Here is a 265000-nt window from a genome sequence, read left to right as displayed (position 1 = left end):
GAAAGTTGAACCAGACTCAGTTCCAGGAAGGGAAACTCTCAGGACCTCCTCTCCCTTCAGATCTAATTGGGATTAAGAAAGAAGAAAAGTGGAATGTAAATAAGGATTCTCCTGTACTGTGTTTCAAGATGAAAGAAGGGATGTATGATATTGTCAACCCTTCAAGTCTGACCTAAAAATACTTTTATCTTGAGACTAGCTGATAACCTGGTGATTTCCCAGGTATTTATTTATCCTAATCCATACATTTGTTCTCAAAAATAATCCCGGACCAAAGGTAATTTCTAATGTTTGATTTTCCCCCTTACCAGAGGGAGCGCCCTTGTGGAGTACTGTGAAGCCATTACTATGGCAACTCCACTATGCTGTACAGTAGAAGCCATTTTACAGCAGTACGGTAGGAACCTTTTTAAGTCACAACAGGCTGTATCTTAACAGAACACACATACCAAGGGGTATTAGGGTTGTCTTATACCCACGGTATTTGTTTTCAGAGGGTAAGTAATCTGTGTACCACATTTGGTTGAAATTGCTCAAGGCGTTCCAGAGTTATGCTGGAACACATACACACACACACACACACACACACACACACACACTGCCATTTATATATAGAGAGAGATTACAGAATCTTGTAACAGAATCTTGCATGTCTGAATATGTTCCCTCATCTCTTTAGCTTCATGAAAATTAGGGAATGTCTGAGACATTTTCTTAAATTACATTTCCACATGGGACTCAGATTTCTTTTATCCAACAATTGAATTGGTGGAGCTCTTCTTTTTGTTTTTCAAAATTATTTTTTCTTGCCATTACAGATTATCAATGGAAATTGCAATATCTAGTTATACCATTTCTATCTAACTCTGCTTCGTACAACATGCGGTTGTTTACAAAACACACAAAATAAAATTACAAATGAAAGCTCAATCTACTTTCTTCCTGAAGTCCCGCTGAACAAGAGAGTTTTCACTGCTTTGCAAGAAGTGGGAGGTTTTCCTTACCTCAAGGAGAAAAGGTGATTTTCCAAAAGGCAACTGGACTTTCTTGGTTTTTTTTTCCTTGAAAACATTTAACTTTTCATCCAATTAAGAAGCTTCTTGGATGAGAAGTGAAACATTTTCAAAGGAAAAGAAGAAGAAAGTACTCCACTTCTCTGCTCACAATAGAACCCCTTATGTCAAATTTTGGGCTTGGACAACCTGGAACTATTCCACCTACAGTCTGACCTAAGCATAGTACACAAAATTGCCTGCTACAATGTTCTACCTGTCAGCTTCAACTACAATAATACACGGGTAAACAATAGCTACAAACTCAAGGTAAAGCGCTCCAATCTTGATTGCAGAAAATACGACTTCAGCAACAGAATGGTCAACACCTGGAATGCTCTACAGACTCCATTGCTACATCCTCAAACCCTCACAGCTTCAGCCTCAAACTTGGACCTCACCCCATTCCTAAGAGGTCCTTAAAGGTGGCATGTATAAGTGTGCCAGTGTGCCATCTATTTGTATTCATTTCTTTCATTTATATCCAGGTTTATACTTATACATGTTATCTTGTACATATTTGACAAACCAAATAAACATACATACATACATACATACATACATACATACATACATACATACATACATAAAGTCCAGTTGCCTTTTGGAAAAAGACCTTTGGGATTTGGGGAACAAAATATCCCATAATATTTGGGCTGCCAGTGAGAAAGCTTCTTTTAAGTCCCACTTTGCCAATCTCATTTGAGGTGAGAACACAGATTGGGAGAGGAACTATTATGCAAATATGGGAACATATTTTCTTTTTTTTTAAATGATTGTTAGAGGAGACAGCATGTAAATAAACATAAATAAATGAATAAAGCTAAAATTAAAAACATGAATGATGTAATGGGCTGTAGGAACAACTTTGGAAAACAGGAGGAAGAGCTTCAATCTAGAAAGGTAAAGCTTCCTCTCACATATGCGTGCTAGTCGTTCCTGACTCTAGGGGGTGGTGCTCATCGCTGTTTCAAAGCCGAAGAGCCAGCGCTGTCCGAAGATGTCTCTCTGTGCTCATGTGGCTGGCATGATAAAACACCAAAGGTGCACAGAACACTGTTACCTCCCCACCAAAGGTGGTTCCTATTTTTCCACTTGCATTTTTACATGCTTTCAAACTGCTAGGTTGGCAGAAGCTGGGACAAGTAACGGGAGCTCACTCCATTACGCGGCACTAGGGATTCGAATCACTGAACTGATTGACAAGCTCAGCCACTGAGCCACCAGGTCACGTTCAGTCTTGAAAACCAAAAAGTATTTCAGACTACAGAAGCAGAAGAGGGTGTAGGAAGCATTTCAGAAGGGACCCATGCTACTTTTTGGAAAAGTAAAAATAAAGGAGGAGGAAATGCTTTCAGACTTGCAAGATTCTGTTACTGTAATCTTACAATAAAGATAGAATCAGATCACGTGAAGTGTTAATACCGCTTTATAAGACCTTGGTAAGACCACACTTGGAATACTGCATCCAGAATTGGTCACCACAATATAAAAAAGATGTTGAGATTCTGGAAAGATTCTGGAAAGAGTGCAGAGAAGAGCAACAAAGAGGATTAGGGGACTGGAGGCTAAAACATATGAAGAACAGTTGCAGGAACTGGGTATGTTTACCCAATGAAAAGAAGAACTAGGGGTGACATGATAGCAGTGTTCCAACATCTCAAGGGCTGCCACAAAGAAGAGAGGGTCATCTTATTTTCCAAAGCACCTGAGGGCAGGACAAGAAGCAATGGGTGGAAACTAATCAAGGAGAGAAGCAACTTAGAACTAAGGAGAAATTTACTGACAATGAGAACAATTGATCAGTGGGACAACTTGCCTCCAGAAGTTGTAAGTGCTCCAACACTGGAGGGGTTTAAGAAGAGTTTGGACAACCATTTGTCTGAAATGGTACAGGGCTGGAGTAGGGGATTGGACTAGAAGACCTCCAAGGTCCCTTCCAACTCTGTTATTCTGTTATAGTGTTAGTATTCATGCTTTGTGCTTCTGGCCTTGACTACCTTGAAAGGCTGGCATTTCAGACAAGAAGCTTATGTAGCGATTTCAAAAATGAGTTTTCAACTCAGGGTTTCCTTGTTTGTTCTTCAGCCTCTTTGGCAGGTTTAACCGACTTGCTTTTAACTTGGAAAGAGAGAAGCAAGCTGCAACATGAAACTGTTTCCCATCCAAACCAAAGGACCCATCCACAGGTTCCACTTCTGCCAGCTCCTTGTTCCCATGCAACCCCATTTTATTCAGGTCTAAATTCTAATGGTCATATGAACTCTAAAATCCTTAGAGCTGAATTCATCCAACACGTCACCTTCACCTTTGACATCTCGAGGAATCCGGATACCTGTTTTTTGTTCCTGAATGTCCAACTGCCCAAGATCAGTGAGTAAACCCATATCTGCATTCTGATTTCCACCTTCCCAAAGCCTGCACGGGTCACCTTTTAATGCAGGCTTTGTTTGAGACCTGTTCTTTGCTGTTAAAAGTCCTGAAGTTTTAATTGGTTTGACCAGAGGGCCCGAGGAAACTCTCTCTGGTTTCAGCTTTGCAGAAGATGTCAGAATTATTAAAGGAGACACTCTTGACCTCCGTGGAAAAACCTCTTCTTAATTTTCATCTTTATTGCTAGTCAGAAAGATATATATTCTCCCAATAATAGTCATTTCCTTATGGTGGAGTTATAGTGGCTTTGTGATACAATAAACAGCACCCTGTCATAAGTCTTGTGTAAAAAATGGCCTGACATTTCTTTAAAAGTAAAGAGTAACATGATTACGGAGATGACCTCTGCGAAAGGTCACAGATGTTTCGTATGGCCCAGAGAATGTCAGTTATATATTCCTGAGCTGCAATATATGATTTGCTTTTTTTATTTTTTTGCAGAATGTTTGCCTGAGAAACTGCAGTATATATGGGTGGCTGGTTGATCTCCATTCAATCCTGTTAGTTTTTTCAGTGATATAAACCAGGGGAAAAAGTTGTTGCAAGGGAAAGAAGAATAACATAGCGTAGGAGTTTCCAAGACTTTTGGTTGTCTTTTTCCAAACTTATCTCCAAGTTCTCTTAAAGATATCAGCCCAAATCTAGACAGGGATTAAGAAATGGGAAGCTACTTCTGGGTGTTCTAAACAATTTCTTTAAAAGAAAAAGCCACATGGGGATTGTGGGAGAAACCAAGTTATAATCAGGGCCAAACAATGCAATTATATATACTGTACATTTGAAGAGTGACATTTCCTGGGATCATCGAGATGGGGAGGAAAATTATCTGTTGTACTTTCTTTCAGCTAACTGCTGATCTACTCACAATTGCTCCCTCCTACCAGTAGTGTGATGAACGATTGGAGAAGACATTGTACCAAAACAAATCCAGAAGGATTGATATTTACATGAAGATTGCATAGGATAATGTAGGGATGCTCAGTTTGAAATGCAAGATGTGGAGAAGATTGCAAGCAGATGACCTCTATGGTTGCTGTTTCTAACAGTTGTCCAAGTCTAAGATAATGATATGATTTCTGCTATTGAAATTGGATTTGGAAAAGGTAGTCCTTCAAACAGAAGTAGAGATTGGTCTCTTAAAGTCAGTTAAATGGGGACTCACTTTTATCTCACCATGGAAGCTATTATTTTCTTTAGAAGGAAATAGAGATCTCCATCTGTCCTTCCACCCTTAGGACATCAGAAACCAAGAAAAAGAGTCAAGGAGTTCCTTCATCTCTCTTAGAAGAGCCGAGGTGGTGCAGTGGTTAGAGTGCAGTATGCAGGCCACTTCAGCTGACTGCTATCTGCAGTTCGGCGGTTCAAATCTCACCGACTCAAGGTTAACTTAGCCTTCCATCCTTCCAAGGTGGGTGAAATGAGGACCCAGACTGTGGAGGCAATATGCTGACTCTGTAAACTGCTTAGAGAGGGCTGAAAGCCCTATGAAGTGGTATATAAATCTAACTGCTATTGCTAACTGCTATTGCTATTAGTCCTCTGATTTCAGCCTCCTGAACTGCATTCCTAAATGGTAGGGATACACCTGATGGGGAAAATAGCATGTGAGCAACTTAACCAAACACCCAAGGTTTGGGTGGGGGGTAATTAAAAAGTGATCTATGAATCTTCTCATTGGAGGTAGAGGGAATAAAATATTAGATACAGGTGAATTCAAGTGTATTACCTGATAGATGTTTAAATATACACGTGTTATTTTTGCTACTATTTCATAGCTCTGATTTCTACAATAAGGTTCTTAGGGAACTATGTTACCCATGAGTAATACTTTGTGGGTAATTCCTGCAAAACTCTGGTGGTGAGGATCAATTTTAAAGACTTGAGAGGGGAAAAGACAAATTCATGGAATGCAGGAGGAGCAAAATTCTGCTGAACCAGATTAAAAGCCAACAACTACAGATTTCTGCCCTCCTGGTGGCTAATTCCAAGCCCAGTCTAGCTGCAAAGAGCAATCCCACCTTCCATTTCCCATGGATATAATCTTTGGCCACCATAGTCTCAACCTTCACAAAATTATATACCCCTCTTTTAAAGCTCTCGTGTTGATGAAAACTATTGCATCAGCTGGCAGTGACTTGTTTTTGAATTATGCACTTTCTTAAGTGACTTCAAATGTTCATATTATGAGCTACTTTCCCCATGTTAACCCCCCCTCTAATACCTTTTTGCTTATGTCAGGGCAGAGGTGGGTTCCTACCGGTTTGGACCGGTTCGGCCAAGTAAGTAGTAACTCGGCCTGCCACGCCCCTGAACTGGTTCTATCATCGTCAGTGCCATCTTGATTTTCAGTTCTGTGCATGCGCATAACAATCTTCATTGCAAAAATGTAGCACATGTTTGGCTTGCATGCGAGTAAAGCATGCCAAAGCGGCAGTAATGCTGGCAACCCTCCCCTGGGTCAGCACCGGTCCCTGGCATGCCAGAAACTGGGCTGCATAAACCAATGAAGCCCCATCCATGGGATGCAGGCAGCATGTGAAACCACGGATGGATGAATTTTGGACTTGGCTTATTATAGCCAAAAGTTTTCTATTTCTTTGACCATTAAATTATATTTATAATTCTATTTTTCCCTTGACAGCTATTTATTTATCCACACACAAAATGCAAACATTTAGTTTGCTTGGGTTTTAAGGAGTCATTTTATTCACTGCACGAGAAGCCACCAGAGCAGTGTTTCTCAACGTTGGCAACTTGAAGATGTCCGGACTTCAACTCCCAGAATTCCCCAGCCAGCAAATGCTAGCTGGGGAATTCTGGGAGTTGAAGTCCGGACATCTTCAAGTTGCCAACGTTGAGAAACACTGCACCAAAGGAAGATAATTGAAGGCACTGCACAATGAGGGAGCGGAGAAGAAAGGCAGAAACTAGAAGAAGAAAAAATAGGCGTGAGAGGAAACCGGGGAAAGATGGGGAGGGGGGGTGATCTTCATCCAATTTTCCATTTCAAATTAAAGCAAGAACTTTCATAATTAGCTTTTACTCCTGAGAACCCTAGCAAGAAATTGACAAAGTGAAAGAACCATAAAGTAAAATGCACCCCCCCCTTGTACATTAATATTTGCTCCCAAACAGCAGCAAAATAAATCTATCACAAGGAATGCACAGCTTTAAAAATGGACCAATTGGGTATTTCAACTCCTGTCTGACCATTGGGATTCCTTAGCTCTTTGGTCTTTTTTTCATCCTTTAGTATTTGCATAGTGGTTGGGGAAACAGAATGCCCAACGCTTGCAACAATCCCCAACTTGTCTCCATGTTTCCATATGAATCCACTCCTGAATCAGTCTAGGACAGCTGCCTGTAGGAAGGTTTGCCATGGCCAACTTGCCACAGGAAAATTCACCATGGCCAACTCTCCATGGGACAAAAGTTACATTAATATGGAAGAAATGGGGGAGTAGAATCATTAAAGAAAGGATGCAAAAGGAGGAACAAAGTGAAGTGTGACTGACAAATAAATAATTTAATTAATTTAAATTGAATTGTTAGAATGTCCCGTGGCACAACAAAAACCGCGCTCATCAAAATAGCAGTGATAAAACCGCGTCGCTAAAGCCGCAACGTCATCACCGCCGCGACAATAGCGCGGCGACAGAAGGGCGCTTTAAAACAGCGCGGCGGCAGAAAGCTGATTTAAATTACGGTAAGGGTTAGGATTAGGTTTAGGGGTTTGCTTTAGGGTTAGGTTTAGGGTTAGGGTTAGGGTTAGGGTTAGGTTTAGGGTGCTGAGTGCTTCGGAAGGCACGGATTTGCCCTCCGCCCTTATGTCAGCGCGGTAAGGTCGCATTTGCTTTAGCAATTCGGACGGCGCGGATTAGCACTCGCGCTTATGTCTCCGCGGATAAGGGCTTCGCGGTATTGTGGTGGAACCAGAATGTCCTGCAGTGAGTTGGCCTGTGGCTAGGTGGATGTGGCAAGTTGGCTACAGTGAGCTCGCTGTGGTGATTTGGCCACAGTGAGCTGGCCTTGGCAAGTTGTCCCATTCCATTCCTGAACATGCTTTTTAAAACCCTCCTACAGGTAGTCCTCAACATACGACCACAGTTGGAAACTGATTTCCAGTCATAGGTCATTATGGTCATAAGGTGAGCTAACCACACGACTGGACCTGAATCTGCTGGAACAGATTAAAGGTCAACAGCCAAAGGGATTTATTTATTTAAGTTATGACATAGAGCACATGGGTAACAGTAGTAAAAATATATGTAAAGGGAGCAAATACAACAGTGGTGCACAATCGATGGAAATACATAGTCAGTTTTGTAAGGTATGAGGTTATAGATAAGTTAGAGGCAGGGCCGGATTTTCCTATAGGCTAACTAGGCTTCAGCCTAGGGCCTCAAGATCAAGAGGGGCCTACATTCAAATTGTTAGCAAAATTAAAATTACACTATTCTAAAAACAGTGAACACTAAAACACTGAACCGAAAATAAGGAGAAATTCTACGCATATGACTAATAAACAAACATAAAAATGTATTGGTTAAGATCGTTCCAGCGCTGCGGCATGTTCCCGGCACCGGCGGTCGGGCGAGAGGCACGGCCGCTCCTGTCGACGCAGAGCCCACCAGCGGCCAGGCAGGTGAGGGCGAGGGGGGCGAGCCGGGCAGCTGAGCGCAGCAGGGGAGGCGGCTGGCCTCGCTGCCTTTGTCGCAGAGCAGAGCCGCCCTCTGTCGGGAGGCCAGCTATATATATTGATATATATCACAGTAATGATGTATTTTATTGTCTCTCATGTAATTTACAAACTTAAAAATGGGAGGTGAAAGGGCCTCATAAGTGGAATAGCCTAGGGCCTCTTTTCATCTAAATCCGGCCATGGTTAGAGGTTACATTTTGAAATACATTGGTTCATGAGAATGGAATAAGTGTATTAATAGGGCCACTTCAGTGGTGGGTTTCAATTTATTTTGACTACCGGTTCGCTTGTGCACCCATGCTTGTGCGATGCTTCTGCCTATGTACAGAAGTGCCTGGGCAGGTGGGCAGAGTCTCCTGTCGCTGCCACTACCAGTTTGCTCAATCCAGGGTGAACTGGTAGAAACCCACCTCTGGGCCATTTATCCAATTAAGCTCAGGATTTGATAGTTGGAAAAAGTCTGCTTTCCCTCCGGTATAAGCTCTCAAATGCCAGCTACTCATTATGTGATCAAATGTTTGAGGATAATATCTCTGGAGATTCTCAATCATTCTTGGGCATCAAACTGGCAGCCTGTGGGCTGGATCTGTCACGCACAGGCCACGCCCACTCCAGCTCCACAAATGTCCTGCAGTGAAATGTCATGTGATGGCAATGTGACGCCATGAGTTTGACAGACATCATCTAGGTTGTGGTGGTCCCAAAGATTGCTTTTTTTTCCAAAGGCAACTGGACTTCCTTGTTTTCTCTTTTAAATGTTTTGCTTCCCATCCAAGAAATTTCTTCAGAACGGAGGATGAGATGGGATGTTGGAATGTTTGACAAGGAGCATCACAGTCACACTCAGGGGAGAATACCCTGCCCAATTTAACAGAGAGTCTCCACAGATGCCATACAAGGTGCATATCCTATTCAGTGTTTTCCATCACTAGTAGGTAGATTGAAACCTTCCAATTTTTATGTCAGGTCAGATATAGTTGGTAAAGGGAGAACGTAAATTAGATCCTTATTAAAAAGGCAGAGGAAGTCGCATTTCCTTGGTCTGTTGTAGAGTAGTTGATCCAACTTAATCCCCTCCCTCTTGGCCTTAGCAACTGCTCAGACGATTTATAAACAATATGGAAAAAAGACAGAAGAGAAAATTCAAGGAAATGTTATAATTCTACTAAAGTGTAGACAGACTAATAGATGGAGACAGGTTGTGAAACTGCATAGATACTGCATTCAAGTCTTCTTTGTAAAACAGTTGTTGGAATGATTGTTAAGTCCTGCCTTAGCCATGAAACCTAACGGGGTAACCTTGCACCAATCTCTCTCTCTCTCTCTCTCTCTCTCTCTTCCTATTTCTATCCCTCTCTTTCTCCCTACAACTCCTCTCTCTCTCTCTCTCCCTCTCTTTCTTCCTACAACTCCTTCTCTCTCTCTCTCTCTGTCTTTTTTATTTCTATCCCTCTCTTTCTCCCTACAACTCCTCTCTCTCTCCCTCTCTTTCTCCCTACAACTACTCTCTCTCTCTCTCCCTCCCTCCCTCCCTCCCACCCACCCACCCACCCTCCCTTTCATTTACTCTGGTTTCTCTTCAGATTGTATAAATCTTTCACCTTTTCTTCATTTCCTCTCTCCCTGCCACTCCATCTCTCTCCTCCCCTCTTCCTCCCCCTCCCCCGCAAACCAAATTCACCTCAGAGGGTTATTGTCATGGGGAAAATAGAAAGAGGAAGGAATATTAGGTATATTTGTTCCTTTGAGTTATTTGTAAAAAAATAATAAAGACAGGAAATAAACAAACAAACAAATTTGAAGAAGCACAGTGAGGAATGAAGTGCAATCTATGATAGATGTTTGCAAAAGGAATAAAGAGGTGTGTTCCACTTACATTTAAATGCCCTTTCTTGTAAGAAACAGTGCATTAAGAATCAGCTAACATCCAGCAAGGGTGCTTAAGTCTGAAATCTTATCTTAATTTCCTATCTACGATAATTAGAATGTGCATGAGAAATCGTTTTCATGCCTCTCCTTATCTTATGTGAAATGACTTACATGTTAATAATTTAATTGCATAACAAGATGCGAACACTGTATATAGATTTGTTTTGGCTTGTATAGGAAAGATACCATTGTATGTGCCTCTGTGCATCTTTGTGGATTTTCCTTAATTTCCTTATATAGTTACAAGCGGAGGTGGATTGCTCCCGGTTCGGCCCAGATCGGGTGAACCAGTAGTGATGGCAGCAGAAGGCTCCGCCCACCTGCCCGGACAGTTCTGCACATGCGCAAAAGCATCGCATGCACACATGAACGAACCGGTAATAAAAGAAATGGAAAACCACCACTGGTTACAAGATACATCAGAATGGCAGGAGGTTGGAAACCCTTGCAAAATACAAAAAGTAAAGTGTGTAGCTGTTACCTTGTCCTACTTCCCACTCCAAAAAAATAACCCTGAACATCTATCCATGAACATTGTAGAAAGGAATTTGCATACTCTACATACTACTCAAGAGAGACAATCAAAAAGCCAAAAAGGAAACCAATAGACCCAAACAGACTCTTCACCAGCAATCAGCACGCAGGTGAGAAGAGCCTAACACCAAAATCAACACTAGACTGACAGTCAAGAAGTTAACCACATTCCTATCAATATCAATTATTATTCAACTATATCTGTTACAAGAAAAAGCAATTAGATTTAACTAGTTTTCAATTGTGTTCTTCAATCTATCAGCCAGTTCCAAATTATATATATTACTATCCATATCAGTCATTATTCAGCTATATCTATTACACATTAAGGTGATCAGATTTAGCTAGATTTTAAATTACGTTCTTCCATCTATCAGCCAGTGTCTCTCCAATAGCAAGATCTTCTCCAGCCAATTGCCACGCGTTGGATAAATTTACCAAATGTTTTCATAATCAAATCCAGACAAAGATATTTTGGCACCTTTGGACTCTGAATGCCATTGATGAAATAATAATGTTGTCCTGGGCTTGTAAAATTTTCCAAATTAACTTTAATTCTCAAGGGTGGATTTTCCATTCCTTCTGCACTCTGTCTCTTTAAATGAGTCTTCTTTATAGCTTCCCCCCTCCTTTCTTCCTCTGAGATAGACCAGACACCATTTCTCACATTTTCCGTTTGTATTTCAGGAGCATTTAAACATTCAACGATCTCAGTTTTTACTTCATATTTTAAAATCAGATGATCCAGTTTTCTTTTGAGCCTTTGATAAGAGTCAAATAGTCCTCTGCATGCAGAAAAAAGAATCTGAAATGAAATCTTAGAGGTATTTTGGGACGCCATGATGTGTCGTATTTAAAAAATGCAAGCTCTTTTTTTTTTTTTCCCACGGACTTCTTGGTCTCTTACAGGCTTTGCAATCTTATCTAATCGTAAACAAAGTCAAGTAGTAAAGTAATAAAAGTGTCAAATCGTGACGGGCTAATTAGTAGCAAATAAATTTTACGATCCACTTAGGGAGATTCAGAGGGGGGAGGGTGTCGAGGAGTTTCTTGAAGCATTTAAGAAGTAAAGTAACCACCAGCCATAAATCCATTTTAAAAAGCCAATTCGCCGCTAAATTTCCCTGTTCTTTGGTTTCAACGCGAACAGTCTCTCTTGGATAATAAAATCAGCTTACCAGATGACATCACTTCTACCATTCTTAGGGGCAACCTGCAGTTTCAGTTAGCACGCAGCTAATCCAGAAAGGAATTGGCACGAGGAGTTAATACCCCCCCCCCAGAGATTTGCAGGTATCTCTGAGGTCCTGGGTCTCTCCTCACCTTCACTGTTGTCTCCGGGACAGCTAGAGTTCAAAGAACCCGTCCAAAAATCCTTCGGTATAGAGGAATTTCAGGAGTAGCCTGAAACTCCATCTTCTCACTGCTAAGCCCCGCCTTCTTCATATAATTGATATTGATAGTAATGTATATAATGTGGAGTTGATATGATAACTAACAATTGGAAGATTATACATAAAGAGTATTAACTACAATAATTATCACTATTAAAAAACTAAATAAAATACATACAATCAAATGTTAATCAATACTGGGAAAATGTTATGATATATGATATAATTAAATATTATGGATGTCCAGCTAAAATAGGATATGAGGATTTGATGATAATAGAGGATTTTACAAATAAGTAAATGAAATGTCAGCATGTGTTATGGATTAATTATGTAATGCATAGCTAAGGATGAGGGATGTTTAAATAACCATAGGTAATTAAAACTGGAGGTATAATGATGTTGATATGGTAAATATTCGAGTTGAGATATTTGAATTAATATGAGTTAATGGAAGAGAAGCACCAAAGCATGTTGTAACCAGTTGATATACTTCTCTTTTTTTTCTTATGATAGACACCTGTGTTCTGTTTTGTTTTCCTGCCTTGTCTCTTGTTGTTTTTGTCTTTTTTTGTATTATTTTTATTTTTTATTTTAATTTTTATTTTTTATCTGTCATTTTTCTTTTTCTTTTTTTTTTTATTCTTTCCTCTCCCACTGGTGTGGGCAGGGATTGTTCAAGATTATTACTTTCATCAATATTCCTAAATAATAATTACAGTTAAATGAAAATGGATATATAATAATGCTTTAGTTAATATGAGTTATGTTGATTGACTGTGGAGGAGATGTACCAAAACTTATCTGTAATTGATTGATACATTTTCTACAGATGTAAAGAAAGATGTGTACCTGTTTTAAACTAAAATTAAAAAACATTTATTAAAAAAAAAAAAGAAGTTAACCACATTCCAATCAAGGAACCTGGGAGTCGAATCATGGTTACTGGACTTCATGTTATTTCGAAGCCTTTCATTGTTTATCCGAGTAGCTTCTCTTCATGCTTACTCACTCTTGGGAAAAAGAAATCAGAAAATAAGCTAAGGTTTATTTTGTGTCCAAGATCAATGCAGCGTTAAGCATTCGCCAAATTCCTATGATAAGAGCTGATGCAGTTCAACAAATCACTGCATTAGATGTCAGGGGTTGGGTATAGATTTCATACTAATGAGAGCTATTTAGAGATGTTTGCTTGCTTGCATTTGCTGGAACATTAGAGATGCATCAAAAGCAGAACCAGAAGTGAAAGACATAGCATGTTCAAAAGAGTCCTTTGAGTATTCAGGTATAAGACCCTTTTTAATGAGCTTAGAAGTTGTTTTAAGAAGCAGAACTACATGAAATTTGTTCTCTGTATATGAATACATTCCGTACTTTCTATCAGAAGTTTAACTTAAAGGAGAAATAAATCCATTGCTTAAAATTACTGGTTCACAACAAACAAGCTACAGATTGAAAGAACTTCAAGAAAATCTTAACAGTATATTACTTCTATTTTGCTGATGCCTATTGAGGGAATGGCCGCTAAAGGTTATGTTATATCAACTATCTGAAAAAATACGATAGCGAGAAGCTGCTGGAGGAGTTAAATCCAGAAACAGGAAAACTTTCTCTTTTTAATCAATCTTTCTGTTCCTTACACCTTACTGAATGGTCTATTTCAGGAGCTTCAGTTAATGGTCTACAGAGAGTTTAAATTTAGGAAGAAATGCATACTTGCTATTCCCAAATTGGTGTTATCTCTAAATCTTTTGGGACTGCAAAAGATCAAACTTTTTGTAGTGCTGATGTTAGATGTGTTATATTCTAAAAGAAATGCATCCACTTGCAGAAAAAAAATTCCCCTCATCTGCATATTGTACTGTACTAGCTACATACACTTAATTTACGTAATTGTATAGTGCATCTCTTGTTCGTCCTTTCTTTTCTCCCTTTTTCTCTCTTTGTTACATCCCCAATTCTTAGACTTTATTTTTAGATTATAAAGTACAAAGGGACCTAACGAGAAAATAGTGCAATTATTTAGGGCTACCATATCAGGACTGCAAAAAATCAATAGATGGTAATAAATTACCAAACAGTTCGGCTCTTTGCTTCCATCTAGTGGCCATCTATATATTTGCAGCTCAGATCTCAAAACCTTCCATCCTTCTATTTCAGGGGTGTGAAGCTCCATTTCATTGAGGGCTGCATCAGGGTTGTGTTTGACCTTGGGGGGAGGGAGGCATGGCCAGGGTGGGTGTGGTCAGCTCAACATCACTCATGTCGGCACTTCTGGTGGCCTGAGCACTCTGCCAGCGAAAACGGGCTCCTGAGCTCTGTTTTCGGCTGTGACAGCTTCCTGCAACCCTCTGCCAGCAAAATCGGATGTTGGGAGAGCCACACGCCGCCCTCCCGAGCTCCATTTTCAGCCGCGATGGCCTCCTACAACCCTATGCCAGTGAAAATGGAGCTTGGGAGGGCTGCACGCTCCATTTTCTCTGGCCGAGGCAACTTTGCTGTTTCCAGATCAGCCCTGCGGACTGATCTAAGCACCCTGCAGGCCAGATCGGTCCACAGGCCTTGAGTTTGACACCCCTGTTCTATTTCATATTACATGCAGTAAGCCTATGACCATTTCAAAAGTGGATCATCTTTGCATAAGAAAACAAACCAGCCAGTGGTGGGTTCTGGATCCTGTGTCTTAGCCCGTGTCTTTGAATGTGTCTTAGCGCCTCCGCGAGCATCCGCGACGCTCCAGCTGCTCGGCGGAGCATTGTACAGGTGTTATATGCGCCGTGCGCAGAAGCGCAGAAGACTCAAAAGACCGGTAAGGAGCTCGGGAGGGCCGGTGGGCCATCCGGAGCATTGTACCGAAATGGTATCCAGCGCCCGTACCAGGGCGTACCACCTGCAACCCATCACTGAAGCCAGCCCTTCGCAAAAATGCATGAAAGATTAAGGAGAAAAGAATTTCAGACAAGGCGAGCGAACCTAGAACAGCAAAAAAAAAAAGAGTGAATAATTTCACTGGACTACAGGTGGTCCTAGACTTACAACAATTCATTTAGTGACCGCTTGAAGTTACAACATCACTGAAAATAGTTACTTAGGACTGTTTTTCACACTTATGACCATTGCAGCATCCTCATGGTCATGTGATTCACTTTCAGATGCTTGACAACTGGTTCATATTTATGACGGTTGCAGCGTCCCGGGGTTCTGTGATCACCATTTGCAATCCCAAGCAAAGTCAATGGGGAAGCCAGATTCACTCAACAACATGTTGTTAATTTAACAACTGCAGTGATTCACTTAACAACTGGGGCAAGAATGATCATAAAATGGGGGGAAACTCACTTAACAAATTTCTTACATAGCAACATAATTTGTGGGCTCAACTGTGGTTGTAAGTCAAGGACTGCCTGTACATAATGCTTGAGTAAGGGCTAGAGTAAAGTGGGAAAAACATTGGAGCAAGAAATTCAATGGGATCCCCTAGAAATGGGCTTTAAATAGAAATTTTACACCCAGTAGCACCACTAACAATATTGTTAACATGACTAGCACACAAAAGAAATAAGAAAACTTTGGAATATACCATATTTTTCGTACTATAAGATCCACCAGAGTATAAGACCCAGATTTTGAAGAGGTAAATTAAAAAAAAAAGTTTTTGCACTCTGCAGACCTCCCAAACCGTCCGCACACCTCGGTTTTTTTGTGAAAAACGGGGCGTGCAGAGAGTTTGAGATGCCTGCAAAGTGCTCCTGGGGGGTGGGTGGGCATAAATGAGCAAAAAAACCAGCTCATTTTCCCCTGGTTTTTGCCCTCCCCAGCCCCCCAGGAACACTTTGCAGGCCTCCCAAACCCTCTCCATGTCCATTTTTGTGAGAAATGGGATGCAAGGGGTGGGGTTTCGGTAGGCTAAAAATGCTGTATTCAGTGTATAAGACGCACCCAGGTTTCCTCTTTTTTGGGGGGGGGGGAAGGTGCATCTTATACTCCGAAAAATACGTTAAGTAGTTTATGACTTACAACCGTTCATGTAGGGACCAATCAAAGTTACAAAAAAGTGACGACTGTTTTTCACACTTATGACCCTTGCAGCATCTCTGTGGCCATGTGAAGAAAATTCAGACACTTGGCCACTGACTCATATTTATGACCGTTGCAATGTCCCAGGGTCATGCGATCCCTTTTTGCAAACTTCTGACCAGCAAAGTCAAAGGGGAAGCTGGATTCACTGAACAACGCTGCTACCAACTTAACAACAGCAGTGATTAACAAGTGTGGCCAAAAAGGTCGTAAAATGGGGCAACGCTCATTTAACAAATGCTTCACTTAGCAATAAAGTGTTGGACTCAATCGTGGTTGTAAGTTGAGAACGGTATTTGAGTACGGTATTTTTTCCACCAAAGACTAGTGTTGTGTTGTGCTGAGGTGGGGTGGGGGAGGAGCATCTACCCATTCCCCCCCACCCAGTTTAATGAAAGAAAAATTGCAAAAAAAAAAAATTATATTGTTGATGTTGCTGTGGTTTTACAGAGGTTTAGCTAGTTAGGACCACTTCCTCTCTGCAGGGGTCTTCAACTTTCCTGGCTTCACACATTCCCATTCAATCCCCAGAGGAAACCTCTTTAAAAATGTCTCCTCTGGGCAGGTTGAGAAATGTAAGCATCCAGGGAGCGTCCGAAGCAAGGAAAAATAACGGGAAATGAAAAACGTTCCTGACAAATAAAACCAGCTCGACAGCAACCCCCAAGAACTTCCAAAGACCTTCCCAAGCAGCCTGAGAAGACAATAGACATTGTCCCCCCCCCCCCACCTCCCTCTGCAACACTGTGCAAATGAGCAAAGCACGACAACGTGAAGGGTCAGAAAATATTTTCCCAGGATGACTTCCAATTTGTTTGGGCTGCTCACAACCCTAAGAAAAACGGATTGCTTCTCCCTATTGCCCGAGCCGTTCTTTCTTAACAATCTTCCTCGCCCCTCACCCCCCCACACACACCCTTTGCCCCTCGGTCCGCATTACATTTCAGACTCTGTGTTTTCAGGGATCTACGGGCTATTTCCAAACCCAGTCATTACCAGGGCACGCGGTGACATTAATATGAGTGAATGCAGGAAAGAGGATGAAATAAAACATATCCTATTGAAGGAAATGAGAGCTCCTTAAGAAAGGCAAACACACAGGGGCTTGGGCAACCCGGAATACAAATGAGGCCACGGGGAGCTCTGAATTCCACAAGCATGATGTTACTGAAATGTTTTGATACCAGAATAAGCACCTGCAGATATGAATTACATCCTTGTTCAGACCATGAACGCTGGAGTTCTGACATCTCAGGAAGTGCTTATGTTATATTTCAGGCCCTGCTGCCAACTGCGCCATGATCAAATAAATCAATCAGAGCTACAAGAGGCTCTTTTTTTGGGGGGGGGAGGCTTGTTCCTCAAAAGCACCACCTGCGTCTTAAATGTCAAGGGGAAAGGCTTTTTTTTTCTGGGAGGGCCATGCAGAAATATCCTGATGCCAGCTCTCCAACAATGACCCATCACCCATACCACGTAGATGCTTCCTGCAGTGGCAAGAGATTTCTTCCCCTACCTTATCCTGTTAAAACTCAGTGAGTTGGAGAAGATGATACAACAACACATTGATTTGAAACCCAAATATTTTTGTTGGGGATTTTACCAGAAACTTGAATAGAATAGAATAGAATGGAATGGAATGGAATGGAATGGAATGGCCAAGTGTGATTGGCCACACAAGGAATTAGTCTTTGGTGCAGATGCTCTCAATGTACATAAAAGAAAAGATACATTCGTCAAGAATCAAAAAGTACAGCATTTAATGATAGTCATAAAGTACAAATAAGCAATCAAATCCTACTAGGTAACAATCAATATAAATCATAAGGATACAGGCAACAAAGTTACGGTCATACAGTCATAAGTGGGAGGAGATGGGTGATAGGAACAATGAGAAGATTAATAATACTGCAGACTTAGTAAATAGTTTGACAGTGTTGAGGGAATTATTTGTTTAGCAGAGGAATGGCGTTCAAGGAAAAAACCTGTTCTTGTGTCTAGTTGTTCTGGTGTGCAGTGCCCTATTAGTATTGTTTTGAGGGTAGTAGTTGAAACAGTTTATGTCCAGGATGTGAGGGGTCTGTAGATATTTTCACAGCCATCTTTTTCACTCGTGCAGTATACAGGTCCTCAATGGAAGACCGGTTGGTCGAAATTGTTTTTTCTGCAGTTCTGTAGTAAAGAAAATGTATATTTGATTATCCATGTAATAACACCAGCCAGGACTGTATTTGCAGAACACTGGAAAAGTGAAGAGATTCCTACAGATGAGAATGTGATTAGGAAAATCTTAGAATGTGCAAAAATGAATAGGTTGACACTTGCAATTAAAGAGAAGGAGCAAACTGAATATTATAGCATAGGGGAACTATTCTACCGATGGTTAGAGAACAAATATGAAAGTTAGAAATGGAAGTAGATTAGTGAAATATAGAAAATGTATTAATAGAATTAAATAATTTAAGAAGAGGATTTGTTATAGTATCAGATATGTTATGTATCTCAGTATTAAGTCATGAGCACATAAATAATGAACGAGTATGGTTGTAAATTCTAATTGTTATTGCACAAGATATTTGTACCCAGATGACACACTGTTTAATGGGAGATGGATTGTTTGTATTAAAATAAAATAAAATTATTTTTTTAAAAAAAAAAACGTCAGTGAGGATGGAGCTGCTCATCATCTCAGGTAGAAAGGAATTCTTGAAACCATTGAAGGACGTGCATTGCAGGCAAAGCATCTCTCCATAAAGTAAAATTCATGAGCAGAACCGGCAGAATATCATCTCTGACAGGTAGCTGAGCCCTTCAGATATTTTATCATCTTTCGAAAAGCAAAACCCAAGTTTTATATTGGCTCCGGTAATACAGCAAAACACAATAGGTGCATGAGGCTTTGTCTATAAACATTCATTTGGTACTTCTGGTGTTCCTCAGAAAGAGCAGGCAAAAAAGGGAAAAGAAAATCAAGGAGAAGTTTTTCGATCAATCTTTCAAATCTTGTACTATCAAGAAAAGTCTCCATTTTCCCATCCAACTGAGCAACTTCTATTTATCTATCATCTATTAATAATCATTTCAGCATCTTTATCTGCTGAACATGATGGCTCAGTGATTAAAAATGCTGAGCTTGCCAGCTGGGTTCGAGACCCCAGGACCACGTGATGAGGTGAACGCCTGTTATTTGTGCAACTCCAGCTCACCTAGCAGTTGGAAAGCATGCAAATGTGAGTAGATAAATAGATACCACTTCAGTGGGAAGCTGTGCATCTTTGGCCTATATAGCCATGTTGGCCACATGACCATGGAAGTGTCTTCGGGCAACACTGGTTCCCACAGCCAAGAAACAAAGAAGAGGACCATGCCCTTACATTACTAAACAACAATAAAAACCCTGATGTTTTATTCTCTTACTTATTCTCTTCCTTTTTTTCATTATTTCTCCATCCTTCTCCGTTTATATGCAAAAAAATCCTATTCTTAATCAATTGGTCTAACGTGTTATATGACGTTCAATTCTAAATTAAATAAATCAAATTTTCCCTTAGTCAACTCCCTCCTGAAGAGTTGGGACCATAATGCCTAGAGTTCCCCACCAAATGGGATTTCTGGAAACTATAGTTTCAAAAAAATTTAAGGAGTTTAGTTGGGAAAAAAACAGTTCTTTCCAAAAACTGACTATTACTTCATGAGGTCCATGAATACATATTCCCAGTTGTGATATTAGAAAAGGAATGGGCTCTACGATTATTTTACAAACCAGACTTAGCATATTGTGCAAACCCATCTAATTATGGTTTATTTAACAGAGCCTTCTTAAGCAAACTCAAGCTTATCACAATCTGTTGAATCAAATCTGTATCTGATCAAGAAATCCAATGAATTAATAGAAAGAGAATGAAAGAGAAGTCCTTCGTTATTATTGAAACCAGCTCCCTGTTGACAGGGAGATCATTATTTAGCAGAAAAGTTGAGTTAGCATCTCCAATTAGATTATGGATGGCAACTCACTGATGGGGAAAATATAGGGATTGCCATGGAATGTGACTCATAGATCCATCCATTTGAAAAGGTGACTCATCTACCCCAATCCCAGCTAAAAAGGGAAGCTGATCTAAGATTAAATATTACAAAACATGCCACTAGTCTCGAGAGAGCTCTCCATCGAAAGGAAGCCAAGTTTTGTTAGTATTGCCTCTGGAATTTTGCAGTGCTTAGAGAAGCAAGGAGCAAGTCACTCTAAGGTTTTTTTTTAAGCCAGTAATTCTTGCAAACTATTCATTGATTGGGTTAGTCTTCACTACATCACTACATCATGTTCCCAGTTGGAAGTTTTCATGTTAAAATACGATTTCACCTGAGTAAGATATACAGTGCAATTTCTCAAATTAATGAGATGGGGGGGAAAAACCCGATCTGTTTCCTATGGAAGGGGATGGCGTAAGCAAGTTTCACTTTGTTTTTATATATTGGCTGTTCCATAAATCCTCTTCAATCCATCGCTCTTCTGCTGCTCTAAGCCCACCCCTCTCCCCCACCTCAGGCAGAATGATTGGGAAAGAACACACACAACTCAGGCAGTCCCCTATTCCCAAGGAATGACCGTTTTGTAATTGTAATTTCATTAACAATCAGCCCCATCCAACAGAACCCATCTAACGATGTCGCTCTTAAGATTCTAGTTTCGTTTCAGCTTAACTGTCAATATGTGAAAAGGAGGAATGAGAACAGCAAAGGACAGCAAAGAGTTTGAGTTTCTTTTGGAAAAGGAGAAGGGGGAAAAATTGCATCTTCAGGTGCAGTAATGTGAAAGGCTAAATGTGGGTGGAATAGTAATATGTAAGCAGTTTCTAAAGTTTTCTGATGGGAATATTTAACGGCAGAAGTATGCTTCCCCAGGAGATCTCCTCCACCATTTGGTCCAATTTCTTACTCTGAGAACTGAACCAGTTCGTGATGTAATGCTCAGGGGAAGGCGTTCCTCTGAAAAGTGTGCCTTTCTAGGGAGAAGACTGGAGAAAACATCTTAATATTGCTTATATCAGTCTGGGTGTTTGCTAGCTGGTGTCTTTGAATTGAGAAAACCTGAAAAAACTGAAAAGGAGCTCCTGAATGTTCAGGACAAGCATGTTGCACAATCTAAGACTTATAGATTATTTGTGGAACCCAAGAACCTAAGGCAGTGTTGGTGAACCTTTTCTGCACCAAGTGCCAAAACAGGAGTCTCTATGTGTGTGTTTGTGTGTGTGTGTGTGTGTGTTTGTGTGTGTGTGTGTGCCAGAAACCAGAAGATCAGCTGCCCGGTGTGAATACTCTTGATCTTCTGGTTTCCAGCATGCGCAAGCACACCGCTGGACAGCTGGACTTCACGCACGCATGCGTTCCAGAAACCAGGCAGCTGCTCTTCCAGATTCTGGTGTGTGCATGCACACAGACATTGGAAGAGCAGTTGCGCATGCACGCACACCAGTCGGCTGCTCTTCCAGTTTTTGGTGCTCCCACGTGCGTGAAGACTAGCTGGCCGGCACGCCAGCACCCAGAAGAGCAAAGGGCAACAACTCACGTGCCTGGAGAGATGGCTCTGCGTGCCACTTCCGGCACGCATGCCATAGGTTCACTGTCATGGACCTAAGGTATGGCCCCCTGCAATCTTTCAAAATGATGTCATTAAAAGTGTAATTTTCAGTCCGATGCAACAGAATGGGAATTATTGAATCCTAACAAAGATGTCTTCAAATATTTTAAAATGGAAATGAATGAAGTCAAATTTGTTTCTGTCGTGGTCAAACCTATTTTTTGGGATCATGCTCTTTGACTCACTGCTCTTAGATCAATAGGAATCTTCACCCGGGAAGAGGGGGAGGGAGGGAGGGAGGATTAAAATTAATCTGCACTCCTTTTCACTTTGAAGATGAAGGTGCAAGACTAGGCAGATTAATCCTGATTAAATGTATTCAAAAGCCATTCTGAGTAATATCCCTCTAATCTATACATCAGAACTAGTCTCAACCAACCTCATCACCAAACTTTGTGTGTGTGTATTTAAATCAATCTTGACTCTTGTTGACTTACAAGTCCATGTAGTTTCTGGGGCAACATTTTCAGAAGTGGCTAGTTTGCCCTTACCTTCTTCCTAGGGATGAGAAAGAGGGACTGGCCAAATGTCACCTGTCTTCACATCTAAAGCAGGATTAGAACTCACAGTTTCCAACTTCTAGCCCAGGGGTGGGCAACTATTGCAAATTTATGACTTGTAGCGTTCAATTTCCAGAATTCCTGAACCAGCTGACTCAGGAGCTCTGGGAATTGAAGTCTGCAAGTCATAAAGTTGTCATAGTTGCCCACCCCTGTTCTAGTCCAATAATGACTATACCACATTGGCTTTCTCCAGTCTCCTTATCCCTGCTCAATCCTCCTGAAGTCTGTCTTTGATTAAGGTAAGACCTTAGAGAACTTCTACAAAGATTACAAAAACAGGTTCTTCATTTTGTATGGGACATCCAAAGTACCTTGTAACCTGTTTTTTAAGGCTCCATCTTTTTAAGGCTCCACACTTCATTTACTTTTTCAGGCTCAAAGACTATTATTATGCTGTTGAAACCTATCCATTTTTTAAAAAAATTGCTCTTCAGATGCAGTTTCTTTCTTAGCTCCCAATCCAGTCTCCCATCCCACTCTCTCCACAGCCTCTCCCTTTTATTAATTTCTTATGTGCAGGAGTGGGCTTCAAAAATTTCAGCAATGGGTCCTCTGCCCAGTTGCTGGGTGGGCGTGGCCATGGTGGGCATGGCCTAGTTGGCCACCTGCACCATGGCTGGCTGGGGGGACATTTTCATCTTCCCCAGGCTCCAGAGGCTTTCCTTGAGCCTCTGAGATAGCAAAAACTGCTTCTTCCAGGCTTCAGAGGCCCTCCGGAGGCCAGCCTTCCAGAACTTCCAGGAGGCCCATTTTCCCCCTCCCCAAGCATCCATACGGGCCCTGCACTTATTTCGCATCCAAAACGGGCCTGGGAGGGGAGGGGCAGGGTGGGCAGGGCCAGGCAGGCATGGGATTTATAGCATTGGTGGGTTGCAGACGGTACGCCCTGGTATGGGCATACCAGAGCCTGCCTGGAGCACCAAATACCATTCCGGTACGGTGCTCCGGAGGGCCCATCCGCCCGCCCAAGCTCCTTACCTCTCTTTTAAGGCTTCCATGCTTCCGTGCATGCTCATGGCACATACAGCGCCTGTGTGACGCTCAACGGAGCGGCCAGAGCATTGTGGAGGTTTGCGGAGGTGCTAAGAGGCATGCCGGTTAGAACGATTGGAACAGTATCCGGAACCCACCACTGATTTGTAGGTTTTCCGAACCAGCCATAACATTACCTACATGTTTTCCCGAACCCAGGCGAACCTGTAGCAGCCTGCTTCTGTGACTGAACAACTTGTCCAGCATAAATGATTTTTTTTTAGTGGAGAAGGGTGGAAAAGTGCTGGTTTTGTGAAATTGTCTGTGTTTTGCCCTTCAGCTAAAACCTGATTGAATCGCATATGAAGAGGTTAAAAACTATTATTCAATGCCCCACTGTAGTGGAAGGACACTCGCTATTTATAGTGATTTAATATGGTTTAATAATAACATTGAGTCATTTTTAACAATACTGTAGAAGCTAATGAAGAATGAAGTTCTTTTAATCTGTATTATGATAGCTGTTAATTTTATTTGCATATATATTATTATATATGATACATAATTAAGTACACTGGCCTAGTTAACTTTTGGCTTATGAAACCTGACTAATTGCAGTTTTGTGGTGAGGAATAATTTGGTTTTAATTGTGTATTGTATTTAGCTTTATGACATATTGTACTCTGCATTTTATATTTTGGTTAACTAGTAGAGTTGCCACTGCTCTGTTGTGAAAACATATTTACCTTTGTTGGCTGTATCAATTATATTGTGTATCACAGACCATAAACCTATTTAAAATCTTATTCTTGGCTTTTCTTAGGTAATTGAAAATTTTAAACAATGTTTTTGGAATCTCAGCTGCCTTTTTTTATTACCAGTTGCCAGCTGGGGCGATATGAGAAAAATAATAAAGATTTGCAAGGGGTGGGGAGAACTAACATAAGAACAATTTATTTGCCAATTAAAAACCTGTTTGTAAAATGTGTGCGTGGAGAAGCAATACAGAAGAATATGTCAGAAGTGCATGAGGCAGTGCATTTGAATGTTTGTTGTTTATTATTATGTGGTTAATTTTTGGTGAGATTCACAGCCTTTGGGGCTGGTTGGTAGCTCATCAGCTCGAGTCCTAACCAAGGCCCTAGGAACTGTTAAGGTAACGTCGGAGGATATAAGCTGTTTCAAGTAGGGTGGTTTTTTGTAGAATCAGAATGTTCAAGTCTGATAAATGTAAAATTTCCAAATAGGGAGGTAGCTCTTTAGGTATTTCTGTAAGGGCTCCGATTACAATCGGGGCAACAGACGATTTCTTTTTCCACAGTCGCTCAACTTCAATTTGCAACTCCCGGTATTTTGTGATTTTTTTCTTGCTGTTAATCTTCAATTCGTGCATCTCCAGGTATTGCAATGTCAATGAACCATACATCATCATCATCATCATCATCATCATCATCATCATCATCATCATTATGGCTGGTTGCAGAGTCAGACAAATGTTTAGAATAGATTTGGCATTTGTATCCACCTATTGAGTCCTTCCCAAGGATCAGGCAGATGTTATTTGATGGTGATAAATAATAAGCTATCCCAAGTAAAGCTGCCTTTTGCAATTGACTGATTTTGTCAATGCCAATGCTGTTCAAGTGATGCTCTAGTTGTTTTAGGATGTCATCCAAGGCACCTATTACTATTACAATTGGTACTATCTTTGCTTTTTTTTTTTTTTTTGCTATAGTCATTCTACTTCTATTTGCAGGTCTTTATATTTCATTATCTTCTCCAATTCTTTATTTTCTTCTCTGTGGTCTCCAGCAGTGGTGGGTTGCAAGTGGTTATGCCCCAGTATGGGCATACCGAAGCCAGCCTGGAGCACCGAATACCACTGGACTCCAGGTACAGCTACATCCACTTTTTGTCTTTTATATCAACGATTGTTAAGTCTTGGGTGTTAAGTGGCAGATGCTTGTCTGCCTGTTTGAATTCTCAAACCCTCTGGTACTTTAGCTTCTTTATTTTCTATTATTTTGCCTATTTGTGGTCCCACCAGTCCTGGTCTTGCTTGCAGGCAAATCGTATTTCTTGCAGATCTTCTAACACACCATTGTTGCTACTTTATCATGCCATTGTTTGTAATCAGTCAGTGTGATCTTCTTGCAGCAGTTAAGTAGGTAGTCCATTGTTTCTTCAACTTATTGTTAATATTATTATCATTACAAAATAATTTTTTGTAATTTTATGGAAAAAAACAGATGTGCTTATGAAAAAGATCTTTGATTCTGACAATCTAATCTCTGCACTCTAAAGCAGGAGTGAAATTCAGCAGGTTCAGACAGGTTCTGGAGAACCGGTAGTGGAAATTTTGAATAGTTTGGAAAACCGACAAATACCACCTCTGGCTGGCTCCAGAGTGGGGTGGGAATGGAGATTTTGCAATATCCTTTCCCCAGGAGTGGAGAGGGAATGGAGATTTGCGGTATCCTTCCCCTGCCACACCCACCAAGCCAAGCCCACAGAACCAGTAGTAAAAAAATTTAAATTTCACCACTGATCTAAAGGTGATAGGAACATGAGTAAGAAAAAGAACGCTTAGCCTATGTGTGTGCGTGTGTATGTGCATGTGTGTGATTGCACAAATATACAACTGTTTATACACTTAAGATGTAGCCTAAGCCAAGAATTACAATGACTACTAGCTATTCAGTTTCTGATTTATTAAACAAATGGTTGTACTGCTAACAATCTTGTGATATAAAATAATAACAACAACTTAGCAGAAGCGAAACTCTTGGTCATGAATGATGTTTCTAAGAGCCCCTTACCTTCCAGTTAACCAAGGTATGTGTGCACTTCTCTGACCACCAACAGAATTTGAGCAGCATCTGCTAACAGAGCACCAACATTATGATATTAGTAAAAGGGGAATATTAGTAAAAGGGGAAAAGGGGAGGGGGGAGAGAGAGAAAATGAACGAGAACACTTTCTGGGAGTCTGCAAGATGTCCAGACATATCCAGCAGAGATACAAATTTTGAAGTGACTAGTTGAATGAAGGCATTGTTTCTGTTTAAGGCAGTGTACCAAACTGATCTGTTTTTCTTACTCATTCACTAGAGGCTATAGACTTTCTCCCCGCCCCCCCCCCCAATGGTGTTGTTCTGTCTGACTTGTTGTGTGGCCAAAAAAAGTGTTGTCCAATTGCCCATCATTGTAGCACACAACAGCTTCCTTGGGTTCTTAAATTTTTTTATTCTATGGTGGGGAAGATGAGAAGATTGGAAAGAGTTAGGATGGAAACTAGGAGGAGGGCAAATGGATTTCCTTCCAATTCTTCCACTGAAACTTTGAGAGATTGGGGGTGGGTGGGTTGCACACCAGAGAGAAGATTGAGAGATTCTTGGTGCTCTCTGAGCTTGCTTGTTTTCTTGCAGATGTTTCATTACTCAAACTAGGTAACATCATTGATGATGATGTTACTTACTTTCGGTAATGAAATGTCTGCAACAAAGCAAGCAAACTCAAGAGCACCAAGGACCCCTCATTTCAACCATGAGCTATAAATATTCTCCGTTATTGAGAGAGAAGATTAAACATTGAATAACCGGATATTTGGCCCTCGTGTCCTTCCATGTTTGTGATGAAATAAGCAAAAAAATACAACATGCCAACTATGAAAATGTCACTGCAAATCTTTTCTTTTGTGGGGTGGCGTTAAGGCACTTTCTTTCCCATCAAAATGTGTGAGAATATCAAAGGAAGCACAAATGAAAATGAAAAGCAGGGTTGTTTTGACGCTTCTTATCATGAAGAACAGTGAGTATAACTAACTCCTACTAAATAAACAAAATTATATTCTGTGACCTAAACTCAACCAATGTTCTTGATACTGTAGTAATTGTTAATAGCAATCAAGAATCTTGGTAAGATTTTAGTAGCAGAATATAATTTTGCAGATAATTGTTTGGGCAAGTTATCTACAAGCAATTATACAAAACCAGAGGAACCCCTCTGTAGTGAGAGAATTTGTAATGACGTGTACATGCTCTTACAGGTAGTCCATGTTTAATGACCACAGTTGGGGACTAACAATTTGGTCATTAAGCAAAATAGCTGTTACGTGAAATCATGACTGTGTCTTGCTTTAGCTTTCCTTAGTTTTACACACCTGTCAAGGTCATAAATGCAAGAACTGATCTCAGAGTTACTTTTCCATCTCCATTCTACCTGAAAATGGTTGCTAAAGGCAGTTGCTAAACCAAGATTGGACATGCTTGCATAAGCTCCCCATATGTCCATGTGTTTGTTTCTATACATAGATTGAATTTGTCTACTTATAAATATAGGTACCTGTTCTGACCCCCTCCTCCGTCCAGTAACAAATGCCGAGACAAGCTTAACTGGAATTTCACAGCACTTTAATTAACAGGAAACATAAACTTTGGTGGCTGAAAGCCCAAGCATAAACAAACAGATAAGAACCTTGGCAGCAGCTCAGACTTCGACATAGACAGATAATAGCTTCTCCAGCGTTATGAATGAAGTTGAATCCTGCAAATCAGACTCCTCCCCGAGTCCCTCCTTAAATACAATCTTGAGAGGAGCATAATTACAACCAGCTGAGTCCAATTATTTTTTGTAACTGCGTAGCTATTTTCTCCGTTGATCTGTCCAGCGTTGCCTGGCATCCAGGACCACCTCCCTTGTCTCCTCGTCACTACTCCAAGGCCTGACGTCATGAGCAAATTCCCTTCGGCTCTCACTGCTGCTCCATGCCTCAGGCACCTCCTGGTGGCCAACCAGCCTCTCTGCTCCCTGCTTGGAGTCGAAACCCTGTCCAGGGTACTCCACCTCTTCCAGAGCCGACTCATAAGGCCCCTCACTGTCGGAGTCTGTTTGCAGTTCCACGGCTCCTGCTGGGCCACAACAGGTACCCATGAGCATTTAGAGAAATACGCTATTATTATCTTGCAATAATGGTGCCTCCTTTTCAAATTGGCCATGGAAATTAAACTTACCCAGACTTGAAGGGGAATTCCCAAACATTCCGAACAGGCTAGATTCTGAACATATGCTAATACTTGCTGGTACTGCTTGTCAAGCACCAGGGAAATCAGGAGGTCCAGGCACTTCAAATGAGTATAAAGATTTATCGCAAGCTTAAACTCTCTACAAGAATCTGAACTACTAACGGTCAAGGGAAATTAGGAGTTAAGAATAGAAAGTAATTCAAGGTGGTCTGAACTTGGATCTCTTATGGGTGCGAAGAACTCATAATTGATGACACATTTGACCCCTCCCTCAGGTCAGTCTGATCATCTTCATTACCTTCCGTGACACAGTTGAACAAAGTCAACAAATCTGTAGATTAAATTAAGTGAAATTAAGATGTTTTTTCTTGGTTAGTACTGTTTAGATTGCTTCATTTTTTTATTTGCCCAAGGAGATTTTATTGAGAAGGTGAGCTATTAGTCTTAGAAACACCACATTTACCTAAAACGTGGAGTTTTCGGCTCACCTCTTTTTTATAGTGCCTAAATGCCCTTGTAGGCTTCCTGCCAAAAAGTTACAAGTTTTTATTAATAAATACAGTTGTTATGCCATAAAACCCGATGTTGCATTGCGCGATACCTTTTTATGATTATTGAACCATAGACGTTCTTCACCAAAGTGATTGATGCTGGCAGAAAGAGCCTTAACGACTATTCACAAGGAGGGCATTTTAAAACCAAGCAGAACTTGGAAACTAGTCCAGAGAAAGCATCTATCAGGGGATTTGATTGCCGTCAGAGTGTTTAACTGTAAAAATCTGCCCAACTTAAATGTTTATGGGAATTTGGGCTGCATAAGCACTCCCTACAATTTAAAACTTTTGATTCTCTGCTTGGCTTTATCGCCCATCAAGGAGCGACGTTCAAAACTGTGTTTTAGGAAAGAATCACCTTCTGAGTTTGGTTCGTTTCAGTAAACCCTACAAATTGAAAGTATTCCAAAAAGCACTTTATGAGTCCTGATCTTATCTGAGTTTCACCTGCAGAGGATAAATATAATCTCTCCCCCCTGCCCTATATTTTCTTTGGCTTTAATGTACGGGGCTGAAAATGTCCAACACCAAATCTATTCTGAGTGTAGAACTGTAACTCCTGCCAGTTTGAGTGAAGGACACATCGAGGGTTGGGGGAACACAGTTTTGTTTGTTTTGGCAGCCTCATAGGGTAGAAACGGTTTCCATTCCATCCGAAAGCAGTCAAACGCTATTGAAATATTGCACAATAAAAGTCATTCATTATAACTGTCTTCTTGGCTTTCTGAAAAAAGAAAACAAAACAGAAAAAAGGCTGACCAGTTTCAAATCCGTGCAGGGGGCAGGAAGTGAGGAGGCAAGAGGTCATTGAAAATAGACCAACACTGAGAATTTTTTTCCCCTCTTCTGGGTCTCGGTTAGGGAATATGTTTCATATTTTTATTTCCATCACATACTAGATTTCCCCCGAGTTCTCCAAAGACTAGCTCAAGTAGTTAATTGCTCTGTTATGCACAATTTACAAGGTTTAATTACAAAACTAATACATTAACCTTCTGGTCTAAGTGTCAAAAGCAAAGTTATGCCTTCCCCTAAGCCCTGTGGGGCAGTTATAGCAGTCTTCAGACATCAGCGTGAGTGCGAATTCTGACATTGGAAAAGACAGAGGTCTGTACAGAACGTGGAGGGAGAGAAAGAACGTTGGAATTATTTAATCATTATGACATTTCTTTCCTTCATTCGCTTGGGGGTATCAAGTAGATACACAAAGGTTTCCAACTTATTTTAGAACCAAGAGTCCTGTTGGGTAGATTGGCTTGAGAGAAAGGGACGGAACTAAAGTCACATGTGTTTAGGAGTTGAGTGGAGGTTGGTCTTTGGTCTCCCTTTTGCTGACCTGTTTAACAACTACAGGTATAAATTAAGAGACTTGAAGTAGCAAATCCCCAAAAGTTGGGATCTGGTTATGCCAAATTGGCTTGCTAAATAACAACATATACAGAGAATGTGTATGTTGAAAACCTGCTAGCTTTTTCCACTTCATCAGTCGTTTTTTTTGCATAGACTTTGAACTACACTGTGTTTCCTCGGAAATAAGATCAGGTCCTATATTAATTTTTGCTCCAAAAGATGCATTAGGGCTTACGTTAGGTCTTATTTTCAGGGAAATACAGTACTAAATGCAAACGTCTGACTGACCTAGGGCTTATATTACGAGCATCTTGAAAACTCATCCTAGGGCTTTTTTTCTAGTTGGGTCTTCTTTTTGGGGGGAGAGTAGTAGTTGGTTTAAATGGGTGTATCTCAGAATTACAAAAGCAACGATTCTTCTTTTGAAATCACCTTCTTGGTATTTGTCTTGGGAGCCCCTCAGCCCACTAATCAGAATGACAACTAGTTCCAAGCTGATAAAAACAAACTGGTGGATTCATTAAAGGTTATATTGTCATTATATCATTAAAAGTCCATACAATGAAATTTTCTACACATTTTAATAAAAAATTAAACTGAACACATTTAGAATTATTTAGACAAATAAAGTCTAGCTAATATAATTTGTAAGAGCACCTGGGTTGGCTGGCTATGGATTTCATACTAAATCCAACATATAAATATAATATTCTGTTCAATTCACTGATTGGAGTTACCAAGCTGTCCTATTTAGTCACACATACTTACACAAGCACAGAGTTCAAGTGTTCATATGAGAGAGAGAATCTTAAGGGAGCAGTTTCATAATGAAATGTTTCATTTATCAAAGTCTCAGGTTCAACTGCTAGCATCTGAAAGGATAAGAGAAAAGGCAAAAAACAGAACAGAAGAGAAAATTCTATCTTAATGCTCTAAAGAATTATTTCCAATCCAAATATTCCATAGTAGATAGTCTCATCTCTATCTTTAATTGAAGATGCTAATAATAAAACCAGAGACTTTCTGTACATTCCAGAAAAAACGATCAACTGTAAGGAAGAAAGCTTGTATATACAGATAGTCCTCAACTTACAACCACAATTGGAATCAGAATTTCCTGTTGCTGAGCAAGGGAGTTAAATGAGTCAAGTCAAATTTAATTTTTTTGTGATGGCCACTAAGCAAATCACTACACTTGTTAAATGAAATATGCGGTCGTTAAGCGAATGCAGCTTCTTCCATTGACTTTGCTTGTCAAAAGCCAGCTAGGAAAGTCGCAAAGGGCAATCACACATCTTTATATAGCTGAGCATCAGAAAGAACACAAGATACTTCTGGCACCATAGATTTTTCTAGAAATGCAAACTGTAATCAGGTTATCACTGTTTTGAGAAGTACTGCAGGTCTGTGCACAGGAGACAATTGAAGTTAGGAAAAAAAATAGCCCTCAGCCCATCTCTATTTATTAAAAAAAAGAGGTCTTTTGAATAAAGGAAGGATGTCTAACCACAAATGAATAATTGCTCTCCCCAAGATCACAGCACTGATTAAAAATAGGATTTAAAAAACTTTACTAGTAAAACCACCGATAGGCTAAACTCTTCCGTGTAATATTAGACTAACATGAGGGCTGGAGAATTCAGTTTGATGTGGAAACAAAGCTATTTGGTATACTGCGCTTTGGCTTCATGCAGCCAATATATAGTTTGCCTGTCAACATGTTATATGAATATTTCAATTGTGCATTGTTAGCTGAATTTAGCCTTTGTGACCCTGCGGCTAGCGACTTTTGCTAAGTAGTACAATGCAAATTTCCCTGCGTTTCAATCTCTCTCCCAGTAGACAGAAAACGAAACTGCGCTTGAAAGAGTTAATATTCAAAATTCATGTTGGCCTTCTGGCATTCATCCAGGTTTTCCAAATGGGAGGCAGATGTGTTTGACTCCAAACCCACAACAGGGAGCTGAAAGCCTCCAGAAGCTGTAAAGCAGAGTTTCTCAACCTTGGCAACTTTAAGACAGGTAGACTTCAGCTCCTAGAATTCCCCAGCCAGCATGCCAGCTGGGGAATTCTGGGAGTTGAAGTCCACCCGTCTTAAAGTTGCCAAGGTTGAGAAACACTGCTCTAAAATATGCTAGTCTTCGTTCCTCAAAGATGCAGAGGCTTAGTCACTGGTTGAAGTGTTTTCCTTACATAGTTCAGAAGTGAAGAACCTCTTGCCAATTTTCAAATCAAAGGGTCCCAAATATGTAGGGAGCAAGTTGCTAAAGTGTTTCACTGAGATTTACTTTACTCTTTAACTTATGCTTCAAGCCCCGATTTTGCTCAGGTTACAATGCCTAGCTTTCAATTATTAGTTGGACTGAAAGGCTAAACAATAGCTGTTAACAACCTCCGAGACATCTTGGGTTCATTGCTTTATTTACACTCAACCTTTCTTGATATATTAGCAAACTGTCTTTTGATGCCAAAGGTAAGTGTACCGTAGAAGCAAACTAAGAGTGATAGATGGATCCCAATCTATCATTCAATCATGTATACACAATGTGAACTTCTCCCTTCCCCACCCACGTTTTACCTACTGCTCCTCAGTCAAGAGCATTTCACAGCATCAATAAAATTGAAGCGCAAAAGGTGAAATGATTTAAGGTAATGCGCATTTCAGACCATCCGAACACCATGTTTTGAAATGCAATGTTATTTATTCTCTGTCTTTTGGTAGCAATAAAAGGTTCTGGGGTCATTGACTGCTTAACCTATGAAACTAAAATATGCAGAAACTTTTTTTTTTTTACAAAGACAAATATCCTTCCCAAGTCTTCTGTAGTGGAAACGTCAAAACTAGATCCCCCACAAAACGAGAAATTACAAATCAGAGCTATGTTTTACTGTTCTAAAGGCAGCTCCAATCCAAGCACTATCCAACTTCCTGGACTGGTAAATAAAAACAGTAGCCCACTCAGCTGCGTGTACAATTGCAGTGAATCAGGGTGGCGATGAGGTGGTAACAGATGAAGAACTTTGCTCATAAGTGCTACAAGAATGGCCTCATATCACCTCTAGAGGAGCAAGAAGAGAAGACATACTCTATACAGGCAATTGTGGAGTCATATCTTTGTTAACATTATATACAAAGTAACATGTCCAATAGTGTAATTTGCAGATATTTCCAGCAATTGTTAGGTGGGTATGCTATTTAAGGGTTATGGGAAACATAATCAAAAGCAGTATTTTTCAACTTTAGTGACTTTAAGATGTGTGGACTCCCAGAGTTCTCCAGCCAGCTGGGAACTGAAGTCTACACATCTTAAAATGGCTAAGGTTGAGAAGCATTGATCCAAAGCCTCGGGTGGTTATAAGTTGTCTGCTCCCCTGTTATACTGCAGCCATATGCAGTGACATTATGAATATAAACATTCTGTGTATACGGCATAGCCTTTTAACGTACTTTGCATATATATATATATATATATGTATGTATGTATGTATGTATGTGTGTGTTTTTATTTGTGCTGATAAATAAAGGGAGACTAGTATAGATCTATTTCAAGCTATTTAGCTCTCATCAGCTAGCCATACCCTTACTGGGATTCGAACCTGTGACGAGCCGATTGACAGATGATGGAAGCAGTTAGCTTCCTCCCATAATTGGGGCTTACCAGGGGTTGTAAAAATCATATATATATATATATATATGTACACACATACATACATACATACATACATATATATACTTAAAGTCACAACCCCTAGTATGCCCAAGTATGGGAGGAAGGTCACACTTCCACTCTCTGTCATTAGGCTCATCACAAGAGACCATCCAGACAGAAACCCAATATTTTTTACTGTTGCCTTTTTTGTTACATTTGTTATATTTATGCTGATTTATATTTATCAGCATAAATATAACATTATATATATATATATATATATATATATATATATATATATATATATATATATATATATATATATATATATATATATATATATATATATACACACACACACACACACACACACACACATACATATACCTCTCACCCTGGCTGGCTGATAAGGAGTCGAGCTCTGTAGCTCAATGGTTAACACATCTGCCTAAGAGGCAATAGAGCACAGGTTCGATTCCCAACAAGGGTGTGGCTAGCTGATGAGAGCTAAATAGCTTGAAATAGATCTATACTAGTCTCCCTTTATTTATCAGCATAAATATAACAAATATATATATATATATATATATATATATATATATATATATATATATATATATATATATGGTCTTCTAAATAGCTTGAAATAGATCTATACTAGTCTCCCTTTATTTATCAGCACAAACATATATATATATATATACACACACACACACACACACACATATATACATACATACACACGCACACGCACACACAGTTCCAAAAAATATCCTTAGAAATTCCAGCCGAAATTTCTTCTTGCCACTGCCCCCCCCCCCCAAAGAAATAAGGATTATGTGGATTTTATTTTTATTTCTTCATATTCAACGTTAGGTGTCAAAAGAGAAAATCTCATTGATACAGCAAGTTAGGCAAAAAGAAACCAGGATCTAGTAAAGATTGCTTGTTACTTTTTAAACCCATAGAGAGCTGCCTGCAGATCTTGCTGAATTGAGGCCCAATGCCAACCTGCCCCCTGCTATTTTATTTCTCAATGCATTTCATGTCTGTATAATCAAAATTCTCCATCTAGAAATAGCCTTGAGGTTTCTATGTGATGAAAAAAAAAGGAAACAAGGATACACCAGAATAGTGGGGGGAAATGGGCCAAGCATAGCTAAACTCATTTATAACCAATGATAAGCTGAGAAAGAATAAGTTGATTTCTCTTCTAAGCACACCCCTGCTGCTTTTCATTCTATTTTAGCAGAAAATACTTCATTATACTTTAGCTTGTTACTGTACATCAGTCTGGTTGCAGTTCAACCCAATTGAGGTCTTTCTTCTTAGATTTTTACTAAGTCAATAGTAGCATTAAACAGGGAGTAATCTGTAATTGATGCTAAAGACAATTAGAACAATCACCACCTTGAGCGCCACAGACTTGCCCTGCTTGGAAAAGGATTAAAATACATCTGTATTCACCTGGATTTTGTCATATTATGTATTTTTTAAAAGCAGAAAAAAAACTCCCAGCATGGTGATACAGTGCCTTTCACAAAATTAAAGGTGCAATCACTTTTTAAAAAGTGTTTAGAAACACCCCCGTCACTACAGATGCATAAAACTCATGCACAGCTATACATCTTGAAAAAGGAGGAAGACGGAACACTTGGGGCTTTCCTGCCACCCAAGAGTTGTGGCACCCAAGGTGCTCTGCTTTTAGTACTTTAATGATGTCCACTTCAAAATGTTTAGAGACCTGTTTCCAGTGATATGTGCTTGGTTTTAACATTTATCCACATTTCTGATGGAACTGCATTCAACAGTCGGTAATGAGAACCACATTTCCTACAACGTATGAGTTTTGACAGCTAGGTGCAGTCTTAAATTTCCATTTACTTCTGAGTAGAACCTATTGGATTGCTATCCCTTTCTCCATTTCTGTTTTTAGTTCCTTCAGTTTTTCTCTTTACTTCTTTTTGGGAAAAGCAATGGAAGGGGAAGAAGTCAAAGGTCTATGCAGTCTTAAAAAATATGAAGACATGTAAAAGCTCTGCCTAACTTGAATGGCTGAAGCAAAATATTTCACACAGTCCCCTTTTGGACAGCATCAATCTTAATTTAATGAGTAGGTTGATTCTTCAAGAATGTATTCATTTCAAATGTTTTTCGATAGCAGCAGTCACTTTTGTAACCCAGACTGGCTCTTCTATTCCTTGGAACGTTAAAGGGAATACCTTGATCTTTTTCAGCTTTCAATGCGCAGAAGCTTCTTCTTCTTCTTGGTCCATTGAGGCTACTCATGGCAGGCTTTGATTCTTGAAGACCAGCCAATGACAGCCTTTTCAGGGCTTTGCAAGGGATCTCAACCCAGGCAAGGCCCTCACTTTCTGCATCTTTCTGACCCCTCATGCTGCGTCTTACTTTTTTTGTTACATTCCTATTTTCCTCAAAATGGTTTAAAAGTGCAATGTCATCGGCTGTCCAAGAACAAGGTGGCAACTCGCCCAGGTTTCCTCCAGGAATACCAGTGCTGTTTCCAGGACTTTTTGACTCAGTGCCCTCGGTGCTCAGAAGGTGTTCCGTCAATCTTCTGCTTTTTCTTGGGTTCCTTTTAAAGTTCACCCCGTTGCTTTCACTCATTACCTCCGTTGCAAAATCTACGGTGAAAAATGAATTTTCTTTAGCCTTGATATTTTTACTAGGTCCACAGATGTTCAGCAACTCCACCAGCTGCATTTCTGTCCTACTTGACAGACAGTCCCTTCCGGCCACCTGTTCATTTCCATTTAAAGAAATCTTCAGTTTTTCAGGAGAGATTTTTTCGGGCACGTAGCCAGGAAGACATTGTTTTCTATTGTTTAGAGCAAGTTCTTGAAGCTGCACGAATGAACTAGCTGAGCCATCTTCTTCCCGAGGGCTAGAATGTTGATCGTGGCTGTCCACTCCTACAGCACAAGGTAGACTCTTTTTGTCTTCAGCTGTTTCATCGATAAACGTAGCATGCAGGACACTTAAAGAATCGTCTAAAACAAAGTTTGAAATGAACAAGTCAGAATATGATTTCATCTAGTTGTGCTAATCTGGATTTGGTACAAGGGACTCAATCCCATTGTTTAAAGGCATTTTGTCTTATAATATCCTCCTTCTAGCTATTTTCACCACTATTGTCTTGCTTCTAAGAAATTGCAGGAGTTTAACATGCTATATAGTCTTGTTCTTTTACCAAAATCAGTTCATTGCAATCGGTCCCTTGCAATAGCTTCCTGACTTATGTCTTCCTTGTTTACTTTGCCTCTTTTTGAAATATTTTATTATCCTAGGCAAGCAGTCCTCGGTCATTCAGTACTTTACATTCATTTACTACTGAATGTAAAGTACATAGAGGGCGTCCTTGACTTATAACCATATATTTAGCGACCATTGAAAGATACTTACACCCAGTTCTCACACTTATGACTGTGTCCTTACAGTCATGTGATTGGGACTCTTAGCCTGTATTTATGATAATTGCAGGGGGGGGGAGGTTTCCACAATCACCATTTGCAACTTTCCCAGACCGGAATGGGACAATTGTCACAGCCAACACGCCATGGGCCGGTTCGCTGTGGGACAATTTAACAATTCTATTTATTTATTTTTTAAATTTTTTTATTTTATTTTTGCCATTCACATTTCATTCTGTCCCACCTTTTGCATCCTTTCTTTCATGATTCTATTCCACCCTTTCTTTGATATTAGCGTAACTCCTGTCCCGCAGCGAGTTGGCCGTAGCAAATTGTCATAGACCTTTCCCACACAGCTTCCAACAAGTAATGTCAACAGAGGAAGCCAGATCTGCTTAACAACCACATCAAAAAAGAGCAGTAAAATCAGGCTTGGCCACATGAGAACTCTTTTACAACTGCATCACTTAAGGATACAGAAGTTCTACTTCTAACTGTGGTCAAGGTCTACCTATAATGCATATGGCTACGCTATTTTTAAATAGACTGGCCAACACGTCCTAAGATTTTGTTGGTGGAAACAAATTTGCTTATATTATGAAATCTCCATTACTTATGCATATAATTCATGTTTGTTTGTTTTCCTTTTCATTGCTAAATGAAATAAATCCATGTTGCTTAAAAGAAAGAAGATGCATTTTGAAAAATACTCTGCTCCAAAGTAAAGATAGACACCAACCACATAGACATTACTATTTATTGTATATCTAAACTGTCGTCAGTCATAGTTTCTATTGCAATTGCAATGAATTATAAAGTCCACCCAGATTGGACAGAATTCTAGTTCTTGCTTCTGACATGTCATTATTTTAACTTTGTCTGTGATCTATTCTAACATAGCAAGGGAAGGAGCCTTGTTAATCTACCAGTTAAAGAAAAGATGAAGAAAGGCAGCTTGTAATTTTACATACCTGAAGTGGAAACGTTTAATGTTGGTGTATTTGGGTAAGAGGAACAAAAGGAGGTATTTTCTGTTATTTCTGGGATCGGACTTAGAAAAGGTTTCTTCGATACCCTCTCGCGAGGCCCATAAAATACTTTCTGCTCCTGTTTCTTCTTCTTCCTCCCCCTTCTTTTTCCTGCCACTTTGGGTCGGACAGCCTAAAAATAAATGGGAAGGCACCCCATTAACCCAGTGCTAAAGATTGCTAATATTTCTAGGCACTGAACAAGCAACAAATTTACATATGAAATAATGCCATGAAGTGGTTTAGTTTTTTATCTTGCTTTTTTCTTAACATTATCACACTAAAGATCAATATAACATACAGTCCTTTTGATTTGAATTGTAGCAAAGGATATACAGTAGATAATAACAGAAGATAATAAATATACATAGATAATACAGGTAGTTCTCCACTTACAATTATAATTGAGCCTGGCAATTATTATGACCTTTTTTTAAAATGGTGGTTGTTAAATGAATGTGGCAGTCATAAAATGAACCCCTTATTCGCTATGCTAAATCGGAAGTAGCTGGTGGTTTTTGACAAAAACATCATAAATTGCGGTTATGTGATTGCAGGGCACTACAAACGGCCATAAACATGGGCCAGTTACAAGATGTCCAAAATGCGGTGGTGGTGGTGTCCATTGTGACTTTAAACCAGCGGTGTCCAAACTTGGGAACTTTAAGACTTTTGGACTTCAACCATGCTGGCTGGGGACTTCTGGGAGTTGAAGTCCACAAGTCTTAAAGTTCCTAAGTTTGGACACCGTTGCTTTAAACGGTTGCTAAGTGGCCAGGTGTATAGATAGAATGATATTTTTCAGAGCCAGCTTGGTCTAGTGGTTAAGGCTAGAAACTAGGGGACTGAGAGTTCTAGCTCTATCTTAGCCATGAAAGCTGGTTGAGTGACCCTCAGCCCAATTCACCTCACAAGTTTGTTGCTGAGGAGAAAACAGGAAGAGGAAGGAGCGTGAGGTATGTTTGCTGCCTTGAGTTACTTATGAAAATGATAAAGGTGGGATGTGAAGAAATCAATAATCAACAAAGTGTTTAACAAATGTATTTTTTTTAAAAAAAATCTGACCTAAGACAATGTGTGAAGCCAACCACCATAAATACCACTATGAGATTTGTCTTGAGGTAAGAGGAACAGTAACTAAGTCAAACAAACAAACAAATGACTATAAACTACATGCATCTATAACGTAAGTTACTTACTGGGGTTTTTTTTAATTTGGTTGAAGTTTTGGCTTTCTGCAATTGGTTGAGCTGATTCTGGACTTCAATTTTGACTGCAAGACGTTTTTCTTCTGCTTCCACTACGCACTAGACATTGGGAAATATCTGTATTAAAATACGGGACCGTACGGAAACTATATCTTACATACAGAATTATAAAAACAGGAAAGTACAAAGAAATAGTAACATGCAACTTGGAATTTTCAAAACAAAAGAGATATGCAATAGATTTCATAATATCATCTATTAAGCATTTGCCAAATAGTGAAAAATAATGATTTCAAAAACAGGTATCTGTAAAGTGAATGGAAACTTCCAGCAAAGCTATTCATTTATGCCTGTTAATCAACTTATGAAATATTCCTTTTTATTTATACCTTCCTTTTAGCAGAGTTACGAGTGGGTCTAATCAAAGGAGCCTGATGGTCAGGAGAATTATTTTTTCTTTCTAAAGATGAACAAAAGTTAAGTTAGGCACAAATCTTTGGCTGATATTTCAGGAACATGTATGATTGGCTTTATCAGAAGCATGTAGTATATTAAAAAACCAAGCGGTTTGAAATAAAATATATTTTAAATAAGGAAATAAGAGAATGCAAAAATTACAAAGCGATAATGGCTAGGAAAGAACAGCATAAGAAGATAAGATTTAAGAGATGCCTAAGGCATACACGAGGGGCAGTATGGGTTAATGGTTAAAGCACCAGGCTAGAAATCAGAAATTGTGAGTTCTATTTCCACTTTAGGCGTGCAGCCATTTGGGTGACGGTGGACCAATCACTCTTTCTGAGCTCTAGGAAAATGGCAATGGCAAACCACTTCTGAAATCTTGCTAAGAAAACTACAGAATTTTGTCAGATGGTCTCCCGAGTCAAAAGTGACTTGTAGATGCACACAAACCCACACGGCACATACTGTATGCACATGGTACAGCACAACACAAAGGAAAGGCTATTCTGTGAGACAAGTATCGCTGCTAAACTATTTCTACATCGACACCAAAAAGCAGTTTCAAAGTTATTGTGCAGAGGGCAGGCTCCCTGGTAGGCTGATAGAGTTATCTATTTAATCAACCAATTAGCCATTTCAATTGCAAAGGAATTCAAGGGAGTGTGCAATAATAAAAAAATAAAATAAAAACACTCTGAGGGAACCTGACCCTATGCTGTTTAGGGATTTATATAGTAACACTAATATTTAGAGTCTGGTTCTTTAGCAGACCAATACTAAAATACAAATTGTAAAAAAATATAGGAGCACATCTTCACCTTCGGGGTCAAAAGATCCAGTACATATCGGCGTGGCCATTTCCTCTGATGATCCTTGAAGATCCTTTCACAAGAAAGCAACATTTCAAGCATTAAGTTCTTGAAAGACCTGAAGAAACTTCTTTAATTGAATTCAAGGTATTTGTTGAAGATTTGCAAGAGAAAATAAATGTATAGTTCAGGGGTCAGCAACCTTAAACGCTCCAAGTGCCACAAAGGTCCTAAACGGAAGCCCCCCCCCGTTCAATTCTGGAGCTGACCAGAAGTCAGTTTTCCCCACCATAGAGACTCCTTCTAGCGCAGCATCCTTTTTCCTCTACCTGTCCTAACCGAAAGCCCTATCAGTTGTGGAGCTGACTGGAAAACCCTCCCCTTGCTATAGAGCCATGAGGGTGAACCTATGGCACACGGAGCCATGTCACCCGGCACACGCGGCCTTGCCTGTTTGACTTCCGGGTTTCTGGCACGCATGTGCGTGTGACGATCAGCTGTCCTTCGCGCACATGGCAGTGCTAAAAACCAGTGCGTGCATATGCACCGGCCAGCTTCGTGTGTGCGGCAGTACCGAAAACCACCCTGCACATGCACGCCGGCTAGCTGGTCGTCAGGTGCGCATGCACACTAAACCCCGAAAATTCATCTTTTCCGGAGCGCGGCCCCGACGAGCATGACCGTACGATGTTTCTACATGTTTCACCATCACTGCTATAGCGTCTCCTCCTGGCACACCCTGTTCCCCCCCGACCAGAAGCTGCTCTCAATATTGTGGTGCCAACTGGCGACAGGGAGCCGCAGCAAAGGGATGAAAGAGCCACATGTGGTTCCAGAGCCGGGGCTTGCTGGCCCCTAGTATAGTTAGTATTTAAACACCAACCTTCAAGCCTTCGGATGCGATTTTGACTGGTGTTTTCTTCAGAACAGAACGAAGGGAATTGGGAAATGAATGGCCTTTCCCCACAGGCGTAATGGGTGGTTTGCTTTCATCAAAGATTTGCAAGCGCTGCTTTTCTGAAAACCGAACCTTCTTACTGCTGGGTTGAGACGTGTTGTTTCTGCTCAATTCTTTGTCTTCACCTCCACAGTACAACAAAAACCACATTGAAAGCAATTATGACAACACTTAATGATAAGCCACAAATAACTCCACATAACATGTGTCCATTGCCAAAATAAGGTCGGCCCTCTCTGCTACAATGTGCTTAAAAATTTGTGATCACCCTTCATGCTGCATTTAAATTAAATAATTGTGAACAACTTTTGAACTCAAGGTGACTAGAAGTTATTATGCAGCTTCCATCACTGCAGAGTAGTCCTTGACTTACAACCATCTGTTTTATGAATGCTTTGTTAACCCTGAAGTAAACCTGGCTGAGGCCATCTTGGAGGGTTCAGGGTTGCCACAAAATGGTGGAAAGAGGGAGCTACCGTATTTTTCAAAAAAGAGGCTGAAAATCTGGGTGCATCTTATACACTGAATACAGCATTTTTGGCCTCCCGAAACCCCATCCCTTCACCAAAATGGCCGTGCATAGCCTTTAGGAGGCTTCCAGAGTGCTCCTGGGGGCTGGGGAGGGCAGAAATGAGCGAAAAATGGACCATCTTTTGCTCAATTTTGCCCCCCCCTCCAACCCCCAGGAGCACTCTATAAGCCTCCTAAAGGCTATGCATGCCCTTTTTTTGACAAAAAACGGGCCATTTTTGGGAGGTCTGCAGAGTGCAAAACCCTTTTTTTTTATTTGCCCTCTTCAAAATCTTGGTGCATCTTATACTCTGGTGCGTCATACTCCGAAAAATATGGTAGTTAGATGAGGTTTTATAGGCAAAACCATAGTTTTCCTGTGGGAACCAAGGCCATTCGCACAGGTGGTTGGCCAGAGGAGGAGCAAGTAACTAAGCGACGAGTCAGCACTTGGATTGGACAGTGTGGCCAGTGACTTGGGGGAAACTTTTATTTTTAATCAGGTGAAAGCTGTGGGAAATTTTAGAGTCAGCTTTCACCAGTTGTGTCAATATGATGAATCAATACTGTTCTTTGAGGAACTTGCCTGTGTCGGGATTCTGTTTTCCATGAGTGCATTCCTTGGAACACTGACACTTTTGAAGTTATGACACTGGAAAAAGTGACTTATGACCAGCATCCCTATGGGATTAAAAATTCAGGCACTTGGCAACTGACTCATATTTATTATGGTTGTGGCATCCCAAGGTCATGTGATCCCTTTCTGCAACCTTCTGATAACCTAAGTTAATGGGGAAGCCGGATTCACTTAACAACCATGTTACTAACTTAACAACTGCAGGGATTCACTTAACAAACACAGCAAGAAAAGTCATAAAATGGGGGCAAAACTCACGTAACAAATGCCTCCCTTAGCTACATAAATTTTGGACTCGGTTATGTTGTAAATCGAAGATTACCTGTACACAAACATTTAACTTAACTCATTCATTGTTATTAAGCAGCCATTTCTAATCTGGCATCACTGAAGATACAGATAGGAACAACTGCAGATGTTGTTGAATATATTTAGAAAGTGGACTCTTTCTAAGAATCGGTGGAAAGCATTAACTTGCAAAGATAAGCCAGCATTCAAAACTATTTGTGTACCATTTTCATATTTGTGGCCAATATGACCAAAACACAATTAATGAGACGTGCTATAAAATCAATCATCATCAACCAGAAAGAAAACCTCCACACCTTTTTGTATTAAAATAAAGCCTTAACATGCAAATTCCTTCTTACCCCTTTCATTCTTTGATACGCCCGTACTTGGAGTAGCTACCAAAGATACACGTGTAGTTTCCACAGCATTCGCTGGAGAGACCTGAATGGCCTGGGAACACACAAGTCAAGTTTCTATTCTGACATCTTAATTTTAATAGATGATGAATGGCCATCTTTGGTGTTTGGGGATAAAGCCATTCAAAGTAATGCAGAAAAATTCTTGGGAGTGGGGAAATAGAAAGGCTGCTATGCTACCAATCCATCCGATTGTTGTTTGGCTTCTTAGATGAAGGCCAAAGGAAAATTTTAAAAAAGGAAATTAAAATCTGATTCATTTCCTACACTTCTCTTCCATGGAATAACTGAGACTATATCTTTAATAGGCTGAAAAGAAACAGTGTCAAAACAGGTGCTCTGCTCAACAGACGGCAAGAATGAGCAGGAATCAACCCCTATGAATGACCTTCACAAGGTGCATTGTATGAATTCAAAACCAAACAATTATATCAACTACTCTTTTATATATGAAGCTAAGAGTCTATACCCGGGATGGTGAACCTATGGCACGCGTGCCACAGGTGGCAGGAAGAGCCATTTGTCAGACCATGCAAGGCTTTGCCCTGTTAGCTGGCCAGCGCACATGTGCGCACTGACCAGCTGAGTTCAGCCTTTTTTAAAGCCATTTTTTGCCCTCCCCAGGCTCCAGAGGCTTTATAGGAGCCTGGGGAAGCCAAAAAGAGCCCCCCCCCCCTGGAGGCTTCAGGAGCTTCCCTGAAGCCCCCAGAGCACAAAAAACGGCCAGTTTTTCAGGAACAGTTTGCTCATAGGGCCGGTTTAAGCCCTCCGGAAGGTTCAGGGAAGCCTCCTGAAGGTCCCTGAAGCCTCCGGAGGGCCTCCCGGGGGGGAGGGGGGAGGCTGTTTTCGCCCTCCCCAGGCTCCTATAAAGCCTCTGAAGCCTGGGGAGGGCGAAAAAAGCATGCAAAAAATGGGGGGAGGGCCTCTCATGCACGCATGCGCACTGGGAGGGGTCGCAGGTTGCATTATGGGTGCGGCATACCTGCACACGACCCCCCTACGCTCCCTCCCCATGGCATGCGAGCCAAAAAAGGTTCGCCATCCTTGGCAACTTTAAGGCATGTGGACTTCAGTTCCCAGAATTCCCCAACAAACATAACTGGCTGGGGAATTCTGCGAGTTGAAGGCCCATTTTTTTTATTTTTAAACAAACAAGAACAAACAAAAACGTAAAACACATACATCCTTCTTCCATTTCATATAGCATGTCGTTTTGTTACAAGTTTTTGCACATCCTATCCACGGTCACCACTTGCAATTATATATCAAGTCACAAATTGTTCATTTGGTAAACATAGATACATTATTGTTATGTGTCAATTTTTTAACTATAATTCTTTTTCCTTAATTTTAAACAAGGTATTCTAAATATTGAATCCATACATACAAAGGCCACATATCTTAAAGTTCCCCAGGCTGAGAGACATTGGTCTATCTATACCACATTGTATAGGGCGCACAGTTGGCAAACTCATACAGCATTATCTAACTCTATACAGCTATCTATAATTCATACCTTAGGCATAACATTTGCGCCAGACAGAAGGGGCTTCTGTGGTGGAAATCTGGAACTGTGCATCTGGATATCTACTGATATACCATCTCTGTTCATAAATTTATTATTTAAGTTTTCTTCAAAAGCATTATTCGTATCCTCCGGGCACCATGTCTGGCTCAATGTTGATTGCTCAGGGAGTTTTGTGTTTGCTGCATTCAACACAGATATAAACATTACCAAATAATCCCCATTGTAAAGGACTAAGGTTTTTCAGCAATACAAGTTTCTACAATACAACTCATCATTCAGTTTCTCTCACTGCAATATCCTTCACCTCCAAAACAAAAATATCATAATTTAAGCCAGAAATATACATGTTTTGGTTAAAATATTCAGAAGTTAACAAATCTTCTTTGTTCAGTAATAAAATGCTTCTTATAACTGAGATTAGATGTGGGCTACTTACAAGTAGGAAGAATATGGACTGTCTTTTCTTCAGTTTCTTCGAGGGCTTTAAATGAAGATTGGAAGGCAGCTATTTTGTCTTTCAGCAACGTGTTCTGAAGATGACAAGGGCTGGACTGCTCAAAATATAAGGAAATATGCAAATAGTTTTTTTCCCCCTCTACTTATCCATGTCATGGCAAACTTGAGAAATCTCTAAACAAGTTTGTTTATGTTGAATCACATAAACCAGGGGTAGTCAACCTTTTTATACCTACCGCCCACTTTTATATCTCTGTTAGTAGTAAAAATTTCTAACGGCCCACCGGTTCCACAGTAATGGTGATTTATAAAGTAGGGAAGTAACTTTACTTTATAAAATTTATAAAGCAGAGTTATAGCAAACCCCTACCGCCCACCATGAAAGCAGGAACGCCCACTAGTGGGCGGTAAGGTTGACTACCACTGATATAGACAGTTTGCACTATACACAACTAATTCAAATATTTAAGTTTCATTTCAATATGTCACATTATTACTTACTCAAAGTCTACTTTATATACATATATGTGTGTGTCTATGTATGTATGTATGTACCTCCTTGCAGCAAACAGCCTGTTTCAGTTTTAGACTGATTAGAAAGAAAAAAAATCTGCCTCTGCCTCCCAGCAATTTGCCTCCTTGCAGCAAACAGCCTGTTTCACTTTCAATTTCAGTAGGGACCTCTGGATGATCAGCTGTTTCAGGCTGCAGAGATTGCCATAGCCGCCTCCGCAAACCCCATTTTCCCGTTTGCTGCAAGGAGGTAAATTGCTGGGAGACAGAAGCCAAAGGGTGGGGGCAGGTGGGTGGCTGGGGTTACATTTGGTGTATAAGACACATCCAAATTTTCACCCTCATTTTTTTGGGGGGGGGAGGGTGCATCTTATACTCCGAAAAATATGGTGTGTGTGTATATATATACACATACACACATACACAGTGTGTGTGTGTTTGTATACTGTATGTATGTATGAAAGTTGTAAAACAACTGTTGATTGAATAAGCCACATTTTGCTGGCTTCATCTACAACAGGGGTTCCCAGGTCCATGACCTAGTGTTGGGCCGCACTCATTCAGAACAGAGCTGCAGAAGTGGTGGGTGAGTGCACATGAGCATTTGTGATAGCGGTGTGCGCATGTGTGCAAAACCGTCCCCTATCCCCATCCTACCCCCGCTGGCCCTACAAGCAGGAAAGGCTGGAGACCTCTGATCTGCAACATTAAATTATATGTCATATAATGTACAGACCATTATATAGATGTGTGTGTGTGTCTGTGTATGTATGTATGTATGTATGTATGTATGTATGTATGTATGTATGTATGTATGTATTGGAGCTAGATTTTAAATAATGGTTGGTTTATAAGCTACATTTTGCTGGGTTCATCTACAACATTAAATGGTAAGCCGTTATATACGGATCTCTAGAATTAGATTCATATGCTATCCTAAAGGAAAATTGAACAAACCAAGTTATGGCTTAGTACAAAACCCAAATCCAGACAGTGAAGCATAAAATGCCGTTAGATACTCCAGGACTTCTGAAATGCCTTTCAGTTTCAGAGCAACAATGGATTAACTCCTGTCAGCACCTACTTGGAAAAGGGAATAGGGGGAAGACCTCCTGCATGGAAGCAAATACACCATCGCCACCCAGTGGCAAACTGACAGTTTAATAATTTACCAATATCTGAACTTGCCTCTTAATCAAAACCCCAAAATAGATTCCTGTTAAAGTCAGCAATTGAATCTTCAAAGCATGACTTTCTCAGCACAGGTCTAATGTTAGATTTCAGAAATTAATCAACACTTCTTTGAAAACACAGGCTTCCAAAACATTTTGTCAAAATAGTCAAACTATTTTTTTTTCCAACTTGATCCGATTCTATCATCCAATGTCCAACGTGGATGGAGTTACCTGACCTGGGCTATAAAAATCCATTTCCTTTTCCTTTCCTATCTAGCAATTAACTGGAGTTTTGCAGCCCAGATATTAATCTTTGCTCATTTGATCTAAGACAGTTTTGCATCCTGTTGGGTGTGGGGGGAGATTTAATGTTCCTACTCTGAGTTCCACCACACTTACTTGTGTCAAAGTTTCTTGCACCTTCATTCTCCTTTGTCGAGCAATATACTGGATGAGAGAATTATTTTCTGGAGAACCTCGTGCTCCAATTGTAGACCGCCGTCTTAATTTTTTCAATATATTGTTGAATTCCTCTAAAACAAAGGCAGGCTTTGTTGAAACACCCAATGAAGATAATATGGAAAAAGCAATTTGAAAACCAACAGCAGCACATTTTTACTAATTTTCTTACTTCAGTCAATCCTTATGCTGTTTGAATTTAGGTGTTTGTTTGCAGGCGTTTCAAAAGCTTATCCTGCCAGTGAGATTAGGATTAACTCTGGACAAACTCAGTCAGAATTTCAACTGGGCAACTATTAGCATCTTAGACCAAGCCCCATCTTAAATCAAGCCAAACTACTAGACAATTAGTGGAAGCTTACTGTAGACAGATCAAAATAGTAGACACATAGAGATACACCACGTTCACACATCATTCAAAAGGAAGTTAAAATACCTAGGAACGAAACAAAACAATTAGACAACATCCCCTCCAGAATCTGCTTAGGGATCTTCACCAGACAATCAAGCAGAAAACTATCCTCTACTCAAGGAAGAGTACGAAGAAAGAAAATGCACCCTCACTGGCAGGGAAAGCTGTTGAATATAAAAAAGCAGCAAACCCCACACTCGCTTGCACTGATATTTATCTAGTTGGGTAGTAAAGCGTCTGCAAGCAAGCAACCAAGCTCAGACAGCACGAAGGACCCCACAGTTCATCGCTTAACTAGATATTCTTTTCTATCTTGGAATTCTAATTCCGCTGCATGGCAGAGGTGTTATGAACATACTATTCTTCAGAATGCCAGCTGTTTGATGGCATTTTCCTAACCATCCCTGACGGTCATAATCCTTACCTTTATTCTGGCTTGTAAAAAACTCTGGCATAATCTTATAATCAACTGCCACACTGTCAGGAAAGCCTCTAGATGGTGTAACTTGGTTGTTTGCAATCTCAACGTTTGTATTCTCTTGTGATTTTCTCCTGGGAGTTGTTAAATCATCTGTATCATTCGTGAACATAGGGTGTTTGTTGATCAGGGTGCTTCCCAAATTCTCAGAGACGGCAGTGCTTGTACACAAATTTGCTGCTGGAGCATCTGCTGGACCACTTGTGAAGAGAGAGTCCATCTTCTCCATGCTATTGATTGGGTTTCCGCGCCCCAAATGCAAGTTGTGTTGTGTATTGCAACACTCGGAAAGTACTGTTTTAGTATTCTGATTCTCCATCGGAAATGCCTTTGCTGCTGTTAACTCATCAGTGATATTGTGGCTTTCTTGAGAAATAGTTTGGTCTTTAGAGTGGGACTTTTAAGCAATATTGGACTACAGAAGTCTGGATACCTTTGTTTTGAAAAAAGGGATAATATTAGAAAGGCAAATAACTAGTCCTTGGCCTGGTTACCTATATGACACATGATCTGCTCCATGATTAAGTCTTCAGGCTTAGGAAGTCAAAGTTCAACACGAAAATTTTGCATAGAACAAACACAATTTCCCTCCTTTCCTTTTACTCTCCAGAAAACTTCCCCAGGGAGGGTCAGTTTCCAATACCCACCTTCCTTCTATGGGCAAAAATCCCTTTTGCATGACAATTGCCTTGTCTGCAGCAATTCTTCCTGTCTCCCAAACCAGACTGGGACATTTTATGGTTCTGAAACCATATCCAGGCCTTTGGCTGTTCGTGTCTGGCCATTATGAAAGTATTTGGAAATGAGAAATCAACCGTAAATAAGTGCAACTATCATGCACTTATATACAGATGCATTGTTTATTTTGCAGGTTACTTTTTACAATTAATGTATGTGCATGCATGCCTACGCACCTTCACAGCCCTGTTGGATCGAGGCCCTCCACCACAGTCCCAGTTTCTCATGTTGGCCCCTGGGAAAATTAATTCCCCACCCTATCTCAGACGATTGCAACCCTGGACCAAGAGATTCCCTCTTGCACATAGAACAGAATAATAGAGTTGGAAAGGACCTTGGAGGTCTTCTAGTCCAACCTCCTGCTCAGGCAGGAAACCCTATGACATTTCAGACAAATGGTTGTCCAATCTCTTCTTAAAAACTTCCAGTGTTGGAGCATGCACAACCTCTGGAGGCAAGTTGTTCCATTGATTAATTGTTCTTTTTTTATTATTGAAAAGACAGTGCCATGTCAGGATAACAATTACAAATAAAGCAAAGCAAAAGAAAAATCAATAGTAAATCTTAACATACAAGCTAATAACTATAACAGTACTAAATTAACAGTAATACAACCGAAAGAAAAAGAACGCGAGCTTTAACTAAATTTCTACTTACATTAGCTTATTTACAATTTTTCCATATTATATCCACAATTTTATACATCTTTATTTTCCAAACTAATAATTATTGACATTTGTAAACTTCCCTCTCATTTCCACCCCTTGTCTCTGTCCATTCATAAAATTTATCCCATGTCCTATAAAATTTCCACAGTTCTTTATCTTTAATTTTTAAGATTAATCTATCCATTTCTGATTTATTGTTTTAACTGTGAGGAAATTTCTCCTTAAACTTCCCATCAATGGGAAACATGCATTCCCAAAGAATGGAAGGTGCTTTACTTTCTCCTCCTTAGGGATTGTCTGGCATATTGCAAGGATCTACTAGATTTATGCATGTCAAGCTTGGCCACTGTAAGAGGGATGGACTTCAACTCCCAGAATCCCCCAGCCAGCTTTGCTGGCTGGGGAATTCTGGGAGTTGAAGTCCATCCCTCTTACAGTGGCCAAACTTGAAAAAATACAAGTCCAGAGCTTCGCTACCATAAGTGTAACCCTTCGAAGCTTTCAGGGCTGCTGTTGGGCTTACCGTAAGCATGCAAAAGGATGCGCTAAAGCAACACGATACGACCGTTCCGACTTCGGCGCCGACGAACGGCCGCCGGCGGGCCTCCGCTCGCGCCCTTCGTTCAAATTTTTTTCTCTCACCACTTGCCAGAGCCGTGTATCCCTCCGCCGCAGGAGGCGGAGGCGGCTCCTTCTCTCCACTCAAACGGAGTCCGAGACGGCCAACCGGCTTCAGATACGAAACCCACTGGGGATGCTTGCCCTTTCCTCTGCTTGCTGGAGGAGGCAAATCAGTGAGGCCAGTGGAGGACTATTTCACCCCCCCCCGGAAGAAATCCCGGCCCAGCGGATGGATTGTTCGTTCAGAACGATCAAAGAACGGTTGGAGGAATCACGTGATACCAGCTTGGCCAATGAGGAGCGAGGCTCGCTTTTCGGAGAGGAGGAGTAAAAAGACGAGAGTCTGCCCCGCCCTTCTCCGTAAGCCCCGCCCTTTCTGCTTCTTGAAAAGCAAATCGCACGGACGGACGCCTTCCCAGCCTAGAAGTCCCGCCCACTTCGTTTCCTTCGAATCCGATTGGGCAGAGGAGAAAACGAGCCGGGGGCGGATTGGTGGGTGGGCCTGTTGGTTAAGGAAGCCACTCTTCCGGGTTTGTAGCCAGGCTGGTACAGCAACTCCAGAGGGAGGACATGAAGAGAGTCACCCTGTTTGTTAATGGCAGCCCCAGAAATGGGAAGGTAAGCCGGCCGATTCCTCTCGGTTGGGGCAGCGGGGGAAAAGAAGCCCCGGCGTGGCTTTTTACAACGGGAGTGACTGGCCCTCCCTCTTTGATCCTGGGTGCATCGGGGACACTACGAGATCTCTGCAGTCTCCAAGAGGGGAAACAGCCGAGCAGGGAAGCTGATGGAGCTGCAGATGGAAGTCTTGTTCTCTCCCCCCAGAGAATCCTGGGGTAGCTCCCATGGAAGCAATTCCCATTGGATTTGATGAGAAGTGCTTAGAGGGCAACTTGAAGACTTGTGGACTTCAATTCCCAGAATTCCCCAGCCAGCCATGGCTGGCTGGGGAATTCTGGGAGTTGAAGTCCACTAATCTTGAAGTTATGGGACTCATGACTAATGCATAAGCTTGTCATCAGAAAGGTTGGCAGTTCGAATCCCTAAGGCTGCGTAAAGGAGTGAGCTCCCTATTTGTCCCAGTTTCTGCCAATCTAGCAGTTCGAAAGCATGTAAAAATGCAAGTAGAAAAATAGGAACCACCTTTGGTGGGAAGGTAACAGCGTTCCGTGCGCCTATGGCATTGACTCATGCCAGCCATATGACCACGGAGACGTCTTCAGACAGCACTGGCTCTTTGGCTTTGAAACGGAGATGAGCACCGCCCCCTAGAGTGGGGAACGACTAACACATACGTGCAAGGGGAACCTTTACCCAATCTTAAAGTTGCCAAGGGTGTGGACACTCTTGGAATAGTCCTTTCCAGCATTCAAGCTGATATAAAAAGGATTGCAACCCACCAATGTCTACTTTTAGCTTTCTATGGAATTCTTCTCCCCCAGAATTTTTGAGCTACTTCCTCCAGGGTTGCCTGGAATTTCACCCCACCCTTCTCTGAGCTGGCCACCTTCCCAGAAAAGGGACGAGGAAGTCTCTCTTTGCAGAAGAGAAATCTACATAGGGTTTTTTTTTTGGGGGGGGGGGGTGGTGGAGGTGACTGCCTTTGTTTTTTAAACTTTTTGATCTTGGCTACATCCTTAGGATTTCCTTGTGGTCTCCTATTCCCCCCACCCCAAAAAGATTTTACCAGCTCTCATCCTGTTTGGAATTTGGGATTAATCAGCTAAGGGCAACCACCTAATTTGGCAGGACTTGGCACTCCCATTCCTGGTTTCACTCCTATGAAGAGTGATGAAATGTGTTGTTTGACAGATCTGGAGGATGTGAGAATGTGAAAATAGAGGCATTGGCTGTATATTGGCTAGCGTATCTGACCTGCAAAAATCTGAAAGCACACCAAAAGGAAAGAACAGCCACCTAATTCCTGTCCTCACCTTTTCAGATCAGCTATGTATAGTCTTCTTAGTAGGTTTCATTGCAATTTGATGTTTAGCCCACAATAAAGTAATGAGTACTTATCCTATTCCTTTTCTGGTGATTGCATTCCAGCGATGACCTTCAGATTAGAAATAAGTACTTAAAGCATTTTTGATGCAGAGTGCTGTAGAACATCATGTTACATGAAATCCACAAAATAAATGATAGCTTTGATAAAAATGCAAATCATCAGAACTGTGATGTACAATAGTGTCAACTTTTTGATTAAAACTTCTTTCTTCCCCCAAAGGTGCTGATTGTTAACAATTTAATTTAAATTTTGCCCTTCTACCTAGTGGGTACTCAGTAATTTAATACCAATTATTGAAAAAGGAATAAAGTTTGCATTCACACAACACTCTTAACCTGTCATTGATTTTTTTCTGCATTTTCACAATGCATAAATTAAATGGACTGGTGCATGCAAATCACAGAGCCACAGAAATCCTAGCTTAAGCGTAATGTATTGTGCAGATACAGCCACTACATTTTTTAGTTTTCCTAGTTAGGAATATTTTGTACCCTTAGCCAGAGTTGAGCCCTCATGCAGCTGGCTTTTCTTCCTTCCCTTGTTTGCCTACCCTCATTCCCTAAACGCTGCTGGATTAAATATACAGTACAGGGTTATAAAGACTGCATTGTATTATCATAGGTTTAATTAATACAGGGTCATGGTTTAGGAGAAGGGAGCAGGAGAAATTGCAGTAGGATGAGGGACAAATTGGTCTAAGGTTCATTTATTTAGGACAATTTCCTAACAGCAAATTCCAGATTAACCTATTATGTCTTAGAACTATGTGCGAAATTAGCCAGTGACTTGGCTGGTTGTGTGCCAGTAAAAAGTCCTTTTCACACTAATGAAAATGCAAGCTTTGCATCACTTTTTCCTGGACCAAGGAACAGGCATAAATTAATGAATGCCGTACACTTATAAATCTGTTTGGAGACATGCTGTTTTCTCAGGATTTAGTCTTTAAAAGGTCTGTGTCAGCACCCAGCTGTACAAATAACCTGTGTAGGTTTATTTTGATAAAATGGAGTTAGGCTTCCTCCCAAAATAGTTTTTCTTCTCCCGCACACTGTTTTTAAGGAGAAAAACGCAGTTCCATATTCAAACAATATTGTGATGCTTTGCCTCATCTTCCCAGTGCAGAAAAAAATTCCAAAAGTCTAGCATATATCAAGATAGATTTTTTTTTCTTTTTCCAAAATAGCTACATCATTTTGCAATAGTTGTATTCATTTACCAATGTATAGCTTGGGCATACATGGAATATGTTGTAGCATTATTCTATCAGCAAACTCTCTTACCAGATTCCTTGAGAGTATGGTTGGGTTCTCACATCACAGGATGTTGTGGTTAGATTTTGGCTTAGCAGGATGTGTGAACTGAGTTATGATCTTTAGTCATACTTGAATTAGTCTGGCAAACTTATTCAATCAACTGTTTGCTTGCCTGCAGTATCTTCCTTTTACAATTCTATGGTTGGTGTTATGTATTAATGCTGTGGCTGGTTCAGGATTTGTAGGATCTGATTTGAGTCGGTCACCGGGACCAGAGGTTTAGTCTTCTGAGCTTTCAATGCTAGAGCCCATCCTCAGGAAATTTCTCTCTAGCAAAGTGTGTGTTTTGGGCTATTCTTTGTGTGGTATTTATATAATGCCTGGTTGTGTGTGGGTTTTTTTAGTTGTTGGTTTTGCTGTTGTTTGTTGGCGATCTGGGTACTTGAGAGACCGCCTGCTGCCAATTACCTCCCACAGACCCATTAGATCTCACAGGGTTGGCCTCCTCCGGATGCCATCTACCAGCCAATGCCACCTGGCTATTACCCAGGGGAGGGCCTTCTCTGTGGCAGCTCCGGCCTTCTGGAATGAACTCCCCGCAGGGATTCGGACCCTCACCTCTCTCCAGGCCTTCCGAAAAGCCGTCAAAACTTGGCTTTGTCGGCAGGCCTGTGGGTGATGAGTTCCCTCCCCTCTCGACATGTATGGTTGTGCGACTGTTGCCCACTTTTATTATTTGTATTTTGTCTTTTATGTTCCCCCCTTTTTTCCCCCTTTGAATTGTTCGCCGCCCTGAGTCCTCCCGGAGAAGGGCGGCATACAAATAATAAAATACCAATACCAATACCAATTGTTTCCTTGTACACAAGGAAATAACAGCCACCAGTTTAAAAGTCAGCCATCAATACCCCATCATCAGCTAAAAAGCCACACAACCCCAGGCCAGGCACCATACAAATATCACACACAGAACATCACACACTCTGTTAGTGAGAAATTCCCTGAAGATGGGCTTCAGCAAGTCTGAAAGCTCAGAAAACTAAACCTCTGGTCTTGGTGACCAAACTAGATTGGATTCTGCAATATGAATCCTGGGACATACCCATTTGCCTTCAGTCCCAACAAATTGTTGTCATCTTAATCCCTAAGCTTTTCATTCTTACTGTGCCAAATAGTGGTATTCTTTGGGCTTCAGCTTATTGGGCAATACATGGTTGGATTTCCCCAAAATGCTAAATCATAACTCCCTGATTAACAAGTCATAATGATTGAGATAATATGCCAGTATGTAACCAAACAAACCCTATTACAGGTCAGTACAATATACAACAGGGGTCAGCAACCTTAAACACTCAAAGAGCCACAAAGGTCCTAACTGGAAGCCCCCTATTCAATTCTGCAGCCAACGGAAGTCCAGTTCCCCCACCATAGAGTTTCCTCCTAGCATGGCATCCTTTTTCCTCTACCTGTCCTAACCGAAAGCCCTATCAATTGTGGAGCCGACCAGCGACAGGGAGCCGCAGCAAAAGGAGGAAAGAGCCACATGCAGCTCCAGAGCCGCAGATTGTCGACTCCTGGTGTACAAGAATCTGTCCTAGGAACTCTTGAGTTGTTACTGGAGTATAAGTACCCCATAAGATTTACTTTTTTGCTGTCATAATCTAATAATAACTCAACCAGCAGGAATGAGAAAACCAATATTGTATGGAGGGTTAAGATCTAAACGCAAAACAGCATTTGTCTTTGTTATTTCCAATGCTTTGTTGTTACAGGATTCTTTCCCACACATTTTTTTTCTGATTTTGTGCATTAAGGACTAATTATTTGGAAACAGCTGTCCATTATCTAAATTTCATTCCCCCCATTCACTCTCTTATGATTCACAATGTAATAAATTAACAGATTAACAGAGTTGGAAAGGACCTTATACATAATTTAGTCCAAACCCCCCCCCCCCCGAAGCAGGAGATCCTACACCATTTCTGACAATTGGCAGTCCCATATCTTCTTGAAAGCCTCCAGTGATGAAGCTCCCACAACTTCTTATGGCAGCTTCTGTTCCATTGTTGATTGTTCTCACTGGCAGAAAATTCTCCTTATTTCTAGGTTGAATCTCTCCATTATCAGTTTCCATCCATTATTCAATGTCTGGCCTTTGGGTGCCTTGGAAAATAGCTTGACCCCCTCCTCTCTGTGTCAGCTCCTGGTCCTCCCCTGGTCCTTCTCTTCACTAGACTAGCCATGCCCAGTTCTTGCAACTGTTCTTCATATGTTTTAGTCTCCAGTCCCCTAATCATCTTGGTTGCTCTTCTCTGCACTTTTTATAGAGTCTCAACATCTTTTTTTATAGTGTGGTGACCAATCACATATTTAGTGTCTCATGTGAATTAGGTAGTTGTGTGAAAACATATTAAATTGTAATGTCTTAAAATACAAGACTTCCATCATTTTAAAAAAATAGCAGTAAGGTTCATTCCATAAAATATATATTTTTTAAAAAATAAGCTTTGGGAATGAGGGGGTTAGGTTATTTGTAGCTTTCCTCAAGAAATATTTCAATTCAGATATGCTTTACACCAGCTAAAGAGAAACAGCGTCCTGTTTGTCATTGAGATAATGCACAGCCTGAGCCCTGATCGATTTTTAGGACAGACAAGGAACTTCTGGAGAACTTTGCCACTTGAAATTTCCCAGATATTCTTCTTGGTTGACGTTTGCTCATTTTGATGGAGTGTGGACTCTGGAGGGCTGGCTAGGAAATGGTGGGATGACGTTTTGACCGATCAAAAGTTTTTCTTACTGCTGTTTCTGCTCACTCTAACAACAGGTGGCAGGGCTGTGATTGGGAACAGGTATGGAAACTCTGGATTATAAACAGCGGATGACTGGGGATATTATTATTATTTTTTTAAAAAAAATTCGTGCATCAGATCAGCCAGCACCTGTGGAACCCCGTTGCTCTGGGTTTATGAAGTGACTGGCGTTTTAAAATGATGGCCTTTGACATACGAATCTGTGCTTTACCTTGTTGGGAATGGAAAACAAATGACAAGCGCAGGATGTGGTTTCCCATCTGTGGTTGAGAGAGACACAAAATAAAACAGGAGCTCTCCTCCATCTGCCGCCGTAGACTTTGTTGCATTCCAGCAGACACTGAAGTTATAAACATAAATATTGAAAGACATAAACGTTTAAGAAAAAAAGAGGGAGAAAATTATCTCCAGTGAAAAAGCTGGATAATTCTACATGAGGTGATTAAATCTATCACCATCTAATATTGATGTGGCCTATTAACAGTTTTGAAATCATTTTACCTTCTGATTGCTTGGTTGACCCAGCTTCCTTCAATTAATAACGGGATTGTTCTGACATCAGTTGTAACTCAGACGAATGTTCCCAATTTGGAAATATTTCCACTGGTTACCTTTATCAGCTGCACAATGTATTTAAAATGTACAATAGTCTACTCAATATGTACAATCCAGAGATGGTATTCAGCAGGTTCTGACCAGTTCTGGAGAACCGGTAGCGGAAATTTTGAGTAGTTCAGAAAACCGGTAAATGCCACCTCTGGCTGGCCTCGCCCCCATCTATTCTCTGCCTCCTGAGTCCCAGCTGATCAGGTGGAAATGGGGATTTTGCAGTATCCTTCCCTTGCCACATCCACCAAGCCATGCCCAAAGAACCAGTAGTAAAATATTTTGAATCCTACCATTGCTACAATCATATGTATGTATGTACACACACACACACAGACACACACAGAGTTACATTTCCGCCGTTGCTGAGATTCTGTTTTTAAGGTATAGCTCTATGCACATTTACATAAAAAAGATAAATTACTCAGTTTGCAGCTGATGCTGTGTCAAAACCAAACAAACCACATTGAAATATAGGCAGTCCTTGTTTAGTGACTGCCTCATTTAGTGACTGCCCCATTTAGTGACCGTTTGGAGTTATATTAGTGATGAAAAAGTAACTTTATGAACAATCCTCGCATTTACCACCTGGGCAGATCTGGGAAAGCTGAAATAAGATCATAAGCAGAGTTGCATTTCACTTTGTTACTGCTTTGCCAACCAAGTTGCCAGTTCCAATTGTAGACACTAAACAAGGACTAAGATGGTTTACACAAAGCCAATCAATTGTGGCTTATTACTGAAAACTGAAATAAATAAACCACATTGTGGTGGCACAAACTCGGGCCCTTAATTCTGCAGGATAATGCCGTGACGCTGTTTGGATCCAATAGGAATCTAGAAATGGACTTCATTTAATGGAAAAGGAGTTGGTAGCATGACTGTTCTCTAAAATGCCTTAAACATAGCAGATCTCAAGTGTAGATGAAACTATTTCCTTGTTGCAATCGACATTGTGGAAACTGGGAATGAGAAAGAAGAACAGATTTTCTAAGGCTGATCTACTTCTTGGGGAGGGGGGGGGAGGTTGTGCAATTTATCTCCGGCTGACTCTGAAGGTGATCAAGAGCGCTGCACAGCGCATGGATTTGCATACTAGTATAAAATATAACTGGATGAAAAATCTGGAGTAGCTAACTGTGTGTCCTGAATTAAAAGACTTAACTTTCTCTCGTAGGTTGTGGCTGTTTATGGAACACTGTCTGATTTGCTTTCTGTCGCAAGTAATAAGCTTGGAATAAAAGCAACCAGTGTCTACAATGGAAGAGGTGGACTTATTGATGACATTGCCTTAATTAGGTAAGATTACCCTGTATTGGAAATGTGTTCATTAGAGCCCTTTTGAATAAGCCTAACAGGCACGAGAACTGCTTGGAAGATGGCATAAAAGCTAATTCAGGAATACCATACTTATTGTACTACAATAGAGTACAATGTATTGATAATGAAATGGCCAGGAACCTCTTTTCTACAAAGCCATCAACAGGGATTATTTTCTGGCCAGAGTGTTTACTGGCCAGATGCCCTTCCTGTTGCCAATGCGGAGTTATACTCAGCAGATATATTCTCATCGTGCCCAGAGAGAGAAATATCTGTCTCTACCTAGGATCGAACTCATAGCCTTCTGATTGTGAGGTGAGAGCTCCACCTCTAGGTGGAGATATGCCACACCACTCCTATCAACAGGGATTATTTTATAGAGAATATATTGTAGCTCCATCTTCTTCTGTAACAGATGGAAGACTATCAAAGGGGAGTTCCAACCTAGAACCAAGGATAAATTTCCTGGCAATCAGAATTAACCAATGGAACAACCTGCCTTCAGAAGTTGTGTATGTTACATAACTGGAGGTTCTGTATTCTTCCATTTCCACTCTTCCCCCCTATCCCTTCTTGCTTATGTGATATGGCTACTTTGCAGACCTCCATCTTGAAAAATGCTAAGTATTGCCTTTAGCAACCAAAATGTTGGCTACCCCAGTTTAAATAACAGTTTGTTGAGCACATCACGGTGTCCCATTTCACACAATATTCAGCAATATAATGCAGTTGTCCTGGCTTAATTGAATGCCATGCCCAAGGCCAAATCTAAATAATCCATAATGGTGGCTTAGTATAAAGCATGGGTCTATTCTGACATCTGAAAAGCCCACTCTTTAAACCATAATCCCAGCCCCATTCAAGCCATGATTTGATTCTGATTTGGAAATGACCCAAGATTAGTGTAATGGCTCCTCTCCTAACTTGAGAAAGTAAAGACTCTTGAAATGGATTATTTCAAAAGGAACTTTTAAATCAAGCAGGATGGAAACTATTAGAAGCAAAGCAGCATCTGAAAATCTTTAGGCCATGCAAATGGGATTAAGCTGATAATGACCCCTCCCCTTTGTCCGAATGCAGATTCTGACCAATACACAAGTGTGAAGATGCTTCCTTAACTCTTCTGCCCTGGGAGTCAATAAAGCACATGTTCCCATGGCTATCTCTAGTTAGACATCAAAGTCATATATCCCACATGGCTACCATAAACATCCCTCCAAAGATGTTGGGACCTTCAGTCTCCCGGTGACAGGAAACCAATTGTGAAGTTGTAAAACTCAGTTGTTTCAGATGTAGCTAATGATTTAACTCTGAGGCTCCCCCTCCTCCCAATTGAATGGCAATATCACTTTTAGGGATCTGACAATTAGCTAACAAGTCAGTGAAGAATTCAAAACTATTGTGAACTAAGTGTAGGCAACCTGATGTCTTCCAGATGTCCAGAATATAATTTTCATGCTGGTTGGACATGGTGAGAGCTGTAGTCCAAAGCATCTGGAGGGCATCAAGCATTTATCCTTGTTGCACACTCTGATTACAATAAATGAAAAAGCAGAGGAAGGAAAAGTCTGAGCTTCGGAGTCAAATTATATGATTTATATAGCTTCTCAACTGGGACAGGATTGCATGTGGATTCCATTGTGTAATGGTTACAAATAGGTTTGCATTCCATCTCTCTTGGCCAGAGAATTGCTATCCCATCCTATAGATTGTCTTTTAACAAATAATTTCTAGTAAAAGGGTTTATTTGTTCCATGAGTCCTATGCTTATTGAATTTGTTGGGAAGTACGCTGTAAACAAAGCCTCATTACCAGAGCATCTTTGCATAAATATTACTGTAACTCTCTAGCTTGACTCTTAACTCTCCCACTTTTCCAAACATGAATGTCATTGCACTTAAGGAATTTGGATCAAAACCATCTGCAAAAGCAATTGAATTTAGAGCATGGAGAGTTTGTTGATTTATCAATGCATTTTTATTTTCCTGACACTGAAGCAGTGGAATGTAGGAAAACAAAAATCAAACTCTGAAAAGGGATGGTTTTAGATATTGGTGCTCATTTCCTCTTTTGAAAAGGCGGGGGGAAAAAACAGTCTTGGTGATTTCACATTTTTTAAAACTTTTATTGCTTAAACGCTGCATTTCAGAGCAAGTCTGATATACTTATTCTTATTCTGAATCCCTGGTTTTCTTTCTCATTTCTTTCAATCTATAGAGATGATGACGTTCTTTTTGTATGTGAAGATGAACCCTTCATTGGTAAGTACACCAAGTTGTTTTCCTCCTGACGAATAGGAAGTCTAAAGTTGTTACTGTATATTGATATGCTTTCCATGTTCATAGATCCCCAGAATGACATCAACACTCTAGAAACATTAACAGGATCTCATTCAGACTGGATAACACTCAATGTAGGAGGACGGTACTTCACAACTACCCGGTATGAGTCTGTTTCCTTATTGGGAAGTTCATCATTGGAAAGATAATATTGCTAAGGGTTAAATGTTCGGTTGAGTTCGGCATTATGTGGGGTAAATTGTAGGGGTGATACCAAAATATAATTTTATCATCTTTTATTTATATATTAAATTATTGTATTTTATGCCAATTTCATTTTAGATTGTATTTTATCCAATTCCATTTTAAACTGTTTTTATCAGATTTTAGTAAAAATTTGTGTCTGGAACTCTGCACTTTGATATGGCCCAAGGGTTAATCAATAAACTAAGATAAGATAAAAGGGTTAAATGCATTGGCTATTAATAAAGCTGTTGACAACTTTTGGATTCAGTGGTTGGATTCAAGCTTCATGCTAAACTGTGAGGTTATATATGAAGGCAGTTGTTAGTTATTATTATTATATACAACCCAGACCAAATGATTTTTCAAACATCCATGATTTTAAATTGCTAGTTTAATCTGACATTGCCTTGGCTCTCTCTAAAGGCTCAACCAACATTTCTCAATCTGGTGTTGAACCACATTTCCCATTATTTAAGTCAATATTGGGACCTAACTTGCTGATAAAGATAAGATAATCTTTATTGTCACTTCTTTCTGTGGACATAAAAAGAAAATTAATAAACATAAAATAGAAATAAATAATAAATAAGCCAGATGTATATATTTTTTTAATCCCCATGCTACTCCAGATGCCAAGGTGGCCAATTGATTCATTAATTTCTCTACATTTCTTTCGTAGGAGCACTTTGGTTAGTAAAGAACCTGAGAGCATGCTGGCTCACATGTTTAAAGATAAAGGTTGGTATGACTTGAGATACATATTCGAAAGCTCTATCCAGTGCCCATTTTGCAAATCCATGTCATGTAAACACTTCTTTGTTGCAAAGTAAGGCTTGATGTAGATGATTCTGAGGAAACTACACAAACCCCAGTGGCACCCTTTAGATTTGTGTCTATAGACAAGGATGAGGGTTTGGGCTTACAACATTGTCTACCTAGCTCAGTGGTTGGCAACTTGCGGCTCTGGAGCCACATGTGGCTCTTTCATCCCTCTGCTACGGCACCCTGTCACTCAAAATATGCGTCACAGCTGCCAATGTGTGTTACCCACCCAGGTTTCCGACACATCTTTTTTTTTTTCGGAGTTCAAAATGTTTCTGTTGAATTCAGAAATAAAAATTTGTTCTCATTGATTTCATAAATAAATAAAGGCTTTTTTTATACATAGCATAAAAGTAAAAAAAATAACATATGCAGGGCTATCTTATTATAGATGTCAAAAGGGGTTTGTGGTTCCCGGTGTTTTCTTTTCTGTGGGAGACGGGTCGAAATGCCTCTTTGAGTGTTTAAGGTTGAAGACCCCTGAGCTGGTTCTTCTTGAGGAGATGTCCACAGGTGCACTTTGAACAAAGGAACAGTTTAGCAGTTCATTTACCATATTTCTCGGAGTATAAGACTCACCTTTTTTCCCTCAAAAAAGAGGCTGAAAATCTGGATGCGTCTTATACACTGAATACAGCATTTTTTGCCTCCTGAAACTCCACCCCCTTCACCCAAATGGCCATGCATAGCCTTATGGAGGCTTTCAGAGAGCTCCTGGGGGCTGGGGAGGGCAGAAATGAGTAAAAAACGGGGCGTTTTTTGCCCCTGCCCCCCCCCCCCCCCGCAGCACTCTATAAGCCTCCATAAAGCTATGCATGCAATTTTATTTGACGAAAAACGGACCCATTTTCTCGAAAAATGGGCTGGTTTTTTTTTTCCGTCTCCCCCCTCCCCGCGGGAGCACTGTGCAAGCCTCCCCCCCCCCCCCCAAGGCTATTCATGCCTTTTTTTGGGAGAAAAAAACGGGCCTGTTTTCTTGAAAAACGGGCCTTTTTTGGGAAGTTTGCAGAGTGCAAAAACTTTTTTTTTCCCTTTTGGAAAGCTCTTTAACTGATTGATGAGAATTACATTGATCAAGTGCTGTGCCAGCAGAAACACCTATCTATCTATTTCTCTATTTCTCTCTATCCCTCTACCTACCTACCTACACAGTCTCTCTCTCTTCCTACCTACCTACTGTATTTCTCTATTTCTCTCTCTATCCCTTTATCTACCTACCTAACTACTCTCTCTTCCTACTTACCTACTGTATTTCTCTATCTCTCCCTCCCTATCCCTCTATCTACCTACCTACTTTTTAAAAAATTTGCCTCTTCAAAACTTTGGTGTGTCTTATACTCCGGTGTGTCTTATACTCCCAAAAATACAGTAAGTCAGGAATGATTTTCAGGCTAGTTTGTTGGCCATGGGCTACAGAAGTGCCACAAAAGAAGAACATAGTTACTAATATCTTTACATACCACATGTAAACAGATTTGGTGCTCTTTCCTTCCTCATACAGTGAAATGTAATTCAAATGTAATGTAATTCAACTATATTTTAGATTTCCCAACATTTCTCTATCAGGTGGCCCTCCACATAAATGGGCTTCAGTTCCCTGAATTCTTAGCAATCTCCACGCTCAGTGGGGAATTCTAAAAATTGAAGTCCACCCATGTGGAGATACTTATAAAGCAGAAAAGATTCTAAATAGTGCCTTAGAACCCTTTCTGCAGCCTCCAGAGTACCTGTTGAGGCTGGGGCCAAAAATGTCCCCTTGCATGGAATTGGAGGAGTAAAAAGTTCACTTCTTAAAACCACGACTTATCATCTCATTATCCTGCTCCTGCCTGCTTTTAGAAGGTAAATATAGTAAAATCACCAGCAAGCCAACAGAACATGTATTTCCAGTTTAGAGGATGTCATTTCCTCCTTATTTACTATGTCCCCATTCTAAATTTGTGATGGCAACCAGTCTAAGTGTAATTTCTAAATGTGACTGCAGATCATCCATTTTAGTTGCTGGGGACAGATGGAGATGGGGAAGGTGAGAAGGAAGTGAGACGGGAAGGGTGAGGAGAAAGTCTTATCTCAGGACAGGTTAAGGAAAGCATTTTTTTAAAGAAATGTGTCCATCTGCAACAGATGCTTGGGGAAACAAGAGAGATCACAGCGGAGCTTTTCTGATTGACCGAAGTCCGGAGTACTTTGAACCGATCTTAAACTATTTGCGACATGGACAACTAATTGTGAACGATGGCATTAATTTGTTAGGTATGTACTAAGACGTATAAAACATTTTGTTGCCTTTGTTACAACCAAGTTTGTTCTCAAGACAGTACTAAAGCCAAGCTTCCTGAATAGAACCAAGGATGTGAAAAACTCACGCAAGCTTTTGGCGTTTTGGTACAATCTTGGGTTTCTTCAGTCCTAGCCCCATACCATAACCAGTACATATATACTACGCTTATTCATGTCACTGAATGATTTGGGCTGGTCATTCATTCTTTGCCCAAACTAATAGGGTTGCTCTTGTGGGGCAAAATTGGAGGAACAAGTATTAAGTAAACAGCCTCTTGAGCTCTTCGGAGGAAATGTAGAGTTAATCAATCAACACATGGGTAAACAGAGATTGTGGAGTTTTTAATCAAACAGATCTGGAAAAGGGATTTAAAATTAAGGTGACTAGCAGTCGTGGGATACGACCAATAAGTCCCAGTATGGACATTCCAATGCCTGCTGGGAGCACCAGGTACCGTTCTGGTACGGTGCTCCGAAGGGCCCGCCCGCCCTCCTTACCTGTATTTCAGCCAATCAGGACTTTTGCACATGTGCACGGAGCATACGGCGCCTGCGCCGTGCTCCGCCAAGCAGCTAGAGCATCACGGGTGGTAAGTATGCCGGGCCCCATGGCAGCATACCGGTTGCAACGGGATCCGGAACCCACCACTGGTGACTAGATAGCTTTGCTGATCTGGTTTGCAGTAAAACAGCATACTGCAGGAAGCTGAGGGAGTGGGGCGGTGACCTGGAGGAGGTGGAGGTTTCACTTCACAATCAGGAGGCTGTCAGTTCGATCCTAGGTAGAGACAGATATTTCTCTGGGCACACTGGGAATATATCTGCCAAAAAGAACTCGGTATTGGCAACAGGATGGGCATTCGGCCAATAAACACTATGCTCCATTCAATTGCCCAGACTCCACCCCTCAAGGGATTATGGCGTCGTTAAATGAGCGATGATGATGAATGCATTAAGCTGGGGAATTGTGACTTACAATTCATCTTCAAACCATTGTTTCCTCTTAAGTGCTAAATCATGGTTGATATCTAATATTAACTATGATTGAAACCAGTCCTGGCAAAGGGACCTTGGCCCAATGAAACTGTCTGATCCTGTGCATGGATCACTGTGCACCTCTAACCTGCATTAGAGAGCAGGAAGGTTGAGTGGTGAATCTTGTCATTATTCCTAACCATTGCTAGCTTGTATTGTATCGCTCCTCTTACGCTAGGTATCTTAGAGGAAGCGAGGTTCTTTGGAATTGACTCACTAATTGAACACCTTGAACTAGCAATTAAGGTAATGCTAATTTTTGTATCTCCTTCCTTTCTGATCATTTGCCTTTGTTTTGGTTTTTCTGTTACATTTTGGTTTTTATGTTAATATTGTGCCATGGAAATTTTTTCTATATCTTAAAAACAAAAATATTTTGAAGACATTTTTTCCCGAGAAAGAATATTTTTTGCACTTCAAATTTTTTTCTTTCTTTTTGATATCACATGGTATTATTTTTTTTAGCATTGTTCGACTAATTAAAAAAAAGTATGAAAAAGTGGACAAAAGCCAGTAACATTTAATTGACAACATTCTGAGTGGATTCCAAGCAAGTTAGTTATTTTCAAAGAGATGCACACAATGGTGGGATTCAGCCAGTTTGCACCACTTCGGGAGAACCAGTTGTTATCTTTCTGACCAGTTTGGTGAACTGACTGTTGGAAGAAATCATTAGGACAGAGAATCAGTTGTTAAATTAATTGAATCCCACCACTGGATACACACCTACTGTATATGGCTTAACTTAATTTCAACTTAATTTTCTTGTATGTCATAAAGAGCAGTTTCAAATTGCTGCACCACAGTAACTGGGCAAACCAACAGTGTATACAGCTTTGTTCTTCAGACATAGACATTAATGGGCTCAGCCATGCAGTATAGCCAGAAGATGAACATAAGCAAAACCCAATGATTTCTAGATGTGGTTTAGAGGAAAGAGGCAGCATTAGATGGAACAAGCCTACAATGTCAACATTCCCAATAGCTTTTCCATGGATAGTAAATATCATTACCTTCTTGAAAATGCCCCAAACGTCCCTTCACTGCTTGTATATCACCCAATATGTGCTATTCCATCTTGTATTGTTTGGGCTTAAGCCCTTCTCCCCTTCCTTGACAGAATTCCCAACCTGCAGAAGACCACTCCCCGATTTCCCGAAAGGAATTTGTCAGGTTCCTCCTTGCAACCTCAACCAAGTCTGAGCTACGCTGTCAGGTAATATGATTGCCACTGAAATTTAAAAACAAAACAAAACCCAAGGACATCTTTTTGGGAGCTGGCTGTTGTAGCCCACCAGAGCCCAGCGGAGCTGGCAGCAAATTCAGACAGTGGGGAGGTTGGGGAGGAACATGGGCCAGTCCTGGAGTCTGGGGAAGGCTCTGATGAGGGCTCTGTGGTGGAGGCAGAGAGGGGGACAGAGCTGTCTGACAGTTATCAGCTGCCTTCAGAGTCAGACATCGGTGAGCCAGATGAACAGTTGGAGCCTGTTCCCAGTGTGCACATGTGCAGAATTGCCAGATGAAGGGAGCAGCTAAAGAACGGGGGTTGACCATCGTCCACCTGTAAGGCCACAGATGGATGATGAATGGCTCCTCCCAGAGGAAATAAAAGAGGAGCGAAAGGGGAGTGGAGTTTGCAGGAGACTATTAGTTCGCTTAATTGGTTCGAGACTCTCCAAGACCCCTTGCCAGGTTTTGCAGATATCGACCTGGCATCTCTCCAAACCAGATAAAGTCTGTGACTGTAAATCCTTCTTGAAAGACTTTGCTGGATGTGAATGAGCAGAATTCACAGTCAATTAATAAAAGGGTTTTTTGTCGGGACCAGGAGTTTGCTTCATGCTCTTAGGAAGTTTCGGTCAGAGGACTGTTTTGCACAACTTGTAAAGAGAAAAGGTCCCTCTGATATGCAGCCCTGGATAGCTAGTAATGTGGTCCCACAAAATAATAAAAAAATATTAAAAATTAAGGATGTTTGCTTATATACATTAACTATGTTATATATTTTATATGCACCCCATTCCACTTCATTCAATGCAATCCAGGGGAAACAAAAGGTTGGACAAGCATCCTTTAGAGCAGGGGCCACCAAGTTTTTGGGGACCAGAGACCACTTCGTGGAGATAAGTTTTTCCGCAGACCGAAGGGAGGCATGATTTTGCATGCTGCCTGCATCCCATGGATGGGGCTTCATTTCTTTGCGCGGTCCGATTTCTGGCTTACCAAGGACTGGGGTGGTAGTCCATGGATCCCTGCTTTAGAGGAACCTAGATCACATGTTCTTGTGTATCTTGAATGGGATGTTTTAATGTTTTTATTGTTTTAAATTGTTTTTATAAGATGTTGAGACTCTAGAAAGAATGCAGAGAAGAGCAACCAAGAAGATAGGGGACTGGAGGCTAAAACATATGAAAAACAGTTGCAGAAACTGGGCATGGCTAGTCTAGTGAAAAGAAGGACCAGGGAAACATGATAGCAGTCTTCCAATGATTGAGGAGCTGCCACAGAGGGGAGGGGGTCAAGCTATTTTTCAAGACATCTGAACGCCAGACAAGGAACAATGGATGGAAACTGATCAAGGAGAGATTCAATCTAGAAATAAAGAGAAATTTTCTGACTGAAAGCAATCAACCCATTAAACAGAAGTTGCCTTCAGAAGTTGTGGCAGCTTCATCACTGGAAGCTTTCAAGAAGTGACTGGACTGCCATCTGTCAGAAATGGTGTAGAAATGGTCTCCTGCTTGGGTGGAGGGTTGGAGTAGATGATCTAGAAGGTCCCTTCCCACTCTGTTAATCTGTAATTGTATTTTTAATTGTGATATATGTTCCCAAGTGTAAGCCTCCCAGAGTCATTCTCTGAGATGGGTGGCACTGGGAATTGAACAAATAAATAAACGTTGAGTGCACTCCTCCTCTGGTTTAGGTTAGACACTTTGTCTTCAAACCAATTGAGTTTGGATTTCTGAGCTGGATTTTGCCATAGTGGTTGCAAAATGTAGATAACAAGAGTGACCCCATAGTTTCACTTTCAGAAGCATTGTTTTGAGCTTGCTCTAACCCATGGCAGAACTGAAACCGTCATTTTGAACTCAGATTCTTTGTGGACTAGGTAACCTGACCGCTGCTCTCTTCTCTATACAGGGGTTAAATTTTAGCGGAGCAGACCTCTCCCGTTTAGATCTCCGGTACATCAACTTCAAGATGGCCAACTTGAGCCGATGCAACCTGGCCCATGCGAACCTCTGCTGCGCAAATCTTGAGCGGGCTGATCTCTCCGGATCTGTTCTAGATGTGGGTGTTATTTGGATAAGGCCTAAGAATTAATCACACTTAACTTTAGGCAAAAATGGATTAACCTCTCCATCTGATGAGTGGTTAGCTTTGTCCCATAGTAGTGTGCGTAAAGTAGTTACCATATTTTTCGGAGTATAAAACGCACCGGAGTATAAGACACACCAAGATTTTGAAGAGGCAAAATATTTAAAAAATGTTTTTGCACTCTGCAGACTTCTCAAAAACGGCTCGTTTTTTCCCCCAAACAAAATGGCATGTATAGCCTTTAGGAGGCTCCTGGGGCGGGGGGGGGGGCAAATTGAGCAAAAAACAGCCCATTTTTCGATCATTTCTGCCCTTCCCAGCCCCCAAGAGCACTCTGAAAGCCTCCTAAAGGCTATGCACTGCCATTTTGCCTCCAGGTTTCTGAAGGCAAAAAAAAGAAGAAGCTATATTCAATGTATAAGACACGTCCAGATTTTCAGCCTCTTTTTTGAGGGGAAAAAGGTGCATCTTATACTCCGAAAAATACAGTTATAGCTGCCCTATGGAGCGTGCATGGCCTGAAATAAATCTTAAGATGTGACTAGGAATGACCCTTGTCAATCACTGCAAATGCCCTACCCATCAGTGTTAACAATGCTATATCTAGCATAACTAGAACAATGTCTTAGTTATCTATCTGGTGACAGCTTCTAGCTTTATAAATGTTCCATGTCTCTCTACTAATTTGGATTTATTTGCAAAGAGATACCAAGAAATAGAAGAGATGGAACATAATGTACTTCAGGGATTTCAAATTCAAAGCCCGCAGGCAAGATCCGGCCCACAGGGTACTTACATCTGACCTGTGGGGGTACCCTGAAAACAGTGAAGGACTGGCCCACAGTATCTCTGCCAACAAAAACGGAGCAGCATCCCCAGGCCCCGTTTTCAGCCACCCGGCCTCCTGCAGCCCTTTTCTGGTGAAAAAGGACCTTGGGGAAGCTGTGCTCTATTTTTCCTGGCAGAGGGCTACAGGAGACTGTCCCGGCTGAAAACAGGGCCAGGGGGGATGCTCCCTTTTCACTGGCAGCTGCAAGAGGCTGCAGAGGACTCCACCCTGACCATGTCCACCTGGCCCCCTGAGATCAAACACAATCCTGATGCAACCCTCAATGAAATCGAATTTGATGCCCCTGCTGTACTTGATCAGGATTTGGTATGATGGACTTGAAAAGATGAAAGAGATTATTACCCATGAAATGAATCAAGAGGCAAATTTTAAGGGTAGTTAAAAGTGAAGTCCTTTCTGTTTAGGTAAAGCCCTGTGATTTGACACCTGCAGATTCTGCTAACAAAGGCTATGGAATTTTCTTCCTAGTGTTTTAAGCAAATACGATCAGTCCAACATCTGTCAAATGTAGCCTGCAGATTTCTAGATGAGATGAAACGTGGCCTCTTTTTCATCTGAGATTTTTCTTTCCCTCTTTCTTTGGCAGTATGCCAACCTCCAAGGTGTAAAGATGTTGTGCTCAAATGCAGAGGGAGCATCCTTGAAAAGCTGCAATTTTGAAGACCCTTCTGGCCTTAAAGCTAATTTGGAAGGTAAACTCCATCCATCGAGCCTTTTTTTTCTATGTAATGCAGTCAGTATCATTCAGGAAATGACTGGATGTGTGTTTTTGACCATTAAAGGTTGGTCGTTAAAACTGAAAGGAAATATTAATCAGATCAACAGATAACGTGATGAAGAAAAGTTGCCTTCAGAGCAGAGGAGAAGTAACTCAGAGCATCTGCTATGTAGATAAAAGATCCAGTTTAAATGAACAGGAAGCAGAGAAGGAAAACAACGCTAGTTGAAATCCAACACAGCTTACACATATTTAACAGTTAAATGATGACTGAGCATGTTGCATGGTACATGGTTTGGCAATCACAACTTCTAGGTTTTTGCGGCTCTGTCCCACTTTTGACCCCCAAGGATAAGTAGATTTTAAGAAAAAAAAGAAATAAAGCCCAATTCACAAATATTGGTTAAACATACAGGCAGCATAACATGTACAGTTGCAATTCATAGCCTCTTCAACCATTTCTGAAGGGCTATGACATCCATTACTTATACACTTGCACTTCAATTAATAATAAGACAGGACCTGGAGACTGCAGAATAGAAGAGAAGGAACTGAAGCAGATAACAAAACATAAAGACATGCGAATAGAAATAGAACGACTGTGGCAAAAGAAAGTAAATATAGTACTAATTGTACTACAATCCAGAGGTGGGTTCCTACCAGTTCGGATCAGTTCGGCCAAGTAGGTAGTAACTCGGCCTGCCACACCCCTGAACCAGTTCTATCGGTGGTGCCGCCATCTTGATTTTCAGTTCTGCACATGCACAGAACAATGTTTATTGCAGAAATTTAATTTTCCTTTTCTAACATTGTGTGCATGTGCAGACTTTTTTAGGTGCAAATTTGCACACATGGAGCACGTGTGTGTGAGTGAAGCTTGCATGCATGCACAATTTTTTGTGTGCGCTGAACTGGCAGTAATGCCGGCAGCAACCCACCCCATGTACAATCCTAACCAACTGGAGTACAACCTAAACACCATCGGCATTGACAAATTCACTATCAGTCAATTGCAAAAGGCAGCTATACTCAAAACAGCTTACATCCTGCAATGATATCTGTAACACCATCGAACATCCACACAGGGCATCCCAGGTCTTTGGGAAGGATTTGATAGGCAGGCAAAAATGCTAAATCCAGTCCTAGCATCCATCTGACTGTGTAACGAACAATAATAATACTAACAATATCTGTCTATCCCAGCTGTTGGGAAGGACTTGATAGGTGAATAAAAATGTCAAATCCAATCCAAACATCAGGCTGACTGTCCGATCAACTATAATAATTGATTAAATTTCTATGTCATCTGGCTCTCAATGATTCTGGGTGACTCACAACATTAACTAAATAAATGACAATAAAATAAAACAAATATAAAATATGGCAACCTTTTATAGTTGGATGCCTTTGTTTTTTTGTTTTTGTTTTTCCCCTGGTTCAAAAGTTTTATTTCTTTTAAAACACAAATATTTCATCATTCCTCAATCAATAAAACATCGAAGTACAATTTTTTTTGTATGCCCCTCCCTCCCTCCACCCCCCCAAGTTGGATGCCTTTGTTAATGAATAATGATTGCCTAAGATTTTTATGATTGTTATTTACTGGAAAAGAAAGACGAACATGATAGAATTTAGTGCGTGTACAATATTTCAAATGGTTCAATCAACATATAACTCAGCATCTTTTGCTATGTCTTGTAATAAAGGGACCAGTGAGAGTGAAATGGAATTCTACCTCTTTTTTTAATGGGCTTGAACTTTGTGGCTACAGGTGCTAACTTGAAAGGGGTTGATATGGAAGGAAGTCAGATGACTGGCATCAATCTCCGAGTTGCAACTCTAAAGAACGCAAAGTTGAAAAACTGCAACTTGAGAGGAGCAACCTTGGCAGGAACTGATTTGGAGGTGAGATCTCCATCTTCTGATTTTTGATGGGCCCCACAGAGTTAAAACAAGGGGTTCATTGGGAGTTTTCCTTCCAACTTCAATAGCCATGCTGCTTGGTAGGCAAGTCATCCAATATCTAGATTTCTGCTAATAACTTCCTCTCTTGTTCCAGAACTGTGACCTGTCAGGCTGTGATCTACAAGAGGCCAACCTGAGAGGGTCAAATGTCAAAGGAGCCATCTTTGAAGAGATGCTGACACCATTGCACATGTCTCAGAGCGTCAGATAGGTTGCCTGCTGAAGACTCTTGGTGCTCAATTAGGGAATAACGTTCCTTCCACAGCATGCCTTTCTCAGGGGTATCCGAGAAGCTGCTGCTGGATGGAGAGAAGGACCTTCTCTTGTCTTAGGTATAGGAATAGCTATTGAATCCAGTTGGGACAAGAAGCTTGCTCATAACTCCCAAAGACATTGCTATCTTGGCCCTACTTTGCTTTAGAACGCTCCTCTAGAAAAAATATTTATGAAAGCACAATATATGCAATTTATATTTATTCAACTTCCAACGAGGGTTTTTAAAACATGATCGGTTCACACACAGTAGCAAACTCCCGGGCTTTCAGCCTGGATTGATGAACTTTTATTTAGAGTGGCTTATTAAATGTGGGAGTGGGAGGAATTGGAAGGTCGAAAGGTATCCAGATTTGGATCTTCTTGGCAAAACAGAAATAGCTGTATTTCTTAAAAAGAGTCATCATGTATACACTTGGGGTCTTCTTTTAAGCCTGCTATGCACTAATTTGAAATAGCTGGGCTGTGAATACAGTATGCTTGGGTTCTTTGACTTAGAACAGTGTCATGAATATTAATTGCAAAAGGGGAACACTCATTTTTAACATCTGCTCATGCTTAATAATCAGGAATTGAAGGTGCAAATGAAATACAGAGGCTCCTGTGAGCCCTGAATTCCTAAGTTGTACTTTTTTAAATTGTCACTGGACCTAGTCTTGTGGACTAGAGACATTAGAAGTGAGCCAATTGGTTTTATATCAGCATTGGGAAAGTACGTCCTGAACATTTTAATAGGCTGGTATTATTACAGGCTTCCATCATAGTGAATAATGACCCTGCCGTTGAATTATCTTGGTCAAAAGTTGAGTGATATACCCAGTGGTGGGTTTCAAATAATTTAACAACCGGTTCTCTGCCCTAATGACCAACTAGGTAGGCAGGACTTGGTGTTGATGTGACTGGGTAGGTGTGGCCAACTCAACATCACTCACGTCGATCGGCGCTTCATCTTAGCTATTACAATGTAATCAGGGTTAACCGGAGAGGCAGTTTCTGTAAACAGGGCAATAAAGATTAGGCTAGAAAGAATACCAGGATGCTTCCTTTCTGCCTTCCTTACAGGATTATCCCGGTAAAGTGGGAAAAAACCAAAAGGAGATTTTTTTTCCAACAACCGGTTCTCCAAACTGCTTAGAAAGTTAACCACCGGTTCTCCCGTATAGGTGTGAATTGGCTGAATCCCATCACTGGGTATATCCTGGGGATCCTGGATAAAGTAGGGAGCAATCATAAATAGTTTAGGTTACTTTGCATAATGATGTGAACTTAGTTTGGTAATGAAACATCCATGAGATTACAACCAAGCTCAGAGAAGACCAAGGACCCCACAGTTAGTATTCTCTTCTGTCAGTACTAGGAAATTAAGGGCTAAGAACATACACAGTCAAAAGATGCCTAGAAATTTTTTTGAAATGTTATTAAAAAAGGAAAGTCCCTATATTTCCCCCACTCTTGCAGGGTTTTTCTTTTCTTTTTTTTTTTTAAAAATGGAAAAATAATTCTACAAAGTCTCCAAAAACCGGGCAAAACATTCAGCTCCGGCATTCCAGTTATGCCAATACGAAACAAGAAACACCTCAGCAGCGCTCCATGCCAAGAAACAAAACAGGGTTACTTTAATTTAACCCAATCCAGATATCACAATGTTAAGATTTGATCCTAAAGGTCCTTCCCTACCTCACTCCCGATCCTTTTTATGTGCCTATGCAAATAAAAACATGAACCACCTTCATAGTTTTATAGGGGGGGATCAAGAAATAAAGCTTGTTTAAAATTGCAAATGGAACTGGTGTTACATGCTCGGGTTGCCGTTCTCATCATTCATTGTCATTAGCCAACTCACTGGGTCTGTTGGGAAAGGTAATTTAACACCACCTATATAAGTCTGGCCTTATAGATAAACAAGTTTCAGCTGCAACAGAAATAAGATTCCAGCTATATTTTTCCTGCTAGAATATAATTAGGGAATCTGATCTCTCTGGATACCCTGTAACTCTCATAAGCCCCACGGCAGCATGTGGCTGTATGCAAACCCTTAACCTGTGCACATTTCTAGCTGAGTTACAGAAACAGAAGTAGTGGATCCTCCTGTTAAAAGTAACCAGAGCGAACCTGATTTAAATGGGCTTAGAAAATGTGCTTGGGACCACAAATCATGCTAAGCTGTGGCCTTGCAATTCAGCCCAAATTGGAGAATTCGTATGACACACTCAAGTCATGCAAACCAGGTCATGGCTTACAAATTCCCTGTGATGTCAATACAGAACATTTCAATGCTCTCTGTGCCTGTGGGCCTATAGCCAGATTGTGCACACACAGATATAAATGAAACTGGGTGAGCGCTTACCTTAGATTCAGAGCTACAATCAACATCAAAATGTATAGAGATTGAAGGGAAATTCCAATGAATGAGGCAACAGCTCCAGAACTACATCCTAGAAAGGGACTAAAATCTATACTTCTCTGCTGCAGTTGCATTTGGAGGAATTGGTCTGTCAGCTCCTGGGTGGGTGGGTGAGGCTCATGGACACTAATCATCTGGTCTGGACATCAGTTGATACATGTCTGTGGGAAGAATCCATTGTACTTAACATAGTTTTTCATTCAGCTTCTGGATGGGGAAGGGAACCAGGCTGGGGAGCATGGGAGTACCCTAGCCAGACAGAATCAAGAGGTTGTAATAGACACAGAGTTTTCATTACATGATTACATGGGTGACTTATTTAGGCATGCATTAAAAACTATGGGAAAAGCTGTTCTCTGACAATGGGAGTGTGAATATACTCTCAGTCCTTTCTTTTTCATCCTAAGCCACAAATGGAAGCTGACTGGACAGTCCATGCTGAATGGTGCCTTATGTCCAACTCCCCTCCCCCAAAAGGGGGATGATTAAATTGGTAAGGCTTAGAGCAGGGGTGTGAAACTCGCATTGCCATGTCATGTGACATAGTGACTTCCCCCTTCGCTAAAATGGATAGGCGTGGCCAGTGTGTGATGCATTCAGCCCATGGACCACAAGTTTGACACCCCTGGCTTAGAGGAATTGTACTTTCGTGACCCTTGAATGAAAAGCTAATAGCAAAGGGTCTATTGTGAATTCTCAGTCTTCCATACAGTGGAAACTTTGCTTTAATCATTTTGAGTGGGGTTTTTTGAACTGGATTGGTCTGGCTACTTTAGGATATTATAACAACAACAACAACAAAAACACTGCTGCTTATAATTTCACCAAAGTTTTAAAAAAGGAGCATGGGGCGAGGAAGAATGACATTGTTTCAAGGATACCAAACTAATTTATGCAAGAATATATAATGAGGATTTTCAAGTTTGAAGAAATCAGATTTACAGTGACTGGATATTGATCAATGCTAAATTGATGAAGAAACCGATTTAGCTATATTTCTTCCCTCCCACCCACCGCTGCCTTTCTATTAAACACATATATCTCAGAAAGGAATTAGATCTTCTATTGCAGAATTCTATTTTCTTAATTCTGTGTGTATAAGTTATATCCGTTTTCTTGAAGCTTGTTTGTCTTAAATAATCACAATATGTTCACCTATGCATAGGAGACCTTCATGACTTCCTTGATCAAATCATGGAATACACTCAGTATAAATAAAGAACATCAGAAACTTGCAAGCGTTTGTCTATTAATTTGGAAAATAACACTATTAAAGCTGAGGTTGGGAAGCTTAATTAATTAGTCCTTGGATATAAAAATAATTTGATCTTTTGTAGTTAAGGGTGTTTGGAAGAAATGTCCATCTGGGTTCAGTTCCAAATGGGGGTAAAGACACTGGGAACATGGCTGGTTTAATTGTGATGTGGTGTGCTGCCAGCCTGTGAAACTGGCAACACAGTCAGACAGTGAGGAGGTTGGGGAGGAACATGGGCCAGTCCTGGAGTCTGGGGAAGACTCAGACGAGTGCTCTGTGTCAGAAGCAGAGAGGGAGCCAGGGTCATCTGGTAGTTATGTGCTGCCTCTGGAATCTGACATCAGTGAGGCAGAGGAAAAGTGGGAGCCTGTTCCCAGTGCGTGCATGCGCAGAGCTACCAGAAGGCAAGAACAATTAAGAAAAAAGAGGTGATGCGGGAGTAAGGTTTGGAGATTATTGGCCCCTCCCATAAGACATAAAAGAGGAGCAAATTGACATGAGCCTTTGCAGGAAGCAATTAGTTCATCTGGTTGGTTCAAACTCTGAGAAGTTCCGTTTGACTCTGCTAAGTTTGGCCTTGCAAAACTAATTGGCCTCTGGCAGCATTTCAAGGGAGAGAAAGGTGGGTGCTTATCAACATTACCCTGAAAGATAGTGGCAACTCGAGCAGATATCTGTCGGAATCTTCACAGACTGTTGGGAAAGCTGTGCGGGCTGTGAATGACCATAATTCACAGCTGTATAAATAAAAGAGGGGTTTGGGGACTAAGATTGTGATTTATGCTTTCTCAGGAAGCCTAGGTCAGAACAGGTGAAACAGAACCACGAAGAGAAGAGAAGAAGGAATGGAATGGAATGGAATGGAATAGAATAGAATTCTTTATTGGCCAAGTGTGATTGGACACACAAAAAATTGTCTTTCGTGCAAATACTCTCAGTGTATATAAAAAGACAAAATACATTCATCAAGAATCATAAGGTACAACACTTAATGATAGTCATAGGGTACAAATAAACAATAGGAAACAATATCAATATAAACCGTAAGGATACAAGCAATAAAATTACAGTCCTACAGTCATAAGTGGGAGGAGATGGGTGATAGGAACGATGAGAAGACTAATAGTAATGCAGACTTAGTGAATAGTTTGACAATGTTGAGGGAATTATTTGTTTAGCAGAGTGATGGCGTTTGGGGAAAAAACTCCTTGTGTCTAGTTACAGTTTGTTCTGCAGCATTTTGTAATGTAGAGGTTTGTTTTGTGTATTTTGTTATTTGATTTTAATTAGTTTGTCTTGTGAAGGCCGGCAATGAGTTTGGGTTTTAAAAATCTTTTTTAACAAATGTAATTCATCCTAGATGCTGGCTTCCTTGTAGTTTTAATCCTGTCTTGAATGCATTACCAAATCTGCAATTCTAAAAGTTGGCACCTTAGTTTCTACTTGGGGCAGAGAGCTGAGGCTCTGAGTTTCTGTCTTCAGAAACATTTTATCCTTTAGGGAAAATTATAATATTCTCCCTTTTGTAATATTTCCTAAAATATTTCATTCTTCTAAGAGGGGTAGGTGCTAACTTTCTGCAAGGGTGTTGAGGAAGGTTCCTGCAATGATAAAACTTGGCAACAATTTCCTGTGATTTGGCAAACATAGAAGTATTTTTAAAATATGTTATAAATATATATTATATTATATAAAAATATAAATATATTTTCCAATATAAAAATTCAAATTTTATTCTATTTACTCCAGTTTCTCAAGAAACATTTCCAGTATCTCTCTCAAATTTTAGTTATTTTGAACTTTTGTTCAAGTTTATCCAAGTGTGTTGGATGTGTTCTCTGCCTTGAGTTATTTCTAAAAATAATAATAAAAAATAATAATAAAGGCAGGATCTAAGCAAACAAGTTATAAATCTGTATGAAGGAGATGTCATCTCAAGGAACCCCTTCAGCAGTGGAATGGAGCTAGCAAATGTAGCCAGAGTTTCTGTATCATTGGAAAACTCACCTGGCCACCCAACCAATTCAGCCAAAATACACACAGAGCATTATGCAACAAATATCCGACTTGCTTACGACAGCCCGTTTGTCTTTTAATTGCAAATAAATGGCTTTCACAGCTTGAATTTTTGCTGCCCCTGTATGACGTCTACAGGAGCCCTTGCCAATGCAGTGAAATTGAAGGAAAAAAATACATTAACCTTTAACAAATCCTCATGAAATATTTTCTGCAAATTACCCTTATCCATTAACACCCCGAGGAAACAGGAGGGAAACGCTGAAGTAAATTGCAGTAAACCCTTATAAAATCTCAGAGGCGTGGAGTGTAATAGTCTTGTTCCCATCTAAGGCGCAGTTGACAATATTTTAGAAGCTAATTCTCTTGAACGCTCTATAGTAATTGATTATAGCTCCATTATTATTTTTCATTTATTTGTTAGTTCACAACTGGTGTGATGGCCCAAACACCCTCTGGAAAACTTAACTCTTTAGCTTCTTCTAGAGCAGTGATGGCGAACCTATGACACGCACAGGATTTCATGCGATTCATCCTCAGCTCCTGCACGGCCGCCGAGGATGAAAGAATCTGTGCTGGAGGAACGGGGGGGGGGGGGGGGGGGACGTGTGATCTCCCCCGCCCACACTCACTTACTGTATCGCCGCCGCCTCTTTCTGAGCGCAGGGGCTGCTGGTAAGGCGTGCGTGCCGTGCACACACACGTCATCAGCGCGGCAAGGGAGGACCCGCAGGAGAGGAGCGCAGGAACAGTGCGCACCTCTCTCCAGTCAGGCCGGCAGAGAGAGTCTACTCCTGTTCTTCGCCCTCGCGTCACTAGGAATATTCATAGCAGGGGCGGGCTGGAGCGGCATGTTGATGAGGACGTGGAGCTGGAAGCAGCCGACTCCACAGCCCTGGTTCACGGCACCCCAAACAAGTTCAATAATATCAAGGGCAACATACGAAATCGACTGATGAACAAAGAAGTTACTAAGCAGGTATGTTAAATAATTTGTTTTTGGTTTATTAAATACAATTATATATTGCAATTATACATTTTTGTAGTTTAAACTATAAATTGTGCAAAATTATGTTTTTGTCGAAGTGACACACAACGCAAGTTATGCTCAATTTTTTGCCGATTTTTGACACACCACGCCAAAAAGGTTGCCCATCACTGTTCTAGAGGGTGATGAGGGTGTAGGCTGTCCTGGCTTCAAGCAGTTTAACCTCAATATGGCACTTTGCTCTTTTGATGAGAGATGATCAGAGATGATAGATAAATTCAGTATAAATTCAATTCTATCACAGTGTTCTCACAGTAAGGTCTGGGGAAGTCATAAATAAAGGTTCCCCTGCAGGGGTGGGTTTCTCGCCCTGTTCCAACCGGTTCGGTTGGAACGGGGCCGGCGGCGTCCTCGTGCACGTGCACGGTGCACGCATGCGTACTAGCGTCTGCGTGACGCTCCAGCTGTTCCTGGACGATCGCGCAGGCGCTGTATGCGTCCTGCGCATGCGTGGAAGCGCAGAACTCGTCAAAACCGGGTAAGGACCGCGGGTGGGCGGGCGCGCCCTTCGCCGTTCCCGGAAGTTACTTACTTCCGGGTTCGGCGACCAACCGGTTCGCAGGGACCGCCGCGAACCGGTTGAAACCCACCCCTGTTCCCCTGGCACATATTTGCTAGTCATTTCCAGCTCTAGGGGGCAGTGCTCATCTCCGTTTCTAAGCCAAAGAGCCAGTGCTGTCCGAAGACGTCTCCGTGGTCATGTGGCTGCCATGATTCAACACCGAAGGCGCACGGAGCACTTTTACCTTCCCACCAAAGTTGGTTCCTATTTTTCTACTTGCATTTTTTATGTTCTTTTGAATTGCTAGGTTGGCAGAAGCTGGGACAAGTAATGGGAGCTCACCGCGTTACACAGCATTAGGGATTCAAACTGCTGAACTGCTAACCTTCTGATCAACAAGCTCAGCGTCTTAGCCACTGAGCCACCGTGTCCCCTTTTTCTAATACAGTACATATGAATAAATATAACCTACATAAACCAGAGCTCATTAGGGTCCTCAGTCATACTTGGGAATTCAGTCATATACCATGTGGGGTCCTTGGTGTTCTCTGAGCTTGGGTGTTTTCTTGCAGATGTTTCATTACCCAAACTAAGTAATATCATCAGTGCTAGAGTAAACCCCATTTTTTACTAGCACTGGTGATGTTACCTAGTTGAGTAATGAAACATCTGAGAAAAAAAGCACCAAGCTCATAGAGCACCAAGGATCCCATGCTACAAATACTCCCTTCTATTAGTCATCATTCAGTGAAGCATCCAATTTCATTGACCTCAGAAGGATGGAAGACTGAGTCAAACTTGAGCCAGTGAGATTCAAACTGCCAAATTGAAGGCAGTCAGCAATCAGTAGAATTAGCCTGCAGTACTGCACTCTGACCCCTGGGTCACTGTGGTTATACTCTCTTCTTGCATCTTGTTTCATTCTTTTATGAATTCGCTTCCTAAAAGTCTGTTTTATCCTTTCAATATTGGACTCTAATTCTTTCAGAAAGATGCTGACTGTCCCTAGCATACCTCTTGCATCCAGGGGTTCTTGTACTGCCTCCAATTGGTTCCTGTTTGGTATGTTGGTCCCCAACATACTATAATCAGTTTTTGCCATCTTTATGGCATTGTCATCATATTAAAATTGCCTTAAGTGTTTAGGTGGGACTGATGGTCCTCAAAGGTTCCTATTTATCTGTTTTTCCTAGCAGCTTATCTAGATGCACATCATCTAACATGGTGGAGTGGTTAAGATATTGGAGTAAGACTGAGAAGAGTCAGGTTCAGGTCCAATTTTGACCATGGGATATCAAGAGATGTCTTTCAGCCAATGGTGAAATTCAATTTTTTTTACTACTGGTTCTGTGAGCATGGCTTGGTAGGCGTAGCAGGGGAAGGATATTGCAAAATCTCCATTCCCACTTCACTCCTGGGGGAAGGATATTGCAAAATCTTCATTCCTACCCAACTCTGGGGCCAGCCGGAGGTGGTATTTACCAGTTCTCCGAACTACTCAAAATTTCCACTACTGGTTCTCCAGAACCTGCTGAATTTCATCCCTGCTTTCAGCCAGTTACACACTCCCATTGTGTTGCTAAATGTACCACACAGGGTTACCGCAGAGATACAAAAAGGAATGAGAAAAAATAGAGTATAACTCATGCAACAGATATAAAAATAGAACACATAAGATAGGAACAGAAGATGATGGTAGGATTTTTGAGAATGCTTCTGAGAAAGTTTTTCTCCTGGAACCCTGGATTCAAAGCAGAGGTGGCTTCCTACCAGTTCGCATCTATTCGGTAGAACCGGTTCATCAAATCTACCGAACCGGTTACAAGAGGTTCCACCAGTGGACCCAGAAAGCAGGCCACACCTACAGAAGATGTTCCAATTTTTTTTTGAAACCCACCACTGATTCAAAGGGTCTAATTTTGATACCCAAAATTATACCCAAAAGCACAACCGCAGCTATCATTCCTTCCCAATCTTCTGAACAGATAGAGGAGAAGACCAAGACTCTTGAAACCAACCAGTTGCTCATTAAAAGGCTTTCCCATTAAAATACTAAAATCGTCTGGATTTAGCACATCTCAGTTTGCATGCAATCCCTCAGGAAACCTAATCCATGAAGATTCTCAGTCCTCTAGATAGAGTTGTCTAGAAGTTCAACCAGTCTGAAGAAGTTATTTGGCTAAGCAGTGCAATGTTTCAAACCAAAAGAGAAAAGAAATCCAGTTGCCATGACTCATTTTCCAGACTCAAGAAAGGTTGCTCAGCTTTTAAAGAGAAAAGATCAACTTTGTTTACCAGCTAGCCAGGAAGGACATCCAAATCCTTTCTTCTCATTATGACTTAAACAAGGCCACAATTACAGTCAGTATGAGACAGTTATGAATGGGGCTGCCTGGGGCAAATGCGTCAAGGATGAAGAAGCGGTATATTTATAAGGCAAGGAAGCACCTTATCCCACACCTAAGAAGGTCTCAGAGGAACCATTTCCATCTTTGACCATCAATCAGGTAACACAGCTATAGGATATGCACAATGCATGTTGGCATCTTCAATAATAACTATTCAGAGAAACTTGTTAAGATTTTTCTTTATTTCATTTCTTCTGCATTAGTAGAGCTCCTCCTTGGTCTCCAGAATGCAGAAGATAAGCTTCTTCCTATTGCTCATCTCTTTATCAACCTGCTTTGCCCAGCATTGGTCATATGGCTTCCAACCTGGTGGGAAGAGAAATGTGGAAAATCTAAGGGACTCCTTCCAAGAGGTAAGTTAGCTTTTGGCAATTTCAATCACATTATGATGCAATGTTTTGCCATTTATGGTGGTCTTGTGACAAAGCAAATAAATATTGGAGTAGGACTCACATCTTAATACAGAAGATTCTTAAAGTGAATATAAAAATAGATCCAGAAACTTTTCTTTTAGGTTCAATGGATAAAGGACCTGGAAAAAAATATGGCACTGATGTTATATATGTGGATAGCAGCAAGAATACTTTTTGCACAGAAATGGAAGGATACTTTGATTCCCACAATGGATGAATGGCTGCAAAAGTTGATGGAGTTAGCAGAGATAGCTTAATTTGCTTGCTTTGATTAAATAAAAGAATGCAATTAATTTTGTTTCTAATTGGAAACCACTTTTGGACTTTGTGCTTGAGGTGGGAAAAAAACAAAACGTTGATTTTGGGTTTTGTGGATTAGACAGATTAGTTGTTATAGAAATGACTAGTATATATTATATAAAAGTTAAAATTCAAGATTGTATGTTATTTACCTTATTCTACTATGTCAAAAAGAGTCAGAAGCCAATGCTTTTTTTCTTTTCCCTTTTTCCTCTCCCCACCCCTATTTTTTATTTTGTTCATTTATTTTGTCAAACATGTACAAGATAACAGGTATAAGTATAAACATGGACATGAACAAGGGAAATGAGTACAATTAAATGGGGACAGTAGGACAGGGACAGTAGGCATGCTCGTGGGCTTTTTTATGACCCCTTTATGGATCTCTTAGGAATGGGTGAGGTCCACGGTAGACAATTTAAGGTTGAAGCTATGAGGGTTAGAGGATGTAACAGCAGAGTCAGGTAAAGCATTCCAGGTGTTGACCACCTGAAGTCTGAGGAACTCTGGGAGTTGAAATCCACAAGTCTTAAAGTTGCCACGGTTGGAGACCCCTGCACGAAACAATTCCACTGCACAGCCTCTGAAGTTTCCAACCCAAAACTGACTTTCCATATTTTCAGACCATCGCTTGACTCTTTTTTCCTCCAACGCAGATTGAAAATGAGATGGACAAAACTGGGGAACTGCAGCCTGTTGAATGCAGTGTGCCACGCCAGCGTTTCACACTCAGAGGACTGAAAGGTGTCCTTACAGGTGAGCTCTCTTTTAAACGTTATTTTCAACTTTTGCAGTATTTTCTGTTCCAGTGATTTAACAACAGGACAATGTAATTGTCAGCCCCGTCAGGTTGATAAGGCCAGGAAACCACCACCACAGGAAGACTAAAACTATTGTAGAAACCGAATCATGTTACATCCCCTCCCCTTCTTATATTCTTGTGAAGTAGTGGGATGCATGTCTGAATCCCTTCTGAATATTATCTATTTGTTGTGGACCTGGGAGGTTTTTCCCTTTTTTTTTTTTTTTTTTTTTTTTTGCTAATGGAGCTAGTCTCTCTCCACCAAGGTCATCTTCCTTACTCTGTATAGTAATCTGAAGCTGAACATATTGCTAAGGAGAATGCTAATTACATCTTTTTTAAGGTGAATGGGAGAACTAGAGGTTACCTTTTATTTTAAAAGGATGGATTGAAATATTTCAGCCTCAGGTGAGGGCTGGCTTCATAGGCCACTTTTCATAATGATTTTCCTCCAGCAGTTTGGTCCTTTCCGCCCTTCGGTAGCTACCGTATTTAATAGTTTTAATATCTGTCCTGAAAAACAAAATTTTCCAAGGTCCAGTCAGTTAATATGTCTGGATGCATATATCTCACTAAACAATAGCTAGTTTTATTGTTCAGTGAGATATATGTATCCAGCCATATATCTGAATGTAGTTCAAAAGGTAAATCAGTAGTCTGGATTTACACTTAACATTACATTTATTGTAAATGATTTTGAACAAGCTGGCATCTCCTCTTTGGAATCAGAGTAAACATATGAGATGCAAATATTGTAAGACTTGAATAAACCTAAACCAACTCCAGCGAATTCAACCTTTGTCTTTTGCTCTCAACTGCCATGCACAACAACATCATCTTCTCTTGGGGCCTTCATATAAATGAAGGCAACTTCGTTTATATCATTATCTAGCCCTTCAAACATCATCTGCTACTGTTTTTCTTGCAGTCCATCATCTTTTACTTTAAAAAGTTTTTTCTACCTATTCCAAATGTTTAGACTAAGATACTGGGCTAAATATCACACTGGGCATTATGTTGATCTCAAAATGCCAAGGTCTAATCTAGGCGTCCCCAACCTCCGGACTGTGGCCCACTACTGGGCCTGGGCCAGTTTGGAAGTGAGCTGTGGAAGTGGCGGGTCAGTATGTGTACACACAGCTTGACTTGTGCAAGTGGTGAGCTGGCATACATGTGCAGACATGCACCAGTCCCTGTTTGCATGGGCCAGTTCGCCTCCCCCCCCGGCTTTTAAACCATAATGGTTGGGGACCGCTGATCTAAACTATTCGCTAGTCTTGGAGAAGGAGAAACAAATAAAACTAAGTCTAAATTCTAAGTTATCTAAGTTAACTAAGACAAAGACTAAGTTGGGACGTGGTGGCCTAGCTCTTAAAATGCTGGGCTTGTCGATTAGAAGATCGGTAGTTCGAGACACAAGTACCACATGATGGGCTGAACTCCCATTCTTGCCTCAATTCCTGACAACCTACTAATTCATACACATGCAAATGCAAATAGAGAAATAGGTACCACCATGGAAGGTAATAGAATTCTGTGCATCTTTGGCATACAGCAGTGTTGGCAAACCTTTTCGGCACCAAGTGTTGAAATGGGAGTGCGATGGAAACCAGAAGTGCAGCCACCCTTACATATGAATGGAACGTTAAAAAATAAAAACTAGTTAAACTTAGTGAAATTTATTGACAATAGATATAGTTTAAATAAATAATTGATAATGTTACTAATGTATACAATGTGTAGTATTATGATGTGTATAATTGGATATGAATATTGAATGGTATCCATGTAAGGAAGATTAGAAATCCCTTTGGATTATATATAAAGGTTAATTAAAAAAAAGAACCAAGTTAGATACAGTTAAAGTTTTGATTATTAGGGGGGGGAATGTTATGATACAGGATATAGTTAAATAAAGGAGGGATAAGGATAACAACGTATATATATATATATATATATATATATATATATATATATATATATATATATATATATATATATATATATATATGGATAGATAGATAGATAGAGATATAGATAGATAGAGATAGAGATTAGATATAGATATAGATATAGATAGATAGATAGATAGATAGATAGATAGATAGATAGATGATAGATAGATATATAGATATATTTTATGATGAAGGACGTTTAAATAATTATAGTCAAATGAAAATGGAGATGATTATGGTAATATGTATGAATATTTGAGTTAAAATGCTTGAGTGAATATGAATTATGTTTGTTGACTGTGGAAGAGATGCACGAAAGTCCTTTTGTAACCAACTGATACACTTTCTACAGCATGTAAAGAAGGATTTTGTGTTTGTTTTAAATTTTAAAATTTTTTTTTTAAAAAAATGAGGTGGAACAGGTCTGTCCAATAGGCAAATTGACTCAGAAAATAATTCCAGGAGGCTACATGCACACGCTGGGCAGATGATCTTCTGGTTTCCGGTGCACCCATGTGCATTGGCCACCTGGTCTTGCTGTTTCTGGCATGCATGCATGCACCAAGACTACCTGGCTGGTGTGCATGTGCATGCTGGATACCAGAAGAGCAGCTGCCCAGTGCGCATACATGTGCTGGGAAGATGTTCTTCCAGTTTCTGGTATGCATACATGCACAAAGACCAGCTGGCTAGCGTGCCAGAACCTGGAAGAACAACAGGCGATGGCTCGCGTGCCCGGATAGGTGGTTCTGCATGCCACTTCTGGCACACATGCCAAAGGTCTGTCATCATGGGCATATAGTCATACCGGCCACATGACGACAGAAGCGTCTTCGGACAATGCTATCTTCCTTAGCTAGGAAAGAGAGATGAGCACCATGCCCTACAGTCGGACACAACTAGGCAGTGGAAACCTTTACCTTTTTTTTTTTTAAAGGTTTTTCAAAGTAACCACTGAGCATGATGGGACAACTACAGACTAATGTGAAAAATGGTAATTCTTTCAAAGCTCAGAATTTATTTCTTTTTACATTTCTTGATCCTGCCTCCTAAGGATTCTGATAAAAGACAGACCAATCTGGACATTATATCAGACAGGGAAAGAGATGCTATTGTCTGATTTACTTTTTATTTCCTTATTACTTTTTCTCCTTCCTTTTTGCATCTGTTTCTGTTCTGAACCTGTCAAGACCGAGTTGTAATAGCTTTACAATGCTGAGAAAACCATTGGTACTTCACTATAATATTACAAGTTCCAAACAATGTGCTTCAATTGAAATAATTTTGAAATGTTGAATAGTATTGAGAAAAAAGACTTTAAATGTTTAAACGATTTTAAAATGTATCTCTTTTAAATTATCATCGATGTGTATTTCAGGCAAGTCTAATTGAAGGAGAAAACGGGCAATAGAAGATCCAAAGCTACGCAAATCCAGATGAAAAATAAAGCAGAATGGAACCTTTGCAAATGAAACATTTAACTGCAACATCTGATTTAAGTATGCAGTAAACGAAACAAGAGGGGGGGGATCTAGTTTGCCATTGTGTTATTGAGCTTCAAATAAAATATCCTTAAGCTACTTGCCAACAGACTGCAATTTTCTCTTGGGAAATGTAAACACACCTCTGCTGATTTGGTGGAGTCAAACATGCTTATCATTGCTTGCAGATCACTTTGCTTATTTGATCTAGAAAAAGGGTCTGCAATTTCGTGAAGCTGACTGAGGAATTCTGGGTGTTGAAGTCCACAAGTCATAAAGTTGCCAAGGTTGCAGACCCCTGATGTAGAAGACAGGCTCAATATCCTAACAATGGGTGATTGTTCAAGAAAATTTGGGTTATTTACCTGTAGGCTGTTCTCTTGAAGTCTGGCAGACCAATGACATCACTGAATATGCCATGATTGGTCCTTCTCATCTCTGTTGATATACATCACACAACAAGAGAACATAGGTTTTACTTGGTTAACTCCTATTCTTTTTTCTACTACCAAGGAACCTTTATATTTGATAGAACATGGGAAAAATATGGATTTGGGCTGCTAGCTGCACAATCAAAATCTTTGGTCCACTGTCTTCTAACATTCAATCCCACTCGATAGCAGCCCATACCTGTTAATATTCACTTTCATTCCTTGCAGCCATTCTCTCTCAAGAACGCAATGGATATAGAAATGGCAGGTCAATTCAGCAACCATCCCCAACTCTTTTCTCACACTCTTAATTAATTAGTTGATAAAAAGTTTTCATAAATCAAAAAAGCTTATTAGGTTGTCTAATAAAAGGATGTTGCCTTTGTGGATTTTTTTTTCAGGATTAGCAATATCAACTTCACACATAGATTGTTCTCCCTTCAAGACCTCTTAATCTTATTCAATAGAATCCCATGCTTATTCAGGCCTTTAAGAATGACTGCTTAAACTCAAATTCTAGATTTTTTAAAAAATCACTTCCTTTAATACTGGGTTGTCTTGAAACGAAAGAATGGACAAATAATTTGATGGAAGCATACTATTTTAAAATTTTAACCTTCAGAATCAGAGAGTTTTGATTCATGCAACTATCATGCATAAGAGCCAAGGTGGCACAGTGACTACTTCTGCCAGCTGCCTGCAATTTGGCAGTTCAAATCTTACCAGCTCAAGGTTGACTCAGCTTTCCATCCTTCCGAGGTGGGTAAAACGAGGAACCAAATTGTTGGGGGCAATAGGCTGACTCTGTAAAGCTCTTAGAGAGAGCTGTAAAAGCACTATTAAGGGGTATAGAAGTCTGTGATATTGCTATTGCTATCGCATAATAGCTACATCATAACAGGAAGCAGTTTTTATTTTTATAAAAAAGGCCAAATTAGAACTTTTTTTTTTTTTAAAAAAAAGTCAAATCCAAAACTGATGGATACGTTACTTGGCATGAACTGCATGAAAAAAGATGTTCCACCTAAAACAGTTACTCTACTTTCATCAACTGCTGCTTCCTTATTAAAAGAAATACTGATGCATGCAATTCTGCAATAAATTCTTTGAATGGAGGTGTACTTCTACAAAGAGAGGCAAACAATCATAGAATTGTATTTCTTTAATATTTTCATTTACAATTATAAAAATAAATAAGGCAAGTCTGTTGCAATAAACCCTGTACTGAAAATAACATTTTAATGTAGTGGTCAGTCAATAGGCACAACAATGTTATGGTGCTATAAAACCAGCCAGATCTAAGATCTCATGCTTCAAACATTACCAAATCTTTGGATGTGCCCATTGGATCACAGAAAAAAACTTTTTCTCTAAGGAAGCTGATAGCTAACAGCCATTAACCTTCCACACTTACTCTTGTGTGTGGAATTATTGACTATGTTGCCAAATGTAGACCACAAATACAACAGTTCAGGAGGTAACATGCACCTATAGGGTGCCAGGTTTGAGAAAGGCTTTAGTAATGTTCTTGGACGTGGGATACAAAAGGAGTGTGGGCTTATACGTCATATACTGCAGAGGCCAGCTGCTTGCACAGTGACTATTTTCCCACATAGTTGTTAAAACTATCAACAGGAAAAAACTGAGGGCAGCTGGCATACAAAATTTTCAGCTATTCCTTGGAGAACTACATTTTAAAACTTCATTCATGTCTTCTTAGACCTCTAGAAAGCTCAGGCATGAGGTCCCAGGTGGTTATCTAACCAGATCATAATCTGCTTAAAACCTCAGCAAGTCTGGTTCATCATTGGCTTGAGACCTGCCAGATTTTGCTCATCCTTTTGGTTAGTTTAGTGCTGTGGTTCTCAATATTTTCTTCACTATGGAGCCCCTTTAAATACTTTTTGTGGCTATGGCCACGGATCCCCAAGACTTAATGCAAGATTTAAATCATAAATCATTTTTTCAAGCCTTTAAGGACCTTCTTTGATGACATCATAGCCCCCCACAGGTTTAACCACAGGTTGAGAACCACTGGTCCCTTATCATACAAAGGGAACATGGGTAAAAGAATTGGAAGTGGCAATGTCAACTTGTAAAAGCATTCATGCTCGAGGCTCATAAATTAATTAGGGTATCTTTCGGAAACCTGACAGGCATCTCTACACAGATTAGCCATTTTCTCCTGCCCATTTGGGGGATACTTGACATCACCCACAGAAATCCTAGAAGACAACCATCGAAAAACAGATGGTTTTAAGTCACAAAACATTCATCTCCAGGCAGAAGCAATCAGAAGCTGGTATCATCTTCCAAGAACCCTAAAAGGGAGGAGAATGAACGTTGTTCCAGGAGAGTTCCCATGTCTTCCTGGGATGGGCAGAGAGGAAAACCACAGCTTTTAAGACACTTGTATCTTCGCTGGTAACTAGCGCAGCTGGAAGTGGAAGCCTGAGTAAAGCTGAGATTTTTTTTCCACAGTGAGATTCAAATATTCCCACCCACCAACCCATCCAGCCTTCTCAGTGTATAGACAATCTGTTTTCCGAAGCCAATTGGCAACAAAAGACAGGCAGAATCTTTTCCAAATTCAGAGGAAAAAAACTGAAGAAAGGGACTGGAGAGAAGAGAGAAGAGAAGCTCAATCAGGAAGAAGATTCTGCAAAAAATACTGCCATCTTATGGCTTTGAATATATAAAAAATTTACAGAAAAAGGAGATGAACACTACATTTTGTAGCCAAAGGGAGAAATAATCTGCATATGGTTTTAGCACAACAAAAAAAGGAACAACCCATTGCTTGCTCCAAACATGAAAATGAATGCACTGCTGATTTAATATATAGGTAGTCCTTGACTTGCAACAGTACATTAAGTGACTGTAACAATGGCACTGAAAAGTGACTTATGACTGTTTCTCACACTTATGACTGTTGCAGCATCCCCATGGTGAACAAAATTCAGATGCTTGGCACCTGACTCATATTTAGGATGGCTAGTGTCCTGGGGTCATGTGATCACCTTTTGTGGTCTTTGAAAAGCAAAGTCCATGAGGAAGCCAGGTTCACTTAACAACCGAGTTATTAACTTAAGGAGTGCAGTGATTCACTGAACAACTAAGTTGTGGTACGAAAGGTCATAAAATGGGGCAAAATTCACTTAACAGCAAAAATTATGGGCTCAATTGTGGTTGTAAGTCAAGGACGACCTGTACACAGTGTGGTGTAATAGAAATAGTAGGAGTGTCAATTTCATAATTGGCTATGATATACAGACAACCCGGTTCAGCAAACTTGGATATCCGCAGGTTCTCTATCTTAGTTCTATAGTTGAACTGGATTGAATAACTGTACAACTATACAACAATATTCATAAATACACTTGCTCATTCATTATCAATGAAAAGACTTCAAACTCATGTCATCAGAAAGAAGTGACAAAATGCTCCATTCAATTGTCTTAAGATATAAATCAGCTCCAAATGGGAAATAGCCAAGTTGCTCAAATTTTTGTAACCTCAACTCTTTCATTTCAACAGACCTTCCTAAGATGACAGGATGATTAGGGAGTCTGGAGACTAAAACATATAAAGAACGGTTACAGGAACTGGATCATGGCTAGTGTAGTGAAGAGAAGGACCAGGGGAGACAGGGTAGCAGTCTTCCAATATTTGAGGGGCTGCCACAGAGAGGAAGGAGTCAAGCTATTTTCCAAAGCACCTGAAAACCAGACAAGGAATAATGGATGGAAACTGACCAAGGAAAGATTCAATCTAGAAATAAGGAGGGACTTTCTGAATAATCAACCAATGGAACAGAAGTTGCCTTCGGAAGTTGTGGGGGCTTCATCACTTGAGACTTTTGGACTGCCATTTGTCAGAAATGGTGTAGGGTCCCATGCTTGAGTGGGGTGGGGTTGGACTAGATGACCTATAAAGTCCCCTTCAACTCTATTAATCTGTTAATCTGACTGATTTGTGCCTGAGGAGAGGATTACTTATGGCCCAGGCAACATCCCAAATGTCTGAATCTAATTCCAGGACCTCAACAATTATTGCCCATTTAGAAATGGGAATTCTATCAGGACACAGAAATGTCAATAGAGATTCTCAGTCATCCAGGTCATGGTCGTCCCAAAGGTGTATTTTTCTAAAGGCAACTGAACTTTGTTCTTCCTTGAAGATGTTTCACTTCTCATCCAAGATGCTTCTTCAGTTCTGACTGAAATATCTTCAAGGAAAAACAAAGAAAACCCAGTTGTCTTTTGAAAAAGCACCTTTGGGACTTTTTCAACACAGAAAGGACACAGAATGTTGCTTCTCCATCTAGCCTACCATGGTCTACACTCTACAAGGCTTCAACTCTTGACCTCAAGCTACATCATCTGTCACTTGGTTCTTCAAAAGGGTGAGACCAGAAATTGAACTTGATAACTTGCAAATTTGCCACTAAAGCTTATGACTAGGTCCCTGGGAGTTGTGTTTCTCCACTACCTTGTCATGGCGATCAGTAATTCATTCAGAATTATGTCAGGACAATAATGTACTGGTAGATAAAAGCAAGAAATCAATGCCATGGATGTACTTTTAACGTCACATCTATAGTAACAGAATCTTGCAATGTATTTTCTCCTCTCTCACTTTGTCTGAACTAAGGCTCAAGCTCCTTATCTGACTATTGCCTTAGTAGGGCCCCTTCTTTCTGTCTTTTGGGGCATTCCCTATTCTTCTACAAAACACCGTGGACTGAATCTCTAACCATCTACAGGCAAAGTGTGCCTTTTATCTCTGAAGGACAGCTGCTTTGTGAACAAGCCAAACAAGCTTCTTAATTCTTTGGAATGCATCCCCCCCACAATTGGCCAATTAAGCAGTTTGGATACACAATAATGTTAATCTATTGGCATTCAGACTCAAACAGCAAACAAATTTCAACAGCTTTAATTCAATGACTTTGCCTTCCATGAGCTGTATTGTTGGGAGGAGGGAGACAGAGTCATCCCAGAACCTTGCTTATACTATAAATAGGATTTGAATCTTACTCTTGACAGTTGCCCGAATAAGGGATTTCTTAGTTCTTGCAATAAACATCCTCCCAAAGAATTGTATTCTTGAATCACTGCCTGTGGGGGTTCTAGTTGGAACATTGGCCAAGAGAGGCTTAATAACCTTTGAGTGTTGCTAGTCATAAAAATGAGGAAATATTTTAACTGCATACACTGGAGTCTTCGTCAACCTGGAATGCTAAGAAATAGTAAAAAATGATCAGAGACCAATGATGGTCAAAATAAAAGTAGAACTAATGAGACAGAGGGTTTTTAAAAGAAGAAAAGAACCATGTACAACATTAAAATGTGAACCTCAGTTTTCTGGCTAGACATTTTACCTAAGGCAAATTATACCTGAATTACTGAGATGCTGTTAAGATATATACAAAATGCTGGGTTCAGTAAACAAAGTTAGCTTTACCACTGCGTGCGTTAAATTTCTGCTGGTGGTTTCTTTGAACAGACAGTGCATACGTTTGCGGAATGACAAACAGAGCCATGCATTTCTCTATAAATGCATCTTTTCTCTTGTATATCAATTAAATACTTTGGATTCCACCTTATAATGTTAATCCATAGGCTAATCTCAACAGCTGTAGTCTGCTAATTCAAAGACTGTGCTCTCTGCTCTAACAGGGCCATGCCTCTCAGGGTTTCCCCCCCAATCTCAGATGTTATAAATTATTTTAAAAAGTCAGTGTATATAAACTTTCTACTTTGAAGGCATGATGCAACCTTAAAGGTTAATGTCAAAGAACATCTTCTCAAGCACTTGGAGAGGTGGCCATTCATCAATGACCAATACAAACAATTCATAATCTGTGGGCAAGGATGCCCAACTACCCACCATTAGAAAATGGTCTTGCGCAATGCATTTACTCTGGATTAAATATCTACCTTGTGGCTGGGTTCATGCACCATGCTAAGCCATAATACAGTGAGTTGGTATTTGGCTAAACCTCTTATGTGGTCAAACATAATGTTTTGGAAATAATTGTTAAAGCAAAGCATGGCATCATGTGATATGTGAACCTAGTCCATAACTTCAATCTCTAACTGAAGATGGACAGAGATAGCATAATCCAATTATGTGAACTATCTCCGAGATAAATTTGAGTCCCATGGGGGCTAAGCCCTGAGTTTCTGCTATAAACAACTAAACACAGAGGCAGCATTTAACAATAAAACATACAAAGGGAGATACAGTAAGAATCTAGAATTCAACGGGCAGCTGTACACCCACTTGCATTTTAGCAAAGAGTTCAATAAGACATTTAAGTTGCTGCCCAGTCCCGGTTTATCAGTTCTCGTTTGGAAGCACTTTCAATATGCAGTCCATTCTTCAAATTTCCAAGGATAATTACACCTTTATGTATTATCAACACATTATTGCGTAAAGAAAAATAATACATCCAGAATTCAGTTAAACAAGTCTCCACAGGTATAGTAGTATAGGCCACTCCGTTTGTATGCAAAACTTTGGAACAGCGGCAGCAACAGAAGGAATTAGTGGCGCATTTGATAGTGTTTGCACACACTTGAAAGAAGAGACCATAAGACTTTCAAGGGCACAGTTGGTCAACTATGGAAATAGGCAGATGCCAGTTTGCTTTTGTTTTTAATCCACCTTCATATTGTTGGAAAAATAATATCTCAACATTATGGACTCTAAGGGTCTGTCCAATGCTCTGGCTTGTCATATATAAATTCATATATTAGATTAGATTAGCTTTATTGATTAGCCTATCGGCCATATCAAAAAATCCATATATTCCAACAGAGGCCATGGGAATTAGGCTTTTGTTGCATGTTTGGAATAAATAGGCTAAGCAGGCCAAAGAATCCTTCCTCTTAGACCAGATTTATCCCATTCCAAGGTCTCTACTGCTGGCCAGAGAGACTGATGGAAACCATATCCTCATTGTCCAAGTGCAGCAAAGTGGGCTTGGATTTGTCACACATATCCACTCTAGCGGCAAGTGTGTGTTTTCACAATGTGGCACTTAGCTGTTTGAAGACCAAGGAAGATCTTAGAAAATTGATTCCCCTGAGAGAATTTCTGCAGTGCTGGTGTTTTATCCATGGTGGAACAAGGACTGATGGATGACAGAATGTGGTTTCTTTAGCCCTGCAGAAGCCCTGATACGCCATAGATGATCAGAAGATACGTCTTGGGATGTCAATAGAGAAATCAGAAGCCAGGAAACATCAGCTTTGCCAAAATTTCTAGCAGCTGATTTTTGTTCACATCCCCAAACTTTGTGCAGGAATGGAGGGGCGAAGCTGTTCAGCAGGAAGAAGCCAATGCTGAGACGTTCTGGAGAACTAGATACTGTACATCCACAAAGCACCAGATGTTCAGTTCCAGATGAAAAGAGACAAGATGATGCAGAGTCCTCATTGTAGATCTGGCTCTAAAGAAAGGACACCAGATTTCCTAGCTTTAGGAGGAGGAGGAGGAGGCTTGGGTTCTCGCCTGATAGGCAGAGGTGGAGCCACCTACAATAATGCAAACATAAAAAAGAGACAGTTAGACTCCTAAGTAAAATCCAACTCCAGATTTGATAGAGAGAATGGGAAATATAGGACCTACAATCATTTCTTTTAGAGCAGGACCAGTGATATCATTTGATAGAGTGCCAAGGCAACTGGCGGGTCCCAGGGATGTCACAAAGAGGCTTTTGTGTTGTGAACATCTGTGACGGACTTTGCATTGAGGAAGACCCCTGGGCAAAAGCTCCAGATTTAAAGAAACAAGACACACAACTAGATAAAATTCTTCTCTTTAACTAAAACACTCAGTCTGGCTTTTTTGCTCCAAACTTGGGGGTGGGGGTTGGAACTTTTGTTTTTAGGTTTGGATGATTGGAACGATTTTGTTATTATACAGCTGGCTTGAAAGGTTGCGAAATGTAAAAGCAAAAAGTGGAGGCTATATTATATAGTTGTATATTACTGCACTGAAAAATTCCAGAAGGCACCACTTCCCCCCCCCGCTCCTGCTCTTTTCTCTCTCTTTTTTTAGTTTCCTAACTTTTGTTTTTTCTGCATTTTTACCTTATAATAAAATGCAATAAAATTTATAAACCAACAAACAAAAGATTTAAAGAAACAAAAAGGAAAGAATCTTCCCAGCAAGAGCCAGGAAGTCGGCCCCAACAGTCACACAAGGAGCATTTTACATTACCTCTGCATTGTGTGCTCTCTCTCCCCCCCTCCGCTTTCATTTAGGGAGGGAGGGGGGAACATGGTTTTATTTCTGGCAGTTTCAGGGAGAACGCCATTCAACTAACCAAAGACTTTTAAAAACAACAACAATAAAACAACAACAACAAGGTACAACCCTGAAAATCCCCTGGGGATATTTGCAATGGCGCTCCTGTCTCGGGTAATAGCATCCAAACGTCATGTCGGTACCTCTGTGGAGTTTCTGGAGCCGTTACTCTCATAGGGCTTGCATTTGGGCGGCGGTGGGGGAGGAGAATTCTGCAAGTTAACGGTTGTTAATCCATCTGCTTGCAAGGAAGGGAAACCTGGAGTGGTAGAGACGAGAAGAAAGACAGATGGTAGCCATGGTTAGGAGTGGGGTGGGAACAATTTCTAACAGAAGCATACTTGCATCACCGCTACTTTGGGGGCATGCCTGTTTCTTTTAGCGGTTGATTGTGAACAGATGTGTCAATCTGGAATCCCACTTGTCGCTCCCCAGGCCCTGCTATCGCAGAAGCTTCGTCCACGCACAGCCCATGAACCTAAGCACATGTGAAAAACGCACGCCTGGGGACCAGGAAAAACAAAATCCAGAATGACACCCGATGGGCTCCCTGGGCTTTGCTTTCACATTGGACTTTATCCGTTGCAGTCTCCAGAACTCTCTTGCGAGAGGAGGAGGCAAGCCACCCAAACTTCTCATGAACTTGGAGGTGAACTGCCTTAGCATTAACAGGAAAATATAAACCAGACCTGTTTCAGTTTCCTTTTAGGATGAGTGTTTCTTTTTAAAATTACATTTGGAATATATCTGTCACTCAGTCTTCATGAAGGATCAGGCCAGACCCAGGGCTGGGGAATCCATGATCAACTTTCCTAATTTCCTGTTGTTGTTGAAGGGTGTAAAATTTGTTCTAAGATCAATTTCCATTTGAAAATGTGTGCGTATACATGTGTATGTGTGTTTCTCTCTACATGGGTGCCTACACACATATATGTCAAAACCCCTAGATATTTGAAAGAAACAATAGTCATACTTTAAATTTCAGCCAAAAATAAGCAAAGTAATCTTTTATAAAATCTCAATTAAAATTTCCTCTACCAGTTCAGGAGAACCGATATGAACCGGCTGAATACCACCTCTGACCAGCTGTCAGCCTTCATTTATAACAGGGGTGTCAACCTCAATTTCATTGAGGGCTGCATCAGGGTTGTATTTCACCTGGGGGGGGGCAGGGAGGTGTGGCCACGTTGAGCACTCCGCCAGTGAAAACGGCCTTCCACTGGGACAGCCTCCTGCAACCCTCTGCCAGTGAAAACGGAGCATGTGCCCCACCCGAGCTCTGTTTTTTTGGCAAAGGCATCGCATGCTGATTGTTCGCTATTTCCAGGGTGGACTCACAGGCCAGATCCCACGGGCTGGATCCAGCCCCTGGGGCCTTGAATTTGACACCCCATCACTGGAGGATTTTAAGAAGAGACTAGAAAGTCACTTGTCTGAAATGGTATAGGTTCTCCTGCTTAAGCAGGGGGCTAGACTAGAGGACTTCCAAGGTCCCTTCTAGCTCAATTCTATTCTAAATTCTAACCCCTGATTTATAACATATTCAGGAAACCATGTCTAGGTTTGAATTTGATCCAGATAAATCCTGATAGATTCTAAGAAGCATTGAGATACATACAAGACTTCCTACTTTGGATCTATTAAAATGTCCAATATCAATGTAATCTACTCACACAGGAGATGTTTACCCTGTCCAACTTGACCAAAACTGTTTTTACCAAATCCCCAGAACTGCCATGCTATGGATCACCACCAAGTTTGGTCAAATTATGTTGAATTTGGAGAAAGGTGGGATTTCAAAGAAAAATGTATTCTCAAATTCCAAGTTGGCAGGTATCCCCACCCATCTTGAGGATGGCAATTTGATGATGGTTAGACTAACCTTTTCTGTTAACACTTAAGCACAAATCTGGGCATTTTATGCCCACGGGACCATATCCAGCCCTTTGGCTGTCCCTGTCTGGCCCATGTGAGGTCAATCAGAAATTAGAAATCAAATGTAAATAAGTGTGCCACACGGAACAGAAGAAGAAGCTGAATTGTTTATGGAGATTCTAGGTCATCCAGATCATTCTTGTCCCAAAGTTGCTTTTTCAAGAGGCAAATGGGCTCTCTTGTTCTTCTTGGAAAACATTTAGCTTCTCTCATCCAAGAGACTCCACACCCATTTTCACTATTCAGGTGACCTTGAGGACACAGATAACGTTCCAAGTGGCCTCAACAACTCTCTAAAATGGATGCAAGTGACCAGCTGCAGGGATGATATTCACTTACTTTCCATACCAGCTTGCAAATGTGGAGGGCGCGCACTAGCTTCGCTCACACACGCCCTGTCCATGCATATTTCCTCGCCTTCTGCGCATGCGCTTTGATCACACACGCGGCTTGCATGCATTTGTACAGTTTGAAAACATGCCTAAACAGGACGGCATAGAGTCAGGGTGGGTGGGCTGGCCCACCCACAATTTCCACTACCGATTCGGGAGAACCGATCTGAACCTGCTGAATACCACCTTTGACCAGCTGTCTGCAAGCAATATAAATCCTTCCATTCCCCAGTCAGAGTTGGAGAAGTTTCTTGGATGAGAATCAAAACATCTTCAAAGAATAACAAGAAAGTCCAGTAGCCTCTTGAAAAAAGCACCTCTGGGACAAGAAGCTGAGTTGGGTCTGGCTCTGTGTGATTGTTGTGTGCTCCTTCAATCGACTGGTGGCTGCTGGTGGATGAGAAGGGGAAAACACTTTTCTGCAGCAGCACACAGTGCTCACCCACCTGGAGCAGCCTGAGGAATCGAGGTGGCATTTGGCCCTCCAGTTTCTCATAGGGCCCCTTGAGAAAATTAATTGCCCACCCTTGCTTTAAAAGAATAGGAAGAAGTAGAGGTTGCTCAACATACTTTGAGTTCTCGGTGTTTTGGGAGTGATTGGTGGTGGGCTGAGTGCTCCAGCTTGGTGAAGTGATGAGTTCTGATGCAGAGTCAGTTTGCTCTCTCCCAGTTGCAGGCTCTTTGGCCTCGGTGCTTTTCCTGCTGCGTTCTGTAGAGCAGAAAAGGAACAAACCTTTACTGAAGTGATTTGTGATGCCACCCTGGACATTACACTATAAATCAACTACTTTCCTGAAAATTTTAACTAAAGGACTTTCAGAAGCATTTTGTGTAGGGAAAAAAACCCCTCAAACAATGAAACAAAACAGGCCTTCAATGAAAGACATGGATATGAAGGAGTATTAAAACCCGTCTGATGGCCTCTAGTTGTGTTGATTATACTGTAAATCCCTCATATGTTACCGGAATTGATAATAGATACCATCCAACCCAAATGGAAGCCCAAGTCAAACTTTAAAACGTAAATGGGTTTAACAATACGATGATTAGTAGAGATTTAGAGAGACTTGGAACGTGGATTATGATTATAGTTGCAACTGAGAGTTTGGTGGAATTAACTAGAGGTCTACCTAGGCCAGAAGTCAGCAACCTATGGAGCTGCATTGTGGCTCTTTCATCCCTCTGCTGTGGCTCCCTGTCACCCAAAATATGTGTCACAACCGCCAATATGCAACAACCGCCAGCATGCTATTTATTGAGCTTTTCAACCCCCAGTAGGCCAACCATGGATAAATCCAAGAAAGGAAAAGTTTCAGAAGAAAACAGAACATTTAATTCAACTACATATGCTAGTTTTGTAGCCGCTCAGTAAATAGTCAGGCATGGGAAGGGTTTTGTGCAGTGGTGGGATTCAATTTTTTTTACTATCAGTTCTGTGGGCGTGGCAGAGAAAGGTTACTACAAAATCCCCATTTCCTCCTGGTCAGCTGGGATTCGGGAGGCAGAGAACAGATGGGGGCGGGGCCAGCCAGAAGTGATATTTACCGGTTCTCCGAACTACTCAAAATTTCTGCTACCGGTTCTCCAGAAGTGGTCAGAACCTGCTGAATACCACCTCTGGGTTCTGTGGCTCCCGGTGTTTTCTTTTCTGTGGGTGGCTCTCTGAGTGTTTAAGGTTGCCGACTCCTGACCTAGATTGATACAGATACCCCTTGAGGTGATGATAAAATGTTCTGCTAGCTGAATCCCTCCCAACCTCTCTTTTAACAATGATGCGAATAAGCTTACACAGCTAGGAGAAAAACAGCATAAGTTCCCAGGGGAAATTCATCACTCTGATGCATTTATTACCGTTTTGAAAGCCAACTCAGCTTCTGGCTCCTTCTCGGCAATAACCTGAGATTTACTGAGACTCCAGTCTTTCCGACGGAATTTATTAGCCCGGTTGTCTGCATCATCTTTGGCAGGCTGCTCTTCCATCCTAGAGGCTGCCGAACTTCTCCTTTCCACCAGTGGCTCAAGAATAGATCTGTAGCCCACACAGAAATACTGTCATAAAGAATTATACCCTGTCTCTTCTGGTCAGCCTGAAAAAAACAATATTTCTTGTTTTCCGGAGATGTGAAGTAATCTGACAAGAGATCATTTTCTCCGTGATTGCCTCCTATTATTTATTTGTTTTGTTGACTTTGTAGCAGTGGTGGGTTCCGGATCCTGTTGCAATTGGTACGGTGCAATGGGGCCCAGCGCCCACCACATGAAAGCGTGCAGCACCCACATACATCTTTACCTCATGCAATGCCTTCACGACGCTCCAGCTGCTCGGTGGAATGTCGCGCAGGCACTGTACTTTCCGTGCATGTGTGCAGAAGCGCCAAAGAGCTCAAATACAGGTAAGGATGGCGGGTGGGCTCTCTGGAGTACCGTACTGGAACGGTATCTGGTGCTCCCAGCAGACACCAGTACTCCCGTACCGTGGCGAATCGCCTGCAACCCACCATTACTTTGCAGGCAGTCCTTGTCTTACAACATTTGTTTAGTGACCATTCAAAGTTACAACAGCACTGAAAGAAGTGACTTATGGCAGTTTTTCATACTTACGATCATTGCAGCATTTCTTTGGTCATATGATCAAAATTGGCAATTGCTTCATATTTATGATGGTTGCAAGGGGTCCCGGGGTCATGTGACCCCCTTTTGAAACCTTCTAACAATCAAAGCCAAGGGGGATACCAGATCCACTTAACAACCGTGTTACTAATTTAACATGTGTGCAGTGATTCACTGCACAACTGTGGCAAGAAAGGGGGTAAAATGACGCAAAACTCACTTAACAACAGAAATTTAGAGATCAGTTATAGTCGGAGGTTGAGGACTATCTGTATTATCCACCCAACACTAACGTTGTTATTTAAAAAATCCTACAAAAACAGATGAACACATCAAATAGTTTAAGGTAATAGAAATTCTCCTGTTTGCATTTCTCTCACAGACTCCTTTCTATCAAAAATCCCTTTCAATCCTTCCCATCAACTTACCCATCAGATCCTGGTCTGGAGGAAACGCTGTCAGATGATGTAGATGAAGTTGATCCAACTGAAGAAGTGACAGAAGTAACTGACAGCCTTCTCAATGTGGAGGACATGATGTATGGCAAAACCACTGAACCGGACCTGCTCTGCTTTCTCTCCGTCAGTGAGGAAGGCTATTGTTAGAATACAAAGAAGGTTGTGAAAGAAATCCAAGGTATTTGCTCATCCGGAGAAGAACATCTACATCTTCTGAAACTTTAGAGGTTCTTCTCCCAAACCATTTTTGAAGAGGTGTTAAGTTCTGAAATTTCTTTTGAAGTCCCCACCCCCTGCTGGACATGTAGTTCTGGAAAAAGGAGCCTGATTGAAGCAACAGAGTCTGATCAGGTGACCTCTCCAGTTTCAGGAGGACCTTTGCTTGTTTACATTAAAGGTGGCCATTCCAGATTCAATATAAACCCTAGAAACAAATTATTTGGCAAATTGCTTTTTCCAGTATAGGCTCATGTGATAACTAAAATCACTGGAGAATATTTTGTGAGTTATCCCATCATTTGTACATTGTTATTTGGAATTCACTTGGATAAAGGAATGGTGACACCCAAGCTGTCCCCCTTTAAAATTTTAGTGAGTGGATTAAATATGGGTGCCACTGGTTGGGTTTTATTAACTCACTCCCTCCCTCCCTCCCTCCCTCCCTTCCTTCCTTCCTTCCTTCCTTTCCTTCCTTCCTTCCTCAACAATACAAAAGTTAAAATACATAGCAGCTGAGAAAATATCCTATCCCATAATCTTCTATACATATAAAAATGACTGTCTGTGTGTATGTTCCAGCATAACTCTAAAATGCCTTCAGCAATTTCAACCAAACTTGGTACACAGATGACTTACTCTCTGGAGACAAATACTGTGGGGGTAAGACACCCCCAAACCCCTCGGGGTATGTGTTCTGTTAAGATACAGCCTGTTGTGCTGTACTGCCGTACTGGCTTCTACTGTACAGTGCAATGGAGTTGCCATGATAACGGCTTCTCAGTACTCCACAAGGGGGCTCCCTCTGGTAAGGGGGAAAATCCAACATTAGAAATTACATTTGGTCCTGATATTTTTCCCCTATAAATAAATATCTCAGCAATGCTGGGTTATTGGCTAGTGACTAATAAAGCAAAAAAGAAAAGAAAAGGGGGGGGGGTCCCACCACACATGTGGGGATTTAGGTCTGGGCACAAAGCCAGACAAGTATGAACTTTTGCTTTACAATTTCTTCCTTGACTGGTGTTTTCATTTGTGGCTGTATACGCCTTCAAGATATTCTAGGATCAAGAAAATGCCAGTTCTAAGAACAACTGTTCCCCACCCTAGCTGATCACATCAGCACAGGATAAAAAATTGGCTGAATTTCTTCACCTAACTTAAAACAACCAACTATGTAGTTGGTTTGTCTTTGCCAACTCCCAATATTTAAAACAAAACATAATTCTCATTTGAAATTCCCAGTTCCTCAAAGTTTGCAATGCAGTTTGACAAAAAGAAATGTTTACTTTATTGCACACGTATGGAAAAGTCTCTAGTGTATTAGTATTATTATTTTTTTTAAAAAAAATTCAATTTGGATAGCTAGAACTTGGCATATTCACCCAAATGAGAAACTGGAAGAAATGAAAATCCACAGATTTGATTATCCCCTTGTCCTTGCTATAATGATCTCATTCCTAGGGACTTTTCATAAGCAAGACTCAGTGCATATATACCAGGGTGATCACACCGTAGAGCTTCTCCACTTTCTCTCTCAGTTCCTTGAAGCAAGAGGTTAGCCTGTCATGAAGAGGCTTCAATTGCTCGGTCAGTTTCTTCCCATGGATTCTAATCCCTTCAGCCAGCAAAGGCATCTGCAAGAGGCAAGCCAGATTAGAAGATTAAGAAAGCACAGAGGTAGACAGTTGTCACCATGGTACCTGGCTGCTTCTAAACTTGTCGAATTCAGTATTCAACTCATTTTGAAACAGAAATCTTGTCCCGGGATTCATCTTTCTCCCGATAATCAACACACAAGGAATAACTTGCTGACGTTGATTGCCTTGTGACTTGCTATTTCTTCTGGCCAAAATAACAGGTCATGTGGTAAATTATGTGGTTTTCCCACTACTTGTTGGTTTTAGTATTTGGCACTTCTTCTGGAACTAATTGCTGATGGGTGCTGAGGTACCACTGTAGTTTCAAATGAAATTTGGAAAATGAAAAGGCTCATATTTCTTGGCTTATCTTACCAATGAGATCAAGCCAGGCTTAGGCATATCTAGATTATAGGTAAAGGTAAAGGTTCCCCTGCACATGTGTGCTAGTTGTTCCTGACTCTAAGGGGCGGTGCTCATCTCCTTTCCAAAGCCGAAGAGCCAGCGCTGTCCGAAGATGTCTCCATGGCCATTGGCTGGCATGACTAAATGCCGAGGGCTCAAGGAACACTGTTACCTTCTCACCAAGGTGGTTCCTATTTATCTATTTGTATTTTTATATGCTTTCAAACTGCTAGGTTGGCAGAAGCTGGGACAAGTAACAGGAGCTCACTCTGTTACGCAGCGCTAAGGATTCGAATCGCTGAACTGCCGACCTTCTAATAAACAAGCTCAGCATCTTAGCCCCTGAGCCACTGCGCCCCTTACAGATTATACATCATGCTTATTTGAGTAAATTTAAATAATTTGGAGTCCTTGGTGCTCTCTGAGCTTGGTTGTTTTATTGCAGACATTTCATTACCCAACTAGGTAACCTCATCAATGCTGGGAGTGGGGTTTGTTTTCTGTTCACATACAAGTGGCTTGTCTTGTTAATGTTGATGGAAGTGTTTTTATATTTCACCTTTCCTCCAGTTCAATTGAATTTATCTAGCACTCTTCTTCCATGTTTTCTTCCACATTTCCATGGTTGAAGATGGGTTTGAATCCCAATGCCATTTCAACTCCTTTTTTTTGTCACAATCCCGATCTATTGTTTTAGTTATGTTTAACTGAGGGATTGTGTTTAACCATCAACAAGAAAAATGTGTTCTAAATAAACATCAGTGAAGCATAATTGGCTGAGTTCACCCAACATGAGAAGCTGTAGACTACGGCTTATGGCCAGTTTGCAAGTTACAAGTCAAACCCAAACAAACTTCATTGGGGCTTAATGTGATATGAATCAAATCTCTGATTTAGTCTGTTAGTCAGCAACTGACTGTGGCTGTCTTCATGTTTTTCCTAAGTGAAAAGGTTAGGCATTGTTGGACTTCACTAGCACTTTAACCACAAATCACCAAGACATATTAGACTGGGAATAAAAGAAAAATGCCAGAGAAAGCCAATGCTGAACCACTTTGTATCACTCTTTTAACATAGACATGCTTACATGGTCCCTATCAAGAATCAAACACCTTGAATGTCTACTTTTATCTTGCTGCCTAGATTTCTAAATTAATGCTGCTGGTTATTAGTATCGTGCAAAACTTTGGCTTTAAGGGCATAAGATGCTTCAAAGGTCTGTGAGGGTGTGAATACAGCAGGTTTCTGCAACTCCTTAAAACTTAGCTGGATTGCATAATTCTGAGGGGAAAAACATTTGGTTTATGAAGTTGCACGCAAGTGATATGTGCATGCCCCCATTTATTTCAAAGCACCTTTGGTCTATAAACTTGAAGCACTGTGTTGTTCTTTTAGTCAGAACTTAAATATTCTGCTTGCAGAGGTCATGCTTTTTCACTGAGTATTATTCCTGCCCCTTAATAAGATTATATTCAATGATTTCCGTAGCACTTTTGTGATTACTTCTAGCTTAACCAATACATTATGCCAAATAGGCCAAGAAATGATGCATTTCTATATCTTAAGTTGCATTGCTATGCTTAGTGGTTATACTTTGGGAAGCATTTTAGTGTTGTGCGCGTGTGTGTCTCCAAATCATTATTGGCTCTGTGACACCCTAGATTAGTCCCTGAAGTTCTCTTGGCAAGATTTTAGAAGAAGTTTGTCATTACTTCTTTCCTAGGCCTGAGAGAGAATAGCAATAGCAATAAGATTTATATACTGCTTTACAGTGCTTTTACAGCCCTCTCTAAGCTGTTTACAGGGTCAGCCTATTGCCCCCAACAATCTAGCTCCTCATTTTACCCACCTCAGAAGGATGGAAGGCTGAGTCAACCTTGAGCCTGGTGAGATTTGAACTGCCAAATTGCAGTCAGCAAACGTAGCCTGCAGTACTGCACTCTAACCACTGTGCCACCGCAAAATGACTGGTCTCAGGTAATCCAGCTGGTTTCTTGTCTACAATGGGACTAGAACTCACAGTCTCCTAGTTTCTAGCGTGATGCCTTAACAATTGCACCCAACTACTACTTTTTTTATGAGCAGTGCAAGTTGTCTGTCATACAGTAACAGCAGGTAGAATCCTGGTCAGATGATATCCCAACATCTGCAAGATGCTACTTCAGGAAAAGTTACACCGCAATGACAATATTACTTCTGCAAAATAGCCTACGGACATCTTTCCACATATCTGCATTCCTGCAGGTACCTGTAGGGCAATTAGTTGCTTGAGTAATTCAATCTTTTCTTGATCTTCAGAGTGTTCCTGAACATATTTCTCAGTGAAAAAGGCCTGCAGAGATGAAATGAAAAAAGAAGACAGGATAAGTGTTTGATCCTATAATGAAAAGAATCAAATTAAGCTATATGGACAGCAAGAGAAAACATCTTGAAGGTTGTTTTTATATATGACAACTTCAGCAAGATAAATCAATGCTCAAAAGTGAAATGGTTTAACATATCCTCAACAAGGAATGATTGGTGAAGATGATGAGACTTCAGAGATGGCTAAATTGACTTTCTTGATTAGGGAAAATATGATAAATTATGGCTGATTGGAAGACACACAGCCTTTCTCCTTTTTTCATGAGCTAGAACAAAATGCAGTTAACATTTGGGGTGAAAAATAGGTAATTCAAAGAGTGAGAATTGTTTTTGTAACCATAGTGTAAGAGATAACTTTGTAATATAGTAGTATTTGCTGGATGCTTCTTTCTAATTCTTTTTATCGTTTTTCTGCACTTTTTCTTTTCTACTTTCGTTTTCTGCCTTTGTTTTCTTTATTCAGCATCAGTGTCTGTTAGTTTTATCTTCTTTTTAAAACTTTTAATGGGGGAGACAGAGAGAGGGGGGAGGACACACACACACACACACACAGACAGACAGACAGACAGACAGAGAGAGACAGATACAGAGAGAAAGAGAAAGTCTCTGTCTATGAAGATTTAAAGTTCTCAATTTCTGGAAGCTTTTAAGAAGCAGCTGGACAGTTGTCTTTCAAGGTTAATTTATCTGGTTTTCCAGCAGTACATTGGATTAGATTATTCCTGTTGTCCTCTCCAACTTCATAATGATTCTACAAAAACTTCCTACTATGAATAAACCAGTTTTTTTTTTAAAAAAACAAGAAAGCTAAAGGCACAAGATAGAATCTTATGTACTTTTATTTTAATGCTATGCAAAACCTCACTGCATTCTTTCAACTCTGATTTCTGAGGATAAGCAGGAGAGGATAGCTAGCTTCCTAAGGAATGAGTGAGTAATGGTTCTTAGGCCTTGAAAAGCTTCAATCCTTGTATTTAAACATCACAGTAACATTTTTTAAATTGCCTTATACTTGGTCCCCTAAGTTCTTTCAGGAAATACAGGATAATATACTACTATTTGCGAGTTCTGACATTACTAATCCATACCCCAATAATCTGCACTCAACCGTTCTCTCCTGAAACAAGAGGAGTAAGGTTAAGGAGTACTAGTTGCAGCCTGCCTGACTTCCTTGTAGAAGGATGAGTTTTAAACGGAAACAAAGAGTCAGCCACAGCATAATATAGCTGAAAAAAAATCAAAGAAAATATTATGTGCAAACATCCCACCCTTTCCATGGAAACAACACATTTCTTATTTTTGTATTCAGGATGCTTACTTACTATTTTCCTTCATTGCATACATTTCTGTTTCTGGAATTTTTGAACACCATCATAATAAATGTCATGTTATCTTTAAAACAACAAGAACAACAACCTGCTCCTTGGAAATACTGTAGATCCAGGCTGGAATCATACAGCAACTATTCATAGTCCTCCAGATTCATCTCTACTGAAAAGAAGCACGGTGGCTTGAGGAGTGGAATGCTGGGCAGGTGGGTTAGAGAGGCCATGTTTGAGACCCGCAAGCTGTGTGGGCTGGGGATAAGCGCTCATCCTTCAATCCAGCTCCTGAAGGGAACATGAAAGGAGCTCCCAAAAGGAGTCCCAAACTGGGCTTCAGTCAGTGGTGGGATTCTAAATCTTTTCCTACCGGTTCTATGAGAGCGCATTTCATGCACGCACTTCACATGCTTTGCGTGTCAAAGCACACAAAGATCATCCTTGGAGTCAGCGCTGGTCAGCTGAACTGTTTTTTAGCTCAGCTGAGGTATAGCAATCCACTCTGCCTTGTGAATCAGCTGAGCTAAAAAACAAGGGAATATAGGATAGGGCACAACTGGAGTGGGAGGGTGGGGCCAACTAGAGGCAGTACTTGCTGGTTCTCCGAACTACTCAAAATTTCCACTACTAGTTCATCTGAACTGGTCCGAACCGGCTGAATAGCACCTCTGGCCTCAGTGCTTGTGATTTGAGTTTAGCATCTCAACTGAAATCTGCAAGGAATTGTGCAGAATTTGACACGATTGAAGGAAAGAAAAGAAATAAAGAAAGAAAGAAAGAAAGAAAGAAAGAAAGAAAGAAAGGCAGCACAGTATCCTTTGACTAAGACGAATCAGGTTGAGTCACACAATTCAGCTTGGAAGTTGCCTTCCTAATCTAACTTACGATCACAGAGAGGCTGAGAAAAGGAGCAGGGTGAATGGATGTGAGAAAAACACAAAGTTGGCAAATAAATAACAATTAATAGTGTCCTTGGTCAGATCTAACATGGCAGAAACCCCTTTTTATATCAACTTATGAGTAGCCAAAACAACTACTAGGCTCACCAAAGCCAATTTCCATAATGTTATTAAAGAAAAAAATAATACTTGAGCTAGAGTGGCAAAAATAGGAGCAGAACTGATTCTCAGAGGCAAGGATGGGGAATGTGCAGCTTTACAAATGTTGCAGAATTATGATACTAACTTTCCTAGAATCTTATAATTGTAGGAGATGACCAGGCTGAGCCCAAGGGAAGGGTTAAACACGTTATCAGTCAAGAGTCCCTGAGTGTTCACAAGAGATCTAAGTCCAGCCCACTTTGAATTCCTTTCTTAACTCCTGCTAATTTCCCTTGACCATTAGTAGTTCAGATTCTTATAGAGTTTAAGCTTGCAATACATTTGCACTCATCTGAACTGCTTGACTCTCCTGATTTCGCCGATGCTTGACATTAATCCTAGAAATTCAAGCAGGGTTTCTAGCTTGAGCAGGGGGTTGGACTAGAACACCTCCAAGGTCCCTTCCAACTCTGTTATTCTTTCCCCATCAATGGGCATACTGGGGATAATTTAAGAACATCTTTCTCCAGTCCTACTCAGAAGTATACAACAGTATGGGATAATATATAAACAAGTTTTAACTCCTTTTGGAGCAGAAAACTAAACCGTGAAGCCATTTTCTTCTTTAAAAATAAATAAGTAAAACCCTGACTAGCAGGGGAGAAGGTATTGTGGCAACAGGATAAAACCCACAAAATTCCATCAGCTGGAATCCGAAGTGCTGAGCCTTGTCAGAAAACCACAAAGCCAAATGATTTGTGCAGGACATTGATTTCTGGTTTTTAATGTGAAAGAAAGATTTAGATTATTATTATTAAGTGCCCACAAAAGCCCAACTCCCTACCCAGCTGAGTCAGGGAGAGGAAAAAGTGAGCAAAAATAAAAATAAAAATAAAAGGCTGATAGCTTTCAGATGTGGTAACCCCATTTGGAAGAAGCCTTGACAGCATTTCCATTTTTGCAGAATCTAACTTTAGCACCGAAACTAGAGAAGCGGGAGCTCAAAATATTTCCTTGGCATAAAATTGGATCCTTTGTCCATGCCACAATTGCAGCATTTGCTGGCTGCCTGTATCACAAAGCTTTACACACTAAAGGTACCCACTGTGCATCAGTGATTTTAATACGTCCTAGCTAGAAGTAAGCTTTGCTCACTTGAGTGGTAGTAGAGAGACACAAGATGTTAAGATGTCCCACCCATCCTAATTTCCAGATATGCACAGGGGTTTGCAATGATCTTTATGCCGCTAACCCAAAAATCAATTAAAAATTCTGTTTTCTGGAAGCACATTTGGCATTGCCATACTATCCATAACTGAAATCCTAAGGAGGAAAAAGACTTTGATCCTGGATAGCAACGGAGAGTTTCCTCCTTTAAATTCCCAGGAGTCTATCTCAGCGAAGATCTCACCTGGAAAATCAACATGACCCAGGTGGCCAGAGAGGCCCCAACAGAGACTCCAAGGGTCTTGTGAAAAACTAAATTGGAACAACAACTGATGACCTTTTACTGGTCCACAATAGAAAGCGTCCTCACTCATTGCATTACGGGGTGGTATGCTGGCTTGACAGCCATGGATAGAAAAACACTACAGAAGGTGGTGAGCACAGCACAAAACACTGTGGGCTGTCCCTTGATACCACTAGATGACATTGCTAGGGCTCACTGCCTTAGGAGAGTGAGGAAAATCCTCAGGGACGACTCACACCCTGGTCAGCCCTTCTTTATTCTCTTACCATCTGGAAGGAAATATAGAAGCACAGGCAGCCGCACAAACAGGCTGAAGAACAGTTTTTATCCCTAGGTTGTGAGACTCATGAATGAAAAATAACCTTACAACAACATAGTACGATTGACTTGTGGGGCCGGCACAACATGCAATAAGTTAACATAATGCAATAGGACTGGGTGTTTGTTAGTAGGATTCACTGGGCTAGGGATTTTTTGTGTTGTATTGTGTGTGGGGGGAGTGCACAAAGGGAGACTCAGCCAATCTGATCGTTCACACGTACTCTTGATAATAAAGGTTTGAATTGAATTGAAGTTTGAATTGGATTGGATAGGATGGTGATATAAAACATATGTACAGATAGTCATCCTACAATCACAGTTGGCCTCAGAATTCCCATTGCTAAACAATGGAACAATGGCAGTTGTTAAATGAATTGTGTCTGATTGTATGATCTGTGCTATCATGCTTGTTAAATCATGTGGTTTTTTTAATCACTGCAGTTATTAAGGGCATCACGTAGTCATTAAGAAAAATCTGGCTTCCAACTGGGAAAGTTGCAAATGGTGATCACATGACCCCGAGACAGAGCAACGGTCATAATTTTGATCCTGTAATCATGGGGATGGCATGATGGTCATAAGTGTGACGACCAGTTGTAAGTCGCCTTTTTCAATGCCCCTATAACTTCAAATAATTGCTAAATGTACTTTTTTAAAGTACATTTTAAAAAAGCCATTCCTATTGTGGGTAGAGAATCCACAATAGATTATCACTATCTATACGTATCTATGGAGATTGTCAGTCATCCAAGGTCAAGGTTGTCCCAAAGGTGCTCTTTCAAAAGGCAACTGGATTTCCTTCGTTTTTCCTTGAAGATGTTTCACTTCTCATCCAAGAAGTTGAGAAATGAAGAAGTTCCTTGGAAGCGAAGTGAAGCATCTTCAAGGAAAAAACAAATAAAGTCCAGTTGCCTTTTCAAAAAGCACCTTTGAGACACTATATATATCCATGATGGCGACCTATGGCATGCATGCCAGAGGTGGCACACAGAGCCCTCTCTGTGGGCACTTGCGCTATCGCCAGCTGCTCTTGTGCCGGACCAGCTGGCTGATGCATATGCATGCACCAGATCCCAAAAGAGAGCAACTGGCCAGTGCGCATGCATGATGGACCAGCTGTCTGGCATGCATGCGCGCGACGGAACCTGGAAGAGCAGCTAGCTGCTGGGGTGGAGCCCAGAAGACAGCAGATGGCTGGTGCTGCTCTCTTCCAGGTCCTGGCACTTTGGTGCGTGTATGCTCCAGTTTTGGCACTCGGTGCTGAAAAGATTAACCATCACTGATCTATGTAATATCTGAATGGACAACATTTGGTGAAATTTCAGCAAAGAGAAAAAACGGAGGAGGGCAGGTTAGACAAAACCTCCTATACCTGTCCTTTTCTTTAGAGTTTATCTTTGCCTACTGTCTATCCCTTCCCTTGTTCCTTTTCATTTTAAATTAGAATTCCAGAATGTCAAGTACTCTCTAATTAAGTTTATTAAGTTATTATTATAAAATGAATGAGATCCATAGCTCACCAAAATGTACCTATTAGTACAGAAAAGGAATGCTTTAATGAATGGAAACCAAATCCTTTGACTTCCACCCTTAAATTTAATGCCAGCTGCTGCAAGCGTTCCCCCCCCCCCCAATTCTCTGATATCTATAGTACTGTTCATGTAACTAGATTCTATGACTCTGCCTCCCTGTTTTAAGAAACTGACACAACTGTCCCATTCCCGAGATTCTTGTGTGACCTACAACAGAGAGCAAGGAAACAACCAACCTTCTCGTAGTTGGTATAACCACCCATTACTGCTGGATCCACAATGCCATTCAAGAGCATGGAGAGAGGATGGACAGGAAGGGTTCGGTCCCAAGCATGTTGTTGCACGCAGTTACTGATCTTCTCATTTGTCCGCTCCATGGTTTCAATGGCATTCTCCAAGGGGCTGATTTCCTCCTGGAAAGCACCACGAAAATGAGTTATGGTCAAGACTACATGAAATAATGGATGCTTAGCAATGAAAATTTCAACAGAAAATCAACTTTCCCCACTAAGTAACAAACTTAGCAGAGATGGCTAAAATATCAGCATATCTCAAGGATCACTCAGACGAGAAATATAACCTGGAATGGAGAAGATGAATTGATTATATTCAAAATAAATATGGGATTAAGAAACTCCAGATAGCTTATGATTGAAGAAGCAAGGGATGATATAATTTGTTTAGAGTTAGCTCAACAAAAGGGGAATTAAAGTACAAGTGGAGGATGATGTTAAAGTCTGTTAGTTTACTTTAGAATATGATTGTTAAAGATTTATACCCTGTATTTGCTCTGGGAGGTTGGGGAAGGGGAGGTAAATATTTGTAAAAGCTTTTTAAATTTTTAATAAAAAAATATAGTTACTGCTCTGGGATAGCTATTTTTCAGCCTATCTGTCCTTGTTTTTATTGCCCTGTACCATCTGCCAGATGGTAATAGTTCAAAAAAAGGGTGCCCAAGATGAGAGGGATTTTTAAGGATGTTTTGAACTTTCTTAAGGCAGTGGGATCTATAAAGCTCTTCCAAAGAGGGGAGAGGGAAACCAATGATCCTCTGGGCAATAATGTTAACCCTCTCTAAGGTCATTGGAGTAACCTTAGGCCAAATTAGATTCCTTGAAGGATTGTGATACTATGCAGACATTTAGAGGAAGGGCCAAAATAAATGTACATTAAGACGAAGGACTAAAATAAACTGTAATAAATGCAGTAAATCGGCTGTGGATTGCTCTGTGGGATTGGAAGGTATCAGTTTCCCATTTCTGAGTTTAAAAAAAAACTCACTTTACTAAATTATTTGGACATGTCCATATAATTGCCAAACTGACATTAAATATTAAGTGTAGAAGGGAGTGGGGAGTGGGGAGAGGAAAGAAAGCCCAGTTTAGCAAACTTTGCATGGAATTTGTTTCCTTTAATTACCGATCATCCCAACAGTTCGTTCAGAAAGGGGACAACAGAAAAACTGTGGTGCTATCCAACTGCTTGTGTATCCAACTGCCCTTGAATGCTTCTTTATTCATAAGCACTTCTTCATGGGCACATAGAGAGATTACATTTGGGAAGGTGGGTAAGAAATCGATAAAGGTTCCTTGAACTTTTCAAAGGAGAAGGTGTGGAAGAAAAAAAATGACACAAGAAATCAAGCTTTCCCTAGTCTGTCAAAACCCCCTTTTATTAATTCTGCTTTCATTTCATTCTGCTCATTCACATCCAAAAGCCTTTCAAAGGAGCATTTACAATCACAGACCTTATCTAGCTTGGAGAGCTGACAGGCTGATATCTGTAAAACTTGGCAAGGAGTCTCGGAGAGTCACGAACCAATTACGCAAACTAATTGTCTCCTGTAAACTCCACTCCCCTTTTGCTCCTCTTTTATTTCCCCTGGGAGGGCCATTTACCATCCATCTGTGGCCTTACTCCCAAGTCAACCCTTGTTCCTTAGCTGTTCCCTTCGTCTGGCAACTCTGCACATGCACACACAGGGAACAGGCTCCAGCTATTCTTCTGCCTCACTGATGTCTGACTCAGAAGGCAGCTGATAACTGTCAGACAGCCCTGGTCCCCTCTCTGCCTCTGACACAGAGCCCTCACCAGAACCTTCCCCAGGCTCCAGGACTGGCTCATGTTCCTCCCCAACCTCCTCACTGTCCGAATCTGCTGCCAGCTCCACTGACTGCTGGTGGGCTATAACCGATTCTTAGCTCACAAACTCACAAAAATTAGCTGAAAATTTAAGACATCTAAAGGCTACCAAGTTGGGGATGGCAGTGAATTAGAGATGGCAATGAAAGCTTCTCACCATAGTGACTTGCTTGACTTCAAACCATTTGAGGATTCCAGGGAAAGAGTAGGCGGTTGTATAGGTGGTACGTTCTATCCACATAGTCTAAGAAGAGAAAAAGCACAAAAAAGAACAAGATATAAAAAAAGTATGTACATTTTATATTATACCTATGCAAGGAATGTTCTCTCTTAGCCCTTCCTCAGCAGAATGATGGGCCAAGAATCAGAAGCTCATTTTCCCACAAATCAATCTAATGCAAGAATTTATGTCTGGATTCATATGACATGCTAGTCTAGGCTAAAACTGAATATGTGGCTCATGATGTAGTGGGAGCTACGAAGTCATAGCATGGTTTGTTTGAGTTACAGGTAATCCTCGACTTTAAGACCACAACCGAGCCCAAAACTTGTGTTGCTAAGTGAGACATTTGTTAAATGACCTTTTTATGACCTTTCTTGCCACAGGTGTTAAACGAACCCCTGCAGTTGTTAAGTTAGTAGCACCGTTGTTAAGTGAATCTGGCTTCCCCGTTGACTTTGCTTGTCAGAAGGTCGCAAAAGGGGATCACATCATCCCAAGACATTGCAAAGGTCACAAATATGAGTCAGTTGCCAACAGTCTGAATTTTGATCACATGACCATGGGGATGCTGCAATAAGTGTGAGAAATGGTCATTAGTCCCTTTTTTCAGTAATGTTGTAACTTTGAATGATCACTAAATGAACTGTTGTAAGTCAAGGACAACCTGTACAGTATGCAGGAATGCCATTTTGTTAGCTTGACTCATAATCTGACATGGCAGCATTATTGGAGGCCAGGGATTGTCAAATTTGTTGACAATCAGGAGATGATGCTTTCATCAATATTGACTACCAAGTTGGGTGCAGTCATCCACCCAGTATTCTCCAGAAAAGTGAAACAACTGCTTAGTCTCTCTAAGGATGTTGTCTAGTATTTTATCTTTTTTTCCCCTTTTTTCAAAAATATCTTACTGCTTATATCTGCACCTAGTTGCACATTCATTACTTGATTCAAAGAACCTAAAAATAAAATGAAATCAGGAAGAGTAAGGAGTTGGGTGGCCTTCATGTAAAGACCTAGCCTATATTGAGATCAGATCCATTGGAAAAAAGATGTTCTAAAATATTTTAAAGTTCTCTGATGTTTTTCATTTGAAATAAGAGTTGCTCAAGACCCACTGCTAATTAGCACAGGCAAATATTAAATAAAAGTGAAGCTGAACAATTTGTTGTAGTCGAAGAATAAGGAGATCACATTTCCCATATGACTTAAAATAGGCTTCTTCCCACCATTCTTCTGAAATTGAAGTTAGAGAGATCATTATATTTTGGGGGATGAAACTATCTTATTATCTATTCCCCATTCACTTTACTATCATACCATTTAATTTGTTAAGGTCCCAAAGGATGCAACCCTACCAACAAAAATAATCCAGACTTGTGTTCCATCTCTGGACAAAGGGTTTTGTAGGAGTAAAGATTTTAGGGTTTGTATAACTGTTGATAATTATGTCCTATTGTTTTGTACCAAAATGCAAGAATTTAATCCTCTGAAATTGAGGAACCAAAGAATCAAGTTTAAAAAAGCCAACATATGAAAAACATGGTGTGTCACACCATGAAAGGAAAAAAATGACAGGGAAGGCAGAGAAGAAATGACTCACTGCAAATTCATTCTCGGGATCTTTTTCTCCTTTTCTGAAAGGCCGGGAGTATTGGAACTGTTGCACTTCATTGGATCTATAAAAGCTAAAGCAGCAGATGAAAACAACTTAAAATTTCAGCCAACACCCAAAATCTAAGTCTGATATCAGTGCTATAACAATCCAGGTGAGTGGATATTGAAAGCAGGAGAATACCTGAATGCACGCTACATAGATCATTCAATTTCCTACATGACTGTGGGTTTATTCAATTTTGGCTAAATAACTGCATTTTATTCAATGGCCTAGTGGCATATAAGAATCAGGTTACTTAAATGATCTGATATGATGCTCCATCCAAATCAGCGGTCACCAACTGGTGGTCCACGAGAAAATTTTGGTGGTCTGCAGAAAAATTACTTGCATTTTTTATATTGCACTAAATCAGGGGTCCTCAAACTGTGGCTTCTGGGCCGGATACATGCAATGAATGCTTGTGTTGCTACAGAGAGTCTCCCCCTTTGGGGTCTTTTTGTGTGGGTCGGAGGGGGGGGAGAAATTCCAGCTTGGGGTCTGCTTCAGCCTCCTGGTAAGGGGCTTTGGGCGAAGGCTGGAGGGAAGTGCTACATTCCAGTGGGACTGTATCATGTCCTGGAATTGGCTGACCATCTCAGCCCGCTGAGCCTCCTGGCACCAGCCCTTGGCCTTGCACTCCCATAGGTCTTCCCTCTGCTCGGAAAACCTCTGCTTGTAGTCCCCAATGAGGTGCTTCTGCTGAACCTTCTTCTTGGTCAGATCCAATTAGGACTGAGCCAGCTGTTTTGCCAACTCTTTCTCGTGACGGCTGCTGAGCTCCAACAACTGCTTCCTGTTGGGGCCCTAAGGAGCCCAAACGGACAGGTGAAGAGTGGCTGGAAGGAGAGGTGTGAGTAGAGACCAGTGAGGCACCCCTTGATGTGAGTGGCATCAAGTTGGCCACGCCAACCCAGTCACATGACCACCTAGCCACGCCCGGTCATTAGGCAGATCATATTAGTGGTCAGCAGGATTTAAAATTACAAATTTAGTGGTCTCTGAGGTCCAAAGGGTTGGTGACCCCTGATCTAAACACTTCAAAATCGTAGTTCCAGATACATTCCCTATGAAACAACTAGACTTGACTTCTATGATGGGGACAGATTAATTCACACTTTCAGCCATCAAGAATGTCGAAGTCAGTCTTCCTGCATTTTGGTCTTTATGAAAACAGAGTAAAGCAGCCCTTAGCTAAGTAATTTGCTTCTAGATGCAGACAGATAAGTTGGAGGTGTATCCTTACTTTAGAATCTGCTCTGGAACAGGCTTGTCTTTGTAGCTTGGAGGAAGGTTCATGACAGGCTTAACTAGGAAACACTGTATGTCTGTATATACAAATTAAGGGAAAAAAGGAACAAGAAGGTGACCAGAAGGTGGACAGGAAGATCCTATGATCTGTTCCTCATTAAGAAAAAAAATGAATACTTAGGAGGGGCTACAATCACAACAACTGTTTTACCCCATGCACTAAACCAAGTAAGTTATAATCCTAGTGGTGGTATTCAGACATGCTAAGCTTGATAAATTTCAACTATGGTTATTTCAGAATGTGTCTTATGGTATTGTGTGAATCCAGGCTAATGGATAGTTAGAGCCAAGGTGGCACAGTGGTTAAATGCAGCACTGCAGGCTACTGCTAGATCAGCAGGTCAGCGGTTCAAATCTCACCGGCTCAGGGTTGACTCAGCCTTCCATCCTTCCGAGGTGGGTAAAATGAGGACCCAGATTGTTGGGGGCAATATGCTGACTCTCTGTAAACCGCTTAGAGAGGCCTGAAAGGCCTATGAAGCGGTATATAAGTCTACTGCTATTGCTATAGTTAGCCATTGCAGAACCTGGGTAACTAGGTTAAGCTTTTTGTGTGAATACAGCCTGACATATTGACATTGGTGTTGAGTAACTTTATCCAATATGAACACTTCCAGATGTCATTTGGGGTAGTTGTAATACTAAAATAATAAAATAACTGTAAGAATAAAATATCAACCAACTTGCAGAATAAACAACCTAAATGACAATTCAAGTAAGTCAACCTTGGGGAAATGGAAAAAGGAGTGGGGAAGTCAGACATTTGAAAATAATAATAATAATAAGCCACAAGTTGGTTATATAAAAACCCAACAATGCAATCTATGACATTAATCTGTTTCTAGCAACAGAATAATGGAAATTGGACATTTTTCAAATTCTCAGAACTTAGCAGGGAATCTAAATGAAATCCAAATTGGTTTACAGCTGGTTTCCAAGTCTTGCTTTGGATCCAGGCATCCAACTTCTGTCTTTAATGCCTAGTTTATGCTGGACTTCAGGCAAACCATCTGAATCTCAATGGCAAATAGACTATACACTGTATAGTCCATTTCTGATACCAGAAGTGAGCCAAGACTGGTTCAACCCCCCCATTATCAACTTTGCCAGTTTTCTACTCTCCATATCAACTTTGTTATCTATAGGGCATTCAAAACCTTTGCCAGACCAATCCTCGAATACAGCTCGTCTGTCTGGAATCCACACTGTTTATCCGACATTAATACAATTGAGCACGTCCAGAGGTATTTCACGAGAAGAGTCATCTACTCCTCTGCTCACAATAGAATCCTTTATGCCACCAGGCTCGAAATTTTGGTCTTGGACAACCTGGAACTACACTGCCTATGGTCTGACCTAAGCATAGCACACAAAATTGTCTGTTACAACACTACTTGTCAACCTCAATAATACTCGGGCAAACAATAGATACAAACTCAAGGTAAACCACTCCAAACTCGATTGCAGAAAAGACGACTTCAGCAACAGAGTGGTCAACACCTGGAATGCTCTACAAGACTCCGTTGTTACATCCTCTAACCCCCACAGCTTCAACCTTAAACTGTCTACCGTGGACCTCACCCACTCCTAAGAGATCTGTAAAGGAGGCGTGCATAAGCACACCAGCGTGATTTCCATCACTGTCCTACCATCCCCATTTAATTGTGCTCATTTCCTTTGTTCATTTCCATGTTTGTACTTATACGGGTTATCTTGTACATGTTTGACAAACTAAATAAAATAAATAAATAAATATTTAGCTCCTAAACTCTCTTCCTTCCCAAAAGATACATTGCTTAAGAGAAGCTTTGACATCTTCTGTTGGTGGGGCGGTGCTGCTCATTTTCTCAGCATTTGGAAACTGGGTGAGCAGTTTCACAATGAAGTCTTCCCTCCTTTCATATTCCTTTCCACGGTAGATGAACATCTTGTTCTAAAAGAGGCAAGTATTAGAAATTAAACTGGGAGAACCACAACATTCTCAGCATTGGGGACAATAGGAAAACAGAATGGGGCACTTCAAGCAATTGAGTTTTGTGGGTAAAACTGTTCGGTTTAGGGTGCCTTGAATCTAAAACAGACTCTCAGCATTTTCAATTGTTCAAAGGTACTGTATATACCAAATTATTTCCCAATTATTATCTAACAGTAGGCAAGTCTTGAGTTAAGTTGCTAAGCTTGGGATCTTATGGAGATGCTCGTCATTGGAGGTGGCTGATGGACTAACTAGGAAAATACTGCTTCTGTACTGATCTTACATTTCTATTTAATGTATTTAATATTTTTAATATGGTTGATATTTATTTATGATTTTAATTGCAAGATGCCCAGAGTTGTATTTTAGATTGAGATGGGCACCATATACGTTTAATAAATAATAAAATAAAATAAATCCTGCTGGATAACTTATATACTGCTTGTGTTGTGCAAAACCTAAAATGAGCATCACAGAGAAACTGGCTTCAGAAACAGGAAACCTTTGCAGTTAGTCTTGGAATGGAATAACCGACAATATAAAGAGATAAACATATTTTGCACTACATTCAAACCCAAGACCTTCTTTTTCTTTGCTCACACAAAGATCTATAAAACGCAGCTCTGAAGTCCATCTTATTAGAAGTCCAGATTACACCAGATATTTCAATTCTGGATATAGTGCTAAGATTTTCCAAGTCCATCATTCCAGGAAGAATGTACTAGCATCTTTGTTGCCAGAATTCCTATCTCATTTTGGCGAAATATATTGTGTAAATATGGAGAAATACCTTCACTAAATATCAAGGAGAGAGAATAGAAGTTGGTAGATTTATTTATGAACTAATTTTGCATAGAAATAAAAACAAATCAGGAACTACATGCAGTCCTCAAGTTACAACCACAACCGAGCCCAAAATTTCTATTGCTAAACAAGACAGTTGTTAAGTGAGTTTTGCCCCATTTTACAACCTTTCTTGCTACAGTTGTTCATTTCCTCACATGACCCTGGGACACTGCAACTGTCATAAGTACGTACCAGTTGCCAAGCACCTGAATTTTGATCAAATGACCAGGGGGATGTTGCCGCAGTCGTAAGTGTGAAAAGTGTGAAAAATAGTTATTTTTCGGTGTCGTTGTAACCCTGAACGGTCAATAAACAAATGGTTCTAAATCAAAGTCTACGCTGTACTAGCATTTCTCTCTGTTTTCAGCCTAGTCCTGTGACTAGGAGTGGCATGCAGAGCCATCTCTTCGAGCACACAAGCCGTTGCCCATTGCTCTTCCGGGTTCTGGGGCGCTGGCTAGCTGGTCTTCACATGTGTGGGAGCTCCAGAAACTGGAAGTGCAGCCACTCAGTGCGCATGTGTGTTCTGGGAGGCTGCTCTTCCGGTTTCCGGCATGTGCATGCGCATTGACTAGCTGGTTTTTGAGCGCACATGCACACCAGAAATCAAAAGACCGGGTGTCTGGTGTGCATGTGCACTCCGTAAACCATAAGAGCAGTTGCCTGGCACACGCATGTGTACTGGGTAGCTGCTCTTCCGGTTTCTGGCATGCACACGCTCCCGTTTTGGCACTTGCTGCCGAAAAGATTTGCTAACACTGATTTAGTCTGTATTAGTTCTAAGGCCATTTAGGAGGGGGTGTATATAAATTGTGCAATACATACATACATTCTGAGAAAGCCACAACTATTTCTCTGTGGCTAACAGGAAAATAACAAGGAGTTTGGTTGAACAGTGAAAGCAAAACTTGCTGCTACCTGCAGCAACACTCACCTAAATGCGTTACTAGATAACGGCATTTTAGTTAACCCTTTATCGGTGGGATGAGGCACAGTTGGTGTATCTGTGCTGCTTATTCAGAGATGAAGCTTTGGATTACCCCAAATCAAACATTCTCCTGTCCGTTTGGATTAAAGATGGGAGTTAATCATAATTACAGGATTGTAGGCTACATCCCAGGGTTATTCAGGACCACCACCAAGACCCACTTAGCATTCTTACCCGAAGGAAGGAAGGAAATCCATGGCCAAAATATCCAACAGCAAAATATTCTGGTTGAGGCCTCATTGCTTTCATGATGTTCTCATAGAAGGTGGCCCGTTTTTTCTGCACATACATGTTAAAAAGAAGAAGAGTAGATTGGGTTGTGATTTTTTTAAATGTTTCTTCATCCTAAGCACCCATTTGTACTACTTTCTTCCCAAGCTTCTAATTTATTGCTTGTCTTTCAATCAGGAACATTAAAAAATGGCTTTGGGATCCATACGATTGACATTCCTCTCACCCAGTAGACAATGAAAGACCTCCTTCTCTTACCAGGAGATTGCCCAGGCTCTCATAGTCAAAGACTTTGTTCTCGTACATGTCAGCCAATTCTTTGCTTAGCTGGATGGCTTTCTCCCACATCTTCAAGGAGTTAAAAGGAAAAGAGATAAAAGAGATCATTCATTCATGAAAAGGAATGAATTAAAGTATATTCCATATGACTACTCCATACTATTTCTGATCTTCTAGTTCTACTTTCATATTGTTTGTGATCTTCTAAGTTGATTCTGGTGGGTTTTAAACTGCTGAAACTGCCTTTCCTCCATTTTTCCATCAAGTCTTGCATGGTCCACCTTTGTGCTCCTGGATGGCCATGTACATTTAACTGAAGCCTTTGTATGGATGGCATATATGTCAGAATAAGTTATGGAGTTTCATGTTTTCCTAGTCCTTCCCATGCATCATAGGTACTCAGTGTTTTAAATTGTAAAAAATATATATACTGCTTTATCTTTCCAAGAGTAAAGAACCTATCAGTGGTAGGATCAGAAAAACCTTTGTGGATTGAAAAAAAAGATGAAGGTATGTTAGGACTCTCTGAGATTACATGTTTCCCTGAAAATAAGACAGGGTCTTGTTTTCTTTTGACTCCTGAAATAAGCGCTTGGCCTTATTTTTGGGAAGGTCTTATTAGTTTTGAGGTGCAGAAGGCGGCAAATGTGGTCACCTCATAGCTGTTGCTACGTTGCAATACTTTCGCAGAGGGCTTATTTTCAGGGGAGGGTTTATTTTAGTGCATGTTCAAAAGCCCAATTGGGCTTATTGCCCCGGGAGGTCTTATTTTTGGGGAAACAGAGTAGCTGTTTGGAGAAGGCTCTATGTGGTCACTAGGAGTTGACTATGACTTGACAATACGTATCATTATCAATAAATAGCTGTAAAAACAAATGTGAAAACAAATAATTCAAGAAAAGCCACCCTATTAATTGGAAATTCCACCAAGACCAAATTAAGTAACACAGGAATCATGTCCACCCCATCCCTTTCAAGGGTGAGGACGCCTGTGACAGACTCACTTTGCCTCTGTCGAAGAAGACTATGATTTCTTGGTAAAGCTTCTCCTTCAGTTCCTGTTGTGAATAGACATAATAGCTGTCCCTCTGAAGCAGATGCTGAACACATGGCTGATCAGACCACTGGGATAAAAGAAAGACCAGATGGAATTAAGGACATCATAGGCAAGTTTGCTCTAGCTCTTCTTCTACAAGAGGAGGTTCCATCAGATTAAGGACCTGAAGACTCAAAAAGTGTTCTTCTGGTAGATGAAGAACAGTGATCTCTTTATGTTCCACAGTTAATGCCTTGGTTGCTGCTGATGCTTTGACTCAGCAGCATGTAAATTATAATTTGAAAACATAATAACAACCTAGACAAGTTGAAGTATTTGTGCTACATGTTTGGCCAAAAAAGCAAGATTCCACTTGTTTTGGGCAGGTTTTGATTCTTGATGAGGTTCGGTGTAGCAATTTGAATAGCTTTTGATCCCATTGTTTTGGATTCTCCAGGAGCACTGGAGAAAGAAAAAAGACTTTTTTTCTTTAAAAAAATCAATGTTAGTTTGTGCTGTTATGCCTAACCTGGTTGTACCTATGTGTAACTATAGCCTAGTCATACCTTGACACACTATTTCTCAACATTGGTAAGTTTAAGATCAAACATAGAATAGAATAGAATAACAGAGTTGGAAGGAACCTTGGAGGTCTTCTAGTCCAACCCCCTGCTTAGGTAGGAAACCCTACATCACTTCAGACAAATGGTTATCCAACATCATCTTTAAAACTTCCAGTGTTGGAGCATTTACAACTTCTGGAAGCAAGTTGTTCCACTGATTAATTGTTCTCACTGTCAGGAAATTTCTCCTTAGTTCTAAGTTGCTTCTCTCCTTGATTAGTTTCCACCCATTGCTTCTTGTCCTATCCTCAGGTGCTTTGGAGAATAGCTTGACTTCCTTTTCTTTGTGGCAGCCCCTGAGATATTGGAAGACTGCTGTCATGTCTCTCCTAATCCTTCTTTTCATCAGACTAGACCAGTTCCTGCAACGTTCTTCATGTTTTAGCCTCCAGTCCCCTAATCATCTTTGTTGCTCTTCTCTGCACTCCTTCCAGAATCTCAACATCTTTTCTACATCGTGAAGACCAAAACTGAATACAGGATTCCAAGTGCGGCCTTACCAAGGCGTTATAAAGTGATATTAACACTTCACATGATCTTGATTCTATCCCTCTGTTTATGCAGCCTAGAACTATGTTGGCTTTTTTGGCTGCTGCCATACACTGCTGGCTCATATTTAAATGGTTGTCCATGAAGACTCCAAGATCCCTCTCACAGGTGTTGCTATCGAGCAAGTAACACATATACTGTACCTGTGCATTTTGTTTTTCTTGCTTTTCCTGTGTGGATTCAACTCTCAGAATTGGCTGGGGAGTTCTAGGAGTTAAAGTCCACACATTTTAAACTTGCCAAGGTTGAGAAATGCTGCCTTAACAAAATTTAAATATGATTATTGCAAAGTGCCGTACATGGATCTACTATTCAAGATCTTCCACACTTACCTGAAGTAACTCTGCATGAAGCAGGAGTGTGTAAGCTGCCTCAGTGTAGCTCTCGGAATCAGTGTGCAAATCTCGGAGCTTATATAGGTACCTAGAAAACAACAACATACTGTCTGAGAATCAGAAGTACTATACTATTTTGTGACAGCTTATTCAGAAGTCTGAAGACCTACTGATATTACCTGATGTAGATATCCTCTCTTTTCTTTTCTTTATAAAAATTCTGCAAAAGGAAAAACAAGTTTGGGAATAACCAAATAAATTCAGTAATAGAATGTTAAAAATGGACAACTTTTGATCCAGTTTGGACATCACCACAAGCTTGTCAGTTAGCTTTTTAGCCTCTATTCATAGTTGATTTAAATCAAACTGTGAAAAATATTGTTTGCCAACTTAGACACCACTACATTACAGTTCGGTCTCCATACCTATGGTGTGATGTGATGCTTCAACTGATTCTACATATAGAGTCTATTTGGAGGGAAGCAAGCAGTGGGGTATCACAAGGTTCCATCTTAGGCCCAGTACTCTTCAATATCTTCATATAGGACTTAGATGAGGGAATAGAAGGGGGATTTACCAAATTTGTGGATGATACTAAGCAGGCAGGAATAGCTAACACCTTAGATTTTAGGCTCAAGATCCAGATGGATCTTGATGCACTTGTCCTGTGAGAGGTGCTGCAGACGTAATAACAGTGGAAATCACACCCAAGCCAATGTGGTTTTGTGGTGACAATGGGTGACAAGGGATCTCATAACAAATTCACTGGGTGGCTGCGTGGAAATCCTTTTTTTTTTGGTTCTGACCTAGGCTTCCCCAAAAAGCATGAGGCAGAGCCCTGGTCCCGACAAAACCCCTTTTATTAAATGAATGTGAATTCTTCTCATTTGCATTCAGCAAGGCCTGGCAAACAGTTTTTCAGAGGAGTAATTATGACTATAGACCATATCTATCTTGGAAAGCTGCTATGTAAATACTTTCCAAATGTGGTGCTGTGCAAGGAAAAACTGGGCACAGAGTCTCTGAGATTCATGGACAGATATTCAAACTCCTGAAACAAATCTACAGTGCCGTTTAGAACCGGTTCCAGCTCCCTCCCCCCGCCCGTCCGCACATCATCCAGATGAAGAGCGAGAGGAGGAATTCTGGGAGTTGGAAGTCCACAAGTCTTAAAGCTGTCAAGTTTGAACACCCCTGTTTTTTTCCCCTAAAGGGTTAGGAGTGCAAGGGTCTTGTAACTTGACAGCTTTAAGACTTGCACACTTTAATGCTAGAGTTCCTGAGCCAACATGACTGGAGGAGGAATTGTGGGAGTTGAAATTCCTGAGCTTCTAATGCAGCAGGTCCAAAGTGGGTCTAAAGTGGTTTCATAAGAACCAAGATTTGCACCCGTCTCTACATTCTCCCCATACCAGTAAGTTGACAGTGCAACTCATGCGGTTCTCCTTGCTCCCATCATGCATAATCGCTCGGTAATCCAAGAGGTTCTCAAGCAGGCTGCTAACCAACAGGGCAAAGACTTCGCCTGAGCTTGACAGGTATTTATGCTTCCGGCAGTGTTCCAAGAGGCTGCAGACATTTCCATTGATGGGATCAAAAAAGAGAAGAGGAGAAAAAAGAAAAACAGAAAGATGAATAAAAAGAGAACACCATAGCCCCTGGTTTTAAATAATGTGTTGGGTTAGATCCAAAGATGTAGAAGTAAAAAGCTTACAGGGAAGATAAATATTATGACCGATCATCTGCATTAAAGTTTTAGATATTAAAAGGTAAAGGTTCCCCTTGCACATATGTGCTAGTCGTTCATGACTCTAGGGGGCAGTGCTCATCTCCATTTCAAAGCCAAAGAGCCAGCACTGTCCGAAGACGTCTCTATGGTCACATGGCCAGCATGACTAAACTCCAACAGCACACAGAACGCTGATACCTTCCCACCAAAGGTGGTCCCTATTTTTCTACTTGCATTTTTACATGCTTTCAAACTGCTAGGTTGGCAGAATCTGGGACGAGTAATGGGAGCTCACTTTGTTATGGGGCGCTAGGGATTCAAACTGTCGAACTGCCGACCTTCGACCAGCTCAGCATCTTAGCCACTGAGCCACCACGTCCCTTTTTGGATATTACTGATTTGATTTTTATTTTATTTCTAAGCTATTCTTAGTACATGAGCTCACAGTAGAAGGTAAGAATACAAGGACGTATGCATACCCACATACAAATAAACAAACAAATAAATACACTGTGGCCAATCCACATGAAATCCTTCTGGCTCAACAAAAATATTGCTAGTTATTGTCTTAGCATGGTGTGGAAAATAGGTCATTCACTTGAAACTATAATGTGACTATTTGCACAGGTGGTCCTCAACTTGCAGACATTTATTTAGTGACCATTCAAAGTTACAACGGCACTGGAGAAAGTGAAGTTTGAGCAATCCTTGCTTTTACAAGCATTGCAGCATCCCCATGATCACAATTTGGATGCTTAACAACTGGTATTTATTTATGATGCTTACAGCACCCTGGGGTCATATGACCACCGTTTGTGACCTTCTCAGACAGGGAAAGTCAACAGGGGAAACCAGATTCACTTTGTGACCACATGATTCACTTAATGTCTGGCGATTTTGCTTAACTGTGACAAAAAGCTCACAAAATCTGGCGTGACTCGTTTAACAACTGCCTTGCTTAGCAGTGGAAATTCTCACCCCAACTGTAGTCTAAGTCAAGGATTAGCTTCATTGGCATAGCAGGTTGTGTGAACAGACCCATTGCGTTTTGCTAATAGAAGGTTAAAGTTTGCTAGCAAACCCAGCTAGTAAATATGAAAATGCTGTGCTAAAATTCCAGCTGAGTATTCAAAAACCGAACATTCTTCCTAAAACCTGTTTGACAACAGAATGAGTTACTGATGGAGGAGATAAGCTCCTCTTTTCTGAGTTGGGTTCAAATAAATGCTACCTATCAAAAATGCTGTGGTTTAAATTCCTCATTGGATGGCTGACCTCTAAATGGCCCCTTCCAATGCTATGATTCTATAACTCAAATAAATAAATAAATAAATGCTTTTGTTTCAGACTGAATGCTTACACCTGTATGCAAGTTCAATCAACACACAGATTAACTTCCAATGAATGTGTGTGTATAAATTCAATGAATGTGTGTATTATGTGTCTCTATAAATGCATAAAAAATGTTCATGCTGGAGACTAAAAGAAGTATTTGTCTCTTGCTCATTTGATAAACGTGCATGGCGTGCTTGGGAAGCTGGCATGTTCCCTGTGCAATGGAATATGAGAAAGCAACACCACATGACTAACGTGACCTGGAAGATAATCAAGAACATTCACACACTTACAGTTTCTCCAGCAGGATCTTGTATGGCTCATCTCCCCGACCTCCTTCCACTTCTTGATCTAATTTAGTGATCAGTTCATTTTCAAACTGCAAGTTAAAGACCAAAAAGGGGAGGGGAAACATTACTTAAAGGGTTTCCATTAATTTTTTTAAAAAAATCAGAAAACAAGGTGGTCACCAAACTCTTCAGTCCATTGATTCCTTCAAGAAATTTCAGATTGTTCCTTGACCCTCCCTCCATTTAATATGAAAATAATTTAATAAACATGACTTTTAAGTAATAGTACAGTACTACTACTACTACTACTACTACTACTACTACTACTACTACTACTAGAGACAATTTAGACTGCTTATTGCTGGTGCTGACCATCCAATCCTTGGTAACACTGTCCCACTGCTAGCTACCTTCCATACAGACTAGAGATTGGTATGAAGTTCTACAGATGTTCCCAGAAGATCAATTGATGCCAATTGACCCTTCATCGTTCGTCAACCATCTATTAACCCCCAGACATTTACTGATTCCTTTTAGGCCCAATTTATTGACTCATTGGATAGTCCCATTGACCCTTGATATTATTTTGAGGAGCCCTAAGATAGATGGATCAATCAGTCCCATTTTTATCTCTCTCTGTCATTTTAGGTAAGCCAGACCTATTGGAAGCCAAATAACAGTTCATTTTAGGCAATCGTGGTTTGATATTGATTTAGTCAAACCAACTTCTGAGGTTTGTTCTTATACACCAAAGAATGATGCTTTGTTCTAAACAACAAACCAGGGTTTTGCCTTCAGGTGTCTCTCCCTTGCAGGCCTCATCGGTTTATTCATAATTCCTTGCAACTAATTCTCAAACTTCCCCCATGTTCTGTAAGCCAATTCTGTACCATACGGAAATTTCTGCCCCCACTGAAGTTGAATTCGCATTGCATCATGTCGAAAAAGATAGGGATGGTTGCTTTCCGCAGCTCAGACTCTGGCGTCAAGGTCACTTCCAGGATGGGGCCCACCATAGAAGGGATGAACTTGATCTTATGAGGTCCTGAGAAAACAGAAAAGGGGAGGGGGAAGCAGGAGTGAAGATCAAGCGGATGGGCTGTTTTGTCTACGCAGCAGCTGCTGTTGAGTCATAAATCCCTTTCAATTCATTTTTTAAAGTCTTTCATAGTCAAACAGTCCAACAGAGACCTTCTGTCACCTCATCCTCCTTTCTCTTAAGTTTCCTACGAAACTCTGTAGGAATTCACCATCATACCAATATATCAGTGGAGATAAGATGAGGGGGGAGTCGTTATAAAACATTAGGAATGTTTCCTTAGTTCAACTTATTTCTCTTTTTCTTTGCCTGTTGTCTTTCGTTCTCTCCCATTTAATGAAGACTTCTGAAAACCTTCTCAGGAATACAATCATGACCTACCATGTTTCCCAGAAAATAATACCAGCAGCCCCACCCAGCAGGAGCCCGCTGCCGGCCCACTTCTTCTGCAGCCGCTTGCCACCACTTGAATGTGTGGCATCCAACCTCCATTTTGCTGTCAGAGGCCTTCTGGAAAGGCCTCTGCAGCTGATAACAGAGGGCAGGGACAATGCACGCATGTGGCAGCAAGCAGCTGCAGAAGAAGCGGGCTGGCAAGGCAAGGCAGATGTTAGTGTGTGCAAGGCCTGGTAAGTAGGGTAACTCCCCCCACCCCGCTTAATTTTTACGCATGCACCTCACCCCACCCTGGAGTGAGCAGGATCTTAACTAGGGTTTATTTTGGGCACACATGTAAAAATCAGGCTAGGGCTTAATTTCAGGATAGGTCGTATTTTCAGGGAAACACAGTATCTGGAACAGGCAACCTTCTTGAATTTGGGAACCCTCCAAATGCATACATTCCAGCCTCCAGAAATCGCAGCAATGCTTATTACAGGAAGGTGAAGGCTAAACATTGGGAAAAACTGCTCCAGATTATTCAATTTTTTTTTACTAGGAGGCTTATTCACTTCATTCAGGGACTGATCTCCTAGTAGATGCATTTATACAGCATTCAAAGCATATATTTTTAAGAAACTTTATTAGTGTGTCCCTCCCCCCCCCAGTTCTGAACTGAAGAAGCTTCTTGGATGAGAAGCCAAATGTCTTCAAAACAAAGGAAGTCCTGTTGCCTTTGGAAGAAACATCTTTGGATAAATATGTGTATTTTCCACTTCACATAATAGTTAATACATTCCATTTCTCCTTTTTCTTGTCCTTTTATTAGTCAAAGAAACCCCTCCTTGTGGGTAGTGATTAGTGTTCCCTTCTTTTGACACAAACAAAAGAGCTGATGTTCCCAATCATTCTTTCGGTATCCAAGAGTCCAACTTTGCAAGCCAATTTGTTCTTTCAATTTGCTTCACTGCTTACCAAGGTTGTACCACATGTCCCTTATCTGGAAGCCAATTTCCTTCCTCATATCTCCATATCTACAGGGAAGGGGGAGAGAAAAGAGAGAGAAAACATTCAATGATTTTGCTTAAATCTCTGGGCACAAAATATATTATTGTTTCAAGTATCATCGTTGGGATGAAGTCTGAAACTTCCTTTCAAACAAGCATTTATATTATTGATTCGTATTATTGTAACCAATGCTTTATTTGCTTGTTTATTTAAAGGATTTATATAGCTAACTTGCTTTATTTGCTTGTTTATTTAAAGGATTTATATAGCTAACTAATCACAGAAGTGATTCCGGTAGCTTATCAAGATGAAAAAAACCTGATAAACCATCACATATCACCATCGCTACCTCTGGTGTCCAAGGACGAATAATAATCCCACTCACTGAGAAACATATCAACAGCAGCAGTCAGTAATACATCAATAACTAATGAAAGTTGAAGACAACTGCCACAAAGCTGGAGTTGTGCGTATAAAAGTATGGAAGTCTATGGGATGCAGTTGTTAAGGATGTTGAAGCAGGACTGAAAATATTCAAGTTTAAATAGCTGCTTAATTATGGAGGCGCATCAGATTTCCAGGTGTTATGTTCTTTAGTAACTTCCTAAAACCAATACTGATTCTGTGCTACAGACTATTGTCGCATAAGGTCTCCTTAGTGGTATTTATTGAACTGAATGGGATAAAAATAACCAACGTACCTATAGGGACAATATATTTTGATGTATATTAAGATGAAGACTTTCTGATCTTTCTAGCAATTTCCTGTGATATGATAAGAAGACCACATCATAGAAAGGAGAAGATTGGTACAGTTTTTGCATAACTACCTCCTAGTTCCAAATCAACTAGGAAACAACTATTACATGTGGCTACTCTCTTGCTAACCAACATCCTTCACAAGTTCATTGTTGGAGGATAAATTGAGGCCAAGAGCAATATCTATACTTCTTTTGATTCCCAGAGAGAAATCAGGTTGGGCATCAAAATCAGAATGTGTAATCAACCAAGCTTTATGGGCTGAAATAACGTTAATGCATGTTTTAGATATACCCATCCTTTAGATTTTCAGTATCATCCATATAGGAAAATGTGATGGTACAGAAGTAATTGAAATACTTACTTGAGTGTGGTGGGAGAACTTAAGTGAAAATTAAAAACTCATGTGAAAACTTACTTCTTCATTATCTTGCTCCGTTTAGCCTGGGAGAAAGTCTCCAGTTGAAGGGATTCATGAGTAAGAAAGGCCACTGCCAAATGGAAGTAATTATTCCATAGCTATGGGAGCATGGAAGAGAGAGAGAGGGGGGGGGGGAGAGAGAGATATCAGACCAAATTAATTGTAAAATAAGATAAAATCATACAATGGCATGTAAGATAGGAGAGCTATTAAAATTTGTGTTCTCAAAACGTCTGCTCCAACAAGAACTTGAGAAGCTGCTTGTTGGACCTAAATGTGCTTCTGAATCTTTGAGGACTGACTCCAAAAAATATGTTAAGCATTGATTGAACTATTCAACAAATTATAGTTTAATGCAACATCTTCATCAATTCAGGTATTTAGGTATCTATCCCCCTGCTAAATTATTGGACAGGCAAGATATCCTAGGACAGTGATGGTGAGCCTTTTTGGCACTGATTGCTGAAAAGGGAGTGCACATGCACGCTTGTCTGGAACACAAACCAGAAGTGGGGCTGCCCAGGGGGCATGCATGCACCGTAAAATGCACTTCTGGTTTCTGGTGGGTGCAAGCATGCCAGCCAGCTACACTTCCGGTTACTGGCAAGCATGTGCATGCAATGATCAGCTGGTTGGTGCGCATGTTAATGCCGGAAAATGGAAGACCAGCTCTTCCAGTTTCCAGCACTGCCGCACACACATGCGCATGCATGCTAGAAACCCAGAAGAGGAATGGGTGATGTCAAATGTGCCAAGCGTCATGGCTCCGTGTGCCACTTTGGGCACATGTGCCCTAAGTTCACCATCACGGTCCTAGGAGAAAAAAAACCATAGAATTTGACAACCAGGTGTCAGGCAGGCAGAAACAAGACCAACTGTTAAGTTCCAGTCAAACTGATTTATTGTCCATATCTATACACAAGGCTCTAACTAATGGAGAGCATTAAATTGGTGCTAGAAAAGAGTTAGCAAATTTCACAAGGAGTTGGACTTAGACTGTTTATGGGAAGGTAAGAACTCTAGACTTTGCTTCTCCTACACTACGGTTTTAACTATCCACTACGCCTTGAAGCATGTAAGACAGTGGTGGGTTTCAAAATTTTTTAGAACCTCTTCTGTAGGTGTGGCCTGCTTTGTGGGAGTGGCTTGCCAGCCATGTGACCGGGTGGGAGTGGCCAACTTGTAATATGTGGTGAAATTCACTTAATAACGCTCTTGCTTAGCAACCAAAATGTTGGCTCAGAAACTCTGGCATTTGAAGCACGCAGGTCTTAAAGCTGTCAAGTTACAAAACCCTTTTACCCCTAACTCCAGGGGTGTTCAAACTTGACAGCTTTAAGACTTATGGACTTCAACTTGCAGAATTCCTCCTCTCACTCTTCATCTTGATGATGTGCAGACGGGCAGGGGAAGGGAGCTGGAACTGGTTCTAAACAGCACTGTAGATTTGTGGAACCTCTTCTATAGAAGAGGTTAGAACTGGCAGGAACCCATCCCTGATGTAAGAATGGTCTTGACATGACTGCATTGGCCTCAGTCAGAGATAAGCAAGCTGAAATCCAAGTGTTTTATGGAATCTCTTGAAACAGGTTCCACCCCCCCTCTCCAATCACTGTCACCATAATGCAATTGTCAATATGAAGTGAGAACTACCCAGATATTGTACAGGTAAGTCCTCAAATCATGACCAGTCCCTGAGCGACTATTTGAAGTTACAGCAAACCTCCCTTGGAGGTACTTACAATGAGGTTCCAAAGTGATCAATGGGGTCATGTGTCTGTATACTGAATGCTCAGCAATTGGCTTGCATTTGCAGATGTTTGCTATACCCAGCACATTTTATGGTGGTTTTGAAAAAAAATTTAGGCATTTTGGCATAACCGGCCCACAACAAACCATTGATTCATTTCATGCTTAACAACTGCTGCAAAAAAGATCATAAAATTGGATTGGAACGATCTGATTTACGACTTTCATGACTTATCACTATGATGGGGAAACTCCATTATGATCGTAAGTCGGGGACTATACGGAGAATAAGATTTCAAAATATAGCTAAAAGACAAAGGAATGACTTACGTGTTTCAGCATTTAAGGGAGAAGAAAACTTGACGTATTATATGGCCCTATCTGCCATGTTTTCTGATGCTTTAAAAATGTTAAAGAAGATCCCTTGGCTATCTCTTGACTTCTCCAAGCAAGTTCTCAAACTTGGTAAGTCTTTTTAAAGAAATGTGCATTCTTTGACCATGATATCTTGTTTTACAAATCTGGTAAATGGTAAAGACTCACCTTCCAGGTAACCACCAGCCCCTTGTGACTAAAGGGAGTGGCTGTTCTCTCTTACCTGAAGCTCAAAGCTTGCTTGATCCAAGAAGAAACGATTGAGCACAGAGGCATACTGATTGATGGCTCGAAGGAAAATCCTGGAAAAGTGCGGGGGGGGGGGCGGGAGGAAGAGCCATTTTATAAAACAGCTTGGGAGAAAGGCAGAGGCTAAAAGCACCTCCTTGTCCCATTGAAACCACAGGAAGTGCCTGCTGTGTGTTCACAACTTCTTTGGCATCATTTGAATTTTCACTGCTCTTAAAGCAATGGTGCCAATGTTCATATAAATGTCTGCCTTCTCAAATTGAAAGGTTTGATTTAGAAGGTTCTAAGCAACCACAGTCAAGAGAATTTACAAGTTAGCACGCTACTAAAGGCAGAGAATTTAAACCACTATGAATAGCTGAGCAATCCTGCAGGGATTCTCTCAATCACATTTATTTTTAATCCAGACCAGACTTCAAGGATCATGAAACAGTGGCCATTGATTGATACACTGTGCTAAAAAAAGACACAAAGAATTGGAGGGGAAAATATTCTGGGCTACAGACAATGAGACTTTTTACCTGTTCTGCATCATGTTCATCACCATCCAGTCATTTGCATAGACATTTTTCCAAATCAAATCTTTAAACATGATGAAAGTTTCCATCAGAAAATCCTACGGAGAAGGTTACAAATCAGAATGAAGGAGAGGGACCAGATTTATATTAGCTTATAGATCAGCCTTCCAAATATAATGTTCTCCAGATGTTCTTGAACTCTACTTCCCAGAATTGGCCATACTAATTGGGAATTCTTGGAACTGTCTTCCCAATCCTTCCAGAGATCACCAGGCTATAATCTTCCATGGCTTCCTGTGCTCCCCACCCTCTACCTGCTAACACTGCCAATAAAAACTTTTTGTTAAAAATGGTACAAATAGAAACTCTTTAAATACATATATCAACCACTCAATTAAACCTAAACCTTTGTTTGGGTCCTTTCTATTTTTTGGAGTTAGATCCAAAGTCTTACTACTTAAATGGCAATTGAGAATCTCATCTTAGACTACATTGAATGTATTGCTATTATCCTTTCTTACTACCTTCTCCTACTGGTATATTATGATTTAGGTTTGTATCTTATACAAATTTATAATCTATGACTTATCACTTTGTTGTTTGTATGTATATGCCAAGAGCTTATGCATTTCAGACAAATTCCTTGTATGTCCAGTCACACTTGGTCAATAAAGTATATTCCAATTCCAATCCATTTGACACCTCAATCCTATACAGCTCGAGAAAAAGATTTAAGAAAGTCTAAGAAATACTACCTAACAGCCAGGTTTCCTCCCAAAGATATGCTTACTTTTAAATACAACAAGAGAGTTTATACCAAAATAGTGTTCTCAGTCCCATAAAAATTATCTCCACCAAAAAACCATAACCATGGAAGTTATGTACATGTAGAGCCATAGTGGCACAGTGGTTACAATGCAGTACTGCAGGCTAATTCTACTGACTGTTGACAGTTCGATTCTGACCAGCTCAAGGTTGACTCAAATTTCCATCTTTCCAAGGTCGGTAAAATGAGGACCCGGATTGTTGAGGGCAATATTCTGGCTCTGTAAACTGCTTAGAGAGGGCTGTAAATCACTGTGAAATGGTATATAAGTCTAAGTGTTATTGCTGCACATACATGTATAGCCGAGACTGGCCTAAAGTCACTCTGGGTTTCCTGAGTGAAAATCAGCTCAAAGCTGGTCCTCAATAGTCTTAGTCTCTCCCTCAAACAATATCCTTCTCTTCTGCATCATGTCAAGAATGTTCTTTTTTCCACCCATTTTAATTCATGTGTAGACATTCACACTCACAGCATATCTAGATATCTAGATATTATTTTACTATTTATTGTTTCAACCTTCCTTGTTTGCATTTGTTGTTTTTTTCTTCCATTTAACCCTGTCTGATTCTTGGTGACTGTCTGAACAAATATTCAGTTTTCATGGCATGATTTTTAAGAAGAGATTTGAAAACTATTTTTCTGAAATGTTATAGGGTTTCCTGCTTAAACAGGGGGTTGGACTAACCAAGTAAAAGATTTGGAAGAGACCTTGGAGGAGCCCAACCCTTGGACTAGAAGACTTCCAATGTCCCTTCCAACTTTATTATTCTGTTATTCTGTTTTTTAGGAGTGGTTTGCCATTGACTCCTTCCCAGGGCTGAGAAGTGTTTGGCCCAAGGTCACCCACTGGCTGGCTTCATGCTTAAGGCAGGACTGGAATTCACTGTCACCTGGTTTGTGGCCTGATGTCTTCAACACTGGACCAAATTAGCTTTCATACCTAGTGCAGCAGCTCTAGAATTATTGAAAAAAGCTGCTGATCATTTCCTTTTGTTGTTAAGGAAAGGGTTTGTTCAGAGCTTTCCCCTCTCTGCCGGAATTCCAGTGAAAAGCAGATCTTTTTCTCAAATGTGTTATTTGCATTTTTCAAACAGAACTGCTTCTAGAGAGAATGACAGATTTAGGTTTTGCTGTGAAATGTAGAATGGTCTCACTCTCTTGGCAGTCCTTGAAGTTGGAACTTTTATTTTTAGAGATTTTTAGAGATTTTATTAATATTTGTAGGCCGCCCTTTTCCCTGGGGGGACTCAGGGCGGCTCACATAAAATCGGGGAAGGGGAATACAGACATTAAGATGAGACATATAATAAAATAGTAAACAACATACATTCATCATTCGGGAGGGGAACTATCCTTGTCCCCAGGCCTGACGGGCGAGCCAGTTCTTCAGGGCTGTGCGGAAGGCCTGGACGGTGGCGAGGGTGCGAATCTCTACGGGGAGCTCGTTCCAAAGGGTCGGGGCTACTACTGAGAAGGCCCTCCTCCTTGTAGTTGCCAGCCGACACTGGCTGGCCGATGGTATACGGAGGAGGCCTAATCTATGTGATCTTATTGGTCGTAGGGATGTAATTGGCAGAAGGCGGTCTCTCAAGTATCCAGATCCACTGCCATGTAGGGCTTTATAGGTGACTAATAGCACCTTGAAGCGCATCCGGAGATCGACAGGTAGCCAGCGCAGCTCGCGGAGGATAGGTGTTATGCGGGTGAACCGAGGTGCACCCGCAATCACTCGCGCGGCCGCATTCTGTACTAGCTGAAGTCGCCGGATGCTCTTCAAGGGCAGCCCCATGTATAGCACGTTGCAGTATTCCAGCCTAGAGGTCACAAGGGCCCGGGTGACTGTTGTGAGAGCCTCCCGATTCAGGTAGGGTCGCAACTGGCGCACCAGGCGAACCTGGGCGAATGCCCCCCTGGTCACAGCCATTAAATGGTGGTCAAACGATAGCTGTGAGTCCAGGAGGACTCCCAAGTTGCGAACCCTCTCTGAGGGGTATAGAATTTGACCCCCCAGCCTGAGTGATGGAATATTGGTCGAATCTCTGGGAGGGAAACACAACAGCCACTCGGTCTTTTCTGGGTTGAGCACAAGCTTGTTAATCCTCATCCAGTCCATAACAGCTTCGAGGCCACGGTTCATCACGTCTGCCGCTTCATTGAGTTGGCACGGGGCGGACAGATACAGTTGAGTATCGTCCGCATATTGATGGTATCTAATCCCGTGCCTGCGAATGATCTCACCCAGCGGTTTCATGTAGATGTTAAATAGTAGGGGGGATAAGACCGAGCCCTGAGGCACCCCATAAGTTAGGGGCCTAGGGGACGATCTCTGCCCCCCCACTAACACCGACTGCGACCTGTCCGAGAGGTAGGAGGAGAACCACCGCAACACGGCGCCTCCTACTCCTCCCGCAGTCGTCGCAGAAGGATACCATGGTCGATGGTATCGAAAGCCGCTGAGAGGTCGAGGAGAACCAGGATGGAGGAATGTCCTCCATCTCTGGCCCTCCAGAGATCATCGGTCAATGCGACCAAAGCGGTTTCTGTGCTGTAACCGGGTCTGAAGCCTGACTGGAAGGGGTCTAGATAGCTTGCTTCCTCCAAGGACCGCTGGAGCTGGAAGGCCACCACCTTCTCAACAACCTTCCCCAGAAAGGGGAGGTTGGAGACTGGACGATAATTATTAAGGATAGCTGGATCCAAGGATGGCTTCTTCAGGAGGGGTCTCACCACCGCTGCTTTCAATGCGGCGGGGAAGTTCCCCTCCCGAAGTGAGGCGGTGACAACCGCCTGGATCCAGCCTCGTGTCACCTCACTGCAGTTAGTAACTAACCATGAGGGACACGGGTCCAGTACACAGGTGGAGGTACTTACAGCCCTCATGGCCTTGTCCACATCCCCGGGGGTAACGTCCTGAAACTCAACCCAGAGTTGTTCAAATTGATCCTCCTGTGCCTCGGCTGGAGCTGCAGGGGTGGGGTCCAAGTCCGACCGAAACCGAGCAATTTTGTCCGCTAAGAATTGGGCGTATTCTTCGGCTCTGCCCTGCAAGGGTTCCCCCGCTTCCCTTTTGTTCAGTAGGGAGCGGGTTATCCTAAACAGGGCGGCCGGGCGGGACTCAGCGGACGCAACCAAGGAGGCTATATGGGATCTTTTTGCAGCCCTAAGTGCCCTGGTGTATTCCTTGGTGCAGGTGGTTACCATTGCTCGGTTCGCTTCGGACTTATCGGACCTCCAACGGTGCTCTAGGCATCTCCTCCGGCGCTTCATCTCCCGGAGTTCCTCGGTGAACCAAGGAGGTCTCCGGGATCCGCCGCCTCGGAGGGGCCGCAGTGGCGCAATCCGGTCGAGGGTCTCCGATGCTGCCGAGTGCCACGCAGCAACCAGAGTCTCCACCGGACTGTGGGCGAAAGTGTCAGGAATAACCCCAAGCTCTGTCTGGAACCTTGACGGTTCCATAAGACGCCTGGGGCGGAACCACCTGGTCGGTTCCTCCTCCCTACAGTGGGGGTTTGGTCTCCGAAAGTCGAGCCTCAGTAGGCAGTGGTCTGACCACGACAGGGGTATGATGTCGTTCCCCCTCAGACCAAGATCACAAATCCACTGCTCCGAGAGAAATACAAGGTCAAGCATGTGTCCCGCCGAATGGGTTGGGCCTCGAATTACTTGGGTCAAGCCCATGGCTGTCATGGAAGCCATGAACTCCTGCGCCCCCTCCGAGTTTTCACCGAGCGACGGCAAATTAAAGTCCCCCAGGACCATCAACCTAGGGAACTCAATTGCCAGCTCGGCTACCGACTCGAGGAGCGAGGGGAGGGCTGCTGCAACGCTGTTGGGAGGCAGGTACGTTAACAGCAGACCCACTTGACCCTTGAGGTCCAACTTTAACAGCAAAGACTCACACCCGACAATCTCCGGAGCAGGGACCCTACGAGGAACTAACGACTCTCGGATAACAGCGGCCACACCCCCACCCCTTCCCTGGGCTCTCGGCTGATGCAGCACCTGAAATCCTTCTGGGCACAGTTCTACAAGGGGGACTCCTCCCTCTGGGCCCAGCCAGGTTTCAGTAATACATGCCAGTAATCCTCGCAATCAGGACTTAAGAGTCCAAAGTTGGAGGGGAAAGATGGGGTGTATGGAGGATGGAAGTGTCAGGTGGGGTTGTGAATGATGATGAGTTGTGTTTTCTTTTTTATTTTATTTTATTTCTTTTCTTATAGCAAATATCCAGTATATAAGTGACTGTAAAATAGAATGTGAAAATGAATAAAATATATATTTAAAAAAAAAAAGAGTCCAAAGTCTAATCAATACTAGGTTTTCTCCCTTAAATATTTTTCGATCATTGCTGCAAGGATTTATGTTTTTTTAAAAAAATAGTTATTTTACTTTGTTGGTGTCCTTTATCATGCCTTTTTATGAAGTGCAATTAAGAAGGGTCTATAAACTGGAGGATGGTGAAAACTATTGAGATGTAGCCATGGAATTGAAACTTCATCTTTTTTATGTGCCTTGTGCACATGCCATATGCAAAAAGGGATTTGATCACAAACAGTCCTCAAGTTATGACTGTAATGGAGCCTGCCTATCCATGACTTTGATTCATGACTGTTGTGGTCCGGCAGGAGCCGTTGGAGCTGCCGCCAGACTCCGACAGCGAGGGGTGTTATGAGTCGGCTCTGGAGGAGGTGGAGGACCCTGGACAGGATTCCGACTCTGAGCAGGACACGGAGAGACTGGTTGGCCACCAGGTGGCGCCTGAGACTTAGATCAGTGGGGAGGAGACAAGAGTGAGTGATCCAGAAAACACCTGTGAGTTGTTCCGGGATGCACGCCGTCGAAGGGCTACTCGGCATCAAGAACAACTGCGTAATTACAGGAGGTGATTACGCTCAGCTGATGCTCATTAAGATCCTCTCCTGATTATAAAAGAGACTGCTTGTGCCACGCCTTTCTGCAGAAGTCAACGTTCAGGACTAACAAGAAACAAACTTGGCAGACTGGATTACTGCCAGAGTTTGTTTGCATTGCTGCCAAGTTTTGTAGGACTTGCTGCCAGAGTGCTTATCTCTTTGTTTATGTGGCTTGCATCCAACGAGAGTCTGGACTGATTAAAAGAAACATTCTCTTTACGTTGGTTTTGGCTTTCGTTCCTGGACGGAGAAGGGGGGGTCAGAACACATGACTATCATAAAATGGGTCAGTAATGTGACCATGATGATTCTATGACCTTTTCTGCAGCGGTTGCTAAATGAACTCTGCAGTCATTAAGGGAACAATTGTTTCCTAGTTTGTCAGCTGCCCTTGTATGCTTGTTTGTGCTTTGCTGCTTTGTGGTGACAGACTGACATGAACAGTAGGAGGAGGCACGAAGGGAGGGGATTGCTTGGGGAAATGAAAGTAACTTCTGAGTCTTCTCAAGATGCTGCCTCAAGGTCCCCCAGCTGGAAGAAGGAGGGAGTTGCATAGAAAACTATGCTTGCACTCACCATTATGAAAACATCTTGCGGAACCTACTTGGTTACACGGGGATGGGCAATTGGAGTCAGTTAAGGGAGGGAAAAGTAGAATTTAGGGATTTTGGAGCATGATTCTCAGTTCTGGCTTTGAAATACTGCAATATACTTGACTTCTAATAAAACTATACCAGGGTTGGCAAACTTAAACACTCAAAGAGCCATTTGGACCATTTCCACAGAAAAGAAAACACCGGGAGCCACAAAGGTCCTAACTGGAAGCCCCCTGTTCAATTCTGGAGCTGACCGGAAGTTCAGTTCCCCCACCATAGAGTCTCCTCCTAGCACGGCCTACTTTTTCCTCTACCTGTCATAACCAAGAGACCTATCAATTGTGGAGACAACTGGAAAACCCTCCCCTTGCCATAGAGTCTTCTCCTGGCCCATTGTGCTTCTCTCCCCCCCCCCCCGAATCTCAAAATTCTGGTGCTCCTCTCAAAATTCTGGCGCTGACCAGTGACGGAGCTGTAGCAGAGGGAGGAAAGAGCCACATGTGGCTCCAGAGCCGCAGTTTGCTGACCCTTGAACTATACCTTTCTCAACAAATGGAGCCAAGGATTGCTTCTATCTAGAGTTGGGGTGTCAAACTTAATTTCGTTGAGGGCCGCATCAGGGTTGTACTTGACCCAGAGGTGGGTGTTTTCCCCAAGCTCCATTTTCACTGGCAGAGGCACCACGGGCCAGTCCTTTGCTGTTTCCAGGGCGGCCCCATGGGCCAGATCTAAGCATCCCATGAGCCCCTCATCTAGAGGATTAAGGTCTGACAGCACTTTTGCTGAAAACCAGAAGTAACTGCCATTTTTCAGCAAAGCTGTCTTAAAATGCATGTGACTGCAGGACACCACAAACAGCCATAAATGCAACCTGTATGCTGAGTAACTGAAGTGCAGTCACATGACAATGGAGGTGGTCACCCATTAGAATTTCAACTCTAGGTCATAAGAACCCACCAAGTAGCTTCATCCATACTTCAAACGGTCACTAAGTGAGCAGTCTCACTTAGGTTACCTGTAACAGCAGTCACCATTTTAATTTTTGGACCTTTCCTTATTGACAAGATCCCTTGCATAATAATGAGGCTGAAAGAATGATCTCCATTCCAAAGTACTATTTTCTAGCTATTTTTAGGAACAGGGCTCCTGCTCACAAAAATAAATCCTACAACGGATACATTAACTACAATCAAGCATTAAATGCAAGGGGTATGCGGCCAGCATAGGATGAAAGTGTACTTTTTGGTATGGCAGGAGAAAGTTATATAGATTTTATTTCAACTTTTCACAGAAGTTCAAATAAATGTGTTTTTATGAGATTAAGCAGGAACAGCCAAGACAATGGATGATTTTCCAGCTAAGGACGCCACATAAAAGGTCATTTTCATATTTAAAAATACAGCAAGATGCATAGCTGGGCATGACTAGAAGACTACAGAAGGAGACATGGCTATGGCTATTTGCTAAAGAAAATAGGATCAGGCATAATTAAATCGGCCCTTAAATGATATAATTTTAGTTGAGAAGATGGAGGCACTGTCAAGATATGAACGACCAATTTAATGACATTAGTCCAAATTGCTTGGCAGATATGATGTCTGGACCACAAAGGAGAGAAGGGAACATCCATTTATTTTATATATAGTCATAATGTATTGATTATTAAGATTAATATTTCATAATGAGAGAATCCAAAAAAGGTTCTGCAATCAATTCACATGGCTACTAGATTGTGCCTTTGGGAAGACAGCAAGGCATGTCTCTATTCTGCAGATCTTATTATTCAAATCTTTCAGAATATATGGCGCAGTAAAGGTAAAGGTTCCCCTTGCACATATGTGTTAATTGTTCCCGACTCTAGGGGATGGTGCTCATCTCTGTTTCGAAGCTGAAGAGCCAGTGCTGTCTGAAGATGTCTCCATGGTCATGTGGATGGCATGACTAAATGCTGAAGGCATACAAAATGCTTTTACTTCACACCAAAGGTAGTTCCTATTTTTCTACTTGCATTTGTATTTTCAACTGCTAAGTTGGCAGAAGCTGGGACAAGTAATGGGAGCTCAGTCTGTTATGTGGCATTAGGGATTCGAACTGCCGACCTTTCTGATCAACAAGCTCAGTGTCTTAGCCACTGAGCCACTATGTCCCTATATTGTGGGGACATTTACAAAATAACTGTGATGGGATTCACAGGATACGTAACTTGATCCGCCTGCTAATTCCTAATAGATTTAGATTTAGATTTTTAGATTTTATTAACATTTGTAGGCCGCCCTTTTCCCTGAAGGGACTCAGGGCGGCTCACATAAAATCAGGGAGGGGAAGTACAAACAATGACATAGACACATATAATAAAAGTAATAAGCAACATACATTCATCATTCGGGAGGGGTAACTATCCTTGTCCCCAGGCCTGACGGGCTAGCCAGTTCTTGAGGGCTGTGCGGAAGGCCAGGACGGTGGAGAGGGTACGAATCTCCACGGGGAGTTCGTTCCAAAGGGTCGGGGCTACTACTGAGAAGGCCCTCCTCCTTGTAGTTGCCAGCCGGCACTGGCTGGCCGATGGAATACGGAGGAGACCCAATCTGTGTGATCTAATTGGTCGCAGGGAGGTGATTGGCAGGAGGCGGTCTCTCAAGTATCCAGATCCACTACCATGCAGGGCTTTATGAGTGACTAATAGCACCTTGAAGCGCACCCGGAGATCGACAGGTAGCCAGCGCAGCTCGCGGAGGATAGGTGTTATGTGGGTGAACCGCGGTGCACCCACAATCACTCGCGCGGCCGCGTTCTGTACCAGCTGAAGTCGCCGGATGCTCTTCAAGGGCAGCCCCATGTAGAGCACATTGCAGTATTCCAGCCTAGAAGTCACAAGGGCCCGAGTGACTGTTGTGAGTGCCTCCCGATCCAGGTAGGGTCGCAACTGGCGCACCAGGCGAACCTGGGCGAATGCCCCCCTAGTCACAGCCGTCAGGTGGTGGTCAAACGATAGCTGTGGATCCAGGAGGACTCCCAAGTTGCGAACCCTCTCTGAGGGGCATAAAATTTGACCCCCCAGCCTGAGTGATGGAATATTGGTCGAATCTTTGGGAGGGAAACACAACAGCCACTCGGTCTTTTCTGGGTTGAGCACAAGCTTGTTAACCCTCATCCAGTCCATAACGGCCTCAAGACCTCGGTTCATCACGTCTGCCGCTTCATTGAGTTGGCACGGGGCGGACAGATACAGCTGGGTATCGTCCGCATATTGATGGTATCTGATCCCGTGCCTACGGATGATCTCTCCCAGCGGTTTCATGTAGATGTTGAATAGTAGGGGGGATAAGACCGAGCCCTGAGGCACCCCATAAGTTAGGGGCCTAGGGGACGATCTCTGCCCCCCCACTAACACCGACTGCGACCTGTCCGAGAGGTAGGAAGAGAACCACCGCAACACGGAGCCTCCCACTCCCACCTCCCGCAGTCGTCGCAGAAGGATACCATGGTCGATGGTATCGAAAGCCGCTGAGAGGTCAAGGAGGACCAGGATGGAGGAATGTCCTCCATCTCTGGCCCTCCAGAGATCATCGGTCAATGCGACCAAAGCGGTTTCTGTGCTGTAACCGGGTCTGAAGCCTGACTGGAAGGGGTCAAGATAGTTTGCTTCCTCCAAGGACCGTTGGAGCTGAAAGGCCACCACCTTCTCAACAACCTTCCCAAGGAAGGGAAGGTTGGAGACTGGGCGATAGTTATTAAGAACAGCTGGATCCAAAGATGGCTTCTTTAGGAGGGGTCTCACCACCGCCGCTTTCAGTGCGGCGGGGAAGTTCCCCTCCCGAAGAGAGGCGGTCACAACCGCCTGGATCCAGCCTCGTGTCACCTCACTACTGTTAGTAACCAGCCATGAGGGACACGGATCCAGTACGCAGGTGGAGGCACTTACAGCCCTCATGGCCTTGTCCACATCCCCGGGGGTAACATCCTGAAACTCAACCCAGAGATGTTCCACCTGATCCTCTTGTGCCTCGGCTGGAACTGCGGGGATGGAGTCCAAGTCCGACCGAAACCGAGCAATTTTGTCCGCTAAGAATTGGGCATAATCCTCAGCTCTGCCCTGCAAGGGTTCCCCCGCTTCCCTTTTATTTAATAGGGAGCGGGTTATCTTAAACAGGGTGGCTGGGCGGGACTCAGCGGACGCAACCAAGGTGGCTATATGAGATCTTTTCGCTGCCCTAAGTGCCCTGGTGTATTCCTTGGTGCAGGTGGTTACCATTGCTCGGTTCGATTCGGACTTATCGGACCTCCATCGGTGCTCTAGGCATCTCCTCCGGCGCTTCATCTCCCGGAGTTCCTCGGTGAACCAAGGGGGTCTCCGGGATCCGCTGACCCGGAGGGGCCGTAGTGGCGCAATCCGGTCGAGAGACTCCGATGCCGCCGAGTACCAGGCAGCAGCCAGAGTCTCCGCCGAACTGTGGGCGAGGGTATCAGGAATAACCCCAAGCTCCGTCTGGAACCTCATAGGGTCCATCAGTCGCCTGGGGCGGAACCACCTGGTCGGTTCCTCCTCCCTACAGTGGGGGTTTGGCCTCCGGAAGTCGAGCCTCAGTAGGCAGTGGTCTGACCACGACAGGGGTATGGTCTCACTACCCCTCAGACCAAGATCACACATCCACTGCTCCGAGAGAAATACGAGGTCGAGCATATGACCCGCTGAGTGGGTTGGGCCCCGAATTACCTGGGTCAAGCCCATGGCTGTCATGGAAGCCATGAACTCCTGCGCCCCATCAGAGTGTTCACCGAGCGATGGCAAATTAAAGTCCCCCAGAACCATAAGCCTGGGGAACTCAATTGCCAGCTCGGCTACTGACTCGAGGAGCGAGGGGAGGGCTGCTGCAACGTAGTTGGGAGGCAGGTACGTTAGCAGCAGACCCACTTGACCCTTGAGGTCCAACTTCACCAGCAGAGTCTCACACCCGACAAGCTCCGGAGCAGGGACCCTACGAGGTACTAGAGACTCCCGGATAACAACAGCCACACCGCCACCCCTTCCCTGGGCTCTCGGCTGATGAAGCACCTGAAATCCTTCTGGGCACATCTCTACAAGGGGGACTCCTCCTTCTGTGCCCAGCCAGGTTTCAGTAATACATGCCAGGTCTGCCCTCTCGTCTAAAATTAAGTCCCGGACGAGAGGAGCCTTGTGAACAACAGACCTGGCATTTAGCGACAACAGCCTGAGGCCAGGGTCCTGACTACCCGCGCCATCTGGCCTCGGAGTGGGGCTCATAGGGCCGGAAGGAGGGATCTCTGTGATGTAGCGAACCCTCCTTCCCCGGTAATGGCCAGCCCTAAAGTCCCCGCCATATCTGCCCCTCCCTGTTATGACCGTAATGCCCCGACCCACTCCCGTGGGCGTGGTTCCCTCAGCCACCCCTATGGCTCCCGCATTCCCCGGCAGGCCCTCCGAATCAGTCACACTCATATATTCACTCAGTCAGTCCCCACGTGGTAATTAAAACACAAAAATACAGCAAAATGGAATAATAAAAGTGGGATCATTCATTCTATCACTAGCAATCCCATGCACTCACCATACCAATAAAAAATTAAGCTTAAAAAATTAAAAATTACGGAGCACTGCAACAGTGCGCTATCAGGCGGTGATGTAACAAATGAGGAGGGAGCTGCTCCGTTCTTCTCCCTCTTCTATGTCCCAAAGGAAAGTCCACAGCTGGAAGGCTAGAAATTGATGATATACAAGGCAGTCGCATGTGGGGGGGGGGGCAAGGCAAAAATGCCTGATGTTTGTAAGCAGAGTCTGTCCAGTCTTGTCCCTCTTAAGGTCCCAGAGGAGGTCAGCAGTCCACGTAGAAGACAGTCTCTTTCCTGAGGTTATATAAGGTCCATAGTCCAATGGGCCAAAGTCGCCGATGGAAAAAGCGCCCTTGGGACTACCAGTCAGAGAGTGATTTGAGTAGCTACTGAAGTTAGGAAAGGCTGCTTGAAAGAGAACTGTATGTGTGAGGTTGGAACTGGCATTTGAGCCCACACGAACAGCAAGGGGTATGGGTCAAGATCATTGGCACCTTGCAAAATGACTGCATAAACCCAACTCCTGGCATCGCTTCTAAAGCTAACTCATCCCACTCTTGAGTAAGAGCATCCACACCAAAGAGGCATTTGAGTAACTCAATCCCAGGGTATGGAAATTTTGGAATGAAAACCTCAAAAAGACACATCTGAGGGGGCCTGAGGATTTGGTTGCAAATAGTTTTACTTAAACACACACATACAAAATTGGCATTTCTGGAAGCCGATCCCAATAGTTCACCATTGCCAGCTTCCCAATGTGCCATGCAGAGGCTTCAAAACACCTTGGCAGAAATCCATAGCAAAGAACATCACAACCTTACTTCTTTTCTCTAACAGCAAGTTAAACAAATGCCAGGCTCCACAAACTGCTGTGCTGGGCAACCCTTTCAGATTCTTCCATGTCACAAAGTTGGCCTTAATTACTCATGATTTAAGCCGACCGAATGCAGATTCATAGTATCCCCAAAGAGGAGAATAAGAAGGAAGGAAGAACCCCCAACTGAGCAGACCCAGTGCTTAAAGTGCTGAATAAAACAGGAATAGACTGAGGGAAGAAATCTATCTCATTACTTTCAACCAGAGGCACCAGGAACTGAACCTGCATGTAAAGTTGGTGTTCTGCCAATGGGCCACCAAGTATCTCCCCTGAAGTAATGAAGGAAATCTGGATTGCATCAGATTCCTAAATCTATTCCAATATTGTCATTTTCGATTTACAATAACTCAACAGAACTTCAGGCAGAAGGCAATGAAAGCTACCAAACTTAAGCGCTAGGATTCATTTTGAGGCCTTTGCAAACCATGTTCATAACCATTAAGGAATAATCTTTTAGCAATAGTAATAGAACTTAGACTTACGGTATATACTACGCCATAGTGTCTTACCTGCTCTCTAGGGTATATTGTCCCCAACAATCTGGGTCCTCATTTTATTGACCTTGGAATGATGGAAGGCTAAGTCAACCTCGAAGCCATCAGGATCGAACTCCAGGCTGTGGGCAGAGTTAGTCTGCAATACTGCATTCTAACCACTGTGCCACCAGGGCTCCTTTTACTTGTGTGGAGTACTGCATCTGCTATTCAATAAGACCTGCACCAAATCAAGGCTCATACATGCCCTGGGCAACTTGCAGCTGGGCATGCACCATCCCCATTCAGTCATGAGTCCAACATTTTTCTCCTATGCTTCTCTAACGTCGCCTTCATTTCAGCCTCAAGATATAAGCAAGATCATCCTAAACTGTCCTTAGTTCTACTGGTGTTAATCATCTAAGGACAGACCTCAAGGTATCTCAAAATCTGTTAGATTTTCTTCCTAATCATTTTGGAACTAAATTAGAGAACCACAGTGTCAGAGAACAGAAGCAGATAAAGAATCAGAAATTCAGTGCCTGGCACAAAGCTGCAGCCTCCGCTTCCTACGCCCCCTGCTGGGGATGTGTTAACGAAAGAATTTTTTCTGAGTAATCTAAGCGAGGCTCTTAATGCACAGACAATTAAAATGGAAGATAAATTTAGAGATAATAGAGAGGAGAGAAAAGAGGAAATAAAAGAAATGAAAGAAGAAATTAAAAGTGAAATTAAAAGTGAAATAAAAGGACTTAAACAGGAGTTGTATGAGAAATTTGAGGCTAAGGTTGATAAAATTAGAGATGACATGCTGAGTCTTGTAACTGTATTAACAGAACATATTTCTGGAGTGGAAGATACTCTAGAGGTTCTTAATGATGCCAATGCTAACTTGACATTGAAAACAGAGGTGGTGGAACAAAAAGTGGAAAATGCTGAAAAAGAAATTATTATGATACAGTACCGACAAATGGAGTTCGCATTAAGAGTAAGGGGGCTGCGTGAGGAGAAACAGGAGAACCTGAAACAGATCCTATCGGAAGCTTTTGACCGCCTGATGGGAAGACCAGGGACCAACCAAGGCTGGCAAATTGACAAAGCTTACCGCGTTAACTCCTGGCTGGCAAAGCAGAAGCAGCTTCCTCGAGACATCGTTATATATTTTACTACAAGAGAGTTCAGAAATATGGTACTGCAAGCGTCTTATAACACTAAGCTTCAAATTGGCGGTGAAGACCTGGCTGTTTTGAAAGAGATACCACCTCAAATGTTAAGAGCCAGAAGAGACTACGCTTTTTTGGTTGAAGAACTCAGAAATCGTCAGATACAGTATAGATGGGATGCACCATTCGGCATCATATTTACATTTGATAAGCAAAGGTACCGCCTCAACTCTGTATGGAAAGCCCGAGATTTTTATTATAATATATTGAAGGCCGGACACCCTGCACCATCTGGACCTAGAGAAAGACCACAAGAAGGACAGGATAGACAGCAAACTATACAACCACCAGACAAGATGGAGCATCTCTCTTCTCTAGAAGTGCAAGGTGCTATGGAACCAAGACCTAGCCGCATGACTACTAGACGTATGGAGAAACAAGCTAAGAAGCAACAGCATCAACAATCATCGGCCATCGATCAAGGAACTACAACAACAAATCTGGAAGCAGTGGGAGGAGCTAGACCTAAGGTTAAACAGGCCGTGCAGGAAGCTCTAAAAATGCTTCAACCAACCAAAGATGACAACTAAGATTTTAACATGGAATGTCAACGGACTGAACTCTCCACAGAAGAGGAAGAAAATATTTCATTATCTTAAACAGTTTAAGAACGATGTAATTTGTTTGCAAGAAACTCATATCAAGTCAACTGATCAAAATATTTGATCAACTCAAAACTTGGTCAACATTTTGCAGCTTCTGCTATGGAAAAGAAGAATGGTATAGTTGTATACTTAAGAAAAGATATGAAAGCTGAATTAATAGAAGCAGATCCCTTCGGAAGATATATTGCTTTAGACTTAATCTTAGAAGGGAAAAAGACATTACTTTTGGGAATTTATGCTCCCAATCAACAGCAAGATAGATTCTATAGAAATCTTCATGCTAAATTAGTACAGTGGGACTATAGTTCCTGTATACTATTGGGTGACTGGAATGGAGTGATAGACACTAAGAGAGATAAGAAGATTTCCCGCCTAAATACCAAGATGCGAGCAAAGTTACCCAAATCTTTCTTTGACATTATGGATGATTTTGAATTGAGAGATATCTGGCGAGAAAGAAATGCAGAGGAATATGACTTCACTTTCTTCTCGGACAGGCATCAATCCCTTTCAAGGATTGATTTTATTCTAACCACTAATGATTTGCTTTCTAGGGTCAAGAAAACAAAGATTGCAGCTAGAGTCCTTTCGGACCATAACCCAGTTTGGATGGAGTTGGGAAGGGTAGTGCAGGCAAGAAGGTTTTGGAGACTGAATGAAAATTTATTTAGATATGAAAACTATATTAATGATTGTAAAAAATTACTATCTGAATATTTTGTTTTGAATATGAATAAGGGTACATCTATGGAATTTGTATGGGATGCAAGCAAAGCGTATATGAGAGGAGTTTTGATGAATATAAATAAAACACATAGAAATAAGCAAGGGTTAAAACGAACAGAACTGGAAGAGGAAATTAAGAGAAAAGAGCTGGAGTTAACAAGGAAACCAGACGATACAAAGGTTAAGGAAGCTATTAACATATTAAAATCTCAATTTGACATGTTGATCTCTGACCAGGTAGCTACTAATTTATTATATGCAAAACACAATACTTTTTGTAATGCAAACAAACCTGGCAGATGGTTAGCTTATCAGATTAGGAAAAAAAGGAAAACTCGAAATATATCTAAACTGATTTACAGAGGGAAGGAGGTGTTCCAACAGGAAGAGATTCAAAAGGCTTTCTGGGAATTTTTTACAGAACTGTATAAAGGGGATAAAATTAATGGTTTAGACATAGACAAATATTTAGACAAGGAGAAAATACCTTCAGTTAGAGAAGAACACAGGCAAAAATTGAATCAACCAATAACCTCGGGGGAAATCCTGCAGGTAATTAAGCAATTAAAGCCAGGGAAAGCACCAGGTACAGATGGCTTGACAGCGGTTTACTACAAAAACTTACAGTTAGAAATGGTAGAACCTCTTAGAGAATTATTTAATATGATTCAAACGGAAGGTAAAGTCCCTCCATCTTGGAAGACAGCGTTTATATCTTTGATACCCAAAGAAGATCAAGATACTACTCAACCCAAAAATTATAGACCCATTTCATTACTGAATGTAGATTATAAAATTTTTACTAAAATATTAGCAAATAGGTTAATGTTGGTCATTCAACAATTGATACATACGGACCAAACAGGTTTTATACAAGGGAGACAGATGAAAAGTAATGTTAGATTAATTATTAATGCATTAGAATATTTGGGAAAGAACAACCAGATCCCTGCTGCGTTTATATTTCTGGATGCTGAGAAGGCCTTTGATCGAGTTAATTGGCAATTTCTGTTGAAGATACTGCAAAAAATGCAGATAGGAGATAATTTTTTACAGTCAATTAAAGCAATATACCAACAGCAAACAGCACAAATCATAGTCAATGGAAGTCTAACAGACTCTTTTCAAATTGGAAAAGGTACAAGACAGGGCTGTCCTTTGTCCCCATTATTGTTTATTATAACTTTGGAAGTATTGTTGAATAAAATACGGGGCCTGGATGGTTTAAAAGGGATCAAGATTAGGCAGCAAGAATATAGAGTCCGCGCTTTTGCGGATGATTTGGTCATAATATTGGAACAACCGCAGGAATCCAGTATGGTTTTAATGAATATGATTAATCAATATGGTCAAGTGTCGGACTTTAAAATAAACTTAGGAAAAACCAAAATATTAGCTATAAATATGAATATTAAACAAAAGGAAGAATTAGGAGTGATGCTAGGATGTGAGGTAGTTAAAAAAGTCAAATATCTTGGAGTTAACATTTTAACTTCAAATGGGAAATTATATAAGCATAATTATGAACCACTTTGGCATAGCATACAGACAGAGATGAAAAAATGGGAGAAATTGCACTTATCTTTGCTGGGTAGGATAGCGGCAGTGAAAATGAACATTTTACCAAAATTTTTATTTCTCTTCCAAATGTTACCTACACTTAAAAAAGATGCGAACCTTTTAGAATGGCAGAAGGGTATCAACAAATTTGTGTGGGCAGGAAAGAAGCCGAGGGTAAAGATGAAAATAATGCAAGATGTACGTGAGAGAGGAGGATTGAAACTACCTAATTTAAAACTATATTATGATGCAGTGGCATTATCTGTAATTAGTGATTGGATTCATTTAACCAATGATAGAATATTGAACATTGAGGGACACGATCTGGTATTTGGTTGGCATGCTTACCTGTTATTCAACAAAAAATTGGATAAGACCTTTAAAAGTCATATTTTAAGAAATGCTTTATTGCGGGTCTGGAAGAAATATCAATATAAATTAAATGACAAGATACCCATGTGGGCAATTCCTAGACACGCAATTGAAAATATGAATACAGCACAAAAACAGGACAGAATTACTTACAGACAGCTTCTTACCTCGGAAAGGGGGGTATTACAATTAAAATGTTTAGAGGTATTAAAAGAGGTGAAGGTAGTTCAAACATGGTTCCAGTATGGGCAATTACAGGCTAGGTGGAAAATAGATCAAAAAATTGGTTTTATTCAAGTTGAGGATAATCTGTTTAAACAAATAAGAGATCAAAGCTTAATGCATATAAAGAGGATATATAATGTATTAATACAGATGGATTCGGAAACAGAATTAGTTAAAGATTGTATGATAAAATGGGCTCAAAATATTGAGGAACCAATAATGTTGGATACATGGGAAAGAATCTGGGTAAGAAATGTGAAATTTACACAAGCTCAAAATCTGAGAGAAAATTTTTACAAGATGTTCTATAGATGGCATTTAGATCCTAAAAAGTTGGCCTCTATGTATCCGAATGTACAGCCTAAATGTTGGAGGTGTGGTTCTCTCGATGCTACATATTATCATATATGGTGGACCTGCCAAAAGGTTAAGGCATTTTGGATAAAAATATGGTGGGTCATGCAAAATGTTTTTAAAAGAAGGATAAAGTTTAGTCCTCAGTTATTTTTACTAGGTATATGTACTGATTTTACAGTGGTAGAGACCAATTTGACTCTGCACCTGATAACTGCAGCAAGACTGTTGGTGGCGCAATATTGGAAGAAGGAAGACTTGCCTACAATCCAAGAATGGACATTGAAAGTAACAAACTTAGCTGAAATGGCTAAAATATCGGCATATCTCAAAGATCATTCAAATGAGAGATATAAACGAGACTGGAAAAAATGGATTGACTATATACAAAATAAATACGGGACTAAGAAATTCCAGTTAGCCTATGCTTAAGATCAGAAATGATTTAAACTGTTAAAAGTCAGTTCAGTAAGAAGAAGCTAAGGTCAATCTAGAATGTCATTAATTTCTTTATTTCTTTTTTTTCAATAGATTTTAGACTGTGTTAGTTAAAAATCCATACCGTGTACGGGTTCTGGGAAGTCGGGGGGGGGGGGAAGGAGGAGGGGGGGTGGGGGGGTGGAGGGAGGGAGGGATACACAAAAAAATTGTACTTCAATGTCTTAATGATTGACAAATGATGACATATTTGTGTTTTTTTTTTTAAAGAAAAATAAAAAAGTTGAAGTAAAAAAAAAAAAAAAAAAAAAATAAATTCAGAGAACAGATTTCGTGCCAGTATGGTTTCTGCCAACTCCAAGAGTGGTGGAGAGCAGTTCAACTCTTTCTGGATTCTGAGATGGAATTAAGGATTGCTCATTTCAAGCAATGCAGGCAACCAAAAAAAATATATTTGTTTTGCAATTGAATCTGAACTTGTTAAGAAGATGCATTCAAGAGTTTTTTCTGCTCTTTGGGATGTCATAAACATACCTGTCTACTGTCTATATAACCAAAAATTAAACACATGCTAATAATCATAGTAAGGAAAGCACCAATAGTAAGGAGGCACCTTGGGTTCAATCCGAAACATCTAGAGCACAACTTAAATGCCATCAGTATTGACAAAACCACTATCAGTCAACAGCAAAAGGCAGCTTCACTTGGAACAGCTTTCATTCTCTGATATCACTTTAACAGTGTCTAACAACATCTATCTATCCCTAGTCCTTGGGAAGGAGTCAATATGTGGATAAAAATGGAAAATCCGGTTTAAACATCTGGCTAATTATGTGACTAACCATAATAATAATAATTTCAATCAGACTTACAATAAGATCCTGTCTGGTTTTGAAAGTGCTGATGTAGTAATTATAATGGGAATCATCCATCTGTCTCAAGGTGGCTGTCATGCAGGATACAAAACTTCCCTAGAAAAAGATGGAGGGAAAAAACCCTTTGTCATTTAAGCTTTTCATGAACCTTATATATATTGTAAGTCCATGCATGTTATCATCATCATCATCTTTTAATGACCCCATAATCCTTGTGGGGTGGAGTTTGGGCAACTGACTCTATGTTATGCCATATGCTAAATAAATAAATCCTGGAAAGATGTATATCTTAAGATAGTCTGTGGGTTTCTTAAAAGGCAACTAGTTAGCCCTTGTGAAATTTAGGATCTGGACAAGATGGATCACAAGAGACCTTTAGTCATTTAGAAGATGATCAGTCTTGAGAGGATAGTGTTCAAAGCCCACAGGAAGATACACTTGGATGGGAGACAAAATATTCAACTATAAAATATTCAACTACAGCTATCTAGTAGCTGATCCTATATATCAATATATTCTTATTTTAAGAAGTTACAACAATTTTCTAACTTTTGTTTTTCCAACAAAAGTTAAAAAAAGTATTTTTGTCCTGCCCCCATCCAGAAATGTGAGACAGTGTCTATTCTCACTCCTGTTGCCTCCAGGCACTGAAGGAAGAAGTTGAGATAAAGAAGATCTTCCATCTCTTGTCCATGTCAAAAAAATCCCCATGTTTAGGCCCTGGGGAAATTGCCTCCGTGCATTTGATACGTTGTCCATCAAGTGTCAAGAGGTGGAAGAAAGACCACTCTCCAATGTGTCAGCTCATCAGGAGAATCCATGGCCGGACTCCTACCAGAAGTCTCTAAACAAGGGACATATATCCCCAAAACTCATGGGAGAATTAATCAAGCACACAAGAATCAAGGAAATTGCTCTCACAATGTGTGTAGCCTGCCTTCCCATTCCAATCACAGTCCGGTTTATCCTCCTCAGTAGCCGTTCCATGATCAACTGTATGTGATCCGCAGTTGGACCCTGAAGGAACCAAAGAAATGGAAAGTAGGTTAGATGGGTTCTTATCACAGGGATTTTCACAACATTGTCACAAGAGCTTCTGGAGAAGTTCTTGGGGGTGCAAGATAATTCCCAATATTATGCAATTAGACTGAAAAGAGAAGGGAGGAGTTCCTTTCTCTGAATGTCTCTTTCTTTGCCATGTCTCACTTGCTAAACAAATCCTTCCCTATTCCATGATGAATTCCTTTCAGAACAAAAGTTTTCCCAGGATAGCCTATAAAACGTGTGGTGATATTAAGACTAAAGTAAAGGTAAAAATTCACCTTGCACATATGTGCTAGTCGTTCCTGACTCTAGGGGGCAGTGCTCATCTCCATTTCAAAGCCGAAGAGCCAGTGCTGTTCGAAGACGTCTCTGTGGTCATGTGGCCAGCATGACTAAATGCTGAAGGTGCACGGAATGCTGTTACCTTCCTACCAAAGGTGGTTCCTATTTTTCTACTTGCATTTTTACATGCTTTCAAACTGCTAGTTGGCAGAAGCTGGGACAAATAACAGGAGCTCGCTCCATTATGCAGCACTAGGGATTCAAACCGCCGATATGCTGACCTTTCTGATCAACAAGCTCAGCGTCTTAGCCACTGAGCCACCGCATCCCTTACGGAGACCAAATTACTCTATGCTTAATTTTGGTTATTTTTATCTTTTTTGAGCATTGTATAGATTCCCCCCCCCCCACATTGACTAGGGAGCTACACAGCGAGAGAAGATATGTAATTGTATGGTTATATGTAAACATATTCCAGCTGTTTGCCATCTTGTCTAACATTTCCCTTGCTGCTAAATTTTTTAACAGAGCCCTCCTGCAATTTTCAGTTCTGTATAATTTTCAGTGTTCAAAACCTGCCTCAAAACATCTCATCCAAACTATCTGTTACATGGGAAAGCTTTATGGTTTTTGAATTGATTTATTTGTAAGTGCTGAAATTAAAAATAGAAAGAAAAGCAATATCAGTCAAAATTGCAAGAGTGGCGGAGTCGGTTTTTAAAAACCATTTATATTTATGCTATTCCTTCTCATAAAAATGCTGCTAAAACTACAGACTAAAAATATCAAACTAACAAATACCCTTCATGTCAGCTTTTCCTTGGGAAATAATATGTCAATATTATGTATATTTTGATGTGAAAGTCAGCAATACATCCCGGAGAAGCACAAACCGATTCAATTGTATTAAAATTAAACCACATGTAGTAAATTGATTCACATAAGTTACCAAAGTCAAGAGCCAGCCAGCCATCCCATTTCATCCCATCCATCCAATCTATTCCATCCATCCATCCCATCATCCATCCATCCATCCATCCATCCAATCTGTTCCATCCATCCATCCATCCCATCATCCATCCATCTACCCATCCCATCCATCCATCCATCCATCCATCCAATCTATCCAATCCATCCATCCATCCATCCAATCTATCCAATCCATCCAATCCATCCAATCCATCCATCCATCCAAACCATCCATCCATCCAATCCATCCATCCATCCATCCATCCATCCATCCATCCATCCAATCTATCCAATCCACCCATCCATCCAATCTATCCAATCCATCCATCCATCCATCCATCCATCCATCCATCCATCCATCCATCCAATCCAGTGTTTTTCAACCTTTTTTGTGCAAAGGCACACTTTTTTCATGAAAAAAATCACGAGGCACACCACCATTAGAAAATGTTAAAAAAAAATTAACTCTGTGCCTATATTGACTATAGGCGGGTGTTTTTCCCACGGCACACCTTACACTATGTCACGGCACACTAGTGTGCCGCGGCACAGTGGTTGAAAAACACTGATCTAATCTACCCCTTCCATCCATCCATCCATCCACCCATCCATCCAATCTATCCCATCCATTCATCCATCCATCTATTCATCCCATCCATCCATCCATCCCATCCATCCATCCAATCTATCCCATCCATCCATCCATCCATCCATCCAATCTATCCAATCCATCCATCCAAACCATCCATCCATCCAATCTATCCAATCCATCCAATCCATCCATCCATCCATCCATCCATCCAATCTATCTAATCCATCCATCCATCCAATCCATCCATCCCACCCCCACTCCTCCCCATTCATCTAGTTCATCTATCCATCCTGCAACAATTCATTTTCATTTCCAAAGCAGCTGCTCCACAGTTTTAGACAATGTTACTCTCAAGGAAGAATGGAAGAAAACAACAGGTACTTACCACCTCTTTCCGATCGAGTACCTCAAGAATATTGCTAAGCAGCTGTGAGCAGGCTTCATGGTCAGGTTTGTGAGAGTTATCATCCAGTTGTCCACTGAGCTGGTCTACCAGCAGGGGGAGAAGAATGTCACGGCATTCTAGGATACAGAATGAAGAAGAAATACGGGAATGAGTCAATAGACCTGACTTTACTTGAAATGACTCAGGTTCTGATTTCCCTTTTAATATAAATAAAACCCAACAACTCCAAAAACAGAATCAACATTTTGCCCATAATTCAGGAATAGAGGAAAAACGAAGATCTCCAAAAAGTACTGAGTTGTAATTTTAAACATCCCTATGATACGGAAAGCTATATTTACCCCTTCACTTAAACCACTTAGAAGGTGGGGTAAATAGACAAAGAAATAGTGCAATCCTTCAACTGTCAGTCCACAGCTCCACAGACTCCAGCTGCCTGCATTGACTTATCTATGACCCATGGTAGAAGATGCCATGATGCCCCACTGAGTTTGTAGAGCAGGGGTGCCAAACTCAAGGCCAGATCTGGCCCACAGGATGCTTAGGTCTGGCCCTGGAAACAGTGAAGGACTGGCCCACAGTGCCTCTGCCAGAGAAAATGGAGCTTGGGAGGACTGTGTGTGGCCTCCCAAGCTCTGCAATGGCTTTCTGCAGTACTCTGCCAGCAAAAACAGAGCTCAAGAAGGCTGTGCATGACTCTCCCGAGCTCCGTTTTTGCTGGCAGAGTGCTGCAGGAGGCTGTTGCAGCCAAAAACAGAGTCTGGGAGAGGTGTCCACAACACAAATGATATCGAGCTGGCCACACCTACCTCAAGCCACACCCACCCGGTCCCTGAGGTTAAACACAACCCTGACGTGGCCCTCAATGAAATCTAGTTTGCCACCCCTGTTGTAGAGCAATTGGCATGTTGAGAGTTCAGTACATCATTGGAACGCTGAAAATGGGAAAGAGAAAGGAAGAGAAGAAGAGAACAAGACCTAACTCACCAGACTGACGGAAGAGGTCACTGTCCACAATCTTGGTCATACAATTGAGCTTCTGACGGACAAGCTGATTATCAGGGATGCTTTGAATAAATTTGCTAAAAAGGACACTGAAATAGGTTCAGGGAATGGGGATAGAAAGAATATTTTATTCCATTAATATTCTGGACACTGTTTTAGTTAACATTTATAGAAGGCAGCAACTTGACATAGCTATAAAATAAATTCCCAGGGTAATGCAATGGAATAACAGGTGCATTGTGGTATTGTCACACAAATGGTGGAATGATGATGTCGTGATATCTGATGTAACTATATTCTTGTTGTTCAATCGCTAAATCGAGCCTGATTCTTCATGACCCCATGGATTGTAGCATGCTAGGCTCTCCTGTCCTCCACTTGTATCCCAGAGTTTGCCCAAGTTCATGTTCATTGTGTCGATGGCACTATCTAATCATCTCATCCTCTGCCGTCCCCTTCTCCTTTTGCCTTCAATCTTTCCCAACATCACGGTCTTTTCCAATGAGCCTCTCTTCTCAAAGTATGCAAGTTGTATCCATTAAACCAGCGATGGCTAACCTTTTTGTCGTTGTGTGCCCAAAAGCACACCTGTGCACCTGTGGCACATGTCATAGGTTCACCATTATGGCTTTAAACAATGATGTCATGATACACTTGTCATTCGTTTTCCTTTGTCCCCTCTTCCCCTTGTTCATAGGGATTCCTTACCCAAGCATCCTGATTAAATTTTATCTTCCCATATCCAAAACTTTGTGGCCTTCCCCTCCAATAAGAAAGGAAAATTACAATACGGCATAACTGTTATGGTGAGCTTTTTGCAGCAACTCATGCAATTTGATATCTACTTTTCATCGATAAAGGGTGGGAAATATGGTACCTGAGTTCAACTGGATCAAATACTAGTTTGACATCATTAATTATGCTTGGCAAATACTTCAAGGCAGCACCCTGGAACAGGCAAAAAGAAAGCAAATTAAGATTGAGATCTCCATTCTAAAAAAACTTAAATGATTCTCCAAGAAAGGATTCTTTAGACATGTGAACTTTTCTGCCACAGAAAACTCTGATGAGAATTCTATGAACTCAAAACGCTCCTATGTTGTAAAATGCTGGACCTGGCTCTCTGAACCCAGTGCCCTGAAATACTTTAGAACCTTAACCCTCAGAACCTCCAGCAGTATGGTTCTACCAACTGAGATTTCTGAGAGTTGCAAGCCCAACATGTTGGAGAAGTCCATGGGCAAAGAAGGTTCTAAGACCGAATTAGATCAAGGGTAGGAATTCAGGCTAAAGGTCTTGCATACCGTATTTTTTGGAGTAATAAGACACCCCCCCCTAAAAGAGAGTAAAAATATGGGTGCATCTTATACACCAGATGTAGCCTCGTCCACCTGCCGGCCTCCACCCTTTGGCCGTTTTTGGCTTCCGTGCATTGTGTTTTCGGCTTCCACGTGCTGTTTTAGATCTGTTCCAGCCTGTGCGGATTGCCACAGCACATTGCTGTCTCTGTGCCTTGCATTTTTGGCCTCAATGCATCACATTTTTGGCCTCCGAATACTCCATTTTAGACCCATTCCAGGCTGCTGGGATTGCCACAGCACATTGCTGTCAATCACCACTTCCATGCATCGCGTTTTCAGCCTCTGTGCATCACATTTTTGCCCCCCACACACCCTGTCTTTTGCCTCCACACATTGCATTTTCTGGTGGTTCCAGGCAGCAGGGATCGGTGGGGGTGGCAATCCCCATCAACTGGAACCATCTGAATACACGATGTGCAGAGATCAAAAACACGATGTACGGAGGCCAAAAACGCGAGGCACAGATGCGGCGATAGTCTGTGGCAATCCCTGCAGCTTGGAACAGCTGATTGTGGGTATTCCGGGAGGCCACTCCAATCAGCTGCTCATGCTGAATCAGGCTGTGATAATATGCCGAAGCTGACCAGGCTGTTTGCTGTTTGCTGCAAGGATGTTAGCCAGATGAATACCGATGGATGCTGGTAGACAGAGGCAGATTTTTTTTCTTGTTTTCCTCCCCAAAAACTAAGGGGCATCTTATCCTCCGGACCATCTTATACTCTGAAAAATACGGTATTATGGGTCTGCTTCTAAAATTAAGTTCTATACCCATGCTCCATTAGTGTTCCTCTGAAGATCCCTTCAGAGTGTCCCATAGGGAACAACTGACTCTGATGTTAAGAGGCTACAGAGACTGATGTGTCTTAATTGTGGTGGAATGGCTGTTCCAAGGAGATCCAAGCAAAACAATAGGGGGAGACATGGGCTCTCTTTTTCCATGCATCCTAACCTTCTGCCTGAAGCAACTCCCCCTTTCCTTCTCTCCTAAGAACAGAGCTGTCCCTGCCACAATAAATTCAGTGGTTTGAACCCACCTTGATTTTGACAGCTTCTTCAAGTGGTCGATCCATGAGGACGTTAAAGGAAAGGAATAGCTTGCGAATGGCATTGTTAAACTCATCCCCATCTTCACTTTTGCCATAAAATCTGCAAAAGAAAAAAAGAAGAAGTAAAGAAAGTAGGGAGACCATGACTCTTGAAATTCCTTTTGACCCCTTTACCAGCAGAGGTTAAACATTTCTCAGTGTAAGTGAAGCTGGAAGAATAGGGCAGGTTGCATAAGCTGAAGTCTGGGTCACATTAAAGGTAAAGGTAAAGGTTAGGATTAGGGCCAGCATGACTAAACGGTAAAGATGCACGGAACGCTGTTACCTTCCCACTAAGGTGGTCCCCATTTTTCTACTTGCATTTTTACTTGCTTTCGAACTGTTAGTTGGGACAAGTAATGGGAGCTCAGTTCGTTATAAGGCACTACAGATTCGAACCACCAACCTTTCTGATTGACAAGCTCAACTTCTTAGTCAACAAGCCACTTTGGGTCACATTAGAGAATGGGATTTAGAATACAGCAGTTAGTAACATCCAAACTGCAGTTCAATTGCCTTCTTCACAGGGATGCACTAAGGGAATTGGAGGTGCATGAGTGGGTCCCCCCCCCCCTCCTTTGTAGATTTCAGGTGAATCTGCTCTAATTTTGATCTTGATTCTTCTTTTTCTGGCTTCTTTCCATACCTGGTTTAGCCCCATTCTAATCATGTTTTGGGAAATTATGCTGATACAAAGACAGCGTATCAAATCCCTTTATATATTTTATAAATGTAAAAGTAAGAATATCAATTTGCAGGTCACAGCTATTTATTTCCGCACTGCTCAATTTATTTTAGTTGCCAGAATCTTGAGGCTGAAAAAGTGATGAGGATTTGAAGGCATGAAAATAATACTTAAAGTACGACCTCAGTCTCTGAAGCTGTAACAATTCAATGACCATGTATTAAGTAATATCCTTCCCTTTCAACGATGGCCAATGTCACTTGGCTCAAGAAGCCCTTTGTCAGGCAAACTAATGATAGGATTGGCCCTCACACCACCTCAATTCATGCTGAACCAGGTTTTCTATATGTATCTCTCAATTGTTGACTGTAATCCCTGTTACAGACCCCAAAGCAATGACAATAACAACAAAAGTTGTTAAATTGAGTGGTAAAATCAAACTTGGCATAAAATTCTCATTCTTCTTGGATGCAGCATGCATGTCTCCATTTAAGTAATATAGTCAGAACAACTAAATTAATGGGGAGGAGGTGTCACAAAGCAGTTAAGATTGTGGGCTTGTTGACCAGAAGATTGTCTGTTTGAGACCCAAGCACCCCGTGGCAGGGTGATCCCATTCTTGCCCTTAGCTCTGCCCATCTAATAATTTGAAAGCATGCAAATGGGAGTAGATAAATAGCTAGCACTTTGGTGAGAATGTAATAGCATTCCGTGTGCCACGGCATATAGTCATCCTGACCAAATGACCATGGAAACGTCTTCGGACAAAGCTGGTTCCCTTGGCTAGGAAATGGAGATGAACATCACCTCTTAGAGTCACACATGACTGGACAGAGGAAACCTTTATCTTTTTTACCTTTTTATCCAAATTAATAATGGTTGCCTTGTAGCTGAAAGGAAACATTTGAATGGAGTCGGTTGGGCTGTTGTTGTTTTCTCACTTACCCTAAGTAAAGAACTCTCGATTGTACTATGAACCTGAAGAGATACTTCAAAGCTTTCAGAGCAGCAAATAGCAAATCTGTCTTAGTAGAATCATCTGCATTTCCAACATAGAAATTCAGAACCTTGGTGAGTTTTCTGAGAAAGAGAGAAAGACAAGGGGAAATTATAAATTCAGCGTCAGAAGTTGGCTACTTTTTCCTCATCTCCTTGGTACAGTGACGGGTTCCGGATCCCGTTCCAACGGTTGGAACGGGCCCGGCTTCACCCACATGGACGCACGCAGCACGCGCATGCGCTGTACCTGCCTGCGACACCTCTGCAAGCCTCCGTGACACTCCAGCTGCTTGGCAGAGCATTGCGCAGGCACCATATGCACCATGCGCATGCGCGTAAGCACCAAAGGCTTAAAGGACAAGTAAGGAGCTTGGGTGGGCCCTCCAGAGCACCGTACTGGAATGGTACCCGGTGCTCCGGGCAGGCTCCGGTATGCTTGTACCAGGGCGTACGTCCTGCAACCCACCACTGCCTTGGTACTACCCTGGATCCCTATTACTTACAAGACTAAATAGGTTACAGGTGAATAATAGCATCTTTCTCATCGGGCAGCCATGTGGAACTCAAACTAGAACACAGGTGTCAAACTCGCTGCGTCATGTTGATGTCACGCCTTCACAGAGCTGGGGGAGTGTGGCCTGTGCGTGACACACTAGCGCATGGGCCACCAGTTTTACACCCCTAAACTAGAACATCAACAAATATTTATTTGGCAAAGAGACAATCAAGCTTTATTGGGAGTGCCTTAGAAATTATTCACTGGGCGCAAGTCTTCAAAAAGGCGTGAAGGAAGGGTTTTGCAAATAAATCCTTGCACTTATGACATCACATTATTTTTCAGGTTTATTCTCTTACCTTTCTACCCCAAAGGGCATTCAAAATCTTGTATCTTGGGGGATACAAGAATCAGAGGAATTTGAACAAACTGTTCTGACCTAGGTTTCCCAAGAGCATGAAGCAAACTCCTTGTCCCGATAAAATCCCCTTTTATTAATTTACTGTGAATTCTTCTCATTCACATCCTGGCAAGGAGTCTTGGAGAGTCATAAACTAATTAAGCGAAGTAATTGTCTCCTGCAAACTCCACTCCCCTTTTGCTGCTCTTCTATTTCCTCTGGGAGGGCCATTCATTGTCCACCTGTGGCCTTACTCCCAAGTCGACCCCTGTTCTTTAGCTGTTCTCTTTGTCTGGCAATTCTGCGCATGCGCACACTGGGAACCGATTCCAGCTGTTTGTCTGCTTCACTGACGTCTGACTCTGAAGGCAGCTGATAACTGGCATACGTCTCTGGCCCTGACACAGAGCCCTCCTCAGAGCCTTCCCCAGACTCCAGGACTGGCCCATGTTCCTCCCCAACCTTCTCACTGTCTGAAGCTGCTGCCAGCTCTGCTGGCCACTGGCGGGCCACAACAAAAACTTTGTTTGCTCACCATAAGTAAGATTACTTTGCATTCAGTGTGAGAGCATTTGTAACAGAACCTTCACATGTAAGGAACATTTTAACTTATTTATCAAGAGCCTGGAAGAATGGTAAGCACTAAATGACACTTGCTGGGGTCCAAAATATAGCTATTCATGAAACACTATACTTACACATAGGCCAAGGTGGCACTAAAGTGTTTATAAATGTAGGTCTCCAGTACAGGATTAAAATGCTGAAACTTGATATCTCCAATCAGGGAAATAATAAATACCTAATTACAAAAAGAAAAATAGAAATCATAAAAGATTTAACCCAGCAAAAACAGCGATGTTATATTTGATTTCGATTTCATTTCTCTCAGGACTTTATCCTTTCTGAACTGCTTGAAGCAGCTGGATTCAGAATTATGTAGAGGTTCCTGAAATTCTGTATTGGTGCCCTGAGCAATAGTAACACTCAGAAATCCAGTGTGCGAAGAGAAAGCTGCCTTAACTTGTTGCAATATGTGTCTTGAGGCATAGTTCTCGTGCTTAAACATTTGGGGAATAAAATGTTTGTGTGATTGCACAATACCAAGCGTGAGCATTATAGAAGTGGTGAACAATCCTCCTTTCCCAGCAACACTCTTTGAGAGCCTAATCTCTCCACTTTTTAAAAAAACTAAACTTTTATGACTGTTCATCATCATCATCATCATCATTATCATTATCTAGATTTTATATCCCACCTTTTCTCCAGGGGCAGCTTATATGGGAATTTTATATATTTTACCCTCACAGTCCTCTGAGATGGGTTGGACTGAAAGAGAGAACATGGCCTATTGAATCAAAATTACCAGTTTCTTTTCACAGATGAGAATTGACCTGACTGGCTCTACACTGTAGCTCAAGAAAGTATATGTTAATGGCCCTCAAATTACTGGTAGATGATTCAAATATCCATAATACTAATGCAGAGGTGGGTTTTCACATAATTTTACCACCGCTTCGCCACACACCCAAAATGTGAGCACATGTACACATGTGCACCTTCCACGCATGCACGTGGTCTTCCATGCAGGCACTTTGCGCATGCATCTTGCACCCATCTGCGGGGCTTAGAAAACATGGCTAAATAGGATGGCATACCGCTGCCCACCCACAATGTTGCCATTACTGGTTCACCTGAACTGGTCCGAACAGGCTGAATACCACCACTGTACTAAAGTCTCTTAATTGTTTATCTGAGGATGCAGAAACATTCGGCGATTGGATTAAATAAATATAGATCTTTCTCTCACAGATCTCTGTTATGCTAGCTAGGAAATGTCAAGTTGACGTCCACACATCTTAAGGTTGTTGACAATAGGAAACAAGAGATGGGCAATGTATGAAGTGGCTGGGATATTGGATTTGAACAAATGAGCTCTAGATACAAGTCCCACTGATTCTCACTGAGTAACTTTGGCCTAATCATTCTTCCTATCAATTCAATCTCAGGTTGTTTGTTTTAATGGCACAGTTGTAATGGTCTAAAATTAGGGAAAGGTCTGATGGATAGTGCCCTTGAGTCTCTATCAATGAAAGACATCAATACAGCACTTGTTTAAAGCAAACATTCAATACAGAGGTTGAGAGGGAAAGTGATTAGGCCAAATGTCTGAATCAACACTAGGCTACTACTGGTTAATAAAAACATAATGAGCGGCATCCAGATAGACAGAAAACTTACCAATGCATCAAATACAAGAAAATCGTAGGATTCATTGTCAGACATCTCCATCATTATACTAAAAAGTGCATCAAGTGTATCTTGTAGAAACTAGAAGAAAGAATAAGAAGGGAGTTGAAGATAAAGAAAAGATTTAAGTTACCCGCTGGAATTCTTGCTTTACCTCTTCAGTTTTTTTTCCTAATCAATTTTATTAATTTGAGCTCAAGAGTATTGTTCCTTGGCTATTTTTTTCTCAGTTATGATTGATACTAAATAAATATCACACCAATACTAAAAAAGTGGTGTTTTGATATGAGTTACACAGAAAAAAAATTGTGGGATGAAAATAGGCTTAGTCAAGAAAAATACTACATCTCTCTTCCAAACTACTTATTTTGTTCATCTTGTTGTTAAATGGGACCCTGGTCCTTAAAGACCTACCCATCCCAAAGGTTTGCCCTCATGTGGCCCCTTTGTACCTTAACAATTTCTCCTCCTTCCACGTCCATCAGCTTCTTCAGGTTGTGTCCTATATTCTGAGAGTTTGAACGCCAATTCAACAATCCTAGCAAGTCAACTGGCAAAGGCAAAGTAGCAAAAGTCAGACCACAATAAAGAACAGGTATCTGAGCAGCAATGGTCTTATTTAAGAAGAAGTACCCACAAGAGACTTGTTTTCTGGTATTGAACAGCATTTTTGGAAAAGAGACACGAAGTTTAGTGCTGGAAACCAGAATTTCTGAAAATCACCACTTTGGATTGCTAAATGTCTATGGAGATTCTCAGTCATCCAGGTCATAGTTGTCCCAAAGGTGAGCTTCAGAACTGAAGAAGTTTCTCGGATGAGAAGCGAAACCAATGATGGGATTCAATTATTTTTACTACCGATTCTATGGGCGTGGCTTAGTGGGCGTGGTGTGGCTTGGTGTGCATGGCAGGGGAAGGATATTGCAAAATCTCCATTCCCTCTCCTTTCCTTTCCTGGGGGAAGGATACTGCAAAATCCCCATTCCCTCCCCACTCTACTAATCTGCTTTCCAGCTCCGTTCTCCTGTGAGGGCAACAAAAAAAACACCCAGCTGATCAGCTGAGACTTGGGAAAATAGAAGGGGACAGAGCCAGCCAGAGGTGGTATTTGCCGGTCCTCCAAACTACTCAAAATTTCCACTACCAGTTCACCAGAACCGGCTGAATCCCACCTCCGAGTGAAACATCTTCAAAGAAAAACCAGAAAAAGCACCTTTGCGACATCACTTTGGATTGTTTTAGAACAAGCAAGTTTCTAGACTTGGGGGACTGAGAAGGTAGGCATGAGGGTAATCAGGGAAGATTAAGACAAGTCTCAGAAGACAAAGAGCGACACAGACTTTCTGTATATACCCAGAAGGATAGACATGGCTGAATATCCAACAAACTGCATAGGATTTCTCCCTCACTCTGAATAAGAAATATAGCGTTCATAAATGATTTAACCCATCAAAACAGATATACTATATTTGATTTCAGAAAGAAGGAAAAACTGCCACTAGTGAGTCTCCTTGGAACATCCTTTACTTTATGACATGATGCAAAATCAAAATTTGGGAAACCCTGTCCAAGGTTTTATTGCGTACAGTCCCATCTTGATGATGATATATACAACTTCTGCCAAAAAAAAAAAAAGGCATGGGATGGAACTTTTCTCCGCTGTGTCCATAATTTAAACAGGGATTATTCAATAATCCTAAAGTTGTGATGGTGAACCTGTGGCATGCATGCCCAAAGTGGAACACGGAGGCATATCACCTGGCATGCACAGCGTCACTCATTCCTCTTCTGGGTTTCTGGTGCACATGCATGTGTGATGATCAGCTAGCCCTTGTGCGTGCCTCAGTGCCAGGAACTGGAAGAGTTGGTCTTCCATTTTCTGGCATGAGCATGCGCGCTGGCCAGCTGATTGTCAAGCACGCATGCACGCCAGTAACCGGAGGTCTAGCTTGCTGGCACGCATGTCTGCACCAGAAATTGGAAATTTATTTTCCAGCGTGCATGTCCCCTGGGCAGCTCCTCTTCCAGGTTGCACACACACACTCCCTTTTTGGCACTCAGTACCGAAAAGATTTGCCATCACTGTCCTAAAGGATATAATATTCCAGACTAACAAAAAGTAGATCTTTGCATAGCACAACCCTAAAAATGAAATTATCTGCCACCAAGTGTAGTGGTGGTCACTGTTTCAAAACATGTATGGCCATAATTACAGAAAACACAGAGAGCAATGGCTACGTCCAATTTTGTTATAGTTGTTTCATGGGATAGTTCAAGATGTCCTGTCACAACTTGCCCACCATTTTTCCAATTTGCCCACAGCTGAACCTACCATTCTGTGTTAGTTTTGTCGAGCAGATGAGTGTTGCAATCTGAAAGCTGTCCTTGGTGCTGTCTTTATTCAGAGTAAAATTGGCCGTGTGTTGCTTGGATGCAACTCCATCTCTGTCTTCCACTTCCAACTTGGTGCTGGGAAGCGTCAAGTAACACTTAGCATCTTCCATTTTTTTGTTCTCACCCTGACAACAGGAAAACCAGAGACATCAAAAATAGCATTAATTATTAAGCATTTGTCAGTTAATGAGGATTTAATAGCTGCCAGCTGATGTAAGGTTGTAAGCTGATGCAATTCAATGCAATTCAGCAATACAGGCATAACCTCTTTAAGACTCTGATGAGGTCCACACAAGGCATTTACCTTTTTAAGAGGTGTCTATATATATGTGGCCATTAGAGGGCGTTTCTCTCTCTTGTGTATCTCATTTCTCTTCTTGTGTCCGTAACTGAGTGGTAAGGGATTTATCTACCAATGTGTATATCTGCATATATGTATATATATAAACCACTATTAATTGTCTAAAAGCTGTATGTGCTGTGTGCTTTATTTTGCTCCTGGGTTTATCTCATAATAATAGTCACGCTGCCAAAACTCTGACAGTATTGAGTATTAACCATTAATAGTCCAGCATAAACTGCAAGAGCCATGGTGGCACAGTGGTTAGAATGCAGAATTGCCAGCTACCTCAGTGCTTACTTTCAGGAGTTCAACCCTACCCAGCTCAAGCTTGACTCAGCCTTCCATCCTTCCGAGGTTGGTAAAATGAGGATCCAGATTGTTGGGGGACAATATGCTGACACTGTAAACCACTTAGATAGGGCTGTAAAGAACTATGAATCAATATATAAGTCTAAGTGTTATTGCTATTGCTACTTTTCTAAGGAAGGAGAGTGTAAGAAAGAATGTCAAGTTTCTTTCACATACACCCAAGTCAGTTACGTGTACCCAACTACAAAACTCATGGGAAGCAACACAATCATACAAGTTCTTATGCAACAGACACACAAGCATTCAAGGCTAGTTCACACTGCTCACTACTCCATTTTCCCCCAGTCCTACTCCATCACCACCTACAGTTTCTCCAATTACTACTTCTTATGAGGTCCTACTACTTTCAGTCCTACTGAAATAAAATCTCTCTCCCTCTCTCTCTCTCTCTCTCTCTCTCTCTCCCCCTCCCTCCCTCCCCCTCTCTCTGCTTTTAGGCTGGGTCAGACTGTTTTACTTTTCCCACTCTCCAAAACACTAACACAATTGGTCCAACTGTCACCCCCAGCTGCCTCTCTGCCCAACTTTTTCAGCCATACATTGCTGGGTTAGCCAAGAAGAGGTCTTAAATGGACAGGACACCAGCAGTTTAGGTGTTGGCTATTTTGTAGGCAGCCTGTCTCTCACAAAGAGACTTGAATGGATTAAAGAATCAAGATCTTCTAAAATAAGCAAGCAAGCAAATAAATAAATAAAATAAATAGAACCATACCTTGTAGACTACTAAATTATGCCTGCCATCCTGCAGAGTGGTACCATCTACATTCATCAGCTTCAGAAAGGACATCCCAAAAGCTCGTTCGGATTTATCTCTTGCTGCAGAGAAACAAACATCAGTAGAAATCTCCTGCTAGTGCTTTTTTTTTTCACTGCATGATGAACCCAGCAATTTTATGGCAGATATTTTCTCCTGTGCAAAAGGTATTAGGGCAGTGGTGAGGATTATATAAGTATAAGTATAATCTTTATTGTCATTGTACTTAAATACAACGAAATTGGTTATCTCCATCTACATGAAGCTACAAAACCCTATTGTAGTCTGCTGCTGTTTAGGTAATTTCTAAAATGCTTTTGCACTGCCCCTTTGCAAAACTCATTGCAAACATTTATGCACCTGTATTTATTTAATTTAGGGAGAGGGGGCACAGTGGCTCAATGGTTAAGTTGCTAGGTTGTGGGCTGGAAACCCGGGAGTCCATGTTTGGGACTTGAGTGTCATGCGATGGGGTGATCTCCCGTCCTTGCCCCAGCCTCTGCCAACCTAGCAGTTTGAAAGTGTGCAAATGCAAGTAGATAAACAGGTACCACTTTGGTGAGAAGCTTACAGTGCTCTGTGATGTCATGCTGGACACTTGACTGTGGAAATGTCTTCGGACAGTGCTGGCTCAATGGCCTTGAGATAGAGATGAGCACCGCCCTCTAAAGTCAGCAACAACTAGCAGAGTAAAATCCGCAGGGATTCCTTTTATATATTTAATTTAGATTTTTCCTTTTGTACAAGAGTTCAGAGTGGCAACTGTGGCTAGTAGACATCCTCACCTCTCTGGATTATTGCTTTTTCTGATGTGAACCTCTAAATACTTCTCCCTTGTGTGGATAATACTATTTTGGTTGCATCAAGGAAAGGCGTTTGCAAGTTAAATGTCAATATTGGAAAGGTTGATGCTATCATCTGTCCATTCGAAGAGACTTTTGATAAAAATAGGGTGAGCCTCTTTGGAGCTGTTAGCTGATTTGAGGGATTTCAAATAGAACAACTTCACACCATAAGTATTTGGAAATTTTAATTTTCTTCTTGTGATCAAAATTTAGACACGACGTGATTCAATTTGCTTTTTGAAGATGTGCTGACATCATCTCAGGATTTAACAAGGTTGTGCACACATACAGGGAGCTGAATTAGGTTGATGGTTGCTCTCATTAAATAAATAGTTTCTTTGTAAATGAATGTTCCAAAGGTGCTTTTCCAAACGGCAACGGGACTTCTTTGCTTTTTTGCCCCCTTGAAAATTTCTCCGCCAAGAAGCTTCTTCAGTTCTCAGAATTGAAGAAGCTCCTTGGATGAGAAGCGAAACGTTTTCAAGGAAAAACAAATCAAGAAAGTCCCATTGCTTTTTGGAAAAGCACCTTTGAGATGACCATGACCTGGATGACTGATAATCTCTGTAGACATTTGCAAACAAATGGTTCGGAAAACTACAATTTGGGGTGGAAAGGTGAAGAATAATCCAAAGCCCACAATCTATTCTTTCCTTCGCTTTCCTTCCAAACCCTTTTGTGCTTCTAAACCGAAAAGATATTGTTCTTCTTTCATGCTTACATTCCTGTGATGAACGGTGACGGAAAGTAAATCTTAAATGGTAGCGGCCAACCTCTTTTATTTCTATGGAGACCTGCATGTGATTAAGAAAATAAGTAATAATTTTGTAGAAATGATGAACAGTAACAAGCGTTGTGAATAATAAAATGTATAGAATTCAGATGCGTCTCAGTTAAACAAATTTCCCCTCCCTTTTTCTCTCTATTTGTATAGCCTTTATTGTCATCGTACATCATGTATACAACAAAATTGAAGGTTTTAGCCTCACTGGTGCAATTCATGACAACAGATACAAACAACATAAATAGTATAAGGAATGATCCCTATGCGAGTAATTAGGAAAAGGAAAAGAAAAAAACTAGCGCGTGCATGGAGTGATTGTGGTTGTATTTAAAAATCTGACAGCCCAAGGATAGAAACTATTTTTAAACCTATGTGTCCGGCTGGCTACACATTGATGTCTTCTGCCCGATGGTAGAAGTGCAAAGAGACACTGACCAGAGTGTGAATCATCTCTGAATATCTTCCTTACTCAGCTAAAGCAGCAAGACCTGGCGATGTCACCCAGTGGTGTTAGAGGGCAACCAATGGTTTCTTGTGCCGAATTGATCACTCTCTGTAGTGCCTTCCTGTCCGCAGCCGTTAAACCAGTGTACCATAGTGTAATGCAGCATGAACCGATAGAAAGAGGTCATCAGCGGTTTCCTCCTCATTTTATAAATCCATATGCATTTTTGTTTTAACATGGCAGTAATCCTCAACTTACAACTATTTATTTAGCCACTGTTCAAAGTTACAAGAACAATGAAAAAGTGACTCATGACCAGTTCTTGTGCTTACAACCGTTACAACATCCCCACAGTCAGTGATCAAAATTTGAGTGTTTGGAAACTGGTATGTATTTACAAAGGTTGGCAGTGTCCCCAGGGCATATGATTGTCACTTGGGGCCTGACCAGCTGGCTTCCAACAAGCACAGTCATTTGGGGAAGCCAGAGTTGCTCGATGACTACGATTTATTTAACAACTGCAGTGATTAGCTTAACAAATGTGGAGAAAAGAACCGTGGTAGCATAGTGGTTAGAATGCAGTATTGCAGGCTAACTCACAGCCAGCAGTTCAATCCCGACCAGCTCAAGGTTGACTTAGCCTTCCATCCTTTTGAGGTCAGTAAAATGAAAAAAGGTTGTAAAATTGGGCATAACTCTTGTACCAACTGTCTTGCTTACAAACAGAAATTCTGATCTCAGTTGTGGTCAAAGCTCAAGGACTACCTGTAGATGACAATGTGTACATCTGCCTGATGTACATATTTTTATTACCATACTTTTCGGAGTATAAGATGCACCAGAGTATAAGACGCACCAAGATTTTGAAGAGGTAAATTAAAAAAAAAGTTTTTGCACTTTGCAGACCTCCCAAACCCTCGGCATACCTTATTTTTTGTGAAAAACAGGGCATACAGAGAGTTTGAGAGGCCTGCAAAGTGCTCCTGGGGGCTGGGGAGGGAACGAGAAAAAAGGCCCTTTTTCGCAAAAACAGGTCCATTTTTTAAAACAAAACAAAACAAAACAGGACATGCATAGCCTTTAGGAGGCTTGTAGAGTGCTCCTGGGGGCTGGGGAGCACAAACGAGCAAAAAACAGCCTATTTTTCACTTATTTTTGCCCTCCCCAGCCCCCAGGAGCACTTTGCAGGCCTCCCAAACCCTCTGCACCTCCATTTTGTGAAGGGGGTGGGGTTTTGGGAAGCCAAAAATGCTGTATTCAGTGTATAAGATGCACCCAGATTTTCACCTTCTTTTTTGGGGGAAAAAGATGTGTCTTATACTCTGAAAAATATGGTAGTTTCCCTTAATATGTATTTTCTGTACAATAAACCTAATACTTACACAATTTCCCCTTAAATGTGAATGTTTTTTATACAGTATTCAAGATAACTGCTCTGCATGAATGAAGGATAAATGTTGCTACGCTGATGAGAAAAACCAAAGTTGTTAGATCTTTATCTTTAAAAAAAACACCAATTTCTAACTCCCCCAACCCCACAGCCTAGGTTTTCAGCTATGGAATTTCAATTAATTCCTCCATTAAAATACTTGCCTAATTTTCCTTGGAACTTTTAAAAATGACTATAGCACATTTTAAATTGCCTGCTAAAAACCTGACAAGATTTGTGGGAGATTGTTCTCTAGATATTAGTGATTTACAGCAGCCTGAAGCCATTCTGTTTAAATGCAGGATGTGAAGAAGATAGCCAAGTTGACTTGACCATAAGCATTTCTTTAACATCTTTTTAACATCAGGAATTCAGGACACACTTTTTCTCCCATTATAAAAATTATGGGATATAAACAGACCAACTTAAGGGAAATTAACCTTACCCTAGTAGAAAAAAAAACCCAAAGTCACTTTTAAAAAAAATCTTAGCGACCTATATAAAGCATATTTTAAAAGATTCCCATACATTTAGGTAGGCACAAATTCACTACTGGCTGATTTGTTTCAATTTTCTTGGCAAAGTATTTTATTATACGTAAGTTTGAATCTAGTTTTTCTTCGATTTAGTTGCTTCCATTCAAGTCTACTACCAGGAGTTTGGTATACTTCTGACATGGTATAGTGAAAATAAAATAGATGATCTACCATGGCCAGGGGATAGATTAGAAGACCTCCAAGATCCCTTCCAACCCAGCAATTTGCCTCCTTGCAGCAAACAGCAAACAGTGTGCTTCAGTTTCAATTTCAGCACAGCCTGATTAGCACAAGAAGCTGATTGTTGGTTGGATCGGCCTCCCTAGGATCAGCTGTTTTAGGCTGCAGGGATTGCCATAGCCTATTTCCGCCTCGGCGCCCCCATTATCACCCTGTCTTCGGCCACTGTGCGCCCCATTTTCTGCCCGTTCTGGGAAACAGGAATCAAAGTGGGCAGAAAATGGGGCATGCAGAGTGCAAAAGTGGAGAGCGCGGAGGAGGCAATAGGCAATGGCTATTCCTGCAGCCTGAAACAGCTGACGGTCGGGAGACCGATCCAACCGACCACCATCTGCTTATGCTAATCAAGCTGTGCTGAAGCTGAAGCTGAAACAGGCTGTTTGCTGCAAGGAGCAAATTCCTGGGAGGCAGAGGCCAAAGAATGGGTGTCGTCGGGTGGGTGGGACTACATTCGATGTATAAGACGCACACACATTTTCACCCTCTTTTGGGGGCGGGGGAGTGTGTCTTATACTTTGAAAAATATGGTATATCTCACACTTGTAGCAATATAAGAATGTATCCGAACCAAGTCAATTTCCCATTAGATAATCTCACCTTTACAGTTTCATACCAGCAAGGTTGCTTGACTTGATAGTAGACGACTGATTTGTATTCTGAAATACCTTCATAGCCAGCACCCGGATGGATAGCTTTCTTTGGAGCACATTGGAAACAAAAAGCAAAAGGAAGAAAAGACAGAAAATGAGACTTAATCAGTGACAGGAGAGAAAACCTTTCAGCTATAAAACTAAGTTTTCACATAACTTCCAAAGAGGGGCCAAACTATTCCACAAATTGTAGAAGTCCTTTCAAACTATGCAATGTACAGGGTCCATGGTGCTCTTTGAGCTTGGTGGTTTTCTTGCAGACATTTCCAAGGTCCTGTCCAACTCTGTTATTCTATTCTATTCTATTCTATTCTATGATTGAATGCATTAGAATATTATACATGATGCAGCCATTGCATGGGGTGTCTGTTGACTGATGATCCCAAGGCCTGCTAAAAAAAAAATCCACATTCTAAGGACTTTGTCCCAAGGATTGGTAAGATGATCCCAAAATGTTCCCAACTTTGGGGTGAGATACAGAACACTTATGCATTTCTTTGGTTTACCACCAACTTACTATTCTGGAAAACCCTTCCTACCTCTAAAATGTTTCCATCTTCATCATGAACTGACATGGTAACCTCAACATTTTTAGGTGTCTTCTTCTTCCCTTTGTCGAACTCTCCGTGCATCAGCGTGACGTAGATATCATTCCGAACTTCACCTGCCAATTAAAATAGAGAATTCTAAGAACCCTTTTTTGTCCGACTTGGAAATTAGGATACAATCTTACTTTTTTTCTCCAGGAATTGCCTCCCCACCCCCCTAAAAAAAATTTGGAAGACATCTGGACCCAACTATTTCTTTTTTCAAAAAAAGATTCTTGTTTTCCCTTAAATTACTCACCAGGCAATATAATCTCTGGGAATCCCATTTTGCGGGCAATAGCTGTTGATCTGTCAATGAGATGAGAAAAATCCTTCTGAACCTGAGCTAAATCACCAGGCAGCAGTTTCAGAGAAACCCAGAGGCCTAAAAGGGGACGGAGAGCAAAGAATATAACAAAAAGCAGCATTAGTACTATTGGAAAAAAGTACCAACCCATGCAGATTTGATAAGGAAAGAGAAGTGAGTGGAGGTTAAAATCAAAATGTATTTCTTTTTGTTTACTAGGGCTTTTTTTTCTTTTTTCATTTCTTTTGGGGGGGGGGGATAAAAAGCATTGGGGCTGTTTTTATAAAATTAGTCTTGTGCTTAAGACTTTTCCAGCTCATGTGTGCATGGCAATTTTCACAGGACATGATTTGAACTTTTCTTCTCCTCAATAAATTCAATCCCGTACTTTCAAAAGGGTTCCAGTGGGGTCTGTACTTAAGAATTTTTCTTAGGATTTTCAAAGTTCAAAGGTGAAAATGAGGTCTTCTAGTCTAACTCCCTACTTAGGTAGGAAACCCTACACCAGACAAACGGTTATCCAACAACTTCTTAAAAACTTCCAGTGTTGGAGCATTCACAATTTCTAGAGGCAACTTCTGTTCCACTGATTAATTGTTCTCACTGTCAGGCAATTTCTCCTTAGTTCTAAGTTGCTTCTCTCCTTGATTAATTTCCACCAATTGCTTCTTGTCCTTCCTTCAGGTGCTTTGGAGAATAGCTTGACTCCCTCTTCTTTGTGGCAGCCCCTGAGGTATTGCAACACTGCTATCATACCTCCCCTAGTCCTTCTTTTCATTAAACTGTTGACTTTACAGGATGGCAACATACCTAACCACGTAGGTACCCTCCATGTTTTATTTAGACTTTTGGGGATTTGGTGGCAAAAAAAGTTGTCCCTCTTGCTCATATCAAACAGGATTGATTTAGGGATCTCTTTTCCCTTTGAGAACATTGTTTCTTTCAGGCCAACCCCTCTTGCAATTGCCCACTAACATAATTTCATTGTAGTTTGTCATCTACACATCATCAGTGTGCCAGCTAAAATTGTGTGGCTCTTCCCATTCATCAGGAAAACTGAATCAAATGGATGACAGGTTTTCTGAGCAGTCATGCAGGAAGGAGCCCGTCAATGTCCTTGACCAGTGAACCATCCAAAGCCATGAATGAGTTTTCACCTCAAAGGAATGTCCCTCCCTCCTCCCCTCCCCTCTTTCCAATGCTTCCAGGAGCCATCTTTCCAGTATGTACCTTGTCCTTTATGATTCACTTCCTTGGCCGCAATAACTTTGTTGAAGACCAACGTGAGGGGCTCATTCTCTCCAATCACGTGAGACGTTATTAACGGTGCCATGATTAACTGCCGCTGCCTGATGTATGTTTCCATGGCAATCCTGAAGAGGAAAGAGGAAAGGAGGAGGGAAAAAAAGTGGCACATTTCCAGATTGTCAACATTATCAGATTATGAATAAAATAAATAAGATTCTTCTTGCAGGAGGAAGATCTGAAAGACGAGGTTAGGAACAGATCTTCCTGTCTGACCCTGTCGATGTGGACACTTAAGAATAAAATGATGAGTTGATGGCACTCCATCCATCCATCCACCCATTGTTCAAATGTTGCAGGACCGGATAGATAAGAATAGCTTGTAGAACTCTTCAAGCTGATTGGCAAAAACTATTTAGTCTCATAATAAACATAATTTGTTAATTCATAGGAATGGTTGAGGGTGAAAGCCATATTGGGGGGTAGGGACACAATTACTTGTGTGCCACTTCCTGTGTTTCTGCACTTAAAACCCCTGCATTATTTTATCCTTCTTTATTTCAGCCCCATTCCATGCAGGGAAGGTCTAACCACAAGTTACATGCATAGCAGCCTGAATCCTAAAACACGGCTCGTTCCATGTGGAGAACTCTGATTATGTGTAATTCCAATCAAGTAAGGAAGTGATACTATATAGGCTTGTGACGGAAGCTCCCCGAGATCACTTCTGATAAAGTCACATTCATTGCTTCAATTGAATTTACAGACTTTATCTTAGCTTATCCCACTTCTTGTCTTGGACCTGCCCACTTTCTGGAAAGCATATAAACATTTATTTTATTTATTTATTTTAATTTGTCAACAAGTACAAGGAAACAAGTAGGAAAAACACACACACAAAAATGGCACAAATAAATGGATAAAAATAAGCAAAACATAACCATAAACACATAAAAAGAGTACCGTATTTTTCAGAGTATAAGACGCATCCTTTTCCCTCCCAAAGGATGGTGAAAATTTGGGTGCATCTTATACACTGAATAGAGCATTTGTGGCCTCCCGAACCCCCTCCCCCTTTGCAAAAATGGGCATGCATAGACTTTAGGAGGTTCCAGAATGCTCCTGGGGGCTGGGGAGGGCAAAAATGAGCAAACAATGGGCCATTTTTTGCTTGGTTTTGCCCCCCCCCCCAGCCCCCTACAAGCCTCCTAAAGGCTATTCGTGCCCTTTTTTTGACAAACAAACTGGGCCTGTTTTGGGGAGGTCTGCAGAGTGCAAACCTTTTTTTAAAGGTCTTCAAAATCTTGGTGCGTCTTATATTCTGAAAAATACAGTACATATAAATGGGACAGTAGGACAGGGACGGTAGGCACGCTGGTGCGCTTATGCATGCCCTCTTCGGGACCTCTTAAGAAACATGTAAAATCTACAGTAGACAGCTTAAGGCAAAAGGTATGAGGGGTTAGAGGAACTAACAACAGGATCGGGTAGGGTGTTCCACACATTTACTACTCTATTGCTGAAATCATTTTTCCTACAATCAAGATTCGAACGGATTGCATTAAGTTTGTATCTATTGAGAGGCCTTGTGTTGTTGCGGTTGAAGTGAAAGTAGTCATCAACAGGTAGGACGTTATGGTAGATTATCTTGTGCACTAAACTCAGGTTGGAATGTAGTTCAAGGTTATCCAGGCCTAAAATTTCAAGCCTGGTCGTATATGGAATTTTATTACGAGCAAAGGAGTTGAGTCTTCTTCTTGTAAAATACCTCTGGGCCCTCTCTAATGCAATGTGAGTTCCAGGCAGGGGAGCAGTATTCAAGGATAGGTCTGGAAAAGGTTTTGTATGACCCAGTTAGCAGCATAGCGTTACCAGAGAGAAAACTATGTAAAATAAGGTTGACAACTCTGAATGCCTTTTTGGCAATGTTGTTACAGTGAGCTCTGGGGCTTAGGTCTTTTGAAATGATGACCACCAGCTCCCCCAAAATTGTGCATTTTTTTTTAGAATTTTAACTACTTACTGCTGAAAGGGAACAAAATGCTGCTTCTCTTCATCGTCCACTTTCCCATGAATGATGTCTGTAACGTCCATCACTAAAGAGGAAAAACAGGCTTTTACTGATTACAGCAAAAATATCTTAATAGGTTGGTAACTTTTGATATAAATTTCAAATCTGTAAAGAACCTCATGTCTTCCAGATGTCCCTGTTCATCAGTTTCCAGAAATCCCATCAACATTATCAAAGGCCCTGTTGGCTAGGAATTCTAAAGCTCCAATGTGTGTAAGATCACAAAAACTAGTTGAAACCAAGACTTAAACCAAACTCAGGAAAAAAACATTGGTTGGTTGACCATCTATCAATCATGCAAAAAGATATAACTACCTATTGCAATGCTTTGGAAATAATTCACACAAAGTACGGAACATGTCCTACTGGATGGTTCCTTCCTTTTTTCATTTAAGTGATTAAGTCATGGGTCAGCAACCTGTGGCTCTGGAGCTACATGTGGCACTTGCATCCCTCTGCTGCGGCTCCCTGACACTCAAAATATGTGTCACAACTGCTAATGTGCAACAACATTGGCCGGGCACACGATTTATTGAGCTTTTCAACCCCCGGTGGGTTTTGTGGCTCCCCATGTTTTCTTTTCTGTGGGAAACAGATCCAAATGGCTCTTTGAGTGTTTAAGGTTGCCGGCACCTGGATTAAGTGATTAATCTGGCCACCAATCTCACAGCAGCAACTTTATATGGAGAACAGAAAACCAAAACTAAAAGACAACCTCCACAAAAACTGATCTGATCTCTTCACAAGTTATAAGAAGGAGAGTGGGATTCAGAACATCTATAAACTTCCACTCAAGATCTTCTCTTAGCATGAAAGGTTTAGAATAAATTATTAGGGAACAATGACTTAACATCTTTTAATTTATTATAGGCATACTAGTACATTTATATTTGGAGTGGCTTTACAAAGTAGGTTCCTATTTATATTATATATATATATCTTTTTTGGCCCAGAAGATACTTTTAGAGGACAGAGGAAAAGCCAGCTATTAGGACAGCAATAACTTGCCGACTTATCCTAAACACATTTTTTTAACCCTGGCCGTGTCCTCATGGCCTCTTAATCTCATCTACAGCTCATTTGAGAGGCAACTTTAAGTTGTCCTTATGTACGCCAAGATCAAAGCAGTATTTAACTTGCAATTCTGATATTATCTAAAAGCCACCTCAATGTGCCCCAAATCTGTCTTTGTCTTCCATTCCTTGAGGGAAACTCAGATGATTGTGTTGTGGCTGCCAGCTGCCAGCAGATTCAAACAGTGAGGAGGTTGGGGAGGATGATGGGCCAGTTCTGGAGTCTGGGGAAGTCTGACAGTTATCAGCTGCCTTCAGAGTCAGACTCAGTGAGGCAGACGAACAGCTGGAGCCTGTTCCCAGTGTGCACATGCACAGAGCTGCCAGGAGAACAGCTAAGGAACAAGGGTCAACTCGGAAGCAAAGCCACAGGTGGACAGTGAATGGCCGCCCCTCCCACAGGGAATAAAGAGGAGCGAAAGGGGAGGGGAGTTTGCAGAAGGCAATTAGTTCAATTCATTAGGGTGAAGATCTGTTCCTGACTTCTTGCCAAGTAATTGCTGCTACAGCGTGGCGTTTGGAAGATATCGGCCTGGCAGCTCTCCAAGCCTGATAAAGGTCTGTAGTTGTGAAATCTCTGGAAAGACCAGGACTTTGCTGGAGAGGAATTCCCTTTAAACTAAATTAAGGGGTTTTTATCGGGATGAGGAGTCGGCTTCGTGACTTTTGGGAAGCCTAGGTCAGAACAGATTGCAACGATGGGGAACAGATGAATCAGAAGCAAGACAGGGACAGCCATTTCCCATGTCACTGGAGTTTCCTGATGGATCAAGGATGAGGAAGACCACTTCAACTCTGCAGTAGAGAAAGGTCCTTTAACTTGCTTTCATCTTCTTATCGTGTTGAACCTCAGCATGCAAATGGCCAGATGAAGAACAAAGCCCAGAACTTCAACTGTTATTTTCCAGTACACATTTGTTGAAAAGAAGACCTTAGCACCACCACCACCCAGTCCTTGTACCTGCTACTCCAAAAGGTCTCCGGAGGCCACAAGTATGCTTCTTGCCTTCTTTCAACTCCATGTGGCCAACTCGTACTATTTGACACACTAGGCTGACCCGAGGCCGGATCAAGTCAGAACTGCTGAGATCCTGGCGGGGCAACAAAAATAATTGTTGGAGTATAAAATAACTTGGGGCATATTGAATTGGCCTAGGAACACATGGAAAGAATCTTGTTTATTTATTTATATCCCTTTATTAATTTTATAAATAATTCAAGGCGGCGAACATATCCAATACCCCTTCCTCCTTTTCTTTTCCCCACAACAACAATCCTGTGAGCTGAGTTGGGCTGAGAAAGAGGGACTGGCCCAAAATCACCCAGCTGACTTTCATTAATAAGAGAGGACTAGAACTCATGATCTTCTGCTTTCTAGCCTGATGTTTTTATCATTAGATCAAACTGGTTCTCTTATAGAGAAAGAATCTCTCTCTTTCCCCCCTTCCTTCCCTCCTCCTCTTCCCCTCTATCCAACTATCCATCCATCGTGTCTGCCTGCCTGCCTGCCTGCCTGCCTGCCTGCCTGCCTGCCTGCCTGCCTGCCTGCCTGCCTGCCTACCTACCTACCTACCTACCTACCTTCTGTATCTATATTATATGGTCCAAAACCCATGAATGTGTGTAGCTTCCTTCCTTCTTTCTTTCTTTCTTTCTTTCTTTCTTTCCTTCCTTCCTTCCTTCCTTCCTTCCTTCCTTCCTTTCTTTTTTTGCCTCTATATCAGCTTTGACTCCGGGTGATTGCCTGGACAAGTCTCCACAATTTTCTTGGCAAGATTTCAGAAGTGGTTTACCTCCTTCCCAGGGCTGGGCTGGGACAAGGTCACTCAGTTGGTTTTGTGCCTAAGGTAGGACTAGGACTAACACTTGTGGTTTCCTGGTTTCTAGGCTGCAGCCTTAACCATTATGCCAACCGGGCTCTTGTGCCAATTTCTATTAAGAGTGTTCAAATGACCAGCATTTATGCAAGGAGTATTTTTTTTTTGTGCCAAGGGGAAATGAATCAGCAGAACGAGCTTCTACTTTAGGTTTGCCATCTTTATTAGCTAGATTAAGTAGATTCACTCCTCCTCCTGCTTGTTACAGCGGAAATACCTCTGTCTCCTGGACTTTCTGCCAAAGTGAAATTGAAAACAGGAATGGACATTGTTCCAACAACTGTGAAGCAATATCAATTCCCCTATAGCTCCACCGATGGAAAGAAGTTGGGGTGAATTAGGCAGGAGGGGGGAGGGTAGTTGTTGCTGCCAAGTTGCCCCAAATAAATTGGGCTAAATTGGTACAGGTAGCTTTCAACTTATGCCCAAATTTTCTGCTGCTAAATGAAACATTTGTGAAGTCAGTTTTGCCCCATTTTATGACTTTCTGGCCATAGTCATTATGTGAATCATAATTGTTAAGTGAATCTGGCTTCCCCATTGACTTTGCTTGTCAGAAGGGTGCAAAAGATGATCACATGACCACAACCAGTTGCCAAACATCCGAATATTGATCATGTGACCATGGGGACGCCCTAATGGTTCTTAAGCGGCTTCCCCATTGACTTTGCTTGTAAGAAGGTTGCAAAACGGGATCCCAGGACCCCAGGATACTGCAACCATCATAAGCATGAATCAGTTGCCATTTTGATCATGTGACCATGGGAAGACGGCATTATTTGGCAGATGTTAAGTATGCTCATTGCCCAGCCCTGTTGGTGTGATAAATAAAACTAACTTTATAATGCAGAACCTTGCCTAATGATTACATTACTGTACACACTAGCTTTGTTTTTTGTAAAAATGTTTTTAATTTTTATTTTTAACACACATATAATCCAAAGTGTACCATTACACCTTAACAAACATTTTTTTAAAAAAATATTCAATATATCAATTCCTCTTACCATCAAGCCACATCACCTTTCATTTGCCCTTCTGCTTTCCATACACCATATTATAGTCTGTTTCATCTTCAACCTTTCTCCTCTCCCTCTCTCTTCCTCCCTACCTCCTTTCTTCCCTCTGCCATCTCTCTCTTCCCTACTTCCGCTTGCTCTCTCCCTCTCCCCTCTTTCCACGCCTTCCCTCTCCCCTTCTCTTTCCCTCCCTTCTGCTTCCCTCTCTCCTGTCTCCTCTCTCTCTCTCTCTCTTTCCCTTTCTTTCCCTCCCTTCCACTCTCTAATTTGCATGGTGTATTTCAGTGTCTGAGCAAGCTCCATTTAATATTAGTGGCATTAATAATTATATTCCAGAAAATATTTTCTATATTGTTAATTTTACATACCTTCTCCTTGTAAAATATACTTATATACAGGTTCCATTTATTTCCCCCCCCCCCCCCACAAAAAACCCTCTTTTTTGGCTGAAGTGTGAGCCGGGTTCAGGTTTCCAGCTATTCTTATAATACTATTACATAGTTATACATCATTAAGCGCCCATATTTTTTAAGCCTCGTATACACACTAGCTTTTAAAGTAATTAAATTTTCCAACCTTTAACCATAAGCATTATTGGCTATGACTGGGGGCAATTCTTCAAGATTTAAGGTAAGCTCCCACCCTAAAATTGAAATATTAGGGGAGAAAACAGACCAAATATCCCAGCCTATATGCCAGGAGTACCAAAGTTTTTCTGCCTCTTTATGTATGTTCAGCTCCCAAAGATTAATTACATGAAAACAATTTAATAAATGCTACTTTAACTAAATTGGGGGCGCAGTGTCGATCAGAAAGGTCGGCAGTTCGGCAGTTCGAACTCCCAGCGCCGTGTAACGGAGTGAGTTCCTGTTACTTGTCCCAGCTTCTGCCAACCTAGCAGTTCGAAAGCATGTAAAAATGCAAATAGAAAAATAGGGACCACCTTTGGTGGAAAGGTAACAGCATTCCGTGCGCCCTTAGCATTTATTCATAGCCACATGACCACAGAGACGTCTTCGGACAGCCCTGGCTCTTGGGCTTTGAAATGGAGATGAGCACTGCCCCCTAGAGTCGAGAACGACTAGCACATATGTGTAAGGGAAACTTTACCTTTACCTTACTTTAGCTAAAAATACTCTGAATAACAGCAGTGGACAATCCAATTGACTTTTGGGATTCAATATTAACCACTTTGGAAAACCCTGAGATACACAGTAAGGAACATATTAAAATCAGAGATCAGCAATTGAGTGGCCGACTGGTTGGAAAGATCTGTTATCCAAGGTATGGCTGAGAATCAAAGCAGCCAGGTATAGGTTGGATGTCAAAATGACCTTTTTAAAAAAGTTAGTTGGCTTTGTTATAGAGATAAATCCGAGACATCTTTCCAAACCATTGTGCTTCTTAGACAATGAAATAGATTATGTTGACCCTTCCCATTCACAGCATGGCTCCTTGCCCAATGACACTATCACAACAAAGGTACAACAAAGGAACACAGTTATAAAAATGAAGTTATCTGCCAGTCAGTACAACCCAAAAGGCAAAGAGAAAATTTACCGTAAAGACAGCTTGAAGATTGTTAAGCTTTTCAATTTCCTTCGGCATTCCATTGCTTCCCCAGCGAACCAGGTAGTTTTCACTAAAATAATAGTAATAATATAATAATAAAAGACCTGCAAATAGAAATAGAACGACTGTGGCAAAAGAAAGCAAAGGTGGTACTTTTAATATTGCAAATAGTAATACTGTAGGTGCTTTGAGCACAATCCCAAAACAACTGGAGGACCACTTTAGCACCATTAGAAGTGACAAAATTACCATTGATCTATCAAACACCTGTATCTGCCTGTCCCAGGTCCTTGGTAAAGACTCAATCTTCTTATATATATTAAAATGTCTCTGTGTGTGTGTGTATTTTCAAGCATAACTTTGGAACACCTTGAGCAATTTCAACCAAACTTGATAGACAGATGACTTACTATTTGGAAAAACATACTGTGGGGGTAAGACACCCCTAGCCCCCCTCGGGGTGTGTGTTCTGTTAAGATACAGCATGTTGTGCCTTGAAATGGCCTGTACTGTACTGCCGTAAAATGGCTTCTACTGTACAGTGCAGTGGAGTTGCCATGGTAATGGCTTCACAAGCACTCCACCAGGGGGCTCCCTCTGGGAAGGGGGAAAATCAACATTAGAAATTATGTTTGGTCTGGACATTTTCCCCCTATAAATAAATACACGGGCAATGCTGGGTTATCAGCTAGTAGGTGGATAAAACTGCCAAATCCAGTGCGAACATCTGGCTGACTGTGTGATGAACCATAAAATTGGACATGCTGTTGCTGTTCAGGACATGCAAATCATTTTGCCCAGCATTAAAACAATGCCAAGGCAATTTTATGTCCAAGATGAATGCCAAAGGGAAACAGATTTTTCAGGTGCCTTTGGCTTTTATAGAAATAAAACAAGGAAGTCCTTCTGATCCTAAATTGCAACATATCGTGAGCCAGTTTCCAAAAGAAAAAAAGAGAGTGAGAAAATAAGGGTACGAAGAATTGCCTTAAATGGAAATTATAGTGTTTGAGACTCCCCACCCCCCATTCCCACTTAGGAATAAGATCAGCAAAGGGGAAACTGATAGAAGAGATAGATCTAAAGCACTGGCATATTGTTTACAACAAAATTTTCCCATTCCCATTATAATTATTCAATTATAATGGTTAAGCCACAAGTTCCTGGTTTGTTTTTCTTTTAATGAAAGGACAGTTGTTTTCTTCAAACTAAAAATCAGCTTTTCATCTTCATAACAGGCCTGCGTGAGATACAGCTAGTCCCCGACTTACAATACTTCATTTAGTGACTGTTCAAAGTCACAATGGCACTGAAGAAAAAGATTTCTGACCATTTTTCTCACTTCTGACCGTTGCAGCTTCCCCATGATAACATGATCAAAATTCAGATGCTTGGCAACTGACTCATATTTATGACGTTTGCCGTATCCCAGGGTCATGTGATCAGCTTTTGCTACCTTCTGACAAGCAAAGTTAATGGGGAAGCCAGATTCATTTAACAGCCATCTTACTAAGTCAACAACTGCAGTGATTGACTTAACAACTGTGGCAAGAAACTTCATTAAATGGGGCAAAAACTTCCTTAAGAATTTTGGGCTCAATTGTGGTTTTCAAGGGCTTCCTGTATTGTTAAGCATTAAAGTCATAATCAATCTTGGTGATTACAGCCAACATACAACCAACTTTCCCTAAGACAGGTTTTAGAAAAAAGATTTTTACTAGCAACATACCTAATAAACTTGGATTGGTCTGGATCATAAAGGCTCATAAGCAGCTCTGCATCCTCACCAATATTGCAGACAAAATTCTTGAAATTGATGTACAGGCTGTAAGTGTGGGTATTATTAAAGATAGACTGTCCTCGTCGGTCTACATTCTGTTGAAGAGACTGGTTGGGAATAAGAGATTAAAGGAAATGTGAGAATGTAGAAAGAGCTAAATTATCCAATAAAGCTGTCTGTTTTTCCAGCCATGATCTAAGTAAGACTATTTTAGTTTCCCTAAAACTGAAAAGTGTGGCATGCTCCCACACCATGGCAACATGTATGCAGAATCAGGGCTGTGATTAAATGAATTTTGTGATCAACTAAAAGAAGATCAAAATATCCAAATACACACTCATACCTTCAGTAGTCAATGCATTTTTATTCATCCATCCATCTATCTAGCCATGAATTCATTCATTCATTCATTCATTCATTCATTCATTCATTCATTCATTCATTCATTCATTCATATTCTATAGCCGCCCAATTCAACCCAGTGACTCTGGGTGGCTTACAGTTCAAATTCTACTTATAAAAGCTGGAACTATTTTAAATGGATGGATAGATGGATGGAAGGAAGGAAGGAAGGAAGGATAGATAGATAGATAGATATGATAGATAGATAGATAGATAGATAGATAGATAGATAGATAGATAGATAGATAGATAGATAGATAGATAGATAGATAGATGATAGATAGATAGATATAGATCGATATTCCAATTCTACTTCTAAAAGCTGGAGCTATCAAGCATCATCTTATAAAGAGACACCCTCTTTTCTCAGTACTAAGATGATGCCAGGCACCACAATAAATCAACCATAATGTAAATTGGAAGTTTAATAGTAGCGTTGGAAAGCAGCACTTCACAGGAAGAGTAGTGGAAGCTCCAACCTTCCAATGGATGAGGAGGATCAAACATCACTAATTAAGATAACATGACAGTCATCTAATAAAAATAAAAGTAAATAAAATATAAAAATGAAAGGAAGAAAGAGAAAGAGAGAGAGAGAGAGGAAGAAAGAAAGAAAGAAAGAAAGAAAGAAAGAAGAAATATTCTACCTGTACATTTAAATCAAGAGATTAATCAAACAAAACTTCCAGAAAGATGAAGTTTTCATCTCATCACAGGGGAGTTTAATTAAACTTTCTTCCATGGATTAGCAATGCTAAGCAACATCATTATTTTATTAACCTGCATTAAACCCAGCTCTATCTTATTTATGCTCGCAACATGAAGCAAATATCAGGAATTCCCTTTTGCTGTTTGATGAATTAAATCTGCCGGGCTTCAAATCCAGTCTAAGGTACATGTAAAAAGGCTGAATTAAACCAGCAGTCAGGGCTCAACAGGACTCAGGAAGATGGTTATACAACAGGGAAAATCTGAGCAAGTTAATCCTTTCTCTACCATTGGCGAATGCACGTTCAGCATGTAATTTCCCCACTACACAAGAGTTCGGTCCTTAAACTCCACTCCAAATAAAGTACTGGATTTATTTCTGGTTTTTTTTTTCCACCTAAGGGACTCCTTCAAAGTGCTGCCATTGTTGAAATGTTCATTTAGGCCCAGAAAGGGAATCCAGTTCTTCTCATAAAAAGAAAGTACCGTATTTTTCGGATTATAAAATGCACGTAGCTTTTGGGGAGGAAAACAAGAAGAAAAAAATCTACCTCTGCCTGCCAGCAATTTGCCTCCTTGAAACAAACAGCAAACAGCCTGTTTCGGTTTCAATTTCAGCACAGCCTGATTAGCACAAGAAAAAAATTCTGCCTCTGCCTCCCAGCAATTTGCCTTCTTGCAGCAAGCAGCAAACAGTCCGTTTCAATTTCAGCACAGCCCAATTAGCACAAGCAGCTGATTGTTGGTTGGATTGGCCTCCCGATGATCAGCTGTTTCAGGCTGCAGGGATTGCCATAGCCTATTGCCACCTCCACCCGTCCCATTTTCAGCCTCCGCATCCCATTTTCACTCTCCGCACACCATGTTTTCAGCCTCCACAGAACGCATTTTACACCCAGAATGGGCGGTGGGGATCGGAATGGGAGGAAAATGAGGGACCTGGAGGCCAAAAAATGAGATGCAACTCGAAGGCCAAAAATGGGGTGTGCAGAGGCGGCAATTGGCAATGGCAATTCCTGCAGCCTGAAACAGCTGATGGTCAGGAGGCTGACCCAACCGACACACTCAGCTGCTTGTGCTAATCAGGCTGTGCTGAAACTGGCTGCTTGCTGCAAGGACGCAAATTGCTGGGAGGTCAAAGGATGGGGACTGGCGGGTGGGGCTAGATTCAGTGTATAAGACGCACCCAAATTTTCACCCCCTTTTAGGGGGGGAGTGCATCTTATTCTCCGAAAAATACGGTACTTGTAAAATTTCCAGGTTAATCCTAGGCAAGCAGAAAGGCTGCTCACCATCCCTAAAAAAAGCACAGCAATTATTGATTATACTGATATTGAAATGTTGAGACGGAAATACAAGTTCTGTTTGTTCAAAGCATAGCCTCACCACACACTTACATCATGTTATACCACTGTGCATCTCTTTTGAGTTTTCATTCTTGCATAGAGTTATTTCTGGCCAACTTCCTGATCAGGAAACAATATGCTTTAAAAAAAAGTACCTTTTCTTCTTGGATCCTGTCCTCAATTCTTTTGGATGCTGTCTCATGTGCTTTAAAGAGGGAAATCATGCTGGTAACATCTGGATCCAGTATGTTCCCATTATCATCACGCACCACCAGGTCCAGTCCCAAAATCCTTGCAAATAATCCAGAAAAACAAGGAGGTAATCAAGAGCAGAGGAGACATAGAAGAACAACACAGGAGAGCAAACTCATCAGGACAAAATTCAGCAGTCCATCTGCATTTGAAGACAGCAAAGTCCACATTCTGGACAGAGAGGAGTGCTGGTTTAAAAGAGGGGTCAAAGAGGCCATCTATGATAAAATTGTATAGCCCTCTCTCAACAAAGGGGGAGGATATATCACCATCTCTCTCCTGTTTACAATGCAGTCCTTTCAGCAATTCCAAGAAGGCTCCACACCCATTTGCACTATTCAAGTGACTTTGAGGGCACAGATAAACCTCTCTCAATGACTCTGAGAGAGAGCGCTAATGACCAGATGACTACAAGAAATATAAATCCTTCCATTCTCCATCATTCAGTCAGAACTGAAGAAGCTTCTTGGATGAGAAGCGAAACGTCTTCAAGGAAAAAAAACAAGAAAGTCCTGTTGCCTTTTGAAAAAAGCACATTTGGGACAAGGGCAAAGAGAGAGACCTAAAAAATCCGGACAGATAACATTTGCCTCCTTAATGACAATAACTTTTCAATTAAACTAAGAACCCAAATCCTAGAGCCAATTATATCTATTTCCAGCAGATGTTTTTAAAAGTCTTCTTTTATCTGCATATCACTGAAAGCTAACGGAACACTTCATATAAGGGAAAGTAACACTGCCCAGATTCGAGGAAAACGTGAAAGAATTTTGCATAGCTAAAGGAAGTATAAAGGTAAAAAAGGTTCCCCTCTCACATATGTGCTAGTCATTCCCGACTCTAGGGGGCAGTGCTCATCTCTGTTTCTAAGCCAAAGAGCCAGTGCTATCTGAAGATGTCTCCGTGATCATGTGGCCAGCATGACTAAATGCCGAAGACACACAGAACGCTGTTACCTTCCCACTAAAGGTGGTTCCTATTTTTCTACTTGCATTTTTTACATGCTTTTGAACTGCGAGGTTGGCAGAAGCTGGGACAAGTAACGGGAGCTCACTCCATTATATGGCACTAGGGATTCAAACTGCTGAACTTCTGATCGACAAGCTCAGTGTTTTAGCCACTGAGCCACCATGTTCCTTGAGCCCCCACTCAATATGTCAATGTCTCTCTGTCTCTCTCTGTCTTTCTCTCTCTCTCTCTCTCTCCCTCCTTCTCTCTCTCTCTCTCCCTCCCTCCCTCCCTCCCTCTCTCTCTCTCTCTGTAAAATGTATATATGCCTTAATAATTTAATAACAAAATCTGGAACAGGAAGTAAGAAGTTCCCCACTGCAGAGATCCCACTTTAAGGGTAGCAGTATCCATGAGTTTTCCAAACTTTCCCCTATGCAGTTCTACAATCATTTAGGAAGCTTCAAACAAGAACTGAAATGCTCAGCAAATGCTGCTGCTGAAGCAACATTCTGGCCATAAATACGTTTAGTATCCAAGGCAACTTTAACACTTATGGACATCAACTCCCAGGGGAATTCTGGGAATCAAAGAAGTCCACAGATCTTAAAGCTGCCAAAGTTGGACACTCCTGATCTACGGGTTTCTTTTACATTTTATTTCTTTAATCCATTTATTCTGCCTCACTTGTAGTCACTCTAAGCAGCGAACAAAACAAAACTGTGAACACGTACCAAACTAAAACATGACATAAACTAAATGGAAGAGAATGATGTTATCTGGTTTGTTAATGAAAACTACCAAGCTCTGAAAGCACCAAGGACCAAGGACCCCACATAAACAAAACTTCCAGAGTATCTGATTTGGATGGGCATTAATATCTCCAATAACTGACTGGTGCACAGAATCTGGATATTGCTAGTGTTGGATTCAAAGCATCCTTGCCTACTTGGGATCCAAATGTTGGACCTTTCTAGAGCCAATGTATATGAGGACTGGATCGCTCAAGATGGGCGATAGCCAAAGACCAGAATGATGCATGGCTATAACAAGACCCAAATAGCCACATCCAAACACTTAGCCCACTGCACCATCCCAGTAGAGGAGGAGGTGCAAAATTGGTAGTTTGCTTCTACTTTAAAGAGAACTGACACTTTATACTTTGTAGTTGCTGGGTGTACCCCCTGAAAAAGCTTTCCTAGTTATTATAACAGACTAGCTTACCAAAAAGGTTACTGTACATATATCCTGGAATCCCTGCCTGCACAGCTTTTAATCTAGTACCAGTCAAGGGAAGTTTGATAATCTTGCAGTATTGTTGGCAGCCATATGGAAGTAGTTTGCTATTGACATTTCTAGGAAGCTCTGCAACTTTCCAGCACAGTCCAAAACTTTGACATTTCATGGTAATCGCCATCCAACTATAATCAAACCTGATTCTGCTTAATTTCCAAGTCTCCCTTTCACACAAATATATGCATGAATGAATGAATGTCGGTGGCTCACTGGCTAAGACACTGAGCTTGTCGATCAGAAGGTCGGCAGTTCAGCGGTTCGGATCCCTAGCGCCGTGTAATAGAGTAAGCTCCTGTTACTTGTCCCAGCTTCTGCCAACCTAGCAGTTCGAAAACATGTAAAAATGCAAGTAGAAAAATAGGAACCACCTTTTAGGTCGAAGGAATCTCTGCCTGCACAGCTTTTAATCTAGTATCAATCAAGGGAAGTTTGACAGTCTTGCAGTATTGTTCCGTGCACCTTCGACCTTTAGTCATGCTGGCTACATGACCACAGAGATGTCTTTGGACAGCATTGGCTCTTCAGTACTCATCTCTTGAAATGGAGATGAGCACCGCCCCCTAGAGTCAGGAACAACTAGCATATATGTGCGAGGGGATCCTTTACCTTTACTTGTATGTATGTATGTATGTATGTATGTATGTATGTATGTATGTATGTATGTATGTATGTATGTAATGGAAAGGATAGGATAGGATAGGATAGGATAGGATAGGATAGGTGTGCAGACTAGAGGAATTGAGTTGTGGCTGCAAGTTCACCCTCCTATTCCTAGTTATGAAGTCCAACATATTTAAAAAGTGCCAAGCAATTGGAGGATGTTTGTTGTGCGCAAGGGAAAATAGGTGTCTGGTGGATTTGGGGGTATTTCCATCCTCTAGAGCTCTTTAGAATCAACATCTCCAGCACCTGTTCCTCAAGCACTAACTCTGGCGTCTGGACAACACAGTGCTTATTCACTCAATGTGCCACTTGTCCCATAATCTAGTGTGAAATCAGACTTGGCGTATCAACTATAAAGAAGTCTTTGGAAAAGGGCAGGAGAACAAAGAAAAGTGGGATCCAAAGTGAAATGGAAATAGAAAATAAAGTGTCGCGCACACAGAAGTGGGATTCACAGCTTGATGGAAATAGACTTGTTTTTTTTTTAAATAGTATTTGTGACTTTAGGTATCTGGAAGATCCTGCATGCAAACATATGCTGTGTGTAAAGGGGGAAGGAGGGGGTGAAAAATCTCTACCATGAATCTTGACTGAAAACATACAGTTTCAGATATCTAGCAGACTGCTGTTATCCACAGCTGTCAAGAGCAGAGAAGGATCTTAGTTGGTGGCAGAGGGCATACTTTGCAGCCACGATTGGACTTTTAGCCTTTATGAGGTGAATAATGGGAGCTGACAATATGAGCATAACAGTAAATGAACAAACAGCCAAAACAATTAAGAAAACCAAATGGAAAAAAGTCAACAAAATATACTCAAGTAAGTAGACTGCTTTATACAGGTAGTCCTCGACTTACGATCACACTTGAGCCCCATATTTCCGTTGTTATGGTGAGACATTTGTTAAGTGAGTTTTGCCCCCTTTTACGAGCTTCCTTGCCACAGTTGTTAAGTGAATCGCTGCAGTTGATAAGTTAGTAACCCGGTTGTTAAGTGAATCTGGCTTCCCTATTGACTTTGCTCATCAGAAGATCACAAAAGGGGATCCCATGACCTTGGGACACGGCGACTGTCATAAAGATGAGCCAGTTGTCAAATATCTGAATTTTGATCATGTGACCAAGGGCCGCTCCAAAGGTTGCAACTGTGAAAAATGGTCATAAGTTACTTTTTTCAGTGCCGTTGCAACTTTGAACAGTTACTAAATGAACTGTTGTAAGTCGAGACTACCTGTTTATCATGCCTGAACCCAAAGTCCACCTTTTTTAAAAATAAGTCCATAAATTCATATTTTAGAGCTGGGCTCATGTGATCAAGGAGATTCTGATGTCAACAAGCTGATCCATCATATCTAGATGCACCGAGAACATTTTCTTTTCACACTTGCACCTCTAGTTATTCAATTTAAGGATGTGACTGAAGTCTGAGAAAGACAGCCTGTATTACCTGTTGCCATAATCGATTTTGGCCGTGACTTTCTTCTTGAGTTCAGCCAACTCATCCTTGGGGAGAGTGCCTGATAGGATCTGGGATCGCCATTCAATCAGACTGTAGGTCATCTGTTGTACAGTGCGAAAGAGGGAGCTTTTGTTCTCCTAGAGCAGACAAGAAATGAGAAACAGAAAATTAAACAAATAACACAACAAAGGCATCCTATACTAATAGGAAACTCATGCCATTAGAAGAGAATATTTGTAGCTCAAGGTTGAACCTTGGTGCCTTCTTGAGTTTGGCTGTTTTCTTGCAGAAGCCAAACATTAACACCCAGATAAGTAGATTAGGTAAAGGTAAAAGTTCCCCTTGCACACATGTGCTAGTTGTTCCTGACTCTAGGGGGCGGTGCTCATCTCTGTTTCAAAGCCAAAGAGACAGCACTGTCCGAAGACATCTCCGTGGTCATGTGGCTGGCATGACTAACCGCTGAAGGCGCACAGAATGCTGTTACCTGCCCACCAAAGGTGGTCCCCATTTTTCTACTTACATTTTTACATGCTTTCGAATTGTTAGGTTGGCAGAAGCTGGGACAAATAACAGGAGCTCACTCAGTTACGTGGGGCTATGGATTCAAACCACTGAAATGACCACCTTCTGATAAACAAGCTCAGTGTATTAGCTACTGAGCTACCGCTAAGTAGATTAACACAGGATTACTACCAGACCGACAATCAATCAATAAAGAATACCCCAAAGGAATTACCAACACAAACAAACAAACAAACAGTAAACAACAGCCTAATCAAGGAACCAAGAACACTCCCACCAACACTGACAGGGCAAGCCACTTTTTTTATAAGCAGATAATTATCCACCTTCTAGCACTAATGAAGTTACCTAGTTGGGTAATGAAATGTTTGTAAGAAACAACCAAGCTCAAAAGACCCCACAGGAAACTCATAATCTTCCATTTCTTCATTTTCCAAAAGGTTATACTGAATCTGTCGTGGCTCGCCAGTGGCCAGAGGAGCTGGTGGCAGACTCCGACAGTGGGGAGGTTGGGGAGGAACATGGGCCAATTCTGGAGTCTGGGGAAGGCTTTGATGAGGGCTCTGCGTCAGAGGCAGGGAGGGGGCCAGGATGGTCTGACAGTTATCAGCTGCATTCAGAGTCAGATATCAATGGGGCAGAAGAACAGCTGGAGCCTCTTCCCAATGTGCACATGCACAGAGCTTCCAGGAGAAAGGAACAGCTAAGGAATAAGGGTTAACTCGGGAATAAAGGCACAGGTGGACAGTGAATGGCCCCTCCCATAGGGAATAAAGAGGAGCAAACGGGGAGGGGAGTTTGCAGGAGACAATTAGTTCAATTCATTAGGGTGAAGATCTGTTCCTGACTTCTTGCCAAGTATTGTCTGCTACAGAGTGGCGTTTGGAAGGTATCGGCCTGACAACTCTCCAAGCCGGATAAAGGTCTGTAGTTGTGAAATCTCATGAAAGACTGTTTGCCGGGACTTTGCTGGAAAGGAATTCCCTTTAACCTAAATAAAAGAGGCTTTATCAGGACAAGGAGTCTGCTTTGTGCTCTTGGGAGGCCTAGGTCAGAACAGAATCCAAATGAATCACCTATAGTATATATTACATCACTGAATAGGATGTATTTGGTTATATCTTCCTGTCTTTCCAATTTATCTTCACAAGTTCACACTCCACAAAGGAAGTATACTTGGTAACTTTCAGCCACCATTGTTTACCTTGCAAGGTTGTTCAAAGAAAAAAATGGACATAGATCAATGCATGCCAGCTTGAGTTTCTGAAGGAAAGGCAGGATATAAAGCAAAGTGTAACCACTTCTTTCTGGTTTCTAAAAATTGTTCCTATGGTTATAATAGCCCATAAAGCTTATCCACCTGAACCCCTTATTTGCTTTGGGAAAGAACGTATGTTGGCCCAGTAAAGAGAATTAGTACTTACCACATACAGCCTATGCCAGATCACTACCCATTCTCGCAAAGTAGAGGTGAGTTCTTGGACCAATGGAACTTCACTAGGAATTACTGTCTCATTTTGTCTATGGAAAAGTGGTTGAAATTATTGTTGGTAATTTAAGGTCTGCCAAACAAACTGTTTTTAGGACTTACTAGATTTACATATATACATGTTGTGCTTGCATGTCTTATTTATTAATATTTTGAACCTCGGTGGCGCAGTGGTTAGAGTGCAGTACTGCAGGCTGCTTCTACTGACTGCCGGCTGCCTGCAATTTGGCAGTTCAACTCTCACCAGGCTCAGGGTTGACTCAGCCTTCCATCCTTCTGAGGTGGGTAAAATGAAGACCCAGATTGTTGGGGGCAAATATGCTGACTCTGTAAACTGCTTAGAGAGGGCTGAAAAGCACCATGAAGTGGTATTCAAGTCTTAGTTTTATTGGGGAGCGGGGAGTGCTATTGCAATAAATATAGCTGCTGCTGCTGCTGATGATGATAGATAGATAGATAGATAGATAGATAGATAGATAGATAGATAGATAGATAGATAGATAAGCCATTGTGGTGCAGTGGTTAGAGTGCAGTACTGCAGGCTGCTTCTGCTGACTGCCAGCTGCCTGCAATTTGGCAATTCAAATCTCACCAGGCTCAAGGTTGACTCAGCCTTCCATCCTTCCGAGATGGGTAAAAGGAGGACCCAGATTGTTGGGGGCAAATATGCTGACTCTATAAACTTCTTAGAGAGGGCTGAAAAGCACCATGAAGTGGTATACAAGTCTTAGTTTTATTGGGGGGGGGAGTGCTATTGCGATAGATATAGATGATAGATAGATAAATAGATAGATAGATAGATAGATAGATAGATAGATAGATAGATTAGATAGATAGATGATAGATAGATAGATAGATAGATAGATAGATAGATAGATAGATAGATAGATAGATAGATAGGCCATTGTGGGGCAGTCGTTAGAGTGCAGTATTGCAGGCTGCTTCTGCTGACTGCCAGCTGCCTGCAATTTGGCAGATCGAATCCCATCAGGTTCAAAGTTGACTCAGACTTCCATCCTTCTGAGGTGGGTAAAATGAGGACCCAGATTGTTGGGGGCAAATATACTGACTCTGTAAACTGCTTAGAGAGGGCTGTAAAACACTTCTAAAGCGGTATATAAGTCTAAGTGCTATTGCTATTCTTCTGTTATTGCTTTAAAAAAAGCTCCCAAAGTTTAACTTGGCTTATTCTGGATATGGTCTGGGATTACCAAAAGGAAGCATTCCTCAGTCTCGCCTGTCCATCTCCTAGACACTTTTTCATATCAGTTCTCAACTATTCTGTATAAATAAAACTTGTGAATACTGTATGAAATAATGCAGACAACTGTTTGCAGAACTCGATTCACAGAATGGAACCTGTGTAATTTAAAAAAAAATAGAATTCTAGAATTTGTTGCACATTTTTTTTAAATGATCTTGGCTACTCACCCACCATCTTGCACCGTTGCCTCCTTGAGATGAATGTAGGTTGATGGGAAGATACCCTAAACAAAAGACAAAACAACCTATGACTTTATCAAATGGGTAGAGAATTATGAAAGCCAAGAAACTGAGCTTCAAGCTTCCATCACTGCAGGAACTCTAGCCCAACAGCTCTATTTACCATCATGGATGGCAAAATGATTACTATTTCCTATAATAAGTCAAAGATAGTTGATCTCAATCAATTTCTTCCTCTACTACTACAAGGAAGAAAAGTGAGTGACAAGTTATAAGCACAAAAAAAATTACAAACTCAGAGAGCCCCAGTTTCAACCCTGAGCTACAAATATCCTGTTCTATTGCTACTGTAATATTGGTTATGTGAAGTTCTCTGAACTATCAGAGACAAAGAGGCATCCAGTTTTGATCCCCACACTATTAAAAAAAAAAGATGTCAAGACTCTAGAAAAAGGGCAGAGAAGAGAAACCAGGATGATTAGAGGACTGGAGGCTAAAACATATGAAGAACGGTTACAGGAACTGGGCATGGCTAGTCTAGTGAAGAGTAGAGCCAGGGGAGACATGATAGCAATGGAGCTGCCACAGGGAGGAAGGGGTCAAACACCTGAAGGCCAGACAAGGAATAATGGGTGGAAACTGACCAAGGAGAGATTCAACCTAGAAATAAGGAGGAACTTCCTGACAGTGAGAACAATCAACCAATGGAACAGAAGTAGCTTTTGGAAGTTGTGGGAGCTTCATCACTTGAGACTTTCAAGACGAGATTGGACTGCCATTTTTCAGAAATGGTGTAGGGTCTCTTGCTTGATCAGGGGGTTGGACTAGATGACCTTTCAACTCTGTTATTCTGTTATACCATTTCCTTCTTTACATATCCTTCCAAACCTTTGCTTTTCCCCCCTCTTGTTGATTCTAACACTAGATCTGCCTCTTGGAATACCTACAGGATGCTATCTTCCTTACATTTAGGATCTAAAGCATGAGAGGTACAAGAGATATTAAACTTGTCCCCAGTTATTCTCCTAATCATCCTGAAAGTGTTTTGTAGGAAAGCTAGCATCACTGAGTGACTCAAAACCACAACAAAAAACATTGTGGGATGGTTTTATATTCATTTATATTCTGGCAGGGAAAGGGGGCATATTTCCGCAAAGAACTCCTTTCAATCCCAACTAAATTGATTATCACTGGTAGCTTTTAGAATTATACACAAGGAAGCTGTGCCAGCAGTTTTAATCCAAGATGAATTCCTCTAATGTAAGGATCATGCTAATAAATATGATAATTAGTAAAAGAAGAAGAGGGTTAAGAGAAGAAATCCTTTCCTCTCAAAGCATTAGAGAATTCCAGTTTCCTCTGCTGGTCTTAATTTTATGCAGGTGGCAAGTCAGTTCTAGAGGAAGTGGTTATATTCATAAGCAGCAAAACTCGAATAAACACAAAACATGCAGTTTCCCCATCCCTTCCTTTAATTGACTCTGCCTCCAATTTTTCATTAGTTTTCTACACAGTCTAATCACAGAGAAAGTCCCCTTCCTTGTAGATTGCATCAATTATTCAAATCATCCAACTTCAACTTTTTAAAAGATCAATCTTCATGCTTCAATTTGATGTCCAAATATAGATTCAAACTTATTATATTTTTTAGCTGTAAAGCCAATGCCAACAGTAGGCAAACAACTGTTTCTTTGTATTAATATACAGCATTTATTTAAGAAAAATTATATGGCCACCCAAATCACTCTCAGTGACTCCCATTGGTATATGCTTTGTTCCAGATAAATCAAGAGATATGAATTAAAATTACAATCCTTCCCAAAAGCATGCTAGAAGCCAAACAGGACAACTTTTCATGTTTAGGGGCATAAACAACACACAAAGTTGATCAATGTGTCCTTACATAACTAGGCATGTTTCTTTTAATAATGTCAGTTTTGGAAAATCTACCTCCTTCTCAACGGTGAAATGAAAATATTTTTACTTCTGGTTCTGTGGGCATGGCTTTGTGGGCATAGTGTGGCTCGATGGGCGTGGTATGGCTTGGTGGGCATGGCTTGGTGGGCGTGGCAGGAGAAGGATACAGCAAAATCTCCATTCCCACCACACTCTAGGACCAGCCAGAGGTGGCATTTGCCTCCGAACTACTCAAAATTTCCGCTACCAGTTCTCCAAAACCTGTCAGAATCTACTGGATTTAACCCCTGCTCCTTCCCCAAAATTGAATGTTTCAGATCCACCTCTCCATAATGCTTCTTAATCTTAGGCCACCAGCAGAAAAAGATTGGCTGCCATGTTTTTTAAAAGGCTCTAGTGATCTTTCATTCTGGTATCCCAGCTAAGTATCATTTCTGTGAGTGGAAGAACTGTTTATGCACATCAACAGCTCAAAGACTGAATGGGGAAGACCCATTACTCCCTCAAAAAGAAAGTCTCTCCAGGAAGATAAATGAGCTGTGGATTAAAGATCTGAGGAAAACATTGTGAATGAGATCCCCAACCTCTTGCAAAGCTTACTTTGCTGTGGTGAATAATTTCCACGGATCAAGGCAGACTCAGTGACACTAATGCATTTCACACAGAGCATCGATATGGAAATGGCTCCAAGACAGTTTAAAGCTTTGATTATCCAACTGTGATAGAATGGAGAATATCCAAGAATGCAAAGTAGCTACTGTAGTTAGATTCTGGTTTGCTTGCTTGCCAGGGAAATCTAAAGGCATCTTTCCAGTCTGGACAGGATCTGGATATAGTTCAAAGAAAAGGAATTTGGAAAACAGAAAACCAGTTCTATCACATCTCCCAAAGTGAAGTGTATTCCATGGAAAATTAGAATGGTGCCCTAAATATTGTACTGAATCCAGGAAAAAAAATCATAATTCAAGTAATTATGGATGGGATGGGATGGGAAGGAAAGGGATGAGAAGGGAAAGGAAGGGAAGAAAACCCTATGGATTTGTCAGAAAGAAACTTTTCAAAATTTGAGTGAAATGATCATTGATTCCAGAACTCCTATTAACTGAACAAAACTCCTAGAATACAGTTGGCAATCTGTGGCTCAGAGTTCCCCCTTTTTCCATATCCTTGTAGGCCACCGAGGGATGGGTTCCTGTCAGTTCTAACCTCCTCTATAGAAGAGGTTCCACAAATCTACAGTGCCATTTAGAACCGGTTCCAGCTCCCTCCTCCCACCATCCACACATCATCAAGATGAAGAGCGAGAGGAGGAATTCTGGGAGTTGAAGTCTACAAGTCTTAAAGCTGTCAAGTTTGAACACCCCTGGTTTTTTTTCTAAAGGGTTAGGGGTGCAAGGTTCTTGTAACTTAACAGCTTTAAGACGTGCGTGCTTCAAATGCCAGAGTTTCAGAGCCAACTTCTTGGTTGCTAAGCAAGAGCATTTTTAAGTGAGTTTCACCACATTTTACAAGTTGGCCACGCCTACCCAGTCACATGGCTGCCAAGCCACTCCCACCTGGTCACATGGCCATCAAGCCACTCCCACCTGGTCACATGGCTGGCAAGCCACTCCCACAAAGCAGGCCACACCTACAGAAGAAATTCTAAAAAAAATTTGAAACCCACCACTGAGGCCACCCCATAATTTAGTAGGATCAGTGCTGAAAATTGTTGCATCGGCACTAAAACAGCAGGCAGTCTTTGGGGGCAGGGGACATTTTTGGGATTATGACAACCCCCGGCACATAGTGCACCCTACCAAAGTGAGGAGTATGGCTCAAGAACAGAGGTCTCCAACCTTGGCAACTTTAAGCCTGGAGGACTTCAACTTCCAGAATTTAAAGTCCTCCAGGCTTAAAGTTGCCAAGGTTGGAGACCCCAGCTCAAGAACACTGAAAAAGTTCAGGCTGGCTGAAGCCAATGAGATCTTCTGAGTGAGAAATTTAAAGGTGGAAATGGCAAGAGTTACGGAAGAAGCATAGACACTCTGCAACGAGTGTAAGATATAGAGAAGTTTAACAAACAGTTTTGACAAAAACTAGTTTTAGTGACATTTTTTTTCCTCACGTCATGCCTTTAATTATTTTGTTGGATTAAGTCTTATTCCCTTTCTGCATTCTTTATAGAATACCTCACTGGTAGAACTTTTCACTCTTTGCCTTAAGAAGATGGAATAAATCAAAATAAATTTTGCATTATAAAAAATTGAATTTTTCATAATTGAGGCAACACAAATATGGACTCATTTGCCTACTTTGCGTCATAATTTTTAAAAATCAGTTACAGTGACTTACTTAAACACACCCACATCCTCCATAGTCCTTAACCACCAAAGTAGTTAAATGTGACCTCAAAATCTGGCTGCATGTGCCCCTTAGATTGAATGCTGCAAACATTCCTCATAATCCAATTATCCACAAACTGGTTCTATTTCTAATCCAGGCTTTTGCTGTTTGCACACCTGTCTTGAAGTCTGCTCCTGGTAAAAGAGCTTGCTGTTAGATCGTCACACTGTTAACAAGATTTAACTCTTAACTCAATTTGTCTCAACTTCTACCCTCAAAACGATGCTATAGGGCACTGCACACCAGAACTAGACACAAGCAGAGTTTTTCCCCGAATGCCATCACTCTGCTTAACAACTAATTCCCACAACACTGTCAAATTATTTACTAAGACTCAGTGGTGGGTTTCAAATTTTTTAGAACCTCTTCTGTAGGTGTGGCCTGCTTTGTGGGAGTGGCGTGCTAGTCATGTGACTGGGTGGGAGTGGCTTGTCAGCCATGTGACTGGGTGGGCATGGCCAACTTGTAAAATGTGGTGAAATTCACTTAACAACGCTCTTGCTTAGCAACCAAAATGCTGGTTCAGAAACTCTGGCATTTGAAGCACGCAAGTCTTAAAGCTGTGAAGTTACAAGACCCTTGCACCCCTAACCCTTTAGAATAAAGAACCCCAGGGGTGTTCAAACTTGACAGTTTTAAGACTTGTGGACTTCAACTCCCAGAATTCCTCCTCTCGCTCTTCATCTTGATGATGTGCGGACGGGCGGGGGAAGGGAGCTGGAACCAGTCCTAAATGGCACTGTAATTTGTGGAACCTCTTCTATAGAAGAGGTTAGAACTGGCAGGAACCCACCCCTGCTAAGACTGTAATACTATTATTATTCTCATCTTTCCTAGGACCTATCTCTTCCTACTTGTGACTATAACCATGTTACTTGTACCTTTACAATTTATATTGTTTTGTTTCCTAGTATTATTAGTAACCTATGATTATCACTAAGTGTTGTATCTTATGATTCTTGATGAATGCATTCTATTTTATTTTTGTTTATGTACACTGAGATCATATGCACCAAAGACAAATTCCTTGTGTGTCCAATCACACTTGGCCAATACAGATTTCTATTCTATTCTATTCAACTTGCAGAATAATTTCATTGTATCCTCATTTTTTCATAATCTGTTGACTCCTAGCACTCTTCAAGGCATCTGAGAAACCAGACATGTTCCCGTCTCATGAATTAACTATTGGCATGCCTTCTTGGTTCTTTTCTTGCTTCTTTTACCAAATAGTGACCTCAGGGCCTCAGTGAGCCAGCTTTTTAAATCATAAAGGCCAGAAACACAATGATCTATTTTATTTCCCTTCTGCTTAATTAATATCGAATTGCAATAGTGGCGAATATTTGTAGCTCGGGTACAGGGTGAGGGTTTGTTCTTAGCGCTTGTGGTTTGGTTTCTGAACATTTCGTTCCATCACAAGAACCATCACAAGACAAACTGATGACTCATGGCTGACCCAACACAAGACCCCCCCCCCTTGACACACCCACACCTGAAGTCCTTATAAACAGAGGAACATCAACACTGACATCCCCTAAACTCCCCTGAAGATGTTACCTAGCCTGGTAACAAAACGTTCAGAAACTCACCCACAAGCTTGGAGAATGAACTCTCCCCCTCATAATATTGAATTATTGCATGGCTAAGTGCTGAGAGGTTTTTGATACTGATTGAAAAGCTGTTAGATAGGCAGCAAGATCACAGAAATGTAGAATGCATAAAGCCCCAAAATATTCTTTTTAAAACACTACCACAATTTAGGAAAAGCTTGAGAGAAAGGAGATGTGACAGAAGACTGATGGAAGATGAAGTTGCATCAGGAATGCCAAATAAATTTTAAGAACAAAGATTCAGAGGAATTAATGTATAGACACAAGGGGGAAAATATTTGGAGAAGTTGTACCTTTTTGGATTTATTTCGAAGACTGTAGCCTCTGTACCAGTCTGTCAAGGAAGGAGAAAACATATACAAAAATGATTTCACAATCATAAATTATTTTCAGAATTTAGTAAAATGATTCTACAAAGATGCACTTTTTAAGCATGGAACTAATTTCAACAACCCTCAATTAAAATTTCTTGCAGGCAAGCTATTTAAATTACAGTCAAAATTCAATTCACACTGCAATTTAAGCTGCAATTTACACGTTTGAATTCAATTACTTAAAAGATCGTATACAGATCTTTTCTCTTTCTTGACTGTTTATAAACTTTGGGCTACATCCCTAATAATTCAGATGTTGGCTGTTGATTTGTGCTAAAGGTAAGGGTTCCCCTCACACATATGTGCTAGTCGTTCCCGACTCTAGGGGCCGATGCTAATCTCTGTTTCAAAGCCGAAAAGCCAACGCTGTCTGAAAACGTCTCCGTGATCATGTGGCCAGCATGACTAAATGCCGAAGGTGCATGGAACGTTGTTACCTTTCAACCAAAGGTGGTGTTAGGCCTGCAGTCATATTCCTTTTAAGGATCTTTGGCCTGCCACACTCTCTATTATTTCATTATGCTGTTTCATTAGTGTAATAATTGGGAGGGGGAATAGAAAGGAGCAGAATTGTGGAATGTGTTGTTGTCATTCCTTTCTAGAAGCCCAAGGTCGTCTTTTGTCTCCACACCTCTGCACCTGACCGGAACCAGCTGGGTGGAGATGCCAGCGTGGCCGAAGAAGATTGGCCCATGTGATGGATTTATAGGTGTGGAGATAAGATCATGAACTTTCAACTGGGTGGAATCCCAGGAAGCTTTTAGATTTGGAATTCCACAGTTCGTGCTAACATGTCTGTCTTATTAAATTGGAACTTTAAGGATAACTCTGCCTTGGACTCTGATTTAATTCTGCTGATATTTGGAACGCTGACAGGTGGTTCCTATTTTTTCTACTTGTATTTTTACATGCTTTTGAACAGCCAGGTTGACAGAATCTGGGACAAGTAACAGGAGCTCACTCTGTTACACAGTGCTAGGGATTCGAACTGCCAAACTGCTGACCTTTTTGATCAACAAGCTCAGCAGCCACTGAGTCCCTTAAACAATTTGTGCTACACTTCCTAATATAATCTGCGGGTGTCTTGAGTGTGCTTTTATTTATACTTTTTTTTAGAAAAATGAATTCAGAGTATGAAATGGTCCTCTACTGCACTGCTGTTTCTGGGACTGGAAGGAAGGGGGGAGATCTCAACATGGAATACCCAACTTAATTCAAGAAGTCATGCAAAGCTTTAAACAAGGCAAGTGGTGTCTCCCAGATGGATGCTGTCATTGCTGTGAACAGTCGTCATTAAGAAATAAACAAGCCAGATGCCAGCTCCGGCCCTTTTCAGCCTGGAACAAACTGTACCAGTTTCAGCTCATTTGATAAATTCTGCCATGGACCACAATAGCCATTGTGACACACACACACACACACACACACACACACACAGTGGCTCCAAGCATCTCATGGCCAGATATAGAAAACTCTCCAAATTAGAAAGTCCAGGAATTCAACCAAGCAAGTTAGACATAAAACAGATGTGATAACTAGAGATGCTATCAGGAGTTCTTATTTAGATCTCTAGCTGGCCAGATGTGCCTGTTCCATGTGTGTTCCAAAGACTCCATTACATTCCTCTGGTATGATTCTCATCTGGTCTCAGATATTTAGCATTCAATGTTTTGTTTAGTTGCCTCTTTGTTGGAGTTGTTAGCTTCTCTCTTAAGTCTTTTCTTCCCTTCCCTTCCCAATTCTGTTCCTTCCCTCTTCCTTTCCTTTCTTTCCCTTTTCCATTCCTTCCCTCTTTTCCCCTTTTCCATTCCTTCCCCTTCCCTTCCCTCTTCCATTCCTTCCCATCCCTTTTTCTTCCCTCCTCCCCTCTTCCGTTCCTTCCCTTCCCTCTTCCTTCCCTTCCCTCTTCTGTTCCTTCCCTTTTCTTCCCTCTTCCATTCCTTCCCCTTCTGTTCCCTCTTCCTTTCCTTCCGTTCCCTCTTCCTTCCCTTTTCCATTCCTTCCCTTTTCTTCCCTCTTCCATTCCTTCCCCTTCCTTTCCCTCTTCCATTTGTTCTCTTCCCTCTTCTTTCCTTCCCTTCGCTCTTCCTTTCCTTTCCTCTCCCCTCCCCTTTCCTCTCCCCCTCCCTTCTTATCTCCAAAACCTCCACTGCGTTGTGAATATTATAAATCTGGTTGCATCAGGATTCTTAGAAAAAAGTGTATCCTATTAATATAGACATTTGCCATAAAAAGCAATTGCAGATAGGCAGATATAAATGATAACTTCACAGCAGGGCTTCCAAAGTTGTATCAATGACATAAGGATCTATGAAATCTGGGAATGTTCAAACATAATAAATAATCAGTGGAGACCGGTTTTCCTGCATTAAAGTAGAAGTCAGCCATTAACTGCCTGGTCTTCACACTTTGCACAGCAACAACTATCAGCTAAATAAGGAAACAAATTCTTGAATCTGCCTCTGAACTTTGGCCTTATTCATTTGAATGAATGACTCAGTCCGTCCACTGAGATTTGGATAAAAGCTGGATAAAATTAGATGAAGAAAGTGGAAACTTTAAAGATAACTCCTCAGATTGTTCCGTATCCCATGAATTCTCAATTTTGAACTTAGCACACCTAGCTAGATGCACTGATTTTCTACCATCTACTGGAAAGGCTTTAGAACAGGAGTATCAAACTCGATTTCATTGAAGGAAACATTAGGGTTGTGTTTGATCTTGGGGGACTGGAATGGGTGTGGTCAGAGTGGGTGTGACCATCTCAACATCACTCATGTTGGGGGCGCCTGTAGTGGCCGGAGCGCTCTGCCAATGAAAACAGGCTCCTGAGCTCCGTTTTCGGCTGCCACAGCCTCCTTCAACCCTCTGCCAATGAAAATGGAGCTCAGGAGGGCTGGCAGAGGGTTGCAGGAGCCATGGTAGCCGAAAAGAGAGCTCAGGAGCTTGTTTTCACTGGTAGAAGTGCTGCTGGTCAGTCCTTTGCTTTTTCCCGGATGGCCCCACAAGCCCAATCTAAGTATCCTGTGGGCCGGATTGAGCCCCCGAGCTTTGAGTTTGACACCCCTGCTTTAGAGGAAAGTCTTTCAGTTCTGCTTTTCTAACAGGCCATCAAAAACTCAGGCTTATATGTGAGTATATTTCTTTACTCAAACGAGTGGAATCCCATATAGTGAAAGCTATAGGTAGATGTATATAATCCCGATACTAGCTGCAGTCAAAGTTCAGTTTTCTTTGCAGGAAAGAGAAACAAGGAGAGGTCTTGGGCAATTGCTGTTCCATTTGAAGTCTTTGAGTTGAGGGGAAGGACAATAGATTTAACATGCCCAAGAACTAGAGGATAAAGTGATCTTGCATATGAAAAATAGAGATAAAGTTAAAAAAAAAAGTTGCTTTTCCCCTTTCCTTAAAAGAATGACCCTCTCCTTTTTTTTCAGCAAAACAGAACATTCTCCTTGACCTCCTGATATTGTATGTTGTCTTGGGAAAAACAAACTTTTTCCAGCAGTACTTTGAGAGTGTTGTTGATGGGCAGATTTTCAAGGCAGGGATTAATATTAGGTTAATCTATTAATTTAGTAATGGGACGTGGTGGCTCAGTGGCTAACCCGCTGAGCTTGTCAATCAGAAAGGTCAGCAGTTCGGTGGTTCAAATACCTAGTGCTGCATAACGGAATGAGCTCCCGTTGCTTGTCCCAGCGTCTACCAACCTAGCAGTTCAAAAGCATGCAAAAATGCAAGTAGAAAAATAGGGATCACTTTGGTGGGAAGGTAACAGCGTTCTGTGCACCTTCAGTGTTTAGTCATGACCATGGAGACGTCTTCAGATAGTGCTGGCTCTACAGCTTTGAAATGGAGATGAGTACTACCCCCTAGAGTCAGGAATGACTAGCACATATGTGCAAGCGGAATCTTTATCTTTACCTTTATTAACATAGTATCCCAGCTTTATTATTTTTGCAAACAACTCAAAGTGGATAATAACTCAACACATATTCTTACTCCTATTTTCCCCACAGTAATTAACTGTGAGGAAGATGGGTTGAGAGAGAGTGATTGGCTCAAAGTCACCCAGTCCACTTTTGTAGCTAAGACTGAACCCACAATCTCCTGCTTTCTAGCTTGGTGACTTAACCACTAAACCAAACTGGTTCTCAAAAACACATTGCTTTCCTTTGTGGATAGGAGAAAATATTGTCACTGTTCTTTCTGATAGGAAATGCTGATTCTAATTTAACCATCTAGTTTAAATGGCTCCTTGGGAATGGGACCAATAGTTTCCTTCGTTTGTCTGTCCCTCTTTCCCATATGCAAGGTCAGCCAATGCCCTGGTTCTCTGCTGCATTAAATCTACCACTAGAAAGGAATCCACTCCCCTCAAATGCATCTGCCAATACAGCATCACCAACAAAAATCTTTTTTGGCACCTGAGCTCTAACTGGCTACTCTCTGATGTCAAGGACAAGCCAGCCTGAAAATAAAATAAAGGCCTAGACCAGGGGGTTAATTAAGCAGCTTGTTTGACTTGCTGGTGAATCCCAGGTATTCAGCTCCTAACTTAACACTGACAGGATGGAGAGCATCATAAAAATGGAGACTCAGCAACCCTTTGCAATCCTCACGTGACTCAATTCTCTTTCCAGCCAAGGTGGATTAGCTCAAATTCTATTCTCTGGTCTGTTGGAGCATAACAATGAAATAGCAACTTTCAAGAAGTATATGAAATGCACTGGAAGTTAAGCACATGAAGCCTCTCATCCATTCCAGCAGGGAAAGTTAGCTGTACAGCAAGGGATCCTTTACTGATCAATCAAAAGCAACACTATGCCATAAAAATTCAGGCAAGTCAATAAAAATTCCACTAAGGGGATCCAATTTAGCCTTCCCTATTGACCCAATGCATCTTCTTCCAGGTATGCTGGATTATAATCTTATTCCACAACAATCCCGGGCTGAGAAAGCCTCAGGTTAAACTAGATTATCACAGTCATTAAAATGCCAGAAATGAAGTCAGACTCAAGATTACATTTAATTACAAAAGCAAAACAAGAGTCTTTATGTTAGGATGCAATTGCACCTACTATACGTCTGTATATACATCTCATCATGACCTGCTTGTGGGCTTCTCAAAGTTACCTTTGTGTAGTCAGAGAACTTGAGAGTCATTCAGAACTGCTCCTTGATGCGGTTGTTCTCACATGCATCTTTTACTCATGCCAAAACAACCCAATTATACTGGAGCACCTGTACATTTCTACTCAGCAAAACTTTAAAACAACAGCCAAGCTAGAGAAGATGCAGAAAGAAGCAGCTGGATCGTATAGCAACTGAGTGGTCATCGGTGGAAAATAATATTGATCTTCACAGCTTCTTATATTTGGAATTCCTGCTTCAGATCTTAAGAGTGCTCTCTCTGGAACAGATACAACAATAATCTGTGTAACTGGGTTTCGTCACCTGAGATTTATTTGCTTTGCCTCTTTCCATTTTGTTGATCCATACTTTCAAATACAAAACCCAGTGTCTTCCATTGGACCTAGGAGCCTTTCCCATTCTTTCTTGGCCATCCAGAACCTGCTTACCTTCATACATCTCCAGGATGTGAACAGTATCTCCAACCTGTAAAGAGAGCTCCACATCCTGGACTGCTTTGTAATTGTAGATGGCTGAAAAACAAAAGCAACAGATGGAGAAGGAAAGACATAAACTAAAGGTGGCTAATTGCGATTAAAGCTAGCATCTTCAACTCCTACCCTTAAGTAACTCCCAGGACATAGGATCCTGCTGGGCGATTCACCCAGGTCTGCCATCAGCAAGGTGGGCAAGATAAACCTTCCCTTCAACTTCCTAGATATTTAGTAGTCATGTTTTGCATTCCCCTTCATAATGAACGAAAGAGCATAAAAATGGAATGGACGTGCTTTCCATTGGTCTTACCACCCATCTCATTTTCTTATTGGCCTAATAGTTGCCTAGTCAGAGACTACCTGTTTATCTAGTGGCACAGTGGTTCGAATGTAGCTTTGCAGGCAAGCTCTGCCCACATCCCTGAAGTTTGATCCTAATGGGTCTCAAGGTTAACTCAGCCTTCCATCCTTCTAAGGTCAGTAAAATGAAGAGCCAGAGTGTTGGGGGCAATATGCTAACATTGTAAACTGCCCAGAGCATACTGTAAAGCACTACGGGGAGGTATATATGTCTTAAGTGTTATTGCTATTGCTAATCTGAGTTGTCATGACACAACATTATAAATGAACAAGTAAAGAATTAAAGGCAAAAGTTAGGCAGAACAGGTAAGTCAAGAAGAAGTCTTGGTTATGTAGATGGTGTCCAAAGTGCTCACTTTTCACCAAAGTTTAACATAAGGTCTGTGTTGGGACATCTTGCTAGACCTAGTATAGTTTATTTTGCAGAGCAGAATTATGAGTCCCAAGCAGATGCAATTTCAAAAAGGTATACTTATAACAGCCGCCTCCTCCCATTAAAAAAAAAGCAAATCAGGGGATTTTGCCCTAGGCATTAATTCACACTTGTGGATTAAATCACACTAAAACCAGTTAACAATAGTTGAAGGTCTATGTATAGGGCTTGTAACCATCTCTTGGTGTAGATCAGAGGGTGTCCAATCTTGGCAACTTTAAGACTTATGAACTTCATTTCCTAGAAAGCTCCAGCCAGCATGAAATCCACAGACTTTAAAGTTGCCAAGGTTGGACACCCGTGGTGTAGATACTTTGCAGGATTGCAGATAGCCATCAAAGGACCTATGATGTACATCAGCTAAATGGTTAAAGTAAAGATGGGAGCTACCTCAATATGACGGAATCAAGGTGAGTGAGCAATTAAGAACTCTTGGAGAAAAGGGAAATAAGAAGCTGGCATTCAATGGATCTCTTTGTTAAAATGTTTTTATTTTCCATTTTTCATTTTCATACAGTCACATATATACTGTGCATAACCGGGGCCATACAACATTAAACAATAATCACAGCAGTTTTTCTTGTCAGCAATACCCCCAGAAATATAAATGAAATAAAACTCAAACTCAAACTCAAATAGAAACCCAATATACCTCTTCCGCTCTCCATACACCTCTTTCTTCCGCCCCCCTCCAACTTACCATCTTCCCTCCATCATTCGCCTCTACCCTACTTCCCCTCCCCCTCTACCACTCCTCTCTCCCAGTCCATTCCCTCCCTTCCTTCTCACCCTCCTTCCCATCCTCTCTCCCGCCCTCTCTACCCATCTTCCTTCTATCCCACTCCTCCTCCCCTTGGTGTATTTCTACGATATGTCAATGTATTCAGCTTGTCTTATTTTTACGGAGAAATTAAAGAGAAACAGTATACGTGAAATTGCATTACGTTGAAATCTAACTCATAGTATATGTCCCCCCCTCCCCTCCCCTCCCCCCCTAGCACCCCACCTCCCTCCCCCCCCCGACTTCCCAGAGCACATACACGGTATAGATTTTTAACAAACACAGTCTAAAATATATTGAGACAAAAGCAATTAAAAAGAGGTTAATAAAATCTCTACATTGATCTTAGCTTCTTCCTGTTACATAACTTTGAACAGTTTAACTCATTCCTGATCCTAAGCGTAGACTACAATGAATCTCTTGAAAGGACAAAAGAGCCTGCAATTCCCCTCTTCACACCAACTCTTCTATCTGTGAAGTTGTCCATCCATTTCTCAGCTTCTCAATTCTATATGAATCAAGAACATTAGTGCTAACTGAACTCACATGATGAATATGGTCAAAGACACTCTTGTTAAAAATGATACCTAACCAACCCCAAGAGAGACATTTAAAACAACTCATTTGTACTGTAGATCAAGGGCCAAAGAGCCTAATGCTCTGCCAATCTTCTGAACTACAATTCTTAATCGGAATTGGTGAGAATTGTCTCCCTAAACCTGAGACACTGAATATCAGAGTTGGAAGGGGAGTTCTTCTAGTCCAACATCCAGTCAAACAGGAGACCATTTCACACAGGTGGCTTTTTAGTCTCTTCCTAAAAGCCTCCAAAGATGGAGCTAAAGACAAGCTGCTCCACTGTTGATTGTTCTCATGGTCAGGAAATGTTGGGTCTCTCTTTGATTAGTTTCTTGACTTCCCTTTGGTGCTTTGGAAAATAGGTTGACCCCCTCTTCTTCATGGCAGCCCTTCAAGTATGGGAACACTTCTATCATGTATCCCCTGGTCCTTCTTTTCACTAGACAAGCCATATCCAATTCCTGCAACCATTCCTGCAATCTGTCTTAGTTTCCTAATCATCTTTGTTGCTCTTCTGTGCACTTTTCTAAATCAACATCTTTTTTATAGGGTGCTGAGCAAAACTGGATGCAATACTCCAGGTGAAGTCTTACTAAGACATTGTAAAGCAGTACTAGTACTTCACGTGATCTTGATTCTATCCTCTGTTAATATTAACACGACACTGGCTATCCAGCTTGAGAACATCTATGAAATACTTTTCCTTCTGTGTGCGCATTTGAAGACGTAATCTTACAAGAACTTAACCAGGAAATACACTGGATTCATCCATAATTAGGTATATAACTTCCTGGGCTAGTGCCAAGGCAAACAAAGTGGTCATAGTTTACCACACAGGAAATAATAAACTTGCAATGATTTCTTTCAACTCTAGCGACTATAAATAATACTGCAATAAATGGCAACTTGAAGGTTTACTGGATATTTTGAGAACTGGCTGCTGGATGAACAGACATCTATTTTAAGTCTTCTTCTCCTTTTCCGCTCCTGAAACCCCAGCTTTTAAACAAAGAGTTTCCTAGCTCTCTTCTTACAGTTGGGATTAATATTGTCAATGTGAAAAGAGCCATGCAGGTGGTATTTTCCTTATCCATCATCAGCTGAGCATATGTTTGGGGCAGATTCACATGAGAAAGCAAACACAGGGGGTGAATAATCAGCGCATGAGGAGGGGAGAGAGTTTTAAAAGTCAGCTGTGCCAACAAATACATAGCTCCCCCACACATTTCAAGGAAACTCCTTATCATGGGGAATGTCTGTTGAAACATTAAACAATGTTTCTCTTTGCATATTGCAAAGAGAGCAGAATAACAGAGTTGGAAGGGATCTCGGAGGTCTTCTAGTCCAACCTCCTGCTCAGGCTAGAAGCCCTACACCATTTCAGACAAACAGCTGTCCAATCTCTCCTTAAAAACCTCCAGAGTTGGAGAAAAGTCATTTCTGCAGCCTTGTAGAAATCACTCCCCAAAAGTTTCTAAAACTTCTAAACTATAGTTTCATTCTGTTTCACTCAATCTAAGTAACTATGGGGATTATGAACAGACTAGCAACCTATTCATTTCTCCTTCATCTGGACATAGAGATTGAGAAAGACTAGGCTAAATTAGTTTGAAAGTACATGCTTAGGATCATAGTGAAGAGAAGGACCAGGGGAGACATGATAGCAGTCTTCCAATATTTGAGGGACTGCCACAGAGAGGAGGGGGATCAAGTTATTTTCCAAGGTGCCTGAAGTCCAGACAAGGAACAATGGAGGAAAACTGATCAAGGAGAGATTCAACCTAGAAATAAGGAGAAATTTTCTGACAAGGAACAATGGAGGAAAACTGATCAAGGAGAGATTCAACCTAGAAATAAGGAGAAATTTTCTGACAGTGAGAGCAATCAAGCAATGGGGCTTCATCATTGGAAGCTTTCAAGAAAAGACTGGACTGCCATTTGTCTGAAATGGTGTAGGGTTTCCTGCTTGGGAAGGGGTTCGGACTAGATGACCTACAAGGTGCCTTCCAACCCTGTTAATCTGTAATAGAAATGGGATTCCCTGCTTCATGGCTTCCCAGGCAAACTTGAACTGGTAAATAAGAACAACTCTTTGTTTCTGATCAGGGGTTGATGAGAATCACTGCAAATCCCATTTGCTTTATTATAAGGGTTAGTAGTTTGCTATTCAAATTAGGTGTTTCTTTTTATCATCTAAAAAAAATCTATTTACTCTCCTATTGTTGAATAACAAAGCCTTTAGGTACAGCAAATTAATCCTATAACTGGTTAATAAAATGTCTTAAGAATCATTTTCTTTAAAAAAAAAAACAACGCAAATCAATATGCTTTCTGTGTTTCATAGGCGTGTGTGAGGTTGTGTTTTGTTTGAAAATGACTGTCCCTGTTTGGTGAAACTTTCAGCAGAGGGGTTTTTTGTTGTTATTATTGTTGTTGTTTTCAGATATTCTCCCCTGTTCTCAATTCTTAATTTTGGAAAATGAATGCCAACAGAATTTTGATGCTTGCTTTCACCTTATTTGGAATTATGGGAACAGAATTTGTTTTGGGTAAAATTCTATTATACTGTCCTACCTTATATCCCAAATACAACAAATATGGACTTACTAGTTTAAACACAACACTATATTGCACTTCCTTTTCCCAGTGAGTTCCTGGATTGTTTATTTGCACTGGCTGGTAGGGACAAGAAAGCAAAAGTGTTTGGCCAACATATACTTTGCACGACAGAGAATATGTTGACCCATTCTCCTTCTGCCACAAAGAAGAAGGGGTCAACCTATTCTCCAAAGTGCCCGAAGACAGAACAAGAAGCAATGGATGGAAACTAATCAAAGAAAGAACCAACCTAGAACTACAGAGAAATTTCCTGACAGTTAGAAGAATTAATCAGTGGAACAAAATCAGTGGAATGACTTGCTCCAACACTGATGGTTTTTAAGAAGAGATTTGACAACCGTTTGTCTGAAATGGTATAGGACCATGATGGCAAACCTATGGCACGCATGGCCAAAGTGGCATGCATGACTGGAATGCCTGGCATGCGCGGCATCACCCGTTCCTCCTCTGGGTTTCTAGTGTGCATGTGGACATGCCAATCAGCTGGCCTTTGCGCATGCAGCAGTGCAGGAAACCGGAAGAGCTGGTCTTCCATTTTCCGGCGTGAGCATGCATGCCGGCCAGCTGATTGGCATGTGCGCATGCACAGCAGTAACTGGAAGATTTGCTGGCTGGTGTGCATGTGTGCACCAGAAACCGGAAGTTCATTTTCCGGCATGGGCATGTCCCCTGGGAAGCTCCTCTTCCTGGTTGTGGCCCAGACGAGCGCGCGCATGAAAAGGTTTGCCATCACTGGTATAGGTTTCCTGATTGAGCAGGAGGTTGGACTACAACATCAAAGTCCCTTCCACTCTGTTCTCCTGATGCTGCTCTGCCCTGATGAGTCGGGGTTCTCCACAATTCTAACTTCAGGTACCATTCAATTTTCTTGAAATCTGGTTGTCAGTCTTAAAGAGAATGATATGAAGTTCAAAAGACGTATATATTCACAGAAGATAATACTCAGTAGATACAAACTAAATGTAATCCGTTCTAATCTTGATTGCAGGAAAAATGATTTCAGCAATAGGTTCAAGGTTCAAGGTTCATTTTATTTATATGCTGCCCTATTCCCGGGGGGACTCAGGGCGGCGCACAAACCCAAGGAGGGGAAGGGAAACACAAGAACTACAACAAAAAATACAGGGAATTTAAACAACCAACAGCCACACGATTCGAGAGGGGAAGGGAAATCATCGACCCCAGGCCTGCCGACACAGCCAGGTTTTAACGGCTTTTCGGAAGGCCTGGAGAGAGGTGAGGGTCCGAATCTCTGCGGGGAGTAAAGATGTGGAACACCCTCCCTGATCCTGTTGTTAGTTCCTCTAACCCCCCCCCCCACCTTTTACCTTAAGCTGTCTACCGTGGACCTTAAGCATTCCTTAAGAGGTCCCTAGGGGGACGTGCATAAGTGCACCAGTGTGCCTACCGTCCCTGTCCTACTGTCCCATTTATATGTACTCTTTTTATGCGTTTATGGCTATGTTTTGCTTATTTATATCCATTTATTTGTGCCATTTTTTCATGTGTTTTCATAATTGTTTCCTTGTACTTGTTGACAAATAAATAAATACATAAATAAATAACAATGGGTTGCACTCTAACTGCAGTACATTCTACTGTATCAGAATTCTTTATAATCCTCAACTGATGTTCATTGATATTTCTACAACTGGCATTTATACCAATTAAGCATACGATTTGTTGTTCAACCTGGTAACAAGAATATTCTTCTTCCCCCTTGTTAATGAAAACTGTCTTTTCTTTTCTAAAGAGTCTCAGCTTTAAATAATCCTATTGATGGTACCATAAAGGGTAGAGTTAGTCATTTACTGAGGCATATACAAGCAAAAACAAAAACAAAAAAATAATAAACAATCCCTGACTGGGAACACACAAAGCTTTAATCAAAGTACTGTTCTACTAAACAACAAGAAAAGTCAATTTGAAAGTCAATTTGATCACAAGAGGCTTAACTTTTGCAAAGTGAAACCTATTGTCCAGGTTTTGGGCACCAGGAACTGGTTCTGTGGAGACAGGTTTTTCTGTGGGTGGAAAGGACGTGGTTTCAAATGCTGCCTGCACCTCTGTGGGCTTAACTTGCTTGCATCGCCCAGTTTCTGGCTTGCCATAGTCCAGTTCTGATCCATGGACCAGGAGTTTCGGACCCTTGATCCAGGGAGACACACTAGATAGAAAGCCAAATTCAACTAGAAGATAAACAAGTATTTATTCTATTTTCTTCATTCAGTTATGATGCCATTGAATGAACCCCTTCAGAAGAATTTCATTTTCTCCACCTTCCTAAAGGTAAAGGTTCCCCTCGCACATATGTGCTAGTCATTCCCGACTCAGGGGGCGGTGCTCATCTGTTTCAAAGCTGAAGAGCCAGCGCTGTCCAAAGATGTCTCCATGGTCATGTGACAAGCATCACTAAACGCTGAAGGTGCATGGAACGCTGTTACCTTCCATCCAAAGGTGGTTCCTATTTTTCTACTTGCATTTTTACATGCTTTCGAACTGCTAGGTTGGCAGAAGGTGGAACAAGTAATGGGAGCTCACTCCATTACGCAGCACTAGGGATTTGAACCGCCAAACTGCCGACCTTTCTGATCGACAATCTCAGCGTCTTAGCCACGGTGCCCCTCCGCCTACCTATAAAATTGATAAGAAGATAACACTGATTCCAGGTTTCTTAGGAAATCTTGGAGATGATATGCCATAGAAAAGTGTTGATCAAAGAACACAGGAGAAAACTGAACTGTTAGATGCCTCATCTAGGGGAAGAGATTTGAACAATATAATATGGTGTTGACCTCACAAGGAATTTATATACCTCCTGAATTTGGCAGACGGATAAGACTTTTCTTTCATTTATATCTGAAACTTTTCCAAATTTATGAAGTTCTTCATGAAAGTGAAACTGGCAGACTCATTCATTGCTGTGACCTGGCTTAGAAGGAAAGGTTAGGAGGACAATAACTGTCGTAATTTAATGGCCATTGAGTGACAGCTTGGATAATTTTTGCTAGGAGCTTCCTGGTTCATACCTAAGCTGCTGAGTTTTTACTTGAAAATATTTTGCACTTCTCCTTAGATTATAACTGGTTTAATATTTAATTTGGGCAAGGCTGGGGATTCAAAACATGCATTACACCCTAGATTCAGCAAGCCTGAATTCCATTAATTGACAAACGTTTAAAATTGTATTTAAATATTATACATATTCTCTTTGCAACAACAACAGCATGAGTGGGCAGGTCAAAGGAAGAAAAAATTCTGCAGTGGTCCAGCAATAAATCACCTGGAGGAACCTCTGAAGTAATGTGAGATAAAATTAGTCAAAGTACAAGCCTTCAGGTCAAAGCATATTTCTTAGTGGGACAAAACCAAATATTTCTAGTTCCTTCTTGCAATTTTACAATTTGCAAAGAATTATCTGCAGCTAAGCTAGCCTCAAATCTATACCTCCAACTTTGGAAGCTCTATCCCTTTATGTTCTCTGAAGATACTCTTTCATGGAAAAATTGAAACAAGCAAATCAACTAACCAATTTCGTTGTATTTATTTTGTACAATGACAATAAAGACTATACTACTAACTATTAGAGAGGATTTGATAATGGGACACCAGTGGAAAGTCGGCATCTAATCATCATCTTCATACGATTACCACATTTTGCTTTTAACATTTCTGAGTGCCGAGTATTGGAAGCAACTCAAGTTTTGATCATAAAAACAAACAATGTTATGAAGGTAGCCCTCAATGTGCAAGCATAATTGAGCCTGGAATTAAGAATTGTAGGTCATTGTAGTCGTAAATTGAGGCATCACATGACCAGACCTGATTTTACACCTTTTTTTGGAGCAAATACAGTGGTTATTAAGTAAATCCATTTTCCATCGAAGGGGAATTTTTTGCTCAAAACTGGAAGAAAATACCAGAAATTGGCAAAAAAGATCGCAAATTATGGTCATGTGACTTTAGGGTAGTGACAATGGCCATAAAGGAAAGGCAGCTGCCAAGGCCAAAATGCGTGATTGTGAGAGGTTACAGCCATCGTAACTTTGAAAATGGATTGTAAATAACTGGGGAGATCTGTTGTAACTTCAAATGGTCATTAAGTGACTGATCATAAGTCAATGACTATGATCAGTCACTAAAAGCTAGTCTTTACAGGTAGCAAATTACATATACCAAGGTATATAAAAGGTCAGCAATGAGATTAGTTCATTGGAGAGTAAACTTCTAAGTAGTTTGGGTGTGTTAAGGGAGCTTTTTAGATTTGGAGTTGAGTAAAATATTTTAGGTATATTAAAGGTATTAGTGGATTGATTCATGTAGGAAAGGAGCAGAAAACTGGGAGGCAGAATTAAACATATCATGAGTTAGAATTGTTGCATTCCCACACAAATGCTTCAAGTCTTCCTTTTTTGCAACCTTGTAATCTTTAATTTGTAGAGTTGGGATGACTGGATGGAGCTGAGCATTTACTGGCCCTTCCTGACATCATGCGGAAGTCTAAAGGTCTAACAGTTATCCTTCCTAAATCCTGTTGACCTTATTTGATGCCAATTTAGTACTGGACTTTAGTTGATCATATTCTTGTGTTTAAAGGTAAAGATTCCCCTCGCACATATGTGCTAGTCGTTCCCAACTCTAGGGGGCGGTGCTCATCTCTGTTTCAAAGCCAAAAAGCCAGCGCTGTCCGAAGACGTCTCAGTGGCTGGCATGACTAAATGGCAAAGGTGCATGGAATGCTGTTACCTACCCACCAAAGTGGTTCCTATGTTTCTACTTGCATTTTTTACGTGCTTTCGAACTGCTAGGTTGGCAGAAGCTGGGACAAGTAATGGGAGCTCACTCTGTTATGCGGTACCAGGGAGCCAAACTGCAGAACTACCAACCCATTCTGATTGACAAACTCAGCGTCTTAGCGACTGAGCCAGCGCGTCCCAATTCTTGTGTTTAGGCTTAAATAAATGATCTATGCTGCAACTTAATTGATGGTCCTGATTCTTTGTGCCTCATACTGATCCATTTAACTATGCCCCCTCTTCCCTCCAGCTCTGCCTGTTCTTCTCCTAAAATTCACCTGTTCCATGGCTTGTTCTTACACATTATCTAAACATCCTGCTATTGAAAACCATCAATCCTCTGCTGAATTTCAGGAGCCCAAACAAGTAGGAGTAATGAGTAATATGGTTCATCACAGCCTCCTGAGGAGTTGTAATGTACTAATAATCTGATGGACTTCAGGTTTTCCGTCTCTGCCAAATATCACAGAAGCAAAATAATGTTTCAGAAAATGTAATATGCCTCTGTTAAATGTTAGGAAAAATGCTCCAAGAAGACATGCAATTGAACAGTACAAAGCAATTAGCCAGAGAGGGACCAGATTCATTCAAGCGAAGTCTAGACAGGCATCTGTCAAAAATGATTTAATCTGAATTCTTCCAATGAGCAAGAGGTGCGTGAAAGCCTTCAGCTGAATGCCCAACGGAAATGAAACACGATTACATATGATTGTATTGATTGCATCCCTTCTTTCACTTTCCTTTTCTCCTCTTCCTTGCAAAATTCCCTCACTATCCAAAGCTCCTCATTTAAAGCAGTGTTTTTCGACCTCAACACCTTTAAGATGTGGGAACTTCAACTCCCAAGAACACCGGGAGTCGAAGTCCACACACCCCAAAGGTGCCCGACTACTTTTTAGGGTGGGAAAATCACATACACTAATATGATCTATTCTGTGTTGTTGTTTTCTACACTTGTTACTGTTTTTACTCATTTATTACTCTTGTGAGCTGCCTGGGGTTATGTCACACAAGCTGGGTGGCTGCTCAAATCTTTTCAGTGAACAAATAATCAAGCAAACAATGGCATGGCCATTTCCACATATCTAAAAGCAGCCTGCAGCAGCAGCCTTCATGATTGTGTCATTGCTTCTCTTTCTAGTACAGCGGTAAGCTATATTTGTCGCTGGTCTCTGTCTTCCCCAGCGCTAATACTATAGGCCAGATCACCCCCCACTTTGAAATTTGGCACAAGAACCCTAATTTTGGTTGCATCTTCAGATGCTGGTAGTGGTTCCCTCCCAAAAGGACTCCAAGGACTCAGGGTGGCTCTCGTGATCAGGATCTTGTACTTTTTCAGCTCTTCCAACAAAATCTGTTACCATTTTATGCATGGTTTACTCAAACCCCTCCAGATCAGTGGTGTAATCATCTGAAGTCTGCTACCGGTTTGGTGATGCTACTGAGCATGCGCAGGAGCGCCTGAGGCGCACCTGTGCAGTGCTAAAGAAGGAAAAATTTGAAGCCTTCCAAGTCTGCAAAGGTAACTGGAACAGTGGGTGGGGGGGGCGGAATCTGCTGTGCCGCGGATTTAGATTAACAAGAAAGCAGGAAATCCAACTATTCTAGCTAATATAAATTGTGTGTCACAACTTATCGTCGGAAATACTGGTTTGCCCGAACTGGTAGCATTTTTCACTACTGGTTCGGGCAAACCGGTCCAAACCGGTAGCATTTTAGCCATGCTCCAGATGTTTTAACTATGAAAACTATCAGTCCAATCCATCCATCTATTGAGCTTCTCCCACTCTTTCTCTGCAGCAGTTAAATGGCAGGGATGGGCAGTTCCTACCTTGCTCCCGACAGGCTTTCCAGACAGACCTGATTGGAAGCATGACCAGATTTGCTAATTTTACTTTATTGCAAAGCTACATTTATGGAATATTGCTGGTCTGAGTGAAAGTACAAATCCCCCACTGTCTTCTTTACAGCATGAGAAGCTAGGAAGAGTCCTTTCTGAGCCTCCTTATCCACCCATTATGTAACTGTGGGCTATGCACTCTCTTATCTGCCTAGGCAGCACCTCTTTGTCCCGTCTCTCAAGATTTTTCTCACGTACCTGGAATAAATCTATATTAATTCTATCATATTCCCAGTTTATAGCCTTCAAAATAAAGCTCAGAATGAATGCATTCAGTCCTGAATACAGTATTTTGCCTTTTAAAGGTTCCCATTTAAAAAAAAAAATACAATCCACTCCTCCAGAAATCTCACATTCAGTCCAACAGCACTCTGCTGCTATCTGTCTCCCCTGTGGCTCTTGCAGACACAATAAATAAATAAAATGGAAAGATGTACACGGAGGTACTGCAAAAAAGTAGCCAGCTGGTTCCAATGGAAAATAACAGACCAGAGATCCAATCCCTGTTTGATATGACATATATACTCCATAGCCGTGATGGGGAACCTGTGGCATGCAGAGCCCTCTCTGTGGGCACACGAGCAATCGCCCCAGCTCAGCTCCACCGCACAGGTACACACGCTTCCCGCCAGCCAGTCGGGCCCATGCGTGTTGATTGGTGGGGTGGGAAGTGTGTGCATGTGCAGGGGTTGCACATGCATGCACGGGGTAGGGCGCATGCAGCGGGTGGGGGAGTGTAGCAGGGCACATGCATGCATGGGGATGGGCACATGGGGGTGGGGGTCATGCACGCATTGCATTGCATGTGCGCACTTTGGCATGCGAAGACAAAAAGGTTAGCCATCACTGCAATATAAGGAAATGATCCTCGTATACGATGTAATATATACTGGCAAATCAATGGCTTGTTCCATGCATTTTTTCACATTTATATACAATATTTTCCGACGCATGCCCACTAAAACTTTTACTGTCCTGAAGTCAAGATCCCGCCCCCCTTAACATGAACATCCCTTTACATCTTTTCAAAAGTTTGTGTTTAGGTTGAGCAAAATGTGTTCTTTTTTCCTCTCTTTTTCTTTTACGTAAGCAGCAAGTAGTGTGGTCAACTCCAATTAGAAGCAGAGATTTAATGACCTCTATTCCCCCTAAGGGATGGTAGAGCCTAAAGGATTTCAAACATGTTTGTATGCATTCAATCTGTGGGATCTCTTTGACTAAAATAATGAACTTAGACTTGGCTTAGAAATCTCTCTCTCCCCCCACTTCCCCCTTGCAGCCTTTGAGCCAAAGACAAGAAGAGCTCCTTTCTGAGCAAGCAAACCACTCTGCCTCTCTAGTGGCATTTTGGCTCAGGCCCGTAACCTGATAGAAGGCCCTCCCCTTAGCTTCTGTGCAGAACAAAGAGCTGTATTGATTGCCCTTGAACCAAACAGTTCCAGCCTTATTACATGGTTCAGGCAAGAAAAAGGAAGGAAAGAAAGAACAGAAAAGGAGGGGAAAAAAGAAAAAGAAAATCACAAAGGATTGCATGGGATAAAGAATTGCCTTCTTTCAAGCCATGCAATTTAAAAGTGGTATTTAGGCTGTTTTTCGGGGGGGAAAGAGCTGCTATGCGACCTACTTGCTCAGTTTGGAGCAAAACAACAGGGACTTTATTGAGAAGAAGTGGGAAGAGGAGAGGGCTCTTAAGCCACGCCCAAAGAGAAGGTCCTTCACTGCTACAAAGACTTTTGATCTCTGGGGAAGTTTTGAGATGCCATGCCTGGATATTAACCATATCAAAGAGGACAAGATAGGAAAGGACTGCACATTTTGGAAGAGGAGCCCCAGCACGCTATGCAAATCAGAAGTCAAGTACAGACGAAGCATTAGCAATATTTAACAGTTAATTACTTGTCTCTGTTTCATCCGCCTCCCAGGGTAATAAAACGAGAATCAAAGCTCATATGATGTCTTTAATTATTACTGTTGTGAAAGATTTATCACTGGTACTTTGCATGGTGACTCTGTTGCCCTTCCTTTCAAATCACATATCATGGCCCTTGTTTCACTATATTCTTTATCTATAATATTGATCGATCGCTCAGTCAGTCTACACTTGGCATTAATGTGTAAATGGTCCCTATTTTTCTACTTGCATTTTTACATGCTTTCGAACTGCTAGGTTGGCAGAAGCTGGGGCAAGTAACGAGACCTCACTTTGTTACGCGGCCCTAGGGATTCGAACTGCCGATCTTTCTGATCTTTTGATATTCTGATATTTTGGAAATTTTCTTATATATACTATAGATCAATTATCACCTTCTCATTGAGAAAAAGACAACTATGACTTAACTCTAGCAAACAAAAGTTATGCCAGCATAAAGTTAAACTTCTAAACTGAAGAAAAGACAGGTTCCTGGACAATGCATGGAATTTTATGACAACAGTGCTAGTAAAACCAGCCATGAGGACAGCAAAGTATGAAATCTTGTGAAGACACAAAGAAAAAAAGAAGAAAACAGCATATTTTAGGCAGTGCTGAAATTTCCCAGACAAAAAAGCCTCTTATTTGCTACATTCCTCCCTTTGCTCAAAGTTATGCCAAGCATAGGAAGAAAAAAAAAAGCAAGATGAAAAGGGAATTCATTGTCTAGGAGAAAAAGCAAACCACAAAGAGAAGCAGACAATGAAGATTGTTAACCGGGGTCCGGGTGAATGGATACGGCAAAGTGTTCAACTTGAATTGAGGAAATTAGCTTGCAAGGCTTCAGTTAACCATGAACCCAGAATGGGGCTCCAGAAAATCGCCAGCCTCCATGAAGAGGAAAGCTATATCTGGGACATTATTTCATTATAAATATTTTGTATAATCACTGAAAGGTCTTGCGACAAATTACAAAGAAACTTCAGGAGGGGTGCATGCTAAATATCAGTTGAGCACAGCCCAAAGGTAATTAAGTGTCAGTTGAATTTGTGCTCTAATGAATCCAAATACAAATTTGGAAGGAAAAAATAATAATAATTGAAACACTGCCAAATTAAACTAAAGTTGTCCGCTATTTAAAGGAGAAGCAGATAACCAGGAAGAACATCTTATATGGAGGGAAGGGAAAGGAGATGAGGTGAGGATCAAACACAAAGCATCATTTCATAAACCAAATAGGCCAAAGCAAATGAATGTGATGCCTCATTAGCCTTCTGAGAGGTCCACCAATTTTGGCTCACCTTCTAAGCAACCAAACATACGTTATTGCCAGGATTTGCACCATCCAAGAAATGAAGTGTGCCTTCAAACTTTGCCTAAATCACATCCAAACCTGGACTACAGTAACTGTCATGCCCAATGAATGTACTCAATTGTCAGAGATGATGAATTTTCCTTACTACAATTGTCCTCAACAGCTCATTTCCTTGGTTTTGCATATATACTTTATTTGCCTTCTAAATGTCTTTCAGTTTGCATGGATCTGTGTTTAAACTTGCTTACAATGATTTGTTTCCTGTCTATTTGATTTTGGAGCAAATACAGATCTCTGCACTTCATATATGGTTTTTAAGATACCCCCACTCTATTTTTATGCTATACCCTTCCATTGTATGGTTGAGAAGCATATAGCAATAGCACTAAGACTTATGTACCACTTCATAGTGCTTCTACAGCCCCCTCTAAGTGATTTACAGAGTCACCATATTTTCCCCAACAATCTGGATCCTCATTTTACCCATCTCGGAAGGATGGAAGGCTGAGTCAACCTTCAGCCGGTGAGATTTGAACTGCCGAACTGCAGCTAGCAATCAGCTAAAGTAGCCTGCACTAATGCACTCTTACCCCTGCACCACCTCGGCATATCACATGCACACAAACTGAAAATGGACAAAGGCAGTATAGCCAACAATCCGGAATTTAAAAGGGGGGGGTCAAGAAGTTACCAAGAAGCTACCACAAAAGCAAAGCTGCCCACAGTAGTTTTAGTAACATATGTTGATAGGAAGCTGATTTAATCAACAGCCCAAGATCCACAAAAAACTGAGATGCAATGAAAACCATCCAGAAAAAGATGGGCATTTAACAATGGGAACAAAATCACATTGTCAAAAATTGCCATGCCTAGAATTGGCAATTTCCAGCAAAACTATGGTGCCACCATGACTAGATATCTGAGTTTAACAATGCTCCCTCTTATTCAGAGTCTTTATCTACCTTGTTAGTACTTCAAAGAGAGTCAGAATTACCGTATTTCTCGGAGAATAAGACACACCGGAGTATAAGACCCACCAAGGTTTTGAAGAGGTAATTTTTTTAAACAGTAGGTAGATAGATAGAGAGGGAGGGAAAGAGAGAAATACAGTAGATAGGTAGGTAGAGAGAAAGAGTAGTTAGGTAGGTAGGTAGATAAAGGGGGAGACAGAGAAATAGAGAGAAATACAGTAGGTAGGGAGAGAGAGAGTGTGTGTAGGTAGGTAGAGGGATAGAGAGAGAGAAAGAGAGAGAAAGAGAGAGAGGAGAGAGAGAGAGAGAGAGAAATACAGTAGGTAGGTAGGGAGAGAGGGTAGTTAGGTAGGTAGGTAGATAAAGGGATAGAGAGAGAGAAATACAGTAGGTAGATAGGGAGAGAGAGTGTGTGTGTACGTAGGTAGGTAGGTAGGTAGGTAGGTAGGGGAATAGAGAGAGAGCAATAGAGAAAGAGAGAAATACAGTTGATAGGTAAGTGTTTCTGATGGCACAGCACTTGATCAATGTAATTCTCATCAATCAGTTAAAGAGCTTTCCAAAAGGAAAAAAAAAGTTTTTGCACTCTGCAAACCTCCCAAAAACGGCCCGTTTTTCATGAAAAAGGGCCCGTTTTTTGTCAAAAAAATTGCATGCATAGCCTTATGGAAGCTTATAGAGTGTTGCTGGGGGGGGGGGGCAAAAAACGGCCCATTTTTTGCTCATTTGTACCCTCCCCAGCCCCCAGGAGCTCTCTGAAAGCCTCCATAAGGGTATGCACAGCCATTTTGGTGAAGGGGGTGGAGTTTCTGGAGGCAAAAAATGCTGTATTCGGTGTATAAGATGCACCCAGATTTTCATCCTCTTTTTTGAGGAAAAAAGATGTGTCTTATACTCCAAAAAATACGGTTACAACAAGAATACTACAGCACTTTCCCTTGAATAAATAGAACTCACAAAACTTCTTCATTTTTCACAATCTGCCAGTAGAATGAAAAGTGCAAGGAAATAGTAAGAACAGGGGAGAAACAAAATGTGGAAAAAATCACACAGTTTGTCCCTCAAACAAAACATACAGTAAATCTCGAAGTTGAAATCCATGTATCTTAAAATTGCCCTGGTTGAGAAATACTGAAAAAGCTTTGTTTTGTCTAGGTAGGAAGGGAGAAGGCTGTTTAATTCCCTTGACCCAGAAATCCAGCTGTTTTGGAGTCATCTGCATGTAGCCCAGTTATCCTTAATTGAATACTCTAGAGATCACTGGATTTCAACTCCCAGCACTCTAAATCAAGATAATTTTGTTGTTCAACGTCTGGATTTCAGACTAGACCGTTGCTTCCCTCCAGGCTAATCTTTTCTCAAAAACTTACTGAGCAAAAAGAGAGAAATCAGAAGGACAGGGAAAGTAACTAACAAAATGATCAGGAGCAAAATGAAATTGTTCAGATTTGCAATAGATTTCTTACTATTTAAACATCACTCATATTTGACATGGTGGTTCATTGACTAAGACACTGAGTTGTCGATCAAAAAGGTCGGCAGTTCGGCGGTTCGAATCCTCAGCACCGCTTAATGGAGTGAGCTACCGTTACTTGTCCCAGCTTCTGCCAACCTAGCAGTTCGAAAGCATGTAAAAATGCAAGTAGAAAAATAGGAACCTTTGGTGGGAAGGTAACAGCATTCCATGTGCCTTCGATGTTTAGTCATGCTGGCCACATGACCATGGAGATGTCTCTGGAAAGACCTGGTTCTTCGGCTTTGAAATGGAGATGAGCACTGCCCCCTAGAATCAGGAACGACTAGCACATATGTGTGAGAGAAACCTTTACCTTTACCTACACATTATAATAAGTCAATATTCTATTAACTTTAGCTGTGCTTAATCAACAGGTGACTATTTTAGTTCCCCACTTCAAGAGTTTGTTTTTTTTAAAAAGAGACAATTCTACAAATCTTGGAGTCCCCTCTCTGCAGATACTGTTTCATAAGCAAGAGGTTTTAAAAATTAAGCTTTGAAAGCCAAACAACCAAATGAAGCATATGTGCCATAGCAAAAGCCCTGGATAGCATAACTTGGCAGAGAAGAATCATCCCAACAGAATCTTCTCCAAGATAAATCCAGGTGTTTATTGACCTAGTTCAGGGGTCGGCAAACTTTAACACTCAAAGAGCCATTTCCCACAGAAAAGAAAACACCGGGAGCCACAAAGGTCCTAACCGGAAGCCCCCTGTTCAATTCTGGAGCTGACCAGAAGTTCAGTTCCCCCACCATAGAGTCTCCTCCTAGAGCGGCATACTTTTTCCTCTACCTGTTATAACCAAAAGCCCTATCAATTGTGGAAACAATTGGAAAACCCTCCCCTTGCCATAGAGTCTACTCCTGGCGCACTGTGCTTCTCTCCCCCCCACCCCACCCCCACTGGAAGCTCCTCTCAAAATTGTGAGGCTGACTGGTGACGGAACTGCAGCAGAGGGAGGAAAGAGCCACATGCGGCTCCAGAGCTGCAGTTTGCTGATCCCTGATCTAGTTGATTGCCCCACCCAGACACTGATTCAGAATATGCATTACTTTACAGGCATTCATTTAAAAAAAACTAAGGTGGTGTTGAATGACATCAATATGTTAACAACAACAACAAGTCAAATCTCTGGATGAAATCATTCAACACTGCCCATTAGATGTTAAGCAGTTTGGGAGATAACAAAGCAGCCTGTGGACCCACAATTTAACTGCCTGCCAGAGGGAAGGTAACCATGCCCTATTATTAATTTCTTCAACTCAGCATCTAAATAAGATTGAGAGATTCAAAAGAGAGTGAGGTAAAATGAAGCCAAATGATGACATTTACCTCCACAAACTGTCTTTTACTTCACGTGGCAACCAAAACCTCCCCACTTCTAATGCCTGTGAGGAAAGGAACCTTAAAAGCCACCGTGGGTTGGACTTGGGATCAATTCTGAATTACTATGACTTCTTTTTAAAAAATAAAGTGCACGTTAAACAGTCAGTTTGGTCTAATGGTTAAGGTTGGCCAGGTTGGAAACCAGGAGTTCTAGTCTCATTTTAGGCAAGAAAACTGACTGGGAGACTTTGGGCCAGTCACTCTATGTCTCAGCCTAACTCACCTCACAGGGTTGTTGTTGTTGTTGTGGGGAAAATAGGAAGAGGAAAGAGAATGAGGTATCTTCGCTTCTCAAATCAGCCTTCCATCCTTCTGAGGTCAGTAAAATGAGGACCCAGATCGCTGGAAGCATTATGCTGATGTTGCAAACGGCTAGGAGAGTGCTATAAAGCGCTATAGAGCAGGGTGGGTTTTTTAAAAGAATATTTTTTTTAATGGATGTTTTAAAATTTAAATCAGATTTTTTAAAATCAAATTTATTTTAATAAAAAAGCTTTTGGAGTACAAATCTATCTAAAGATAAAAAATAGTAAAACTAAAGATAGATCTGCATTTAAGATACATTAATAATTTAGTTTAGTTATGTAGCATGAGGCTGTGTATTCTACAATATTTACATTTTTGGTAAACTCATTCAAGGAATCCAAGCTCTGCAAGCTGAGATAACACGCACTGCATTGATGCATTCACACAATTTCATAGTAACTATGAGATAAATCATAAAACAAAGTTCAGGAATATTCCTTTATCCCATTGTTTTGCAAATCTAGGTACACTACAAACTGCATGATTCTTTGAAGAGAAATGCATCTGTACCACCAGGCTCTAAGTGTGAGGAGGAAGGGCAAGCAATAAAAGTGAAAGCGAAACCTTCTAAGCAGCTTATAAATATAATATTAAAGAGCACCTGTCATTTGAGATCCATCATAGCAGCGGGCAGCCACTCACCTGCTGCCTGCCATGTCCCTCACCTTGTTGTGTCACTGCCACATCACCAGCCGTCCCATTAAAGTGAATTGGACTGTCGACAGGCATTCCTGCCTGTGAATTTTTTCTCAACTCCAGGTCTTTGAGAAGGAAAGGTAGCCGGCCAGGTGTGCAGCTCCTTCCCATAAGGACCATCTGGATTTTTATGTACAGACTTATTGTATATGAAGTAAGGTTATAGATGGGAGCACTGTACGAGAAAACATTTTTCATTCTCTGCTGTGTAGGGATTTTTTGATAAAATTGGTGGAATAAGCAATTTGTTTCTTGTTCTGTGTTTGTTCCCATGCTGGCAGATTTGAAGAGGACAAACTTTTGAAAGACTAGAAATGCTCTTTTGTGAAACATCAACAGCAGGTCAGAGGAGAAGGCACTATGGGACAGAGACGACAGTTGCTCTTTAAAAATTAGGATTTAAATCAAGTCGATTTAATTCAAGCCTTTTTACTAGTGATTTAAATCATGATTTAAATTGACTTGATTTAAATCAGATACCACCCTGAGTGGTATGTAAGTCTAAATGCTATTGCTATTATTTATTTTTTAAAAAACAATAAAGTGGGATTAAAAAACAATAAAGAGGGGATTAAAAATCTAAATAAATGAATTAAATAAATTAGGTAGGAGAATCTGTCCTAGGTAGAATATTGAATGGTTGGAAAAGAAGAATTTTTTTTGCTGCAGATCATGAAAACAAGATTTAGAGCAAAGCTATGGTTGAATCTGCTTCTACAGTGGGAACCTCCCAGATAATTATAACCATACTGCCAGGGTTCCAATTTAGTTGTAGCTGTACTCTGCTGTTTGCCTTACATAAGGGTATCTCCACTCTTTTTCCATCCACTCTTACCAAACAAGTACTCACTGATTTAAGATAAGAACACTCCCAAGCTGATTACATAGGCTATATTCTTTTCTACTTTACCTCTTGATTTTAAGTGATACCATCAAGGTCAGATTTCTGGTTGTGGATTTGGGGGGTGTGTGGAGAGGGAGGAGAAGAGGTTAGCCCACCAACCCCCAATCAACAGAAAGATCTAGGGTAAGGGGTTCCAAAATTTAAAGTAGAACATGTCCTATGTAAAGGATAGTCCTCATAGAACTAGTATAGTCCTAATATATTTTAATGAAAAGGAGGAGGACTAGGGGTGATATGATACCAGTGTTCCAATATCTAAGGGACTGCCAGAAAGAAGAGGGGGTCAGCCTATTCTCCAGAGCAGCTGAAGGCAGAACAAGAAGCAAAGGATGGAAATAAGGAGAAATTTCCTGACAGATCAATCACTTAATGGAACAACTTGCCTTCAGAAGCTGTGGGTGCTCCATCACTGCAGGTTTTAAAGAAGAGACTGGACAGCCATTTGTCTGAACTAGGCTAGGAAACCACCAAGGTCACTTCCAACTTTATTCTGCTGCTCTGTATTGTAATACTAGACTTTCTGTTTACATGTCGAAGAACAAGAGTCCATCATCTGCTCCTCCGTGCACAAAACTCCTACTGAGCTCTTGAAGACAGTGTTGGATAACAGCCACCCATGCAGTTGAAGACAACGTGTGGTTTGGAGAACCCAAGAAAGCTCAAACACAACTTGAGGATCTGTCTTCCCGCCATGTGTGGCCACGTCCCACCTTTTTACCCCAAGGCAACAGCTGTGTTCTATCTCATAGATTTAGAGCCACTGAAAATTGCGTCATTTAGCATGTTGCAGCATAACTTCTTGAATGCATTGAGAGCGATTGTTGTTTTGTTCTTGCTCTCTAAAGAGATCCTTGTTTCATACAAGCGTCTAAGCAGTGGCAGTTCTAAATTGGATTCTGAACTCATAAACTAGCAATTACCAATTGCTCCATTGCACACACACACAAACACACAGACACGAATATGCATAAATTATACTCTTAAGGGAAATTACCTCCAGTTTAAGAACCACCAAGCTAAAACATAGTCTTAAGTTAGAGGAGCTGTTTTCCATGGACCAAAGTCACAATTATCTTCCAAGTCAAGAGTTATGAACAATAATATTAGAAGTATTAATGACTTCCAGGAAAGTGTAGTCTTATTATTTCAGAATCTCAAGAATTATATTGAGAGGTCTCTGAACAGCAAACCCTTCCTATATATTTTTTACTCTTGCTGTGAGTAATGAGTCTATTGTAGCTTCTAGAGCAGGGGTGTCAATCTCAAGGCCTGGGGGCCAGATCTGGCCCTCGGGGTGCTTAGATCTGGCCCACTGGGCCACCCTGGAAACAGCAAAGGACTGGCCCACGCTGCCTCTGCCAGTGAAAATGGAGCTCAGGAGAGCTGCATGCAGCCTCCCGAGCTCCATTTACACTAGCAGAAGGTTGCAGGAGGCTGTCGCAGCCGAAAACGGGGCTCGGGAGCCCGTTTTCTCTGGCAGAGCACTGGAGACCACCAGAGGCGCCCCCGACACGAATGATATAGAGCTGGCCATGCCCACCCCGGCCACACCCACGCTGCCCCCTTCCCCCCAAGGTCAAACACAACCCTGATGCGGCCCTCAATGAAATCAAGTTGGACATCCCTTTTCTAGAGTTAAAGCATTCCAATTAAATGCTTTTGTTTTGTGGCAAAAGTGGCAAAGTTACTTCACTGAATCCATCTCCATCCAGAAAAGATATTTGTTTTACCGTAAGTAAACAGAATAAGCAAATTGCAAAGAAGGGAAAGATCCTGTCTTACAACCAGAGGTGACATTGCTGTGGAATACTAAAAAAAAAACAAAAAAACCTTCATTGCTAGCCATTTGTTGGGACCATGTTGGAGTTCCATGAATCACTTTGAGAAAGTCTATATCCAGAACTGCTGAAATTGGTCCCAGAGGGCCCGATCAGAATGTCCTGGGAGAAATGAAATAGTGCTCCAGAATTCTACCTTTTTAAACTCATTCACAGTTTATAAAACGGGTCTTGATTTCTTTCTATAACTAATGGATGGTTTTATAATGCAAGTGGTCCTTGACTTCATTCAAAGTTACAATGACACTAAAAAAATGACTTATGACCTCCCCCCCAACTTATGACCATTGCAGCATCCCCATGGTCATGAGATTTACACTCGGATGCTTGACAATTGGTTCATATTTATGACGGTTGCAGTGTCCTGGGGTCCTGTGATCACTTTTTGTGAGTTTTAGAGTTTTATTGATTTGTATGCCGCCCACTCCCGAAGAACAAGGGAGGGGGGATAATACACAAACAACATATTAAAATATACAACAGTCACAATTTCCGAGGGGCTGGATATTTCGAGAGCCCCCCGGCCTGCTGGAGCAGCCAGGACTTAACAGCTTTGCGGAAGGCCGGGAGGGTAGTAAGGGTCCGGATCTCCATGGGGAGATCGTTCCAGAAGGCTGGAGCTGCAACAGAGAAGGCTCTCCCCCGGGGAGTCGCCAGCCGACATTGGCTGGCAGATGGGATCCGGAGGAGACCTAACCTGTGTGATCTAATCGGCCTATGGGAGGTGATCGGCAGGAGGCGGTCTCTCAGGTACCCAGGTCCGATGCCATGAAGGGCTTTATAGGTAACGACCAGCGCCTTGAAGCAAATCCGGAGACTGATGGGTAACCAGTGCAGCTCACGGAGGATAGGTGTAACATGGGTGTACCTGGGTGCACCCACGATCGCTTGCGCGGCTGCGTTCTGGACCAGCTGGAGTCTTCGAACACTCTTCAAGGGCAGCCCCATGTAGAGCGCGTTACAGTGATCTTCTGACAAGCAAATCAATGGGGGAATTAGATTCACCTAACAACGGTGTTACTAACATAGCAACTGCAGTGATTCACTTAACAAATGTGGCAAGAAAAGTCATTAAATGGGACAAAACCTACTTAGCAAATTTCTCATTTAGCAACTGAAATTTTGGGCTCAATTGTGGTTGCAAGTCAAGGACTACCTATACGGTTTAGTCACTATATGGCTTTTCACTTTTTCTCTTGCCCTGTTCTTCCAAAGAAGCAACCAATTTAGCTGGGATATTTTCCAAGATCACTCATGCAGGTGGTAGGACTTTGGAAGTCTTCTAGTCTACCTTCCTGCCCAAGGAAGGATACTTTAGCCTCAAGAGCATTTTATTATACCAACAATATTAATTAAAATTGAAAAGCCATACAGGAAAGCCAGCTCATCAATGACTCACCGGAAGCCAGAAACTAACATGAAGGTGTGCAGATTAAATATGGTTTTTGTTTCCATTTAGATAAGGCGGCAAGCTATTTTCATCTATACATTGCAAATACATTTAGAACTGATAATGAGGCAATTCAGTTTACAGAATCAACAAAAGCTCAGAGAAAGTGAATAATGATGCTGTTCACCCATCTCGACCTAGGTCACTTTGAAGTAAAAGCTGGACATCAATGTTTGACTACTATTCACTTAAAGATTGATCAAGGCAAACAAAGGTTTTCTCACTTGCATACTAGTTCATATTGCAACAAAACTCCGCATTGGCGACAGGAAGGCCATCTGGCCAGTAAACACTCTGCTAGCTCCATTCAGTTGCCCAGACTCCACCCCACAAAGGATTATGGGGTCATTAAAAGAAGATGACGATACTAGTTTATATTGCAGGGTCCAATCTGGGTTGATTTTGTCTTCCGAACTTCCGGATTCGCTCTGGAGCCCATCTTCAGGGAACTTCTACATAACTGCAGATGCCGCACTAAAAAAATGTTAACCAGGGTCTTGTGTCACCAGGGTAGAAAAAAATGGGATTTTCCATTTGTTTCCCCCACTGAGGGAAGTAGATTAAATGGTAATAGGACGCTTAATAAACTTCTCATCTTTTTTTGGTCAATCATCAAAACTAGAAGAATACAAAGACTGTCCAAAAAGCAGCTGATTATCTCTTCCCGTCTGCTCTCAATTTTAAAGGACAGCATGTAATCTTTTAACCTTTCCTCCTGTATGTTATGTGGGCAAATACTTAGGTACTTCATTTTTCCCCCTAAGGGACGCTGAGTTCCCACTCAAAATTCCCTATTAGTCACCCAACTTAAAATGATGGAGAGTAGGCACTGAGAAATAACACACTTTCAATATAACTGAAACATACTGAAAAATCTCTACGGTTATTGTACACATATAAGTGAGGCTTAAATGACCTTGTAGTTTAGTGTCTTGTGGCAACTCTGCCTATGTTGTACAATTAGTCAATTCCATTAATCTAGGATATGTTTTATTTGTTTGGACAACAACACTATGCCAATCAAACAATTATCTTCTCTTTGGTTTAGTGTGCAGCATGTACCCAGCCAACTGTAAATTTCAGCTGAATTTAACAGAACGTCTATTTCATATTTTCACTTTTTGTTATTCTTATAATTAAGACATTATAATTTTGAGTGAGGAAGAGATCTCACAGATTGCAGTTTTATGTACAGGTAGTTCTCAAGTGAAGACCATTTGTTTAACAACCATTTGAAGAGTGCTGGAAAAAAAATGGTTGCAAAAAACCCCATTGCAACAATCATAAAATTTGGATCCTTGGCAATCAACATGTGTTCACAATGAGTTCGGTGTCCTGAGGTCACATGATTGTCATCTTCCCAGGCTGTTTCTGACAAGCAAAGTCAGTAGGGGAAACTGGATTTGCTTAATAACTGTTGCAATAAAGGTCACGAAATTAGATGTGCCTTGTTTAATGACCCCATTGCATACCGCTGGACTTTTTGGTCCTAAATCGGAGACTCCGTGTACATGTATTGAGATGCAATTGCATTGAATTTGATAGTATTTTCTCCAAAGTTAAAAGGGGGTTGCAATCAGTTAATCACTAGAGGATATGAATAATATTGTATTTCAGTTATACTGTATCTCAGAATATATAAATACACTGTTTTGTGTTCTTACTGTTTTGTGTTCTTACATTAATTTAAGGTAATGGTTAAATATATATATAAAAAAAAGTTCCTCTTTTTTCAAAGTTCCCTTATGTGAGGTTCAGATTTAGTATTCACTGAAAATCAATGGAACCTCAATGAGCCATGACTAATTCACCACGCTGATTTCAATGGGTTTGCCGTAAGCATGATCCTGACTCAAACCCTATGATTCAATTGGTCCCAAATTTCACAACCGGGGAGAAATAATTCATATTTTTAAGCAGATACTTTAAAAAAATCTAATTTTCATAGTATTTCTGAGGCAAGTAATGGAGGGAGGGATTTCAGAAGGACTTCTGTTATTCAACCAACTAAGCAGACTGGAAACTCATTTTTTCCAAATGCTTTTGTAACTTTGAAGTGTCACTAAATGAACTGTTGTAAAACAAGGACTATATCCTGTATCCATGCAAGCATTGGCTGTAATTTGTACCGTTCATTAGTTATTGCTTCTTTGAGTGGTGCGATGGCATAGAGGGGGAGATCTCACCTCATAAACAGGAGGCTGTGAGTTCAATCCTAGGTAGAGGCAGATATTTCTCTCTGTGGGCACAATGCTGAATATAACTCCGCATTGGCGACAGGAAGGGCATCCAGCCAGTAAACACTCAGCTTCATTCAGTTGCCCAAGATTCTACCCCACAAGGGATTACAGGATGTTTAAAAGAAGATGATTAGTTATTGCTTCTTTATTTCCCCATGCAATTCAAACAATCTATGGAACCATGATTTGCTTAAACATGCTTTACTGAATTGTCTGGGTATGTACAACCTGCTACACTGTAGACCACAGATTGCAAACTGCAATAGGTAGTTACACACAGCTCTCAAAGCTAAATCATCCAGATTAAGACATAAAATGAATCTACCACTCACCCAGTCAACATGCTTGCTCTTAACCGAGATCACCAAGCATTTGTCTGAAAACCTTTTAAGGCTATTATTGCTACCACTTTCTAATTCTTTTATTGACCTTGACTGGTTAGCTGTCTTTTGCTACAAATAATATACAACAATTCTTCTTAAAAGTGCAGAGAAAAGCAACAAAGCTGATTAGGGAACTGGAGGCTAAAACATATGAAGAACGGTTGCAGGAACTGGGTATGTCTAGTTTAAGGAAAAGAAGGACTAGGGAGACATGATAGCAGTGTTCCAATATCTCAGGGGTTGCCACAAAGAAGAAGGAGTCAAACTATTCTCCAAAGCACCTGAGGGCAGAACAAGAAGCAATGGGTGGAAACTAATCAAGGAGAGAAGCAACTTAGAACTAAGGAGAAATTTCCTGACAGTTAGAACAATTAATCAGTGGAACAGTTTGCCTCCAGTAGTTGTGAATGTTCCAACACTGGAAGTCTTTAAGAAGATGTTGGATAGCCATTTGTCTGAAATGGTATAGGGTTTCCTGCCTAGGCAGGGGGTTGGACTAGAAGACCTCCAAGGTCCCTTCCAACTCTGCTATTGTATTGTATTGTATTGTATTATGTCATCAGATATTTTGTGGTAATAAGTTACCCAACTGAATTCATGTTATGACCCCAAACTACTTTTGATCTGGTCACTCATTGGATGTCTCAGAATTCCAGAATGATATTCCCTTTTTCCAATTCCCCATGCAACTCAACCTTTCTTCTGCTTTGGGTATACAAATGGTACATGCTATATTGCTTCTTTGCAGCTAAGTAAGCACCAGCTCACATACAAGGAGGAAATGCAAGTAGCAGCTCTGTGGGAAAATCCAAGAATTGCAGAAGTGCAAACGTTTTGTTGGAAACAACAGTTTTAATGGGGAATTTCCTAAACAGCTCACCGAAGACCCACATTTTCTATGTAACGCTAATATATTCTGAGACAAATAATCAAAATACAAATTTCCAGAAATATTATTCTAAAATTTTCAGATCAAGATAACAGCAATAGAACATACATTTTATGTCATTTCTTGAATCAATTAACTAAAGATGTTGTCATGAGTATTCTCTAGGAAGAAAAAGATATACTAAGTCAAGGGAGTCTTGTGGATTTCAACTCCCATAATTTTCCATCCATCCATCCATCCATCCATCCTATTTGCCTGCCTGCCTGCCTGGGGAATTCTGGGAGTTGAAGTTCGCAAATCTGAAAGTTGCCAAGGTTAGACACCCCTGCACTAAGTGAAGCCATCCAAAAATCTATACAGGTTAAAAGATATGGTTTTTTCCCCCTAAGATCCATAGAAATCAAAGGATAGTTCCAGTGCTGGGAAAAATATCAATAGGACTGAAAGTTTCATAAACAGAATGTTAAGCACTCGTGACTGTATGCTGGAAAAAGAGACTAAAATACAGGTAACAGAATAACAGACTTGGAAAGGACCTTGGAGGTGTTCTAATCCAATCCCCTCCTCAGGTAGGAAATCATATATCGTTCCAAACAAATGGTTGTCCAATCACTTCTTAAAAGCTTCCCACAACTTCTGGAGGCAAGTTGTTCCACTGGTTAATTGTTCTGTCTGAAAATTTCTCCTTAGTTCTAGGTTGCTTCTCTCCTTGATTAATTTCCACCCATTGCTTCTTATCTTGCCTTCAGATGCTCTGGAGAATAGCTTGACTCCCTCTTCTTTGTGGCAACCCCTGAGATATTGGAACACTATTATCATGTCACTCTTAGTCCTTTTTTTCATTAGACTAGACATACTCAATTCCAGCAACTGTTCTTTATATGTTTTAGCCTCCAGTCCCTTGAAGGCAATTTTCAATTTGCAGCTACTATATGTTTAGCAACTGTCTGAAGTAACGGTAGCGGTTTTTAAAAAAGGAACTTTACAACCAGTCCTCACACTTACAACTGTTGCAACATCCCCCATGGTCACATGATCAATATTTGGGTGCTTGGCAACCATCATATATTTACAATGCTTGCAACCAGCCGTTTACAATCTTAGTAGACTTCCGACAAGCAAAGTTAATGGCGGAAACTGGATTCACTTAACAAACATGTGATTCACTTAACAAACATGTGATTCACTTAACAACCATAGCAAAAAAATAGCTACTCCAACTCTCTGTAACCCTTTAAGGTTGATCAGGCTGGAGAAGAGCAAATGCTCTTCAACCTCAGGTAGCAAGTGTGAGTTATTATGAACCTGAATTCAGGCTTCCTAAAAACATGAGGAAACAAAACATTTGGTGGGGGAAATATTCAGCTTCAGGCCTACTTATGATTTTCAGTGGAATTATTTTACACGATGTGTGAATCAAAGAGCTCCCGACATTGCAAATATCTCAGTCATTAATGAGTAGCTGCTACTGGCTTGGAAACTGCTCCTAAGGCCCACGATCTTTTACTTGAGGAACAAACCAGAAGGCGTCACACTGGACTGGATTGGACTGCCATTTGTCAGAAATGGTGTAGGGTCTCTTGCTTGAGTGTGTGTGTGTGGGGGGGGTTGGACTAGATGACCTATAAGGTCCCTTTCAACTCTGTTAATCTGTTACATCTTCTTCACTTTTGCCTAACTGCCTTGAGTTGTTGTCCACCTTGATTTCCAAGTCATCAGCTCTCAGAAGAAAAGGACAGATATAATAAAGTTAATGTGATGGTAAAAGAAAAATAGGAGGAGGAGGAGGAGTTTCCAGGTCTTGTTTGGGCTAAAAGTGACCCTGAGTTCTGGGAAAACACAAGATAACTACGGCTCATCGTAGGAGAATTCTCTAAGGAGAATTTTACTGACAGTTACAATAATTTATCGGTGGAATGGCTTTTTCCCCAAGAAGTTGTGGGTGCTCCAATACTGGAGGTTTTGAAGAAAAGATTGAGCCACCATTTGTCTGAAATGGTATATAGGGTTTCCTGCTTGGGATGGACTAGAAGACCTCAAGACCTCAACTTCCCTTTGTTATCCTGCTAAAATGGCTTATGGAGAAAAACAGCATTTAAATTCTGATGGATCACTTGAGATGGCCTTGTGCATGGCACCAAAGTGAAGGGTCCATTGTTTGAGTACATAACCTTTCACATCAACCCCCCCTCCCCAAACTAGCGCACCTCTGCACTCCCCATTAATTAATCTGATGTAACTGAATATTTACGGCTGAGGCTGACAGCCTTTCAGTGCCTCCCATCGGGCTGTATTGGAGGTTAATTAAGCCATGGCAAACAATATTCCAAACCCCCAGCCTTTGTTTTCTCTCTTTGCAGTCCCAAAGGTGACTCACAAGCTCCCTGGCACTAAAAATCCCATGGGGTGGGGTAGGGGGTTGGGTGGGGGTAAGAAGGAAAACAAAACGATCTGTGGGGTCCTTGTGGTCTCTGGGCTTGTTTGCTTGCAGATGTTTCATTACCCAACTAGGTAACATCATCAGTATATATGTTGCAATGTATAACAACATAATTATTTGCAAAAGCAAAAGACATGCACAGCAAAGCAGGCCACAGAAACGGTGAGGCTGCATATGATTTTATCTTATACAGCCCTTCAAAGACTGATGATGTTACCTAGTTTGGATAAAGTGCAAGAAAACAACCAAGTTCAGAGAGCACCAAGGACCCCCTAATTTTAACCCTGAGCTACAAATATTCTCCTCTATGGACAAAAGCATCTATTTTCCCCCACCCCCACCCCATCTGAGCTATGCAACAGATCAAAAGAACCTTAAAGGATAACTAACCAGCCCAGGTTGGGCGATTGGAATCCCTAGTATAGGCATCCTGCGTGAGCAGAGGGCTGGACTAGATGACCTCCAAGGTCCCTTCCAACTCTGTTACTGTTCACTCCCTCCAATTCCCATGTCTCTCTACCTCCTGGCTGGGGATAATGGGAACAGGGAGCCCTGCCCGTCTGGAAGGTGGTTTGGCAAAGTTGAGGAAAAAAAAGAGGCTGCGGAAAGAAGGAGGGAGAGAAAAGGCGTTTTTCCCCCTACCGCCGAAAAAAAGCATCGGAGGGTGGGGTCTCGTTTCCCACTCCCCGGCTGCGAACCGATTGGGCTTCGCACCAGAAAACCGGCGGGATCTTTCCGGCGCCCGAATATATCAGAGCGGGAGTCAGTGAAGCCTCTCCGGGCCAAGCAGGAAGGAGGACAGAAAAGGAACAGAAAGAAGCGAGCTGATGGGAGGAAGGAGAGAGAGAGAGAGAGAGAGAGATCCGCCCCGCAATCTCTGGACTGCATGGGAAAGTTCCGGGCAAAGGGACGGGCCGGCGACACGCATCCTGCACGTGGGAAACAGGGAGGCGTGCGGTGTTTGGGGAGGGGGAGCTCAGAGTGGGCCCCCCGGGGACTCACCCACGCCATATTTCTCCCGCTTGGTGGGGATCCAGCGAGCCATGCCGATGCTGGGCTGGAGGGGGGAGCCTCGCCCCTCCTGCTGCTGCTGTTGCTGCTGGCCGAGCCCCGGCTCCGCGCTTCAACCTCCGCCGGCCTCGGGAGCCTCCAGCTCGCCTGCCATAGTCGGGGTGAACCCGGTTGCTGGCTGGCTGGCTGGCTGGCTGGTCCGCTGCTGCGCCGCCTTCCCCCTTTCTCTGCCCAAGTTGATTCTCCAGCCGCCGCCCGGTCTGCTTTGGGAAGTCCAACGGCCCGCCTTCTCTACCGAGGGCAGCCAGACGAGCAAAGGGCGGGCGCTCTCCGCCTCTTGCCGGGCGGGATCACCTGCTCCGACGGCCTCTCTCACTCTCTCTCTCTCTCTCTCTCTTTTCCCCTGCCCGGGATGGGAATGACTCGGCCGCCCAGGACGACGCTTTGGTGGGTCCGTCCGCGCCAGCTTCGGACCTTAATCCGAGGAGCTGCCGGCGCAGAAGTGTGTGTGTGTGTTTGTGTGTTTAATGCATGTGTGTGTGTTGTGTGTGGTTCTTGGGGTTCCCCTCTCACGTGTCTTTCCCAATATTTTTGCCATTTGGGGGGGATTTCTCCTCCTCCCCCCCCCATCCCCAAGCCTGCTGGTCCTTCCCTTCCAAACGATGACCTTGGGCCAATACTGGTAGTCCTCGATTTACAACAGTTCGTTTAGTGACCGCTCAAAATTACAATGGTCTTGGAAAAAGTTTTTCACACTTAACAACCATCATGACTGTAGTGGTAATGGTCATCATTACAGGTCATTACAACAATGGTCATTACTGACCATGACTGTTTCTCAACCTGAGTCGTTTTAAGATATTTGACTCCAACTCCCAGAATCCCACCACCAGCATGGCCATTGGCAGGTATCCTGGCACAGGTAGTCCTTGATTTACAACAGTTCATTTAGCGTCCGTTCAAAGTTACAGCGCCACTGAAAAAAGTGACTTACGATCATTTTTCACACTTCTGACCATTGCGGCATTTCCATGGTCACATGATGAAAATTCAGATTCTTGGCAACTGACTCATACTTATGACGGTTGCAGTGCCCCGAGGGTCATGGGATTCCCCACGTTGTGACCTTCTGACAAAGTCAATGGGGAAGCCAGCTTCACTTAACAACCATGTTATTAACTGCAGTGATTCACTTAACAACTGTGGCAAGAAAGGGTTGTAAAATGAGGCAAAATTCATTTAACAAAGGTCTCACTTAGCAACGGAAGTTATGGGCTCAATTGTGGTTGTAAGTCAAGGACTGCCTGTATTCATTTTGCCCTTAGAAATAAATTTGTTGTTGAACAGCATTTCTCAACCGCAGCCCCTTGAAGATGTGTGGACTTTAATTCCCAGAATTCCCCAGCCAGCAACAGGAATTCTGGGAATTGCAGTCTATGCATCTTCAGGGGGCTGAAGTTGAGATACATTGGTTTGATATATAATACTCTGCTCCAATTGAAATATTTTGAACTACAATTCCCATCCTCCCTATCCAAAAGTCTAAACCGAGTCTTCCCTGATAGTCTTAAGGTAGGGGAAAATTCTAAACTTGTTCCAAACTTGTGTTGTTCTTGGCTTGAAAGGAGCAAGTCCAGAAAAGGACACTGGTTTCAGTTTAGATCTGGCCTGGTGGCTAAGGAGACCCACTTCTTACCATGGGCAATGTGTGCAAGACACCATGGATTCCTCCACCACATTTTCTGATGTGCAGGGTGCATAAATCCAGGTATGGCATGCAAGGCTGCGTTTACATGCCACCGTAACCCGAAAGAGAGTTGGATATTTTCTAATTAAAAATATATATTTGGTTTTGTCCCTTGGAATGCCAGTTATATCCGACTGCAACATTGTTCCAGCAGAGAGAAAGTTATTGCAGTTTTAATGTAAAACAAGCATATATTTTTTTTAAAAAAGTATACACTGCACCTTTAAAGATACAGCTGCTAGGCTTGGTCAGCTGTTTCAGGAATATGTAGCTGAAGGGCACCTTACATGCATACAGCATTAGTCATCCTAGAGGACTGATACACCCAGCTCCTAATTAAACAGGCAAGCTTTCATGGCAGTGTCTCATCCTGGTGCTTCAAAGCAGCCTACTGCTTGTGGGCTGGGACCGATCCATACAGAACCCGGCAGCTCTTTTTTAAAATAAGGCAAACACTCCCTACTCCCCACCTTTGCATTTTAATCTGGACTTTAGAGTAAGAGGTGGTTCCTATCTTCCTTGATTCACTCTCCTTATCAGAAACGAAGTGGATTTAAGGATTAGAAGGCCTCACATGACCACAATTTCTGGCTGGCAAGATAGATTCAGAAGGTCGAGATTCAGATATTACGTTCTTTTTAAAAAGCAAAGGAGTAACCCAACCCTGGAAGCTAGGAGTGACCTCTTGGGAAAACCAGGAAAGCTAAAACTTTCCAGTTCACTTCTTTTAATTTAGTTTAAGTATTTATTATATCCCATCTTTATTATTTTTATAAATAACTCAAGGCGGTGCACATACCTAATATTCCTTCACCCTATTTTGCCCACAACGGCAACCCTATGAATTGAGTTGGGGTGAGAGAGAGAGTGACTGACCCAAAGTCACCCTAGGTCAGTGGTTGTCAACCTTCCCAATGCCACGACCCTTTAATACAGTTCCTCATGTTGTGACCCCCAACCATAAAATTATTTTCATTGCTACTTCATAACTGTAATTTAGCAATTTTCCATTGGTCTTAGGTGATCCCTGTGAAAGGGTCGTTCGACCCCCAAAGGGTTGAGAACCACAGGTTTAGAACCGCTGCCCTAGGTCTATTTCATACCTAAGGTAGGACTAGAACAGTGATGGCAAGCCTTTTAGACATCGAGTGGCGCAGCAGAGACCTGAAGACGGGAGACCCGAGAGGGGGGGCATCCCAACACCGGTTCCACCACTAAACCGCGCCCGACTAAACCGCGTCGCTGACGTCATCAACAGGGCGACAACAGCGCAGAGACAGAAGCACGCTGTAAACCCTAAACCTAAAATTAACCCCTAAATCTAAACCTAACCCCCCTAAACCTAAACCTAACCCTAAACCTAACCCTTAACCTAACCCTAACCCTAATCCTAACCCTTAACCTAACCCTAAACCTAAACCTAACCCTAACCCTTAACCTAACCCTAAAGCTAACCCTAAACCTAACCCTTACCTTAAGTTGAATCGGCTTGCTTTCAAAGCGCTATTTAAAGCGCCCTTCCTTCTCCGCACTGGCTGTTGCCGCCCTGTTGATAACGTCAGCAACGCGGTTTAATCGGGCGCGGCTTAGTCGAGCACGGTTTTGACGGGTCACGCCCAACACCGGCAGCGCAGCAAGAGGTAAGATCTTTTTCTTTCGTGAGATTCTTATTTTGTTGTTTGCAAGGGAAAAGAAGCTCAGGAAAGAAATCCCATGGAGATCTGACCTGGGCCAACTGTGCACGTGCTAGCGGAGAGGGCTCCATGTGCCACCTCTGGCACACGTGACATAGGTTTGCGATCACGGGACTAGAACTTACAGCCTCCTGGTTTCTAGGCCAGCACCGTAACCTTAACCAACTGGCTCTTTAGCGAGCAATCTTCCTTGAGTTAAGCTCAGTTCCTATGGATGTCACAGACTGATTCATACCATTTTGTTGACCATCAAGCCAACACTTAATGACACTGCTTTCTTTTGGGATTATTTTACTTTACTTTCAGTTTAGTCTATAGCCCAGGGATTTCTTAAGAGCAGAGGTGTCAAACTCAAGGCCCAGGGGCTGGATCTGGCCCATGGGGTGCTTAGATCTGGCCCGTGGGGTCATCCTGGAAACAGAGAACTGGCCCATGGTGCCTCTGCCAACAAAAATGGAGCTCGTGAGGGCCACGGATGGCCCTTCCAAGGTCTGTTTTCACTGGCAGAGGATTGCAGGAGGCTATTGCAGGCCAAAACAGAGCTTGTGAGCCCATTTTCACTGGCAGAGCTCTCAGGCCACAACAGGCACCCCTGACAAGAGTGAGGTTGAGCTGGCCATGCCCATCTTGGCCCCTCAAGGTCAAACGCAACCCTAATGCCCTCAATGAAATCAAGTTTGACACCCCTGTCTGTTCTGACCTAGGCTTCCACAAACCACAAAGCAGACTCCTTGTCCTTAATGAAAAACACTTTTCACTAAGTTACTGTGAATTCCTCTCATTCCTATCTAGCAAAGCCTTTCAAGGGAGGATTTACAGTCCTTATCTGGCTTGGAGAGCTGACAGACCAATATCTGCAAAACTTGGCAAGGAGTCTCAGAGAGTCAGGAACCAATGAAGCGAACTAATGGTCTCCTGCAAACTCCACTCCCCCTTTGCTCCTCTTTTATTCCCTATGGGAGGAGCCATTCATCGTCCACCTGTGGCCTTACTCCCAAGTCGATTCCTGTTGTTTAGCTGTTCCATTCGCCTGGCAACTCTGTGCATGCGCACACTGGGAACAGGCTCCAGCTGTTTGTCTGCCTCACTGATGTCTGGCTCTGAAGGCAGCTGATAACTGTCAGATGGCCTTGGCCCCCTCTCCGCCTCCAACACAGAGCCCTCATCAGAGCCTTCCCCAGACTCCAGGACTGGCCCATGTCCCTCCCCAACCTCCTCACTGTCCGAATCAACAGCAGGTGAAAACGGAGCTCAGGAGCCCGTTTTTGCTGGCAGAATGCTCAGGTCACCACAGGTGCCTCTGACAAAAGTGCCGTTGAGCTGACCATGCCCACATTGCCCCCCCCAAGGTCAAACCCAACCCTAATGTGGCCCTCAATGAAATCAAGTTTGACACCCCTGTCTTAAGAGTTTTCCACTCAAGAACTGCCATAAATTAAAGGCAGGATTCTCTTCTCAACTGAGGATGTCTGATGTCATATTGTTCAAAGGCCAAGATAACCTCCTCCAAGGGGGTGGAACCAAAACTGTCTACTAGATTAATCCTATGCAGAACACAACCAACACCCTTTTGCCTTTCTTTCCCAGTGAACAGTGTCCAGAAGGCCTCTTATTGGTTGCATTGAAGTCATCACTTAAGGAGAAACTGTAGAAAAAGGTGTGGAAGATGCACACAGGTTCGAACCTGCCCATCCCTGGCCTCATATAAGAGCACAAGAATTGAATGCCAATGGTTTCAGTTTCAAGTCTTAACAGTGACAACTAAAAGTTACTGAGGATTGACTGGGATGGTGCAAGAAGGAAAAAAGCCATACAGATCACAGTAGAGACATAGTTTTGCTACCTTTGCCCATCTTAGCTCCTGCAGCAATTCCAAGCCACAGTCCATCACAGCTGTTCCTTGAAGGTGGAGAGAGCTCCCAGTTGACCAACAATGAAGTGAAAGATTGGCATTCTACTTAGTGTCACCATTTCCTTGCTGGCCTTCTTTCTCTATAGGGGACAGAAGAGGGGATAGCAATGATTATCTGAGGGAGTGGCAAAGCCATATTTCCTCTTTAGAAGAGATTGGGGAATCCCAAATAGGGGGCAGAGACAGGACTTCCATCAAGGGAAGCCACCCATCCTGAAGCTCTGAAATGTGCTTCAAACCTGTCTTTGTTGTCCATCCTCCAGAAAACACCAAATCTTAAATGAATTGGTTCAGCTTGCAAAGACTTCCACAATCCCCGAGTCATCTTACGCAATGCAGAATGCACAGCAGCACAGTTGGAAGGGACTTTGGAGGTTTTCTAGTCCAATCCCTTGCTCAACAGGAGATCCTATACTATTCCAGACCAAAGGTTGTCCAGTCTCTTCTTAAAAAACCTCCAGCGATGGAGCACCCACAACTTCTGGAGGCAAGCCGTTGTTCTGGTTAATTGTTCTCACGGTCAGGAAATTTCTCCTTAGTTCTAGGATGAATCTCTCTTTGATAAGCTTCAATCCATTGCTTTGTGTCCTAAAGTCAGGTGCTTTGAAGAATAGGCCAACCCCCTCTTGTCTGGGACTGCAGTTTAGTTAGATATAGGAAGGCTGCCATCATGTCATCCCTAGTCCTAGCCCTAGCCCTAGCCCTAACTGAGATGGAGGGAGAGGGAGAAAGAGAGAGGGAGAAAGAAATGGAGAGAGGGGGGGGGAGAGAGAGAACTGCTTCCCACAGGAAAAGAACATAGCCACAAAACCTGGGTAGGTAGCAATAGCAGTTAGACTTATATACTGCTTCATAGGGCTTTCAGCCCTCTCTAAGTGGTTTACAGAGTCAGCATATTGCCCCCAACAACAATCCGGGTCCTCATTTTACCCACCTCGGAAGGATGGAAGGCTGAGTCAACCTTGAGCTGGTGAGATTTGAACCGCTGAACTGCAGATAACAGTCAGCTGAAGTGGAGGACTTCCTGGGAGGAGCCTGCTGGTGGTGGCAGCAAAAAATCAGCTGCCTCCGAATTCCTGGCTACGTACCTGTTTAGAGGATCTTCCATCTGACGTCTTATCAGGTTTTCTTATCCTTCAGGCAAGAAGGAAAGAAGAAACTGTTTTGCTGGCAAATGCTCTTCGATTTTTGCAGCTTTTGTGCTTGCAGGGAAAGGGGGGCTAGCCCAAGGCAGAACGGCTGTCCGTGCTGGGAACTTCAAACTGCCTTGTGCAGGACAAAGTAGGTCTCCCCCACTCAGTTCAAAGTTTTGTTTGATTTAATCTTATCACGAGCTGAATCCATTTCCGTGCACAATAATTGTTTATCAACATTTTAGCTTCTTTTCTTTTTCTGCTCCGAAAAATTATTTACTTAGAGGCTTTTAAAATGGCGCCGAGCAGGCTGGTTTCTCCGGTAATAATGAACACTTTTTGTTAATCCTCACAAGAATTCACAAGAATTCAAAACAAAAGAGATTGCTTATCATATGTTTTGGTTTCACAATAGGCCAGCAGAAGCTTTTTAATTAGCTTTATTTCTACAAGAATGTTACTCCTTCATTAACTTTGCTTATCTGGAAGTTAAATGGTGATGAATCTGCTGAACGGTCTTGTTACAATGTTTACTCACTGAAAGTTTTGCCAAGCCTTAACTTCAAAATAAAAGGGGAACTCAGCCTCTTTACTTAAAGCTGCATATTCAGGCAATAGAGTTTTATTAACTGCAGGCAGATAAATTTTGAAATGGCTTCAAAACCAAATATTAACTTGAAGTTGTAAATTTTTTTCTTATTACTATTCAAAATACCAGCTTCAATTTTGTAAAAGGCTTTCTTATCCAGCTGCGTTACAAGATGGCGATTTTATAGCTTCTGCGTTTGATATATGACACACTCAATCAGTTCTATTCTCCTGAAGACTTCTCCTTATTAACTGTTAAAAGTCTATAAATAGTATCCCATTTAAAACCGAGGGGAGCAGAGACTTTGTTTGTTTGTGCGTTTTTTTATAATGGCTCCCAAATCGAAGCAGTCTAAGCGTTTCCTTAATAATACATCTCAAGAAATTGTTACAAAATCGCTGCCCTTGCCTCCCACGCCCTCTACTGGAGATCTCTTAACGCAAGAATTTCTTTTTGAAACCCTTAAAGAGTTCAGACAGGAAATTAAACAACTTTTATCGGACTTATATGATAAACTGGACGCCAAGATTGCTCAAACAAGGGAAGATACGATCAGAGTTATGACTGTTATGACAGGCTATGTTTCTGAAATGGAGGACAAATTGGAACTTTTGGAAAAAACTAATTCTAATTTGACATCTAAAATTCAAACGTTACAACAGGAAGTTGAAAATGCTCAAAAACAACTCGTTATGATAAATTACAATAAGACTGCGTTTGCAATAAGAGTCAGAGGATTGCGTGAAAAGGAACAGGAGAATTTGAAACAGACCTTTTTGGAAGCTTTCAGACGTTCGGTGGGAAGTCCGGGATTTAACTTTGATTGGCAGATTCAAAAACCTTATCGCCAGAACTCGTGTGTAGCAAAACAACGACAGCTTCCGAGGGACATAATTATATATTTCACCACAAGAGAATCCAGAAATGCGATAATACAGAAGTTCTACAATAACAGGCTGCGAATCGATGGACAGGACTTGATTGTTTTTAAAGAAATACCATCTCAAATATTAAGAGCAAGGAGAGACTACACTTTCTTAACTGAAAAACTCAGAGATTCTCAGATACAATATAAATGGGAAGTGCCATCTGGTATCACAGTCACATTTGAGAACCAAAAATATCGTCTCAATTCTGTTTGCGAAGCCCGAGATTTTTACTACAAAACTCTGAAGGCGGGACTTCCTGATTCACCCGGACTTGGAGAAAGACAAGGAGAAGGAGAAGATAAGCAGCGGGACACGTGGCTACAAGGCGGAGGGTGTTGCTTTCCCTTTCCGGAAGGGCAGAAGAGTAAAGAATAAAGATCCAGCTATGCCTTTAAAATACTTCTTAAATTTTTAATTTGAATAAAATTTCAGGACTCCTGTCTGGTATAAAATGACAAAGCTGTATACCGATGAAGAGATATTGAGACTGAAAGAAGCGGTGCTGAATTTGGACATATATTGTATGGGACTTATATAAGACTTGTTTGAATCTTAATTTAAACTGCGCATGATCTATTCTTTGGGGCGAGGAGAGCGGAGATCATAGTTTTCTTGGATTGTGGTTTGGGATGAATGGAGTCGGGTGCGTGGGGTAGATGCAAGGGTAGTGAAAGTTCAATTAGATTATCTTGATCCAGAATGTAAGCTGATTTTTGTATAAATTGTTATTTGAATACAAGGTTAAGAAAGATTATCTGGAGAGGGTGGAGTAAATATGAGAGGAGCAATGGATGAGGATAAAATATATATGCGGACACGGGTAAAGGCAGGATGGGAGGTATAGAATTTATATGCGGAAGCAGGTAAAGACATTATTTAAGATTTTAAAAATAATGAGAAGCTGAGTTTAATGTTAGAGAGTATATTGACTTATCTTTCTTGGGGGGGGGGTTCCCCCCCCTTTTTTTCTTTTTATTATTCTTTTCTTTTTTGTTCTTTATTTTTTATTATTTTTATTATTTTGTAACTTCTAATCTATTTGGTTTCAATATACTCCAGACTTTGCTTGATAAAAAACGATGCCGGGAATGGGACCTGGGAAGTCGGAAGGGGGTCAGGGAGGGGGGTTCAGGGGGTGGGTGGGGGGGAGGGTGGAAATATAGACTCAATTTTCAGAACAATGAATGCACTTGGATACTGTTGCTTTTTTTTCCTTTTTTTCTTTTCTTCTTTCTTTTCCTTTTATTTTTCTTTTGTTTTAGTACAAAACAAATAGACCAATGAATACTAGAAATACACCGAAGCGAGGTGTAGAGGGAAAGAAGAGGGGGGAATTAAGAGGGAGTGAGAAGGGAATGTAAGGAGGGTGAGATGGTGGGAAGGGGAGAAAGGAATGGCTGAGGGGGAGGGGAAGTAGAAGAGGGGATTGTTGGAAGGGAGAAATGAAAGTTGAAGGGGTAGAAGGAAGGGTGTATGTAGGATAGAAGTGTTATGAGTTGTTTATTGCTTCTTTTTTTTAACTGCACAGTATTTAAGTGATTGTATAAAGGAAAATGAAAATGTAATAAAAGAATCTTTGATTTTGAAAAAAAAAAATTCACATGTGGAATAAGAAAAAAATAAATAAATAAAACAGTCAGCTGAAGTGGCCTGCAGTACTGCCCCCTAACCACTGCGCCACCTTGGCAGGTGTGGCTGCGGGGTGTCATGTGACTCAGGAGTGAGTGACATCGAGTTGGCCATGCACACCAAGATTTTGTGGCCCCCGGTGTTTTGTTTTCTGTGGGAAATGGGTACAAATAGCAATAGCAGTTAGACTTATATACCGCTTCATAGGGCTTTCAGCCCTCTCTAAGCGGTTTACAGAGTCAGCATATCGCCCCCACAGTCTGGGTCCTCATTTCACCCACCTCGGAAGGATGGAAGGCTGAGTCAACCTTGAGCCGGTGAGATTTGAACCGCCGAACTGCAGATAACAGTCAGCTGAAGTGGCCTGCAGTACTGCACCCTAACCACTGCGCCACCTCAGCTCTAAAATGGCTCTTAGAGTGTTTAAGGTTGCAGACTAGATATACATACTCTACCTACCTACAATAAAGAGTCGTGGATAGTTCCCACAACTGTTTATTGTACACTTTAGCCTCCAGACCCTTAATCATCTTCATGAGATGTGGCCCTAGTCTCAAACTGGTCAGCATGTACATATGAAGGAAGCTAGATGGAATATTTATCTGGATCAGGATTGAGTGAGTAAGAGATTGGAGCTCATCAAGAGACAATCTTTCCCTGTGGAAAGTCACCTTCCTTCTCAAATATTTTGAGCTAAATTGCCTAACTAATTGCGGAGGGAAAGTTACCAGTTCCTTGGAAAGCTCCACCAGTAAGAGAACTGTGCTCCCAAGTTCAGTGGCCACATGGAACAAAACCTCATTGTTCCCTGGAGATAAGAATCTAATGTAATTGTTCAGAGGGCACCAGGTTGCAGTAGACTGGAGGAGACAATGCAAGTAAAGAAACGTAAAACAATCTGATGTAGGCATATAAGGCTTATGGTTGGTTGTTTTTCTGCATACATTATAGCAGGGGTGTCCAAAGGTGGCCACTTTAAGACTTGTGGACTTCAACTCCCAGAATTCAACTCCCCAGCCAGCTATGGGCTAGTCTGACTCTAGGGGGTGGTGCTCATCTCCATTTCAAAGCTGAAGAGCCAGCACTGTCTGAAGATGTCTCCGTGGTCATGTGGCCAGCATGACTACACCCCAAAGGCGCATGGAACACTGTTACCTTCCCACCAAAGGTGGTCCCTATTTTTCTACTTGCATTTTTACATGCTTTCGAACTGCTAGGTTGGCAGAAGCTGGGACAAGTAATGGGAGCTCTAGGGATTCGAACCACCAAACTGTCGACCTTTCTGATTGACAAGCTCAGCGTCTTAACCCTATGAGCCACCTATTAAGTTATTAAAAGAGACCAATTGTTTTACATTGAAGTGGGTTGGAGGCCCTTCCTTGCAGGCTGCTCAAACAGATAAAATAGGGACATATTTGTATTTGTATTTTCAGAGCGAAAGCCATGCTGTGCATACTTACAAAGGGCTTATAATTTGGAAATAACTTTCTGATTGACAAAGCTTTGAGCCAATCGGCAGTGGCCCAAGTTAGGAAGAAGAATAAGGATGGCTGTTAGCAAGATCAGCAATAAAGCTGAAAACACGGTCGCTATTTAGGACACATACTGTGAAGGAAAGAGACAGAGAGGATATCTCCAATGCTTGAAAAAAATGAGGAGGTCAGCAGAAGAGTAAGCCTCTAGATCCTGTCACAGAGGAAGTCAGAACTGACCTTACAAGAACTCACAGGAGTAGTTATTGACATACAGTTTTGCTGAACTGATGGCTGTTAAGTCACAATCAAAGTCTGGAGCATACAGACTGCTGAATAACTTGAGATAGTCCTCTGGGATTGGGCAGCCTATAAATCTAATAAATTAAATTAAATTAAATTAAATTAGATAGGAGCCATGGTGGCGCAGTGGTTAGAATGAAGTACCGCAAGCTACTTCTGCTGATTGCTGCTTACCAGGGCAGAGAACCAGTTGTTAAATTATTTGAATCCCACCACTGATAACTAACACTTTTAGGATTTGGAGTCCAAACATCTTAAAACCCTAAGGTTGAGTAACAGTAATGGTCACCATACTACAAAAAAAGATGTTGAGACTTTTGAAAAAGTTCAGAGAAGAGTAACTAAGATGATCAAAGGCCTGGAGACTAAACCATATGAAAAACAGCTGCAGATTTATGGTCTGGCTAGTCTAAAAAAAAGAAGAATTAGCGGTAACATGATAGCAGTATTTCAGTATTTAAGGGCCTGCCACAAAGAAGAGGGGGTCAAATTATTCTCCAAAGCATCGGAAGGCAGGACAAGAAACAATGGATGGAAACTAATCCAAGAGAGAAGCAACCTGGAATTAAGGAGAAACTTCTTAAGAGTGAGGACAATTAGCCAGTGGAACAGCTTGCCTCCAGAAGTTGTGAATTCTCCAATACTGGAAGATTTTAAGAAGAGATTGGACAGTCACTTGTCTGAGATGGTATAGATTCTCCTACCTGAGCTGGGGGGGCTGGACTAGAAGACCTCCAAGGTCCCTTCCAGCTCTATTCTGATTCTAATGTAGAAAGAATCCATTGCTTTGAGTTATACAAAATAAAGGCAAGTAGTAAACCTATAAATAAATAAAAAGGCTCCCCTGTGCATTCAGTTCTTATCATTCCTAATCTGTGTGGGCCAGGGATGAGTCATGATGGGAACTGAAGATAAAGATTTAGGAGGCCATCGGACAGCAGAGCCCGAGTTTGAATTTTCTATATTGATTGATTGATTGCCATCTAGTGGTCGTCCCTGTGGTAAAATAAGAATAACAAATGAACGTAAAAGGAATTTGCAAAAAGTGTCCATCTTTTGTTTCAGGGTATCCAAGGTTTTCATTAAGGCTAATTTTTTTTTTCCCAAAAGAAAGGAAAGCAAGTTTTTGTCAGTAATAAGTGTAAGTAATACTGATTGCCACGAAACATTTATTATTCTGCACACCAGCTTCATTTCCCCCAAATGGACTTGATGCACATTTTCAGTTTTTTTTTTAAACAGATGAACAGAGTTGGAAGGGACTTGTAGATCATCTAGTCCAAAACCCCGCCCAAGCAGGAGTCTCTACACCAAGGGTGGGTTCTGGCAGGCACTACTGCCGGTTTGTTCGGGGGTGCACCGTGCGCCCATGCGCAAACACAATTAAAACTGTTCTGTGCATGCACAGAACCGATAAACAAGATAGTGGCGCCTATGACGCCGCCTGGAGAACTGGTTCGGGAGCATGGCAAGCCTGGATCACTGCCGGTTCCAGTTACCCAGGCTGCCAAACCACTACTGGTATGGTCGAACTGGTCAGAACCCACCTGTCAGCATCTGCTATGCTTGCTTACTATCGGCTGCCATAGGAACGGGAGGGGGGGCATAGTATTGGGGAATATTGTATTGTATTGTATTGTATTGTATTGTATTGTATTGTATTGTATTATTTGTATGCCGCCCTTGCTATAGCAATAGCAATAGCAGTTAGACTTATATACCGCTTCATAGGGCTTTCAGCCCTCTCTAAGCGGTTTACAGAGTCAGCATATTGCCCCCAACAACAATCTGGGTCCTCATTTTACCCACCTCAGAAGGATGGAAGGCTGAGTCAACCCTGAGCCAGTGAGATTTGAACAGCCAAACTGCAGAACTGCAGTCAGCTGAAGTAGCCTGCAGTGCTGCATTTAACCACTGTGCCACTTCGGCTCGGGAAGGGAATTATATTGTACTGGAGGAGTCTTATTCTCATCATTTTCTGCGCATGCTGGTGGCTGGTGTTTGGACTTGGTCAAGGCCAACTGTTCCACATGCCAACTTGATGAGGCTGTTTGAAGGTGCACCCCACATGACACCTTAGGGAGTTGCGGATTGGACACCCGGTTGGGGAATTGGGGGGAGGGTTCTGGGTAAACGTTTGATATGTATATGTTCCCGCCTTTCTGGCTCAGATCTTGCTTTCCTTTTAGCTGCTTTCAACTTCCTATCTAGTAAAAGTACTTTATCTCTATTAACATGGAGTTGAGGTTTTTCTTTCTTGGATATTGAAGGAGGCATGCCTGACACCACCACTGACCTACAGCATTTCTGACGGATGGCAGCCCAGTCTCTTCTTGAAAGCTTGCAGTGATGAAGCCCCCACAACTTCTGAAAGCAACTTCTGTTCCATTGGTTGATTACTCTCACTGCCAGAAAGTTTCTCCTTATTTCTAGGTTGAATCTCTCCTTGTTCAGTTTCCATCCATTATTCCTTGTCTGGCCTTTGGGTTCTTTAAAAAAATAGTTTGACCCCCTCCTCTCTGTGGCAGCCCCTTAAATATTGGAACACTGCTATCATGTCTCCCCTGATCCTTCTCTTCACTAGACTAGCCATGCCCAGTTTCTGTAACTGTTATTCATAAGTTTTAGTCTCCATTCCCCTAATCATCCTGGTTGCTCTTCTCTGCACTCTTTCTAGAATCTCAACATCTTTTTTATAGTGTGGTGACAAAAACTGAATGCTGTACTCTAGGTGTGGTCAAACTAAGGCTTTATTGAGGGGTATCAGTACCTCACTTTGATCTTGACCGCATCCCTCTGTTAATGCAACTAGTACATATTGCTACTATACAATTCAGAATGTTTTCTTGCCTGAAAAACTTTTGAAACTTCTTATTTTGGGAGAATGGATTATCCAATTAAGGCTTCTGAGAGTTGCAAAGCGCAGAAAGCAGGACTGCACTGCCACCTTTTGGCAGAAATATGGAACACACAAATTAATATAATACATATTCTGAGAGACCGATTCCAATAAAATATTTGGCTCAATGACATTTGGCTAGCAACTCCCAGAATTCCATGCTGACTCAGGAATTCTGGGAGTTGAAATTCACTGATTGTAAAGTTGCCATAATTGCCCACCCCTGGCCTGAAGCAAGTCCTTACAATCAGCATCTGGGAGTCATACATGTGTAATCTTGCCTTGCTTACAAGTCTCAACTCAGAAGTACCATTTAATATTCATTAGTGCAAGAAGATGAAGCTTTAGAACAACTTTGTCAACTTTAAGAAGTTTGGCTTTCAATTCTCAGACTTCCCCAGTCCAGCACATTAGCTGAGAAATTATGTGAGTTGAAATCCACATTTCTTATGATTGACAGGTATGAAAAACCATTGATTTAGAAAGAAGCAGCCAAGAGAATATTTTGCATTGTCATCCAGGGACAACATACATACCAAATTGTTATCAGTTACCTAGTGAGGTTGCATGGATATTCCTGTCTACTGAAAACAGAAGACTGACAATCAAGAGAATGGATCCCTATCACCTTTTGCTCATTTTACACAACAAAAACTAGTTCATTTACAAACCAGCAACTGCTTTCCATGCCACACCAGGGATGGGCAACTATAGTCCCTTTATAATCTGTGGAGTTCAACTCCCAGAATTCCTAAGCGAAACATTCGGGGAGTTGAAGTCCACAGGTCATAAACGGGACATACCGTATTTTTCAGTATAAAACAGACCTCCCCCCCCAAAAAAAACAGAGTGAAAATCTGGGTGTGTCTTATACACTGAATACAACATTTTGGGCCTCCCAAAAACCTACCCCCTTCACAAAAATGGACGTGAGAGAGTTTGGGAGTCTGCAAATTCTCCTGGGGGCTGGGGAGGGCAATAATGAGTGACAAATGGGCCGGTTTTTTGCTCGGTTTTGGTCCCCCATCGCCAAGAGCACTTTGCAGGCCTCTCAAACTCTCTGCATGCCCTATTTGTCACAAAAATGAGGCATGCAGAGGGTTTGGAAGGTCTGCAGAGTGCAAAAACTTTTTAAAAAATTTATCTCTTCAAAATCTTGGTGCGTCTTATACTCCAGTGCATCTTATACTCCAAAAAGTATGGTGGTTGCCCCCAATGTGCTATACTAATGTTGATAAAGGCTCTTTAAAAATTACTTAATGTGTGGTATCCTATTTTTTTTTTAGACAGTTTTCATTTATTTATGGCTCAATGCCTTCCAAAGCATTGAAAATACAAGAATCAGGTTAAGTTTGTTTAGAAACAAAATCTTTAGCAACTAACAACTAACTAACTAACTAACTAACTAACTAACTAACTAACTAACTAACTAACTAACTAACCAGCAACTTCAGAAAATAATAAAAATTATGTATACAAACACTAAAAATCTGGTTCCATTTCCCCTCTTTTTTGTGTGTTTTGTCTGCCTCACTATAATAACAGGTTGACCAGTTAGCCATTCTGGCAGCAAAGTTAGATATAAATGTTTTGGTGAATGATTTCAGCAATTAAGGGATTCTGTGGTTATCTAAATGACCTAGAGTCTGATTGGTTTTCCTTTGTGGTCAGAAACACTCCCTTTCCAGGTAGTGCATGGCCTCACAGTCTTGTGATCTTTGCTCCAAGTATTATAATTTGATTCTTCTCCATTTTTGGCTCACTTTTCATGAGCCAATATGGCTGAGATTGCAAGGGCACCAGGTTCTGACCGATTCTTGTGAACCAGTAGTAGAAATTTTGAGTAGTCCGGAGAACCAGCAAATACCACCTCTGGCTGGCTCTGCCCCCATCTATTCCCTGCCTCCCAGCTGATTGGCTGTGTCTTCTTCTGTTGCCTTGCAAAGGAGAACAGAGCTGGAAAGCAGGTTAGTGGGGTGGAGAGGAAATGGAGATTTTACAGTATCCTTCCCTTGCCATGCCCACCAAGCCATGCCCACCAAGCCACGCCAGGCCCACAAAACCGGTAGTAAAAAAAATTGAATCCCACCACTGAGGGGCATCCACAGAGGGTCAGAAAAGTCAAGATTGTGCGCCTAGGATCAAAGCTCCATTCTTTTAATGCATGTTCACATACATTAAAAAGGGGAAAGGCTTCATTCATGCAACCAAGGGTGCCATCTTGATTTTTTATATACTTCCTGCTCTCTTCCTGCAGATGCCTCTGGGTTAAAGGGTGTGTCTTGCATTCTGCTTTTCAATGTAATGTAAAGTGCCAGAACGTTTGGGAAAGAAGTGACTGAAGATTATAAATAACTGTGGTGGAAAAAAGAGTGAGTAGATCAGTTCTTTGTAATTTCTCTCTGGACAAGGAGAGGATTGGAGATCACTCAAGTGTTCCAGACAGATGCTACTAAATGACTTAATGTAAGCTACTAAAATTGAATACAATTGTTGTGATGAGGGAAGATGTCATTTCGTTATATATTTCTTTACTTTTTAAAACTATATTCCTTTTTCTTCTATAACTATTTCCAGACATGTCCAAGAATATCACAACGTTTCTGTCAATAGCTACGTGTTCTAAGTCATTGGATGCCCACATATTGTTTCATGCTTCTTTATTTGTGCTGTCTGATGTTTGTTCATGGTCTAGTTGTATAGCAAACAAACTTTACATTATCACAGCCTCCCATTGCCTCACTTCCAGCATGAGAAACTATAGTAGAAACCTACCCATCGGCGGTGACATATCTTCTCTCAGAGCTAAGCCAGTGGTTCTCAACCTGTGGCCTGCAGGCCCCTGGGATGTGTGTGTGTGTAATACTATCAAAGGGGGGGGGGCACAAAGTGGAAAAAATATTATGATTCAAATTTTGAATTAAGTCTTAGGATGGGATCTGTGGCCATAGTTCATGGCTACAAAACGTATTTAAAGAGATTCCGTGGTGAAAAAAAAAGTTGAGAACCACTAAGTTAAGCCATTCTTTGAATTCTCTGATTGGTTTAGAGGACCATAAATAGATCATTTACTATCTTCTTGGCTTATCTTCAAGACATATTTCTTAGGATCACGGGATCACCATTTACCAACTCTCTGGCCAGTTTCTCATAAAGTCAGTGGGAACTTGCTGAATGACCATGTGATTTTCTTCAAGTCAGCACTTCGAGACTTTCAGCTTCCTCAAAGAACTGCTTTATTGAATACACCATTCTGGCATAGATGATCCTAAAACCAATTCTGGTTATTTCTCACAGTTTCAGCATAATTAAATATTAGAGATCCTGACTCCCGTAGTGTCACAGGTCACATTGTCCATTTAGGTGTTCTGGTGTCTCCTTGGCGACCAGTCTCAGTCTCTGGCTGGCACCTGTTGGGAGTGACCTTGGTTCTCACGAGATAGTAGGTTGTTTTGGCTAGATCACATTCCACTCCTCTACCCCCTTCCTGAGTTGTGTGGCAATTTGAGAAACAGAAGATGGCTGCTGTGGGCTCCATCCATTTCAAAGTTGACATCCTGATCCATCAGTTGATTCTCATCAGCATTTTATATAAATCTTAATTGATTCTGTATATATATCAATATTCCATATTTTCAGGAATGAAAACCAATCATCTAAAAAGCCCGTTACTTAAAAGAACTTAAAACAAGAGGGAAAACCAGACAGTATTGATTTAACCAATTGCTTTTATCTAATTAGGTTTATGATGTATTGACTTGCCACTTGGCACACACTGTGGCTTTATTGCCATCATATTTCTTTGGAATATAAGCCTTTTAATATCAAACTCGATGACTGTCTTTGCTGAGTCTGCATAAAAGCCTCAATCAATCTTGCCAATTTAGTATGATGGTGTGGTATAAACAGGAATTAACATACTAGAAACTTTATAAAAGAGTTGATAACTTCATTACCTACATTAGATTCAGATGTGTGTTTAAAAAACATGGCTAATTTAAAATGTGGCTAGATTTTTTGTGTGTGGACATTTGGATAAAAAAGACTCAGAGGATTGAACTTGCAAAGTAAATGGTAAATTCAGTACTTAGTTTAAACCAAGTAATCTGAACACAGCCACTGTGTTTTCATAACCACAATTGTAGCTGCATTGTGACCCAGTATTGAACAAAGCAGTAAAATCACATTGAATTGAATAAATGCTGGTTAAAGATTTCATTTGGAAACAGTTCTCAGGTTGAAATCAAGATTAAGGAGCAATAAGCATTGGTCCAGTCTTGTTGCCTGATGAAATGTACAATATTTTTCCCTTAACAATACTTATACAAAACTTCAGCAGTCACAATGAGTCACAAACTGGCCAATCATACGTTCGCTGAATTTGGACTGCCAAAATGTAGACAATCAGTTTAACAGAGAGAATAACAGAGTGGGAGGGGGCCTTGGAGGTCTTCTACTCCAGTGTCCCCCAACCTTTTGGGCACCAGGGACCGGTTTCATGGAGAGAGGTTTTTCCATGGACCAGAGGGGGCGTGGTTTCATGTGCTGCTTGCATCACATGGGGCTTCGTTTGTTTGCACAGACCAGTTCCTGGCATGCCCCAAGCGATGCCATCCATGGCCCGGTGGTTGAGGACCCCTGTTCTAGTCTAATCCCCTTGTTGTGGCCCACCAGTGGCCAGTGGAGCTGGCAGCAGATTCGGATAGTGAGGAGGTTGGGGAGGAACATGGGCCAGTCCTGGAATTTGGGGAAGGCTCTGATGAGGGCTCTGTGTCAGAGGCAGAGAGGGGACCAGGGCCGTCTGACAGTTATCAGCTGCCTTCAGAGTCAGACATCAATGAGGCAGAAGAACAGCTGGAGCCTGTTCCCAGTGTGTGCATGTGCAGAGTTGCCAGACGAAGGGAATAGCTAAGGAACAAGGGTCGACTTGGGAGTAAGGCCACAGGTGGATGGTAAATGACCCCTCCCATAGGGAATAAAAGAGGAGTGAAAGGGGACCGGTGTTTGCAGGAGACAGTTCATTCCTGCATTCTTGCCAAGTGTGAAAGATATCAGCTTGGCCACTCTCCATGCCTGATAAAGGTCGGTAATTGTGAACTAATTTGAAAGGCTGTGGGCCGGGACTTTGCTGGAGAGGAATTCACTGTAAACTAAATAAAAAGGGTTTATTGGGACAAGGACTTGGCTTTCTGCTGCTGGGGAAGCCTAGGTCATAACACCCCTGAACAGGAAATCAGCAGATGGCAACAAACCTAACCCAACCTAACCCAAGCCAAACCAAAGCCTTGACAGGCATCTGGTGCTTTGGATTTTGCAGCCCAATCTTGTAACTCTAATTTTAGATTCCCCAGTTTATTGATTTATTGTTTGGAATGATATGCAAACCCAAAGAATGGGGATTAGTTCCATCAGCTCTAATAAAATATGAATAAACATGATATGCAAACATAAATCACTGCGTTATACACTAAGTAACTACAGCATCTGCAAGGTTTAGGGTTCATAATTGATAAAGCAAGTGCTACAAATGCATGCTTACATGCATTTCTATGTGCATTGCACATACATATGCAAAAAAAAAAAATCCAAAACCTTGAGGTTTCAATGATACAGGTGTAATCTTGACAATTTGTTTCATCTACCTCTGCCCAGACACCCTTGCATCCAACATACTACTCTCAAATGTGGTGCAAATTCAACCCTTTGTTGTTAATTTATCTATCAGGACATCTGTAAATATTAATGATAGGATTAGACAGGATTAAGAACATGAATAAGGGCCACTGTCCATTTCTCTAGGGCAGGAATTCTCTACCTATCTCCACCCTATGGGGAAAGCAATTTCCCTCTGCCTTTTTTTTTGGCACTGTCAAAAGTAGTATTTTTTCAGCTGTGCCCATGTGTGTGATATTGTTGGATTCATCTACTTGCTTCATTCCCTTATAGGCAAAGAGCTGCACTGCAAGTTCACCAGTGGAAACATGAATAGTGGACATTACACACACACACACACAAACACACATAAACACACACACACACACATTTACTGATCAATTTTTTTTCACCGATGACAAAGTGAAAAACGTTGGCCCTGTATAATGAATTTTCCTATGTGTGTTTTTAATCAGAAGACTAACCAAAGAAATCTGCACTTCCCGATTCAACCTCATTGACAAAACCCCTTCTGTTGTGGCCTTTTGGCCACTGGCTCCTCCAGCAGCTGAATCAGAGGAGGTGGCGATTGGGAGTCAGCATAAGCATCAGCATCAAAGTAACCTTAGAGGTCTGATGGGGAAGAGGGAACGGAACTGTCAGAGAGAGAGGGGGGAAGAGCCTGGGCTGTCCGTCAGCCCTCAGATGAAGAGTCAACAGCCTTCAAGTTTGGAGGTGACTGATAAGGAAGAGGAGGAACATCTGGGTCCAGTACCTGACGTGCGGATGCACAGAAGGCAGAGGAGAGGAGAGCAGTGGAAATCTATGGGCTGGTCCTTGGGAAGGAACAGCCACCACTGCTAACGAAGCCCCACCCTAGCTCTGGGGATAAAAGGCAGGGGCCGGAGATGAATAGATGTGGAAGACAACTATTCATCTTCCGGACAGATGGCCTTGTTAGCCTGCATTAAGAGAGAAACTTTTTGCAGGGTCTGCCGGCACTCCTAATTAAAGGACTCTTTGAGTTCACTTCAGAGGCTTTGTCATGTTTGGGGAGCTGGGTCAGAACACCTTCCTTCCTTCCTTCCTTCCTTCCTTCCTTCCTTCCTTCCTTCCTTCCTTCCTTCCTTCCTCCCTCCCTCCCTTACTTCCTTGTAAAGAATAATCGGAAGCCACAGAACATCAGGCTATCATTATGGAGAATGGAGAATGGGATTGAAATCCAAAAAAAGACTTTTAAAGCCACCTTTATTTCCAGCGATAATGTGCCCAAGGCTACAGGGAAAATCCTTATGTGGCTTGAGGCCAGCTTTTCAGAAAAATAGGTCAATTCCGGTAGAAAATACTAGCTGAGACTTATAGATGTAGGGCAATAGGCAAGACCGTTGAGTTAAAAAGCTGGTGAGAACAGACACCATTGTTTTAAAGACAGTTTGTTGCACAACAGTGATACTAGAGGGCGTTACGAGAAAAGCAGACTCTTCATTTAGTGGTAGCTGAAAATAACAGGGATTCTTAAAGGCACTATATTAGATTGCAGAATTCTAGCACCTCCAAGGCTATTGACCAGAGGTGAAATTCAGCCAGTTCTGACAGGTTCTGGAGAACCGGTAGCAGAAATGTTGAGTAGTTAGGAGAACCAGCAAATAGGCTGGGCCTGCCCTGCTGCCTCCCAGCTGATCTTCTTTTGTTCCCCTGAACAAGAGAACGGAGCCGGAAAGCAGGTTAATGGGGTGGGGAGGGAATGGGGATTTTGCAGTATCCTTCCCCTTCCACATCCACAAAGCCACACTATGCCCACCACTGCTATTGACTCCATGTATCATATGGAAGAACAATTCTGTATTTGTAAAATAGGTAAGATCTCTTTCTTGCCAGTGAAAATTTAGACCTACTGTATCTGTAGAAAACAATATACAAACCAAAAAGGAAGAAAACCCTTAACTACAGTACATTGTAAATTGGATTCCTTTTCATAACTTGGACAAATACATTTTTCTGTGAGTACCTGAGTAAGTTTCCTTCCCTAGTTAGAGTTGCCTTAAACATTGAGATGGGCAGCAAATTCAACGACTATGGCACAAACCAGCAGTGGTAATTCCAGTGGTAATTGGCATACTGGGTGCTATTCCAAAAGCACTGGAATTACATTTAAAACAGTTAAAAATTGACAAAATCACCATCAGTCAAATGCAAAAAGCCGCACTGCTTGGATATGCACGCATATTACAAAAATATGTTACGATGTCCTAGGCCCCTGGGTGGGGCCTGACTAGTAACCAATGCCAAATCCGGCGAAACAACTGGCCGCTGTGATACAATTGTATAATAATAATAATAATAATAATAACAACAACAACAACAACAACAACAACTCCGCCATTGCCGGTCCCAAGCCCGGATGAGAAAGGAGGAAGGTTGGGATCAGGTTGGCATCTGGTCCCGTAAAAAACCCCCCGCCAACCCATACAATATGGTGAAAAAAACGAATAAGAATTCCATACCGCATCGGTCGTCGCGCGGGTTAACAAGGGCCGCGGCGGATGTTGGGGTCCCTGGACATCCGTCGACAAGTGGGCTACAAGTGGACCAGCCAACAAAACGACAAAAATATAGTGCAGATGAAAACCGTGCCATAATGGCCTGTTACTACAACTCAGAGCCAGAAAAAAGAGGATATTTAAAGCGAATGTATGAATTATGGAAACAACAATATCCAGATTCAAATGTTAGTGAACAACGACTAGCAGATCAAAGGCGATTTATTATACGGAATAAAGTGTTTAGTGAAGTTGAACATGAGGAAATTCAGGCAAATTGCAAAACCCAAAAAACAATATCACAAGCGGAAATAACTGATATTCAAGACACAACTAAAGACACTATAGTAGAACTCCCAGAAGAAGGAAATAACATCACCACCACTAGAACCAGTTATCATTGAACCAACTGATGAACTAACTCAAAAACAAAAAGAATTGAAGGATAAGATCATGGAGCATTTTCTGCTTAATGAGGAAAGGCAACGTTTACCATCACTAAAAACTGTGCCTAAGAAAATTTTGGCCCCTATCATGAAAATGGTTAATGCAGTGTTTTCAACAATTGAACCGGGATCCATCTTGGAAACAAACCAGTTAATGTACAGCGCAGCTGTAATAGTCACTAATGAACTAGGCATTAAAATTAAAGTACCTAGTCACACAACAGAAAGAGCATCAAAGCCAAAGTGGAAAATCCGTCTAGAACAAAAAATCAAAAAATTAAGGGCAGATGCTAGTAACTTAAAGAACATGCATGAGCAACGGCTTAAAAACAACAAAATCATAGATCGGCTAATCAGAAGATATAGATTGGATACAAGAAACATCAATGAAGCTGTAGAGATTGTAAAACAGCAGATAACAGCAACAGCTAGAAAAATTGAAAGATATGAGGCACGAATCATCCAATATAAACAAAATCAGCAATTTCGATCAGACCAACGGCGTTTTTATCAAAGTCTTAATGTGAATGGTGACACCAAAAGTGAAAAACCAGAAAAGCAGGCCACAGTTGAATTCTGGAAAGAATTGTGGGAAAATGCAAAGGACTACAACAAGGAAGCAAAGTGGATACATGACTTTAAGAAAAGCATTGGCAACAAACAAATGCAAGTATTAGAAATAACAACTGAGATGATCAAAAATCGAGTTAAAAAGGTAAAGAATTGGACATCACCTGGAAAGGACCAATTACATGGTTTCTGGCTCAAATATCTGACCAGTTTACATGCAATATTAGCCAGGAAACTGAATGAAATTTTACAAAAGGGCCAAATTGATGAATGGTTGACAACTGGAAAAACATACTTGATTCAGAAAGATCCAACTAAAGGAACAACACCTGAAAACTATAGACCAATAACATGCTTACCAACAACCTTCAAATTACTCACAGGCATTATTGCAGATAACATGATGGATTATTTGGAAACAAACAACATCTTGCCAGTAGAGCAAAAAGGCAACAAAAGAAGGAGCAGGGGCACAAAAGATCAGCTTCTAATTGATAAAATGATATTAGAAAATTGTAAGAACAGAAAAACGAACTTGAATATGGTCTGGATTGATTACAAAAAGGCATTTGACTCACTGCCACATAGTTGGATCATAAAATGCTTAGAAACAACTGGCATTAGCAAAAATATTACATCCTTTACTGAAAAGGCAATGAAACAATGGAGAACTGAGTTGGCAGTAGGGAATGAGAGCTACGGAATGGTTAATATCAAGCGAGGAATTTTCCAGGGTGATTCACTTTCACCTCTTCTCTTCATCATCGCAATGATCCCACTATCAGTAATCTTAAAAAAAATGAAATTAGGCTACCAAACAGCCAAAAAAGCTGAAAAAATTTCGCATTTACTATATATGGATGATTTGAAACTCTATGGAAAGTCAGAAATAGAAATCCAATCATTGACAAATACAGTCCGAGTATTCAGCACCGATATTTCAATGCAGTTTGGCATGGAAAAATGCGCCACTGTATCCATAAAAAGGGGCAAAATCACTGCATCCTAGGGAATTGAAATGCCCAATGGCCAACTAATTAAATGCAAAGAAAATGAAGCCTACAAATACTTAGGCATTCTGCAGTTGGATAACATCAAGCATGGAGAAGTAAAAACTATTGTCAGGCGAGAGTACACCAACAGAGTTAGGAAAATTTTGAAATCTAAATTGAATGGTGGAAATACAATCAAGGCCATAAATACCTGGGCAATACCAGTTATAAGATACACAGCTGGCATAGTTAACTGGACACAAGCTGATTTGGACCTTTTGGACCGAAAAACCAGGAAACTAATGACAATGCACTACAGTTTACATCCATGTGGTGATACTGATAGACTGTACCTGCCCCGAAAATCAGGTGGCAGAGGATTATTACAAGTGAAGCAAACAGTTGAAGAAGAAAAACATGCACTGGCTGATTATTTAAAAGAAAGTCAAGAACATCTATTAATCGAAGTAAAGAACAAAAATCTACTGAAGGCCCAACAGACAAAACAAGAATACAGAAAAGATGTGATAAAATCAAGAATGGAGAGTTGGCAGAACAAAGCACTGCATGGTCAATTTCTGGAAAAAATAAAAGATAAAGTGGACAGTGAACAAACTTGGTTATGGTTAAAAACAGGTACATTAAAGAAAGAAACAGAGTCACTAATCCTGGCTGCGCAAGAACAAGCTATCCGCACAAATGCCATTAAGGCCAAAATTGAAAAATCCTCTGATGATGCCAAATGCAGACTTTGCAAAGAAGCTGATGAAACTGTTGATCACATACTCAGCTGCTGTAAAAAAATCGCGCAGACTGATTATAAATTGCGGCACAATTCAGTAGCACAAATGATCCATTGGAATTTGTGCAAAAATTATAATATTAAAACAGCAACAAACTGGTGGGAACATCAGCCTGAAAAAGTCACCGAAAATCAGATGGTCAAGATCTTGTGGGATTTCCGTATACAAACCGACAAAATACTGGTGCATAATACACCAGACATCACACTGGTTGAGAAAAATAAGGTCACAATCATAGACATCGCAATACCAGGTGATAGCAGGGTCGCCGAGAAGGAACATGAAAAAATCACAAGATACCAGGACTTAAAAATCGAAATTCAACGACTATGGCACAAACCAGCAGTGGTAATTCCAGTGGTAATTGGCACACTGGGTGCTATTCCAAAAGCACTGGAATTACATTTAAAACAGTTAAAAATGGACAAAATCACCATCAGTCAAATGCAAAAAGCCGCACTGCTTGGATCTGCACGCATATTACGAAAATACGTTACGACGTCCTAGGCCCCTGGGTGGGGCCCGACTAGTAACCAATGCCAAATCCGGCGAAACAACTGGCCGCTGTGATACAATTGTACAACAACAACAACAACAACAATAATAATAATAATAATAATAATAATAATAATAATTTAAAACAGTTAAAAATTGACAAAATCACCATCAGTCAAATGCAAAAAGCCGCACTGCTTGGATCTGCACGCATATTACAAAAATACGTTACGACGTCCTAGGCCCCTGGGTGGGGCCCGACTAGTAACCAATGCCAAATCCGGCGAAACAACTGGCCGCTGTGATACAATTGTACAACAACAACAACAACAACAACAACAACAACAACAACAACAACAATAATAATAATAATAATAATAATAATAATACAGCCTGACAAAGTAGCAACAAAGGTGCATTGGAAAATCTTCAGTAAATATCATTTGCCTACAAGAAGAACGGCAGGTCCATAAAATAGAAATAAAATCATAGAAAATGAAGAAGCTACAATGCCCTGGAGTTTCAAACAGACAGGCACCTGCCACATAACACATCAGATGTAACAATTATTGATACCCCCCCCTCAAAAAAAAATCTGGATTGTGGATGTTGGAAGAAATATCCATCTGGTTCAGTCCTAAACTGGAAGAAAGACATGGGAAACATGTCTGATTGGAAAGGCTGATTGGAAAGATGGTTCATCGATGAAGCATAACTACATGGGTTTGAGGTCCTGTACAGTTGGACATAAAGTTGAGAATGAGGGTTATTTATATCTTCTCATGGGTCTTGCTCTTGAGCTTCCTATTCCTGTGGCAAGGGCACATCTTCTATTGGTTGCTGTCAGACTCCTATGGGGCTATGCAGGGTTCATAGCTGAGGTGGTCTGAGCTCCCAGGTTTGGTTGAAGCTTGCTGATGCAATGAAGGGGCTTGTTGTGCAATTCCTATCATGGCTTAATTGCTTTGTC

The 265000-nt window shown here is 41.4% G+C and overlaps 3 protein-coding genes across 3 annotated transcripts; 1 reads left to right on the top strand and 2 right to left on the bottom strand.

Moving 5' to 3' along the window:
* Positions 1-35825: 35825 nt before the first annotated feature.
* CDCA2 (cell division cycle associated 2) lies at positions 35826-50852 on the bottom strand. The gene is made up of 12 exons (XM_032229967.1): positions 50572-50852; positions 48589-49075; positions 47693-47826; positions 45586-45700; positions 45138-45328; positions 43565-43655; positions 41693-41892; positions 40819-40882; positions 39928-39998; positions 39530-39637; positions 38274-38463; positions 35826-36882 (listed from the first exon to the last, which is right to left on the bottom strand). The coding sequence occupies exons 2-12, from the start codon at positions 48959-48961 to the stop codon at positions 35978-35980; spliced, it is 2442 nt and encodes an 813-aa protein (XP_032085858.1). The 5' UTR covers positions 48962-49075; positions 50572-50852; the 3' UTR covers positions 35826-35977.
* A 346-nt stretch (positions 50853-51198) lies between these two features.
* On the top strand, positions 51199-73420 carry KCTD9 (potassium channel tetramerization domain containing 9). Its single transcript, XM_032229971.1, has 12 exons — positions 51199-51287; positions 58524-58645; positions 60884-60927; positions 61012-61108; positions 61871-61929; positions 64138-64266; positions 65507-65574; positions 66449-66544; positions 68470-68619; positions 70083-70188; positions 71986-72119; positions 72274-73420. The coding sequence occupies exons 1-12, from the start codon at positions 51240-51242 to the stop codon at positions 72388-72390; spliced, it is 1170 nt and encodes a 389-aa protein (XP_032085862.1). The 5' UTR covers positions 51199-51239; the 3' UTR covers positions 72391-73420.
* Positions 73421-94589: 21169 nt separating this feature from the next.
* DOCK5 (dedicator of cytokinesis 5) lies at positions 94590-238477 on the bottom strand. The gene is made up of 52 exons (XM_032229966.1): positions 238217-238477; positions 207458-207541; positions 201795-201835; positions 195575-195630; positions 194079-194175; positions 192118-192266; positions 187668-187803; positions 185006-185163; positions 183265-183346; positions 179770-179899; positions 177688-177760; positions 175650-175792; positions 174372-174497; positions 174065-174189; positions 173473-173571; positions 170163-170235; positions 168555-168658; positions 167069-167255; positions 165189-165286; positions 164728-164817; positions 163188-163288; positions 161540-161674; positions 159859-159970; positions 158341-158411; positions 157446-157552; positions 156438-156574; positions 154087-154182; positions 153163-153261; positions 133538-133632; positions 132991-133069; positions 130641-130741; positions 129431-129489; positions 127929-128083; positions 127042-127127; positions 125097-125253; positions 123864-123904; positions 123682-123772; positions 122146-122265; positions 121121-121210; positions 120806-120910; positions 118614-118755; positions 116758-116839; positions 115461-115545; positions 113792-113878; positions 111729-111905; positions 105691-105774; positions 102897-103034; positions 101152-101318; positions 99965-100142; positions 98684-98822; positions 95930-96045; positions 94590-95011 (listed from the first exon to the last, which is right to left on the bottom strand). The coding sequence occupies exons 1-52, from the start codon at positions 238257-238259 to the stop codon at positions 94910-94912; spliced, it is 5628 nt and encodes a 1875-aa protein (XP_032085857.1). The 5' UTR covers positions 238260-238477; the 3' UTR covers positions 94590-94909.
* Positions 238478-265000: the final 26523 nt, after the last annotated feature.

This window comes from Thamnophis elegans, chromosome 13, assembly GCF_009769535.1.
Source record: "Thamnophis elegans isolate rThaEle1 chromosome 13, rThaEle1.pri, whole genome shotgun sequence".
Taxonomy (NCBI): domain Eukaryota; kingdom Metazoa; phylum Chordata; class Lepidosauria; order Squamata; family Colubridae; genus Thamnophis; species Thamnophis elegans.
Note: the sequence above shows the minus strand (reverse complement) of the source record. Positions and strands in the feature narration are given on the sequence as shown.

Excerpts from the sequence above, each read along its gene's own strand:
- CDCA2 (XM_032229967.1), bottom strand. The coding sequence starts at position 48,961 with ATGGAGAATCAGAATACTAAAACAGTACTTTCCGAGTGTTGCAATACA. Across the intron at positions 45,701-47,692 it reads TGCAAGAAACTTTGACACAA|TCCAGCCCTTGTCATCTTCA; the intron begins GTAAGTGTGGTG and ends TATTTTGAGCAG. Across the intron at positions 36,883-38,273 it reads ATTAAACGTTTCCACTTCAG|ACGATTCTTTAAGTGTCCTG; the intron begins GTATGTAAAATT and ends ACTTTGTTTTAG.
- KCTD9 (XM_032229971.1), top strand. The coding sequence starts at position 51,240 with ATGAAGAGAGTCACCCTGTTTGTTAATGGCAGCCCCAGAAATGGGAAG. Across the intron at positions 64,267-65,506 it reads CGATGGCATTAATTTGTTAG|GTATCTTAGAGGAAGCGAGG; the intron begins GTATGTACTAAG and ends CTCTTACGCTAG. Across the intron at positions 72,120-72,273 it reads TGGCAGGAACTGATTTGGAG|AACTGTGACCTGTCAGGCTG; the intron begins GTGAGATCTCCA and ends CTCTTGTTCCAG.
- DOCK5 (XM_032229966.1), bottom strand. The coding sequence starts at position 238,259 with ATGGCTCGCTGGATCCCCACCAAGCGGGAGAAATATGGCGTGG. Across the intron at positions 157,553-158,340 it reads TTTGATCCAGTTGAACTCAG|TGTCCTTTTTAGCAAATTTA; the intron begins GTACCATATTTC and ends AACCTATTTCAG. Across the intron at positions 133,070-133,537 it reads ATGAACATGATGCAGAACAG|GATTTTCCTTCGAGCCATCA; the intron begins GTAAAAAGTCTC and ends GCACTTTTCCAG.